The sequence below is a fragment of the Emys orbicularis genome, chromosome 4, assembly GCF_028017835.1.
Source record: "Emys orbicularis isolate rEmyOrb1 chromosome 4, rEmyOrb1.hap1, whole genome shotgun sequence".
NCBI lineage: Eukaryota > Metazoa > Chordata > Testudines > Emydidae > Emys > Emys orbicularis.
In genome coordinates, this window is record NC_088686.1 from 15,746,902 (window position 1) to 16,035,259 (window position 288,358).

The window sequence follows — 288,358 nt, forward strand, 5'->3', positions numbered from 1 at the left end:
GGTAGTATTATTGCATCCAATTATTTTTTACTCACCTCCATATTAATAGAGGACATGATCTCGAGGTGCTGAGCATCTGCAATATCCATAGACTTGGGGATTGTGGGGACATGGCACCTCTCAGGATCCAGCTGGGAGCAATTAGAGCAGAGTGTGGCCCCATTTTGAAGTCCAGTGCAGTAGAAGCTAATTACAGAGGCTCCTGAAGCTCAGGCTCATTAAAAGAGATCTTTGATCGACGATGGCTGATGAAAGACCGACATCACCAGTCTTTGGATATCTCTGACGCTGTGCTTCAGTTCACGAAGGTAAAGGCGAGAAAAGTGACCTTTTGAACTAAAGGACTAGGGTTAACATTCTAAGGCTGTCACCTACTGTAACGCTATTTAATACTGGTCCACCCAATGTTGGTGCCCAGTTCAATTTCTTGATGTTAGTACATTTCAGTTACTCTTAAAATTAAAAAGTTTCTATAAGCTTAGAGGAAACAAATTTTTTTATTTGCTTATATATGACATGACTAAATACAGATTTACAGATCCTAGCGTGCAAATTTATTGTCTTATATGTCAGGGATAAATCATGCATGTGCATCATGCATCAAAGTCATAAAATGGGCTACAAATGCAATAAAAACTAAGGTATTCAAAAGTTGAACAAATGGAGAGGGGATGCCGAAGATGCTCCTCCCCTGGGGTGCCCTTTGGTCTAGGACTGGCCCTGGGGCCATATGGAAATCATGGAATCATCTGAGAGGGCCACAAATGATATATGAACTCTAGGTCAGCATGGTCAAATAGCCTTTCTTTATCAATCCTCTGAGACATGCACTCAAAATGTTCCGATTATTTAGAAGCAGCTGGTGCAACTTGTGCTGTGAGATGAGCAGATGTGTTATGTCTATGCAGCAAATTTAATGGTATAAGAATTTCCAACATAACAGAGTTTGCTCATTACATCTTAGCTACTTTATTCCATCTAAAGTTTATGATGATTGTTTTAGCCTCGTTCTCTTTTAAATGATGCCATTGTGGACAAATTAAAAGAGAGATGGATATAGGAAGTTCCCTGGCAAAGCATGGTCTGATGAGAGGAAGGAACCAATCAGAATCAATCTTGTCTCTGTGTTGTTTCCCTATCTGAGCTATCTCATATGTAGTGTTTATTGTTAGCTACTAAACAAACAGTAATATCAGCCTTGAAGTGTAAATCTTCAATGCAGCCTGTTGGGTGTTAATGTTGGTGCAATTGAAATGGAATTTGTGCATACTTCAACATTTACTTTTCACTGACTTTTAGGACTTGTCTAGCCTAGGGAAATTTGTGCTAGCATAGGTACATCAATGCCATTATACTGATGTAACTCTATGATGTAGACACAATACATCATTGTTAAACTGGTCTTGTACTGTGATAAGTTACATTGATGCAAGCCCCATCCATCTTCCACATGTGCAGTGCCTTGCATCTTACTAACACAGAGACATATATCACCATGCCCTGTATATGACAGCCAGAACCCCATTAAACATCAAACTGTAGTAAGGTCCAGTTGTCACGGAGTGTGGGGGGACACAAGGCCCTGCACCCCCGGCTTCCTGCGATTCACCATGACTCTCAGCCAGCCAGTAAAGCAGAAGGTTTATTTAGACGACAGGAACACAGTCCAGGACAGGTCTTGCAGGCACAGACAACAGGATCCCCCTCAGTTAGGTCCATCTTGGGGTCCCCGGGCACCCCAGCCCCCTTGGGAGGTCAGAGCCCCGTCTGCCTCCCAGCCATATCACCAGCCAGCTCCTGAAAACCCTCCCTTCAGCGACCCCTCCCACAGCCTTTGTTCAGTTTCCCGGGCAAAGGTGTCACCTGGCCTCTAACCCCTTCCTGGGTTCTCATGTTACATACTCAGGTATTCTCCATCGGTAAGTCTCCCATCCCCCAATGCAGACCATCCTAGCCACACTCCCCTGTCAGCATTCAAAGACCACAGTAAGAACAGTCCCAGTTCGTCACACCAGTCAATTCAGTTTGCCTTGGAAAATCACTGAACCTTCTGGTCCAAACTTTCAATAAGCCTCTAAAGTGAATGTTTGCAAGTGCATATATTTGCATATGTAAAGTCCCTCATTTGTGCATATGTATCAATCTGCATGGAATTTGAGGGATAAGCACAGGATGCAGGAGGGAAGCGATTGGAGGAGACTCCAGGAAGTCAGTCTGCGTGCATGTGGCTGGAATGCTGACTGCAGTTGCAGCATCTCTGTAAACAATTCTCCTAATAACAGTGAGTTTAGTTTTACAAGCTTCAAGTCCATTCATGTTATTACCCAGCACACAGTACATGCTGCACATAAACAGACATTGGTTGATGTGGAGCAGTAAATGCTCATCTCCCTTCTTATCTGCATGTTCATCTACAGGGCACCTGCTCACTGTGCACATGCAAATGTGGGTGCTCACCGGTTAAGGGGCAGAGTTCAGGAGGCCAGATGAAACTTTATGTTCACTATTGCCCAGCTCTGGTAGCTCTTTCTGAGGCACAACTTCCAGTGAGGTCAATGGGAGCGGCATCTACCAGGCACTGCAGGATCTGACTCTGTGTGTGGTGAGCACTTGTTCAATAAATAACTTCATAAATAAGCAGAACTCCCCCACTCACAGCTGCATGACTAAACATAAAATGGTACCATCCACCAGTCACAAATCAGCCCCTACAAATAAAGCTGTTACCACCCCCGGTATTGGTCTCTCTTCAAGTCATCCTGGCAGTGCTCCATCTAAACTGGTTCTTGCAGCTGAGGCACACAGAATTAGAATGGTCATAAAGTCATGCAGGAAAGGCCACTCCCTTAACACTGCTAGTTTCCTAACTGGCAAAAGCCTACTGTAATTACAATACAAGACAAGCAGCAGGGGCAGTTCCTGCTACTGGTTTTCTCAGATGAAAATTATGGCCTGCCTTAACATGACTATTGTCAAGTATTTCAGCTGTCCTCCCTCTGAGTTTAACCCCAGCACATTTTTAGTGCAGCTGAGGATGTTGGACCTAATTGATAACCCTGAGTGCTAAAAATGTACAGTGATTGATATTTTTCAAGGTAAATAGGAAACACTTTCTTTCAGAAGATTCTGGTTTTATAGATGGTAATACAACTTTGCGTCCTGATAATGTTTGAGGTATAGTGTCAGTCCAGGTAAGAGGCTACAAAGTTTGGAACATGATTCCCATGGCACTACTGCAGTATTTATAAACCTTATCTTTCCTGATTGAGACATGACTGAGTAAAACAGGGGTAGGCAACCTGCAGCACGCGTGCCAAAGGCGGCACGCGAGCTGATTTTCTGTGGCACTCACACCGCCCGGGTCCTGGGCTCTGCATTTTAATTTAATTTTAAATGAAGCTTCTTAAACATTTTAAAAACCTTATTTACTTTACTTACAACAATAGTTTAGTTATATATTATAGACTTCTAGAAAGAGACCTTCTAAAAACATTAAAATGTATGACTGGCACGCGAAACCTTAAATCAGAGTGAATAAATGAAGACTCGGCGCACCGCTTCTGAAAGGTTGCCGACCCCTAGAGTAAAAGACCACAGTGACATATTTGGAGTCGGTGCAGATCCTGCTTTCCCAGAACACAAGGAATGCAGGGACCATGTAAGGATTTGCATGGACTCTCTGGCAAAGAATGAACCTGATGCAAAGCCCCTGAAAGTCAATAGAAAGAATTCTGTAGACCTCAGTGAGTTTGGGATAAGGCCCACAGTTTGTATAGTTGTTTGAACAGTTAATGTATAGAGTTGGTAGGGAATTTCCGAACTAAAGGTTTTTCCGTGAGAAAATGTCAATTCGTCAAACATGAAACCATTCGTGGGAAAGAGTCAGGTTTGACAAATCACCCAATTAAAAAAATGTTGGATAGTTTTTAATGATTTAAATGTCTCATTTTGATATTTTTGAAACTACGTGTTTTGTTTTCCAGTTCAAAATCAATTTTTGTTTTGAAATCTGTTAATTTATAGTAAAAAAAAAATTAAAATGAAAAAGTTGAAATCTAAATGAAACATTTCAAAAATATGAAAACAAAACGTTTTGATTGACCCGCTCCATTTTTAAAATGATCTTATTTATGATCAGTTTGCAAAAGTTTTGGGGATTTTGACTTTTTATCCTGATTTGGGACAGGAAAAAAATTTGAAAGCTTGAAAACCGTCCTGGTATGGGAAAGACATTTCCAGCTGAACTCTATTACTTTCAGTTTGTCTGGGGCCAGAAGTGAGCAGCACTCCATGCGGGGCACCGTGCTCTACCGAATCTCTAGTCTAACGATAGTTTTTGTAGTTCACAAAATGCAGTAAAAATGTGCAGGAAATAACTCTGGAAATGTAGAATGTTTTGCTCATTTGCCACAACAATCAGTGTTTTCTGCTTTGGCCAGACTCAGCTAATATGTAAATAGAAGTGGTTAAAGACCCAACAGAGGTAACTGCACAGCCATACAAGTTCAATAAAATGCACTTTTTATTCTGTATCAATGAAAAAATATCCACATTTAAATAAAGATGTGTGAAAAAACCCAAAAACAAAGTTGATCCTCCCTGATGAAGTACAATTCATTGTGCTGAAACCCATAATCCTTTTGGGTTAGAAACATATGCCTGCTATTGCTTCGAAAGTGACACTCATTTTCCTGTTGTTGAATTTTAGCAAACCAGAAACTTGCTGTAAGTGATCCTATTTTGATCACACATTGTCACTTCATAAATTGACACATTTGTCACAGTTAGTTAAAGCATTCCCACATACTCCCTGCCAACAGTCATGTGATAGGTCAAGGGTGCATCTGTTATTTCTATAATACGAGTTGACATACAGTTTTCTCTGCAGAAATATAGTCTTTGCCGGACACAATTCAAGATCATTTTGCAGATTTTGGGTACGGTAGCAGAAGTGCATTTTTATTATAGCTGTTTAGTTTGAAATTCTTATTTTCCGCTAGTTTTGTACAAGCTTCCCTCTGTCAAAATACAGGTTTAAATTGCTTTTGTAGAAATAATCCTGAAAGGCAGAGGCATTTAAAATCCCCAAATCCCTAATATATTAACAACAGCAAAAAGATATTTTAGGATGTTAAAAAATATCAACAGTAACATTAGTGCCATTATCTGTGTTTGTATTAGGAAGGTGTACAAAGAGCAGCAACTAGGAATAAAAGAAAATATTCTACAGGCAGTGAAAAAAATATATAGTTTCCCCACGTGTTTCACACTTTTCTGTTCTTTGAAGCTGATGGCTGAGACTTGCACACTTTTAGCATCAATATTTATGCTATAATTACATTTTTCAGAGCGCTTATGGGAAAAAAATAATTCTGGTACTGCCCAACATCTATATGACAGTTTTACAAGATGGGATTTTAACATCTTGTTGCAATATACACATATTCCAATGCACTGGCATATTGTAATGCCTTGAAATTTTCAAGCAGAACAATGGATTATAGAGCAGCAAAGGAGGATTGGGTTTATTAAGTGCTAGATTCGGCAGAGTGATGGGGTCACAACCCAACAATAAATCAGTAAGCAGCAGGCTTATGGCACACTGCTGCCAGACACCACCTGCTATAGGACCCATGGAAAAAAAATGCATCTTGGATGCAAAGCTGCACGCTCAACCCCCTCAGATCACAGCTAGGGAGAGAGTAGGTTTCAGCTAGCATTTGTGCTTAGCCCACACTGTTATCTGTCTGGGGTGGAGTAGGGTAGGGTTTTTAATTGGCAAGTGTCAATGTTGTAGTGGATCCAGGCTCAATTTAGCTTTCCTCTGTCATTATAGGGGAATGGGGCTTTTAGAAAAAACTAGAACAATATTATTTTTATTATAATTGTAAAGATATATAGATATTAGAGAAATATCCCCCTGCCCCTCAGTCTACTACTTGCATTAAAATGCAGCACAGTGAGGTCATAATTACACTGCCCGTCAGCAAGTGAAACGCCCATTGCTGCAAATATAAGACCATCCCCACCAAACCAAGCGGATCACGGGTTCCACTGTTGTTTCTCCACGTGACAGTCATCAGGCCACGCACACCCCACAAAGGGAATTTTCTTCTTGGCATTCCAAATATTTACAGTGAAGTGCCTTGTGGAGACCAACCCTTCATAAGCTACGCTGCTTTTAAAAGAACGTGGGTGAAATCCTGACTCCACTCAAGTTAATGGCAAAAAACGCCCATTGACTCCGACGGAGCCAGGATTTCATGCCTTGAATCATAGTCGTGGGGCTAGATTCTGCCAAGCGCCATGTAATCCACACCCAGTCAGTGCAGCACTCTGTCCCTCTCTAGTGGTGGCGGGGTCACGTACAGAGGCTGATGAGGTTGCTACAGCACTGGCTGACAGAGCTGGGTCTTTTAGATCATGCAGCCAAGGTAGGGTGACCAGATGTCCTGATTTTATAGGGACAGTCCCGATTTTTGGGTCTTTTTCTTATATAGGCTCCTATTACCCCCCACCCCCTGTCCCGATTTTTCACATTTGCTGTTTGGTCACCCTAAGCCAAGAGCCATGTAAAATGAGAATGATGCTGGATGCGGACAATGCTCTGCAAACCTGGAAGTGCTGTAGCAGTATCAGCAGCTGCCTTGCTTTGGGTTGCGTATCCCTGTGGTGCAGGAGTCCAGGCTGAAATGTAGCTAGTGCCTTCTATCTATGTTATTTACTTGCTTTCTGGCAGAAGTAGTTTTATCCTCCTTGTTATTTTTAAATATGCTTCTTCCCAGGAGATTTTGCATAAAAAAAATCTAGAGACTTACCCCTTTAGAAGAGTATTCTAGGCAGCAGTGAATTTTTAACAATTATTTTGGATGGAGATTACTGGCAGGTTAGACACCAAGAATAAGCCAATGGATCAAAGACCTTCCTCATTAAAAAAATATCCTTTCACTGGTGGGTCGAGCTGATTTTATGATAATTTTATTCACTGTCCCAGTTGTCAAAAGCAACCTCTAAATTTCTGCCTGCATTTCACACCCAGTGTTTTGTGGATGTAATATCTTGGATTTATTCACATTAAAGATGGGGGATGAACTAAAACCCAGGATCCAAGCAGCCCAGGCTTTGAGGAAGTTCTGATCCAGATCACAATACTCTGCCTTGGCTCCATCTGTAAACAACTGCTCTAAAGGCCATGCAAATTAATGTAAAGACTCCTATTGACTTCAGTGGGTTTTGGATCAGACCCTATGTTATGTAGGCAAACCAGTTAGTTAGAGGTCTGAGTTGCCTGTACAAAATGCTGTTTACACATGCAAATCCATAGCCAAAAACGTACAAACTCAAAATTACGAGCACAAGTTTAGAGGCTACTTTGTTAGATCACACAGTCAATGGTTGGAATTTATGCAGATTATTATAAAATCTGCAGTAACTATAGTTGCTAGCAACACACAGGTTCTTTCCAGCATACATAGGAAAAGAGATAATTGCCCCATTGCTTACGCCAATGGTACATTATGTACCAAGCCTCCTAGTTGTACAGGATTTCATTTTGAAATCCAAGCAGGGAATCGAGGTAACAGTTTTGTTTTGTTTTTTAAAAAGGAAAATATTCTGGGTTTTGTGCTATGTTTTGTTGTAAATCTATCCTTCAAGAAATGCAAATATTAGCACAATACATATGTCGGTGTATGTATGCACAAGTGCAGTGATGTGCAGCTACTAAGGTAGCTGAGTAAGGTTTTTTCATGCATAACAGAATAAAAAGTTGTGCAAAGTTTAGGAAGCTTGTCAAGGGTCTAATTATCCTATTGATGTGAAGAGAAATTTGGCACATGACCCCTGCCAATGCTAACAGAATTTTGGTACATAAACTCCACATGCAGGCATGGGCTTTTTAGACATCCAGCATGCGAGCTTTTACTCTCTGTTGTTTGGTTCAAAATATCCTGAACATTCATATCTCCTGTATCCAGGCACTATATGTCCCTATGTCTGCTCTGTATTCAGATGTACAGCTGGCTGCCTGCATTTGTTTATAATACGGAGACTCATAATTATGCAAAAAATAAGAATTTGTGGCCAAGCAACACTTGACGATATAATTGCAGAAGGTGGTAATTAGTTCTGCAGGGACAACTGAGGACTAATTAGGAAGAGGAGTATGGATTTTTTTTTTTTTTTTTAAAGAAACCTTTTCTTTAACAGTCTGGACAAGAAACCAGAAATACAAAATCAGATGAAGCCTCAGATTAATTGGACAGCCCAGGAGTCCTGAGAATAACATATCTAGTTGCTGGCCATAACTGAACTGCTTGATCTTCAAATAAAAAGCACCCTGTACCTCTCCACTGTCCTGAATTAGATAGTAGTGAGTCATGAATATCTTTGGAGTCCGGTGGCACCTTAAAGACTAACAGAGAAGTGGTTTTTACCCACAAAAGCTTATGCCCTAATAAATCTGTTAGTCTTTAAGGTGCCACCGGACTCCTCATTGTTTTTGTGGATACAGACTAACTCGGCTACTCCTCTGATACTTGAATATCTTTGTTCCTTCTTAAGCAATGACTTAGAAAAGTGGACCCCACCAAATATGCTCTCCTTTCTGGGCATACAAACTAGTAACAGAGAAAGCCGCCATGATGACTTAGGGCAGGTCTTCACTACGGGGGGGGGGGTCGATTTAAGATACGCAAATTCAGCTACGCGAATAGCGTAGCTGAATTCGACGTATCGCAGACGACTTACCCCGCTGTAAGGACGGCGGCAAAATCGACCTCCGCGGCTTCCCGTCGACGGCGCTTACTCCCACCTCCGCTGGTGGAGTAAGAGCGTCGATTCGGGGATCGATTGTCGCGTCCCGATGAGACGCGATAATTCGATCCCCGAGTGGTCGATTTCTACCCGCCGATTCAGGCGGGTAGTGTAGAGCTAGCCTCAGAAAATTCAGCTGAAACCAGGCCCCTGAACAGGAGAGAGACTCAGTGCCCTGGCCTAACTGCAATGGAAATATTGACTGGAGCAAAGCCCCAGGGTTTGCCAGAGGAAATGAAGAGGAACTTTTCAAGCAACAGACAGCATGAGTTCAGAGTGAGGGCTATGGTAAAGTTCACTTAAAATGCAACTGATGGAAGACAACAAATGGAATGACTCTTGTCTTGTATAGGATAGAATGAGAATAGTGTCTCACTGGAGTCCCAGTTAGGATACTAGATAACTGGAGTAACCAAAAATTTAAGTCTGGGTTATTTCTAAAGGCCTGACGATTATTAAGGAGAGTAAGGTTTGCAGGACTTGATCCTGAAATGGGTTACTGAACAAAACCTTCATTAATGCTGGGGATTGACTTGCACTGTTATTCATGACTCAACACTGGGGACTGGAAGCCTTTCACTCAAACGCTGATTTTGGAAAGCATTCTGTGTGTAATTGTGGGAGGTGCCATAGACACAGGCTCACATAATCCCATAAGGCTATTTTGATTTGGCAATTCCATGGTCATTTAAACCTACTACAGCAGAGAGTAAACTTTCTATGCATGCCTGTAACATCCATCTAGAGAAGCAAAGAGTCTGATTTCTTTTTTTCATGACTGCATTTGCAAAAAAGCACAGGCCACTGAAAAAATTATTTGCACATGCAATTTGAGTATTTGTGTGGGCAAATGGCCAATTAAATAAGCAGTCTGATACCACAGCGACGGGTACAATATAAAAACCCAGAGGCTATAGAGCAGGACCTATATTTAATTGACCACACAACTCTCCAATAGCCAGGGACAACTTCAGTCATCATGCACACCAGGAATCTGTATATTTGAAAATCCCACTCAGATGACCTGGACCTTTGTCAGTTGCCCTTTCCTGTGGGTGGTGATGGGTATAAATGAAACTGTCACTTTCAAAACATACATGTAATAAGTTTATATATTTACTGTAAGTGTTTGATGCCTTTCCTTGAAGTCTGGTGTCAATTCCAGGCTCTAGCCAATGCCTACTAGAAGGCTTAATTTATTTATATACAGTAGTTTTAGAAGATGCCAACCTCCTCTGGTGTCTGGTTGATTGATATGTATCAGCTCCGAAATGCACTTCACTCCGGCAATAGGCATCAGATACCTCAGTGCAGTATATAAACTGCAAGCAGACAGCTAAGCATTCAAAATGCTCTGTGTGGCACACTCACTTAAGAAACTGCCAACCCCATCTACTGCCTATTCATGATATTTTTCACATATACTTATCCATAGGCTGTGATGAAATGTAATTAGGTTTAAATTATGAGTAGCTTAAGTACAGTCATCCTGCAGTCCTTAGGCAGAGCTCCCAGTGAAGCCAATGTGTGTTTTGTCTCAGAACAGCTGAGTTTGAGAGACACCCAAGTTGCTCCATCACCACTCAGAGTAGCCTTTTTGTGAAAATCCATCCTCTGGCTACAGGATTCTGGCAGAAGACTGCAATCATTTTAAGTTTTGGGGGGTGGGGGAGAATTTCAAACATGCCTCGGTGATTTAGGAGTTTACGTCCCATGTTTGAAAGTGACATGCATGTAGGAGCATAAATCTCATCAAACGTTAGTGGCAGTTAGGCTCCTATGTCACTTGGAATTTGAAAATTTTGAAAATTTTGAAAATTTTACTTTAGAGTTTTTAAATGTTTGATCTAAATATAAGCCATCTGTGACGCTCCTCCATTCTCCAGTGCTGCAGTTTACTTTAAAAGGGTGGAACAGATTAACAGTGGGATGTCTGTCAGTCTTGACAATATCTATTTAAAACACTGGACATATAAATCATCCCCTCCTCCCCAAAAATAATTACAGTGTAAAGCACGTCTGCGCAAAAATACTGCACATTAAAAACATCTTCTTTACAAAAGTAACAAACTGGTGCTGTATAAAAAGACAACTCATTTCATCATTCTTTACATTTCAGATTTTGGACTCTCTATATAAAGCTTCTGAACAAGATGGTAAGAAAAATATGTTGCTAATAACAGGAAAACACCCAACAATTTCGTAATCCAGTTTGGGAATTACACTTGAGTAATGATCTGACAAGAGTGTGTTTGCAGGTGTAGATGGCTTATGAGTATTGGAATTAGGTTTGGGTGTTATTTATTGTCTTGGCTGAGTTGTCACTACTTTTTGCATCATTTTATGCCATAGCCTATTTACAAAACCTGTACTTCTAATTTCAGATTTTAGATAAAATTTACTCACTGGAATTTCATTTCTTGACAGAACAGATGCAAGTTACTAGGTCTGAGCATTTATTACACAACATAGTGAAAGAAAGAAAAATCCTCTTTTAGAAGCAACATATAATTTCTCACTATAACCTCACCTGCAACCCTTTTGTTGTATCGTGTCTGAATTAGAATGCAAGCTCATTGACGCAGGGACCCTTTTAATGGTCTGTTAAGTACCACTCACACCGACTGTACACTGCTGTAGAATCAATTCTAAATAACAATGTGAATGGATTGCAGTGTAAACATACAGATAAAAGTTCAGAATCATAGGCGCTGACTCTGTGGGTGCTCTAGCCCTGAAGCACCTACAGAAAAAAATTAGCGGGTGCTTAGCACCCACTGGCAGCCTCTCTCCCCAGTGCCTCCCGCCTGGCAGCGGCCCTGCTGATCAACTCCTCCCCCTCCCTCCCAGTGCCTCCTGGACACTGCAGAACAGCTGTTCTGCAGCATGCAGAGGGCGCTGGGAGGGAGCGGGGATGGGGTGTGCTCGGGGGAGGGGGCGGGAAGAGGTAGGGGTGGGGGCTTGGAGGAAGGGGTGGAGTGGGGGCAGGCCTGTGGTATGGGGGGGTTGAGCACCCCCCCCCCGGGTAGAGAGGAAAGTGGTGCCTATGTTCAGAATTATAAAAGCTTAAAACTCACCACATCCCGAGTTCTTTAGGTTTTGGATGTTTTTCTAAAAGATCTGCTCTAGAAATTATTTTGGGGGAGTTCTCTAGTCTGTGTCATACAGAAGATCAGAGGAGGTGATCACAATGGTCCCTTTTGGCCTTGGAATTTGAATATTTTCTTCAGTGAAATAATAATATCTCTATTTGAGACCTTCCTGCTTTATTTCTTAAACATCTTTCTTTTTCACTTGATTCTCTTTCTTCCTTTCTGCTCGCTTTCCTGCTATCTTCCCAGTTGTATGGCACCACTCCATGGTGCTATGCAGTAAAGTGTTGCCATCTAGATGATTTCCTAGTAAGTTATCCATTATTTAGCTCCAAAGCTCTCTTTTAATGACTTGTTCTCATGGGACAACTCTATGTGTTGGCCTCATTCCACTGTCCCAAATGTCAGCATAACAACACCCAGCTTCTGTATCTCTCTGTAGACCTCAAAGCATTTTACAAAGGAGGGCAATAAAATATCTCATTTTACAGATGGGGAAACTGAGGCACAAAGCCATGACATGACCAAGCAGCAGAGCCAGGACTAGACCCCAGGCCTCTCGAGCCCCAGGACAGTGTCCAATTTACCATGCCTCCACATATAGGTGATAAAACCAAGCAACCTCCCCAAATCTCAGAGTCTGTACCCCACACCTATCCATAGCCTGTCATCTTCCCATTTTTTTTCTATGACATCATCACTTGCTGTATATGTCTAATTCAATTTAAAGGAGCCGGTTGACTGTTACACGCCACAAACACCTATGTGTTATATGAATCATATACAGCAATGGGTCTCCGTAGGTATGTCTACACTACATTAAACCGCCCCACCCCCAGCCCGGGTCAGCTGACTCAGGGTCACAGAGCTCAGGCTGTGGGGCTATAAAATTGCAGTGTAGATGCTCAGGCTTGGGATAAGAGACCCTCCCTCTTGCAGGATCTCAGCGGTCGGGGTCCATCCCGAATGTCTACACTTGTAATTTTGTAGTCTCACAGCTCAAGCCCCGGGACCGTGAGTCAGCTGACCCGGGCTAGCTGCAGCCACACCGCAGGTTTTTATTGCAGTGTAAACATACCTTGCGAGGTCACATAACTCCCTGGAAAAAAGTTGAAAAGGGCCTAGAATTTTAAAGAAAACTGTGAGCAGGGAGTCGGCCACCAGAATACCATGCCACAGATGTAAGGTCAAATTTTCAAAACCGATCCATAAGTGACTTAGGAGCCTATGGCTTTGTCTAACAGACCAATATGGTACCGTTTTAACTATCCTCCGGTAGGTAAAGCAGTACAACCCCCTTGTAGGGACACAGTTATACCAGTATCAATGTGCTTCTGTATAGGAAGGGGAATAAGCGATACCAGTGTACTCCGTTATCCCAGTCCAACTGCGTCTACGCTAACACTTGCAGTAACAAATCACACCCATCTGCGACATAGATATACTGGTGCAAAAACCATGTGTGGATGAGGCCTAGATCCCATTTCCAAACATGATTTAGGCCCAGTCGCCCAGATCTGCCAATGCATTTAGGCACCGAAAACCCACAGATTTAAATGGGAGTTAGGCGCCTAAATGCCTTTGAGGATCTGTGCCTGAGGCACTTAGTAGCCTACGGGTACATTTAAACGGAAACAATAACCCGCAGCGGCATGTCTCAGAGTCAGGGTCTACAGCTTTGGGCTTGCACTCGGGTGCTTAACATAGCTGGGCGTGGGTGGAGCTCAGGCTCTGAAACCCACCCCCCTCCTCAGGCTTCGGAGCCCGAGCTCCAGCTCCAGTCTGAACGTCAACATGGCTATTTCTAGAGCTGTAGCGTGAGCCCTGTGAGCCTGTACATCCGGCCCCTCGGACTCGCTGCTCCGGAGGGGGGGGGGAAGAGGGGTGGCCGTGTAGACATAGACAAAGTCTCTAACCCCTCATTAGGTTGTATTAGAAGGTCCACCAATAATTGGCAGATATGTTTACCACATACTCACCGAGCCCTTGCTGAACAGTTATATCATCTGAGTATGCAATCTAGCCTGCAATATACTGTCCCACTGCAGTACACAAGACCATTGATCTTTATTGCTGAACATTCACCACGGCTAGTGATTTGATTCGCCGTGCTTTAGGGGTCTCCGAGCTGTTGTGTGTTTTGTCTTTGCATCTGTTCTATCAACAAAATATTCTTTGATTAAAAGAGCTCACTAGTTTTTCTTCTAGAACTAATGCGGACTGTTTCATCTATTATGAAATGCCCTACGATAGTCCGCTGGACGACTTGTGCTTGATTGTGAAACATTCTGATCCGCATGGAAGATTAAAACAATCTGGAAATTAGAGATCTCATTTGATACTTGCATCAAAAAATAAATGTCAAAACTACCTAGAACAAAGTTATCTGCATGCATGTGATTTAGTTGGGGTTGGTCCTGCTTTGAGCAGGGGGTAGGACTAGATGACCTCCTGAGGTCCCTTCCAACCCTGATATTCTCTGATTCTATGTGGAAATCCAGGCCCCTAATCCTCCCATTGGGTGAGCTTCTGCAGACCCTTCACGCCCCCCCCTCCAAAGTCAGTGTGCTCTGCATAGATGCAGGTAAAAGGCCAGGGCCAGTCGGTCAGAATTACATAGACAAATGCTCTGCTCCCTGCCCTGAACTCCCAGAGAGTAAGGATTTTGGGATAGTTTCAGAAAAGACAAGAAAAATACAATCTACCTCTTTCCAATCCTCAAAGGTACAGAGCACTCTCTGCTCACACTGAAGTGAATGGGAGATGGGGAGCTCATTACCTTGCAGATTTGGGTCTTTATATGAGCAGCCCTGCACCCCCATTTCTCAAATACTCTATTAAAAGTATCCTGGCATCAGGATTGTGACGCGCTATAGAAGGGGCTCATAGCGGAGTATTTATTTATTCAAGAGATTAAGTGTGGTTCTGCACTGAAAATCAATTGTAAAATGGCCTGGTTGGCATTACTGAGCCCATTTTTTTGCTTTAAACAGTTTTCATATGGAAAATGCGGTTTCAACAAAGGACATTTTTGTGTGTGAAATCCTATCTATTTTGACAACATTTCACTTAGGAAAAAAATTGGAAAAACCATTTTTAAAATGTTGAAAGATCCCCCTTTTCAGCACTTTTTGACTAGAAAGTTTCAATTTTTCATTTCAAATGACTTTATCCAAACAAGACATTTCAATTAACCCAAATTTTTGGCTTTTTATCCCAATTCCTTTGTTCAAAATCTCCAACATTTTTCAGGGGACAGAAAATATATTTTCCAACCAGCTTTAATTGTAAGGCTCCATATTTATGGTGATTTGATGATTTCAAGTTCAACTGGGCTCGGTTACAAACAATGAAATGTTTTTTTCCAACTGCCAGCACTGCAAACTCAGTCTGGGATCCAAAAATTAATCTGTATTCGTTCAGCCTCCTGCATTTTCACCAGAGTAAAGACTTTTGTAGGCCAAAATCAGCCTACAGTTCAGACCTGTTGCTTTCAATGAAGTTGGAACTGAGGGACGAATTTGGATCTACAATCGGAATTTTGCTCCAACACACTCATTCAGGAGATGATCCTTTCTCATTGATGCCAATGGGAGGTTTGCCATTGACTTCAATGAGAATAGGATCCAACTCTTATAGGTGTGTTGGCTTTGCTGTGCTAACAGGAAGAAAACATAGTAAAAGCTTATTTTTGCCACACAAGTAAATCAGTTGTACCCTAATCCCCAGCCCTCTGTAAAGAAAGAAAACTTTTACAAATCAGAAATTAGAACAGTCAGGCAATGTTTAGCTACTTAGGCTTTCATGGTTTAATTACTCAGAGTTTTTGAGCTTGATGTAATTCTACAGTTTTGCTCAAATTATGTTTATAATATTATGCAAAAATATTATTTAAGGTGTTTCATTTGTGTTGGAAAGTGTTTGATTTTATATACACTTTTTTCCCCTCACTAGTGTCTTGTCCAGAAAATAAAATCCACGTACGTGTTTGAAAAGCGCTTTGAACACATAAAGCGCTACATAAGTGCTAAGAATTATCGCTATTATTATTATGCAGCAGGAGCATTTGTACTTTTACACATATCTCAGAAATAATCTTAACGCATGCAACTGAATGCTCCCTATATGTCTACTAGAGTGCTGATTCAGGCATCAGAGAATTTTTTGTTTGTTTAATTATTGCACTTATTAAAGTAGGTTTCACTTTTAGTCATGTTTGACTTGGATCATGAGATCACTGTATTGCTCTGCTTGGAAAATTAGAGTGATATTTACAGGGTTCACCAAACTCATGCTTCCTTAATGAAAAGAGTATACACCATTCAACATCACCGTCAGCCACATCATGCAAACAAAGGAACAAGGGGACTGGAAAACAAGATAAATGATCCTGATAAATGATTCATGCTACTTCATGAAACAACATGTAATGCATTGTTCATTTATAGTCAACAATGTATGGGCCAAATTTTCCAAATGGTAATCACAAAGGTTGCACCTGCAAAATGTGCCTGCAAACACACCTTTGTGCTGCCAATGGGGACTGGAGTATCCAATTTGCATGCCCCAGTTACTGTAGGAACAGCCATTGCACTTCCGTTGAAAAGTTGGCTCTGTATATATTGCCTCATACAGATATGAATTGATTCCGTGGATCTTTGTGATGATCTAGGAATACCATCGGGGTGCTGGAACAATTTGTATTGTGGGGGTGCTAAGAACCATTGCACCAAACTGTAAACCCTCTATATGATGGAAACCACTTCAAGCCAGGGGACATGGCAGCACCCCCCGCACCCTTATTTCCAGCACCTATGAATATCAGAGTAAGAGCAGCACAGGCACAAGAATTGACACCGAACCTGGAAAAACCTTGTATGTTCCATGAACTTACTAGTTTATAGTGTGCATAGCTTTTAGCCAGTATGCATTTTTAACCAGTCTAGTTGTACCTGAACTGTAATCGATACAGTTATCTCAAAATTTTTTCAAGGTCAGATTCGTTTAGTTACATGTTCTCTCATTGAAAAGCCGCATGAAGTTACAGCTAATCTAAGAGTGTAAAAAACATCCTCTTACATGCCATGCAGTTCTGGTTAACGTTAGTTACAGAGAAAGAACTAAATCCCCCACAAAGGCAAAGAAATTCACAGTTAAGGCTAAAGCTTCCTAACACATCCTGTTATATCCTGCAGAATAACACAGAGGCATATTCCCCTCCTGTTTCATTCATGTAACTTCCTGTTAATATGAAACCGGAGTTATGTGCACATGGGTCAAAGTCCTGTCCCCTGTACAGTCTGAGTAATTAGGCTATTCACTGGGAGGTTCAGGGAGCAAGATCCTCCTTTCCGGGCAAATAGCCTCTACACTCAATGAGGGTGCCCTACCCCTCCGTGGAAGTGGCCGGTGATGGGCATAGTCACAGCTCACCTGGATCTACCCCCGGTGCATTCCTCTCCCAACCTCAACCTCTGTGCTGAAGTGCAGGGAGTTGTGCACCACAACGTGCAGGGGGCCTGGCTCCCAGAATTGCCATTCAGGCCTGCGAAGCAAAACCACATTGGTTCCACTGCAAAGGAGGAGAGGGGAGATGCGGAGACTATAACACCTGGCAAGTTTGCTACTATCAACCACATTCCTGTAACATGTGCAACAGCTAGGCACATTGGAGAGGGACCCAGGAAAATTAATTGCTGTGTATCAGCTTTAACCAGAGATTAAAGTCACACACTTAAATCTGTAAAGCTTGGCACTTAAGATGTACCCACAAAACACATGCTGCATATGTAGCCCCCACACCTCTGTGGACACATAAGGGCGTAAATCCCTAAGTCTGGCCTCCCTTTCTCCAAGTGCAACTTGTATCCACAAAATGAATTGTGGTTGCCCCATGTATCTCCAGCTACCTGATTTGTACCTGCAGTAGAATAGCAGATGCAAAAATGCAGCCACAAAAAGGAAGTATGTAACTGAGCAAAGTGAGTGGGACGCTTAGGCACCAGGCTTTGAAAATAATTGTCCACAATTGTTGTTGAAGTGGAATCTCCCCCTCCCGCATCCACACACTTCGTGAATTTCCCGAAGGAGGGGGCATAAGGGGAAAAAAGAAAAGAAAGAAAATTGTGTCCTAAAAGCCTATGAGAATTGACACAACAGCCGCAACGACGTCTTTGGCTTTGTTATGGTCTTTTGTGGAATTGCGTATTTCAATTTGCTGTGAAGAGGCATGTTCAACCTGGGATGAAAGTTTGTAACTTCCGCTGCTGTAAATGATTCAGTTTGCACAGGGGAACTGTTTTGGGTTTGGGGTTTTTTTAGTTACCTGATGAAAAGCAATGGCTCTGATAGCCTAATTGGTAAGGATGCATACTAATTATGAAAATTGATCGGTTTTACCTGACTGATTGTAAAAGCTTTTTGTGCAAATTTGTATTTGCTATAGGCACTTTTTAGAAAGTGGGATTATGACACAGGAGGCCATAAAAGCGCATTACTGAACTCCTCCATTGGAGTCATTATGGTCCATTGTGTCAGTCTAGGCCAGCAACCATGCACGTTCTAAAACCCCTATGGGCACTTTGGTTGAAAAAAGCACCTGTACAAGCAGTATTTGCCCTGATCCGCAGCTGGTGTAAATTGGTGTGGCTCTATTAAAGTCAATGGCCCTGTGCCAATTTCAGACAGCCGTGGATCAGGCCCAAGCAGATTTTAAAGTTTCGCTAGTGTGGGAGATGCATCTTTTTAAAATCCTGTAGCAAGCTGAGTAAAGTTCACCCATGGTGGACAGTGCCGGTGTAAGCACCCTTCATAATGTCACGCACTGGCAATGCATGAATGTGATGCTGTAAGCTAAGCAATCGCACACACTGCATGTGGGCTCTCAGTGTGTTGCTCACCAGCCAGCGTGGAGGGCGCTGATGGGCTCTGGTAAGGGGTCGTAGGAGCGAATGACCCCCATTCACTGTACAACTGGCTGTGCAGGGGCTGCAGTCCTGCACCTTCAGCCTGATCCAAAGTCCACCGAAGTCAAGGTTAAGAATCTCATTGAGGTCAATAGCATTTGTATCAGGCACCCAGTCTCCAGATGGGGTTGGATTTCATCTCCCCAGCTTTCCCACACTTCTTCCTCCCACAGCCCTATTACCCGGGCTCGATGTGCATGAAGTGAATGTCACCCTTAGTGAATACACAGCCTGATCTACCCCCCCCCCCCCCGGCAAGTTTAGAGTTACAAACATCCTTTAAAAAGGGGGGGGGGGATTAATGCAACCATTTAATGTCAGGCTTTGGACACCACTTGCTACAACCTCCCAATGAGTTGAGCCTAGATTTCCCTCTCCCTCACTGAGACCTTTCATGTGATGTCTCAGCCAGGAGCCATTTTTTGGGAGCTGCCATCAACCCTGGAAAAAATGGAGTTTCTAACAAAGACATTGAGGTTGTGTCGACACTACAATTAAACACCCATGGCTGAGCCGGGCCAGCTGACTCTGGCTCGTGGGGCTCGGGCTAAGGGGCTGTTTAATTGCAGTGTAGATGTCTGGTCTCTGACTGGAGCCTGGGCTTTAGGACCCTGTGAGGTGGGAGGTCTCAGAGCTCGGGCTGCAGCCCAAACCTAAAGCTCTACACTGCAATTAAACAGCCCCTTAGCCTGCACCCTGTGAGCCCGAGTCAGCTGGCATGGGCCAGCCGCAGGTGTCTAATTGCAGTGTACACATACCCTGACAGACTCAGACGCTGTAGCTAAGTGTTGCTACAAAAATCGACATACGGTTATTCTAACCGTTTGGTATCAAGTGTGTTGTTAAAAGGAGGCTTTCAAGTAATAGTTTCTGCCCTCCCACACGCAAAAAGAAATACAGGATGTGTGTGTGAGATGTTTTGTTTTGCTATTTTGTACATAATCATTCATTATTATTGTTTCTTATGTATAATGTTAAGAGGGGAGGGCAGTTGAGATAAAATCCATTGCATGCAGAACACCCCCAGTGATAATTTCCAACATTTCAGACCATCGCCTACTGTCCCTTTAAATTCAGCTGACTCCTCCACTTCCTTTATGGGAAACATAAATCTACCACTAGATATACATTATAACACAATGGAACAATACCAGGAAGTGATTCTAATAGAAGACTGAGCATGTCTTCGGCCTCATGTTAATCTACCGTTTAAACTCAGCAGAGAGGACAGTGAGGAAAGAAATGCTCAGTTCACCCAGCCTGAGATCAAAACTGTCATGGCAATATTGGCAGGTTGGACCCTGATTCTTTAAATAGTAACATTGCCTTTGTTAAACAAAAGTAATCCTTTTATTACATAATAGAGATTATAAATAAATGTAAAGTGTGCATGCAGTCAACTGCATATTATACAAGCAATATCTATGTTAATAATTGTTTTCTTTGGCAGGCCAGAATCCAGCTGGACATGCAATATTTACATATCAAAATCCTTGTTGTGTTCAAGTCATATTGGATGCAAGTGAAAATATATATGTATATATATTTACTGTACACACACACACACATATATATGTATACAGGCATATATACACAATTGCATATATACTGTATACATATATACACATAGGTATATGTTAAAAGTGGATTTCATCTTTTTCTGATTCAGGTGATGCAGGCCTTGAAACACTAAAAATATCTTGACAAGGTATTTGGGGGGGCAACTGGGGTGATAAATGGGACTTGGGGGAAGAGGTCTGGGACACGTTCTTTTCAGACAATATTTTTAAAATCTCTGCCACCTGTTTCTCAAGGGCAGTCATCCTGCTGCTTAGCAACTGGATATCCTCTTTGAGTTCGTGTTTGACTTCCTGTAGTGTGGTTTGTAAGGCCTGCTCAGGAATGGGGTAAAAGGGGTGTTTTGCATCAGCTTGGATAGGGCTGTGTTCTAGGGGGCTGCGAGTCTCACCAGCTTTATCCAAACGAAGGTCACTTTTTGTTATTCCACTGTCACAAGAGTCTGTTTTCCTCAATGGATTTTTAGTTACACTGTTCTCGGAGTCATTGCACTTAGGGTCGTCGGACAATAGCCCCATTGACTCCGCCTTTGTGACATTATTCCAGTCTTCCTTTTTCTCCTCTGGGGCTCCCATATTGTTCTTAAGTCGAAGCCACCCTTTCCCATTCCCATTTTTCATCCTGATGGGACTGTTAACTTTGAGACATTTTTCAGGGTTGCCATTTGGCTTAAGCTCCATTGCGTCCCTGTTGTTCTGCTTGATTGTCTCACTGGTTTTCACGTAAGCCAGGGATGTTTGAATGGGTGTGATCTGAGACACAGTGACCACACTTGTGCCAGTGATGGAGGCCCCGTTCTGCATGGTACGGCTCTCCACTTGAAGCTGGTTCCTCTCTGGGTCGATGTGTGTTGTGCCTTGATTCCGCATCTCCTTCTGCTGCTTGAACTTCTGAAAGAGCTTTCTCACGGGGTGGTCCACAGGGATGCTCAGGGTCACTTCATTCTTCTGGCGCAGACGCTCCTCTTCTTCCTTCTTGACATCGCTGATTTTTCGGAAAATAATCTGTGAGGGATAAACCCAAAACACGGTGAGAAGACAATGGATTTTGAACACCAAACTATGGCTAATGTTATTCGAAGATGTAGAAACAGCATGGTCCTGATCAGAAAAGTCCATGCCCTGAAGAGCTTCCAGTCTAATTTAAGACAAGTGGGTGTAACAAAATAAACAAACAAACCAATAAGGGAAGAAGCATGGGATAATGAGGGTAACAGAAACAGGAACATAGGGTCACACAGATTGCAATGTCCTCAGTTTGGATGTGTCAAGTAATTCAAAAGTGAGTGTTTTTTTTTAAGACTAATGTAATGCAGTTTATTACAATATCATACCTAGTGCTTAATTTGTAATGATAGAGGTGCCCGGGCTCAAGCAATTAAGTGCCAGAGCTCAAGCAATTTTTTTACTTTCATAACGGAGGCGGCAAACCCAGAGGTGCCGGAGCGCAGCCATGGCAACCCCTGGCAAAAATGAAGCATTATCAGACCACAAGCTTCTCTGGCAGAATGAGCCCGAGCTCAAGCTCAGGAATTGGTTTGGAACTAAACCATACAATGATCTGATTAACTGGTCTTTGTTTGGTGTCTTAGGAGAAAACAGGATTTCTGTAAACAGAGCTAAACAGAAGATGCATAAGAACTAGAATGTGGATAGACTGGTAGTGGGGAATCGCAGGAGAAAGTGGGAGGCAAATGAAGGTGGCCTAAGCTAAGAAAGAATCCACGATGTCATCAGTGAGGTCAGCAGAATTGTTGTGAATCAGTAGCAAGAAAACAGGACACTCAAGGAACAGACCTAGTCACAGAAAGAGTCAGAGACACAAAATGAGGCACATCTAAAGCAGATTTAGCCACAGAGTGGCAGAACGGGAGTGAAGGATGGGATGGATGAAATGTATTGCATTTGCTTATGGAAGGTGATTGAAAGGCATGTGCCCCCAAAGGCGCTGAACTGAACAAGCCAGGGTAACGTTACAAACCAGCCTGCTAAACAAAACACTCCACAGGGTGACATTGATCAGAGCCCAAAGCTTTTTGTTAAAATGCCTCAGTCCCATTTTGCTAGTTTGGGTTTCTTTCTTTTTTGGAATGAGTGATTGCGAGGCAGGACAGGAAAACTCCCTTGTCCCATAGTCTGTGGTGTGAATGATTAGTGGGGCCCACGCTTCAATCAAATGGCTCCACACGTCCACTTTAAAACAGTTTTTGGGTGCACAATTGATTCCACTTTTTTCACAAAGTAAAACTCAGTCTTTTATGGTTATGATTATTTGTATTGAGTATCATGGACCAGGACCCTAGTGTGCTGGGTGCTGTACAAACACAGAACTAGAAGACAGTCCATGCTCCCAAAGAGCTTGCAATCTAAGCATAAGACGAGACAGATGGATACAGACAGAGAGACAGGGGAATACAAGAAAACAGTGAGACAAGGTGGCCTGATAGGGAGTGATCACAGCACCACCAGCGGCTGAAATAATAAATCATAGTAATACGTGGCCGTAATTAAATATTTTAAAATATATACTTCCAAGATCTGCCTGTATATGCAAACACATATTTCTTTTCAAGCCTCACGTAAAATGAACCCATCTTAAGATGTAAGGCCAACTGCATTGGCTTGAATGGAGTTACAGTAGGGAGGAATTTAGCTCACTGAGATAAACTGAAAGCAACGTGGACATCAAAGCTCCCACGGCTTCCTCACAGAATCCTTTCAAATACAGTAAATATATTCTTGTGGGCCACTAGAAGATGCAGCTGCTTATAATAATGTAGAAAATTAACATGTTTATTATAAGCCCAATTTAAAAGGCATGGACTCATGGAAGACGCTTTCATTTGACCTAGATGCAATACATTCATATCTTCATTTAGAAGCTGCCCTTGATTAGCCCCTGCCCTCTTGCAGTAGTCACACCTCTATCATGCAAGCCACAGGGGAGAGAAAATACATTTAATAGAAGCTGCCTTTGATTAAAGAGGGAATTAATTACATTTAATTGAAGCCCTAGTCTCTAAATGAAGATACAGAGGGTTTGTTATTTTTTCCAAGGGAGATCTACTTAGGCAGAGCACATGCACATTTTTCTGACCACAGAACACTGAACGTGGACAGCTGGTGTACCAAGGCCAGTGGCTGACTGGTAAGGTACTCAAATGGATGGCTCAGAAAGAGGTCAAAGGTTTCCTTCCCCATCCCTGCTAGACTGTAACAGTTATGCCACTGCTTTGTGTATGGGCAGGTGCCAGGAGGACGACTGTGGAGATGATGTCTTGTGCAGACACAGTCCCTCTCTGGGCTTGTAGGAGGGTTTTAGAATAAAAAGGGTTAAGGTTAGTTTAGCTTGGGTAAGAAAACATATCTGCTTATTCACTTGTGTACAAATGTAGGCAGCTAAGCAAGTGTAATAAGTCCTTGCCAAAAACATAGGTTCAAAATTTTTTGAAAATGTAACAGCTAGCAAGACAGGTCTGGAGAGGATGCTAAACTTAAAATATGGCTGATAAAAAAAAGAAGGGCTTCTAATTATCAAAACTGGTTTTAATAGAGAAAGGAAAGTTGTGTTGTGGTGTAATAAACTTATAGTAACCTTAACTGGCCAGTCTTATTTTCAAATGTGGGCCTCTGTGAGACGATAAGATACCAGGTGTAGCCATCCATACATTTAAAATCATCTAAAAGGAAGAGGACTAACAGCCATATCTTGTTTTAGCCAAGGCCAAGAAAAGGCCAAGAAAAGCGGCAACTCTGAACCGTCCAAAACCTGACTTTCACCTAAGATAATAATGATCAATATAACATCACTTGTTTATTATACTGTATAAGAGAGTCAGGCTTGCTAAAGATAGTTATTACATCCTACCTGATCATACTGGAGCCAGCCAGGATAAGGTGGGCTAGCCCTGCTGTGTGGTTTGTGCAAGGGCAAGATGAAATCACAACCCCATTTTTCCATCCTGCCCCTCTCTGATCCTTTTTAGCATCTTGCTCTGCAGTAGCGAGCAATCCCCAAGTTCCCAAGGACTCCTACTGCAGGAGCCCTGGCTCAGCTACACAAGGAAGGGCTCGCCCATCCCTGCCAAAGGAAAGAGTTTTTTGGGCTCACTCTCCGTGCAGTGCATTACAGGGTGCCGCTTCTACTGGGTATTACTGCACAGGGACAACCTGGAGTCATAGGAACGAACTGTTAGAACTTCCCCCATGCAGCCTGCAAAGGTTGATTAGTGACAAGAATGAATCAGAGGAAAGTGACGTCTTTCTCTTCATCACCCATTACTAACAGAACACAAACAATATTGACCATGGTCCTGTTTTTAACTGAGATTGATTTCTCTTCCTCCCCCCAGGACCAAACACTCACAATTCACCCAACACTAAACACACCCTGTTCTCATTCTACTCGGATTTTTTAATTCTCCTTTTCATCTCCCATCCCAAGTACAAAAGGGTCCTGGCCAGTGGTTAACTTTAAACACAGAACAGAATTCAACATGACTGTTACATTCAACACCCAAAAGACCAACTACCTGCTGATTTAACAGAGTCCGTACCTTACCCTCCCCGAGTGGACCCTTCGAAGCTCCAGAAAATTAATGCTCTTCTCTACTTAATATACAGAAGGCATCTTGCAAGAATAGCTTATCCACATGGATATTAGATATGGGCAACACTAAGACACGTGGGTTTGGGTTCTGTCTTTCTAGGTGACCTTCACCACAGTCTCTGAACCCCTGGTTAGTACAATGTTTGGTGAACCAAAGTCATTCGTGCGTCAGAGATGAGCTGTTTCAGCCTGGTAAGGTATGACATGTGACATATGAGTGACAAAGCAATTCACAGTCCATAGACCCACCTTCACCCAGTCCCTTTCAGGGATCTAGAACGCACACCAGCACCAGCTGGGAACAAGGCTTCACTCATCAAGATTCTGGCCAGCTCTGGGGGAGAAATAAGGGGAGCTCCTTGCCCTCTCTATGGTCAGTGTAAGTGAGACAGAACTAGGATACAATAGCATACTCCTGACATATGCAATGTGTGTGTGTAGATGTCATGGACCCCCAGAGCAGAATAGCTTATCCCGGCTATGATTAGACTGTGTGCGAGCATGCAACATGCATTTAGTAAAGAATAACATTCCTGACTCGTGCAGAATGTGTGTTATATGTATCTAGAAGAGAAGAGCGCGTTTCTGGCAAGCTTGGTGTTTGTGTGATGTGTGTCTAAAATATTGCAGCATGGTTCTGATGTATGCAGTGCATGTGAATGCAAGGAATATGCATCTAGAATCAAACAGCTCTCTTTTGTTTGTACCTATTTATACCTTGGGAATGTAAGTTCTTTGAAGCAGGGACTGTTCAGCACAGTTCATCTCTCGGCCCAGACCATGTACATTTTGGGAACTATATATTGTTATTTCTAGGCAATGTGTTTAATAGGGATAGGCCTTGAATACAGAACTGCAGGTCATATCCTCAGCAGATGTAAACTGGCATAGCTACATAGACTTCAATGGAGTTATGAGGGTTTATATCACCTGAGGACCTGGCTTAGCACATTTCTGACACATGCAATGTAGGTGGGAGGAAAGACTGATATCATCACAGTTATCGCATGTGCAGGGTGCACAGTGTAGGTGTCAAGCTAATTTGCACCTTCTTGATGTAGTGATCCCCCCAAATATTTAGGCTCTTTCATTCTAGTCATAGCAAGATGAGCATTGGCATGAACTTTTTCTTATTTCTCCATTTCAGGGTGGCGTTGTCTATCCAAGCTACGGTGGCTACTGTCTCTGGGATCACTGTTATCCTTCATTGCAAGGATGTGGTACATGACCGGTAATTAATATAAATCAAAGCCCCTCTGCAATTTTGCAAAGGATATACAAGAATCACCTAAAGGGGTCACTACATTGTCGGTCAGGCAGCATGTCAAAGAAGGTGTATGTGTGTCCGTGTGATTGTGGTGGGGGTGTGTGAGAGTGAGAAAGAGAGAGAAAGAAAAGGTTGTAGCTAGGAAAAAACGTCCCGTGTTCTCCTCCCCCCACACTTGAAATCAGCTGTGAGGAAATGCTCCAGTAATGCCATCCTTTGAAAAACACTGGCTTTTAGAATGCTCGCAGACACTGTGTTAGACTGTTATTTTTTAAATAGAGACTGAGTTAAGTGAATCTCTCCCATCACCAATGCATTTTAGATTTTAAATTTGTTCAGTTAGACAAAAGAAAAAATGAAGGCAGTGTCACTTTTCAAACAGATACTTGGCATGCTTACTGAAATTCCTACTTCCTAAAAAGAGGAAGCTACCGAGAATACTGAAAAGAGATATGTTAAAAGCATATTTATAGAGTGTTTTTTACCCCAAATGATCCTAAATTGCTTTACAAATATTAAACTGATATATGAACTATGCTACATAGAGAAATCACTTCACCCACTGCTGAAATGCAGCCAGCTCTGGGGTGAAATGTAGCATCTGTATAAACAGTTCACAACAGAATAACAATGTAAGCTAGGAAACTAAATATAGTATAGCTACGTGGAAGAGCAGGGAGAATTATAGGTAAGGAAAATAAAATTATCTAAGCTGCAATTTGGCCAGGATGCCAGATTTAATTCTTTGAGAAGTGCCACAAGATTTATAATGACTACACCCGATCAAGACTTTGAGTTTACATATAATTCAAAACAGCCCTGCCAACTGGGCATTCATTCAGTATTAACTCAGAGAAAAGAATGCAATCTACTAAATCATCCACAGTATTTCCTGCAACAAGCAGGCATTATTTGAGGTCTCCCATTCAACTATCACACTGGTCCAACCCTACTTATTGTGTGAAATCTGATGAGATCATGGCACAAAGTGATATGCCTGTAGGTCATAGCTTTTCAGTATAAGAAAAGCTGCCGTATCGATAGGCCACAGTTAAAATCTTCTGTGGCTGCACACATACAGGCAAAGTCTTGTTTAACATCATTCCTCTTGCACTGAGCTATATGTTTTTCAATCTGTCACCCTTTAAAACATAATGGCCCCGAGGGAAAATTATGGATCTAGATTTTCACCAAGTATTTAACAGAGGTCCATGCCAGAGTTTAGTGCAGGGGTGGGCAAACCACAGCCTGGGGGCCGCATCCGGCCCTCCAGATGTTTTAATCTGGCCCTCAAGCTCCTGCTGGAAAGCAGGGTCCAGGGCTTGTCCTGCCCCGGTGCTCCAGCTGGGGAGCGGAATCGGGGGCATCCCCTGCTCTGCGCGGCTCCCAGAAGCAGTAGCATGCCCCCCCCTCCGGCTCCCATGCGTAGGGGCAGCCAAGGGGCTCTGCAAGTTGCCCCTGCAGCTCCCATTGGCTGGGAACCACGGCCAATGGGAGCTGCAGGGGCGGTGCCTGCAGACAGGGCAGCGTGCAGAGCTGCCTGGCTGTGCCTCCATGTAGAAGCTGGAGGGGGGACATGCCGCTGCTTCTGGGAGCTGCTTGAGGTAAGCACCACTCGGAGCCTGCACTCCTGACCCCTTTTTGCACCCCAACCCCCTGCCCAGCCCTGATCCCTCTCCTGCCCTCCAAACCCCTCAGTCCCAGCCCGGAGCACTCTCCTGCACCCCCAACCCTCATCCCCAGCCCCACTCCAGAGCCTGCACCCCTACCCCCTGCCCCAGCCAGGAGCCCCTCCTGCACCCTGAACTCCTCATATCTGGCCCCACCCCAGAGCCCGCACCCTCAGCCGGAGCCCTTACCGACTCCCGCACCCCAACACCCAATTTCATGAGCATTCATGGCCCGCCATACAATTTCCATACCCAGATGTGGCCCTTGGGCCAAAAAGTTTGCCCACCCCCGGTTTAGTGGCTACAGTCCACTAAGAAAAGGGGCAACACAGCCAGGAAGTTGGTTACAAGGGGATAACTCAAGACCACAGTGATTAGAAATTCAATACACACAGGCAAAGAATTATTATGTATACTGGCACTGTAGCCCTTCTTAGAAGTCTCGACCAGGACTGGGGCTTATTGTGCCAAATGCTGAATGAACACAGAGTAACTGTGGGCTGTAATACCTGGATCTCATTTTGCTTGTTGGGGTTAGTGTGAGGTTGCTGGGTGGCGCTGGTGGCCTGAGATATACAGGTAGTCCAATTTGATGAGCTGATGCTCCCTTCTGGGTTTAGCCTCTATGACTCTCAGTTGTCAAACCCACGAAGGGGCGGGGCAGATTTTTCGTCTTTGGTAAGTTCAACCCCGTTTTTCTACTTGCCGTGAGCCTTTGTAAAGTGACTAAACCCTAGCAAGATTCAAAGAAGCTCAATTCAAGAAGGAAGAATACTGAGCTCACACCATTTGAAAGACAGACCCATGGGAGACTTAGAAATCGAGAAATTACTTAGAAGTCCGGAAGTATCCAGTTACTGTACATAAGGAGCCATATTTTCTTAAAGCAAAGCACACACCTACACTCACCTCTATGCAAGAAAAATCCTGCCTTTGCGCATGAAAAGGTGGATGCATGTGCACACACACCTCTACTAAAACTTGGTCCTGAAATGTACCTGTTGGCAGAACCCTGAGTCTCATTGGAGGCAGTTGATAAGGCACTGGATGGGGAGTCAGGAGACCTGGGTCCTATTCCCAGCTTTGCCACTGAACTATCGCGTGACCTTGGGCAAACCATTTCACCCTCTCATTCCCATCCTATCTTTGCCCCTCTTGCTTATGTAGATGGCAAGCTCGTCAGGGTAGAAACTGTCTATCCCTCTGTAAATGAAGACAGTGCCTAGCACAACGGGGCTGCTAGATGTTCCTGTTATAGAAATATTAAAAAATCAGAATAATACATAGACCACGAGAGCTGAAATTTCCTTGGAAAATGGTGACGTGCTTATTTTAAACACTTAAACCGGGAGAGCTAGTTCTTCTTCCCCCAACACCTTCTAAGAGAGGTTACACACAGACATTTCCAAAGGCAAGCACTGGAAACAGAAGCAGACCCCAGAGGAACTTAGTTGGAAGAAACTAAATTAATCTCTATGTACAGCGCTTCTCCCGAGGTAAGGAAACATACTCCTTGTTCATAGCAAGTGCTAAACCTCTTAATGTGATGGGAATTCAGTGTCAGAATTCATTTCCTTTATGCAAGGGACTGTGACCATGTGCTCAGTGACACAAAGCTGTGTTGTGAGACGGGGCTGCTGCTTTCCTTCCCTTTGATGTATTTATTTTTGAAGGGTTATTTGGGGGTTGCATGGGGGGAGAGGTTGGCTATTGCGCTAGTGAAGGTTAAGTAAAGGTTAACTGACTGTCAGCCCTCAAAACTGAAGAGTTTTGTTTATCTACAAGGCAGGAACAGTACAGATAGCAGTAACCTGAGATTCTCCACGCTTATCTAAACCCTGATCTGTCTTCCATCCTCTCGTGTAATGAAAGGTAATTCAGTCTGAATGTTAATCCAACCCAATACTGGGCCAATTCCAAACAGAGACTCTACCAGCTGTGACCAACACTGAGCAATAGTTACATTTGATACAGAGCCATTCCCAGCAGGTAGAGTGCAGTGTAACCAAATCTAAAGACAAACCTTGAAGTCTGAGGCAGGAATGAAGGATGAGAAAACTAGTCCAAGCCTGGGACATGCATAGACTCTCCCTTTTCCATCCATTCTCCAGACATTCTGCCCTACCTATGAACTGGTAGCCTTGTCCACCACTTTGCAATGTAACCCTTGTCCTTCCCCTTGTTTGAACATGCCTTGCAAATAGCTATTCCCTCCATCCTCGTAGGTTTGAGTACCACCACTATCAAAAGTATTTTCAAAGGCCAGTGAGTGGAAGGATGGATTACAATAAGCTTTAAAAAAGACATATATTTCATGCCAGGTGATAACTTCCTATTGCTAGGATGTCGTATTGTTGTTCTTATGGAATATAATACATGGTTGCACCTAGTCAAATGAAATGTGTGGAAATACATGTGTGAGATATGGCACTCATTTTTCATGGTAACAAGTATAGTAGCAAAATAGATAGACATTCTCATAGATTCTGAGCCAGAAGGGACTACAGTAATCTAGTCTGGCTACCTGTATTACATAGGCCAGATGACTTCCCTGAATTGATTCCTATTAGAACTAGAACATCTCTTTTAGGAAAACTTCCAATCTTGATTTAAAAATTGCCAGTGAGGGAGAATCTACCACAACCCCTTAATACATTGTTGTGATGATTAATTACCCTCACTGTTAATCATTTGCACCTGCTAAACCCAGGGTTGTGAGTTCAATCCTTGCGGGGACCATTTGGGGCAAAAATCTGTCTGGGGATTGGTCCTGCTTTGAGCAGGGGGTTGGACTAGATGACCTCCTGAGGTCCCTTCCAACCCTGATATTCTATGATTCTTATTTCAGTCTGAATTTGTCTTCCTTCAACTTCCAGCCATTGAATCTTGGCTGGATGGATGGATCAAGATTTTCAGAAGTGCCTTCGTTTTTGGGTGACCAGCCTGAGACACCTTAAGGGGACTGATATTTCAAATGCATTGAGCACCCAGCTGTGAAGGCCAGATGCCTCCTAAAATGGAATTTGTCTGGTGAGCCAGGCTCAGTGATCTTGTTCACAATACATTCCAGCACCTCCTTAACTCTAGTCTCGGGGAAAGCTTGAGTCAATGCCAGCTGCTCACACTTTTTACTTGTTCGCTGCAACACTCATGGGCTTCCCAATGAAGAGGGATCACACATAGCCATGAAATGGCTGGCTCAAGCTGGGCAACCAAAAACACTGGTCACTTTGAAAATCCTGTTCTGAAAATAAACGGCAATGTTTTTCTAGCTACGGTTCTTATTGAGTCCCCATCACCGTAGTAACTGAGTGGCTCAGCCTGAAGTATTGATCCTCAAACACCTCTGTGAGGTATGGAAGTGCAATTATCCCCATTTTACAAATGGGGAACTGAGGCACAGAGAGACTAAGGGCTTGTCTACATGGGGATACTCACAAAAATTAATCCAAATTATCTTTTAAAGTGGATTAACTAAACTGAATGAAAGCTCTGTTTAATGCTGACACTTATTCAGCATTAAAGTGGCCTTAATCTGATTTAGTTTGGTCTACACTACGGAGTTAGACCTAACTCTGTAAGTGTCTACATTACAATGGTGCTCCCACCAATGTAACTCGCCCACAACACTGATTTAATAACTCCACCTCTGTGAGATTTAATAACTCCACCTCCGTAGCGTTTATGTCGATGTAGTTAGGTCGATACAGTGTCAGTGTAGACACTGCGTTGCTTACATCAATGGTTGCTGCCTTTCAGAAGCCATCCCACAATGCCCCACACTGACAATTAAATTGATGCAAGCGCTCCTGGTGAGAACATGCACCCGCTGACACAAGCAGTGTAGTGTGGACATCCAAAAGCAGTTTAATTACTGTGGTGGCTGTAAATTAACGTAACTTAGGTTGACGCAATTTGGTAGTATAGACTTTCCCTTAAGGTACGTCTTCACTTACATCCGGGTCCGGATGTAAGCAATCGGTTTTCTGAGTTCGATTTATCGCGTCTGGTTAAGACGCGATAAATCGATCCCGGATCGATCCCGGAAGTGCCCCGGATCGATCCCGGAAGTGCTCGCCGTCGACGCTGGTACTCCAGCTCGGCGAGCGGAGTACGCAGCATCGACGGGGGAGCCTTCCTGCCGCGTCTGGACCGCGGTAACTTCGGACTAAGGTACTTCGAATTCAGCTACGTTATTAACGTAGCTGAATTTGCGTACCTTAGTCCGAAGTGGGGGGGTTAGTGTAGACCAGCCCTTAGTTTAACTCACTCTAGAAGTGAATTAAACTAAATTGAATTCAGGTCACTTTAATTCTGAATAAGAATATGCACACAGGGGTAAATGAAGTCAACCAAGGGCTTGTCTACACTTGAAGTGCTGCAGTGGTGCAGATGCACCAAGGCAGTTGCGTTGCTGTTGCACTTAGTGAAGATGCTACCTACACGGACGGGAGGGCTTCTCCCCTTGGCACAGGTACTCCACTTCCCCAAGAGGTGGTAGCTACCAGAGCACGGTCTACACTGGGAATTCGGTCGGTATCACTGTGTCACTCCAGGGTGTGGATTTTCCAACCCCCTGAGCAACGTAGTTACATCAACATAGGTTTGTAGTGTGGACCAGGGTTAATCCTCTTTAAATTCCCACCTTTAGTTAATTCAGATTAACTTTCTTGAGTGTCCCTGTGTAGACAAAGTGATCTGCCCCCACTAAGTCCAGATCTACACTACAGACCTAAATCAAATGCCAAGTGAGTGGACCTCTGCAGCCATAAACATGAACACACAGCATGGCCTAAGGAGCTACGGTTAAGGGGTGGAGGGACGAGAACAGCTAGTTCCCAGACCAAAAAAAGCAGATGCAGCCAGCAAAAGGACAACCAAACAATTTGTGACAACAGCAAAGCAGCACCAAAGAACGCTGCAGTGCATTAAGGGTCTGATCCAACTTCCATTAAAATCAATGAAAGTCTTCCCACGCGGGATGGATCAGGCCCTGAATTGGCCAGTCATTTAGAATCCTGTACTGGCTGGGTTCCCCTGCCAGCAGAAGGCACAGGGCAGTCACTCTGCTTGTCTTTGTGACTCAGCTTTTTACACACACAGGTAGGACTTGGCCTTTATGGGAAGAAATGAAGGAAAGCTAAAGCCGCAAGCACCAAAAGCAAACTTCTGTGCAGTATCACCAGCGCGCCTTTCCTAATGCAGCAACTGCACCCATATTTCACCCTCTGGCTTGAGGCTGCTTCACTCTATTCGCTCCCCTGTAAACTCCTGGGATGCATAATGGCTGGCTGGAAATGATGGCTTTATTGTTCTTCAGCCCGGTGTACTCTTCAGATATCTTTACTTTGATGTGAAATTCAGCCTTAAAAACAAATTATTCTAACCAGTATTTTAATTGCTCTCCAATAAATTCTGCTTAATCCTCCTGTACCCAGAGCAGTGGTTTGCCTTTAAAACATTGCTCCATTTGCATGGAGGGAAGAAATCCCTATATGTGACCGTGCAATGAAAATGATTGATTACTGTGCAATTAGTTAATCTCCAGAATAGGAATGCTTCACAAACAATCTTTCATGCTGGATTTAGGAGGAAAAGAAGATTTCTGTGGCTTAGTCTGCTGGTTGCTTGAAAGAAGCTGTAAATAATAGCCTTTTTTGCACATTTTCATTGATCCTGACTTCACAGATATTATAGCACGCAAAGAAAAAAAGGCTTCCTGCCAGGGACATTTTAATTTTGCTGCAGAGAAACCAGATTCATATAGTTTTGTTGTAAACTATTACAAAATTGACTGGGGAGAAGTATGAAGATTTCCATCAAAAATAACAAAGCAAATGTCATTAGCAGGCAAAGGGGTTGAAAAAAACCTTTCAAAGGTAATTTAAGAACATGTGCTGGAAGCCACGTCATAGAATATTAGGGTTGGAAGAGACCTCAGGAGGTCATCTAATCCAATCCCCTGCTCAAAGCAGGACCAACACCAACTAACTCATCCCAGCCAGGGCTTTGTCAAGTCAGGCCTTAAAAACCTCTAATGAGTTAATCTCATTTCTGCAGCAACACTCAAAACATATAATGTACTCTCTAAGTACCTCCTTGTAACCTGTAAAAAAAAGGAAGGGTACTAACTGGGGGAGACCGACCATGAGAACTGCACAATAGCCACTCTACAGGCAATTTACCGGAGCCCAACACCCCCCCTCACTGTGTTACTACTTGCTCTGTGCTGAAGTCATTAGATATCTTGGACCAAAATTTTAAGCCACTTTCCAATCCGCATTCATGACCAATTTGCAGGGCACCCACTTGAGCTCAGGGAGAGGCGTCCCTGCACCCAGGTGGAGCAAAGGAGGCTGACTGATTTGAAAAAACAGGCAAGCGTATTCAAGAAAGGCTAGTTGGAAATTTGGCCCTGTCTGTCATATGCTTGATGGGGATCTGAATTTCTAGAACTATTTCAAAACCCCTCTAGCTTGAACAGGCTGTGATCTCAGTCCCACGCATCACATGCTTTGCTAAAGCATTTAACAACTGGGCAAGGTCGACCACTGGCTAGTAGGAAGGAGGAGCTATTTGCAATTTTCTCCTGTATATTCCACAGTGCCCAGACTGAGAGATTAAATTAAAATACAATTAAAGGTTTACCCTTTCGTGGGAATTCAGTTTAAGATTAAGGGCCCAATTCTATAGGCTTGTGTCGAATGCAGTGTTAGCTCAAGGTGTAAATTGAGTGCTGCCCCTAACCAAACTCCCAGGGGTACACAAAAATCTCTAGTTTGAGTTCAGTGATGCTTTAAACTCAAGCAAGCTGGCCCATCCGGGGGGGGGGGTGGGTTGAAGCTGGCATGCTGCTGATGCTGCAGCTGGTAATACAGTGGAGACACAGCTATTCTGTACAGCTTGAGTGCAGTTTCGCAGCGTCACTGCTCCCACTCAGGCTAGGTTCAATCAAGAGGAGTGGAGTATAGATAATTTGAGCTAACACAGCAGTGAAAACAAGTGCTCTGTTGTGCTGAGTTACTTAGACTAAGGTTTCTCAACCTGTGGGTCGCGACCCAAAATTGGGTCACCAGAATGTGTCAAAGGGTCCTGTGCGAGGCCCAGGAGGGGAGGAGGTTGGGTCCTGCCCCCCAGGATGTGGGAGTCACTGAGGGGGGGTGCAGAACCCACCCCATACTTGCACAGCAGTCACCCCACAGTGGCAGCTCCTGAAGCAATGGTCCCATGGAACTGGCTTGGGTCAGCTCCCCGCTCCAGGCATTGGAATCTGGTGTCTGAGGTCATAGCATCACTCAGGTTTGGCCCTGCTGCCCCTCCGTCATGATCACGGAGGAGCTGGCTAGGCCAAATTTGAGTGAGTGGCGCTGTGACGCAGTGCGCCAGGTCAGGACACCACTCACACAAAATGGGTCTGGCTGGCTCCCCGTCGGTGGAGCTGAGCCAAATCTAAGTGGTGCTGCACCCCCGGAGGTCACAATACCTAGAGTGGGGAGCTGAGCCCTGCCAGCCCCACAGGACAGGAGCGGCAGGAGCAACCGCTATGGTATGCACAGTGTACCTATGAAGTACTCACTACTTATTATGTTAATGTATATATTATACATGGGGGGTAAGAAATATTTAGTAAGTGGGTGTTTTTTGCACTAAGGCTATTTACTGGGCTGCAACAGGCTACCAAGGTTTCCAAATGGGTCCTGAGCCCAAAAAGGTTGAGAACCACTGACTTAGACCAGTGCAAACTGGATGTGAAATGCTACCAAATCAGAACAGCATCATTTTACACCCACATTGCACTGGTGTAAATGTCTGCACAAGGTGCAGGGTAAGAATGAATCGGGCCCTTATCTTGAGGGATGGACATTGGATCCTAAAAGTGGTATCAGAACAGGGTTAATTAGAGGTATGCTATGCTTTTAAATTAGGGAACACCCCCCCCCCCCCCCCCCCACACACACACTTTGGGTAATGTTAAGTTCCTTGAACTACTGCAAGCACATTTTGTGAGGATAGAAAAGTCTCACATCACATATATTTAGACATCAAACCAGCCTCACTTTAAGTAACACCCTTTGCTATTTGCACCCTGTAAGGAAAACTCATTTGTTTTCATCGTTGCTCATTTCACTTTGCAGAGAAATGCAACTGCGGATGAGTGCAAAACATGTTTTTAATCACTGGCCATTCTGTTCTGTTTTGGTTTTTATGCCATACCCATCACCATGCTATCTGTGCCCAAGCAATGCGACTCACATCTGACAATGTGGATTTCTCCTCTTCTTCTCCCGGGGGGAAATAAGGCAGATTTTAAAAAAAAATTTAATGGTTGTATTTGATGCCTGCTGTACTCTGGGTTTCTAGTTCTGAAGGCACGTTGAAGAAGTGCTTCTTGCACCTCGGATAGACAATAAGATGGAAACTCAACATACAAACGGTCACTGTTATTTTAAACACTAATGTAGCAGCCAAGCACAGAATGGTGATGCCCTGTAAGAGGTACCCGCTCACACTTGAAATGCTTCAAACCTCACATAGGGCTAGATCTAGACATTAGGCTTGGCCCAGAGTAAGGGGCAGCATGTGTCTGCACTGTCCCGAGAGAAGGTGCAGGGAGATACTGAGCATAGGCGCCCACTTTCTAATGTGCTAGGGGGTGCTCCTCCCTGGGTTCACTCCCAGACCCCGCCCACACCCCTCCCCTTCCCCCAAGGCCCCACCCTCACCCTGCCTCTTCCTGCCACTGCCATGCTCCCGCCCTGCCTCTTCCACACCCTCCCCCCAGCAGTCCCTGCCCTCGCTCTGCCCCAGCAGCTCCTGCATGCCGTGGAACAGCTGATACACAGCAGGCGGGAGGTGCTGGGAGGGAGGGGGAGGAGCCAATTGGCGGGGCTGCTGGTGGGCCGGAGGCGCCGGGAAGTGGGGGAGGCGCTGATGGGGGGGCTGCCAGTGGGTGCACCCACCATTATTTTTCCAGAGGCGGCTCCTATGGAACTGAGACTCAGAGAGGCACAATTCCTCCCCTGAGGCCATCTTGTTCTGTGTGGGACAGTTAGGCTAGGTCTACACTACAGCGGGGGGTCGACCTAAGATACGCAACTTCAGCTACGTGAATAGCGTAGCTGAAGTGGCGTATTTTAGGTCGACTTACCTGGCTGTGAGGACGGTGGCAAGTCGACCGCTGCCGCGCCGCCGTCGACTCCGCTACCGCCTCTTGCTGCGGTGGATTTCCGGAGTTGACGGTAGAGCCATCAGGGATCGATTTTATCGCGTCTTCACTAGACGCGATAAGTCGATCCCCGATAGACCGATTGCTACCCGCCGATCCGGCGGGTAGTGAAGACGTGCCCTTAGTCACTCCTTCTCTTTTCAGGATGCAACTTAGGGCTTATCTACATTGACTGAAATAGGTATTCCAAAATAACGATTCCACTCTAGCTATTCCAGAACAACTCCCTGTGTGGACCCTCTTATCCTGGAATAGCTATAGTTCTTTGAATGCACATCTTGACCTATTCCGAAATAACATCCCTGTGTAGCAAGCCCTTACTGTGTGCCTGGCTGGTGGGAAGAGGGAGGGGCAGACCCAAAGCTCCTCCCACTCCCCACTCTTCTCTCTCCCTCCCTGCCCACTTGCTCACAATAGGGAGTATCAGGGGATCAGACTTTGCTCGCCCCTTATCCCCACCTCCAGAGCTGGAGCTGCAATTGGGAGTAAAGGGCAGGGGGGCTTTACTCCCCTTTATTCCCTTGAGTGGCCAAGTAAGAGCTATAGAAAATCCACGGATTATCATCCATTTAGAAGTCTTGCTGTCCTCCCTTCTTGAGCCTATTTCCTGCTCTGTGGGGAGAATTCCACTGAATAACACTGAGTTCCTGTAAGAAACAGAGTCATGCTGCTCCTGTAGAACATGGTGGGATTCTGAACCTCTGGGGTGACATCCTGGCCGCACTGAAATCCATGGGAGTTTTGCCATTGACTTAAGTGGGGGCCGGGATTTCACCCTAGGACTGTGTAACCAAGAAGAAACACAGCACGTACGGCCCTTGCTCACAATTAAAAAATGGGCTGTATGGCTTTGTGAAGCAATTTTTGACTGAATTAACTGACACAACCGCTCAATAAGCTGAGCCGGAGCATGAGCAGACCCTGACGCACTTGAGAGATTGCCGTTCAATTATCAGCACCCCATCAGCATTACAGCCTTGGGAATCACAAGGCTTAATAATTAGCCTGGGGCTTTCTTTTCCCCCCCAGCACAGCAGCAGGAGGAGGCATTCATTGAACAGCATCAAAACAAACAAATCAGGCACGTACGGCACTAACAAACTGACACTTGGCACTGGATCAATACCCATTATTGGCACCAGTTGGATGAGGCTTAGCTGGTGGCTGCAACACACAGCAGCATTAATTGATTAGGATTTTGCTGTGGTTCAGAGGTGATCCAGGCCGTGACTTAGAGAATCGATCACTGAGGATAAAAAAGCCTTTCAAAGAAAGCGGTCTCCAGTTTGCTCAGTGCAGCATCCTTCATATCCACACCGTGACACAGTCCTCTCGCTGAGTACAAATTGGGAACTGTCGTTTTGAAACTGCAGATGACATGCCTTAGCTAAGCTTCCTGCGTGGCAGCCATCTGGCTGAAAAATGGCACCTCTGTGACAGCGCAAAGGGAGATGCCAAAGAATCTGCAAACTAAATTGAATTAACCATAAATTAAAACCCGATAATAATAATACCAGGCGCCAATCTAGCACTCTTCATTCCCTAGGTCACAAAGAACTTTTCAAAGCTTTACATGTATCATTGCTCCTTTCTACAGAGGGTAAACCGAGGCACAGAGAGGTCACATGACTTACCCAAAGTCACTCAGCAGGTCAATGGCAGAGCTAGGATTAGAACCCAGGTCTCCAGATTGTCAAGATGGTGCCCTACCCATGTTCCCTTAAAAAAACCCTTATTGTGTAAAGGTTGGCTATAAGATCTCTTTTATTCACTACAGTTTGGCTCAAGCTAGAAAACTGGGATCAGGATTTCAGACAGCCCAAAGCTGAGGGCCCCTCTCTGCATTTAATTGATAAAGCTGGGGAGCATTTTTAACATCTCTGACAATAGGTCCTCACACTGCCAAGCCAGACATCTCCCCACCCTTGCTGTCAGAGAGACCGACTGTAATTCAAATTGTTATTTTTAAACACGTCTCACTTTTTATACATCGTGAGAAATGCTTCTCACCATGTGAATATTCAGAACATTACAGTACAGTTTCCTTGTAACTCAAAAAGATTCATACAGTTTAAGGTCAGAAGGGAGCATTCTATCATCGTCTTGACCTTCTGCATAACACCGGCCATTAATTCTCATCCAGGTATCCCTATATAATAAGCCCAAAGACTTTAGTTAGACCAAAGCACTTCATTCCTACTGAGATTCAACTGTGTGAAACCAGGAGAGAACAGGATAGATTAAGGTGCCACCAATAACTGAGGCCCTGGCAATGGCAGAGAATTTTTTAGATGAGATCTGCCCAGGCAATCCCAGCAGGTGTCTCCTGTTCCAGGCTGCAGAGGAAGACCAACCCACTCCAAGGTCCCTGCCAAACTGACCTGGGGGGAAATTCCTTCCTGACCCCAAATCTGGTGATCAGTTGGATCCGGCGCATGTGAGCAAGACTAATCAGTCAGGGATCTTGAAAGAGGATTCTCTGTACTACCTCCGCAAACCGATTCAGAGCTTGAGCTCAGGTATCAGCCAAACAAGCTTTCTACTCCCCATCCCCATCAGATTTTTCACTTAATAGCTGAGCAAAACATTTTTCCTCAGTGAAAATAGCTAATCTTGAAGGATATCACTAGCTCATTAAGCTTCTTACCCCAATCACAGTATATTTAATGTATATCTAATGTAATCTCTAATCTGCATGACCATATTATTAGGTCCCCGTAACTTTAACATCTACCTGCTGTTGTCTCCAAGACAAACACGATTGTTACTACCAACAGCAAACTCACACACATGTGCACTGGACCAGATCCTCAACGAGTGTAAGGTGGTGTAGCTCCACTGAAGTTTTTGAAGCTATGCTCATCTATACCAGTTGAGGTTCTCGTGCACTGTGTGCACTTTAAAGGCTGGCAAAAAGAAAATGAAAATGAACAAACCCACATAAATGGAAAGAAAACTCAAATTTAAAGCATTTTAATTAGCTGAACGGCTTGATTTCACCAGTGTACAGGGCCTAATACTCATCCCAGAGAACATGTTTCCATTGCTCATGTTAGTTAAGCAGTTTATCATTTCAGCCTCCGATGTATTTTGTGCTACATTTCTGTGTCTGGAGTGGGACTGGAATTTTCAATGTATGCAGCAGTTGTGGTTCTGCTACTGGTGCACTGCCCTACTCTCTGAAAGGATAAACGTGATCAATTTAAAATTATTTCTCTTCTTCCCTATTGTATATGTCATTCATAGCCATCAGCTAGAGTGAAAGTCACGCTCCCCACTCATCCCACACACAGCCCAAGTAAACAGGCTTTGAGCAGGTGGACAACATGGGGATGACTGTTATAGACTCCTCCTCCCAAGTCAAAGGGAGGGAATGATGGTAAATGGGTCCCCACTACACCACTACACTGTCACTGGATCCGTTCTGTTCTGTTCACAGGGCTATTAGCCACACCCCACCATTCCCTGACTGCCCATGACCACCTCAATATTATATGTGAAACAGAAACCAGCAAGGAGCTCAGCTCTGTGGTGCACAGGGGACTGCAAAGTCTCTGTCGGCTGCTTTGCGTTTTTGTGCCTTCAGCAAGAGGGGCAGGAGGATTTCACCCTTAGTTTCTATTTGGAAGCAACACATGCAAAAGGATCTCAGTAAATGCACTGATTTCTAAAGGGGAGAGACTCCATTTTCAAACAAGCATTAGAGCAGAAAAATCTAAAGTTGCCAAAAATGAGCTACTCTCTTACTTCAGATAGGGTGGAAATGTACATTCATTTGAATCTCTAAAATGCTTTTCCTTAAATGCTATAGTGGCAGGCTATCCATCTACTGATATCTTGGATATTAACTCATCTATAGGGAACTCTGGCTTTATACAGAAGCTGCTAAAAGTGATGTTGTTTATTCACTTTTTATTTTTATTCACTTTTTCCTTTCCACGGTTTCCATAATGCTTTTACTGCAGTCATTTGGGTAAAAACTATGCATTTCTGGCTGCATGCACATTAGAACATAACCACTTTTGTTTGGAAATGAACAGTCATAAGTAAATAACTTATTTTAAAGTGCAAAACTTCAGAATCACAGGTTCATTTGTTTGAAACGTGACCCAGGCCAGTCTCTTTCTATCAAATCTGCCTTTGCTATGAGCTGATGCACCAAACCACAGTGTATTTTTCTAACAAGGTGGTTTTAGATCTATACAAATGGAGCAGTCGTGTCTGCTTTGCTGTGTCATTGTCAACCTTTGACCAGATGAAGGTCAAATAATTAGTTATGGGAGGAAGAAAGATTCCAGGCGGAAATTCTAGCTAATGCAAAATCTGGCAGCCCACCCTGCGTGGGACAGGCTGCTGAAAATATATCACAGTGGGGCTGAGTGTTTTCACTGGCACTCACTTGCCTCTGAATCCATTTCTAGGTCCTGATCTTTGAGATGAGCTGAGACTGGGCTATCTCAGAGACTGCTTCTTACTTGTGACCCAGAGACACAGCTGCACTCATCAGTGAAAATGTAGCCAACATGGCCCACGGTCAAACTTTCAGGGGCTGGAAGAAGAGTGACTTCAGTGCTGGATCCTGGTCTGCAGAACTTTCTGAATGAGACCTAAAAGAGCCCAAACCTAACTGGCTTCAGAACCTATCGTGAAATCCACCTTTTCTCTCAAACCTTCCTGCAGTAATGGAAACCAAATAACTACAAGAAGGAGAAGGAGCAGGGGAATTAAAATTAAAATCAAACCATGTCTAAGCTGCTAGACCCAGTGATCATAGAATATCAGGGTTAGATGACCTCAGAAGGTCATCTAGTCCAACCCCCTGCTCAAAGCAGGACCAATCTCCAGACAGATTTTTGGCCCAGATCCCTAAATGGCCCCCTTAGTGATAGAACTCTCAACCATAGGTTTAGCAGGCCAATGCTCAAACCACTGAGCTATCCCCCCCAATGCACTAATAAAGTCCACTAGGGAGTCAACTTCTTGCTTCTTTTAAATCTCTGTACCTTGAAATGAAGACACTGCAGCGACGGGCACCCTATCCATATATTACATAGGGGGAGTCCCTCTGTCTGACAGACAGGAGATCATTCAGTGGGGCCAGGAGCTATTTTTTTCCTCTCTCACTCTCTTTTTTGTTGTTGTGTTACATTTTATTTAAACTTTTAAAATCCAACTCATTTTCAAACATTTGAGCGGTCTTTGAAATAACCTCAAGTGTTTAAGAGGTATCCCTAGGACGCTTACAGCGAAATCTTTGCACCAGGGGTTCTAAACGTTGCCTGACTGAAAGATGCACTGGCAGCTTGTTAGGAAGGGACGCCACTCTTGGAAACAGATTTGAGCCACCTTCCGCATTAATATGGTGGAGCCTTCTGCGGAGAGTACAGCTTCCAGCACGCAATGGTCTTTCTTGATGTGAACAGACAACTGCCGATGACTGCCCAGATCAAGATGAAACATTCTATTATAGGACATCTGGCTGCATCCCTATAGAATAAAGACAAGGCCTCACTCTTATGGATGGGCCACACTTTAGACATGTGTGCTGTATGCAGGGATGCTAATCACAGTGTTTTACTTTATAAATTCAAGGGAATAAAGTGTTGTGGAAATGTCAGTAATTGCCCCTGGCACAATGACCTCACTGGAAAGACAGTTTGTACATAAGCCATAAACATAAAATTTAATCTAACGGAAACCTTTTAGTGGAGCAAGACGTCTATTTTACTGATTTTTTGTAAAAATACTTTATATCTCAATCAGCGTCAATTAGTGGGGAGCCTTTTCCCTTAGGGATGGAGAGGGGAAGGAACATAAGCACCACAGCTGCCACCTTTCTTTTAGACAGAGTGGCCGATAGCCAGGAGAGACTCCGTAGAGCCAAGAGGGAAAGTCATTCATCAATTAGAATGCTGTCTGCGACAAAGGGAAGAAAACGCAATGGATGTGGGCAGTTTAATCACAAGGTGGGCCCCACCCCTGGTGGGGGATGTTCCCTTGAAAAGGGAGCCCCATGATTTGCAGCATGAGGGGAAGAAAGCAGCGCTGAAGGATATTAGTGAGATGGCAGCCATGCTGAGAAGATGTGCTGCGCTAGTGTAAAGCCTGCTGCCTGCCGAAGCGCCAAAAATCCTGGGTGTGGTGAGGGCACCCAAAGGTATGGCTGGACCCAATTGTTCTGTGTTTTGTTATTCGGTGTACACCTGCATTGCGCCTGCATCTTGAGAACCTAGCTTCAAGGAACCCCGTAAACGGTGACTCTGCAAGGAAGCCCCTTCTTAGGGTTGATCTTGGTAGGGGTATCCCCAAGGAGCTCGCACATTTGACACAGCCTGGAAGGCTAACTGGGAGGATGGGGTGGTGAAGTGTCATATCCCTCCCAGTTATCTCTGCACTTGTTAAGTTAATCCCTATGCTTTTTGTGTTATGTGCCAATAGGCTGAGCCTCTCTAGGAGAGGATATTAGGGATCTGGCTATACAGTAGAGCAAAGGGAGCTCTAATTGTGAGTCTCTTGTGTGCGAGCCATTAGCTAATTAGAAATTGGGTAGTGGGAGGGAAAGGGATCCTACAAGCTCCCCTCTGGTTCTGGATGATTTTCCCATTTTCCACTCTTCCTTCCACCTGCATCATGCTGACCTTCTCTTTGAGGAGCTCTGGATGTGAATCCCCCCAAAGCGCAAACAGAGTTGCTGTGTGTTCCTATCAGCGTGTTCACCAAGTAACACAGGATGCTCCTCAGGGGCTGAGCCTGCTGCCTCTGTTTATCTCATTGCTCCAGACTAGAACAAACCAGTTTATAATCCTCCAGTTTGTACCCCTTGGGAACCCTGGCTGTAAGTGTGATCAGAAATGGCTTCCTCGTGTACACTGAAGGTGGGCCGGTTGATTAGTATGCTGTATGTGTCTGGTGCTTGTGTGGAAGTCCTGCACTGCCAGGAGGATGGGCTTACAGATCTTTCCCATCTCTGAAATCAATAATTCTGTACTTCCACGTTCATCGCTATGTTTTGCCCTGGTTACACTCTATTAGTGCCCTTTACGCTGTTCTCTCTGCACGCACAATTAACAAAACAACAGCTGGCACAGAAAATGAGCACTACTGCTGCTGAGTAGCAGCAGATGGAACAATCACAGAACTCTACCTCTGGCTCAATTACCTTAGTTGTCATTCAGACTCTGCATTAGTTTCAAAGTGCTCTTATTGACCTCTAAGGCCCTTCAGGATTGAGGTTAAAACACACATGCTCTCCCTCTCTCTCTCTCTCTCAATTCTGATCATCCATTATACATCAAAGTCCAGAAGAGGTCATCCAATGCACACCAAGGCTTGGCCTACACTTACCCCCCAATTCGAACTAAGGTACGCAACTTCAGCTACGTGAATAACGTAGCTGAAGTTCGAAGTACCTTAGTTCGAACTTACCTCGGTCCACACGCGGCAGGCAGGCTCCCCCGTCGACGCCGCGGTTCCCCCGTCGACGCCGCGGTACTCCTCTCGTCTAGCTGGAGTACTGCAGTCGACGGTGATCACTTCCTGGTTCGACTTATCGCGTCCAGACAAGACGCGATAAGTCGAACCCAGAACTTCGATTCCCAGCCGCCGAACTAGCGGCTGGGTGTAGACATACCCCAAGTTAACTTCCCATATTTAGCGGCCAATTCTCCAGCCATTAACCACGGCTGTGGAACTCCTTGTCCAGAGATGTCCAGGATGCTGGCACTCTGGTCCTCCTTAAATCAAAACTGAAGACTCAACTGAATTAGTTTGGCGCTGACGAGAACATTCATAAATTGCTTTACATCTTCTGTAGAACTCCTTCAGATTACTTGGCACAAAACGACACTCCACAAATGGAAGACGGGGATGCTGTGGTCCACTGCTTCAAGTGTTATGATACAAATAATTAGCAGAACTGTAACTGGAGAGTCTGGATAATCTGTTCTGTTGTTACAATTAAAATAAATGCAGCTGTTTGTCTGACGATTCAGTTTAGAAAATCAGCATGGATGATATTCAGAAAAGAACTGTGATAGGAACAGAGCTAAATATGAAGCACTAATCAAGAACGTATTCTGCATCTAGAAGATCAGCTGCAGAGCTGGCATAATAATGTAACTTTAATCTCATTTTGACCTCTTATTAAGAGTCCCTAAAGTTCAAAGGTGCTCTGACAATTTGATTAATGAAACTGTTGAAGACATCAGAGACTCTTGTATGGATCATTTTTACTGTACTACGATTTTTCCTCACAAATAACTTGTTCCTGAAAGTTATATTCCCTCAGAGATTTCCACCACAACTTTAACCACCACCACCCATCCATGAAACTCTCTCTAGAGCACTCCCGCACCAGCATCAACTTCCTGGCTACCACAATCAGCTTCAAAAATGGAACCCTACAAACGACTATACACAAAAACCCCACGGATCATTACACTTACCTCCACAAATCCAGCTACAACCCAAACACACCAAGAAATCTGGAATATACAGCTACGCATTCAGATACCAGAGCTACCTGCTGGAGGTCAGAAAGTGTAGGGAAAAAGTGAGAACTGCCAAAAGCCAAGCAGAGTTTGACCTTGCAAAGGAAATTAAAACCAGTAGTAAAAGGTTCTATAGCCACATAAATAAAAAGAAAACAAGTAAGAAGTGGGACAGCTAAACACTGAGGATGGGGTGGAGATTAAAATTAATCCAGGAATGGCTCAACCCCTAAATGAATACTTTTGCCTCGGTTTTTAATAAGGGTAATGAGGAGTGTAGGGGTAATGGCAGGGTGGCTAATGGAAATGAGGATATGGACATAGAAATTACCACACCCAAGGTGGAAGTCAAACTCAACCAATTTAATGGGACTAAATTGGGGGGCCTGGGTAATCTCCATCTAAAAATATTAAAGGAACTGACACATGAAATTGGAAGCCCAATATCAAGGATTTTTCATGAATCTGTAAACTCAGGGGTTGTATCCTATGTCTGAAGAACTGATAATATAGTACCTATTTTTAAGAAAGAGAAAAAAAGTGATCCACGTAACTAGAGGCCTGTATGTTTGACCTCAATTGTATGCAAGGCTTTAGAACAAATTTTGAAAGAGAAAGTAGTTAGGAAATAGAGGTGAACTGTAATTGGGATAAAATACAACATGGTTTTACAAAAGATAGATCGTGCCAGACCCACCTGATATCTTTCTTTGAGAAAACAACTGATTTTTTAGACAAAGGAAATGCCATAGGTCTAATATACCAATAAGGCATTTGATACAGTTCCACATGGGAAATTATAAATTAAATTGGAGAAGACGGGGATAAATATGAGAACTGAAAGGTGGGTAAGGAACTGGTTAAAGGGGACAACAGGTCATGCTAAGAGATGAACTCTGAGGCTGGAGGGAGGTTACTAGTGGAGTTCCTCAGGGATTGGTCTTGGGACCAATCTTATTTAACATTTTTATTAATGACCTTGGCAGAAAAAGTGGAAGTGTACTAATAAAATTTGCAAATTTCTGGAAAAAGGGGTAGACAGTGAGGTTGTAAAATTTGCAGATGATACAAAACTATTTGTTTAGCGTGTGCATAGTCATCTAGCCAAGCGATGGCATCTTCAGTGGCCCAATGCAGTTCTTCTAGGCCACCGCTGAACATAGTCGGCAGGCATTCATCGACAATATGCGTCATCAGCTGGGTAGTGCCGCAGCTGCACAAAGGGCTGTCACGAAGGCCCCAGCAATACTGGTTGGCTGCACAAAGACCTTGCCCGGTCTGGAACCTGTTCAACAGGGACCATTGGCGACAGGGCAGGACAAAACCAGGAGGGCAAATTGTGGGGTCAGCGACGAGGGACTGGTTGGGGATTATAACGATATCCATTCCTCTCGCCAGAGTGTTTCTGCCCTAACATCCTGGCGTGGCGGATGAGACCATAATGGGCGACGTGACGGCAAACGTGCAGCTGGTGGTTTAAAAAGGTCATTGTGCAGCAGCAGGCTTGGGTTGGCACATACTTTCTCCAGTAACTTGCCAGTGGCAACCTCTCGTTAGATATGAGGAGGAGCAATATTGCTTAGAACTGGAAGCCATGAGAGTGGAGTCGGACGCATGGTGCCGGAGATGATACGCACGGCGGCATATAACTGTGTATCCACCAGTTCGGTGTGTGACAATCGACTCCAGACTGGTGCGCAGTACTCCGCCACCGAATACGAGGTGGCAAGAGCTGACGTCCGCAAAGTTGGAGCACAAGCACCCCATGACGAACCTGCCAGTTTGCCAAGAAGATTGTTGCGTGTCTTAACTATAGCTGCTGTCTTCTTCAGGTGGGCATGGTAACTCAGTGTGCGGTCTAAGATCACACCTAGATAGACCGGTTCTACTTCATGCTTCACCTTCTGATCATTCAGATAAACATGCAGTTCTTGAGTTGCGCTGGCGTGATGAAGATGGAACAAATTGGAGACTGTTTTTATGACGCTTGGCTGGAGGTGCCAAGTCTTACAGTAGTCAGGTAACTTTATCATGTCCCGGTTTAAGGTGGCATCAAGCTCGTGAAACATCCAGGCCTGGGTACCGCAACAGATGTCGTCTGTGTAAATTAACTTTCATGACTCCGTTGTTGGCAGGTCATTGATATAAAGGTTGAACAGGGTTGGAGAAAGCACAGAGCCCTGGGGTAACCCACTGCTCTGTCGTCTCCAAGCACTCATCTTCTCCCCCATATGGACTCTGAACTGTCTATCAACAACGCCTGTGACCCAAGGTAGCAGGGCCCGTGATATCTTCACGAGCAGGCCAGTGTGCCATACCATATCGTACGCCGCTGTTTTATCGATGAAAACAGCACTTGTTTTCAAGTTTCTCTGGAAGGCATTTTCAACAAATGTGGTCAGAATGAGTACTTGGTCGCATGTGCTACAGCCTCGGCGAAAATCGGGTTGATCAAGGCTCAAAATTCTCTCCACATTGGGTAATATGCACTGTAGGACCAAGCGCTCCATTGCCTTGAAGCACACCCACAATAATAACAAAACAATTCAAGATAATTAAGTCCCAAACAGACTGTGAAGAGCTACAAAAGGATCTCACAAAACTGGGTGACTGGGCAACAAAATGGCAGATGAAATTTAATGTTGATAAATGCAAAGTAATACACATTGGAAAACATAATCTCAAAAATACATATAAAAGGATGGGTCTACATTAGCTGATACCATTCAAGAAAGAGTTCTTGGAGTCATTGTGGATACTTCTCTGAAAACATCCACTCAATGTGCAGCGGCAGTCAAAAAAGCGAACAGAATGTTGGGAATGATTAAGAAAGGGATAGATTAGAAGACAGAAAATATCATATTGACTCTATATAAATCCATGGTATGCCCACATCTTGAATACTACATGCAGATTTGGTTGCCCCATCTCAAAAAAAGATATATTGGAATTGGAAAGGGTTCAGAAAAGGGCAACAAAAATGATTAGGGGTACGGAATGGCTGCCATCTGAGGAGAGATTAATAAAACAGGGACTTTTCAGCTTGGAAAAGACAATTAAGGGGGGATATGACAGAGGTCTATAAAATCATGACTGGTGTGAAGAAAGTAAATAAGGAAGTGTTATTTACTCCTTCTCATAACGCAAGAACTAGGGTTCACCAAATCAAATTAATAGGCAGCAGGTTTAAAACAAACAAAAGGAAGTATTTTTTCACACAACACACAGTCAACCTGTGGAACTCCTTGCCAGAGGATGTTGTGAAGGCCAAGACTATAACAGAGTTAAAAAAAAAACCTAGATAAGTTCATGGAAGATAGGACCATCAATGGCTATTAGCCAGGATGGGCAGTGATGGTGTCCCTAGCCTCTGTTTGCCAGAAGCTGGGAATGGGCGACAGGGGATGGATCACTTGATGATTACCTGTTCTGTTCATTCCCTCTGGGGCTCCTGGCATTGGCCACTGTCGAAAAACAGGATACTGGGCTAGATGGACCTTTGGTCTGACCCAGTATGGCCATTCTTATGTGCTTATGTTTTTATGCAGATGACACAACGTTAGGAGGTATTGCCAGTACGGAAGAGGACTGGAATACCATACAAGAAGATCTGGATGACTTTGAAAACTGGAGTAAGAGAAATGGGATGAAATTTAATAGCACAAAGTGCAAGGTGCATGCCCCTAGGGACTAACAACAAGAATTTGTGTTATAAACTGGGAATTTATCAGTTAGAAGTGATAAAGGAAGTGAAAGATCTGCTGTACTGGTTGATCACAGAATGACTATGAGCCGCCAATGTGATGCGGCCGTGAAAAAGGCTATATGCAATCTTAGGATGCATGAGGCAAGGTATTTCCACTAGAGATAGAGCAGTGTTAGTACCATTATACAAGGCACTGGTGAGACCTCATCTGGAATACTGTGTGCAATTCTGGTCTCCCATGTGTAAGAAAGATGAATTCAAGCTGGAACAGGTGCAGAGAAGGGCTACTAGGATGATCAGAGGAATGGAAAACCTACCTTATGAGACAAGACTCAAAGAGTTTGGCTTGTTTAGCCTAACCAAAAGAAGGTTGAGGGGAGATATGATTTCTCTCTCTAAATCAAGGGTGGGCAAACTTTTTGGCCGGAGGGCCACATTGGGGTTGCGCAACTGTATGGAGGACCGGGTTGGGAAGCCTGGCCCCCACCCCCTATCTGCCCCGTCCCACTTCCTACCCCCTGACTGCCCCCCTCAGATCTCCTGACCCATCCAATTCCCCCTGCTCCTTGACCCCAACCGCCCCCTCCCAGGACCCCACGCCCCTAACCACTCCCCGGGACCCCACCCCCTATCCAACACCCCCTACTCCCTTTCCCCTGACTGCCCCAACCCCTATCCACACCCCCGCCCCCTGACAGGCCCCTCGGGACTCCCACATCTATCCAAACCCCCCTGCTCCCTGTCCCCTATCTACCCCCCTGCTCCCTGTCCCCTGACTGCCCCAACCCCTATCCACACCCCCGCCCCCTGACAGGCCCCTCGGGACTCCCACATTTATCCACCCCCCCCTGCTCCCTGTCCCCTGACTGCCCTGACCCCTATCTACCCCCCGCTCCCTGTCCCCTAACTGCCCCAACCCCTATCCACACCCCCACCCCCTGACAGGCCCCCCAGGACTCCCACATCTATCCAACTGCCCCTGTTCCCCATCCCCTGACCGCCCCCCCCCCCGAACCTCCACCTACTCCTAGCTACTAAGTGAAGACCCATGAGGTGGAAAGTATTATAGTAGAACCACCACCTAGGGAACCAGAGTCAACAAAATACTAGCAGAATGATTTGCCAGTGAGGGAGAGATTAAAGTGGCGATCAAGATTATTTTTTCAAAAATCTGCTCCCAGTGGTTCTGTCCCAGCCCAATAAGTGAGGCCCAAACAAAAACAATCCAGATTCTTATATTTTCCATTCTTCCAAATAGTGAGTTTCCACAGATTAAGAGTTACTATTCTATCTACATACATACACAAATTCACACCACATGTCTGTATACATAAATAAGTGGAATATATGACACTGTGGTTTAAAGATTATATCACCACAAGATTGGGATAGGCTCATTACTCATGAATGGCAAAAGCTACTTGAGTGGGACCCACCTACTCTCTCAATGCCATATTGCTGCAGTTGAGGTAGGAGGAGAGCCTTGAGTAGCAGTCTCCTGAATTTAACAGAGAAGGGGCAGGCCGTCGTGTTTTCAGCTGTGGAAGCAGCTTCCAGCTTTGCTCTGAAAGAGTTGGATCTGCAAGGACCATCTGTTCGCCTGACCTTTTTAAGAGGATGGAGGTGATTGTTTATACAAGATTGTTTGGGTGCAGAATGTCGCATCTATTGGACTGTGTTGGAAGTGGAGTTTTGCTGGAGTTAGCTGCTAGTTGCACTGTTGTTTTTTTTTCAATAATATCAAAGCATACCAATACCCAAGCTATTTTACGGTCAATAAATATTAAAATGGAAATATTGGTCCTCCACTTTCAGCAGCACAGCATATTTTTACTCCCTTCCAACCGCGGAAGAGGGAGATGAAAGTATCAGTTTCATGCAACAGAGAAGAAACACCATAACATTATTTTAAAAAAATGTTTAAAGGGTTAAAAACTTAAAATAAACCCCTTTATTTATTTAAGTTGTCGTGCAGGACGTGTACAGAACCATCTTTGATCAATGTTACTTGATATCCTACATCATGCTTGGGTGAAATAAGAAGCATCTGTTAACTTTGAGAGCATTGTCAACAAACTAAAATAAGTATTAATTTACAAATAGTGCATCTTAATAAATCACCCTTGAGCTGGACCTTCCCACAGTATAACTAACTTCATACATTTAACTAACTACAATCTGAAGTAATTAATTTTCAGTCATGTGTAAGTGACCATTGTAATTGACTTTAACCTGTTGTTTTTCTATGAATGAGCTCGGCCTCTTACATATTACGGATTAATGGATTTGTTACACATCATTCAGAGTGCATTTCTCCACGTGGTTGAAAAAGAGAGAGGAGAGCTAAATCCTCCACTGGTGTCAATCAGCATAACTCCATTTACATCAGCTGATGATCTGACTCTAAACGTGCAAAAAAATACATGATTTTTTCCAGTTTGTATGCACATAAGTACACTAATGTACTGTAACATTAAAAGTCCTTTGAAGGAAAAGCACTGTAACAGGCTTGTATTCTCCAGTAAAAATCGCCACTGAAATATCATCCTGACCAATGAAATCAAAGGCTCTTTTGTTTTAGATTTTGGAAGAGAAGTTTTGTGTCTATTAAAAACTAGCAGGCCACCCTTGGTATGGCAAAGGGTTACTAATTTGGTCAGTCCTGCTGTCAGCGGAGTCACTGGGTATTTTTCCACTTGCTTAAATGCAAGCAGGATCCAGACCTGTAGAGTAGGTATTTAACAGAGTGATTACATCCAGAGTAGAAAAGGAGTCTGCTGGTCCCTTACAGGATTAATGTGGCCTCGGGATATCATTAAAACCGTTAGCACATTGGTTAACCTCTGGATCAGATTACACTTCAAACATACAATCTACAGAGCAGACTGTGCTTGGCCCCTACATGAGTGTTAGTGCGGTGAGCGCACGCTAGGAGCCTTCCCCCTCTCCCTCGTGCAGCTCATGCAAAGGCAGGTACAACTGCTTTCCCTCCCTGCGCCGCTAGCTAGCTAGGTTTTTAGTCCATCCCCCGGTATCTGAGTATCTAAGGGGGAAGAAGGAGGCAGGACTACAAAGCTGTCACCTGTCTCCACACCAACTCGTGGAGCTGGCCAAGTGCCTGGGGTGGGAAACATGCTGCACCCTGGAGCGGGTGCAGGAGCAGGTTTGCTCCCTCTGCACTGGGAGGAGCTCTGGCTCGGGCACCTTTCCTCCCAGAGCTCCCCCTGGAGCTGTGGAGTGCTGCACTGCCCTAATGCTGCACAAATGACCCCAAAGTACATAGGAAGGCAAATGCAAGTAGATAAAACAACTGGGCAGGGAGGGAATGGCCTAAGAACAGGCAGAAACACAACTGGGAAGAAAATCGTCATGAAAGCTTTTGCAGCACCCACTCTGTCTAGGGAGCACAGCTTATAGTCCCACAGCATCCCACAGCGGCCCACTGGGATGACATTAAAGCCAGAGCCATTTCCTCTTTGAATCTGTATGCTGTTCTTGTACCTGGCGGAGACATCCACAGCCCTCCAACAACCCACTTCCCTGCTTTGGCCACCTCAAATTCAAACCTCTGTGTCCTAGAAGGGGTGCAAAGATGTGAGGCATCCCTCATCAGCCAAGAGATCTGAGGACAGAGCTGCTGAGAAACTCTGAGCCTGATTCAGTAACCTTTACACTGCAGCAGATGGGCCTGCTCATGTAGCTAAAGGGTATGTCTACATGGCAAAGGAGGGTGTGACTGTCGCACAGACAGACATACCCATGCTAGATTTAATCTAGCTAGCACAGGTAACAATCATTGTGTAGAACAAGGTGGCATGGGTTAGCAACAAGAAATCAAGCCCAGGGAACTGGGTAAATACTCCAGTGGCTAGTCCATATAAAAGCCCATGCCACCATGTCTACATTACTGCTGTTATTTGTGCAGGCTACATTAAGGCTGGCATGGGTATTGCCTACTCATGCTACAATCACCCTCACTTACTGTGTAGACATACCCACTGTGTACTCAGAATGGCTAAGGGTTGCAGGATTGGGCCCTTTGTCATGAGATGGGGTCACAGAGATGCCACCTGATCGGATACCAACACAATGCTTCACTGCAAACATCACAGTCTAACGTCAGAGTGCCGCACTGTAATTAACTGCATGGCTCTCGGAGAAGCCATTAGATGCAGTAGCTCTTCACCTCTCAGAAGTTAAGTGACTAGGATCAGGAGCTAACATAACAGCAGGTGCTAGAGGAAGAACCTGGAAGGAATTGTCACTAAAACAAAGACAGGTGATAAACATTTCTGTTGTAAACAAAAGCTTCTTAAGGTCATAGAGGATGCCAGAGGGCTGTTAGGATGTGAAGAAAATGAAATCATATTGATTTTGTCCAGCATGGCTGCTCTACTCTACAGCATAGCTAACCTGCATCTATAGGACCTCACTTCCCTGGAGAGCACATTGAGCTAGAACAAGGACAGCTAAGGGGCGAGGAGGGGAAGGGACAGTGTAAAACGATTGTTCCTTTTGCACGTGGGGGTGGAGAGGCAAGTGTGGTGAACTCCGAAGGCAAGGCTAAATTGTGACTTGGATTATGCACTCCTGCAAGGACGCAAGAGGGAGTGATCTCCCCTTTATATTCATGCCCATCTGGCTCCTGGGCCTAGGGTCCGACACACAGTAGTAAGAATGTGTTGAGCACTCGCTTACACTGGAACAAGTGGGTGGGAAGAGGCAGGCTCCACTCCCCCTCATTGGCTGCACCCCCACCCTAGTCACTCGCTAGCACGGCTGAATGGGTTGCAGTTTGCTGCTGTCATAGGCCAACTGCCAATTACTAGCCATCCCAAAGCAAGGGCTGTGACTGAAGTTGTTGTCTTGCCCTTGGTAAATGAAGGGGCAGGTACGTTTCACAACGCTGAGTGCAAGAAGCCTTCTAAGCATCCCTGCCTTGGGTCAGAGTGGTGAGCGACTGGTTGGGTAACCCAGGGCCCAAAAACATATAAAGGAACAAAAACATTTTTGTCTGCGTATTTGAATTGAATTGATATCAGCAAGAAGTGGGTCAAATGAACATTCATTAGGCATGAGCCAGCCACAGTTTGAAAATGAACCCAGAGTCAAAGGCCCAGACAGCTCTGTAAGCCAAAATAGAAACTGAGCTATTAGTTCTGACTTCATACAGTCTTGATCTTGTGGGCAAAGGATCACACTCCGAATAAGAAAGAAAAACATCAACAGTGACAGGTTTGGTAACTGGGATTGCCAGGATGCAGTGCCAGAATACACGTGGTGGCATATTCTCATTCATGGAGACAGAGACATAAATTCCACAGGAGCCTACATTGACTAATCTATTTCCATTATTCGTGGACAGCTTCTTTTAATTAATAATGCTGTGGAAACTTATTTAATCAAAATGGGTTCTGTTTTTGTTACTACTGGTGACACCTCAAACACGAATCACTATCACAGCACAGGACAAGCAGCGAGTCACCGTTTCTAAGGATCCACCAACGGGGTGAGGCAGCTTATCTCAGGAATAGGAAAGCTCACCAATTGCCGGAGTTATATAAAGGCCAAACTGCGAACACAAATAACCCCATCAACTTTAATCGGACTAAATCTGAGTAACTGCTGCCTAATGTAAATGGGGGGCTCACAAACTGACCTAAATAACCTTACTGTAGAGTCTACAGCATCCTATATTAAAATATAGGGGAGTATGAGTGAATACTATGGTAACTGTATTAATTTAAGAGGAAAGTGGCAAGTTTTTATAGTTCACCACTGCAGTTTATACTTAATATACTTTTCGGTAATCTCCTCCCAACCCCAAATGGGTGGCAAAGCCCCTCAACATCCTTACAGTATTTATTACGAAATACCCAAATGATGCACATATGAGGAGTGACCAAAAAAAGTTTAGTATTAGGCATCCAACATAAAATTGTATTGGTCTAATGCCTCATCCCAAAAGTTTCCATTCCATTTAGCCCAAAGTCCTAGATTAAATGAGACTAGTAGTTTGATCCTTTGAATCCTTTAACAGGGAGGAAGCCTACATCCACCACGTTAAGTTCTTCATCAACCAATTCCCACAGAAAAGCCGGTTGCAGAATCTACTTTGCGAGCGGAATAAACTCACAACACAAAGGCTCATTATAAATGGCAAAACTGCGTTGAATAAAGTGGGAACAATTGCATGCAAAGTAGACTGCCACCGTGCTGAATGATTTTTCACAGCAAACATGCAAAAGTGTTAGAGATCCCCAGGACACTTTTAAGCAGAAGGAACTATGCATGAACTCTGGAGGTTATATAGTTCTATGTTCCCCAATTTTAATATGTTCTTAAATCCACATGCCCATTTAGTTTGCTTTCAGGAAAGCCTCCAAAATGGACAAGAATGTGGATGCCAACAAAGACCTTAATATGAAACTCACTTTGAAGAGATACAAATATTTGGCTCAAATGAAAATAATGGTATTTTTAAGGTCTAAGATTTGTTCTTAATTAAAAATCACTAGCAAAAAGTAGGGAACTGATTAAAAAAGAAATTGTTCTAATTTCAAGTATAGAGAAAAACAATGGGCCATGACATGTCATGACCTGAGGCTCTGCAGGTAAATAACCTTATATGTTTAAACTGTATTAGATGAATTATACATCAGCCATTATATATTCATATATATAAAGACATTTCAACTGCCTTAAATGTATCCTCTCTCTCTTTGCATTCCTATGCCTCATTCTCTAACACACATTCCAACAGTGAATATGCCAGAGATCCTATAGACACAGTCTCATTCGTCACACACCCCTTTTTCAGCCCCTGAGCACCATCTATCCTTGCACTGGATAAGACACTGTGGAAAATAACAGCATGCAATCATTTATATTTAAAAAACATGGGCAAAATATTGGCCTCACTGAAGTCAATGGCAACACCCCATACTTTAATGCACAGTGTACAAAATAAGATATAATATATGAGAGTCTGGCCGTTACCTGGGGATTTTGCCACTAGCTGGTATAGGTGGAAGTGGTAGCAAGAACTGGAAACCTACGTATTTAAAAATATTTGAACTGAGTACTTGTTTCCTGGAGGAACCTATTTGCTGACTCCATACGCTAGGCTCTGATTGCTATGATTGCTTCACAGGCCAAGCTTGTAAAACAAGGCCCTAATCCAAAGAGCACAGATTCTCAAAAGGCATTTCATGAATTAGATGTTATAAATATTCTCTCCCACATCGGAAGTCAGTTAGTAACTGTTTGATGGGTCCTTCCAAGCGCTGGTCTTTAACGTTCAGTTTTCAGAGATGGACATGAATCTCATTGCAGTTTTCAAGAATATTTCTAGTTTAATTATTTTCTCTACTTGGAAAAAGTTCCAAGTTCTGTTCCTGCCTTGCAGTCCGGATTAGTGATGTTAGATGTGGCATGCGCATTTCAGCACACAAAGAAAGATGATGCAACACTTTCAATTACAGGTTAAAAGTCACTTCGTTATTCTGAGCAGGAGAGATCGCTGCAGGTTGAAGAGCTAGCAGCCACTCTGATTTTATGGGCCCATAAATTTATTGTGATGGATGAACTACCTAACCAACAAAAAAAAATAAAAAATCTTGAGTTGGTAATAGCACGCTGCACAGCTCTGTTAAGTAGGTCATTCAACATGCCAGGTCTCTGGATATTATTGGGGAGTGAGAAAACATTATTTCTCCACCTCAATGTGCCTGTCTCTTTTCTTGTCATGTGGAACTAACCTTTCATGCTTAGTACTATTACTAATTTATTAGCCTGTTAAACGCCTCAATTGCTGTACAGTCTGTGGACTACATCTTAATGCTTGCTGAAGCAAAGAGTGCTTTAGAAATGTGTGTGTGTGTAAAGCAATAAACCAGATGGGGGAACAATTCTCTGTACCTCTGCATTTGCTACAGTGAGAGCAAACAATCATCTTCTTGAGCACAGAAGAGCCAGCGGTTGATGTTTGTTAAAATTAGTGGTGACTCTTGAAAGCGATGACTTAACTAAAAAAGGTGCTAAATATATTTCTATTCAAATCAATTAAAGGAGAAAACGATTTTACTTCCATTTAGGTTAAATGACTACTGCACAAATTGCTGTAATACAATTGTGCAGCACTGTCAGTCCAATCTCTTGTAACCTGATTGACTGCTTCTGCCCGCTTGATCGGACTATCTGTTGGATAGTTAGGGCCACATTTTCTAAGAAATGAACCTTTAAACTAGCAGTTTTGTCCCTAGTAGAGTACACAAGGGGCAGCATGAACATTTTCTGCCCATGGAACTTAATCCAAAGCCCACTGAAGTCACTTACTTAATAGCACTTTGGATCAGGGTATGGTATCTAAGAGCATAAAAATCTATCTAGTGCCTAGGAATGAAGCACAGAAAATCCCTGCACCAGACTGGCTGAATGTCCCAGCACTGTTCTTTTAGGAAAAGGCCTTTCCCCCCCAAACCTATCTCCTGGATGTTGAGAAGATACAGATAGACATCATGTGTGATTCCACATAGCCATGTTCTTCAGAACCTTTTACTGCCAATCCATTCATATTTACTGCTGCTCTATGTACCCAACGGGGATCTCTCCTCTCCTGTGAAAGGCAATCTACATATCTTTCTTTATAAGCTTCATTATGAAATTCAGCTCCTCCTAGCACAAATCTTCCCTTCCACTGGTGAAAAGAATTCTCCCACCATTACCATCAGGGTGTCAAGTGGCTGCATAGGCACTCCACTGCCATTACTACAGCCCTGCATAGTAACTGCTGTGGCTGTAACACAGAGGATCCATGTCTAAGTGATCCATGCAGCCACACTGCAGGCCTTCCCCAGACTGCACTTCCTGGTCCCTAGGGATTAGCATGCAGGGAGCTCGGTTCTGCATTGCACACCTGTATCTGTGCCACCACCCCTTATATTGCACCCCACCTTGTGAAGCACACTGGGTCCCACTGCCAGAAGGCCCTCTCCCTCCTTGGAGGAAGGGAAAGGATTTCCGCTATGTGAATAGTAGAATTGCAGTCCACTGCTTTGTCAGCAAAGTGTTCACATTGCTTTCGGTAATGCACAGCTCTGGCATGGCTCCAGAGGAAGAGGTGTAATCTCAGGAAGTTAGTTTAAGTGACAGGTTTATAGCCACAAGAAGCAGAATGTATGTTTTGACACAGCGTGAGTCGTATTAGCTTGTCCCATGAAAATGCCTTCAAGCATTTCTTCCCTGGTCCCATATCCGTCCGGGTTCCGCCCAGGTTCTTGAGCAGAGTTTTCAACTCTGGACTGGCAATTCATGGCACATTGCAGGTAGCAAGGTGGGAATTACAAGAGAGGGTAAGATGACAATCTTAAACCTAAACTGGATTGTTGCTGTGCTTTCTTTTTTGGCCTTAACTCAGACTGGATGCATCTGTAGGCCCATTTTAACCTCTCCCACCTCTCCCCCTTCCTCTACATCTTGTACTTTGCTGACTGCATTGACAGCACTAAAGAACCATCATTCTTCTTCCTGTGCAGCATCATGTACAAGCTACTGTTGCCAGAATGATACTAGGCTCAAAGAACCACCAGTCTGTTCCAGCTGGGCAATTCCTATTTTACTACAAGCATTGAACTCCCTTTTTTCTATGGCTGGATTGTCTTTAAAACATCATCATAGCCTTACAGTAACTTCAGATGAGATGCCTTAGGTGCAGCTATAGAAAAAAAAAAGATCCATTTCAACTGTAAAAGGATTTCAGTTAATGCTCAATAATCTATAAATCACTGTTATGAGATTTCCCTATGCAAATCAAATGTATATGACCCTCATCAATCTTTAAAAACACCTCCATAAAGATTAAATTTTGCAGCTGCAATGCGAATTAAAGGATCTGTTAACTTATTTTCAAGATACATCTTTATAGCTAATTAATTTTCACATGGAGTGTTCTTTGAAATGACTAACAGATAGTGAGCTTTGCTGATTGATTATAAAATGAGAAGGTGGGTTAAAAAAAAGAGAGTTGTGAATATAAAATCACTGTCAAGCTTTATTAACCTTGCCATATTAAAATTCTAAACTGAGTAAGCAAGAGAAGCAGGTATTAACATAATACCTTTGAGTATAATTTATTTATTTCACATCAATAAATTACTCTTAGTTGGTCCATGTCCCATCAGCATGGCCTCTGATCTGGATTTTAGTAGATTGGAGAGTGAACTTCACCTTGGAAGAAGTAATCATTTGGATTCTATTGGACTATAAAACACAGCCTTATATAGTATGTAAAAGGAATGAAAAAAGAAAATAAGTGTAATTCATATGTCACCCTCCTAGGGCAGATACTTTGAGCTTCAAATCTACAGGTAGCTTTTATGGAGCGACCATTAATGAATAGCCACAGCTTTTACTGCCAGTCTAGTTAATCTGCACTGACCTGAAAACATCAAGACTAAATTTGGGATTGCTATTTGCTACACAGACTCTGTGGGGGGTTCTCAATCACTTTTCCCCTAGGAATGGTGAGAATCAGATCAAGTGCCTTACCCGTTTCCTCAGATTGCAAGTGAGCGTGAGATTCCTCGAGAAGGAGTTTGCAAACGCTGTATAAAAGTCCAGAACTTTCAGCAAGGCTTCCCGTTTAATAATATGTAAATCACAGTACGTCAGTGCACGGACATTGGCACACGCATGGGCCAAAGTGGTTTCTTTCCAGAAGATATCGCCAAACACATCACCTTTACCTGAAAAAAAGAGCAGGACACCTTTATTAAACCACACATATACACTGCTCTTCAGCAAACCAATTAGTCCCTTCCCCAAATTTTCTTCAGTTCCCAATTATTCTGAATTTAGGCCCAGATTTTTAAAGGTATTTAGGCATTGCTCTGTTCAGCACTGCAAGGCCTAATACATTTTGGATGTGGACTTAGGCTCCTAAGTGACTTATTAAGCTCCCTTTAAAAACTGGATTGTGGGTATGTGTGTGTGAAAATTTTACCCTAGCTATGCACGTGCTTAAGTGCTTTGTTGAATCTGGGCCTTACTGAAGTATCTAATGATTAGAGCTGATCAAACTATTAATTAAGAATAACATTTGCTAAAAAAATCAACTCCCTTTTTGGCTAGCAAATCATTCACAAAGAGACCCTGATTCCTGTGAACGAACTTGTTCATTTGCATTCACTGAATAGTTCTGACAAATAATTGTCTAGGGAATTGTTGTCCATGACTGTTTGCATTAAATATTTTCTAATTGTGTTGTGCAATTGGGCATCTGTTTTTACACCCTAACTGAATGACATTTTATTTTTAAATGGGAGAATAGCAAATGTTAAATAATGTGTAATGAGCTTGTGTTTTATGTTTTCAGCTGCACAATCATCTGCTCTAAAATTTGTGAAATATTGGGAATTTGTGAACATTCTCAAGAATGTCCAATGGTCATTGCAATGAAAAATTGCAAACAACAAACAAACTGACCCCACGAATCTTAGTGAACTGAACATTGCACTTATAGTTAGTTGTATTTGACAATCTGATTTTCTGCTATTTGACCAGTGCTGCTAACAATTAGTTAAGAGATTTTTCTAGATGAATTATTAATGATTGATGTTACAGTATTGTCCAAAAGCCCAATCAGGATCAGAGCCCCACTGGGATGGGCACTGTAGAAAGATATATTAAGATCTCATTCCTGCCTTGAAGACTTTACCATCTAGATTAAGACAAAACTAGATATCTGAACATTTACAGATACTTCTTAACACTTCTAAAACATGGAGCCAGTGTTATCTCATTTCAGTAACAACTAGTGTATATAAAATCCATGCCTCCAGAGCTGGGTTTGGCCAAAGCTATTAGGAAGGTAGTGGCTCAAACTATTCCTTTTATTTGGATGTTGCAAAGTGAAATGATAGGTACCTATCATATTCTGGGGTGACACAACTCCTCACTAGTCTGAAGCTGATTCTGTTGCAAAAGCAATTTTCGCTATTTTTAGCAGATTGGGTTTCCCTAAGGAGATTTTACATGAATGTGCGTCAAATTTATGGAAGTTGTGTGAGGCAAAACAACTAAAAGCCATCCCATATCACCCCGAGACAAATGGTCTGTTGGAGAGGTTCTATGGAATTCTAAAATCTAGGCTCAGAATCAATAAGAGAACCGGAGTCTGGGACAATGTCACTGATGGATTATTAGCCTATTTGCTATTTGCTTATAGGAAAGTGCCCCAAGAGTCAGCAGGGTTTGCCCCATTTGATCTTCTATACGGAAAAGAAGTGAGGGGACCCTTAGATCTTATCTGAGACTCCTGAGAAGGGGACACTGTTACAGAAGTTAATGGACATAATGGAAATGGTTCAGACTAACCTCAGGAACAGTCCAAACAAAAGGTGTGGTATGGCCAACATACTTGTAAATGCTCTTTTGAAATGGAGGACCTGAGGTTAGTGCTAAGCACTAAAAGGCAGAATTCTTGGGAAGGACCTTTTGTGGTGACAGAAGAGGTAAATGAAGATACAGACCATGTTAAAAGGCCTCGTGATAATGGGGTCCCACAGCTGGTGCATGTAAACAGACTTAAAGCTTATCACAGCAGGCAAGCTATGGTCAACACAAGCTGTTGTGTAGAAAGGGAAACTGAGGCACATCACCTCACTGATTGATGGTTGAATGCTAGCCTGACTCAGCCCTGGAAAGCATCGATCTCTGCAGTGAGTTAACACCAGTTGAAAAGGCAGAGGTTATCTGTGCTGCAAGAACATAGACAAGTGTTTTCTAGCAAACCAGGGAAAACTCACTTGCTGACTTATATGACCATTACTGTAGGATCACAGCCAACCCAGCAGGTCCTACTGCACCACTGGCAAGGTATAAGAGCAAATTTGCACAGAAATACAAAGCTTGCTGGACCAGGGCTGTAACTATACACAGACTCCTAGACTGTGACCTGCATGCATGCTGTTTGTGAACATCCCGGGTTGGGAGCTACAACAGCAAAGTATTGTGAGGCACCCAAGGTTATGGGGCAGGCAGTGACACAACCGCACACTGGTCTGGATTGTACCGGGGAATGTGACCATCCAGTTTTGCACAAAAGAAAAGACACACGTTCAATGTCATAGCTAGAACCATGTGTCATGACAAATATCTCAAGATTAAAACTTTTGCTCATATTTACTGTAAACCAGAGAAGTGGCAGATCTGAAGTGTAGATCTGCAGTGCTGGTCACCCCATCTCAAAAAGCATATTGCAGATTCAGAGAAGGATGATCAACAGCCTGGAAAAAAATCTCTCCCATGAAATGACATTGAAAAGATTGGGATTGTTCCTTAGAAAGGAGATGAATAAATGAGGATATGATAAAGTATTTAAAATAATGAACAGTAGAGAAGGCAGATGGGGAACTTCTGTTCTCCCTGACTCAGCATAAAAACAAGGAGACATATGGTGATATCAAAGAGTGGGAAATTCCAAATGGATAGAAGGAAATACTTTACTAGACAACATGCAATTAAACTGTGGAACTCATTGCTACAGGAAGTTGTTGAGGCCAAGAATTTACAAAAATTCCATGTATATGGATAGCAATAATATCCAGGGTGATCATAATTATTAATGACAAAAATGTCTACATCTTGGAATCATCTCTTCTAATGAAGATTATAAAGGCTTTCTTACTGAGTCTGGTTTTCAAAGGATTTTTTTTAAATGAGGGTGAATACGGAATACATAATCCAGCTAATGCATTTTACAAAATGAGATGGCATAAAGTTTAAATGCTTATTGCAGAGCATTTACGAGTAATTTATCACTTATCTAATGTACTGATTTTAAAATGCCCTTTCTGTAGTTAATCGTCCTTGTTCATAAACACAGTTCTGTTCCATACACACACAGCACAGTTATATAATTTACTGAAACATGTACAACAATGCCTAATTTATTTTTTCTTTGTGATGTGCACTTGGGAAAATTGGAGTTTAGCTTTGAGCAACTACAGCCTGCAGTTGAAAATAAGCAATATCGTTGAGTTGTCTCTTATCATTCTCCTCCCACAATGTAAGGGAAATGTTTCTTTTCTTTCTAAATGCAAGGTAATATTACCCAGCAAATTAAAGGTGAAAGGTTAAAAGCAGATGATATATACATGTAGCCCTTGTGTAATACTGAGTGTTAAGCAATGTACCAAAATTCTTACATAAATGAATCATCCTTCAGAGAAATGAACAGATTTTCATGATGTTTGTTGCTGTTCTGTTAAATAGCAAACAGCAGTGGGATCATCAAATAGATGCTGAGCCACTACACACATCATGAGTCAGTTGCCTTTTGAGTCAAATGGCAGTGTGGTAACTTGAAGTGGGGAAGGATTTAAAGGACAGACACAAAAGGTAACATTGATATTTTGCACTTTACGGACGCTGTCTGTTTCTTTGAACACAAAGATAAATAGGAGCCTTAACTCCCATGGCATGGCAAGAGCATGGTGATATTATGCCGTGCTCAGACAGCATGAAAACAAGAACAAATAGTTCAAGACTCTTCTGAACTTGGTGTTTTTTCCAAATATTTGAAAGATGCTACACTTGTTAAATCAGCCACATTTGTTAACAAATGTAATGGGTGAAAACAAAATAAAATCCTGCAACACGATAGAATTTTCCCCATCAGGGAACAGAGACTAATCACATGTTATATTTTATCCCCAGCTCACTGATGGCTATTAGTAAATGATGGCAAATATTCAGGTATTTCTCTTTCACTCTCCTTTCAGATAATTGCAAAGGATAATTTACCTGGTTGAAATTAAAAGTCAGATTTTCAAATATAGGTGTATGAACAGCATGCATTTAAGTTAAGCAAGCAAATGTGCATGCACACTTTGCAATTTGGATATTTAGGCAGGTATGCATGTAGAGATATAGCCATGGGCTGGTGTTGCAAAATGGCTGTTTTGAGAGATCTGTAGGGTATAAAATTTTAAAATCTGTCTCCACAGTTAGGCCCTGACCTAGACTACTTTAAGGACTTATCCACAGATGGAGTTATTCAGGAATAGCTGTTCAGGGATAAATCCATGTGTGCACACTCTTATTCTGAAATCAGAATGCCTTTTTCTGAATTAGCTTAATCCACTTGGGAAACTGAATGAGCTAAAATAGGTACCTAAAAAAATGTACAGAAAAAGGTACTTTTAATCTGGAATAAGAGTGTCTATGAGGATTGATGTGCGGCGATCGATCCACCGGGGGTCGATTTAGCGGGTCTAGTGAAGACCCGCTAAATTGACCGCTGATCGCTCTCCCGTCAACTCCAGTACTCCACCGGAACAAGAAGCATAAGGTAAGTCGACGGGAGAGTTGCTCCCATTGACCCAATGTGGTGTAGACACCGCAATAAGTTGTCCAAAGGTACGTCGACTCCAGCTATGTTATTCACCTAGCTGGAGTTGCGTAACTTAGGTCCACCTCGCCACATAGTGTAGACCTGCGCTATGCATGGAGTTATTCAGAAATAGCTACTATGCTGTAAATTCATACCCTATCTTATTCTGGAATAATTTTTGCATGTTGACAAGCCTTAAGGAAAGGATCCTGTAGCACCAACATGCAAGGGCCTGATTCACCACTGTCTTTCACCTTGTGTAGACATTTACACCAGTGCAAAGTGGATGTAAATCACTATGGCTCTGATTTCCATTTTCACGGAAGCTTCTTCCCACTGCTCTGATAGTGTAAAGGGGCCTTAAAGTGGGTGAAAATGTGAAAGCTACCAAACCAGAATGGGTAGCTTTATACATGCACTTTATACTAGTGTAAAGGACTACACAAAGCAAAAGGCAAAGGAGAATCAGGCCCTGGATGTTCACGTGGTTACTACTGTTATGTTGATTGTTGGACTAAAAGAAAGACTGAGATCGGGCCTGCACTTGAAAATGTTATCAGTCTAGCTCTATCAGTTAGAACTGTGATCTTTTTTACTGCAATAGTTATACGGGTAGACCAGCGGTGCAAATGGAATCCATTTCTTACTGGTATGGGGGGGCAATTGGGGGGGCACGTGACCTCCTCACATGACCCTCCACATGACTCCTCCCCGCCCCGCCCCCAGCCCAGGGCCCCCACAGTCTCCCTGTCCCCTCCCCATGATCCACCCCCCTTACCTGGGGGGGGCTCTGTCCTCCTCCTGCTGCGCCTTCGGAACCACAGCGGCGAAAGGAGCACGGCCCCATGCCCACAGCTCCTGCGGTGTGGCTGTACCACCCCAGCCCTTCCACACAGGGTGTTCTCCTTCTGTACAGCAGCCCTGCTGGAGGACAGGGCTGGGGGCGGTACAGCAGCCGCACTGGAGGGGCTACCGGCATGGGGCTGCCCAGTGGCCCCACATTCTGTTCATTTCCCTGCTGTGGTTCCCAGGAGAGCCCAGCAGTTCAGGGCTTTCCTGGGAACTGCAGCAGGGAAAAGAGCAGAACGTCAGCAGCTCCTTTGGTGGCTGTACCACCCCCAGCCCTGTCCTCCGGCAGGGCTGCTGCTGGGAGCCGAGGAGATGCAGCTCTGTGGAAGGGCAGAGGGCGGGGCTAGGGGTTCTGCTCCTTTCCCCACTATGGTTCCCAGGAAAGCCCTGACCCACAGGGCTCTCCCGGAAACCGCAGTGGGGAAAGGAGCAGAACATGGGGCCACCGGGTGGTCCCAGGCTCGCAGCTCTTCTGACGCAGCTATACCACCCCCAGTGGCCAGCCCTGCCCCCAGCCCTGTCCTCCAGCGGGGCTTCTACACAGATGGAGGAGACCCTGCATGGAAGGGCTGGGGGCAGCATAGCTGCACCGGAGGAGCTGTCAGTGTGGGGCCACCCAGCGGCCCCACGGTCTGTTGCTCCTCTTTCTGGTACACTGTACCATCTATAGATATCTTGCTAGTACGGCGTACCGGAGCGTACCGCCCTACCTGCACTGCTGAGGTAGACCCCCTGGTCTGGATGTAGTTTCACTGATACGAAGATGCTTTGTACCAGTATAGTTATACCCCGCCCCGTCTGGGAATAGTTACACCAGTGTAAAGCACTTTTACAACAATACAACCGTGCATACAACAGGGATGGTTGCATTGCTTTAATTATGCTAATACAGCTAAAGCAATACTACCTTCGAGGGTAGACAAGGCCCTACTCACTCGGAGTTTTTAGAAGGGAACTATCTGGTATAAATTCCAAACTATCTGTTGGATTAAGCCTGAGGCGCTATAAGTATAGATAGCAAGGTCATTTTCTTGGAAAACGTGTTCTGAGAGAACTCAGACCTCAGGTTAAATTTAAAACTTTTTTCACAAGGAAGCATATTCCCAGTCTCCGTAATACCTAACTAGACATCCAGTCAGTAACAATAGCATTTTTGAAACTGGTAAGGAACATGCAAGGTTTAGGGCCAGACTTTCAGCACAGCCATGCTTGATTGGCTAAATGCCAATTTGTAAGATTCTGCAGTAAATACTCTGACCTCCCCAACAGAGAACAAAGCTACAAGCCTTATCAACTCGCCTGGGGGCCTGCAAAGAGAATGAATAAGGATTCAGGTTCACAGAAGGTTCACAAAGGTTCCAGTTAAGCAGACTTTCAGATGTCTATATGAATCCACCATATATACTTCTCCATCTTAAATTGGCAACAGAAACTGAGCAGATAAATATCTTAGTGGATGTGAGAGCCTGACAGGACCTTTGGGAAGAAGTTTGGGCAGATATGGGGGGTGGGGGGGAAATCTCCTGGTAAAAATTAGAAAGGGTAAACAGATAAAAGGGCCCAATCTTCCTTTGTGAAGTCATGGCTACCAAGAGGAACACCTCCCAGGACAGGAGCAAAAGGGAGACAGACATGAGTGGCTGGACAGGTCTCAGTTAAGGCTAGAAGCCTGAAGATTGGGGACAGTGAGTTTGCACTTTCTGCTCAGAGTTGGTCACAGATTTGTGGTGGCTCAGAGACTGGATTCGCAAAGGGTGTGTGTGATGCTGCTGGATTCATCAGCCATCGCCCCAAATAGGGAAGGCAGTACAGCCTGATGCTGCAGTAGACTGTAGGATATAGGTCCTTTGTCCCCATGAATCTCGTAAGCATGCAGTCCCGTTGTTTGTGCTGTCTGCTGAGAATGGTACATGGGCCAAATTCAGGGAATGATACAAACCACCAGACATGTAACAGCTGTTTGTTCACACAGGAAATACTCCACAGGGAGCATGCCTAGTTTCACCCACCTTCAGATGGATTTTCTCAGATGTTTCCTTTCAGTTGTTTTAAATTTTAATCAGCCAAAGACCAACTTTCAGCAAAAGGGCCTCAGGTGTCAAAATACAGAATATCCTGTTAACAGCGCTATATGGCCGAACACTGCTGGAGCAATGGATTGGGACTCAATTTAAAATGTAAAAAGTTATCTACAGACTACAATGCCTAGAAAATCTTTTCCAAACCTAACACATTGAGAGGAAACTGCACAAATTAAGATTTAATTTTTGTTAAAGCTCTGAATCTCTCCACTGATAAAATATTAAAATGTAAACAATTCTCTAACAAATGCTCTATTCATCAAGGACCTGGGTGGCGTGTACAGGAGGGCTGTCATTATCTAAATGGCTGAGAAGAGCTGCAGAGTCTGTTTTTTCTAGGCAGTTAATGCAATATTATCCTGAATCTCTGGCCGCAAAGTGAAATACCAAATCTGGGCATGTGCCAGTAAAACATTGATGAAGAAGAGCAATTACATGTAACACAGTAAATTCTGCACCAAGAGCTATACAGCAACTGCTGGAAGATACAGTATTTGCGGGTAATTTAGGTTGACTCCTAACTGACCACCTGCGAAGCCTAAAATTATATTGCTGAAGCATTGGGTGGGTGTTGCACATGTTTATCTCATCTCAGATTTAGTCTAGTGTATCTAAACATTTTAGCCATGAACATGATTTAGTTCTATAGTTCAGGGGTTGGCCTTGTAAACCAGGGGTCATGAGTTCAAATCTCACTGGGGCCTGGGTTGCCATTTCTGACTTGAGCTATTGTTTCCAGGCAGTGAGGCGCTTGATTTTAGGGTGGGGAGGGATAGCTCAGTGGTTTGAGCATTGGCCTACTAAACTCAGGGTTATGAGTTCAATCCTTGAGGGGGCCATTTAGGGATCTGGAGCAAAAATCTGTCTGGGGATTGGTCCCCCTTTGAGCAGGGGGTTGGACTAGATGACCTCGTGAGGTTCCTTCCAACCCTGATATTCTATGGCCTGTGTTATGTCAGAGGTTACAGTAGATTAGTTTAAGGTTCCTTCTAACCTTAAAATCTATGAATCGACACTAAAGCATGAAGGAACTGGCCAACTCTAAATTATCAACAATAAGTATAGGAGATAACTGCAATATGAAATGCTTTGATTGGTTCATTCATAAATTTTTGACTTTCTGTCTTAAGCCCTCGAAAACATGGTGGGGTCTGGGCCTTTAGGTCTTGAAGTCAATGGATGTTTTGCCACTGACTACCGTGGAAGTATAACTGGACCCTCTTGGCTAAATTTTCAACAAAGCGCTCAGCTGAAAATCCAACTGTTATTTTGGAACCCAAATGGGAGCAGAGCTCATTTGAAAATCTGGCCATAACTGTGGTCACTGAACGCTTGAAAGTCTGGCCCTGAGCTCCTCTGGAAAACCTGGGCCTACCTGCTGCATGGTACTACATAAAAAAACAGAATGAAAAAGGTCATTTCAAGCACTTTGGAAAAACAGCAATGGGTTCAAAAATGGCCAATGGAGGGAAAAAGCAACAATGGTATAGAACATGGGCAGAAAGCCAGCTGAACATTGGTAAAGCTTTTTTGCAAATAATTATTAAAATACAAAATACAAATAAAACCTATTCAAAGAAACAAGCAACAATAAGGAACCCCCAGGAATTGGAAAAGGTTTATATTAGATCTGACCGGAGGATGACAATTCAATTCCAAAGCAACATTCACTCACATCCCAGGCCAGTACCCTACCACCCAGCAGTAGTCTCTCTCTCTCTCTCCCTCCCTTCTCCCCCTGCGATCCATACACCTTCATGATTAAAGTTTAATAAAAACCAAACGTCTCTATGAAAGGTTTCAGCTTCAACCACAAAGCATATTTTGATAGAATTTCATTTTGGCAAATATGTTCTGACCAGCTGTAGTTTGTAGTTATTCTACTATTAGTAGAGGGCTACATTATTGCCAGCTCTCATGATTTTATTGCAAGTCTCACAACACTTGATGATCTTCTTAAAGCCCCAGCTCCTGGAGTAAAGGGATTGTGTGACAATCTGATCTTTCATTTTATACAAAAAAGTAAGTTTCTAACCCTCAAGTCTGCGGAGAAACTCTTGAAAATGTTACCTGACTGCATTCAAAAGGCTGAGAAACCAGAAGACATATAAAATGAACTCAAAATGTATTTTGTTAAATGTCATGACTTTTAAGTCATTTTCTTGATTTTGGATAGCCTGCCTCGTGATTTTTGAACTATTGGGGTTGGCAGTAACCCATAGGAGTGTGATCCAAAGCCCACTGAACTCAGTGGAATAAACCTCATTGACTCCAGTCGACTGTGCACCAGAACCATATTGCTCAATCTGGCTCTAAATTAAGGTTAGCAATTTCTGTTTTGTTTGGCTATTGTGCAGACAAGGGGGAAATATCTAAAACTTACAATTAATCAGAATGAGTAAAAGTAAAATATTCTGTTGAATTCTTTGTCAGTGGCAGCTAACCACTTTGATCGAGGAGTATAGGGCTAAATTCTACAGGCTGCTGAGCGCTCTTACTCGATGCTTCCAAATACTTATGCAGGTGCTTCAATGGCACTTGGGTGCACCACTGACTTCAATGGCACGAGACGGTGCTAAAAGTCTAACCCTCGCTGAAGTGCTTTGCAGGATCAGGACCCAAGTGCTCAGCACCTTGAAGGGTCAAGCCCATAAAGAACGATTTACTGTACAGCGTCTGAATTGTTTCCGTCTGTCTCTTTGTAGCTGAAGAAAACCTGGGCCTCATGTGGTTGTTTTTCTGTTAGTTAATTTGTAGCTTTAATTCACTGGAATGAGGGGGGCTTTTTCATAGCTGAACTATGACAGAGATGGTTCCATAAATGATTACTGAGTGCCCATTATTATAATGGGGAAACTCTCAGGCTTAGCTTTTGTCTTATTTTACAGGTTTGCCATTACAGTATCAAAGAGCTGTTTTTACTTAGACCCAGCTTTACTCCTGTTAAGTAGCAACCCCCTCTTCAAGTAGATCCCTCAAAGTCACGGAGTTAGCACTATTAATATGAGTAAGGGTAGTGGAATGGGACTGACAGCTTTTTAGTTCACATTGTGTATCACACATATAGCAGTCTTGTCTCATACAAAATATAAACCCAACAGTATAACATTAAGTAAATTCAAAATGTTAACAGGGCTGATGGATGGAATCCTAATACTGCATTTCTAAAACCTAGTTGTAGAAATCCGAAAACTGCTGAGCACGGACTTCAGTGGGAGTTGTAATTGCTCAGCACCTCTAGGATTCGCCCCATGCTATTTGTTAGAAGAGCCAGTTTGTTATCCCTTTATAACTCAGAATACAGCTGCAGCTTGGGGTGAAAAAAAATCATTCCCAATTTTCAAATACATTACTAAAACCAATGAATTATATGCCACTTGCTATGGGGAGCTCTCCCTGATGTTCATGTCTGATATTTGGTAATATTCAGTTTCTAATTCCACTAGGAAGAAATAATGCCTTAAAAGATAACATGTGGCCCTGTTTAAAGGAAGCTTAATAACTGAAGGTCTGGGCTTCGAGTAAAATAATAAATCCAACAAACAGCACAGCTGTAGTAGGATTACATGAAGAACACATATAAAAACTGACATACATACATCACATTAAAATAGACAATTTATCTGATTACATGTGGGGTAAGAACACTAGTGTAGATGAAGTACAAGCCATCATATATTCATACTGCCTGGGCTACCAAAACTGCTTTCATTCAACAGGGATCACACCTAGGAATTCAGCTCCTGATTATATTTTAATCACTGTGCCCGTTGGGTTGAACCAAAATATTTTTGATTAGTTCCCAGAATCAACATTTAAGTGTTAAGTCATTACTTTTCTGCTGGCATAACAATTTCTTCAAAATATGTTACTTAATCTTCAGGTTTAAAGCGATTCTATGAGTTCTACAGTTAACCATAATATTAAAGGGAGCATCTCGAAATACTTAGTCGGCATTTAACAACACCACTTATAGGAGATTAATTGCCAGATGCAAGTTCTATATAACTGCAGTAGGGTGAACTACTATCTGCCCTATCTATGCGAGTGGACACCTGATTTCATTAGCTTGCATTTACTGAAACCTGTTTGGTGGTACATTTGTGCATATAGAGCAATTCTAGTTACACTATCAACTTCTACTTGTGACTGTGGAAACTTACAGAATAGACTTCTCAGTGTGGCCTGACTTATTAGCAAAGTTTATGACAATTAGACATAAGATTGCTTGCCCTTGCCAGTTATTCTTGCAGTTGCAAATGTAACATGGTAAAATTTTTGGGCCGTATCCTGCTGCATTTTCTCCAGTGAAGTAGCTTCATTTTACACCAGAGATTAATTTGGTTTGTTAGCTATTCGATCAGCAGTTATTTCACTCAGTTATTTCACAGTAGAGGAAAATTAAGATCCTAACAGAGAGAACTTAATGGCACACCAGGGTATTTTCATTAAAGAATCCCAGACTTTGCAGATCACAGGGCTCAATTTGAATTATTCACGTATTTTACTCATTTCTATAATGCCTATTGCTACAGCAGCTGGGCACCTTAATTACAGAAAATTAAGGCACAAAACAAGAACAAAAGCATAACAGAGCTAAACAAAATAACTAGGTTCCTGCATCCTGCCCTGAAGCTCACTAGGATCCAGGCTCTCATGAGCTTCTAAAAGGAGCAAATTCCAAAGATGAGGACCTCAGCTGCAAAAACCCTGCCCCTAAACACAAAGGGTCAAGTGCATCCCTACTGTAACTCCACTGAAAATACCTGTTTGGGACACCAAACCTACTGAGCAACATGGCTACTGGAGGCTAAAGGGGCGTGGTAAGAATGAATGAATTCATGTATGTAAAGCACTGTGAGATCCTCAGACGGACTCACACAAAGGCAGTGAGCAAAGAGGGAGAGGTGGACTGGGAGGCACACCAGCCAGGTCATGCAAGAGATTCATACTTGATATATATTGTTGGGATAGAGCACCCCATAGGGAAGAGGAACACATGATTTCTCGGCTGAAGCACAGAAGTGACAGTCCGGAGATCCTGGTTCTGCCATTGCCCTGCTGTTCAATCTCCAGCAAGTCACTTGCCTCTCATGTTGTCATTTGTAAAATGAAACTAATATTTCCCTGCATAGTGAGGCGGGGTATAGTGAGAATTTAATTAATGTATGTAAAGCCCCTTGAGATACTCAGATGGACTCCTACAAAGGCAGTGAGCAAAGGAGAGGTGGAAGGGAAGGCACACGAGCCAGGTGATGTGCAGTTCCTTTTCCCTTCTGCGTGAACTGCTCAAGGCAGGACAAACTGATAAAAATGATGTTCTCCACCCTTTGATCTGCACTGCACCAACTTATTGTCATTATAAATGCCTTTGCAAATGCCTCTGAAAGGGATCCTCTTCCAGAACCCTTGAAAGTCTTGCAACTAATCAGTTCAGAGCATGAGGAAATCCCCTATTTTGCTTATAACCAGAGTAACAGTTTATCATCCTTTAAACTAGATTTATGCCTTCTACCAATCCCTATGCCACACAATAAATGTAACTCTGTTTCATTGAATTAGCTGTCAGCAGTGATGGCAGAATCGAAGGCACTTCCAGTAATTAAAGCCAATTCTCTTTAACTTGATGTGGTTAAAGGTCTCTCCGGTCAGACAGCATGTAACATAGACACTGGATTTACAAAATGTAGGAGGTGGAGGTAAAGATCTCTCACCATTATTGCAGACAAATGATCTTTAGTAATGAACAACAAAGCCTGCATGAAATTCACTTAACAGTGTTTTTCAGTGCAGCAAATTAGTAATTTATGCTTTGTTTTATTGTAACACCCTCCAAATCATTTATTTGGTAGCATGCAGCTAAAGCCTTTCTTCTTTAAAGAGCTGTAACACAAAGAGAGAGAGATCCTTTTTGTTACTGAGATTAGTATTTAGCAGGAGATGGTTCGCTGACTTGAAATCCAAAAAATATTTTGCTAAAGAAATTGCCGATTTTAGGAGCTTTCAGCATAGAGGCTTCAACCCTGAATATGATACCCGATGACTTTTTGCATAAAATCTGTATTTTAAAATGTGTTAATATCTTCAAGAATGAAAGGAAATAGACCAGGTTTGTGTATATATGCCTCAATTCAGATTCTCCAGCTGGTACAAATTGGGGATGCACCAAGATACGTGAGCGCACAAACGCACACACACACACACACACGTCTGGCAGTGGGTCAGGACATTTCTTCTCTTGCTCTTGTTCCTTATTTCTTCCTCCATGCTGCATCCTGTCAGGACAGAATGATGTGATGTGATGAAGTCCTGTGTCAACTGGTGCGCTCCCTCCACTTCCTACATGTACATTAGCCGCTGTGCAGGTATTGCCTTCTGCCGTCTCCTCTTTTCTCATACCTGGCAGAGCAGCCTGGAATAATTACAGTCCCTGATTTCCCCAGAGTACTGGACCAATGAGACAGAACACAAACCATAGGAGGCACCAGCCTTCATGCACTCAGCTGCCCAGCAGGGGCATATGAAGCACCCACTCAAGGGATGCAGCAGCAAAAATACTCCCCCACATGCTGGAGAGAGAATTCCTGCGCAAACGCCCTGGGGGCAGTGACGCTCTGCAGCACTTCCAATGCAGGGCTCTGCCTTAAAGGCACAGCCGAGCTCACGGCTAGGGGAGATGAGGAACTCAGCCCTTTCAGGTGATTTAGAAAGACAGCTACAGTCTTCCCCTTTATTTAGGCCTCCATTCGTTACTCCTGAGGGCATTCTGCGCCAAAAAATCTGCACACAGTATTTTAAAATTCTGCAAATTTTATTTGGAGGCTCCAGCGTGGCCATGGGGAGCACAGACCACAGGCTGCACAGAGATGGGAACTCACCGGTACAGCTCCCCCAACCCCAGACACAGACTCAGTGGTGAGGCTGCATCCAACCCTGACACAGCGCATGGACTGGGCCTGCCACAGAAACACCCCCGGGCCCTGCCCCTTCGTGCCGGGTGCACCAGGTGTGGGCAGGCAGGCTTAGCAGGGCAGGATCCTAGTGTGGAGGGGCCTAGTGTGGGGGGGATCCAGGTGTGGGTTGAGAGGGTTCTGTCTGGGGCAATCTGGGTGCAGGCGGCTCAGTGGGGGATCCGGATACACAGGGGCTTGTTAGGGGGTTCTGGGTGCAACAGTAATGGGACTCTGCAGGGGGGTCCAGGTGAAGGTGGTTGGGGCTCAGCTGCAGGGGAGGTCTGGATGTGGGGGGGATAGAGCTCAGCAGGGGAGTTTGAGTGTGGCGGGCTCGGGGGGCGGGGGAGATGTCCAGATGCTGGGGGAGTGGGGCTCAGTGGGGTGGAGATCCAGGTGTGGCTGATTGGGGATCGGTGGGGTGAGGGTGTGGGTGGCTCCTCAGGGTGGTCTAGTCGCAAGGGGAGTGGGGCTCATTGGGGGGGGTGGGGGTTCTGAGTGCAGGGGAGGTGAGGATTGGTGGGAGGGTCTGGGTATGAGGGGGTCTCGATGCACAGGGGTTAGGTGGATGGGGGAGCAGCTCCCTGTACAGGGATCCCTCTCCCTGCAGCTGAGGAGCAATGGGTACAGGAATTGGTGGTGGTGGTGGTGGTGGGGAGTTTGCAGAGCTTCCTGCAACTGGGGGAGAAATCGGGATGGGTCTGACCCAGCCCCGGATGCCACGCAGGGGAAGAGGAAGCCAGGACTATCAGCTGAGCCTGGCGCAGGGTAGGGAGCCGTGTCTTCCTCAGTCCCACCCCCTGCCCCACAGTGATTTACCTCTCTACCAGCTGGGGAAGGGCTCATGACTGCTCTTGTGGCTTCCCCTTGCTTCCCTTTCAGAAAGTCATTTTTCTGTGGGGAAGCAGAGAAATTTGAGGGGGACATAAATTCTGCGCATGCACAGTGGCACAGAATTCCCCCAGGAGTACTAAATTAGTGAACCGATACTAACCACCCTGTTCTGCCCTCAGCTACACCTGTCCAACTGACATGACAGTCAGGGAGAGATTTGTGTTAGGGCCAGGTCAATCAGTGCTGCCAAACTTGTAACCACAGGGGGCTCAGCAGTGTCCTGTTTAATGCCACTGCCCCAGTGTTGCATGCTGTGGCATACAACCTGCTTTGGTGATAACTGGAGCCTCCTGCGTTAGCTGCATTTCTCGCACCTTAATGTGGCCCTGGCTGGGGCAGGTGGCATATTCCCACCTCTTCTTGTTTAATAGGAAAACTCCACCCATTACTGCGCGCCCCATTCCCTAGACAAATGTACATTCTGTTTGTACCCTCCCACCACCACTGACCACCTCCTTCATCAACAGGTGGCCTATGTAGGAATTTGAGGATGGTCCAGGGGGAGGAGAATGTCACAGAGTGAATGATAGGCTTCCCAGCCAGGGGGATCACGCAAATGCGTTCATAGGGGGCCTAGATTTGCTTGGGTCAGCCCTAATTTGCATGTCTATCCGGCTCAAACCACTATTCATTTCCTTTGGTATTGGCCTGTGGGTCAATTCACAACAATGATGTAAGTGCGTCATTTCACTGCCCAGCAAAGAGTTTCTGTGTCTTTTGTTCCTGACTCAGGAGAAAACTTAGCACTGATGTGTCAGTGGAAAAAAAAAACAGACTAGAATACAGGCAAGTGAAACTGGCCAGTGTGAAGGTTAACATGGAAAACACTCCTATGAGAGCCCAAAAAAACTGCACACATTTCCTCCGGTAGAAGATTTAAAGAATTTCAAGCGCACATATGCCATTCTGTTATGCTCAGGGACACCCTACCTCTGACCAGTGAGCCAGAATAGGCAGAAAGAGCATTCCTACAGGAATAAAATGTGAAGGATTTACTGCTAGAGGAGTCTCTCTGGAGACAAAGTGTTTCAGTGCTGTGACAACCACTCATCTTTCATGGTCCCAATGCACTGCTACAGTGCATTGGGCAAGACCAGTTATTATTCAAAGCCAAGCAGAAGGAAAGCATATCCACAGCTCACTGAGCAAATCATTTCTGCTAAGACAAAACTCACCTGATCCAGAATGTCCAAATATCACTTTCCCCTCTAGCTCCCTCGCTCCTATTCTAGGAGGGAATTTGTCACAAGGTGAAGCTGTAATTAACAGAACACAATGCTGCAAGCCGCTCAGTGTGTGTTTCCCTGAGGAAGGTCATTCACTGCAATTGCATTTCCCAACACAACTGCTTCACGATGCTAAAAATGTGCATCATTTTATGATCTCTGGCAAGGCAAGGGCTTTCTAAGAATAGTAAATGAAGTCCACAAGATTTGCTTGAGCAATTTTCCTCTCCAAACACATATCTCACCCCCTTAATTATTTGCTTTTCATCTATCTACTCTTCATCCTGTATCCTCTCTTTCAAGATTTGCCAAGATTCATGATCCTCCAAGACAGCTAATGTTCACAGGTACTGGGATAGGATAAGACACAGAGGCAGAGCCTTTTCAGCAGCTACACGCCAGCTGTGAAACACCTAATGAGGGAAGCCAAAGCCAGACTTTATACAGGTCTCAATGGAAGACCCATCCCCTGGTAAGTCCTTCCTCCAGGAATAGCATATTCCCAGGATCAACTCACAACTGTAGAGATAGGATGGAAGGAAAAACAAAATGAAACTCACACAATCATGCGCACTGGGAACAAGGCAAGTGGTGAGGGTTTTTGCCAGTTAGGCAATGCTCAGGAACAGCTTGAATTGGCGTGCAGCACTTAGACACGACAACAATAAGCACCTCTGATTAGACAGGCTGAGAGAAATGACTGAGTAACTTACATTTCAAACTAGATTATTCGATAAAACTTGGGGAACAGCTCCCCATTATTTATGTAGGTTACGACCATTTCAGTAAAGATCACAGTACCTAAAATAGCAACCACCTCATCATCCTGTATGACTTCTAGGGATCCCGACACCACAAAGCAGAGAGCGTCTACGCTTTCTCCAGCATGGTAGATGAGGTCTCCTGGAGCACAATGAATAGTCTGAAACTCCACAGCCAGGGCACGCAGGCAGCCATCACTAGCCAGTCGAAAGGCAGGGTGCTCGTTAAAAACCTTCCGGTTCAGATGCACGCAGATATCTGCCCTCATGTCCTTGGGACAAATGGAAAGAACCTGAATAAAGAAGGGGAAAAAATCAGCTGGGAATATGATACAAGATCAGTAGGTGTTTTAAGAAACTGCTTCACAAAAAGACATTCCTACAGCAGAATATTTTTTACCAGTGTCACCTTCAGACAGTATTCAGAGAGAGTTTTCCACCTATGTCCGTGATATGGGGATAATGATACTGATCTCATTTGTAAAGTGCTTTGAGATCTACTGATGAGAAGTCCTATGTAAGAGCTAGGCATTATTACATCAGTTCCTACAAACATAAATTCTACAAAACACACCATTTACAGCTGGCACTAATTGGCACCCGTATTGGCGGTCTCAGCAGCCTGGGCATCTGAATTACCCACTGACTGACAGAGATGGTCCCTGTGAAAGCAGAGAATCGAGGCACACTGATTAAGGCAGTGGTGGAAGCAGGGCTGTTCCCTGCTTCAATGCTTCTAAATGGGCAAGAGTAGGAAAGCAAACCCCAGCACTTGCACCTTCGGATCCAGTTTGTAAAGATGGGAAGCCATGCACAAACCACCTCATTATCTGTTCAGCATGTGCACACGTGAGCTATTGAAAGTGCTACTCATGTATGTCCTTTAAAAACCTGGCCCCCAAAGCCTTGAAATAGATGATCATTTATTATGTGCATTATGAAAGCACCTACAGTCTCAACTGAGATGAGATCCCCATCGTGCCTGGTGCTGTATAAACACATAATAAGGGACAGTCCCTTCCACAAAGAGCTTACACTCTGAATAAGATACCAAAAGAGCTTCAAGATTAGAACAAATAGGAACAAAAACGTTATGCAATCTCGCAATAAGAAATATAAAGCACAAGTGAGTGAAAAGCCGCACTGTGAACCTGACGACAGCCAAAGATAGATCACTTGATCTTGGCCATCCTGTGAGATAAATTCTTACCGTACGTGGCTTTTCCTACAGATACAATAAAGGGAAAGTTAGCAAAGCCTAACCAGTTAAAGAAAGAAAGTGACAAACTGTGAATCACCAGTAATTATAAGAACTAGGCTTGTGAAATGCACATTTAACATGAGCACATTTTCTCAAACTTGCTAATAGTGATGTAAATCCTTAAGTACATGGTAGCTAATTTACTTGGGAATATTCTCTTTTTAAGGCTGCTAACAAAAATGTATGACAAGGTGTAAATTAAGCCCAATGGACACAAATTAACTACACTGTGAAAGTCTCATATATATAGAAAACTGCAGGTCAACAAATAACACTGCGCAAGTTCTCACCTTACTGAATTAAATCAGTTCGCTCCACAGGCAATAATGAAAGACAGTCTCCAGTTCATGAACAGTTTGCCGGACCTTAGAATGTCAAGGAACACTTTAGCAGAGAAATCCAGGCAACACTGAACTAACTTTGTGGCAACCATGCTCATGTTAATGTAGGAATTAAAGTTAGAATTTTAATTTCTGTTCCATCAAGATCTGTTATAAAGAATGATATTATTATTATTGTACGATATTGCTAAAAGGTCCAAAGCATAGAACTGTCAGACAATAAACTATCTAAATCTTAATTAATTACATTAATATGTGTCCCTTCCTTGTTTTAATAGATCTAAGTCATACTGTTATCTTTGAGATAATGGATTGGAAAACAGTCAAGGTAAATTTTAAGCATATATATTCACAAATGTTTAAGACCAAAAGGGACCATTCTAATAATCTAATCTGAACTCCCTCATAATACAGGTCACAGAACCTGGCACAGTAATTTTTACATCTAGCTCATAACTTCTGGTTGAACTACAGTACATCTTTCAACAAGACATCCAATCTTGATTTAAAGACTCCAATGGAGAATCCACCATGTCCCTCAGTAAGTTCTTCCAATGTTTAATTACCCTCACTGTTAAAAATTTGCATCTGAATGAATTTGTCTAGCTTCAGCTTCCAACCATTGGATCCATTAAACCTTTTCCTGTTAGATTAAAAAGCCAGCTACTATCAGAAATCTCTTCCCCGTGTGGGTACTTGGAGACCATGATGAAGTCACTTTGTAACCTTCTCTTGGATAAACTAAATAGATTGAGTTTCTTTAGTCGGTCACTATTATGCATGTTTTTCTCATGTCTCCTGTGGGATCCTGCAAAAGATGATGATGGGATGGAATCTTCCATAGGATAATGGTTTCCCATTTACAATAACTTTTGAGATCTACCAGTTAGCCAGTTTTAATCAATTTAATAAGGGCTACATTGATTTTGTTTGTGATTTTTTTGTCAGAATGTCATGCAGGACTAAGATAAATGCCTTACAGAAGTCTAGTATAATATGTCATCAAAAAACAACAACAAGTTAGACAAGACTTGTTTTCCATAAAGCCATGTTGCCTGCCACCATCTTTTAATTCTTTACCGATTGTGTCCTCTATCAGCCTTTCCATGATTTGGCCCAGTATCGATGTCAAGTTAACAAGACTATAATTACCTGGGTCATCTCATTTAACTTTTTGAAATATTTGCACAATATTAGCTTTTTCCTCTGCAACTTCCCCAGTTTTCCATGATTTGTTGAAATTGAACATTAATGGTTTAGATAGCGTCTCAGCTAATTCTTTTAATACTCCTGGGTGCAAGTTTTCAGGACCTGCTAATTTAGAAATGCTTACATTTAATAGCTGCTGTTTCAATCCTCCCTATTTACTTCTGGAATAGAAACTTTTTCCTTATTACTGAAAGATATGAATACATCACCCTGCTTCTCTCCAATAATAATTATTGAATATTTCTTCCTTTTCTGCTTCATGACTGGCAACTTTACCATTCTTATCTAGTATCGCTAGGATTTCCTTTGTTAACAGTGTCATTCTTTTAATAATATAAATGATTTTGACTAAAAGAGGCCATGATCCTTGAATTTCCAAACCCCGTGTTCATAATATATCTTACATACACCTAAATGATTTTGGCTTCCAAATCTTACGTTCCAACCTTCTATACTTTGGAAGGAAAACAGAGTGGACTCAACACCTCTCAAACTCTAATTACTGTAAAATATTACAGAAGGAGGACAAGAATTGTATCCTGAGAGCTTCTCAGATTTCCTGGTTTGTTTGTTGTTTGTTTAATATAAAGTGATCGTACTCATCAAAAATAAAAGACATTCATATACCCAAGAAACTTATTAAAACCATCCAAATACAGTTCAATGAGTTAAAAATACAGTACCAAGTGATCAGTCATTCAAACACTGTTCCTATCTTTAAAAAGGGGGAACATAGAAGATCTGGGGAATTATAGACCAGTCAGCCTAACGTTGATACCTGGAAAGATATGGAACAAATTATTAAACAATCAAATTTTATGTACCTAGAGAATAATAGGGTTATAAGTAGGGCTGTCGATTAATCACAGTTAAGTCACGCAATTAACTCAAAAAATTAATCACGATTAAAAAAATTAATCGCATTTAATCACATTTTTAATGTCACTGTTAAACAATAAAATACCAATTGAAATGTATTAAGTATTTGTGGATGTTTTTCTACATTTTCAAATATATTAATATCTATTACAACACAGAATACAAAGTATACAGTGCTCACTTTATATTATTTTTATTACAAATATTTGCACTGTAAAAATGAGAAAGAAATAGTATTTTTCATTTCACCTCATACAAGTACTGTAATGGAATTTCTTACCATGAAAGTGCAACTTATAAATGTAGATTTCTTTTGTTACATAACTGCACTCAAAAAACACAACAATGTAAAACTTTAGAGCCTATAAGTCCACTCAGTCCTACGTCTTGTTCAGCCAATCGCTAAGACAAACAAATTTTTTTAAATTTATGGGAGATAATGCTGCCCGCTTCTTATTTACAATGTCACCTAAAAGTGAGAACAAGCGTTTGCATGGCACTTTTGTAGCTGGCATTGCAAGGTATTTACATGCCAGATATGCTAAACATTTGTATGCCCCTTCATCCTTTGGCCACCATTCCAGAGGCCATGCTTCCATGCTGATGACAATCGTGAAAAAAAATCTGCTACTTAAATTTGTGACTGAACTCCTTGGGGGAGAATTGTATGTCCCCTGCTCTGTTTTACCCACATTCTGTCATATATTTCATGTTATAGCAGTCTCAAATGATGAGCCAGCACATGGTGTTCATTTTAAGAACACTTTCACTGCAGATTTGACAAAATGCAAAGAAGGTACAGCACTCAACCCAAGGTTTAAGAATCTGAACTGCCTTCCAAAATCTGAGAGGGATGAGGTGTGAAGCATGTTTTCAGAAGTCTTAAAAGAGCAACACTCTGATGCGGAAACTACAGCACCTGAACCACCAAAAAAGAAAATCAACCTTCTGTTGGTGGCATCTGACTCAGATGATGAAAATGAACATGCGTTCGTCCGCACTGCTTTGGATTGTTATCAAGCAGAACTCCTCATTAGCATGGATGCATGTCCCTTGGAATGGTGGTTGATGCATGAAGGACATATGAATCTTTAGCGCATCTGGCACGAAAATATCTTGCAACACCGACTACAACAGTGCCACGCGAACGACTGTTCTCACTTTCAGGTGACATATGACATATGAGGTGAATTGAAAAATACTATTTCTTTTGTTTTTTACTGTGCAAATATATGTAATCAAAAATAATAATATAAAGTGAGCACTGTATACTTTGTATTCTGTGTTGTAATTGAAATCAATATATTTGAAAATGTAAAAAAAGTCCACAAATATTTAAATAAATGGAATTCTATTATTCTTTAACATCATGATTAATCGTGCAATTAATTTTTTTAATCGATTGACAGCCCTAGTTATAAAGAATAGGTAGCATGAATTTGTCAAGAACAAATCATGTCAAACCAACCTATTTTCTTTCTTTGACAGGATTGCTGGTCTAATAGATGGGGGGATGCAGTAGATGGGCTATACCTTGATTTTACTAAGGCTTTTGACACAGTCACACATGACAGTCTCATAAGCAAAGTAGGGAAATGTGGTCTAGATGAAATTACTTACGTTGGGTGTACACCTGGTTGAAAGACTGTACTCAAAGAGTAGTTATCAATGGTTCTCTGTCAAACTGTGAGGATATATCTAGTGGGGTCCTGCAGGGATCAGTTCTGGGTCCGGTACTATTCAGTATTTAATGACTTGGATAACAGAGTGGAGAGCATATTTATAAAGTTGTATACAACATCAAGCTGGAAAGGATTGCAAGCACTTTGGAGGACAGAATTAGAATTTAAAATGACCTTGACAAATTCGAGAATTGGTCTGAATTCAACAAGATGAAATTAAAAAAAAAAACGTAAGTGCAAAGTACTTCACTTAGGAAGGAAAAAATCAAATGCATAACTAGAAAATGGGGAATAGATTCTACTACTGCAGAAAAGGATCTGGGGGTTACAGTGGATCACAAATTGAATATGAATGAACGATGTGATGCAGTTGTGAAAAAGGCAAAAATCATTCTGGAATGTTTTAACAGGAATGTCCTATGTAAGGCATGAGAGGTAATTGTCTTGCTTTACTTTACACTAGTGAGGCTTCAGCCGGAATACTGTGTCCAGTTCAGGGTGCGACATGTCAAGAAAAATGTGGTTAAATTAGAGAGAGTTCAGAGGAGAGCAACAAATATCATAAAAAGTTTAGCAAACCTGATTTATGAAGAAAGGTTAAAAAAACTGGGCATGTTTAGTCTTGAGAAAACAAGACCAAAGGGTGACCTGATAACAGTCTTCAAATACTTTAAGGGCTGATATAAAGAGGACTGTGATCAATTGTTCTCCATGTCCACTGAAGGTAGGACAAGAAGCAATGGTCATAATCAGTAGCAAGGGAGATTTAGGTTAGCTATTCAGAAAATCTTTCTAACTCTAAAGATAATTACGCTCTTGAATAGGCTTCTAAGGAAGGTTGTAGAACCCCCAGCATTGAAAGTTTTTAAGAACAAGTTGGCCAAACACCTGTCAGGGATGGTCTAGGTTTACTTAGTCCTGCTCAGCAAAAGGGGCTGGATTTGATGACATCTCAAGATCCCTTTCAGCCCAACTTTTCTATGATTCTATGTTTCCAAGTAGTGCTCTTTTTTATAGGCACAGTAGTATTTCTATCATCAAACACCGTAACAAGAAGGATGGCAAGAACACCATTGCACAGAAAATGCCAGTTCAGTAAATCACACAGAATTCAGTAATTTAATTGAAGTCATGATCCAAAAAACTCCATTTAGAAAGTGACTCTTCTGATAGCACCTTCTTTATATAGACTTCAGAGTAGCAGCCGTGTTAGTCTGTATCCGCAAAAATAACAGGAGTACTTGTGGCACCTTAGAGACTAACAAATTTATTAGAGCATAAGCTTTCGTGGGCTACAACCCACTTCTTCGGATGCATCCGAAGAAGTGGGTTGTAGCCCACGAAAGCTTATGCTCTAATAAATTTGTTAGTCTCTAAGGTGCCACAAGTACTCCTGTTATTTTTATATAGACTGAGACTTCACTCTTCGGCAAGCACAATAGTAAAAGAGCAAGGAGCAAAGCTCTAGCCACAGGCTGAACAATTTCATTTTTACAATATGTTGTTCTCCTTGAACTGAGAACAGAGAATGAAGTTGAAGACAACTAAATAGGAAATATTTTGTGTTAAAAGATTTTACAAAGGATCTTAGATATAGAAGAAAATAAAAAGTAAATGTGGAAATATCAAGGGAAAATAGCGAGAAATGGGTAATCTCAATTATTAATCCATATACTGTATGCTCCCAGCACAGGACTCTACAGTCTCTGACTAGCCTTTATTATAGCTCCTTTCTGATTGTACAAATGCAAGCATCAAGGGTTCAGAAGGTGTTTAATGGAGACCATCAACTCCACTAACATGACTCAGGGCAGTACTGTAAGAAGGGGATTTGATGGCACAGATCAGATTCTGCATGGTAGTTTTCCTGCTGATGTAAAGAAGATTCTGGTGTGGAAACAGGATTCTATTTTCTGCAGGAACAAGGTGGAACCTTCTGAAGTTACTAAGAGAGCACAGTAACAGACGAGGTGTTTCTCTTTTATATACAAGCCCTGTTGAGAATGGCCCTTAGTCAGCAGAGTAAGAACTAGACATTCTGATTACACGGTTAAAAACAAAGAATCTAAATTGTCTCCTCAAATGTCACATTTTTAAAATGGCATGTATCCAAAGAGGATACAAAATACCTGTTAGTTATTGGTTTCTATTTTTTGTATATTTTAAGCCATGTATCAAAAACCACTTTCCAGTTTCCAAAGAGGTAAGATTTTTCCTGAGGAGTCTTCATTTTTATTTTATTTTATTTTTATTTTTTGCGTGTGCGTGGAATCCTTGTTTTATGAACAAATCAATATGAAGGTTGCTGACTACAATGCTTTACTATTTGATAGCTTCAGAGCATAAGCTTGGGAGAATATAGTCTGCAGGGTTCTATGTAATAAATCTATGTGGCCATAGACTTCACAGTCAGTAACTATTGCTCATGCATCCAAACATCATACCTTCTGCTGCAAAAATGAAAGGCAATGTAGAATCCCCCTATGCAGAAAAACCTTCTTTAGCTCAGTTGATAGAGTCCTCTGATTTTTAACAGAGAAGGTTCTGAGTTCTGTGTCACATGTTCATGGTGACATTTGCATCTGTGAAGCCACAGACTGGTATCTATTGGATTGAACCACTGTAGACTCCTAATACCCGAGGGACAGCTTTGCTTAACTGCTGAGATCAAGTAATGCACTGAAGAGGTGCCCTCTTCTGAGTGGAAAATCAAACCTGCTCAGTTGCTTACAAAAAGAATGCTCAGATTTGATTTTATCATCATCTTCTAGCCAGCCCACACAGGATATAAGCCCTAATACAATCACAGCAGATAGACAGTTTCCTTCAGCACATGTGGTAGTCGTTCATATTTCTAGAACGAAGATGGTAGGTTCCATCTCTGCATGTGTGCAGTTTAGATGGTGAGTGAGATGTTTATGTATGTAGCCAGAGACTTGTGACAATGGTATTAAAAGCTCTGGAATACTCAGAAATAAATGGTACATCTATATCTCTGTGCTAAACCTGAGATCTGGAAGGGAACAGTAAAATTCCCAAGGAGGCTCATCTGATTTTTTTTTTTTCCTCCTAGCATTTTCTAAGTGTACTCAGGCAGTTTAAGATAAGCCTCCAGAATAGTTCATAGAATTCTACACGGAGCAGAGATTATAAAAGAGCTGCAAGAATAGCAAATGAATTAAAATAAAGACGTTGTGGATTAAGACGGTGTACAAATAATGCCTGCTGGAACCGTTTTAAATATTTCTGAAATCTTCTCCCGTTTGAGAAGGCTGCTGAATGGCTTCATGGACATGACAATATCTCTGAAGTCATGTCAGGGAATATCAGGTTGACAAATCACCTACTGAAGCAGACTTATAATGATCTAAATTCTCATTCTCTCACTGCACCAGCCATGAGATTTATTCAGTGGTGGCAGAATAACTTTTACATAAAATTAACTTCGACTTGGGGGGGCGGAGGGGGAAGAGTATGCCCACTGTTGTCTGGGAGCCCCCAGATCAATTCCTTGCTGGGAAGAGGCCATTAAGAGCTAGATTTTCAGAAGTGCTCAGCAACCACAATCAAGGTCAGACTTTCAAAAGAGCTCAGTTCCCATTAGGCACCCAAAGAAACTGACTGGATTTGCATAAAAACTCATTAAGTCAGATGCTGAGCCATAAATTTCACAATGGGCATTGGATTAGCTGCTTTGGAGGCAAAGTTAAGAAACAGCTGATATGCAAATCACCGAGCACTTTCATACTGTAAATTTGATTTTTTTTTTACAAATAGTTAGACAGATTGATCGGAGTTATTAACCCTGCATGGATTAAGACTGTTTTTAATAGATTGGATCGAACATGCTAGCACTGAGTTTGTTACTATTTAATTGAACTGTCTAAAATTCCAAGAGAGAGATAGGGTCGGTGAGGTTATATCTTTTATTGGACCACCTTCTGTTGGAGAAAGGGACAAGCTTTCAAGCTCTACAGAGATCTTCTTCAGGTCTCTTATGTAGTTTGCTTTAAATGCTGAAAGCACCAGATCTGCAAACTGAGCTTAATTATATTTTTTAAGCAATACAGAATATGAATTACACTGGTGATCAGAGCATTGAGACAGATTTGGTGGTACAGTAACAACAAGGAAAATTTCTTAATTGAATAACACTAACAAGTGTTGGAAATATACAGAAATGGCTACAAATTAGTTTGGATTAAATTAAATTCAATCTTCCCAACACGGATAAAAACTGGCTGTAGGTCTTGAAACAACTGGTGATGATAAATTACACTATATTATGCTGTGGGGACACAACTGCTGGAAGGTCTGGTTTGATTTTTTAATAGATTAATAAATGCTCTGGAAAATGTAGTAATGAGCACATTAATGAAATGTGCAGATGATACAAGGTGTAAGATCCCACACTGTGTTGTGAAGGGACACTACTGAGGGACTTTTCATCCTTTTAAGTCCTACTATACACACATCAAAAATATAGACATTACACAACTCATTGAGGTAACACGGTACATTAGAAGTTAGCCAATATCATTAAGAAACTCATGGTAACACCAGTTTTTGCGATAAGAAAAAAAACCTTGAGATTCACACTGCAGAATCTCACCATCTCCAGCAATAAAATAAAATAAAATAAAATGCACCCACAGTTTTGGGACTGACAAAAAATTCCAGGCTCCAGTTCTACCACTGACATGGGGAACTTTTTGTTTTAATCTGGACCATAGTGTCATTAAATAAGGGGATCATTCAGATGTCAAAGGATACAAAGAAAAGATTCTTCCTGAGGCTAGACTTTGCATCTCAGCCCTGCACAGGGAGCAGTACAAAGCTACATTGCCCCGGCAGGAGCAAACATAACCACTCACTGTGGCACTCTGTCTCCCTCAAGTGGTGGCTGGGTCACATAAACTGGTTGATGGGGCTGCCACTGCCTTAGCTAACAGACATATCTTTTTAGCTCAAGCAGTAAAGGCTCATGTTTTAAGATATAGATGTCCCAGATTCAGTCCTCCCTCTCGTGACAAACCAGGGGCACAGCATTACTGAGGGTATGTTCCCACCTTGGGTGGACATACCCACGCTAGCTCTTTGAGCTAGCATGCTAAAAATAGCAGTATGTCAGCAGCAGGACATTCGGCTGCTCACACTAGCCACACAAGTACAGTCCCACCCATCCACCTGGGTACGTACTTGAGTGGCTAGCCTGAGCCACCGCCTGTACCACATGGCCACACTGCTATTTTTGGGCACTAGCTCAAGGACAGCTAGCACGGTGCATCTACCCAAGCTGGGACTTGTGCCTCCCAGCCGCGGTGTAGACAAACCCTGAGTATGGATATGGGTTACATAGGCACCATCTTTCTTGGTGCTGCTGGTTGTGCACAGGAGGCAAGTAATCAGCACCATTCATTAGGAGGGAGCAGAGTACTCCCACCAGTTCACAGACCCTGTTCTGTAGGCCTGTGTGGAAGGCAGGTGGTCCATGGTTCTGTTTCTTCCCTTTTCTGCATCCTGCTCTCCAAGAGGAAGTGGACTGTAATGGTGAGTGGCCCTTGAACAGTTCTGCGAGGTGAGGGAGACTTCTTGTTCACCTGCTGCTGACAAGCCAGCTCTTACAATTTAGTTGCAATATTTGTCCAGATTATTTTAATTTTTCTTGTTGAGTCTGGAATCATATGTACATTTCACGGTTTTTGCACCTTGTATATGGTGCAAATTCTGCATGGCAAGAAAACAGAGAACCTGTGCTCCTGATCTTACAGTATGAGGACCGCCCTGGTGGTAGGGAAAGATGGCAGTAGAGGCCATACAGACAAGTTTCCATGATGAGACCATGTAGAAATAGCAGCCTGATTTTACAGGGCATCAGGACACTGGGAGAGATGTCTTGAGGCCATGAATCTCAGGTTTCAGTACTGGGTTGTCAACAATATTTCATAGGGCCATTGAAGATCTCACTAGCAGCAGAGGGGACTAAATTCCCTTGCATTTTCTGAGATTTATGATTCATAACATTGCAGCCTGAAAATATTTACCATAGTCCTGTCTCTTCTGCATTATTGCATATTGGGTCATGCCATCAGTAATGAATAGTTTTAATGCTGTATTGTTTTCCCGTTGTTTCCACTTCAGGAGTTACAACGTGAAACTGGCTCAGATAGATTCCTACGTAAAAACTGAGGAATAAATTGTTTCCTTTCAACCTGTGTCTTTTATTGAAAAGTGGACCATTAAATCATGTTAGAAATTATCTGGCCATTGATTTTATTACTTTCTAAGAGAATCTCAAGCCAAACTTTAACTAAGAGTCAAAGGAAGGAAAATCTTTCAGCTTTATTGACATTTCACAATTTTGCCATTAGGAGAGTGGGACCTTCATAGAAACAGCTGGATGTAAACGAATCGTTGTGCAGGTTCACGTGTAATGACCTATTTTTAGAGGAGAGCTGCAACCTATTAATGTTTCATTTGCTGTCAAGCACATTTTGATTAAAACTAAGAAGCTCAAATTCAATGTGAACATTTTAATATCTCAGGCTGGGGTACTATAAATATTTTTAGAACTACTTAAAAGATCATATTCAGAGAATGTTCTGGTTCACATTTATCTCTCTCAGCAGAACAGGTTCTAATGTGCAATGCTGCCTTTGAGAGACTTTTAAATATATAATGGCTGCTGCGTTTTCCCATGAATTTACTCACGATCTACATTTAATTCATTACTGGGTGAATAACCAAAGTACCTTGAGCATGAAAGGGGCTGTATAAAAACAAATTCCCTCCTACACATGAGCTATGTATTATCATATTATGGTATGTACAGTGCATATGCAATGTATTGTGTGTATTGTCCTAGCTGTCAATGTTAGAGCTTTGACTTCTAAATGTTTTAAGATGATTGATCACAGGCCACTTGCTTCAGTTTAAATAATACAAATAAAGGGACACTCTCAGTTTCATCGATTCTCTATTCATAGGTATGCAGGAAGGAGGAGTGAGAAAGAACAATGAGCACTGTGGGTTGAAGATGAAATTTGAGGACAAATTATCACCAAAGACCCAGCCTAGATTGGTCCTTTAAGGCAGGGGTTCTCAACTTTTTCTTTCTGAGGACCCCCAACATGCTATAAAAACTCCATGGTCCACCTGTGCCACAACAATTGTTTTTTTGTATATAAAAGCCAGGGCCACCGTTAGGGGGTAGCAAACAGGGCAATTGCCCGGCACCCCATGCCACAGAGGGCCCTGCGAAGCTAAGTTCCTCAGGCTTCGGCTTCAGCCCCGGTTGGTGGTACTTGGAGCCCTGGGCTTCAGCCCCAGGTGGTGGGGTTTTGGCTTTCTGCCCTGGGCCCCAACAGGTCTAATGCCAGCCCTGCTTCGCAGACCCCCTGAAACCTGCTCGTGGCCCCCCAGTGGGTTCCAGACCCTTGGTTGAGAACCACTGCTTTAAGGCACAGCCCTGCAGTGTGGAAGTTCGGGGTCTGATCCATCACACACCAAAGTCAATGGGCATTGGATTGGGCCATCTGAGAGGGGTTTTACTTACTTACTTACTTACGGCAGCCAGCTCTGGATCTATGGCCCTTTTCTTCATTGCCCCCTTTGGGGAGATGAGTAACATCTAGTCAACCTTCACTTTGCCCACACTGTGTATCTGCACAAGAACCAAACACTAAGCTCTCTGGATTTCTTCTTTGTTGTTGGTCTGAGCGAGATCTTCAATGGCATTAAACACTAGTATCTCATATATGACTAAGAATAGATATTTAACTGCACTATTTGAATGATATTTGTAACAATTAATTAAAGCACATTTGTTAAAGGTATAGCGTTCCCAGCAAAGGCATTTACTTATATTTTAGTCTCAAGCACATTTCTTTTAAAAACCTTAGCTGTCACAAAAACTACTAGACTTTATCATGATATATTGGCCTGTAGTTACATACAATACAGTTGTTCATCACCAGAAAAAACTGCATAATTTTGGGTCAACATGTGAGCTGTTCTACCCACTGTATTTGATTTAAAGAAAAAATAATTTCAATGTGTTGAGTTGTGCTGCATGCTTGACTGACTGAAATGTATCCTAATAATAGGGGGAAATGACATCATAATGCACACGTGAATGCAAAGGGAGCAATAAAGTATATTTATTTGGAACTAATGAAGATGTAATCAGTAGAGTGGGATGAAATTGTTTGGCTGAAACTTTTTTCGGGGGAGAAAAATGCAGATTTGGCAGTGCTGAAACGTTTCATGAGTTCATATCAAATATGCCAAATTGTTTTGGTTGAAAATAAAAACAAACAAAATATGAAAAAAATAAAATACTTCATTTTGACATTTCCTGAATGAAATGTTTCAATTTTTCAATTCAAAGCGACTTTTCCATTCAACATTAATTTACATTTTATTTTAAAAATTAAACACGTTAAAAATGCTTGAAATCTAAATGAAACATTTTATCTTGGGGAGAATGAAACATGACCAAAATCAATTTTTTTTCACATTTCGATTGGCCAAAAATTTAAAGAAAATTGTGATCAAGCTGAAATGACTTTATTTTTATTATTTTTTGGAATTTCCAGCCAACTGAAAAATCTGTTATTCACTCAGCTCTAGTAATGATACCTATATGGAAGAAAACCATCCATAAATATTAACAATTGGTAAAGTTTAGAGGTTTTTTGCTAATTATTTGCACAGTTAAAAGAAATCTTTGCTGAAGAATAAGAAATATAGTAATATACTAAAATGTCTACCCAAATGTAAGGAGTATGAGAGATACTACTATGCATAATGATAGTCTAGATGTATGTGCTGGAGACATACATTTGGTTTTGAAGGAAGTGAGGAATGAAAAACACAGGAGAAATGACTCTAGGGATAGATTACTGATCACCTGGACAGGAGAGTGAGCACTAGATGAAATTAAGAAAGGGAAACTATATGTTGAATTTCATTAAAAAACTCTCCTACAGTGAGATACATTAGGCTGTGCTAGTCTCCCAGGGTTGGTTGAAGCCCATCACCAGGGATTTTTAAAACCAGACTGGATATAAAAACTAGGAAATGTACTATTGGGAACAATTCTACTGTGGCACAGAGGTGGACCAACAAATATAACAGTTCTTTTCTTTCTCGTCTATATTTCTACTGCAGGATTAAATCAAGCTTATGATCAAAAGATGGAAAAGTTTCCAGCATAGAAAAGTTACCAGGCCCCAGAGAATTGGAGACACATTATTTAAGAGGATGTCAGCTCCTGAATCTCTTGGTGCGATATTTTCCTATCTTCATTGTGACTGGTGTATTGCACACACAGTAAATAAAAATTCTATGACGTGGTGCAGTGTGACCTGTTTTTTCCACCCACAAATTTTAATACAGAGGTTGTATGATTTTTCCCAAATGTTTTTTTTAAACATTCCTACCTTAAGTGGTTTGTAAAGTGCTAAATACGCCCCGAACACGAAGGAAAGGATCTAGTCTATGTGACTGCTGTATTTTTTAGGTTTGCCAACTAGGAAATACAACATTTTCTCATTTGTTATAATTGAGATGTTTCATAATTCATTTCAGAATTCAAAGTTCAGATGGGTCATGTGACTGCCAGTGACCTACACACAGCTTTCCATCTTTCCCATAAGAAATCTGAATTTTGGCTCTGATCATGCAGTTGGCAGCATGCAAATTGCTGTATCCATGAAGACCCCCATTTGCTTCAATGCAGCTCACAGCAGTCGCAGCAAGGTACTTGCGCAGTAGCCATTGAAGGTTTATAGCCTTTGCTGGACGCTATGTAACGGAATATTTTAAAAATTGTAACCATTTTATAGCTACTCTCTCACTGGTTGTCAATAAAATATTTTAACTGAAAAACTGAACTACATAAAAACATTAATGGCCTGATCCAAAAGCCACTGAATTCAACAGGAGTCTTTCCATTGACTTAAATGGTGTTTAGATCAGGAGCTACGCTAGGCAGGCCTCCAGTGTGGGAATACTGTTAAAAACCTAAATCACAGATTTTATGGCCTTATTAATTATCTAGCTAAGCAACCACTACTATTATGCAGACAAGTGAACGCTGCTTACTAAAAGCCAATGATCAGTATGTTTATGGGCTATAACTGCATTTTTACAATCTATTAAACTGGATATGTGGAAATAATGGAAGGAAATCTCAGTAATTAAAGCAAAGGTTCTTCTAATTAACCGCAAAGCACAATCAAAGTCTAATGGAACTGCAGCAGAAATAATTGAAAGGAGATAAATGAGAATGAAAATTGAATTTTTACACATATTTGGCTTTTCACAGCAGAACTGAGTCCATTTACAGCAATTACAACAAATTTATTATTAACAAACTGTATGAACACATTTGGAAGTTAGAATGTCACTGTATAAATGGAGCTGAAATTAACATATTAAAGAATCAGGCATACTGAACTACAAGAATCCAAGAAACCGAAAGCCTTATCAGTTAACATAACAATAATAATACACAAAAGTTGCACAGTTTTGGAAGTTAATTACTAACTGTGAAATTCAGGTTAATTAGTTCCGTAACTAACATTGTATGGGTTTATAAGAAGACTTAAAGCTGTCCTTGTTCTCACAATAATTCCATTTTGTCATGTTATAGTGAGATAGGTTCTGGTGGAACTCAGATTACACCTACCACACAGTGCAATACAGTTAACCGAAATAAGAAGTGTAGCAGAGCACAGCAATATTCTATCACAACTTTTCCTCTGTCAAGTGGGCTTTAGGGTTCTCAGTACTAGACACTTAATGTCCAGTTCCCCGATGGCGTAAATCCACTGAAGTCAGTGGAGCTAGGCCAACTCACACCAACTGAAGATCTCACCCCTAGTCTCCTTTCTTAATCTATGGAGCAGGTATAAAATGACTAGCAGGAACACAAGCTTTCCCAAACTTCCCTGCCAAAGGGCCTTCAGCCCAGGCCTGGAGAGGACACCTCAAAGAGATCAGTCTCCGTCTCTATTAAATCTTGTGCTAACTGTGATGGTAGCAATTATGGTTCTGTCCACTGGGAACTGGTCCAAGGCAACTGAACTCATTTCATAAATGTTAACAAACCCTCAGATGGTAACAACTTTCAGTCACTACTGACCTGCGCCAGATTCCAAATGGTGACCTAAGACCTGATTCAAAGTCCAAACACCCAATGATTTCAGTGGGCTTTGGATCAGGAACTAGAGCAGAAAAGATCTATATCCAGTTATCAATCTCCTGAGCCAATCAGTGCTCTGCTACTCACCTTTTAACCAGACCACAATGATACACTGATTTTGATTCTCTTACCATTACTGCTACTATATTATTATTATATTTTAGGATATCGGCAAGCACTAGAACTACAAAAGTGAGTAAAGGATCGTTTTCTGCTAGTATGTGTAATATGTATGAAAAGAGCTATTGGATATATTTTTAACAGAATAAAAGTGCTGACATATGGCCTTTTTTAAAGTGGAATGCTTAATGAAATGTACATTTTCCATTTTACAAAAAATTTGGGAACTAAAATATTTAGCCTGCTAGTTGCTCTGCGAAATGTTTTGTTGGGTATCAGTGTTTTTTATTAGTTATTTCTGTATTGCCAGTTTGGATTACTCAGCCCCATCAAATGTGGTTTCCCACCCCCCCAAAAATGAAGGGTATCCTTTTTGAGATTTTTCTCTTCCTCCCCACCCTCTCAATTTTTTCAAAAACTGTTTTTGTTAATTTCAAATCCCAAAACACAATAAAAATTAAAATAATTCCAAGGAAAATCTGGAAAATGGAAAGTCAGACCATATTGAAAAGCAGGGTAACAGAACACACTTTCAAAATTGCCAATGTTTCCATTTTTTCCCCTAATTTTAAACCAGCGCCCTCTGTCTGAACACAACGATGACAGTATTAATGGAATCACATGTGGTTCAGATCTTTTTTGCCAGCGTGTTTACAGTACTCAGTACTGTTTATTCTACTGGAAAGGACACAATGGATTGAAAGGTACAATATCTGGATTTTTACCTCATGCACTCATACCTTCTCTGTGTCGATCCCTTTAGACATGGACCATGTTGAGACAATATAATCCATGACTCGTTCACTAAGGCCTTTTGGGACTTGATATAATTTGAGGAAATCCCTCACATTGTTCAGCATCTCATGGTATCGGTTGGTGTTGGCATACATTTGCTGGAAAATGGTGGTGACATTTCCAAAAATAGTTGCATAAAGAAGAGCTGAAAGAGAGAAAATGGCAAACAAAGATAAATTTCTATACTCCACAAAAATAGGCTTAATCATTTCAATAAGTGTTTTGCAAGAAAGAGAAAATCAACTGCAAATGGTTGCAGACTCATTTGTGTGTGCTGAAAAGTTCTAGTTACACACACTCATATATATTCACATACTTATATTCAGAGGACTTTTTCTTATGTGAACTTATGTTCCTCTTCATCCGTCATATTTAATTTGCTCATATGACTCCCACCAACAAAAAACAAGGAGGAAATGCCACTAAAAGGAAGAACTGGTGAACAACTGAAAGGAAACCAGTCAAAAATGAACTGACCCAAATAGAAAAAGCCTTCCACTAAACCTTATCAAAGGGATTCTGTGAATATACTCTGAAATACAAGGTTGGTGAGGTCATATCTTTTATTGGGCCAAGTTCTGTTGGTGAGAGAGACAAGCTTTCGAGAAGCTTGTCTTTCTCACCAACAGAAGTTGGCCCAGTAAAAGATATGACCTCACCCACCTTGTCTCTCTAATATCCTGGGACCAATACGGCTACAACAACACTGACATACTCTGAGAGGCAGTTCAATGGCAGGGACCAGGAACTGAGAATGGGGTGTCCCTATCTTGATCCAGATAAGACCATGGAACAGAGAACAGAGACAACTGAGTCAACCTCTGAAGCCTGGCAAGGATGTTTCTGGACAGACAGTGGCCAAGATCCTTGGCTGTGGCCCAGGACTACACAGTGCAGGTCATGAGGATGTATCCTACATCCTGGACCAGCTGTGCATCAGCTCTGCTGTAACATGAGCTCTATATTATGTCAGCTGCCAGTGGCCTCAAGAACAGCAAATGGAGAGCAGAAAGGGAAGCCTCAGTCATATCTCCTTGCCACTGTCCATATCTCTATATCAGCAGCTGGGTGTATGTGGCGTAGAAGCCACCACACCAGATATATACCAGAGGCATATCCCCCTCTGTTGGGGTGGTTCCCCCACCCTACCCAGCTACACCAGTTTTAGGGCCAGACTGTGCCCGCAATGTTGTGCAAAGCAGCTGCGCCATTTCCCAGGATAAGGAAGTCAAGTAACTCAGACCTAGTGTAAAGGCTTTCCATTAGAGATGGGCCTGCACCAAATTCCTGGGTCCAAATACTCCAATTCTGTGAAAAGTAGGAGCTTCAACTTCAAACCCAGACCCAAATTTGGGCCAAACCAAAACCATATATCCGAACATTTCTGAATTTGCGAGTGTTCAAAATCTGAATCCATATCTAAATGCTGTGGCTTGGATCCATCTCTATATATCCTATACATTTCTGCTAGCCCAGAGCAGCCTGAGGCCACTTTCCAGCTATGTTTTCCAGCCTCAGCTTAATGCACTGCTAGTGCAATTCAAGGAATCATCACGGTCTTCAATTTTGAAGGGAAAATCATTAATGATAATAATGGGACTAAAGCATGTGCTTAAATGCTTTTTTCAATAGGGATGGACGTAGGCATGCTCTTAAAGGTATTTAGCTTCCTTATTGATTCAGGACCTAATTATTCTTGAGAAGAAGCCATAAATAAATAAATAGCACTCTTCTCTTAAACACTGTAGACTTTACAGAACGAAAATTATTTTGATTTCTCCAATACCAGTGTGTTGCATTTTCATTCTGTCCTTGGCATCAACTAATATACGGAAGTTTGTGTGTCATGTTTAATCGTCTTTGCTTGGAAGTACTATACTGCAGAATGCAGCTGTGTTTACATATTCTTTTTAAAAAAAAAAATACGCAGCATACAAATAGGAAAAAATAAGCCATTGTGAAAGGATAACTACTTTTTATCTCCTAATGCATAACAGTTTCCTTTTGTATACAACAGATTTTTCACCTCACTCCAGAAAATTGACTTAATTTTATGGACATTTAGTCCAGTTTATCACTGCTCTTCCAGAGGCAGCAATTTTTTAAAAGACATGGTGTTTGTTTAAAAATACTTGAATAGTAGAAATATTGCACTGACATTTCTCAACAATTTCTTGAATATTTAAATGTAAAAATGAAACACCAGAATTAAGCAGAGATTTGGTGTTCTCTGCTTCATCAGAGTCTAGGGGGACTGCATTCTGACTGGTTGGATAGACATATGAGATCTATGATCAAGTAAGGTCACAGCGGGAATAGCACTTATGAATAAGAGGTTTCAATTTTGGAAAGCTGGGGAGATTCATGTTCTTACTATATAACTGTGCAGAAATCAAGTAATGAGTGTAGATCTTGTTCTTCATTGCTTTACTGATTATATATATATCACAACTGCTGGCTACTAAAATGTTTATACAATACATTACATATATACACACACATACGCACAGTACATACATATACACAGTATAAAAGTATGTGGGTTACACATGCATACACTCTACGTGGATGAATGTCAGTTGTACATTTTTTTGCTTTTGCTGTTCTTCCCAGTTTTTGTAGCATGTTAAATTGGATGAAGTGCCACTTCTTGTAAATGCTACTCCCCCATTCCACTCACGTACATTGGTTGAAAGGTTTCAGCTAATTTGATGAGTGAATCTACAATATAAATATGTTTTCAGTCTTGGCCTGCCTTGTTTTATGCCCATTTCTGTACTGAAACTGATTGTGATGATAAAAATATATGCAACCCCCTTTTGCAAGTGCAAAATAGGACAGAAAAAATCAGAGGCTGACTGAAAATGTGGTATTGCCCTGTCATATGGGAAGAATAGATACAATTCCTGATCCTCATACCACACCAGCCAGACTGGAAGTGGCTAAGAGTGCCATGGTGGAAAAACAGTCTGACTGTGGTGAGTGCCTGTGATGGTGCCACACTGGGCCCCAGGGGGTTAAAAGGCAATACCTGGACCAAGGAGCCCCGCACCTCTGGGCCTGCCGAACATGCTCCGACTAGAGGAGCAGGTTAAGAGGAAGTTCAGAAGACCAGGTGGAGAACAGGCTGCAGGAGAGAGGTTGAGCTGAGAGGGGACCACAGAGTGGGTAAGGCCCACAGATAGTGCCTTCCTTGACCAACCCACCCCCCACTTTGAAAACCAGGGGGTCCTGCAGGACTCTGCTTCTTTGGACTCTTTTTCTGCTAAGCAGCTGACTACTTGGACTACATGCCCCAAATTGAAAGGACTTATTGGTAGGAAGTGGCCCAGAGAAATGAACTTGGACTTGCTGCCAGTGTTGCTTCCCATGGGGCCAGAGGGAGGGCCTGGGTCCCCCTACCACATTCCCTTAAAGGCCAAGGCCAGATGCAGGTGGAAAGCCAAAGATCCTGGCTTAAGGTAAGGAACAGTCACCTCTACTGCTTGGACAGAGGTGGAAGGGGCCAAAAGCTGGGTGTCCTAACCCCTAGGCTGTTGGCCCTCCAAGCCGCTTTCACAGCGCTACTTATTTCCTCCCACGAAAAAATCTCCTTTAGACTCAGAATATTCATGAAAACTATCCATCTAAATGGTGATTTTACCCAAAAGTTATAAATGCCTGAAAATAGGAGCTTGGAATGAAAATGCCTCTTTGAGCATAATTATTGATATAATGAATCATCAGATCATTTCTTGGAAACTGAAATTAAAGAAAATGTTGCATGCTAGTCTACACACCACGTAATCTCCACATGCAAAACCAATGTCTCTCTCTCCCTCTGTTCTGTAAAGGCCTTTGTGGAACATATTTAGGTCTTGGCAAGATTAGAGGTATGCCTCAGAAATATTCCTTGCATTTGCTTATTACTTATTTCAGCTGTTGGCCTTTGTTAGTTATTGTGTTTCAAGACGAGATTATTTTTCTTAATTTAGCACTGATACTCTATATCCTGTACTTAGTCCCCAATTCCACTGTGGGTGTGACACACGTAAAAGGGTTAAGATGGAAAAGCCACCATTGAGTATTTGTCAGGCCACAGTGTTCTACCCTCATAAAACCCATTCTCTTGTGTTTCATCGGTTGAATGTGTCATCACTCAGTAGCCTGGTGAGGAGTGGAGTTTTGTGAAAAGAAGTCTGAACCTAAGTTCTCTTTGAGGTGCGCACTTAATTCCCCCAGCCCCGGGGCTGCGGCGCGGCGAGGAGACACGCCTCTCCCTCCCAGCTCTGGGGCTGCGGTGGGGAGAGGCACCTCTCCCCTGGCCCCAGCCCCAGCGCTACTGTGGTGGGGACAGATGCCTCTCCCCCAGCCCCAGCCCCAGAGCTACTGTGGTGGGGAGAGGCACCTCTCCCCCAGCCCCAGAGCTGCTGCGCCTGGGAGAGGTGCTGCTAACAGGGAGTTTTGCAAGGGAGTTTGGAAGGGGAGTGGGAAGGGGGCGTGGGTCACTTGCCGGTTCTATCTGTTTTCCCTTTATTCCCCTTAAAACCTATAAACCAACTACATTCAAAACTTCTTGCTTAAACAACCCTTTCAGCGGACAGGGGGCTGCAGACGGGAGTTTGACAGAGGGAGGCTTACGATGGTTAGGAAGACCCGCAACACCTGTGCCAGCACTGCTTCTGTCTCCTCCACCTGCGCCTGTAGCCAGACAGAGCGCCTGAGCATGGATGCTTCTACCCAGATCCTGGTGTGGTTTTGCAGAGACTGTAACTTGCAATTTCCACTTACTGATATCCAGGCTGGGGGGACCATCCAATGTGAAAGGTGCCTGCTGGTGGAATCTCTCAGGCAGCAGGTGGGAGAGCTACAGGAGGAGGTGGCTAGGTTGAGGAGCATTCGAATCCACGAGCAATTCCTGGACAGTGTCCATGTGGAGACAGCTGAGGTAGCTATCCCAGTACACAGGACTGCTGATACACCACTGGTGGAGGAGGAGATGGCTCAGGGTGGACACTGGCAGCTGGTTACTTCTGGCAGCAGGCAGTGCTCCACCCCTGCTCCGAACCCTCCCGCCATGGTAATGCTCTTCTCGATACAGGAAAGAAGGAATCACCCCCTACAGTAAAGGAGGAGAAGCCTCGTACCCCTAAGGCTGGGAGGTCTGCTGCCACCACTGCGAATAGGAAACGTAGGGTAGTGGTGGTCGGAGACTCTCTGCTGAGGGGGACGGAGGCGCCCATCTGTCGCCCTGACATTTCATCTCGGGAGGTATGCTGCCTGCCGGGAGCCCGTATCCGAAATGTTATGGAGGCATTGTCGAGGATTATCCAGCCCTCTGACTACTACCCCATGCTACTCATCCATGTGGGCACAAATGATACTGCGCGGTGTGACACTGAGCGGATCAAGAGTGACTACAGGGCTCTGGGAGTACGGGTGAAGGAGTTTGGAGCGCAGGTGGTATTCTCTTCGATTCTTCCCGGGCAGAGACAGATGCATCATGGAGGTGAATGCCTGGCTGCGAAGATGGTGTCGCCAGGAAGGCTTTGGCTTCCTAGACCACGGGATGCTATTCGAGGAAGGATTGCTAGGCAGAGATGGTGTTCACCTTTCGAGGAGGGGAAAGACCCTATTTGGACACAGACTGGCTAACCTAGTGAGGAGGGCTTTAAACTAGGTTTGACGGGGACAGGTGAGCAAAGCCCACAGGTAAGTGGGGAACATGGAGACCTGGGAGATGGGTCGGAAACGAGAGGGAGTGTGGGCTATATTGACAGAGAGAAAGGAGGGTCAGGACAAAACTGGGAGGAAAGATCAAACTAGTATCTTAGATGCCTATATACAAATGCGAGAAGTATGGGTAATAAGCAGGAAGAACTGGAAGTGCTAATACATAAATACAACTATGACATTGTTGGCATCACTGAAACTTGGTGGGATAATACACATGATTGGAACGTTGGTGTGGATGGGTACAGCTTGCTCAGGAAGGATAGACAGGGGAAAAAGGGAGGAGGTGTTGCCTTATATATTAAAAATGTACACACTTGGACTGAGGTAGAGATGGACATAGGAGACGGAAGTGTTGAGAGTCTCTGGGTTAGGCTAAAAGGGGTAAAAAACAAGGGTGATGTCATGCTAGGAGTCTACTACAGGCCACCTAACCAGGTGGAAGAGGTGGATGAGGCTTTTTTTAAACAACTAACAAAATCATCCAAAGCCCAAGATTTGGTGGTGATGGGGGACTTCAACTATCCGGATATATGTTGGGAAAATAACACAACGGGGCACAGACTATCCAACAAATTCTTGGACTGCATTGCAGACAACTTTTTATTTCAGAAGGTTGAAAAAGCTACTATGGGGGAAGCTGTACTAGACTTGATTTTAACAAATAGGGAGGAACTCGTTGAGAATTTGAAAGTAGAAGGCAGCTTGGGTGAAAGTGATCATGAAATCATAGAGTTTGCAATTCTAAGGAAGGGTAGAAGGGAGAACAGCAAAATAGAGACAATGGATTTCAGGAAGGCGGATTTTGGTAAGCTCAGAGAGCTGATAGGTAAGGTCCCATGGGAATCAAGACTGAGGGGAAAAACAACTGAGGAGAGTTGGCAGTTTTTCAAAGGGACACTATTAAGGGCCCAAAAGCAAGCTATTCCGCTGGTTAGGAAAGATAGAAAATGTGTCATAATTCAAAATGATCTGGACAAATTGGAGAAATGGTCTGAGTTAAACAGGATGACGTTTAACAAAGACAAATGCAAAATGCTCCACTTAGGAAGAAAAAATCAGTTTCACACATACAGAATGGGAAGAGACTGTCTAGGAAGGAGTACGGCAGAAAGGGATCTAGGGGTTATAGTGGACCACAAGCTAAATATGAGTCAACAGTGTGATGCTGTTGCAAAAAAAGCAAACATGATTCTGGGATGTTGTAGTGAGCCGGTGTGGCGCCCCTCCGTCCCGGAGGGTCCCGAACTTCCCCTAACCCCAACGTGGGCGGAGCCACCGGGTCTGGGCCCCGCCCCTCCGAGGTCACGGCCCCGACCCGGAAGTATAAAAGCCCGCCGGCAGAGCTCAGTGAAGCCCAGGCCGCCAGAAAGAGCAGACGTCCCGAGCCGAGCTCCCGCTTGGGAGACAGCCCCAGGCCGCGAGCCGCCTGCTACCCCACCGCGCCGGTCGAGCCTACCTCTCGCCAGGTACCCCGAGGAGGACTGGCCAAGCTTGCCCCGGACCAGGTACCCTGAGGAGGACTGGCCAAGCTTGCCCCGGACCAGGTACCCCGAGGAGGACTGGCCAAGCTTGCCCTGGGCCAGCTACCCCGAGGAGGACTGGCCAAGCTTGCCCCGGGCCAGCTACCCCGAGGAGGAGCCAAGCCTGCCCCGGGCCAGCGACCCTGGTGGAGAGCTGCCGGACTGGCCCCCAAGCCCCGCACCCGAGGAACCAATGCTCCTGGACTGGCCCGAGCCCGCTGTCGCCAATGAGGTAGGCCCTAAGGGGGAACATGGAAGCAGCCCGGGGGTAGCCAACCCCAGTCAGGCTGCAGAGGCCTGTGAGCCGATGTCAGTGTGTTTCGGTCAGGATACCCCACTGACCAGCAGCGGCAATAACCGCAGCTAGGGCCCCGGGCTGGAACGCAGTGGAGTGGGTGGGCCTGCGTTCCCCCCTGCCACCCCGTTCACGGGTGGCAGGCTTCCCCCTCACCCGACGCTCAGGTGTAGGAGCCTGAGCTTACCCCAATTGCTTGGTTGCTCAGCCCCTGCATTCAAGGGCCTGAGTTGTGACTGTTTGTGCCCCGCCCTGAACCAGGGCCTGGGCTACTTAACTGCTTGTCTGCTCAGCCCTGCACCAGAGAGCCTGAGCTCCTTAACTGCTTGTTTGGTCAGCCCTGCACCAGAGGGCCTGAGCTCCTTAACTGCTTGTTTGCTCAGCCCTGCCCCAGAGGGCCTGAGCTCCTTAACTGCTTGCCTGCTCAGCCCTGCCCCATAGGGCCTGAGCTCCTTAACTGCTTGTTTGCTCAGCCCCTGCATTCAAGGGCCTGAGCCGTGACTGTTTGTGCCCCGCCCCGAACCAGGGCCCGGGCTCCTTGACTGATTGGTTGCTCAGCCATTGCATCCAAGGCCTGAGCTGTGCCTGTTTGTGCCCCGCCCTGATCCAGGGTCTGGGCCTGCTTAAACTGTGGACTATTGCTCAGCCCCAGCACCAAAGGGCCTGAGATAGCTGAGTGTTTGCTAAGCCCTGTGGAAAGGGGCCTGAACTTGGACTGTCTGTGCTACAGTGAGCCGGTGTGGCGCCCCTCCGTCCCGGAGGACAGAGCCCCGGCTCGACCCTACTACAGATGTATTAACGGGTGTGTTGTGAGCAAGACACGAGAAGTCATTCTTCCGCTCTACTCTGCTCTGGTTAGGCCTCAGCTGGAGTATTGTGTCCAGTTCTGGGCACCGCATTTCAAGAAAGATGTGGAGAAATTGGAGAGGGTCCAGAGAAGAGCAACAAGAATGATTAAAGGTCTTGAGAACATGACCTATGAAGGAAGGCTGAAAGAATTGGGTTTGTTTAGTTTGGAAAAGAGAAGACTGAGAGGGGACATGATAGCAGTTTTCAGGTATCTAAAAGGGTGTCATAAGGAGGAGGGAGAAAACTTGTTCACCTTAGCCTCTAAGGATAGAACAAGAAGCAATGGGCTTAAACTGCAGCAAGGGAGGTCTAGGTTGGACATTAGGAAAAAGTTCCTAACTGTCAGGGTGGTTAAACACTGGAATAAATTGCCTAGGGAGGTTGTGGAATCTCCATCTCTGGAGATATTTAAGAGTAGGTTAGATAAATGTCTATCAGGGATGGTCTAGACAGTATTTGGTCCTGCCATGCGGGCAGGGGACTGGATTCGATGACCTCTCGAGGTCCCTTCCAGTCCTAGAATCTATGAATCCCCCAGCCCCAGGCCCAGAGTTGGTGCAGCGGGGAGAAATGCTCTCCCCCAGCCCAGGTGCTGCTGCAGGGGGAGAGAGGGCTGGGGGGAGTACTCTCTCCCCATCACTGCCCCGGGGCAGCCTGCACCCCAAACTCCTCATCCCCGGCCCCACCCCAGAGCCCGCACCCCCAGCCGGAGCCCGCACACCCTGCACCCCAACCCTCTGCCCCAGCCCTGAGCCCCCTCCCACACTCCGAACCCCTCGGCCCCACCCCTGCCACACATCACCTCCACATTGGTGCACATAGCAAAATTCATTCTGCACATGGATGGGAAAAATTAGAGGGAACATTGGTCTGAACTGGTGTTATCTAGTCTTGGAAATACAAGATGCCTGATTTTTCTCCTGTGTACATCACTTTTAGGCTGGTGTAATGCCATAAACTTCAAATACTGCAGAGACTGGGATGAAATAAGTCCCTAGATAGTCACAAGGGGCCAGATCCCCAGATGACATGAATACACCAGCTTACACCACCAGAGGCTTCTGCTAACCTGCATTAATCCGTCAGCGGCTCTTGTGCTATCCTGATCTCACCTGACTGCTGGACCAACAGGTCTGATCTTTAAACTTCTGCTCCCTGTACATTTGCATAAATGTGGGTGCAATTCAATATCGCTAATGAAGCACCAGTAGAAAGAAGAAAATTACAGCAGTGATCACATGCTGCAAAAGAATGAATACCTAATATTTCACATAGTGTTGTCAACTGTTTCTTAAACATTGAAAGGTTATTGATTTGATTTGGATGACCCCAGTAATTACCAATCAGAGCTTTATCAGAACACACCTCGTTAATGAATACCCACAATATTACATTTGAGCATCACCCTTTGCCCTTTTCAAAAATGAGAGAGAATAGCAGCAGTTCTCAGCTCTATTTCAGTTTGTTTCGTTTTCATTTTTGGTTCTGGCAAACAACATTTGCAGAGATTCGGAGGGATGTAAAATATAGTGCATCTCTCCATGATAAGAGGATTTAAACAATTTGCAGAGAGACAAGGACATGTACATGTGTACCTGATTAGTTGTAATTTAGTCTCTTCTTTTATGAGTAGCTCAGGGAAAACAGAAGAGATCACGCTACCCAGACTGTAGGAGAAATTACCCTCCCCAATTCCCTGATTTCACTTGCTAGTTAGGTCAGGCAGCATTTGTTCATCTTCTCACTAATGATTCTTATTTATCTGGATTTTTTCCCCTCATCTGCTCCTGCTGACATCTAACATTTACTTCTCCTAATTGTCTTCTATGTGTAAATCTTGGAGTCTCCGCGGTACATTTTATATAGAGCAATTTAAAATAATGATGTGGGAATATTTTCCTCACAACCCTTAAGGCTATGTAGGTGGTTCAACCATTATTTTAGATTTCTATTTTTACACTCCAGTTCTCAAACGACAGCTATACATTTTATATATATATATATATATATATAATTTCTGGAGGATTTTGTAACAACGTCCTACATAAATCTTTTGCATCTGTTTAACAACAAGCAATTTTCTTGTTAAAAATGGCTCAGACTGATCTAAATTAACCTAGAGCATTTCAAATTGATTACTACATTGACTGCTTTCTCAATATATATGAATAAGAGGATTTACCTTCAGGAAATGAGGCCTGGACTAAGAACCATTTTTTCCTACATTCTGCTCTTTATTTCATAGATTACAAGGCCAGAAGGGACCATTGTGATCATCTAATCTAACCTCCTGTATAACACAGGCCAGAGAACTTTCCCAAAACAATTTCTAGAGCAAATCTTTCAGAAAAACATCTAAACTTGATTTTAAAATTGGCAGTGATGGAGACTCCACCACAACCCTTGGTAAATTGTTCCAATGAATAATTGCCCTCACTGTTTAAAAACTTACACCTTATTTCCAGTCTGCCCGGAGCTGACAGCAGGAAACCTGCCATATGGAGGACTGACATCACGAGCCCTGGCCACCAGCCCTGGGTGACTGGTGGCTGGGGTCCCGCTGTCAGCCCCGTGCATTGATGACCGTAATATAGGTGCAGCAAAATATCTCGTTATCAAAAAAATTAGCAGGCATAACATAATGCTTGAGTGTTTATATTGTTCCAGCAAATTTTTCTTAAACAAATAGGTCTTCTTTGGCTTTTCTAAATTACCGCAATTAATAAAGGTCCATTATTACTTTTCTGTGATTTTCCATGTCTTGTCCGCAACTCAGCCGCAATTATTTGGCAATCATCCCACGACTCAAGTAGGGCCTTACTCAGAATGTCATTTACAATATGTTTGTACAGCCCCCAGCACTATGAGGTTCTGACCTGGTCGATGTCTCTAGACCAGAGGTTCTCAAAACTGGGGGGCAGGCCCACAGACCCTGGGGCAGTGTAGAATGTATTCTGGGAGGGGGGGCATGAGAAGCTTTGCGGGGGGAGAGAATTACTGTGCATATATTACCCACAACAAAGCTGATTCCCTCAAACATATCAGGTCCTTGGAGGGCGCTGTGCATTTGACTCTAGATGGCGCTGTGGGTTTCGACAGATGTCTGTTAAACTTGCATAGCATTATAAAAAGTCGTTACCATCTGTACATTAATGCATTTGCTATGATGCGGTGTGCACATTTAATTGTAAGCATTGACCACAATCGCAGTTTTCCTTTTGCTCTTATTAAAATGGATCGTTGGCTCTGTTTGAATCAGTGCCTTACTGTTTTTAATATTTAGTGGGAGTTGCATGTTGATTTTTTTTATCAGTATCTGTTCTTGTGTGGCAGGAAGGAGGATAGACTACTACAGACACAAAAAAGGGGGGCGCGATCAAATAAGTTTGAAAAGAGGAGGTTACTCACCTGTGCAGTAACTGATGTTCTGCAAGAGATGTCCCTGTGAGTGCTCCACTCCAGGTGTTGGTGCGTCCCTGCACCTTCGCTCAGAGATTCTTACAGCAGTACTCACACCGTGCACACACATTGCCTGCCTCACACGCCTCAATAATGTGCTCACGTGGCCCAGCTCCTCAGTTCCTTCTCGGCAACGGAGACTGCGCCAAACTCCGAAGTAGAGGGGAGGAGGGGAGGGAGTGGAGCACCCACAGGGACACTCATCTCAAAGAACGTCAGTTACTGCACAGGTGAGTAACTTCCTCTTCTTCGAGAGAGATGTCCCTGTAAGTGCTCCACCCCAGGTGACTGAAAAGCAGTCTCTCTTAAGGAGTTAGGGACTTCAGATCTGGTAAGAAAGCTGTAGACAGCACAGCTCAGCCCATTCAAATGTCAGTCAGGGGTTTCTGAGTAAGAGTATAATGTTTAGCAAAGGTATGCTCTGAAGCCCAGGTGGCGGCTTTGCAATTATCTGTGAGGGGAATGTTACGTAAGAATGCCACAGACGTTGACGCAGATCTGGTGGAGTGTGCTCTAACAGAAGTCGGAGGATTCATCTTCTTTAGTTGGTAGCATAGGCAGATGCAGTCTGCTATCCAATTGGATATTCTCTGGGTAGAGATGGATTTGCCTCTGGATCATTCTGCGATGGAAATGAAAAGTTTAGAGGAAGCCCTAAAGGGCTTAGTTCTATCCAAATAAAAGGACAATGCTCTGCGCACATCGAGTGTGTGCATTGCTGATTCGAAAGTGTTCACAAGTGGCTTAGGAAAGAAGGTTGGTGGATGGATAGGTTCATTGAGGTGGAAGGAGGAATGCACCTTCGGGATAAATTTTGGATGCGTTCGGAGCGTGACTTTGTCCTTAAAAAATATAGTGTACAGTGGGTCAGCCATAAGCACTCCAAGTTCCCTACACGTCTGGCAGATGTAATGGCAACTAAAAACGCAGTTTTCATGGGTAGATGTAGGAGGGAGCATGTTGCAAGTGGCTCAAATGGATGGCACATCAAGCATGTGAGGACCAAGTGTAGGTCCCAGGGTTGAGTGGGTGGTCTAATGTCCGGGTATAGGGTCAGGAGGCCCTTGAGGAACCATTTTGTGATGGGGTGGGTGAAGATAGTAGTGTCTCTGGTCTTATTGTGAAACACCATAATTGCTGCTAGATGTACCTTTGTGGAGCTAAAGTTGAGCCCAGATAGCTTAAGTTCTAAAAGACAGTCTAGTATTAGTAAAAGAGGGATGGAAGCAGGAGCGGTTTGTTTGGTGGAGCACCAGTGAGTGAACCTAGTCTAGTGGTTCTCAAACTTTTTTTTTTGCGGACCATTTGAAAATTGCTGAGGGTCTCAGTGGACCACTTAATGATCTTTCCAAATGTTGTTTGTACCATTAGCTAACTTTGTAAAGCACTTTGGATAAAAGTGCTATATACAAAAAAACGGAATTAACTTTTTTTGTTCTACAAATAAAAGCACACAACTCGTATTTTAATATCAGTAGTCTGACCTTTCTAATGCGATGGATGTGCCCTTTCTCCCATGCCGTGGCAGCCCCCGAGCTGAGGCTGGGAAGGGGGGGTGTCTCTCCCCTGCTGCGGCAGCTCCGGGGCTGGGAAGGAGGGGGGTCTCTCCCCCACCTCGGCAGCCCCCGAGCTGGGAAAGTTGCCTCTTTCTCTGGCCGCCGCAGCCCTTTATGTCCCAAATTCCCCCCACCCCACTGCCCCCTCCCACCTACCTCCTATTCCCCCAAGGTCACCACCTTACCTTACATGTGTGTCTTTTCCAGGGTCCAGGCATCTAATTAGTGGAGCCACACCTGCACGACTCCACTAATTAAGTGGGTGGCCCTTCATTCTCTCGTGTGCGGCCACCCAGGGAACTATCTGCAGACCACCTGAATGGAGCTCGCGGACCACTGGTGGTCCGCGGACCACAGTTTGAGAACCTCTGACCTATTCCATTTATGGAGATAGGTGGTACATGTGGATTGTGTTCTGATATGTAATAGTACTCTTTGTACCTGTTCAAAGCAGTCTAGTTCCTCATTAGAGAACCATTGAGGAGCCATGCTTTGAGGTGCAGCATTGTTACGTTGGGGTGGTGTAGCTCACCCCTGCATTGTGATAACAGGTTTGGAAGGGGCGGGGGAAGTGGAATAGGCGGGCAAACTGACATTCTCGTTTAAAATGGGTACCACGCCTGTCTGGGCCACATAGGAGCTATTAGTATGACCCTGGCCCTCTCCGCTCGTATTTTTTGTAATACCCTGTGAAGAAGTGGTATCGGGGGGAATGCGTATAGGAAATTGTTGCTTCATTTGATGATGACTGCATCTGCCATCGAGTGCTTTCCTAGGCCCACTCTGGAACAGAATTCCGGGCATATTTTGTTGGTTGCAGTTGCAAAAAGAGCCAGTCGCGGGTAGCCCCGTTGTGTAGGATGGTGTCGTTTATCTTCCATTCGTGATCTGGGGGAAAAGATCTGCTGAGCTCATCCGCAGTGGTGTTTAATGAACCAGATAGGTAGGAGGCTGAAATTTGGATACTGTGTTGGAGGCGCCAATTCCAAAGTTTCACAGCCTCCATGCCCAGCAAGTGGGATCGAGCTCCCCCTTGTCTGTTTATATAAAATATGGAGGCGATGTTGCTGGTCATGATCCTGATGTGTTGGTTCTGGATGTGCGGGAGAAATTGGATACAGGTGTTGCGGACTGCTCAACGCTCTAAAAGATTTGTGTCGTGAGGCTTCTGTAGGGGACCAGAGTCCCTGAGTGGTGTGGTGTGCCATGTGTGCTCCCCAGCCCGTGAGGGAAGCATCCGTGGTAATTATAATGGAAGTGGACTCCTGCACGAACGGGACTCTGGAGCAGAGGTTGTGAGGAAAAGTCCACCATGTGAGTGAGTCCTTGACTTTGGTAGGTATGGATAGAAGTCTGTTTAGGCCGTGCACATTCGGTCTGTAGACAGTGGTCATCCAACCCTGCAGAGGCGTGCATTCTTGAACAAAAAAGTGCAAGAGGCCATATGACCGAGAATTTGAAGACAGTGACCTGCGGGCTGTTTTACAACTTGGCGACAAGATTTTTTATGGTGTTGAATCTGTCGGACAGGAGAGATGCAAGTCCGGTTGTGGAATCAAGGTGAGCACCTATGAACTCTAGTTGTTGAGTAGGAGTTAATGTGGATTTGTTTTTGTTTATCTGTAGGCCCAGACCCTGGAAGCAGTCGATGGTCATCTGCATGGCTTGGATGGCCTCCCTAAGAGTCTGTGCCTTGAGCAGGCAATCGTCCAGGTAAGGGGAAAAAATTTCCGTAGGTGCGCCATTGCCACCGCGAGAATCTTGGAAAAGACACGGGGTGCTGTTGAGAGGCCAAAGGGCAGAACCCTTTATTGGTAGTGATTTGAGCCCCTAACAAATCTGAGAAAACGCCTGTGGGCGGAGTGTATAGTTACATGAAAATAAGCATCCTGCAGGTCAAGGGCTGAAAACCAATCTCCCTGCTCCAGCGCTGGAATTATGGTTGTGAGGGTAACCACTTTGAATTTTTGCTTTTTGACGAACCTGTCAAACTCGCCTGAGGTCGAGGATGGGTTGCCATCCCCCACTTTTCTTTTCTGTAAAAAAGTAGTGGGAATAAAAAACCCTTTCCCCTGTGCTGATCGGGCACTGCCTTGACTGCTCCTATTTGTAGAAGATGTTGCACCTCTTGGTGGAGCAAGTGGTCATGAGAGGGGTCCCTGAAAAGGGACGGGGTGGGGAAGGGTATGGACAGGAAAGGGGGATGGAATAGCCAAATCAGATGACCTCTAGGACCCACCTGCCCATAGTAATGGCTTTCCAGTTGTGGTAGAATGGGAGTAAACAGTGACCAAAAGGTTGGATGGGAAGTATAAGCACTGGAGTGGGTGGGAGGTCTTCTATACCCTTGGCCAAGGCTTCAAATCTGCTTATTAGATGGAGGGGGTTGGGATGGTGCCGATGTTGTGGGGCGTCATCGTTGATGACTGGGTCTCTGGTGGTGTTGCTGCTGGTGATCATATGGCCTCTGTTGTTGTTGTTGTGTGTAGGCCAGGTATCATGGGTGTTGGTAAGGCTGATACCTGTATTGTCTTCTTCTAGTTGCCGGTGTATGGATGCCTAGGGATCTGAGCGTCACTCTGGAATCCTTCATGGTGTGCAGCATCTTGTTGGTTTTTGTGGCAAATAACTTCTCGCCATCAAAGCGGAGATCCTCCATGGTGTTTTGTATCTCACATGGGAAAGAGGAAGAGGTAAATCATGAAGCCCCACGCATCACTACGGCCGTCACGGTGGACCTGGCAGCTGTGTCCGCATCATCAAGGTCAGCCTGCAGTGCCGTGTGGAAAATAATCTGCCCTTCAGAGACTACTGCTTTGAATTGTTGTCTCTTGTCCTCTGGGATGTCATTAATAAAGTCCATGAGTTTCCCGTAATTTTTGTGATCATTTTTGGCCAGGAGGGTCGCGTATTTTGCCACTCTAAATTGTAGCATGGATGATGCATAAACTTTGCGCCCGAGTAGGTCCATTCTTTTGCTGTCCTTGTCAGAGGGAATGGACTGGAAATGCTGCTGTTTGTTCTTTTGGTTGGCTGCTTCTATTACCAGTGAATTTGGTGCTGGGTGCGTGAAAAGGAATTCTGAGCCCCTAGAGCGGACATAGTATTTCTGGTCTGCCCTTTTTCAGGTAGGGGGTATGGTGGCTGGGGTTTGCCAGATATCCTTGGCAGGGTCCATAATGGCTCCATTAATAGGTAGGGCCATCTTGGAGGAGGTTGAAGGTTGTAATATGTCAGTCAGCTCATGCTGAGGTCCTGAAAATGAGTAAAATCATCCGCTGTTGTTGGGGGTGGGGGCAAATAGCCTCTTCTGGTGGGGGTGGATGAATTATTATTATTTGGAGAGGGTTCAGGTGCCTCCTCGTCTATGTGCATTGTTGCAGGTTGCTCCTGGCCATCCGTCGCAGAAGTGTGGATGGGTACAAGAGGAGATCTAATGTTGCCTCTGCGTGGGCTGTACCGGCTAGTGTGGTGCCTGCTGCAGGACCCCCATGGGTTCCAATAACGACATTATCCAGGAAAGGGCCTGGTTGGTCCCATCCATGGGTGTCCATACCAAAGTGGTAAGTCCCCGGAGGATGAGGACCTTGGTCTCCTTGGTCCCACGCTAGCGGGAGTGTGAAGGGGGGAGGAATGGTATGGTGAAAAAACTCCCTCCACGTTGTCGTCTTCATCACTAGAAAAGTGAGAGGGAATAGGAGATAGCTGTCAGTGCCGTGCCGACAGTCCCGGTGAGAGATCGGTACCAAGTAATGGGGAATCTGGAGTTGGCGAGATTAGCAAATCGCTGGAATGAATAAATTGTGGTGCCGAGGTAGAAGGAGCTGGAATATATAGCGCTGGGTGCAGTGGCGGTGCCATAGAGTCGACCGGTGCTGATTGGTGCAGCGCCGTATGTGAAGTCATAGGTGGTTCAGGTGTCGGTGCCTGACCTGGGCCAGAGGCAGGTCTGAGGGACTTCTCCATTAGAATTAACTTGAATCTCAGGTCTCTGTCCTTTCGTGCCCTAGCCCACAGTTTACTGCAGTGGGCACATTTTTGGGGGACGTGGGACTTCCCCAAACAGCGAACACATAGAGAACGGCCATCAGAGATGGGGATGGCCTCTCTGCATGTAGTGCATCTCTTAAAACCTGGTGAGCCAGGCATAGTATAAACTGTCTAACTGACAGGAAAAAAATGGGAAGGAAAAATTTTTTTTGAGAAGAATGGGGAAATGAAACTTATCTGACTAAAAAAAAAAACCTAGAAAAACTGTATCAACAACTAACCAACTATCTAAAGCAAGAAATAATTGAGCGAGACTCCTGAGCTCCGTCTCAGGCCAGGGATGGTAGAGAAGGAACTGAGGCACCCAGGCCGGGTGCGCGCATTATTGAGGCACAGTCAGCATGTGAGGCAGGCACCTCATGTGCGCGGCCTGTGCGCGTATTGCTGTAAAAATCTCCGAGCGAAGGCGTAGGGGTGCACCAATACCTGGAGTGGAGCACCCCCTGGGACATCTCTCGAAGAAGAACCACTGCTCTAGACACTACCATAAAATAAATGTTAAATAAGGGCAACAATTACATAGGCAAGACTCCCATTGGTGTCAACAGGAGCTTTGTCTAAAAGGCACGGTGGGATTTGGGCCTATTACGTAATGAAGAATGCCTGTAGTAAATTGATGATATTTATATATATATATATATATATGTTTTTCTTTTATAAAGCATATTCTTTGCACAACAGATTGGAACAGCTGGTTTGGAGCCTGCCAAGTTGTAGCGAAGCGACGACTCCTGCTGGTCGTCTTGGGAATTAGCTCTCCAGCGTATGGAGCGCCCTCTGCTAGCCGGTGTCTCGCCTGTCGCTGGCCCCGCGTTCCTCCCGGACCCCGATGCCCTTTACCTCGGGGTTCTGCCTCAGCAGTACCCCCACACTCTGGGTCTCCCCTCCCAGGGGAACCCCCAGCCCTCTAAACCCACCTTGCCTCAGTGGCTACTGCCAGTCATCATCTAGCCCCCGCTCACTGGGGCAGACTGCAGTCTGTAATGGTCACTCATCATTGGCAAGGGGTTCGGACCAGCTGCCTCTGCCTAAGCCCGGGCTGCAGCCTCTGCAACCCCAGTACCTGTTTTGGCCTTTTCCCAAGGCCTGCACCCTGGGGAGTTGCCAGGCCGGAGCTCCCCAGCTCCTCTTGCCTTTCCCCAGCACTGCTCTATTCCCAGTACCCTGAGCTCCCAGGCAGCCAGGTCCTTCTCTCTCCACAGCTAGAGAGAGAGACTCCTCAGCTCCTGGCCCCCAGCCCTCTTATCAGGGACAGCTGGGCCCTGATTGAGCTGGCCACACCTGTGGTCAGCTACTCACTCAGGTAGTGTCACTCCTTTTCCCAGCTGCAGCCCTCTCCAGGGATGCTTTTAACCCCCTGCCTACTGGAGTGGGCAGCCGCCCCAGTACACAAGTCTACAGCACAATTAGGCATTCAGCAGCCTTTATGCATAAATCCTCAAAAAGATGTGGAAACATTCTGCCGTACTTGCACATTAGCTAATTTTTAAATGGTGATAGTTGGGCCATTTTTAATAAGAGCAATGAGATAATAAATTTAAGACCCTGTCATTTTGTTTCAAGCTAAGATGCTCTTGCACTATACATGTACCCAGAAGCGATTCAGGTTGCTAGCTAGTGTGTTTGGGTGGAGTATGGGGTTATTATTGGTCTTTGTTAAAGGCAAGTATGTATATGTTATATTCATGCATCCTGACACAATGTGGATAGGACACATTTTATAAATGCAATAATAAATGCGTTAATTAGTAAAATAAAGAACCGAGAAATATTCTATGCGAAAACTCTGTGCCTGTCCAGAAATCCATCACTTTTCTACCAACTCTCCACTTTGTCACTTGACATGCTGCATTACGTTCTATGTAGTGGTAAATGCTAATTACAGTACAACTGTCTTGCTAAAGAAATTAGAGATAGTGGAGAAAGAATGAAGAGATTCGGATAGCCAGAGTTCATCAGAAATAATGTTCACCATGAATGCCAGCCAACAATGCACTGGTAGCATTTTGCTCCCTCTCTCATTTGTCATTTTCTCCATTTTGATTATCATTCTCGATGCTGGTTCATTTTAATCCCCCTTTTTCCCTCCTCCTTTTTTTATTGCAAAAGTCTAAATTGCACTTGTCAAACAATCTCCACCACTCATCCCGTAAACCTGTCTCTTTCCTTTCCCCATCAAAGACTGGAGAACCTACTTTTCCATGATAAACTGTCTTCAGCATTGTTACTGGCCAGTGCTGACATCTCTGGATTAAAATCATGTCATGTTTCTTCCACTGTATGCCTCACTATGTCAGAAATGTCATCTGTAATAAGCACATGACACAAAGGATCTACCACGCTACTGTATGGAAACGTGGAAACTGACATAAAGGGGTTCCATGAGTAAATTTGGCACCTGTCAGTATCGGTGTGAGACAGGCTAACAGCTTGTTGCGGGGTTTGGGCTGATTATTATTTCTTTTTATTACAATTTTTACTTGGCAAATTTTCTACATGGACACAGAGTTCCTGTCAAAATAAGATGAACACTGGATAGCAGGCAGTCGCTTTAGGCAAGATACCTAAACATCACTCTCATGCTGACAAACACCATCTGATCTTTATGCCTGTTAAAATACAATGGGAAATTTGTAAACACTTTTAAACTACCGGACCTGGATTTGTATGTACAGAACAGTATTTCCAGCTCCCAGTTTTAAGACTCTCATTTTCTATCCATGCTAAAAAACAAGGTTGTTTATATTAAATGGAGTTAATCTGTTTCAATCAGCTAATTTTGTTTTCAATTTGCCATCCTTTCTAGTGTATCATCTAAACTTGCTTATTCCGTCTTTCCTTCTTAAATTAATTGTTCAATTTTATATCAAAATACAGTTAATAAGATAAGAACAGATTTTGTGACAGTTAGACAATTGACTACGGTAATCTTCATACAACATAGGACACGTATGCCCCAGGACATAAGAAAAAACATATATAACACTGTTTCATTTGTAAAATATGTGCCGCAAAATACCTGCAATGTGCAATGCAGTCAAAATAATATTGGTTTTATTTTGCAGGTCCTGATTTTTCTATTTTAATTCTTCAGCCTGAGCTTTTTGCACTTAATTATCTGGGTGTTTTTTAGAGGGAAATAAGATTAATGTGCTTAATAAAGTTAATATTAAAATGATCCCAGTTTGGTTTTGGAGTTCATATCAAAATGCATTAAAGACTAGTCCAGCTTTGTAAAGTGACTGCAAACATAGTTTAATGGAGTTCCAGGTTTATTGTCTCTCACTGGTCTCCATTTACAAGTTAAAAATAGGTTTTTCTCTAACTGGCAGCCCTGCAAACTCAACCTGTGCTCTGAGAGGGGAGTTAAATTCTTTCTATCTCACTTAGCAGCACCGGGCCTTCGCTCCAACAAAGCACGTAAACACATGATTAACCTAAATCACATCCGTGAGTCCCATTAAGGCTAATGCTTAAGTGCACTGCTGAATAAGGATGGACAGGTTCCACAAGGCAAATTAGGCCCCAAATGAAACCTGTGCAATTCCACTGCTTTCAGTATCAGAGGGGTAGCTGTGTTAGTCTGGATCTGTAAAAAGCAACGAGTCCTGTGGCACCTTATAGACTAACAGATGTATTGGAGCATGAGCTTTCATGGGTGAATACGTCTGACGAAGTGGGTATTCACCCACGAAAGCTTATGCTCCAATACTTCTGTTAGTCTATAAGGTGCCACAGGACACTTTGTCACTGCTTTCAGTGGCATTCCACAGGCATGACTGGAATTTAGCCAATAGTTCTTTTGATGTACAAAATGGAATAGAACTTGCAGCTTATGCCATCTTTGTTTTGTTCACTCTGCAGGAAAATGTATATTTGTCACTAAAGTAAAGTGATTTTGAATACACACAAGGAAGAGGTCTCTTGAGAAGATGGGGGACATTTTTACAAAGGGCCAGACTTTTAAAGGTATTTAGGCATTTAAAAATGCAGATGGGTGCTCAGTGGGATTTTCAAATGCACCTAATATGAAAATACCACTTTTCAGAGAGGCGTCACGCTTTAGCTATTAATTACCAGGCACTTGCTATAACAGATGCAGAAAAGGAAAAATATGGGGAGAAAATAAATATTGCAAACTATACAAGAGTTTGGACCTGGCTTTAGAGATCAGAGAAATCCTATGGCCTGTGTTACACAGGAGGTCAGACTTAGTAGTTCTCAACCTATTGTGGGCCACATCCAATACTACCTGTATAGCCCCGAGGATGCCACATGGGCTACAGCTGAGTGCTGATTGGGCCGGGTTGAGAACCACCGGGCTAGATGATCACAACGCTCCCTTTCAGATTTATAGTCTTTGAATCAATGACATTAACCTCTCCTACCAGAATATCCATATATAAAGGACGGTAAGACTGGTTATTTCAAATGTTTTTACCACTGTAATATTCTCCAATTTTAAAACTGAATTAACTGTACTCAGCTGTGATTATAACACCATAGAATCTTTCCTTCATCCTGTTATTGATCTAAGTAGGATAGATGTTGAAATGTCATTTGGTTTGACAGCTTCTTCAAAGCTTTGCCCATCGTTATCTTATAAAATGGGCAATAACCACATACAGTAATGGCTGCAAAAAATGAGCACATTTTCCATCTTTTCAGTAAGCAAAACTGCATGTAGTGTTCAGTGCAGGAAAAGGAATTTTTAGAATTTTTCCACAAAAAGATCAAATCAGTTTCTTATTTCAGCACTCACTATTGTAAATTACTATTTTGTATCTTAATAGATTATTTACCCATCCCATGACAAAATCCCAAGATATAACTGGGCCTGATTTTCATTTATACTAAGGCCCCTTTACATGGCTCTTGCAGTGTAAAGAGGCCTTCCAGTATACGTATGCCCGCCAGAGCAGTGTAAAGGGATTTTAGTGTAGATGAGAATTATTTATATTTGACCACAGTGGTAGATACTGGCCAGAGTTCATCTGCTATAAAACTAGACAATACCCAACACAATCTCCTACATTTTATAAGATTTTAAGGTACTCAACAATGCATGTATTATGCCAAGAAGTTTAAGCCTCCTCTGGTATTTATTTGGCATTCCATACTCAATTTGCTAAAGACAACTGATGTTCTATTTAAAAACTAACCTCAAGATGGCAGGACCATAAATGTATTTGTGCATTTTCTATACATGCCATAAAAACCTATATTAAATATATTATATTATATATTAAATATATTAAATATTTATATAATAATATATAATATATAAATATATAATATTTAAATATATTAAAATTTGATACTGCAAGGGATGCATATAAAACTATTTTCGGCCAAACCAAAAATTGCTCCATCTACTGTAACAAAGCAGGTTACCCCACTTCGTTCTGCTCAAACCCAGATGTCCTGAGGCCACACACATCTTCATTCCTCCCTTCTCAAAAGAAAGATCCTGCTACACCCCATCTCACTCCCAACCTCTGATCCACACTGTTCTTCCATCTGATTAACTCTCACTCTTCCAGTTCAGTATTCCTCAAAAGAGACACTGCAACTGATTCTGCTGTAAGTTAGCAGTGATTTCACTGAAGAGAATGGAATTACATTAGTGTGAGAGCAGAATCAGACCCACTGTTCACTTACCCTGGGACCTCCTTGAGTCAGAGGCCATCAGTAAAGCACTGATCACCCCAATTGCCTCATTATTTAGACATACTGGACCAGATCCTCAGCTGGATGCAGCTCCACTAAAATCAATGGAGCTGTGTACATTTACATGAGATAAGGTTCCAATTTCTAACTACCCCACTGAAAATCTGAAGTGACAACAAGTAACACAATCAGATTTACACCATGGTAACTGATCAGAATCTGTCTCACTTTTCTCAGGGACAGGACTTCACAGTAGGTAGGCAGGCAGGCAGAAAAGAAAAAGAAAAAAGATTAAAGGGTAAGCAACTGGATTGGTTTGGCATGTCTGTTAGTAGCACAAAGTGACATGACCAACTTATGTCGCTATTGTTAAATATCATTCTAATGAGTGTCCTGGGGATCTAAATAGCATTATGAATAATACGGTATTGCAAAGCTGCTGTTTGATCAAAATGTGACTGCCTCATTTCGTTTTGACCCCTGTATTTCATATTTAATGACTATACATTTGTAATTGAATATCTCTTTGATTGCCTGACAGACTGAACGTACAGCAGCTGTCCCTTGGAAAACTCAGGTAAAAAACATGCCACGCCACGTGAAGCTGTTGCAGGGAGGAAGATTTTAAATTTATGAACAGATATTTATAGGCACTCAAAGTGCATTGTGCCATGGAGTGAAAACAGCTGGACAACACACACAAAAAGCTGCATTTGAATTATGCAAACCTGTGTGCACAGAGGCTGAGCAGGAGACAATTAATGGGCCACTTGCCCGTCTCCCTCTCCACACTTCACAGAGTGCTCACCAGCCAACATGGAGGGAAAATTCTCTCCAAAATAAGCGATGCCACGTTTTCAGTGTGTGTGAAACGGTGCTTCATTCCAACAGACAGAATAACTGGAATAATAGAGGCCTCTTGTGGCTTTGCCACAAGCCCTGCGTTAGGGGAAGCACATTGCTGTGTTGACTCTGGAGCAGCCTAAAACATAATCGTCTTCCCGGTCCTCCTGCTGCTCCAGGGACAGAGTACGCTGTGCAAGTGCAGGCCCCAGCACAGCACATACTCCCTGATTGGTGGCAAGGCACCCTGTGGGACAGAGGCACTGCTCTGTCAACCCCGCAGCACCCACCTGTTTGGGGAAGTGAGGTAGCAGCTGTGTGGATCCTGTGTCCCCTCCTGCACTGCTACTCAGGATGTGTGCAGCTGACACAGTGGCAGACTGATGCCCCACCGTTTGGCCCAAAATAACATAACATTAATGTAACTACACCTGCTTCCTGGTGGTGGTGTTGTTCTTGTTATCTTTTCCCTTTGGTTTAAATGTTTTCATCATTTCGTTCCTTAACTCTTCTTTAAGTCCCTGCTTATTTCTGGCGAACCCCATCCAACTAATCTCTTTCCTTCCTTTTGCAATTCTGCGCTCTCTCTTTACTTACTTATTTCTCTTCCCGGTATCTGCACCATGCCCCAATTTGCTCCTTCTCCCTTAGCAGCAACGTTTCCACAAGCCTGGCAGAGACTTCTCTCCCTGCCTGGCCAGTTTACCACAAAGCTCTTGGTCACCTAGCATGAGTTCCCCCTTACTAGGCCACATGGTTTCCTTTGCAGGGCAGCAGCAGCAACTGAACCATTCCCCTGTTGAATCCAGTGTCAGTCTCTATCACTGAACAGCCCCAATCCTTGAATCAGGGAGCATGCAAGAAAATGTGGACAATTTGGAAATTCCTGGATGTTCCATGGTTTGTGGACTGGTTTGTCCCTGTCCCTTTTACTGGTGCATTTTCTTCCTCATATTTTGAGTTTGGTTCTATTAATTTTCTTCATCATGAGGGTGTTATATCTTAAGGCCACAATATTGCAAACACTTTGATCCATGTACAATGTTAGCCATGTGAGTAATCCCAATGAAATACTATTGGAATATAAGGAGCCTTATTTTGATCTTATTTACACCGGTTTAATTATATTGACATCAGCAGAGCTACTTCTAGTTTACACCAGAATCTGGCTCAAGGTGTTGGTCTGGTGGACGATTGTAATCCATAACTTCCAAAGTGCTATCATACATCTCTGTGAAATAGACAGCATCTGCTTAAGAAGAAATTGAAAACTGTCCAACTTTATGCACTTTCAGTTGGAGGCTTTTCTGTCTGAGTGTCATAAAGACGGGCTTTGACACTGAGGAAAAAAGTCACATCTCCAAACACATATTTTTATCTTCCTCTGGTTTTTTCATAATCTTTTTTTTTTTTTGACACTTTTTGCTGCTGTTGGCATTTGAAAATGGTTTGCTCCCTTAAAGGTGACTCTCTCCTCCCACTTGATCCTGTAGTGAAGTTATGCTCATTGGGACAAAGTCATAATGATTTTGAAGTCAAGATGACAGGGATGAATTTGGTCCAGTGTGCTGAATTATGGACACCACAACTGCTTCCTTGGCAAGACTGTGATGTCTCAACTAGAAGACTCTGACTTCAAGATTAACCAGAAGGAGAACTTGTGTATTGAAGGAGATATATCTCATCCAAATACAACTATAAGGTAACAAATGAAGAACATTTGAGGTGATGTGAGATTTTTCTTGCTAAAATTTAACTTTTTCCAGGTTTGCTCCAATGTCAAAGCCCTTCAGTGAATTTTACGTCCCACTGACTAACACCCTATGTTCAAACAATATATCTCCCATAGGGAGGACTATATTTTTCTCAGAACAAGGCAAACATGGATGAAACCACAAATTTTGGATTTTAACCACAAATAAATAGGCCAAATCCTAAAAGTCCTTAGGAGTCAGTGAGATATTTGCCACTATAAAGACTTCAGGATTTGGTCCAACAGGTTTTAATATTTAAGTATGGGATCTCACTAGAACTTTAGCAATAACTGTCAAAGTTTCTCCGTTAAAGAACATGCTTAATCTTCCAGACTGGGAATTATATCGTAGTCCCATTGCACCTGCCATCCAAGAAAGAAGCTAAATAACAATTGTCTTTGTTCAAGTCACAATATGATTACGCATATATGCACTAGGATAATTTAAATTATCTGTGTTTAAATGTATAAAGCCAAGTTATAGCTATTTAATTATTGTTTCTCCTCTACCTGCATAGTTTGCCTTTATGTGAATCTTAGTCAGATAACTCTCAGATGTGATGAGGCATTAGAAGCTGGCCAGGGGTTCCATTAATTTCCCTTGTTGTGAGGGAATTACATTTTAAATTAGTATGTAGGCCGTTGGGATCTGGATTACATTTTAGGTGATTTGTGCATCTAAACATCAATGGCTCAATCCTTTAAATCTTACTCATGTATGTAGTTCTCATTAATGCAAATAGTCACACTGGATTCTCCCATGTATAAGAAATTTTCATAAGAGCTAGCCCTGCAGAATGGAGCCTCAAACTTACTGTGAAGCAAAGGACAACAATGTACTTGTTAACAAGTCTTCATAGCCCTGGATGTTCTCAGGGCTTTTCTGTTATTAGCTGCATATTAGATGAGTTTTAGACTAACCTATTAACTCTGATTGATTTTGCAATGTGGCTTTCTGTACACTTTAGGTTTGGTTTTACAAAACTGACTATCTTTCCCAAGAGAATTTCACTCCCTACAGTTTGTTTGATCTAATGTTTGCGTATTTTCTTAAATCTTATGAGGACTATGGGTCTCATTCTCAGTGGAGCAGAGCATATTCATCTTCTCTATTCAGTCTGATAGATACCAAACAACCTCCCTAAAATATTTATCATCCAATGCTATTATTTATTCATGTAAGTATGTGTTTGTGCATAATATCTGTATACATTTACATAACCCTCATCAAACCACTTTAAACAAAATTGGCTACTGAAGTTATCCTGTTTCTCAATAATATTGAAAGCATTTTCCACAGGGAGTCTGATCCAAAGTCCACCGAAGACTATGGGAAGATTCCCTGATGTCACTGAATTTTGAAGCAGGCCTTTATGAAATATGTAACTTCTCACTTCAAGATAACGCGCATGCACTACCAGTCTCCTCACTGTCAGTGACAGGCAGCCTATGGAAAACCATTTGCTTTCTTTCACTGTGAATCTATAGTAAGTTTCCTGGAACTGGGACACTACATATAACATGCTAAATATTATTATGAAAAAAAAAGGAGAGGAAATAGTTACCAGAGGAAAACTAGAGCTGGACAAAATTGTGTGTGTTTTTTTCACAAACATTTTCGAAAGAAAATTAAGTTTCCATTTCATTCAACAAATTTCACTTTCCCTCCTGTTTTTCAGTGAAAAAGTTCAAAACAAAATTTAATTTCATTGTGAAAAATTGTTTCAAATTTTCAGTTTCCTTGTCCCACACTTTATTTTATTACTTTTTCCTTCTTTTTTATCCCAATGGAAAAGTGTGAAAAAAGAAAAACTGAGAAAAAATACCCCGTTAGCTTAAAAAAAAAAGATATCACAATACTGTAGTGGAAATTGTTTTTTAAAAAAGTGAGGAAAAGTGGGAAAAACTCATGGTCCCTTGACTTTTCTGCTCTGTCTCTTTTTTCAACTGGAAAGCTTCAGGGGGAGGGGAGTAAAAGTTTAACAAAGTAACAGTTTCTTTCAGTTTTCAAAACTTAAAAATACTTTTCCAGTAGAAAAAAGTAAATAAGGAACATTGTTTTCCCCTTCTCCCAATACCTTTTCTAGTATATTTGGGGGAAGGGTGAAAACAGTAAAAAAAATTCAGAGAATTTTCCAACAATTTTGAAACAAAAAAAAATTTCAGATAAAAATATCTTGTTTTTTAAATTTTTCATTTGGAATTTTTTCCCCATAAAATATTTCTTTCAAGAAAATCCCACTTTTCAATGAAAATAATTTCAGCCAGTTAGAATTAATGCCTTTGTCCTCATGAATTCCTATCAGTGTTTCTGCAAGTTGTTTAAATTCTCTGCCCTTCCTCCTCTGACTTTACTATCATCTTTCTAAAGTCTTCCAAATAATAAATTGGTTATTTGTTTTGTTCAAAAACTTAACTTCCCATCCACTGACACAGAGTTTTAAGTGGTTTTTGTTTATTTTATTTGACAAGTAGCATTACTCCTAATGAAGTCATTGACACGCCAGCTCCTCTGTGTAAATCTGGTTGCCATAGCAACCTTAACAGATAATTTGGTTTTCCCCAAATCCTTGAGCACAGGAAAAAGTCATACACAGTATCTTGCCTGCAGTGCATATTGAGCCACAAACACATTTTAAAAAAATTGACAATTTGTTTAGCCAGATTTTATCAGACTAATGGACCTAAGAGAAGTACTTTTATAAAAAAACAACCTCCTCTTTGGATAAAGGCTCGGAGTGGATGGCTTTAACATTGGGCCACGTGAAAGCTTTCATTACAGTGAATGCTACACACTTGTTAATAAACCTTGCTGTATGAGGCACTATGAGTTTATCTGTAGTGGCTTCAAATAGCTAGCTCTAATCCCAGGGGAGTCAGTTTACAAATGCAGCCATAATGAATGTCTTCATCAGTTTCACTCTGGTGCCCACTGGCATTGAAAGGAAAGCCATATAGATTCCTACAGTTTAAGGCCAGATGGGACCATTAGATCATCTAGCCTGACTTCTGGTATATCACATGCATTCATTTCACCCAGTTATTCCTGCACTGAAGCCAATCACTTGTTTTTAACTAAAACATAACTTGTGTTTGGCTGAAGCATATCAGCAGTCCTCTCTGAGTTCTCCTGCCCCGTGTAAACCTGAGATTCTTGTGCTCAGATGCTGATTTTAATCTCCTGGGCATTAGACTTACTAGTTTTGGTCAAACCATGCCTCATTTGGGGGCACTGGGGTAAAGACGCGTCTTTGAAGGTGCAAGAGACCCAGTGCAGCAACAGTTGAAAGCACAGGATTCTACTACTTCTGACGTGTACATTGTTTTAAAGATACTGTGAAAGGTAAAAGCAAAATCCCCCAAACACTTAAAATCCTCCAGTGGCACAGCTGCATCACTGCAGTGCTTCAGCGTGGACACTCACTACAGCAACAGGAGGGGTTATCTCATCGCTGTAGTTAATTCGCCTCCCCAAGAGGCAATCGCTAGCTTGATGGAAGAATTCTTCCATCGACCTAGCATTGTCTACATGGGACTAAGGTAGGCATAGCTACATCTTTCAGGGGAACAGATTTGTCACACCCCTGGAGCTATGCCAATGTAAGTTTTCAGAGTAGACCAGCCCATAGAGAGACTAAAGCACCACTTGATGGACAAAATTCAGGCAGCAAAGACCATGCACTAAACCCCCTCAAGACAGACATAGCTAAATTTGAACCTGGGCAATTTCATCCACAAAATAACATGCATGTTCCTCACAGTGAGAAAAACCTGATTCTATAACCTGAGTCATATTGCAAAATCAATAGTACTAAAACGATCTCAAGTGATATTGCCCTCAATGCATGCCAGTAACCCCCCACTGGCATCAACCGAAGTTGGACTTATAGATCAAGGGCAGTAAATGCTCTTAAATGTTATTTAAATAGAGTTTTTAATATTTGGTAAATCAAGACACAACCCTGGTCCCCTTGAAGTGATGGCAAAACTCCAGTTAGAAGAGAAAGGCCTCTACCAAGTACCTGATGTTTGGGGGAATTTGAATGTTGGGGAAGTTTGGATCAGCATCTGGATCTGAAATTTGCACTGCAGATCCATCTCCACAATAAATCATTAGGGCCGGATTCTCAGCAGGTGTAAATCAAAATAGCTCCATCAGAGCTACACCAATTTACACTAGCTGAGTATCAGTCTTCAGTGTTCATTTTAAATGGGCTACATAAAATTAAATGATGTTTGGACTTTGGCAAATCTCCCAATGGCTTCAAAACGTCAGTAGGAGCTTCCTGTGCATAAAGCCTACCTGGGCAGGCCAGGCCCCAAGTGTCTAAAATATATAATACAATCCACCCTAAGGCAAAAGTTGGGGCTATTTATCAACCGTTCTGAATTAAAAATCCTTACAATGCTGTGTCAGGAATCTGTAGGATTCCATCAGTCTGAACCATTGTTCAGAAACAATCTGAAAGACTAAGGCTTGTCTAAACTGCATTAAGACCCAAATTGAATTAAATTTGTGAATTAAACTAGACCAGAGGTGGTCCGCGAGCTCCATTCAGATGGTCCGTGATAGTTCCCTCTAAGGTGTGCACCTGGGCAGCCGCACACGAGAGAATGAAGGGCCACCCACCTAATTAGTGGAGCTATGACGGTGTGGCTCCACTAATTAGGTGCCTGGACCCTGGAAAAGACACACATGTAAGGTGAGGTGGTAGCTTTGGGGGGAATAGAGGGTAGGTGGGAGGGGGCAGTGGGGTGAGAAGAGGGGGTGGGGGGAATTTGGGACGTGCGGAGCTGTGGCGGCCAGAGAAAGAGGCAACTTTCTCCAGCTCCAGGGCTGCAGCTACCAGGGAGAGACAGCCCTCCTTCCCAGCCTCAGGTCTGTGGCAGGGGAGAGACCCCCCTCCTTCCCAGCCCCAGCTCTGGGGCTGCGGTGGCAGGGAAGAGCGGGCATATCCATTGCATTAGAAAGGTAAGACTACTGATATTAAAATATGAGTTGTGTGCTTTTATTTGTAGAACAAAAAAAGTTAATTATTATTAAGTTTTTTTTATATAGCACTTTTATCCAAAGCGCTTTACAATAGTTAGCTAATGGTACAAACAACATTTGGAAAGATCATTAAGTGGTCCGCTGAGACCCTCAGCAATTTTCTAGTGGTCCGTGAAAAAAAAGTTTGAGAACCACTGAAATAGACCAAATTAAGGCCACTTAAATTCTGAATTAGAGTGGCTACACAAAGGTTTAATGCAGTTTAGCTAATCTATTACAATTCACACCTTTAGTTAATTTGGATTAATTTTCCTGAGCGTCCACACGAGACAAGCAGTTGTAGCCATGTCGGTCCCAGGATATTAGAGACACAAGGTGGGTGAGGTAATGTCTTTTATTTGGACCGATTTATGTTGGAGAGAGACAAGCTTTCGAGCTACAGAAAGAGCTCTGTGTGGCTCGAAAGCTTGTCTCTTTCACCAGCTGAAGTTAGTCTAATAAAAGATATTACCTCACTCATCTTGTCTCCCACAAGACAAGTGCAGGTCCATCCTAGGTTTATTTCATCATTTGCTTTCTAACTGTGTAGTACGTGTTAATTTGTCCCACTGTGAACAACAACCACGTACGCTGATGTTCCATAGCTTATTTTCAAGTATGTATTTGAGCCCAGAGAGATTTTCTGTAATCAATTTAATAGGATTTACTTTTTATATCGTCTGTAGGGCAGCACTAAGCACACTGCAGCACTAAGCACACTGTGTGTGCATACATTCACACACATGCACACAAAAATCTCATAATTCAACTGCTGGAGTTTCAATAAAAACTCATTCTAGGCAGTATGGGCCAAATCTTGAAGTCCTTACCCAGGCCCAGTTAAGACTTCAGTCGGGACTTGACCCCATTTTTAAATAAAACGTTATATTTACCTCATTATCTCTCAAAAACTATGTGTACAGATGTGCAAGATCTGGATTTTTCATTTCACAGGAAAATCCTCCATTTCAAAAAAAATTCCATTCCAAAACAGAACAAACACAAAATAGTTTGAAAGTTTCCCGTGAAACAAAATTTCAAAAATAATTCACTTCAGGTCAATCAACATGTTTCATTTCAGGTCAAATAAAACATTTTGTTCCAATAAAATCAAAACATTTTGTTCTGACTGACTATTATGTAATATAAAATTTACAAATTGAAATGACAAGTCATGTTGAAATGGAAAAGTGAAATATTCCCTCCTCAAAAGGTTGAAACAGAATTGAAACACTTTTTTTTTTAAACCAATTATTTCTTCAAGGGAAATTTTTGTCAAAATTGACACATTTCTGCCAGGTTAATGTCTTAAGAGCCAGGCTGTTGTGCTCTTATACACATTGAATTTACCTATATTGAAGTCAATGGGACCTTTCATGTAAGTGTTCACCCACATGAGTAATGGTAGCCCAACCTAGCACTAATAAATGAATATGAATCATGATGCAGTAAATAAACATATTTTGACATATTTAATTATAAGAAGATTGTCAATTTCTGTTCAAGCACAGATAAGCACAGAGAGTTTAGGTGGTGTCAGGAAAAGCTTTTTGAAGTCATCTAGTCATCATGTACTTCCCACATTTTATTTTATTTTTCTGTGTCACTGTGTTAATTGACTAATTCTCAATAACAGCTAGAGAAAACCGTATGTGGGTCCCTCAGAAGCAAGCCATTTCCTCAGCTCAGCCTGTTTTGCACCTATTTTATTTAAAGCAGAATTTAAACGTGGTGACAGTAGTCAGAGGGACCACGATAAAGGATGTGGAAAACATGATACAAACAGAAGTAAAAGATCACTCACTGGAATTCATCTATATGAAATTTACTCATCCATCTAGGTACTTACATGGCCCTTAATACAGCAGCATCTTAGTATTTTCCTCTATTACGATCAGGATTACTAATAGTAATAAGGTACTCTGTCTTTCTTTCTTATTTGTGGAGGGTAAAACCTTAAATAATCTTCATGATTCTACATGGAAAAAATGAATATTGTGTGTGGTTTTAAACATGCCGGTCATTCTCTGGAAAAGAATTCCATCATCGAGGTTCAGCTTCTATCAAAGTTCCATCTCCTGCACTCATTAATCTTCCCTTATTGGCTCCAGTGAATAAAATGTAGCCTTGGTCATCGAGTAAGAGGTGAACTCTCAGGGTATTTGGCCAATTCCATGAAAGGCTTTGAATGTCAGGCCAGTGACCTTTTATAGGACTTTGTATTCACTGGAGAGTCAGTGCAGAGAAAGAAGCGCTCAGATGACATACTCATAGCAACCAGTGTTGCTAAGTTGAGTTTTGTATCATGTGTAGCTTTTTCAGGGTGCATTAATTCACACTAATCAAGCCCAGTGGTCATGAATGCATGGATCACTGAGACCAGGTCTGAACTGAATGGAATGGGGCAGTCTTCTGGGGGACGGAAAGAAATGAGTGGTTTTTGTACCCAGGGTCATTTGAGTCACAACACTAAATCCAAGAAGATCCCAAGACTGTAACTTGATGCAACAATTTGTATGCCATACATGCAATAGCAGTGGGAAACCCTTTTAAGCACTTCCCTCTTTCTACCAACATCACCTCCATCTTGCCTGGGGTTATCTTCAGGCAGCTCCTCTTCCTGCAGAAAATGACCCGAGCTATGTATTGTGACAGCTGGGAGATGGCATTCTTTACATCTGACAAAGCTGATACTCGGTATGGTAGGTGCTGTCTGCAGACTGCTGGACAAGAGGAGATTATTCAGTTGAGCAATGTTTACCTCTATGCATAGGCCTGGCCTGAGCAATGAATGAAAGGGATCCATGATGCTGGTGCCTAACAGGTGACTCTGTAAACTGTTTTTTACTTGCTGGGCAGTAACTGGTGAGGTCATCATCTTGGAGAGACAGTTTCTTCAGTACTGGCAGGATTACTGCATGCTTTAAAGTGGGCCTCAGGATTCCTCACTCAAGGAGATGTTCTGTCTCTGCTAGCAGTGGTCCCAGACATTCTCTGGCCTCTCACTAGCCAGGAAGGGCAGGAATAATTTCCACTGAAGGAACTGCCAGCAATTTTGCAAGACAATGAGACATCCTAGCCTAGATGCACCCACACCTCTTAGCCAGATATTAATAAGCACATCAATTAGCACGATGAGACTTTTGTGATGCAGCCTTCTGTAAACGTGGGTTATATAGCAGCAATATTGCACTGTTAAATAATTTAATTAGTCTGGTGATATTGTGCACATATAATAATCTGAAAGCACCTTAAAAGGAACTCTAAATCTTTATGTAAAAAAAGAACCCAAAAAAGCAACATTACCCGCCACTTTATTTTCAAAATAATCTGTAACAGAACTTTATTATAGGGTTAGCACATTTAAATGAAAGAAAACTGAAGAGACTCTATATTAGAGGCAATGCCATTTATTTAGAGGAAAGTGCTGAGCAAAGTTCTGAAAACGTACATCAACATAAAATCAAGGAAAGTTCCAAAAAAGGATATAGTTTTGAAAAGCCGAGTGAAATACTGTTCAACAATCCCTTTATCTGACGTTAGGAGAGAAGGAAAAGAATGAAGAATTAATACAGGCTGGAGTTTCATTTGCAATGCATTAGATAATCATTTTGTCAGCTGTGGGCAAAAGAATGTAGGGTTTTAGAATTCCATTGCCTCTATTACCTATCGAGTGCACGTGGTCCATTTGAAACCCGTAGAGGAAAGCTGCAATTAATTTTATGAAAAAGAAAACCTGTATAACTCTGAGTTCTTTCATATAATCTACATTACTGAAGGTGTTAAATTAACATAATTCTGACTGCAAACCACTTTCATTACCTCCAGCAACTCAGACACACACTTCTCTGAGATTACTATTGCTTTGATCACTGGTGGAGGGGTGAGGGCGGAATTAAAAAGGAAGACCAAAAAATGCAAATACATCCATGTGGTGACCTTGGTTGGCACAATTATTAGATTGTTTTTGACTCTTACAAAACAAATTAAAATTTGGGATGGTCCCAAAGCAAATCTCCAAGTTGAAACACCCCCATGTCTTTGGTGGAATTTGAACTCCAAACCTGTGTCCAAATTTCACATCTCAGTCCTTAAACTCATAATAGGCAGACCCAAAACACTGTCCTACTGAACCCCAGATAATTTTAGGGTGTTTGAAATATGGGTCTGAATTTTATGGTCCATCCTTAATCTAAATAGAAAAACCGCAAAGGAAAAAATGTTCCACAGAACATTTACATAGGAAAGTTCATTAAAAATGCACCAAAAAGCAATTAATGTCCTCTCGTTCTTTTAAAAAATTAATACTGCTTTTAGGGAGTGCAGCTGCACTGAAATTGTCAGAGCAGATGGAACTTTATGGTTTTCTACACAAATTCCGGCTATTAGTCTGAGGTGGCACCAAAACTGGAGGAATTCCCCGTCTTCTATTTATTTTAGGGGTTTCTGTAACTGCCTACTACAGGGTTTCTTGCCTTGGGTGTTGGCCACTGCCATTGACAGGACACTAGACTAGATAAACCACTGTTCTGATCCAGTCTGGCAATTCCCAGGTCCTACAGGGTTCATCACCATAGTAGCTAAATACTTCCCTGGCACCTGATGCACATCTTCATGCACTCTTAGCAGACTTCATGCATTTTCCACTATTCTTCATTGCCTGGATAAGGAGGCTCTGTTTGGAGAATCATGTTTTAAAACTGTCATCCTTAGAGCTATTTTCAGTGTAGTTTTACCTGTGCTGGTCCCAGGATATTGCAGAGACAAGGTGGGTAAGGTAATATCTTTTATTTGACCAACTTCTGTTGATGAAAGAGACAAGCTTTCAAGCTACACAGAGCTCGAAGAAGCAGCTCTATGTAGCTTCCAAGCTTGTCTCTTTCACCAACAGAAGTTGGTCCAATAAAAGATATTTCCTCACCCACCTTGTCTCTCTCATTAGAGCTGGGCAACTAACCGATTCTTCGGTTCACAGGCAGTTTCAAAAACATTGGGGAAAAAAACTTTGGTTCAGGTTGGACTGAATCCATTAGTGGCAATTCATCTTCATTCAAAATGAACACAATGACAATGAATAGTCATTGCGCCAGAGAACAAGAGTAAGAATGGTCGTATAGCCTGATGGTTGGGGCCCTCAACAGGGAGATGGCAGGCCCAAGGTCAAATCCCTGCCCTAATGACTACTTAATTACTTATAGAAAGTGGAACAGTTTCAACAGGAATGATTGAGAGCCCCCCATACCAGAATATCCAAGAACCTAGTGGCTAGAGCATGCTCCTGAGAGAGATGAGACCCAAGTTCAAATCCCTTTTCCACATCAGGTAGCAGGAGGAACTGAAACGTCGTCTCCCACAACCCAGGTCAGTGCTCTAACTACTAAATCAAAGGTTATAAGGGGGAGGCTACCACCTCCTCCCATTGTTTCTCTGGCCAAATTATTCAGCAAATTAGTGTAAAATTTGTAAACAGTTTCAAGTTGACTAAACCTGCAATTTTCAGCGAATAAAGTATGCATCTGAAAAACTTCCCCCAGCTCTAGTCATCATGCTGGTCAGGGTGGAAATGCTTTGTCAAAGAGGAGGAGGTTCTGTAATGTCTCCTGAATGTTTTCAGCCTCTGGATTAGTCTGCTCTCCTGCAGAAGTTCTTTGCACAGCTGAATCCCCTCCACTGAGTATGATTTATCTCCAGCTTTGACATACTTTGTCCCGGGCTCTGCAAGCTAGATTGCCGCACAGGAATGCAGCTGTCTCAGTGAGACCTGGACAGAGATACGTTTGCTGATGTAGTTGTCTGACCCATTGACAGCTCTGAAGGACCAAGGCTTTGAATCTTGATTTTCAGTGGTACTCACTTAAGCACTTTGGAAAATTTTCCCTATTTCCCTGAACATAAGGTATGGCAATACATTCAATCCAAAATAAGTATCAGTGGCTTATTATGACAATTTGTTCTGAAGCAAGAGGTCCTAATACAGTATGTGATAATAGTATTGCTTTAATATTTGAAACAATGTAGGAAAATCTTACGTATTTTATAGGCAGGTTAAAAAAAACATAGTAGAATGACTTACTACAGCACACAGTACAATTAGAGCTAATTGAGAAAAAAAAGCTTGTTTACACAAAATTAAAAGTTTCAAAGTTGTTTAGACATTTTCTAAATGGAAGCATTTTTGTTTTTTTCAAAATGTTTCATGATTTCCCCCCTATTTTTAAAAACCTAGTATTGAAAAAGGCTATCCATTTTTGTAAATGTTGAAAACTAATCAATTTGTCATGTTTTTGATAAAAATGTTGGAAAAAATATTCAAAAGTAGCACAATATTTTTCTTTCCAAAAATGACAACTTTTTACAGTGTCAACAATTTATTTTACCAAAAAAAAAACCTGTTTAAAAACTGGCCACTTTTCGACAAAACAACTTTCTGTTCAAAAAAATTTCAACAAGCAACAGATAGATTTTGATGTCGCTGCTTCTTCTTGAGACAGTCATGCAGGACATCATGGCTGAAAATATACTGTACAGTAACTAATTCATATATAGCATTACAAAGAGATCAGATACAGTCAATGTAAATGTTAAAGGTAGGGAATCTCTCTCACTACAAGTTGGCACAGTGCCTAGCACAATGGAATCTGGATTTCTATTGGCCTTTTGGGCACTAACTCAATGCATATAATTAAATTAATAACAGTGATCATAAAAGTAAACTGACAAATTTGTCCTCATGAAAGGGTTTCCATTGTTCATGTAATCTTTTCACAAAAATATCTCTCCCACTAAACTATGTTCAACTCACAGAGACGTTGCTTTATAGTTCATCTTCCTCATTTGCATACAGCTGGATGGAAGACACCCAAAGTTTATGAAGAGGTCTACATCTTGAGTAACTGGTTTAAAGATTTAGCGTTAATGTTTTTTGCTGGTCTCTGATGTTCATGGAGAAACATAACAGAAGCATGTCTAGGCAATGGTAATTTAGGTCCGTTTCACAGTGTGTGTGGTTTTCAGGCACTTTCAGTATGAAAAGCAGAGATTTATTTACTTGGTACTGCTACCAAGCTGATTCCCTTCCACTATCATATCTCTATCAAAACTTTTGTATTAATTAAGAAAGCTGAGGCTGTAACTAAGGAATTGGAAAGTGGAATGGAATGACCTTCCTCGCATGGCATTAATGTTACCATTTCCTTCAAAATGTAGCAAAATGTTGACAATCGTATTAAAGATAAAGAGCCAGAATAAATGCTCTATGCTTTTTCAAAGAAACCATCATGATATAAATTAGTAACACCTTCTAGGTTATCCTTAACATGTGCATTAACTATAGCAACCTGGGTGACTGCAATATGTGTAAGGTACCTGTCACCAGAGAAGAAAAACTCTGGCCTGAGAAATGTCCTGGAGGACTGGAATCATAATAAAAATGGTATGTGTGCTGCATGTTCCCAGGGCACATAAAATATTTACTTCCATAACATTATATATATATACTTCAGTTTGGATTCACCTTCAGAGATTCAAGAAATTATTAAAACAATTTTGTTATTAGGCTAGCCAGCCTTTACGGTTTTGCCATTATATTAGAGCTCTCTCTTCCATTTATTAAATTACCTCTATCATCCAAGGCCTGAACTTTTCTTTTTCTCTAATGCCAACTTACATGAGAAGTTAAAAGTTCTCCCATTTTTTTCTACAGGGGGCATACTTCCTGCCATTCCAAGGAGCAAGTGGCGAACAAACAACTTGCTCAACAGCTGGCACCATTTTAAAACACACACACACACACACACACACACACACACACACACACACACAGCTTTAGGAGCAACTGTACTTCTCCCTTCGGAGTGTCAATGCAACCCCTGTATCACAAACCTTCTCATGGCTAGTGTAAGTGGCTTTCATCACCCCCCTAAGGTGCGAACTGCTCATGTGTCTACATCTCCAGCATCACATGCATGTCTATAGACCAGTACAGATTCCCCATGAACAAGTCCCTTCTAAGCAATTCTCTTCAAGTCCCTTCTAAGCAATTATTTCCCTTGACAGACACCCCATAGTTATTAGCTATAGTTGTTTCAACATAAAATGTTTTTTCTTCTGTTGAAGCTTCCTGCAAACAAACTTAGCATCCATCTTGTATAACTTTGCCAGGCCTCAGTTATGAAACAGCTGTGCCATCAACGTTGCTGCTTGAATCACAGCTGAGACAGGACCTTATTCTGGTACCCACTGAGGTTACTGTTAAATTGGCACCTGAAACACACAGGCAGTGCTTTGTCAGCAGCTACAATGTCTACAGTCAAATAAAGGATTTGTGCCCTAGTATCTATGTCATCGCCATTTGGTCTGCATTTAAACAAATACCACACAATAAGACTGTCACCCTAACACTTTAGTGAGTACAAAACAAATGGGAGAGACATCACCATGTTTGCTGATCCAGTGCTAGGCTATGACACAGCCATCAGTGTTGCTTGCCTCACAGCTGCTTTAACACTTCATTTTGGAACCCAGTGATTATATTGTGGCAAGAATTTAACACTGCTTATCTGAGGTGGTAGAAAGAACTCCGGACTTTTCAGTACACGGCATTACTGAATAAATAATAAAAATAATAATAATAAATTTGCACTAATGATGTGTGCCCCACGCATGCTGGTAGGGTTAGCAATTTGGGAATAGAGCTGCTTAAAAAATGGATTTTTTTTCACAATTCTTGCCCCACCCCAAAAAAATTCAAATTATTGATGATTATTTTTATCAGTGTCAAGATTTTTTTGAACTAGCTCTAGATGAATTTTTTACCAAAAAAGTTTGTTAAAAAAATTCACCTAGTTTTTCTAAATCAAAATTTCAACAACAACAAAATCAAAATTTGGAAGATTTCAACCAATCACAATGATTTGTGATCATCAGTTGAACATCAAATCCCAAGTTTTGTCAGTGTAGCTCTTTCATCTCCAAACTATTCAGAAGATGTAGCCTTTTCTTCCAGATATGAACATGCCCACAAGGGACCTAGAGGATAGATTACTGCAGTACACTCTGTTGAAGTCTGCCCTTGAAAACCACTTGTTAATCACAAGTACAAGAGTGCAGATTGTAGCAATGTAGTTACATAAGGGTCTCGGGCTGTGAGAGTGGTGATGTCCCAGCCGCATGAGCTTCACTTCTGCTTATTGTTTAGTGAGTCAAGATCTGAACGTCCAGTAGATAAAGGACATAAAGCACATAAACCCCTTATTGTATCTGCACATAAAGAGCTTGGCATAGAAGGAACAAAGCAAATTTAAAATGAACTTTCCAATTAACATGATTAGGTCTGTAGTGTGACAAAAAGAAGAGAAGGAAAAGAATAAAGGAAGAAAGTGTACATTGAGGCTAGGTCTACACTACAGCGGGGGTCCGACCTAAGATACGCAACTTCAGCTACGTGAATACCGTAGCTGAAGTTGCGTATTTTAGGTCGGCTTACCTGGCGGTGAGGACGCGGGAAAGTCGACCGCTGCCGCGCTGCCGCCGACTCCGCTGCCGCCTCTTGCCGAGGTGGATTTCCGGAGTCGACGGCAGAGCGATCAGGGATCGATTTTACCGCGTCTTCACTAGACGCGGTAAGTCGATCCCCGATAGACCGATTGCTACCCGCCGGATCGGCGGGTAGTGAAGACATAGCCTAAGAGTGAGGAAGTGTAAGTTAGGGACAATTTTACATAACAGGGTACTTTAGGTTCAGAGAGAAAAGGGGTTGTAAGGAAACAGTGAAAAATTCCTTGCCCAGCAGTTAAAATGTTGTAGCCCAAAGTCTCATGTCTAAAATTATTGCACTACAGGAGACTGGATAGTCCATAAGAAGAAATGTAATGGGATACAAAGTCTTTCCCCTCTACAGTACATCGGTGGTGTGAACTAAGTTCTGCTCAGTAGCCATTATATTCCTTTCTGAGCTAAATTCAGGGAAAATTCACTCAAATCCATATCCTTAGATTAAGTCTGCAGAAAAAGAAGGTACAAGGCTAGACCAGAAGAAGCCACCAGCACGGTATGCCCCAAAAATGCCGAATTCTAAAACTTATTTATGAAGTACCTTCTCCCACCTCCTCTGAGATGTCATTCAGCAGCAAAAAATCAGGGGAAAAAAATCTTCTTGAGTATCAGTGGTGGAAAATATATTCTGATGCAGACAATCTAGGACAAAGAATTTCTACAAACCTTCAATGCGGTGGCGAAGGAGGCAAAGAGAGCCTTCCTCTCCTCTATCAAGGCTACAAAATCTCCCCCGACAGAACATTTCTGGACAGTAAATTGCTTCGAAAATCCAGATTGCCTCCATTCAACCACAAAACAACACATTTCACCTGCATGTAGCGTGGCTTCTTTGCCCACCAAGACCAAGACACTGAGAACATGACTAGAAACATAACACATACTTTTATTTGAAAGAAAATGTTTTCCAATGAACTTTGTCTGACCATTGAATAAATTAAAAGTAAAAGGCCATTTGAAATGTAGCTAATCTTTTCTCATTCCTTGCCCATTATAGAACGTTTAGTATGGTCTTGGTTAATGAATGTCAAAAGGAGATTCAGTTACTATACTGAAGTAATCACATTTCACTGAACTTTCTCAGATTTTAAGAAACAATAGCTATTCAATTTATGATTTTTTTGAAGAAATCATTCCCCTTCCTGGTACTTCTGAACAAACAGGCTATTGCTAATGCTAGAATCTGTGCACTGTAAGGAAAGGCAGACGTCATACAAAAGGGACTTGACCGCTAGCTTCTCTTTAACCACAGACTTAGCTAATAAAATCATTAAATTATTCAAGGTTAGCATGTGACCAATTAACTCAGCACTGTGAAAGAATTAACCTGATGCATTTAGGAGACTTAAGCTTTAGACATCTGAGACACCGGATACTTTCACAAGTCCCTACTTTGAGACAGGATGGCGTGTTACTTTTATCAACATATATTCCAGCTGATTTACTTCAGCTTGAGGCGTAAGTGTTATCGCGTGTGGGTCGCTGTCACAGAGTAGATGCTGCAGTAAAATAACCGGTCATGGTGAAGTGCGCCTCTTGCACTCCATTAGCATAATGCAGCAGCAAACCTGATGTGCTACAAGAGCTCACAACTCACCACAAAAGTTATTTTACTCATTTACCAATGAGGCTTATTCAATCCAGCTGATGCCTATTATCAATATCTTATTTTAACATGTTAAAGAAGAAGGTAGACTCAGTGGCTCAGCAGATTGGCACTTGGCTCAAAGACCCCCCTCACCCCCGCCCTCATCACCACCACCATCACCATCACCATCACCACCTCTACCTTTAGAGCTAGGTTTGACTACAGCCTTTATGGTAGACCATTACCATCTGATCACACCGCTCCAGTACCCTTCATTTCAAAGAACTGCACTCGTTTTAGTTCTAATATTCCCTGTATGCCACACGAATTTGGTCTCCATTTATATTGCTGGAAATTATTTATATCAGAAATCCTGAAACTGAGCATATAGAAAGTTATTTACATTAAGACGCTGAATCCCACAGCATTTTATGTCTCCTGAATGAATAATTTTTGTGTATCCCTTGTTTTTGGGTCTTTGTTCAACACTGTGTCCCTCATTTGGGTCGTAGCAGGTTGAGAGATCAGTGGACTACAGGAAAGAGTTGGAAATCTCAGTCCATTTTTTGGTGTATATCACATACCAAGTGTTCTACTTCTAATTGTCCATTGCCACAGAAAACATGTAGACATTCGGAGGGAGCTCGCTGCAATGTTTGTATGCATTAACATAGGCTTCTTTATATTGCTACAATGCAATATGAATAACATTTAAGTATTAAAAATTTAACTAGATGTCTTCTATAGGAATTAAACCGATACAATGTCATGAATCCTTTAAGTGGCCTAAGTTAATGTTAAATTTACACTGTACAACTAAACATATGCCAAAGAGCAATATTTTAAATCTACTGGATAAGAATAGATTTTTGCTGGCTCATAGCTAAATTGATTTTATCTTCAGATAGTGCTGCTCAGAGCACAAAGCACTGCTATTTTCTGTGTGAGAGGGAAATCACATTCACTTCCAGTCTATATGTTTCCTAATAAGTAGTACCCTTCGTCTGCAATTAACTCAGCCCCATTCTTTTTATTCTATCGGAAGTACGTATGTGACACTACTTAAAGTGTTCAATATTTTTACAATACAATATTAAAGTAGCTCCCAAGTATAAAAGCCACTCAATTCTGCTATTCAAATGCACCCAATATCAAGTATGCACACACAGGAATTCATTGTATGATTATCCTAGGAGCACAGCTAGCTAATACACAGGAATATATCCTTCTCCGGCAATTCCTGTTTAACATTTAGTGAAGTTATACATGTGCAACAAAAGAAGAATATATGCAATTCTCTCGCTGATATTACATGACTAATAATTGTACTAAAATGTAGCCAATATAACTGAAAATTAAAAAGGAAGAAATTCAGTTATACTGGGTATGCACATTTCTAGTGATTGTACTGCAACTGTGCAGACAGAACTAAAATAATAATCATCAGAGCTGATTTTGTATTAGGCTGGGGACAATATGTTACTTTTCCACTGTCAAACCAAAACAAACTTATCAATGTTTTGTGTGCAGTCCCAGGGTACTTAATGGTTTGTTCATAAATTGTTTCTTTCAATGCTGTGTAAATGTTGCTGAGTGTTATTTTTCCCGGCAGGAATTAGGTTTGTGGTTATTGTATATAGCAGCACACTCAGCTCCTCTTGGTGAGTTGTATTTGCCATTCCTTATGAGATTACCCAGGAAAAAAAGAAAATATATGGCGAGGCAGTAATTTATCATAGTTCCCCCTCCCCAGACCCAAAGGAGTCCAACAGCACAGCTTAATTTTTGTGTTAGACTTGGGCAATTTGGCTAAAAGGAAGCAGTTGATTAAGAACTTGCTATCCGCTGGCTGCACCAAACAGTTTGGTGCCTCTTTTCGACAGAGGGTAAAATAAAGTACTGCTTTAGTTTAAAGTGTTTCAGTGTTCAAAGTCATTTCCCTGGATCATTTACTTACAATGACAGGGGCTGATCCATCTTTCATTGACTTCAGTGGAGGTTGGACTGGCTTACATTGAATAGGATTTCACAGGTGGCCATGTTAGACTCACTTTCATAGATTAAGGAAAAACTGATTAAAAATTAAGCTTTTTTCACAGAGCTTAAAGTATACACAAATATACACAAATAAGAAAGGAGAATTGAACCAGGATTAAAAGAGTAATAAAAATAGAGACATGGTTATAAACATACATATAAACACCTAACTAAAATATATCTCCACACACATATACTTCCCCACATGCACACTCTACATACAGGCACACACAAAGTAACAGCCTTTTTTTTTTTTTTTTGCCTTCACAACACTACAGTTCTGTGGGATGGGAATCATAGCCCTGTGACAAAATATTTACCAGCAGTGTGCTGACATACCTGTTTCATTACCTGATTTTTCCACATGGAGTGGTATTGTTTTTATAAGGCCGATGTCCACACAATAGACCACACAATAAAGGTATAATTCACTTATAATTTAAAAAAAAACAATGATTTTAAAAAGGGTGTGCAAAATACCATATGCAGTGTCCTCCTTTGTATTGGAAATATGAGAAAAATAATGATGCAGCACAATGAATGTTAAGATAGGGAAAATTCCCCAAGACACCAATAAGCCACAATGTAATGGGAAGAGAGGAAATCACAACTTACAGCAGTGATTTGCACCCATTTTTAATTTGCAGACCCCCCTAAAAATTTTCAATTGAAGCTGCACACCCCTTTGGAAATCTTAGACATAGCTAGTGTACCACATATTCAAAATGCAAAAGTGGGACACATGCAGGAGCCCCGCCCCCTCTGTGGCCCCACCCCTGCCCCTCCTATTCCCCTGAGGCCCCGCCCCCTGGCCAGGCCAGAAGCCAGAGCCAGGCAGTGGTAAGAGCCACCCAGGAAGCCAGGGCCGCTGTGGGGAGTCCCAGACCTTCCACCTGCCCAAGAGCAGCCCCTGACCTATGTCCCCACCCCTCAGGCAAGACATCCAGGGCAAGTGGAGCCTCTAGAACTCCAGGGCTCCCCACAGCGGCCTGGGCTTCCTGGGCAGTTCTTACTACTACCCAGCTCTGGCTTCAGATTCTGGCCTGGCCAGGGACAGGGCCTCCAGGGAAGAGGCTGGTGCTGCCCCTGAGCCTCGGGCAGGTATGGAGCGGCACTGCAGGGAATCTGGGACAATTGCTGTCCTGGAGTCATTCAGCCCAGCACCGGGACTTGAAATGTACATTGCAGGACTGTTCTGCCCTATTAGGGAGGGATGGTCACCCTAGACATAGTCTGGTCCTCAGATCACAGGTTGAAAACCACTAACTTAGAGTCATAAAATTTAAGGCCAGAAGGGACCACCAGATCTTCTAATCTGACCTCCTGTATACGACAGGCCACATACACACTAAACTCTACAACTGGAATTAGACCAAAGCACTACTGCCCTCAGGAGACTAATCTATTGTGTACCACAGGCAGAGAACAGGGGAGACTGAGATGTCACCAATGCCCAAGGCCCCTGCGATAGCAGGGAATTGATTAACTTGATGAAAATTATTGGGTTTGCTATTTAATTATAGTTAGACTGTAAGCCTCTTGGGGTGGACACTGACTTCTTACATCTACCTACCCTGGTTCTTTGATGGCACCCATCTCTATATTTTCTGAGCACTGTATTTGCCTGCATAACACCACTGTTTTATGGTGTCACTATGTGCAGAACAATTATTCTTTCAGGATATAGACAAAAAAAGGTCAGGGTTTGTTGGGGATGATGGTTCATATATGGATACTTCCCTTGGATATAGGCTTTGAAGGATTATTTTTAACTAGTAAATACCAGTAAACATCAATTTTACCATAAACACAATCTCTCTCACACACATATTCACATACACCCTGACAAAAATATATTTCCAACCATTATAACTGAAATTTAAAGATAGGCAAAGTATGAAAAATGCTGCTTGAAAACTTGTTAGACTTTGATTTCAGGGTATTTACTTTCTCTGTTTGCCCTGTGATGTTGACAATTTTGTGTTTTAATGGTTATAAAACTAACTTTTTGAATCACAACATCTACTGTCATTAAATAATTATTGTCTGGCCCCTCCTGTTACCTGGGGCTCCACACTCAATTTCCCAACTGTGAAAGTTTAAATCGATAAAAATTAAAAAGTGCTTAAAAATAAACAAACATTGATATTATCCGTCCAAATTATAAAAATATAAAAAACTGAATTCTGACATTGCCCTTTTCCTACCTTGCTCAGCTTCTAAACCATTAGCAGAAAGATCATCTTTTCTCTCATGAAAGGCATTTTAGGAATAGCTCAGTAGCTTGTAACCACTAAAGTAGCAAGGTTTATCCAGTCTACCACAGAAGCTCCTGGGAAATCCATCTGTTCCTACAGTACATAAGTTTACTTGATAAATGACCTCTCTCTAATTTTTATTATTTCTGTGATTTCAATAAACCTTTGTTACAAAGGCTGACTTCAGCCAGGATGTTGAAGACAATATTTCATCTAATAAACTTCAAAACAATATTACAACAGTACGCACCAGTATGCCAAGCCAGCTGCAGGTTTTAAGAATATGGCACACCTATCTACTAGGACTGTGCACAAACAGCTAATATTGTTTTCCATTTTTTTTTCCAAAATAGCATTTTTTGCATAAGAAATTCAGCTTGCTCTGCAATGTCTTTGCTGAAACAAAATTTTGAATTCTATTATTTTGAACTTTTTAAGCTTTTTACTCAGATACAGAGCCCCATACCCATATTCCCTGCAAATCAGGCCTGTTTTTGAAAGAAATCCCATATAGTTTTGATAAAACTGAATTAATTTCACAAACTCAAAATGAAATGCAACAATTGGAAAACACCAAGATCTCGGTTTTGGCGTACTTCACATGGCCGTATCTGTGATGGATGCTGGGAAACGCCCCTCTCTCCCAGACAGTTCCATGTAAAGGATTAAGTTGTTTTTTTCACCACTTTCCTCCCCATTAACATTCCAGTTTGCTAGAGAAAAACATGGAACACAGGCTCTGGTTGGTCCCTCCCAGGCTGACCTTTTCCCTTGTCCCTTTACTTTTTCTAATGGTTTTAGAGAGAGAGAGAGAGAGAGAAACACCCAACTTAGCAGCTGCCCACACCTTGTCCAAGCTGGATCCAAAATGGAGGACAATTAGCTCTCCACCCAGTGGGGTGGAGTGAGAGCAGCAGTCTCAGTTTAGCTCTAGGAAGGAGAATGTTTATTCCATATGCCAATGTCACTAGCCAAGAAAAAAAGAATGACTCAATAGCCTGGTGGTTAGGGCATTCACCTTGCTTGTGGGGGACCTAAATTCATGGCCTTTGATCCAATGACTATGTAATTATTTATGTACAGTGGAATAGCATCAACAAAGAGAATGACAGAGCCCTAGCCCAGTGGCCAGGGCATGCTTCTGAAGCGTGCAAGAACCACCTTCAAATCTGTTCTTCACATTGGTTTGGGAGAGGAGGGGTATTTAACTACCACATCCCAGGTGAGTGCTCTAACCACTGAGCTAATTGTTATAAGGGATGCCTTTTCCTGATCTTATGCCCCAAAAAATCTCTTTTGAGTCAAATAAAACATGTTTCATTTGACCCTAAACATTTTTTTCTTCAATTCACCAAAATGTTTGCAATTTTTGGATTTGGTTTGAGCTGAACCAAAATTGTTTTGAATTTTATTTTTCGGAGCTGCCAGTAAACCAAAAAAATCAGTTATTCACCCAGCTCTAGTTATGAGTCTAATATACATATGTTTTCATCCATAAAAAGATGGTGCAGCTGCTTAAAATCAAATATCTTTCCTTCACTAATTACAGGAGAACTGAGAGACACAAAGGTAAAATAGATGTGCTCCTCATCATTACCTTTGACCCTGAAGTGCTGTAAGAAAGGTATACGCTTCGCTGGATTCCTCTATTAGCAGCCTCGATTTCAAATGAAAATAATGCAATTCTCATAGCAACAACAGTTGTTATGTATCAAATAAATTGGGTCAGAGGAGGCTATTTGTCCTTTGAACTTCTGTATACCTTCTGACTAACAGGGTTTTGCAGTGTTTCCTACATTAGGAGAGTAAATAAACCACCTTTTGTAGTTGTTGACAGGTACAAAACCAAGCCACAGAAGAGATACGACACATGCAGTCTTTCGCTATCTTTTCCTTTTCATAACATAGTAAAACAGGGTCATGCACGACAAATATTGTTTTTAAAATCAGCATTAAATATTGAAAAGACTCTGTTTGATGAAGATATTTCCACTGTATAACCGGCCGCAATGGTCACACAACTCCTTGCGCTGAATGTATGTGCCTATTTAAGTCTGAACTCCAACTGAGAATGCACGTTGGGGTTATTAAGGGGTTCAGAATATCTATACTCTTCATTATTAAATTGGGGGTGGGAGTGAGACACTTAACTGCCATTTGTGCCTTTGATGATCTCCCCTTATAGTTTATTTACATAACATTTTGTAACTATATACAGTTTCTGCGTTGGGATGAAATCTTTGCCATCACACAAAGCCCAAGTAAATGGACTTTGTGCAAGTGGAGCACTGACAGGAAAGAATCCTACCTCCTAAATCTATTCAGCACACATGCAGCTAGCTATTCAGTAGTTTGTACATTCCCCTAACACAGGATTCCCATTAATGAAGAAACTTATTTTTTAATGACTTCCTTTGTTGTGCACTTACAGAGTATTACTGAAGGGTGTTCACTTATGTACTAATTTTAAAAATTCATGAAGGTGGAGAGAAAACCCAACAGGACTTTATGGGAAAAACATGCATCTGATTTCCAAGTGGAAAGCAAGTAAGATCCATGCAGAAAGAAACCGATCGATTATTTAAAAATGGACCCAAAGTGCTTCTTGTTTATATTTTTAAGTAGTTCCAACATTCTATATTTACTGACATTGACAACCTAATTCTGCAAAAGCAGCTTATATATCCTTCACAAGAATACAGAGTAATACTCACCAAGTGGAAAGAAAATACATATAGCTGTGAAAAGGGCTTTGGAAGATAGCAGAAAATCTCTTTTCTAGCAGCATAAAGAAATCCACTGACCCTCATCCTACCCCATTTATACGTTTACGTTTGGATAAAATATGATACAATGCAAAAGTCCTGAGTGTAGCTGTCACGTTCCGGGGTGCAATCCAGACCAGTGAGAAAGGGTGACAAGCAAATCAAAGTGAAAACGTATTTAACAGTCTAAAATGTTACCTAGCAAGGCACAGGCTTTGTTCAAGATGGTTTCTCACCTATAGTCAGTTTCCAGAGACTTCAAACCCCCGCTCCTTGATTGAAGGACCCATCTTTCTCAGCTTGCAAGGTCTGGCCTCTTGCGTCTGTCTAGTGATGGATGCCAAAGATGGCGTCTGTCTTTGCTTATATCTTCTAAAGTTCAATTACTTTGTTTCAAGAGCCAGGATGACCTCATGCTGTATGTAAATGGAGCCTCCATTATTTTGATTCCACCACTCTTGATTTACATAGGAGACAGGTGTTGTATCCAGCATCTAAAACACCACAACAGGTGAATATCGTGTTCGTTATGTGGAGATAGTTTGCCTCTGCGAATGCAACCAGACATGCTCCACAATCATTTCTTACACCTTTACTGAATTTTCCCATGTGCTTTTCTTTCTCACTCTCCTTTCCACCTACTATTGCACTGAAGTCCTCTTGGATAATTGTGTAGGTGGATCTTTTCTGCATTACCTTCTCCAGATCTTCGTAGAAATGTTCTATTTCTTCGTCTTCCGCTTGCTGCATTGGAGCATACATCTGAACAATCGGATTAAGAAGGATCTTGAGATGCATGAAAGAAGATAACAAGCTGGTTTCCGCTCAGGATATTCGACAATTGATCACATACACTCAGTTCGGCAGCTCATCGAAAAATGCAAGGAATACAAAGTACCATTGTGTATTGCATTTATTGACTACAAAAAGGCATTTGACTCGGTGCAGATTAATTCTGTACTCAACGCACTCGATGAAATCTGAATCGACCTGAGGTACATTGACCTGCTGGAAGAAGTTAATCGCAATTGCTCGGCAGAGCTAACATTATTCAATGTCCCCTGCATTAATACTATACATAGAGGAGTCAGACAAGGAAACACAATTTTACCGAAGCTGTTTGAAGCAGTACTGGAGTCGCTGTTCAAGAAATTGAACTAGGAAGAATAAATCAGAATTGATGGAGAACACTTAATGCATCTTCTCTTCACTGATGACTGTGTAATACTGGCAAAGGACACAGCAGAACTGGAGAACAAATTGCAGCAACTTCAAACACTTTTGCATGATATCGGGTTGGAAGTGGACACATCGAAGATGAAGTGGATGCAGAATGAGCATTGTGCAGACAGAATCATCACTGTAAACGGGAAAGAAATCTAGGAGGTTGACAAATATATTTATCTGGGTCAGCAACTGAGCAGAGACAACTCATTCGAAGGGGAATGAGTAGGAGGCAAAAGGCGGGGTGGGCATGTTTCCACAAAATAAAGACATCTCTAATGGATGATGAACTGCCCTTGAAGAAAAGGAAAGAACTGTTTAATTCCACTGTTCTGCCAGCAATGACATACGGCGCGAGCAGGAAGCTGGTCAACAATGAAAGCGGAGGAAGAAAACTCGCTGTCACCCAAAGAGCAATGGAAAGGCAAATGTGTAAGATATCGCTCCGTGATCACATACCAAATGAGGAGATCAGAAGGCGTACAGAGGTGACTGATGTCGTACAGGCAATGTACCACGCAAAGTGAAGATGGGCAGGTCATGTAGTCCACGGGCAAGACAATAGGTGGACAACCCACATCAATGACTAGATCCTAAGAGACCACACGCTGGGCTGATCCCATGACAAAACTCTTTGCCTAGAAATGGAAAGAACGTGCTCACAACAAAACAGAATGATGAGGCGTCAACTTGCGTTCGTGGCGGGATGGACGAAGACAAGCCGGACAAAGGTGTCAAAGGTGAGGTGACAGGTAAATAGCTGCCTTCTCTCTTGTCTGGGAGGGAACCTGTTTCCCCTCTGTTTGATCACAGACTTTAAAGCATAATATCATCAAGTATCCATATATCCCCATTTAGTGTTAATACAGACATTTCACAATGATATTAATCACTAGTGTGTCATTAGCTTCCAGAAAAGACCTCACTTTATACATTTTATAATATTGTATAAAATCAGTTGATTCAATTGCTTATCACTTGAGGCTGAGACCCACCCACCCCCCATCTTTATAGACTAGTAAACCTTTGAAATGGATTCTTCTTAGGGTCCTCAAAGTAAAATTTATTCAAGCTGTGAGGAAGGCAACATGGTGTCTAGTGGTGAAGGAAGCTCCATAGTCTTTCTTCACCCTTCATTGTCTTTGCCCTTTGCCGAAAGATCGGGCTGGTCAGAGAATCAAATACACATTTCTTTGTCTAAAGCAGACCTATACAAACTCCTCCTGACATGTTTGGTTCAAACACACTTTAGTCATAATACTAGCATATATCCATAACATTCAAGAATATTAATGATCAGTTATTAGTCGTCAAATGATACTTGTATAGTTTTCATGAGGCATACATTGTACAAAGATTATTACAATTTTGTGTAGGGTGTGAATACAGGGGAACTCCGTGTCAACACAGCTAATTTTAAACTCTTCTTGTTTCAACTTGATCCATGCTTACAAATATTTTTATTAATCATCCCTTGTAAAGACACTCAACTAAATATTTAGCCTCAATAAGATTATGGAAATGTTTTTAAATCAGGAAAATGTAATTAGCAGTAATTATTTCACATACCACTTCAACTAGTATTATGGTATGCTGCTACATGGATAATTTCATAATGAAATCCAAAAAACCTCTTCTTTCAACAACTACATCTGCTACTGTGATACATAACATGAGCTTCAGTTGTTATCCATATACTACATCCACATATAGAAACTGATAACTCTAAACTGCCAAACTGTAATACCACAGGGCATCCAAATTTGGTCCAACTGTGGGACACACTGAACCTACTTTTAATAAGAGAGTAGACTGCAGCTTACCCTTATTTTACTAGGAATTTGCAGCTCCCAAGTATTATAGGTCCCAGCATACTTCATGCTCCATCTTGATCTAATGGGATAGGGTAGGGTTGCCATATTTAAACAGTGAAAAAAGAGGACACTCCACGGGGGCTCCGCCCCCGCCCCAACTCCGCCCCTTCCCCGTCCCCATTCCAACCCCTTCCCCAAAGTCCCCGCCCCAACTCCGCCCCCTCCCCTGAGCACCCCGCATTCCCCCTCCTCCCTCCCGCCCCCCAGGCTCCGACTGCTGCTACGCTGGGGAAATTGCTTCGGCCCCCTCCGCGGTGGAGAGCGGCGGGAGCCGGGAAAGTTGGAGCCCGGGGAGGAGGCGGCTGCGCGCTCGGATGCCGCCGCCGCCTCCTCCGTGCCCCAGCAGATTGGGGGAGTTGTTAGTTTTGGCTTTGCTGCAGCCACTCGCACTCAGGGGACCCCGAGTGCGAGTGGCTGCAGCAAAACTAACAACTCCCCCAATCTGCGGGGGCACAGAGGCGGCGGGTGGCATCCGAGCGCGCAGCCGCCTCCTCCCCGGGCTCCAGCGCCTGTTGCACTGGGGAAGTTACTTCGGCCCCCACCGCGGTGGAGAGCGGCGGAAGCCGGGAAAGTTGGAGCCCGGAGAGGAGGCGGCTGCGTGCTCGGATGCTACCCGCCGCCTCTGTGCCCCCGCAGATTGGGGGAGTTGTTAGTTTTGGCTTTGCTGCAGCCACTCGCACTCGGGGTCCCCTTACCATGCCTCCCTATTTTCCCGGACATGTTCGGCTTTTTGGAAATTCCTCCCAGACAGGGATTTGAGGACCAAAAAGCCGGACATGTCCGGGAAAATCCGGACGTATGGTAACCCTAGGATAGGGTAGGCCGCTAGGATCAAGATGGAGCACTCTATGCATGATTGGGCCTGTAGTTTCCAAATGCCTCACTTCCTTATTAAAATGACAGCAATGAAATTCTGGTTCTGTTGAAGACAATGGTAAAACTTCCACTGACTTCTGGGTTGAAATCCTGGCCCTGCTGAAGTGCCAGAGATGGCATTGTTCCATCTATAATCATATACCTTGCCACATCCAAGGGTTTAACAGAAAATTGCTGCTTCAGTGACCTCCTTGGGAAGTATGAAAAAAAATGAATTTCCATCTACACAGGAAGTCTTTTAAGAAAAACAGTATGCAAGGAATAGAGTCTGAGGATCACAGCAGGATAGGAGGCCAAACATCTTTGTCCGACATTACCAGGCTTTCAGACTTCATAAACAGTAGGTGAAATGGATTTAGAAAAATACATTTTCTATATTTGGCTCCAGAATGAAAGAATATGAAAGAAGACTCAGAGGAAAGAACATAAATTGCACACTGTGTTGTAAGCATTACTAGGTTTGTGCAAAAAAACTTGAACATTTGTTTTGTGACTTGTTTTAAGCCAAATCTGTAAGTGGTTTAGGCTCATGGTTTTTTTTAAATTAATTTTTTACTTTAATTGAAAAAGAAATTCTTGTGAAACTCAAAAAGAGGTGGATGTTTTATGAACATCTAAAACTACCATGAAATTTTGTTTCATTTTTGACCATAAAAGGAAGTAAGATAGTGGTCATATTTCACCAATGTAGGGTTTGGGGGATTTAAACCAGAGGAGGTGATTGTGCTTTGGGAAAGGGAAAGAAAAAGTGTTAAAAATATTTATTAGTGTATAAACAATTACAGGTCTGTCTTCTTACGCTGGGGTTATGTTCCGCAGTCAGCGCTTAAAGCGAAAATCGCGTATAGTCAAAATTACATTGAGTGTAATGGCGGGCGGAATCGCCCGCACTACAGAAACAGTATTTAAATTGTTATTTTTCTCTTTGTTTTTGTTTTTGCCGACTGCCTAAAGCTGAAATCGCGCATGTTAAATGCGCCTAAGATGCGACAGACCTGTAGTGCATTCTCAGTTCAGGCTGAATTTCAACTTTCATTCTAAGCCTCCTTGATATGTGTTAGACTAATTTCTTTTGACCTAATATTTTCCAAAGTCTCTCAACCTCAGGGTAAATGCTTTTAGAAATTTTGAACAAATTCTCAATTTTCAATTATTGTAACAGTGCATGAAAAAAGAATATACATTATCCCATTCATTCTACCCTGAAAATGTGCAGATAAACAACAGTTGAAGGCAGAAACATCAAACAATTTATGCTGTAGCTCTCATTGAAATGTAAGGTTTATGCCAAGTATAAAAATAATTTCAATATAATGAGCATGTAACAGGGAGAAATTGTGTGCATCTAACATAGAATTTTACTATATATTTTTTTCTTTGTTACTTTGGTTAATCTAAAAAACTTGAACATCTCAGAAAGACAAAGGCAATTTTAAAAACATTAGGCAATCTGGTACAGGAAGCCTGAGTTAAGTACATCTGTGTTGAAGAATAGTTAAGCTAAAGAGTTCCAAATCAGGAAACTGTGTGTGTCACAAACTGAACAGCTTGTATCTTTTTTCTGTTTTTTTCTATTTTTAAAAAAACTCTAAAGCTAATGCGATAGTAAGGCTGAGAAACCAACCACTCCAAAGTCAGAATATTCAGAGTTAAGACTGAATGATTAACCTTTACTCTGCCCCCTTGTTCCTATGCCTTAAACTATGATCTCTCTTTATATCAGTGTATATAATATTTAAATTTTAATTTCCATAAAGTTATGACAAGCTGAGGGTCTGCTCCTAAAAATATAATAAACACTGCCAACAGATAAAATTTCCAAAAGCACATATGTAACTCAGGAGCCTAAGTGCTTTAAAAATTATACCCAATATTTTACACAACCTCACATATTGTACATATAGGCTGAGATTTTCAAAGGTGCTTGGAGATATGGATGCCTTATACAGCTTTTCAAATTTCAGCTATGTTCTATATGCCACACTATGCTATTGTGTAAAACTGACTCTGCCTTGAATCTACTAATATGACAATTTAGAAGATGACGAATTTGATATTTAAGGAATTTCAGCAATGGTCCTGTTGTGGTTATGCCTGCACTGCTTCACCATCTTTTCTGATTAGAATATCAAAGTCTATTAGAAAGCTCTTGATTATGGTAATTTCAGTACACTTCTTTGCTTGGTCCTGTGGCGGGATTACTGTCCTAATCCACAAAATGTTTACTCCTGGGCACAAAGCTTTTGATAGTAAGCACAGCACACAGTAATATTTGTATGATTGTGACCTATGTAAATAAAAAAGAAAATATCGTCTTTTTTTATCATGAGTAGTAGATGCAGGATATTAGACCTCATTCCATTCTGCCTCCAGTTGTCCCTGCGTGGACCATCACGAACTTCTGGCCATCACAGAATATGTTTGAGTGAAGGTGTGGCAGTGGGAGGCACTTGAGAGTGGGTTGTGCACCTCACCTCGCTGGCCTTGCCTGAATGTATACAACTTGGTGAAATCTGGATCTCTGTAGCACTCTCTCATAGTTGACTTGAGACAGGAGCCCATCTTTACTTATGTGAATAGACCAGTAGAAATCAATAGTGTAAATCCAGAGTAACTTAATGGAGTTAACCCTACTCTTATGCTATTTACTTATTTTTTGTATTACAGAAGTACCTACAGGGCCCAACCAAGATCGGGATCCCATAGTGCTAGGCAATATACAAACACATATTAAGAGACAGTCCCTGCCCCAAAGAGTTTACAATCTAAGTAGACAAGTCACCCAAAAGACTGGAGAGGAAACAGAGGCACAAATGTGAAGTGCCTGCCCAGGATCACAAGTGAGTGACAGGTCTGGGAATAGAACCAAGGGCTCCTTATTCTCAGTCAATCATCCTGTCCAGTAGACTACGCTACCTCCTTTCCTCCCCAGTTGAGTAACTCCAGATTTACACCATTTGAGATTGCAATTTAACACTGTGCAGCATCCCTGGATGGATGAAAATAGCCCTATTTAGCAACTTCTGTGTCATTGTTTTAGCAGTTCATGAAGAAGCTCTGTTTCCATAATATCCAAGACAATAAACAAAGAGAAAGTCTAAGTCACTCTGGCATTTTGATTGTAACAACATTAAAACAATTAAAAAGTCATACCACTGCACAGATTTGTGTCATATTGACAAAATGAAATGCCTTTATCCAATATAAATTTTGTTAGAACAGATGTGTGTATTATAAACAAAGAAAAGAATGAATATGTGTCACTGAGATAAAGAATACAGCACTATGTTTATTCCCTTTGATTTTATAGTCACACAGTGATATATTTAAGCAAACATCCCATTTGTTGCTTTCTCATCTGGCTGACAATGGATTGCAAGAGGAGAATGCATAACTTCTTCATGTGCCATTATTTCGTATAATCATCAAAGGGGAGGGCAGCTATTAGAGCATTTCTAAAAACTTAAATAGATTCTTCACCAATGTGTTTGTGTATCAATAATAGATTGACTTTTGCCAGCCTTGCAAGTGGCTGTTGAAAATAATAACAACCTGACAAATTAGTCTGCATCAAATCTGTTTGACTCTAAATCCTGTACATTCAATTCCATGTCTTTGAGTGGGTGTTCACAAATTACATAGTTTCCACTTAAACAACAAGGAGTCCAGTGGCACCTTAAAGACTAACTGATTTATTTGGGCATAAGCTTTCGTGGGTAAAAAAAACCCCTCACTTCTTCAGATGCATCGTTTTCATTTAGGACTCAATCCTGTTCCTTTCAAAGCCCTTTATGAAAAACCATCTTTTACAATACTGCAAATGTTTACAACTCTTTTACGGTTTTTCTTGTGTATAGGAAGCATTTAAATAGAAGGATTGACGCCATTAAAATATATTAATAACTTTCTGGATTTTCCTACTTTCTTATGTGATAGTCTATAGCTAGCCATTTCCCAAGGCATTCTAGTTGGGAGGGTCCCAATTTTTCTCATTAAGGCCCCCGGTTCAGCAAGCACTTTAGCACATGCGTAACTTTAAGATCATGTGGAGGCCCACTGGAGTCAATGGGATTACTCCGGTGCTTAAAGTTAAGCATGTTCTTAAATGCTTTGCTGAATTAGGGCCTAAAACAATTGGGGGATAGGTCCATCAGTGACTATTAGCCAGGATGGACAAGGATGGTGTCCCTAGCCTCTGTTTGCCAGAAGCTGGGAATGGGCAACGGGGAATGGATCACTTGATGATTACCCGTTCTGTTTATTCCCTCTGAGGCATCTGGCATTGGCCACTGTCGGAAGACAGGATACTGGGCTAGATGGACCTTTGGTCTGACCCAATATGGCCGTTCTTATGGTAAAATATACAATTCAGCCAATAGGTCATTTTGAAGCTTTTCTACTTGTACTGGGATCCAATCTGAACCTTAGAAAATCTGTTCTCGGTTAAATTCAGCATTGGCAAAAAATATGCTGTCGTATCTGTGATGTTACAAGCTTCCTAAAATTGTAATCCAGATAGATACCCTTTTAATGCAGCATAAATGATGCATCTCTGTTATGATCCCTGATAAATATTAAAGAAGTTCTGTCGGCAAGAAGAGTATTTATTAGTTTTGAAATCCAGTCTAATGCAACACAAAATCATCTCTAATTCTGCATCATAAAATCCAATCTAAGGCTAAACACAGATGCTCATCTTCCAAGAGGAGACAGTTGAGTAATCTCGACGTGCCCACTGCCTTCTGTGGTGACGATGGAGAGAACACGCTTGCCCTTACCTTAGAGAGCCACAGGGGATGAGGAGCTAAGCGGCACCAGCCGCATGAGCCCCCACAAGGTCCCATCACATGCTGCCAGGCAATCTTCATTTCACTTTTAATCAAGATCAGCATGCTGCAGCATATGCTCTAGCTAGCTCCAGGGCTTGACACCTCCCCCCACTCACACACACACCCTAACAGACCACAATCCGACAAGGATGTAGTGCGTGGGATGGAAGCCTGGCCAGGTTTTTCCCTGCGGGCACTGTGCCTCGCAGAGTGTGCAGAAGAGAGAAATGGTTTCCTAATCACTAGCTCCCCTGCTACATTCTTCTTCTTCCTCATCTTCTTCTAGGCCATTTGATTGTGTGTTCTTTCTTGCATGACCTATCTTCACCCCCGTTTCATTATTTAGGAATCAGACCCTTTAGCACTTTCAATAATTTCATACACAACACTCATGCCAGAACCAAAAGCTTTTTCTGTGCTTCTTTTCTTCATTTTCAGCTTCCCTTAAGTTTAAGTGCTAATATGGAAAGTTCATGTCTGATTGAACAGAACACTGCAATTCCTTTGGCAAAGGTGGACTGTATATTCAGGTGGAAAATGTCTACATTAATGAGAGTCATAGTAGTAACTAGAGGGAAGCTGGAAATAACAGCATCACCATTGCTATCTATGCTTCAGTAAAAAGGGGATGTCTAGTGGTCAAGTGGCTAGGGTACTGGTGACCTCTGAATCAGGAGATCTCAGTTCTAATCCCAACCCTGCCACTGACCTACTTGAGTGGCCTTGGGAATGTCAATTACTTTCTCTATACCTCAATTTTCCCTTCTATAAAAACAGTGTTAGTAGTACCTACCTACCTTTGTAAACGCCTTAGAAATCTATGGACAAAAATATATTATTATTATTCAGGGGCGAAAACAGTGGGAAATCTGTGATAATACCTTTAATATATAAAGGAGTGAAAATTTATTCCCATGTCATTCTAACATTCCATGAAAAAAATGTCTGTGTGTTGTATGTATATAGAAACGGATGGTGGGATTTTTAGAAGCACTTACATGAGTTAGCAGTACAAGTTCCATTGACTTTCAATTGATAGTATTCGCCTAATTCACTTGGCTGATCCCACCCACACACCAAAGTGTTTCCTTCATTATGGCATCAATCCAGGACATGCTTCACTTTAAGCAAAATTGAGGTCAATGGAACTATTCATGTGCTTAAACTGAAGCACATGATTAAGGCCCTAATTCAGGAAAGCATCCCATTCAGGAAATCTATTGAGTATGTGGTTAAGTGCTTTTTTGAATGGGGTTGGATGCAAGAATGTGCATAAGTGCTTTCCTGAATCAGGGCCTAAGTGCTTTTACTGGATCAGGACCGATCTTTCTACCTTTTAGTCAATGAAGCAAATTGTATAGCACATTTCTATGAAATGATCAGCAAGTGAACCGGCTTGATTTGAATTCTATACCCATTTAACTGAATTTTTTAAATGATTTGTTTGTAATACTTGGTATGTTTCTGCTGTACTCAATGATCACAATGAATCTTGTGAAAGCACTGAAATTCAAGTTTTAAAATGCAGTTATTTTATCTGTATTATACACACACACATGCATGAAGTATAGGCAGGGCTGGTAGCACTGCTTATTATTAGGGTTGCCTCACACTTCCCATTATGAGACCCCATTTTCCATGGCTTATAACTTTGCCAAACGTTAACCATGTGAGCTGAAAATGTCCATGCCAGGTGTCTGCCTCAGGCTGAATTTTTTGTTGGAAAATTGCACGCAAAATGATTCAAAATGTTTTCAAGAACAAAGTTAGGAGGGAAATTCACTGTTTTGCCCACATTAAAAAATTCTGCCCACCTTTTCCTAGAAAAGCTCAAGCGCCCCCATGCTTTGTACCAGGAACTTGAAATTCAGCAGGGGGAGGGGGGTGACCTTTGTGTCAGGGGATGAGTCTTTTCGAGTATCTGTGAAAATCTGCCCAAATTTGGCCAGGTTATAAGCCCTTGAAAAAAATGCAAGTCAGACATATTCTGTAGAGACTTCTTAGATGTTAGCAGTTAAATTTCCCAAGATTCTATCCACAATGATCACGCTCCAGCCCAAGGCTGAACAGTCCTTTCCCTGCAATTGCAGCTCTGGGCTGCTATGAGCTGTTCTGAGTCTGGGCCCTAGAACTGGAAGGAGGAAGCCTGTCCGTTCTGTGCACTCAATGACCCTGCTAGGCCCATATAACGTGGAGGAAGAAGCTGACGGATTCGAATGCAAAGCCAAACCTGGAGAAGCAGAGGGACCAGATTGGGACAAGGAGCCTGGAGGGGTGGACCCTGTGACTGGAAGTTGGCAGAGCCGGGGAGAGGAAAGATGGGACTGGGAATTTAGATGGGAAGAGACCAGAACTGGCTGGGCAAAGAGATTGGGGCAAGGAACCAGGGTGGGACATCGAGATTGGACACTGTGCCAGTGGAAGGAGATTGTGACTGAGAGCCAGTGGAGATGAGGAACATACGTGGAGGGAGGACTGGAAGCCAGGGTTGTGGAGAGTGATGTATGAGGAGCTGGGGGCGGGAGGGTGGGGAAACTGGGACTGGCTAGGCATGAAGACTGGGATGTGGATGAGAAGTCTGGGGAGAGGGGGCTGGGTTTGGTTAGATGAGGAGAATGAGCAGATAGGAATGGAAAAGAGGTAGGTAGGATGAGAGACTGCAGAAGAGGTCACACTTGGGGGGGAAGAGGCAGAAGAGCTTGTGCCCACTAGAGCACACTCCTTTCCAGCAGGGCCGCCCAGAGGATTCAGGGGGCCTGGGGCAAAGCAATTTTGGGGGCCCCTTCCATAAAAAAAAGTTGCAATACTATAGAATACTATATTCTCGTGGGGGCCCCTGTGGAGCCCGGGGTCTGGGGCAAATTGCCCCACTTGCCCCCCCCCCCCCCGGGCGGCCGTGCTTTCCAGAGCTTGGAATGGAATCCAAGAGTCCAGAGTCTCGCCATTCCTCAGAAAATATCTGTGAAACCAACTGGCAAAGCATTCCACCTCCCTCCACTGCTGGACTACACACAGGATGACAACTTACTACTGCTAACAGTTACTCAGTTAGCTCACATGGCAGAGATCTGTGGTCATGGATCTAAAGGTTCCAACCCCACTAAGGAGCCATATTGGTGTCATTGTAATGCCACATGATGGAATTTGCTTTTTCAAATTGCTTTCTTAAAAACCTAGGCAATTGCGCACAAAAAGTATGTTAAAGGAACATTGTTAATGTTGCCAAGTCAAGCACTGGAAAGTTGAGAAATGCCAGAATTAAGGCTGCCCAAGTCTGCAATATGTTTTACACACATATAGGAAGAGACAGTCCCTGTTCTAAAGAGCTTACAATCCAAAAACACAATGAAGAGGTAAAGAGCTGGGGAAAGAGATGTAAGCACAATAAGCATGATCAGGATGCTCGAGCACACACAGTTTGTCCGTTCCAGTTTTGTTCATTTGGGTTTTTACTATTTTAGGGGGGAGAAATGCACTGGGGTATGGGGAGCAGAAAAAGGACATTTTGAATTCAAAAATCATGTGGCGTTGTAGCCATATAAAATTAGTCTTTTTTTTGCTCAGAAACTGAGCATCTTTCATTGAGAAGCAGCAAACTTGGAACCACAAGATGCCATTTGTATAGAGCTGTTTTTCAGAACAGGAAAAGAATTTACATTTAAAAAATGGCATCACAGAGCCTTCAGGCAACGAGAGCCATCTCAATGAGAAGTGATGTCACTTGTGACATCAGCAACACGGAAGAATATGTATAACCTATTTCTATCTTATTTTAATACCGGTTAAACATCGGCAGCAGGATTGGTCCAAAATTCCATTTTAATTTTCACAAAAAAATTAAAAAGAAATGAAAAAATTGTTGTTCGGTTCAAAAATTTGCTGGATTTTTTTAGGCTTTTCAAGGATAACATTTGAAATGAAAAAAAAACCAGAAGTGCTTATATTGGTTATATTAAAAATATTTTGGGGTTTTGATTGTTTTTACTTTTCTTTCTTTGTTCACTTGTTTAAAAGTGAGAGAAAATACACACACTCACTACTGGGTTACTAAATACCCTCTATTTCCTCTTTTAAATAAATAATACTGATACTATTTCCTAAAATACTAAAATATTAGTGGGTTACACTCGCATCAGCTAGCAATGGATGCCCTGCCCCCTACTTGGTCCCTGCACAAAGCACTGCAAGGAAGAAGATAAAGAAGACAGATATGCTGGCTCTTCATCAAGTGGGGACTTCCCAGACTGTGAGTAGGTGGGGGGTTCGGGCTGGATTCCATCAGATCCATGGCACTTGGACTGAAGACATGAGAAAAATGTGCAGACGTTGAGGAACCTGATATGGGTTGTGGTGTGGCCATTAAATGCAATAGGATTCTTCACATTTTACAGTGTCTAGCATCTTCTATCAAAAGAACTTCAAGTCTCTTTATAAACATTAAATACACTGTGTTATTGCATGACAACAGTGTGATTAACTTGCAATGCTACTATACTGCACTGTTCCCTCCCATTGGACCGGAAATTTATTTCCTACTGTCAAACTCATTAGTCATTTTCAAGTATCAGAGGGGTAGCCGTGTTAGTCTGGATCTGTAAAAGCAGCAAAGAGTCCTGTGGCACCTTATAGACTAACAGATGTATTGGAGCATTATGCTCCAATACGTCTGTTAGTCTATAAGGTGCCACAGGACTCTTTGCTGATTAGTCATTTTCAGATGTTTAAGCCTCTCCAGACATACAAAGGTGTCACTTTTTTCTCCAGTTCTGACATTTAACAAGACCAGTATCTGGGCAGGGAAATACCTTGATTTAAATGAAAGGTCAGCATTTCCTTAGGAGCTCTCCAATTTTTTTTCATATTGTAGCTTGCTTCTTAAATCCTGCTCTGTGGGACTCCACCTCTCCTCCCAATCCCAACCCTATACATTGGGGAACTAGAGTACTTTGTTGCAGAAAAAATTAGCTCATTATTACATAAGAACGACCACACTGGGTCAGACCAATGGTCCATCTAGGACAGTATCCCGTCTTCTGACAGTGGCTGATGCCAGGTGCCTCAGAAGGAATGAACAAAACAGGTAATCATCAAGTGATCCATCCCGTGTTGCCCATTCCCAGCTTCTGGCAAACAGAGGCTAGGGACACTTCGGAACATGGTTTTAAAGGAAACAACATGACAATACCGGTTTGCAAACTGAAATGTATATCTAATACGCATACAAAGCAGAAGCCTGCTGACAATGTGTCATGAATAGGACCCGACCAAATTCACGGCCATGGAAAACACATCACGGACTGTGAAATCTGGTCTGCCCCTGTGAAATCTAGTCTTTTGTGCTTTTACCCAATACTATACAGATTTCACCGGGGAGACCAGCGTTTCTCAAATTGGAGGCCCGGAGTGAAAAGGGAGTTGCGGGGAGTGGGGGTCGCAAGATTTTAGGGGGGTCACGGTATTGCCACCCTTACATCTGCGTTGCCTTCAGAGCTGGGCGGCCGAAAAGCAGCAGCTGTTGGCTGGGTGTCCAGCTCTGAAGGCAGCGCCCTGCCAGCAGCAGCACAGAAGTAAGGGTGGCAATACCAGACCATGGCACCCTTACTTCTGCGCTGCTGCCTTCAGAGCTGGGTGGCTGGAGAGCGACTGCTGCTGACTGAGGGCCCAGCTCTGCAGGCAGCAGCGCAGAAGTAAAGGTGGCAATACCATACTATGTCATCCTTACTTCTGCGCTGCTGCTGGTGGCAGCGCTGCCTTCAGAGCTGGGTTCCAGGCCAGCAGCCACCGCTCTCCAGCTGCCCAGCTCTGAAGGCAGCGCCGCCACCAGCAGCAGCGCAGAAGTAAGGTTAGCAGTATTGCAACACCCACTACAATAATCTTGCGATCCTCCTCCTCCCCCCCCCCCCGCACTCCTTTTTGCATCAGGACCCCTATAATTACAGCACTGTGAAATTTCAGATTTAAATAGCTGAAATCATGAAATTTATTATTTTTAAATTCCTATGACCGTGAAATTCGGTAGGGCCCTAGTCATGTACATTCCACTGTAAGGCCCCAAAGCAGCTATAAGCTCTATATGGACATACCTTTGCACACATGCAGGGCCCTACTTATTTTGGTGGGGCTCTGCAGAGGGTCCACCCACACAGATCCTCCCTGCAGGATCGAGGTTTTAATCATTCAATTTACTATTTGATTTAATGAAGTGATCTGCAACTAAACTTGTAAATTAAAGATCCATGGCTAAATGGTCTAATGGGATACCACAGGATTTGTTTATATATGTTACCTAATATAACACACTAGGTCTTTTGTGGTCGAGATGGGTAATTAAAACCTTTGCTTACTGAGAAATAGAGATGATCTGGGTATACCGGGAAAATGTGAGCACCGCCCCCACATCATTAGAGGACGGATATTTCATGTGCTCAGTTGCATAATCTGTAAGTAGGCAGAAGCACTGCCTAGGGGTTCCCTCATATACACTTGGGCAGCTTTTTAAATCTACGACTGAGTCATTTTCAGTCATTTTAGATAACATTGTACAGTAACAGCTAAATACCATTTCTTCACTTTTTCCTCTCCTAATCTCTGCCCCTCTCCCTAAAGACCATAAATCCATTTAAATTAATCAACCCAATAATAACAGAACTAAAGTATATATAACCCTGCTTTAGATATAACTTCACAAGAATTCCACTAACACTTCCCAAAGAGGCTGTTTTATAGTGTACATCTGTTTGCATTAGAGGCACATATGTTTTTGCTACAAACTAACTGCCTGAATATTTTTAAAGCTGCCACCATTACGGAACACAAGCAAAACAAAAGAGTACACACCCACAGTTCTTCTGTCAAGAAAATCCATTGTATCCTCGCCAATCCTTATGGATTGAATATTCATGAAAGAGTGCTGCATGATCCGATTCTTTTATTTCAATTCTTCTGACTTCTAGGAGTAACTCTACCGCTATTTAATTTACGCTACTTGTTCTTTTACAGTCTGACTCTTCCCTCAACAGCTAGAGGAGAATTTCATATAAAATATTATGGTATGTTTAGAGAACATTAAGGCTGCAAAGTTGAAAATGGCCCTGAAACCATTCTTCTGTCTGAAAGTGTTTTACCTGCTATTGCTACAGGTAACAGCTAAGACAGGGGTGGGAAAACTATGACCCGTGGGCCGGATCCAGCTTGTCAGGGCTTTGGATCCAGCCCGCGGGATTGCCACCCCGTGGCGCTGCGGGTCCCCCCGCTGCTCCTGGAAGCAGCCAGCACCATGTCCCTGCTGCCCGGGGGGCAGAGGGCTCCGCGCGCTGCCCTGGCCTGCAGGCACTGCCCCCTGCAGCTCCCATTGGCCGGGAATGGGGAACCGCGGCCAATGGGAGCTTCAGGGGAGGTACCCGCAGGCGAGGTCAGCGCACGGAGCCCTCTGCCCCCCCTCCTTCAGGGGCTGTAGGGACGTGGTGCCAGAGCAGCACAGGGCCAGGGCAGGCAGGGAGCCTGCCCTGGCCCCGGTGCACACTGCTGCCACCACGAAGCCGCTCCAGGTAAGCGGCGCCAGGCTGCAGCACGCACCCTGAACCCCTCCTGCACCCCAACCCCCTGCCCTGAGCCCCCTGCCTCACCCCACACCCCTCCTGCAATCCAACCCCCTGCCCTGAGCCCCCTGCCTCACCCTACACCCCTCCTGCACCCAAACCCCCTGCCCTGAGCCCCCAACCCTCTGCCTCACCCCACACCCCTCCTGCACCCCAGTCCCCTGCTCTGAGCCCCCTGCCTTGTCCCGCATCCCAACCCCCTGCCCTGAGCCCCCAACCCTCTGCACTGAGCCCCCTGCCTCACCCCACACCCCTCCTGCACCTCAGCCCCCTGCCCTGAGCCCCCTGCCTCATCCCGCACCCCTCCTGCACCCCAGCCCCCTGCCCTGAGCCCCCTCCCGCACTCCACACCCCTAAGATCACTATAATTGCAAAGCACTAGAGGGGAAAAAAACAGCTCTGGTTTTTCAGCTTGTCTCCTTTGTACATTTCACAGCACTTTGCATCTAGTTCAGTGATTCTCTACCTTTTCCATACCAGAAATTCCCAGAGAATCTAGATGGGATCTAGCTTGAGCCTAACTCCCATTTAGCAACACTAGACGGGCAGCAAGTGATTGCAAGGAGGTCACGACCTGTCAAGTTGAAAATCTCTTCTCCGCTCGGTTTGATATTTACATATAGACTATATTTTTTCCCCAAATAGAGTCAGCCAGTTACCCCTGATGTTTGTATGGGTCTTTTACCACAGCAACAGGGAAGAGAACAATGTTTAAACAATAAAAAAAAATATGGTTGTGAAACAAGGTTGGCAGGAGATTCAGGGGCACGTGTAGCACTGGGAACTACATTGTGGTTTGTTTTTGTTTAACTGACTAGGATTCAAGTTGATGATGAGTAAAAATTTCAAAAGTATGTGACTTAAGATGCTAAGTCTAATTTTCAAAAGTGACTTAGGGATGCAGAACACTAAATTTAATTGAAAGTCAATGGCACTTCGGCTTCAAAGTAACCTAGCCACTTGTGAAAATATAGTTTTCCCAAGTAGAGCTGGATGAAATTCTTAAAACAAAACTCTTTTTGGTGAAAAATGCAGATTTGGCAACGCCAAAGCATTTCACAAATTCATACTGGTTTTGCCAAATTGTTTCAGTCAAAAAGATCAAAATATTTTGTTTCAACATTTTCAAAGCGTTTTGAGTTTTTGGTTCAAAACATGACTTTCCGTTTCACAATTTCCTATAATTATACTAATAAATAAATAAAATGTTAAATGGTTGAAGCTGAAATGAAGCATTTTGATTTTGTTGAAACAAAATGTTTCTTTCAACCCTTTTCCCCCCCCAAATTTCCATTTACCGACAAATCTTTTTGGTTTGACCTGAAACAATTTTTTAAAATTATTTTTCAGAATTGCCAACAAACCGAAAAATCCATTATTCACCCAACTCTACTTCCAAGGGATCTAGATGCCTTTTGAAAATTTTACCCAGTATCCCTTTAGCTCTAGAAAGCTTTAGAAAGTCAAGAAATACTGACATTTAGAGGGTAGGCATGAAACTTTACCCCTACCAACTAGCAAAGCATGACAGGTTTACAAACTAATCTTCAGAGAGCTTTATGGAAGGGGAGCAGTTATCATACCCATTCACACCCACAAAAGGGTGTGGTCTGCCAACAAGGGGGTGTGGCTATACTCTAGAGGCAGATTTTCAATGATACGTAGGCTCCTAAAGATGTAAATAGATGCCAAGTGGAATTTTGACAAGATTCCTCACTATGCTGGAGTGCCCTTTTGATATCTCACTAGGGGCCTATCTGCATTGTTTGGCACCTAGATACCTTTAAAAATCTGCCGGCAGGTGACTAGCACACAGGATGCTGTCTGCAGCATATGGTAACTGAGGACACATGTTACCTCCCTTACCAAGAAGAAGAGAACACCCCAGTGTGCGACATGGCTGCCTAAGGGCTCTGGTGTGCGGCACATGAATGAAACCCCCTCTGGACCACCCCAGAGCAGCTCCTCCTGTTAAAGGCAGGACTTCACTCAAGATGGCCAATTCAATAATGCTTAACACAGGTAAGGTCTGTCAGCAGCACAACAAGGCAATCAAACCAAATGCCAGTACATGACTGATTTAAACTGCTCAGTCATCAGTACATTTTTACATTGCTGTCACCAATTCAATTCATGGCCTGGTTGGAAAAGATTAAAATTGGAGTGTTTTATAGAGACTGATGCTGGCAGAAACCATGACATTGCCTCTCACAAGAAGGCTTCTCTCCCCCCAGTAATCAAAGCAGTGGGGTCAATTCCTTACAAGATTCCTCGCTACCCTTCCTTGCCCTTACAGCAGTGTCCAGCAGTGCCTTCTTTCCCTTTCATCCTACTACACCCCTTATCTCTGATTCAGGCCTAGTGCTAGTGATTCATGCATCTCATGTCTAGACTGCTCTAACTGCAGCCTATGCTATCTGGCACTGACCCTAGAGAACACTCAGAAGCTGCAGCTACAGCAGGACGCAGCCCTCTAAATGTGGCTAACCAACATGAATTCATGATTCTATGTTGTAAAGCAACCAAATTCCTGGTCCAGATAGAGGGCTTTGCCCTTTATCTCACCTAGGCTCATCTCTTTCTCGCTCTGTTCTCTGTCAGGTCTGCTATAGTAGCAATGCTTTAGGTGAATGAACCCACTTTTGAACTTACAATGGTTGGGGGCAGGCGAGGCTTGGAGGAGGGTCTGCGCTTACAGAACTGACTTCACAGGCTGAGCTCAAATCTCACCAAAGCAGGCACCTGCTTAAGCCAGATAGAAAAGACACTCAAAACAGCTCTCCTAGAAAACCCACTGGCACCTCATCCCGACAAGAAGTCAGCTTAAATGGAGGTAAAAGGGTAGGCCTTCCCTGAAGAGGAACCAGGCGTATCTTATTTTGTAAAGTCCCCTTTACCACAGCGTTGGATGCACGCAAATAGCAGTGAAACCTGACTAAGACAGCCCCCGTCGCCCACACTCCAGTCCTGTCATTACAAGACACACCTCCTAAGAACACCCAAGTAGAATGGTTGCAATTCTGCTCCACCTTTTTCAGAGGGCCATCATCAGTTGTTCACAATAGGCACCATCATACACATAACGTGTTTGGCCATTTTTAGAAAGTGCTATGCCTTCGAAACATTTCACTGGGGCAGAGTTTAGTCCTGTAATGTATCCTTTCCTGGGAGAATTCTGTGCTTGTGAGGGACTAGCCAGGCACACTGCAGGAAAGCTACTGGTGGTGCAAGTCCCTCACACAGCTCTACCACTGCACCTCAATCCTGACCTGCAAGACGCCTGGTGTTCCAGTTCTGAGTCTCCTGGGCAGGTGCCAATCAAGTGGAGTGGTGCCAAACTACACGGTAGTTTCAGGTTTTGCAATACAGTCAAGTGTCCCCAAGTGAGAAAGGGCTCAATCCTGCCCTGGGGCACAGTACGGGGAGGAGGAATGAGTGGAAGTGAAAACCATGTAGACAGCTCCCTCCCCTAGATCAAGAAGCAGAGCAGGATCTCTGTATTGTGTTCAAGAAACTGCTAGGAAAGGAGGCGAGCTATAATGCCAGCCTACATGCCACCTCCTTCAAGGGACAAGATTTGCAGACCAGCCCTCCAGCCACCTAGCCCATATGTCTCTGTGAACAGATGGCTGTCCATGTGCTTGTCACAATTTTGGGTGCTATGCATAAGACACATTTTAACAGCAGCAACTAGAGCTATCTGTCAGTTCACACTGCTCTTGTTTAAAGGAACTGCAAAGGGCCCTGCCCATTCTCACTCACTGGCCCTGTACTTCCAAGGGGCTCAAAGGGTATGTCTATATTGCATTGTAAACCTGGGCTCAGACCCTCAAACTCAAAATTCCCTACCCCATCACGCAAATCTTTCTGACTCAGGTCAGCAAGCACTCAGGACCTGGGTCCTAGCACGAGTCCTGCTGCGACTCAAGTCCAAGCCCTGTCCTTTTGCAGTGTGGACTCAGCTCAAGCCGCAGTCCCGAAGCACAGAGTCTGTGTAGTGCAGTATGGATGCAGTAGCATGGTTGTCAGACCCAGATCCAGCAACTGTAAACCCAGGTTTAAAATGTAGTTTGAAGACTTGGAAACATGGAGTCCACAAGTGCAGGTCCCACAGACCCGCATTTACAATGCAGTTTAGACATGCCCAAATTGGCCAGGGAGAGTTAGGCATGAGGCCTCCACTGGCTGTAGAGAGGTTAAAGCCTCCTACTGCCCCAGGAGGAGAAGCCCAGGGAGGGCAGGAAAGAATCATGTCCCTCCCACACCTCCCATTGCTGATGGGAGAAGCAGAAGGAAGAAACTTCTGTACATAGGACGAACCGTCGTACGAGACAGTAGAGCCCTCAGAGTGCTATACTTTATTCATCGTTAAACATACAGTCCAGTGCATTCCTGCAGACATAAATCCTCCTCATTCATATTCCATTGCAAGCCTGCTATTATTTGTTGCTGTGTAAAGTATGATTTAATCTCCATGGCTGGTAATGATTTTTCCTGGGAGCTGCTCTATTACATATATTTTCATAGGGATTAAAACTAAATCCTACAGACCCTTGGGACTGCTCGCCTGGAAATCTGCCAGACAAGCTTCCAATTAAGGCACCATACACTGCTCAACTGGTGTACAGGTTTTGCCATTGCTTAACACATTTGCTAAATAACCCTGCCTGGGTCATGCCCACAGCACCCACGTGGCTGACTCCAGTATGCCGAAAATGAACTGACTAACGTCACTTGAACAATAAAAGAATACTCTGGAATGAATTATTTGCTGGCTTTTAGCAACAACAACTTATCTTAGCACTGGAAGCAGACCACATCACACTCCCAAACAAGGGATCTGAACCTGAGAAAAAGCAAACCTGATGTGTAGGAAGCAGAGCTGCAGCCTTCAGAAGGTCCTGTTTCAGCACAGTTCACTCACAGCTCATTAGGAAGGGCTCTTTTACAAGGAAAGGTGTATCAGATGAGAACACCTGACCCACTTTCTGCAATAAATGTCTCTCCAGCTTGTAAAACTAAACTAGGGGAATGTTACTGAAATGAAAGCTTCCCACGAACCGTAACAAGGCTGAATCATGACTACAGTAAATGATTATGTTTTCACTGTTTCCAATCTACAGATGCAAGGCATCGCACTGTATATGTTTAGTGCCAAAAGAATTGTCATCGTTTTGACCTTTGAAGGCAGATAGCAACTCACATGATAATACTCTGTAACTGCGCTTTGTGGAAATTGCTGCAGTAACTACTAGAAATAGGCAAAGCTTCTGGAGGAGGTTTACAACCACATAAATTATGATGAGCCATCACAAAACTAGCTTGAATTAGCAAACTTTGCCCTCTGTAATTTAAACCCAGTGATTCTTTTAAGGATGAGTCAATGTAAAAAAAACAACCCCACCTATTTTTTACTCTCAAGGAGCTGATCAATGCCTGTGTGCCTAGATCTGGCCACATAGTTCAGCCAGAGCTGAAATGCGATTGAGAGAGGGGAGGGAAGTGGAAGTTTCCACAGCTCTCCCTCTATCCATCTTAGTTACGTCTATGGCCACCCAGCACTGTAGAATCTGAGCACCTCACAGGTGTTTTGCCTCATAGCACGCCTGTGAGGGAAAGAAGTGCTATTATCCCCATTTCACAGATGGGGAACTGAGGCAGAGAGACTGCAGTCATATAGGAAGTCTGCGGCATAGTCGGGAACTGAACCCAGGATCTCCCAAGTCTCAGGCTAGTGCCCTACCCAAGGACGATCCTTCCACTACTGGCAGCAAAGGAGTGAAGCATTGTGCTGAAGCATTGTCCCTAATCCTCCTCCTCCTCCTCCCTGTTCATCCCAGTACTCTTTTCTGTTTTCTGATGGCTCTTCTGCTTTCTGTATGCAACCCCACCTTCCTACATCTTCCTCCTTACCCTCAATCCTTTTCCCCTTTGCCTCTTTCCCTCACTATTGTTCTTTCTTCTCAGAACCTCTCCTGTAAGGATCTTGCAGTACCGTGTCTTCAACCCCAACCCACGGATTTCAAAATGAAAGTCACCCGATTTGGTAAGTTTCACATTCCTGGTCACACACCTCAGGGTCATTACCCAGCATGTTCAATTATGTGAAACTGACCAAACCCATTCAGTTACTCCATGACATCAACTGCAGACCTAGTATAACAGGGACTTTGTCAGAGGAAATCACAAAGGGGGAAATTGGAACACATAAGGGGAGAGCGTAAGTTGCCAGGAGATAATGGGAAGCTTGAGGGAAAGGTCCCTCATGCAGGATAAGATACCGCTGCTTCAGGCAAGAGACTTGACAGACATATCCGCTCTCTCCAATCTGTGCAGTAGAGGAGATGCAATGACCTAATCAAAGCAAAATGAGCTATAATAAACTGAATTCCCAACGCACTTTCCGCCTCCAGAAACAACAAAAACAAAATACACATGTATACAGCACAAACTTCACTCAAGAGTCACAGGTGCCTTACAATAAAAGCAGCACTGTTTATTATAGTTTATCTTTTTAAAAGTTCAGACGCCGCAAACAAAACTGTTTTTAACTTAGCATTAAACACCAAGATGGCCTGAGTAAGTCAAAGAGAGATAGCCAAGGTATGGTCCAGGAGCGTAGTGGTTAAAAGCACTCTCTCCTGAAAGAGGAAAGGTGATCTCTCTCAGAAAGACTAAACAACCTGCCAAACGTGACCGCAGTGAACAGCCAGGTGACCAAAGATCTGTCAAATGTACAGCCAACCACATTCACTTTGTTTTTCCGTAGGGAAATTTGTGCTGTCAGCTGCGCAGCTTTAACGCTGCATTCGTTTTGAAATGTATGCCGTTTGGTAATGCTGGCCTCTCATACAATCTCTCCAGATACACTTTCCTCCTCCAGATAACTTCACTGTTGAAAATAGCAAACTTCTGGCTTGCACACGTCACTGCTTTTTGATAATACAGCAAAGAATGTATTTCATAGCTGAAGATTGCATGCGTAGGCAATTGGGATTGTGATCAATTACTATCTCTGTTTCCAATGCTAAGCTTAAGACATTTATTTGGCAGTTAGAAAAATGTTGCCAATACCAAACTACTGGTATTAGCAAACATTTACAGGATTAGCACTATAGTTTAGCATCTCCCAAAGAAAAAAGTTCTTTTCTGGCTTATTACAGTTTCTCCTGCATGCTTTCTTCCTTGTATAGCTCCTTTTTGGTTTTCATACAGTCAAATTGTCAATGATGTACACACTCAAATACACACGCACAATCCAGCAGGCCTAATTAGTGTACGCATATACCATGACTGCAAAGCACAAGCCTGATATTTTGCAAGCAGGCATGGCTAGTTAGCCATCTAACTAGCTATGTAAGCAATCAAGCGACCCATTTGTTTTATTTAGATTTAAGTTTACATTGCACTCACAATTATGATACCTGAATGCACAAATTAGGTCCACACAATTGGGCATGTAGATTTATATGGGCTCATCTTTGACAATCAGAGCCTCAAAGATTCACTATTAAATCTGCAAAAGACCCAAACTTCTACTGATTTAATTTTAAAATATAGGTAAAAAATTAGGTTCTGCTCCCTGTACCTCCCTTCTATGGGCAAAATCCTGCTCACGTTACTCACATGAGTAGCTACACCAATGCCAATGAGATTAGACACTTGAAAAAGGCAGGTAGGATTTGGCCCCCTCGCTGTTCATTCTCTGTACATGCAGATTTTCAGGCTCTGTCCCAGTTCACCCTGATCCCCACAATCCCAATCACCAATTCCATTGGATAGTTCATAGAATCATAGAATATCAGGGTTGGACGGGACCTCAGGAGGTCATCTAGTCCAACCCCCTGCTCAAAGCAGGACCAATCCCCAACTAAATCATCCCAGCCAGGGCTTTGTCAAGCCTGACCATAAAAACCTCTAAGGAAGGAGATTCCACCACCTCCCTAGGTAACCCATTCCAGTGCTTCACCACCCTCTTGGTGAAAAAGTTTTTCCTAATATCCAACCTAAACCTCCCTCACTGCAACTTGAGACCATTACTCCTTGTTGTCATCTTCTACCACTGAGAACAGTCTAGATCCATCCTTTTTGGAACTCCCTTTCAGGTAGTTGAAAGCAGCTATCAAATCCCCCCTCATTCTTCTCTTCTGCAGACTAAATAATCCCAGTTCCCTCAGCCTCTCCTCATAAGTCATGTGCTCCAGCCCCTTAATCATTTTTGTTGTCCTCCGCTAGACTCTTTCCAATTTTTCCACATCCTTCTTGCAGTGTGGGGCCCAAAACTGGACACAGTACTCCAGATGAGGCCTCACCAATGCCGAATAGAGGGGAACGATCACGTCCCTCGATCTGCTGGCAATGCCCCTACTTATACAGCCCAAAGTTCTGCAATGATAGTGATGTGCCCAGCCTGTGTGTCACTTTTATAACACTTAGGATCACTGTCGATATCAGCCTCTGGGATGGGCAAAGACTTTTGTTAATATCAAACCTTTGGTTCCAGCATGTATCTTTCATATCTCTATCACATGTTTCAGAGAAGAATGTAAAAACAATGTGCCCTGTTGCAGGAAATGCAAACAAGATGACAAGCCCCATGTCCTCCGCTCCTGCCCTGCCCCAGGTCATTTAATGATGTTGTTCAATTACCTGTGAAAGTCCCTTCCTCTGCACAGCATTAGAGCTCTCCAGAAAAAGCAAGGAAAATAAGATTATTTAAATATTTAAGATGCTGTAAAATCATTCTACTGTCCCAATACTCAGACATCTGTATCATACATAGTATCAAACACCATCGACAAAAAATGTTCAGCTAATCACCACCTGTGTATTTTCTATGTCATATACACAGTAGCTCAATAATGATCTAGCTTTGGGAAGTTGATTTTTATAGATTGCAAGGTTAACTGAAACACATTACGTAAAAAACTCATTAAAAGCAAATTGTATGACACCACACTGTAGACATGCAGTCAGATTGCTGATTCCCCCAATCTTAAAAACAAACTGAACGTGTTAAAAATAGTAAATAGGTTTAATAAGCTGAGGAGTTTAAGAAAGTTGCTTTTTACAGTTCAGTATTTTGCAAAGATGGACCCAGGTGTTAGCTGAGTTAATTAGCAAAGAGATTAAGCAGATCCTAATTAGGAAGGTTTTGTTTGCATCCTTGTTATATAATCACTTAGTGGTTGTACAGAGCTTTGACAATGTAAAGCATTAGTAGAAGTGCCAAGTATTATGATTATTAAACAGTAAAATATTTCCCTCTTTCACCCATATTATATTAATATTTATTACATTTTTCAACAATCCCCTGCTATCGTTTGCCAGCTACTCAAACGATGCTATATTTTGAAGATGATTCTTCATCAAAAGAACTGTCCAGTGCTCTTGCCTAGACAGCATAAAACAAGAAATAGTCCTTTGTACTGTCATTTTAAAGCCATTTTAGAGGAGCTGAGAAATAGCAGGAAAGTGAGAAGAGGTACAATATAGTATCTTGCAATGATCTCCTCTACCTCCAGCTTCCATGGTGACAAAAGTTACTGTTCTCCGGAGATAAAAATAGAGCTTACAGTAAAACCAAGCCAATGCGATAAAGGCACAACCACCTTATGCAATCATCATGCTTTTTTGAAAAACAGCTAGGACACCTTGATTGTTTTAATACTATGGGCTAATTTCAGCTGTGCACCATCAGTGTGTGTGTGTGCAAATTTTAACCAAATTCAAATTAAGACTACTCAAAATTATCTTTAAAAATGCAAAGAAATCCTAGCCTCACTATACAACAGTGATCATACTTAACCTAATCACAAGCTCTGACAATAAAATTGTTCAATTTTTCAGTTGAGGTTTCAGCTTTATTCCCTGGTTATTTATCTGCAGTGGAAGATGCTAAAATATACTCTATGTGTCAAGAATGCTGATGCCAAGCATAGGATGCTGAAAATACAACTAAATTGTTAACAGTACAACAATCCAATCCATATAGTTTAAATATTTCTCTTTTAATACTGTACTAATGCAAAGATCTACATGCAAAATAAAATAAAATGATTCTACTTACAGCCAACCATCATCATGGCCACCGAAAAAATCTTCTCTCCATCTGTGGTTGGAGCTATGTTTCCAAATCCTATTGTTGTAAGGCTTGTCATGGTAAAGTAGAGAGAGGATATATACAATGAGTCTTTGCTGGGGCCTCCTTCCCACTGCCCTGAGCCGCTGGTATTGTACCGATAGGGTGCCCCTATACTCAACGCCAACTGGTAGAGCCAGCTGTCTGTCTTGATTGTATTAGTGACTTCATCTATAACTTCATAGTCCCCAATGCTGTACCATATACAGGCTAGCCAGTGGGCCACTAGTCCAAAGACACAGACCAACAGCACTAGTACTGCAGCACCATATTCCAGATAATGGTCCAATTTCCTGGCAACACGACCAAGGCGTAGAAGTCGCACCACTTTTAAGGAACTGAAAAGGCTGCTGATCCCCTAGAAAAGAATAAGTTTCATTACATCATCAGAAAAACACTATTGAGTAAAACAGCATGTAACACAGCCACTCACACATTTGCCCTGAGTAACCCTTCCGTAAATATTTTTCTTTAACGTTCTAGACAACAGAAGATTGTAAACTCACAAAAACGTCAGTCGGCTAGGTCAAGTTCAGTGCTTACTAGACAAGCCAATGAGCTAGGTCATATCAGATCTCTTATGAGTACTGAAATAGCATTAGGGAGCAAATAAGAAACAGCAGGTGTGTTTAATATAAGTGGCTAAGGGCCCAATCCTCTACCATTTTTAAGTCAATGGGAGGTTTAGCATAGATTTCAGTGGGAACAGGTCCAAATTTAAGTACACAATTGAGAAGGAGGCTTCTCTAAGTTTATCAAAGAATTGTACCCCCTGCAGGACAGTAAATAGGAACACAGAATTGCCATACTGGATCAACCAATGGACCATCTGGTCCAATATCCTGTAGCCAGTGCCATATGCTTCAGAGGAAGGTGCAAGAAAACTTGTAAAGGACAGCCATGGAATAACCTGCACACCAGGGAAACTTCTACTATACCACCCATCACTGAGTGGCTGGCCAACATCCTGAAACAAGAGGGATTACACATCCCTTATTATTTATAGTCGCATCCAATGTAATGTGGATGTCCTCATTATCCATATAGATAGCTCACTAATTCTGAGGGCAGGATACTTACCTAATCACTGACCGCCAATTGCTCTGTTTAGTGGGTATCATATACACCAAGAGCCACTAGTCAGAAATGTAGACGAAAGATAATTTACTTGCTGGTCAACAGACAGTGTAGGTATTTCCATACAGTAATTTTTTTTTTTTTATTCAAGTAAAGTACAAATAAATGGAAGCAAATACTTAGGAAATAGAAGCACAGAGAAATGTTTAAAAAGTAACGGAAACATTTGGGAAGGAGCAGAAAGTGTGTATATCCCCCTGAACGCAAGTATGATTCACAATGGTTTTAATTGAAGTTATACATGCAGAATAGAAGAAAAATAAAGCTCCCAATTTATTGTAATCCCATGATATAACTAACTTTTGCATTAAATTAATTAGTGATTCAAAATAGAAGCCGTACAAAGAAAGATTTCTAATATAAAATACTAAGAAGTCACAGACATTTAATTTAAAATAGAAATTAAGACACAGAATGCAATGAGGCAAACATTCTAAGTTTCTGTGCCAAGATTAAATTGCACTTTTCTACGCATCATTATTGAATTAGTCTAGTCAAAACATTAGCTAATTATATTATCAAACTGTAAAATACTGGAATTCCTGTAGTTAATATTAGCATCAAAAAAACCTTATTCCCTTTATGCATCTGTGTCTCCTATCACAGACTGTATTTGAAGGATAACCTGCGACTGATATTTCTAGATTCATACATTAGACAACGGTCTTGTTTTTTTAAATCCAGTACGTTTTTCAAATTCAGTCACTTTGTTTCAGATCCCCAAATCCTTAAATTGAAGATCTATAACTGCATTGGAGTGCATACAATGACTGATACTAAGAAAGGAAGTGGAATTTTCCAATTTTGATTACTATATTCTGCATTTAAGTTCTCTCAATTTTACACAAGGTATCCTTACTCTGATTTCCAACTGCGCAGATGCCTGTTCGTTTTCTCTGTAAGACGTGATCATTGGTAGAGCCCTGAAAACCTGCGGATATCCACTTTATATCCGCAGACCATGTTTGTGGATCGGATGTGAATACAAACTTTGTATCCGCACAGGGCTCTAGTCCCGTTGGGCCATGGCACATTGTGACCCTCATGTAAAAACCATTGAAGTAAATGGAAAAGATTCCCACTGACTTCACTGAGCACTGGGCTGGACCCAGCCCAACTACAGTCTAAGAGACCCACAAAGCAAAAGCCCCAGCACACATATTTTTTAAAAAGGGAGTATATTCTTATGATACTACATTGCACCAAATTCATCCGCGGTGTCACTCCACCGAAGTCAGCACTTTACAAATTATAGGCCTGATCCTGAAAAGTTCCAAACACCTTCTGTGAAATCAACGGGAAAAAAGAAGAGAATGGGAGAAAGTCCCTGCAGGATAGGGCCCTGTAGTGGGGACACCATTTGCCTGGCTCCCTCGTGTGGCCAGAGGTGTTTCCACAGCACCCTGTCTGCCCCCTCTCTTTGGGGCCCCTTAGAAGTGCCATATAGTCTCTCAGGGGAAGGTTGATGGTAACCCTGAGAAAATGGGTCAGTAGCCCAAAGTAATTCAAGATAGTCCTCCAAACACAAAGTCTGTCATAGCAACCCCATAGTCTCCAAAGCTCCTGCTAACCAGCGAGCCTTTATTCTGCCAGCTCTGCCTTCCTTCAGCGCACGCAATGTTCCGAGAGGGAAAGCAGCATGTACACGCCTCTCCTTCTGACGGCTCCTCCTGATTGGTCGGGAGGGGAGCCCTGCCCCAGCCTGCAGTATAGGGCTCCTGATCCCATGACCTTAAACTAACAGTCTTCCCATCCCACTGCTAACTGCCTGGAATCACCTCCTCTCTTCCTCGTTCAGCCAGTTTCCAAGCCTGTGCTCACACCAATATCCCTGGGATGGGGGTCTTCTGCCCACACCCACACCAGGCTTAGGCTTAAAGGGCAGTACACCCCATTACAGGCCCCAATACCTCTTTCAAGTAGGTATGTATTATTCCCCTATTACATATGGAGAGACTGAACCAGAGATTCAGTCCACTGTCAGGCTCGGATTAAAACTCAGGAGTTTCTTATTATTCTTTTTATTATCTGTATTGCTGTAGTTTCCAGGACCCCTAGTCATTAACCTGAATCCCATTGTGCAAGGTGCTGTACAAACAAAAGGACAGTCCCTGCCCCAAAGAGCTTATGTAACCCACACAGCTCCTTGGGTGTGGTGTTCTGTCCCATCTAGTGGCACTGAGACCACTTAGAGAGAGAGTTAAATGAGTCTGCTCTACAGCCTTAGCTAAGAGGCAGTTGGCTTTTAACTCGTGTGGTAGCGGTTCATGCACTAAGCTCCAGAGGTTCCCAGTTCAATCCTGCCCACCGACAACCAAGATCTGTTGGCGTTACACTTACAGTCTGGCTCACACTCAATATTTTCTCTTTCTAAGTTATAAAGATAGGTTAACACCAGTACCATTAACCTCAAAAATAACATTTAACTCCAAGTCTCAGAGAAAGTCTGTGTTGGAAATTACACCCTCTCCCAAACATACATAATGATTACCTTTTAGTTTGCATCACTGACCCAGGATCTATTTATCATACCATAAAACAAAGGGGAACACTCAATTGTAACTGCTATTGATATATGCCTTACCTGAAATAGTACTACTGTGAAACTTGTTCAAACAGCCTGCTAGTCTCCAAGCAAATTTAATTGGATCAATTGTTTTAAGGCCAGTAAAAAGAGATTTGATGTCTGCTTAAACTAAGAAGAAGGTGAGCAGTTTAAAAAAATCTTTTCCACAAAGCACTGTATCAAGGCCCCAGTTCAGCGAAGCACTTAAGCATGTACTTGACTTCAAGCATATGAGTTTTCCTGTTGAGATCAGTGGGACTATTCAGGTGTTTAAGTACGGGGCTGGGCCTGAATGGGTACCTTTGGTGCTTCCTCTGACACAAAATATCTCCCGAGGATATTGGTGTAACTGATAGATTGTTCACACAGGGCTTTGCCAAAGATTCAATAGAGGTGGAATTAATTAGGGCAACTGGATTTTAGTGTCAAATTCATGTCGTAAAGAATGTAGGTTAACATAGGCTGTTGTGTTTTTAATCCAACAGCTTGCAATTTGTCTTTGTGTTCATTCTCCCTTCAGGCGGCAGGCTGTATTGATATTATATTATGATAATTTATGGATCATGTTAAAAAGAAAAAAATCTATGTTGGAAATCCAACACTATTTTAAAAGGGGTGTGCTAGTTTGGCCCCAGCACTCTCAAGAACTGTGGGAGTGGAAAGGGGATTTAGAGCAACCTGAGTGGTGCAGCTATGGATCTAGGCCAATTTTCTCATAATATCCTTCAGATCCTGTAAAATACATCCTTGACACTGAAGATCCAGCCTCCCAGGAGGATAATTTGTCATTACAGTAACATATCTGGGAAGAAAGTCAATTGAGTCAAACGCTTGCAATATCTCATAGACTACATGTTCTCTGCTTGTGGACATCAGATTGTATTATGAGCATGAACACAATATGAAACCACATCTCATGAAATGAAAGGATTGTGGACAGGGTATTAAATCATGGCACAATGAGACCAGGCCATTTTCTCATCTCACAGCTTGTCTGGTCTTCAGAATTTTCCTAATTGAAAAACTGTTTACGCAGAAAAGCCGTTTCATTTGTACAGATTTGGAAGTATTAAATCCAAAAATAATATTCAAAATCCATTTATGATTTTCTTGTTTTAAAAAGTTCAGAGAATGATCTAAAGTCCATTGAAGTCAATGGAAAAACTCCCCTTGACATCAGTAGCCATTGAATCAGAAAATAAAAGAAAATAAAAATTATCAAATGGTACTTATTGGGACAAAGCCAGACATTTACAGGGGGGAAAAAGCAAACTGTGATAAAGTTTAATAGCCCCTGTACTGCATATGCTGTTCTCTGATGACTGCACGGAGATTTGTGTTTACTCCAGTTCATCTAAACTCACATTTTAAAAAAGATACAGTGGCTAGAAATGGGAAAATCCTGCCACTATTCTCATTTGAAATTATTGTGATGTTCTCCCTCTCCTGATGTTCAGAATTTGGCCAACTGTTGCTCCATCGACAATCTCATTTCTTTAGTTAATATTGAATCCTCAACTTCCTTAACCCTTCTCTGTGGTTTTAAGTCCTTGTGTGGTATGCAGACTTGGTTGGTTGACAAATTACTTCTGACAATGGAAAGAGATCACATGTGCTTGACAATTCTTTTAGATCTATCAGCAATTTTGGTACTGTTGACCACAAGGAATCAGGGACAGTCTTGAAGACCTACACAGGGATAGGTATAGCTGAGTGGCACAGTTCATTTCTTCTGGAGAGAACACAGCCAGTAACATTGGACATTTGCTCTTCTGATCCATGAGCTCTTGTAATAAGTACAAGTTTCTGATCTAGCATCCTTCCTATTAAATAGGCACATGAAGCCATTAGGGGATATAGTGGGGCTGGCTGTGGTGTCTTCTGAATATTCAGATGATAGCAGTTTTCCTTCTGTACTTAGCAAGAAGAGCATTTTCAATGAAGGGTCCTTCATTTACTCACCACTGGTTAAACAAAGCCCACATTTGTTGACTTGGGTATATTGCAAAGTCTATTTTCTCAAACTTTCTTGAAATGGCATGTTGAACAAGGAGACTTAGTTTAGAGGGTTGACTGACTGAGTATTTATCTTGTTGAATTATAGGCTGGACTGGTATTAATGTTGAATGATACTATTATTAAGGTTGCCCGACACTTCCTGTTATAAGACCCTGATTTCAGTTGCTTATAACTTTGCCAAACTTTAACCAATTAGGCTAAAATTTTCCATTGGGGGTGTCTATCTCAGGCTGAATTTTTTTTAACAAAAATTGTAGCCAACACAATTCTGTCTTTTCTGAGAATGAGGTTAGAGGAAAATACATTGTTTTGCCCATGTTAAAAAAATTCTGGCAACTTTTTCTTTTAAAAGCTCTAGCGCCCCTTTGCTTTGGAGAAGGATTTGACATTTGGCTGCGGGGGGGAGGGGGAAAGAGGGCTTCTGTGTCAGAGATGTGCCTTTTCTTTTCCCAGTGAAAATCCACCCAAATTTGGTGAAGTTTAAGACATTGAGAAATCATAGCTTGCACGTGATCAGTAGAGTCTTCTTAGCCGCTAGATTCCCCGAAGATTCAATGCACACTGGCCATGCTCCAGCCAGGAGCTGAACATAACTTTCCTCTGCAGCTGTAACTCTGGGCTGCTACAGGATGTGCTGGGTCAGGATGCCTGAAATGGAGGCTCCCTGTGCTCTCAGTTCAGATGTTTTCCCGGATGGGTCCAGGCAGCATAGAAGAGCAAGGAATCTACCTGATTTAAACACAGAGACGTCAAGGACCAGACCTGCAGAGGAGGTGGGGGGACCAGATTGGGACAAGAAACCTAAGGGGTGGGAAATAGGACTGGAGGCTTGCACAGGTGGGGTGAAGAGGGAAACTGGGACTGAGAGTTGGGGTGGGGAAGGAGACTGGGACTGGGTGCCAGGGAGGGAAATGGGAGGGTGGGGAACTGGAAGCCAGTAGGTGGGGGGGAAACTGAGATTGAAGAAAGGGAGGCGACTCAGACTGGATGGGCAAAGAGACTGGGACTCGGAGTGAGGGGGAACTCTGATATTGGACGAGGATCCTGGGGAATGAGATTGGGACTGAGAGCCAGTGGGGACAGGGAACATGGGCAGGGATGGTGGGAGAAGTGGCGCTGAGGTAGGGGAGATTGACAAATCAGATGAGGAGTTGTGTGTGGGACTGGAACTGGCTGATGAAGGAAACTGAGAACAAGGACCTGGGGGTGGAAGTTGGAATGGCTGGGCAAGGAGACTGGGACTGAGGCAGGGAACCTAGAGGGGTGGCACTAGGCCTTGCTAGGCAAGAAGACTGGGACCAGGATGAGAAGCTTGAGAAACAGAGACTGTGATCAACTAGGGGAGAGGATAGGGACTCATGCCCCATTCACTATACACACAGCTTCTGCAACAAATGAAGCCAAGTGTCCTACAGATAAGTCTCTTTCACCACATAATCCTGATTCATCCCCAGAACAGGTCCATCCTGTGCCTAAATGAGGTAAGGGTTCTGTGGAAAAAATAGTATGTAATCATGTAATTAAAAACTATCATAATTCATATGCAAAATGAGCTGATTTGAAGCACAGGGAACCTTAATTCTGGCATTTCCTAACTTTTGAGTACTTGATTTTGCAACCTTAATAATGTTCCCCTAACATAGTTCTTTGAGTTTATAATATATAATGTGCGTACACATACACGCACACCACAGAGAGAGAGCCATACACAGGAAAGAAGAACCTAGGATAGGGCTTTCAGAAGCATTCAATGTTAGCCAAACTCTGCTCCCATTCACTTTACTAGGAGCAGATTTTGGCCAAAACTGAGGACTATTAAAAATCCCATTCTTAGAGTCTTAGGGATAGCGGTATTTTTATAAAATTGATATAAAAAACATAATACCCTGCAATTATATTTTTTATTCACAGCCATGAAGTATCACAAAAAAATCCCTTTTAAGCAACTATGTAAATTTGTTTGATTTTAAAATGTCATCAGCCCAGCTCTGCTATCATTTATACAAGTTTGAGTGTGACTTAAGTCAATGGAATCTGAATGGGGCACATCTTATTCTGAAAAGAAAATATTTTACAGAATAACATCTCTGTAAAAGACTTGTAACTGAATCAGTTAGTTACCTTACAATGATAACCTAGCATATCTTTCCTAAGGTTTGGAAATCTCTTCCAAGCATAGCATTGTAAAATCTAGGCAGAGCCTTCCTTTAGCTAACAACACTAACAGTATGTTGGACCCTTATGTGCACTGAATTGGTAAATTGCTCTGTAACTTTTTAATATTACAGGAGGATTTTTTCCTTCAGACACATTTCAATTTTTAAATTTGATTTAGTTTGACTTTTTTATTTATTAAGCTCTGGGCACATATACAAAAAAAAGATCAATCATACAAATTAAGAACAATGTCTGACACTTGAAATCCTCCCAAACCCACAAATTTGGGACTCCAAGGCAACATTTATTGACCCCTGTCCCAAAAACCCCTGTCCCAGAAAAAAAGGTGGGGAGAAAAGAAATGCTTTGCAGTAGATCCAGAAGGTCAATAAATTCAGGCCCTGACAAACCTATAGGGGAGGCAAGCACCAGGGTTCAGAACTTTTCCATAAAATGGGGTCCCAATTAAACAAGGGTCCTGCTAATTCAAATACCTCAGCTGCTCTTAACTTCACTATCATGACCAGAGGACCTTGTCTTTGAGATACCCATGACCTCAATCATAGAATGCCTTACATCACACCCAGAAATGATTTAGACACCAATAAAATGCAATCCACTGATAAGTGCGTGTTGCTCGGCCCCATCTGTGCCTGATCCATAGAGGATCTGAGTCTGCTGTGGCACTCAACTACAGAGCCTGGCTCTTTAGTTCAACACAGGTACGTCTTCAGTGCGGAGATAACTCAGGTGATTGGCAGCTGGGTTAGCCTAGCCTGGGTGTGAGTAGCCACACTGCAAGGCCATCTCCAAGGTAATGCATCCTCACCGGTGCTGCACTTACCAGTTTGTGTCCCCTTAGGACTTCTGGGGGCATATCCCATGGTTCTTTGTACTGCAATAAGTTGAACCACTCAGTGATTCTTTCCCAATGAATTGTGGGAGAACTTGTCTGTCCTTCTGGGCACCCAGGAGAATTGTGGGAAGGCACTGGAGGACTATCAGCACTCACATGGTTTAGCCTCTGTCCTCACTGCAAAGTGGGTGGGTACCAGCCTAGGTGAAAGCTACACCTGGTCTCTTACCTATTGCCTCAGACAGGCCAGCTAGCCTAGGCTGAAAGCACCACTAGACTCAGGACAGAGGTTTTGTGTGTGGACATAACAGGGTTTAGGAGAAACACCTGAATATGAGCCTGGGTTAAGTCTGCAAAAAGACATAACCACAGAGACTCATGGTTAGGGCTCCATGTCTGTCACGGAGGTCACAGAAGTCACGGATTCCATGACTTCCTCCAACATCAGTGACTTCTGCAGCGGCCAGTATGGCTGACCCCAGGGCCGCCCAAGCAGCAGGCCCTGGTGGCCCCGGGGACAGCCACACCGGCCACTGTTGGAGTGGCTCTGCAGCCAGCCACACCAGCCGCTGCCCCGGGGACCGCCCAAGCAATGACCGATCTGGCTGGCCCCGGGAACTGCCTGGCAGCAGTCCCGAGGTGACCGGAGGAGTGGCTGGCCCCCTGGGGCTTTCCCCCACACACACACAGCAGTGGCCAGAGCAGCAGTGGGACCCCCGAGGCTTCCCCCTCCACAGCTGGTGCCGCAGGCCCCCCTGTTCCTCACCCCGCTGCCCACCCCAAGATTCAATCACGGGTATTTGTATGGTATAAGTCATGGACAGGTCACGGGCCGTGATTTTTTGTTTCTTGCCCGTGACCTGTCCATGACTTTTACTAAAAATACCCATGATTAAATCATAGCCTTACTCATGGTTTTAGCTGTGGAAGTCCCTGGTTCAATCCACGATATCAGTAAAAATGGCCTCTGTCAGAGAAGCACAAATAATATATACTCCCTGCATATTCTGCACTAGCTAAAGCGTCCATCATATTGAAATCAAAGCTGGGGGACAAGACAGAGATGAACATCTTGATCAAGATCAAAGTTTGGTTTCCCCCCACCCAGGGCCGGCTCTAGGATTTTTGCCGCCCAAAGCAAAAACAATTTTGGCCGCCCCCTCCCCCCCCCCGTTTTTTAATTACCCCCACCCCCGGCCCCGCCTCAACTCCGCCCCTTCCCCAAATCCCCAGCCCTGCCTCCTCCCCCCAGGCTCTCAGGCCTGGGGGGGGAGCAGCGGCACGCGAAACAACTGTTTCGCGCGCCGCGGCCGCTCGGGATCTCCCCCTCCCTCCCAGGTTTGAGAGCCTGGGAGGGAGGGGGAGACTCCGAGTGGCCGCGGCGCGGGCGCTGCTTCTCCCCCTCCCTCCCAGGCTCTCAAGTCTGGGAGGGAGGGGGAGCAGCGGCGCGCGAGCTGCAGCGGAGGCGAGCTAGGGCGGCCGGGGCACATTTTTAGGGGCGGCATTCTGGCGCCGGCCATGCCGCCCCTAAAAATGTGCCGCCCCAAGCACCAGCTTGTTTTGCTGGTGCCTAGAGCCGGCCCTGCCCCCACCCTCATGATTTAGTCCTCAGGCTAGCTAAGATTGCATATGTTCATGTTTCAGATCCAGGCAAATATAAGCTTAAGAATACTGTCCTCTCTAGCTCCCACCAAGCTGTAGATCTTTTTGGGATAATTAACAGATCTCTCCTCTGGGACAGGGAGCCTGCTTCACGGCTCTTTGGAAGGATCAAAAACAATAATGCAGCAGAGATTCCAGACTTGACCTACCTGAGTTTGATTTAGAAGTTGTCTAGACCTACTGCACTGAAATGTTAAATTTCATTACAAAGCAATTAGTAAGTAAGAAGCAAGAAATAAGCACAGCTCCAGAAGGTACATAGCCGTGCAGTGAAAAACAAGCACTGCATCGTGACATATAAGCTGTTTGAAATTTTACAAGTAAATCACTCTCAAAATTTTTTTTCAAGTTGAGCTACTTAAATAGAGCTTAGCCTTAAAATCCCTGGTTAACTTCTTAATGCTTCTTTTCTGAAGTTAATGTTCAAACAAATCTTCCAACACATCATATATGCTCACAGGCCTTTTTTGGGTAATCAATTGATGTACTACAGACTCATGGATACTGATCTAAGTGCTAGTGCAAGAAAAATAAAAAGCAACTTTTTAAGGACTAGATTTAGGGCTGGACTCATTCTATATGTCTCCCTATGGACGTAAGGGCATAACCTCTGCACAGGCTCCTAAGACCTTAGATCCAGATGAACAGAGTCCCATTTACACCACTGAAGTCAAAGGGAGTTTTGCCATTGACTTCAATCAGCGTAGGATTGAGCCTTTACTCCCCTCCCAGAGCAGGTCGGCAGGGAGTGGATGGGGAGGGGCAGGGACTGGGTGAAGCCTTGGTTCCAACCCTCCCACTAATAGCCAGCAAGTGGAATGAGGCTAGCAGCAAACTACCACATCCTCACCCCCAGATCAGGGAGCGAGCAGTGAAGGAATACTCAGAGGGGTTTCTCAGGGTACGCCTACACTACAAACCTAAGTCGACCTATACTAGGTCGACTTACAGCCACTGCAGTAATTACTGCGGTAGTGCAGGTTCACACTACACTCCTTGGGTCGGTGGTGCATGTCTGCACCAGGACCGCTTCCACCGACCGAAGAGGGACAGCGTGGGGAGCTGAGCGCCCGATCTCTTCGCTCCACTGGCAGCTCCCTGCCAAGAGCCTGGCTGCCCCAGAGGCTCCCAGCAGGCTGCCCCCCCACCCGGGGCTTCTTGCCTCCTCATCCCCTGCGGGGAGCCAGGCTGGGGGAAGCCACACAAGGCTTCTCACCGCTGGGGTCCAGCTGACCCAGCTTCTCGGCTCCCCCTCCCCGGGGCCGGGCAGTCTTGTCAATTTCACGGCTCACCATGAAATTGACAAGGCTGCCCAGTGGCAAGGGGCCACTCGGGCTTCTCGCCTGCCCAGCTGGAAGCAGGGTCTTAAGCTGCCCCAGCTTCTTTCCCAGCTGGGCACAGGGTCCAACCACTCAGCTTTCCAGGGGAACGGGGGCTCTCTTGTCAATTTCACAGCTCCTGCCCTTAGCATGTATTCAACAAAAGTAAGGATCATGTCAAATTACAATGACATCTACCTTGAAAACAAGGGATATTTTTCTATTTAGCCATTCAATTGTTTTTTTCCTATGCCGTCTTTGGACTCCATTTTGCATACGAGAACTTTATGCTCCAAATATTGTAAAGTGTTCTATTCCCTCCACTTCCTTTTGCATGAAGTAATTTGAATATTACAGATTTGTGCCACTGGAGTCAGTGTTATTTAGGTCTGCATCTGAAAAGATTCCTTCACTTGCCTTGTTTTCTTCCTAAACCCTCTCCTCCTTTTGCCAGAGAGAGAAGCAGGCAGGACTCAATGCTTCCCTTGAAAGTATTCCACATGGAATTAGCCCAATTAGACTCTGTGTTAGTTAGTGTATGTCTTACTAAAGATATGAATTAAAATGACTTCTGTCCCACATCTGTTTCCCAGTAATGTATGAAGTACATTAAAAAAAGAAAAAGCCAGATGAAAAGCGAAATTAAAATTCAATATCCTATAGTTTAAATCATTGGCTAGAAAACTGGAATAGAATCTGACACTACAGACAAATACATTGGAACAAATTCATTCCTGGGGTAATTCAGAAAACTTCAATGGACTTGCATTAGGAATGAGTTTGATCCATTATAGCTGTATGGTATGCTTAAGCAAGACTACATTTATTCTTGGCCATGCTAAGCAAGCCATTGTATTTATTGCATTGTATACTTTTCTGCATAGCACAGAGGGAACGTGGTATTCTTCATATTTAATGACTTTCAGACTGCATGGAAATGAGAAATTGCCAAGGCTCGGTCTGATCACTTCTATCATTGTCTTACTCGGAGTTTTCAGCCTGATTTAACACTTAGCTTCACTAGTGATTCAATTCTGGGTGGGGTTTCTGTCAGCCACTTGGAGAAAACGAAAGTAGCTAACATCAGACTGTATCATTTAGTACCAGTGCTACTTTCTTACTAAGTACGTCAAGTCATCTTGCTAGCACATTGAAATCAGGTCTCATAAACCCTTCATTTAAGTACTTTAGGAAAGGTAACACTTTTGGTAAGTTATTGGAAATGGTATTACTGCTGAACTAATTGAATCAGCTTTCAATTTATAACAATTGCTATTTTGTCTAGTTAAATGAATGCATGGAAGTTTCTGCGACTACTAGAACAGATCAAAATCGGTAATAAAAATTATATTATGCTATTAAAATTTCTCTGTTTCAGTGTGATGTGTACAGATTTGTGTATTTCATCTAGTCTGACCTGCATAGAATTGGCCATAGAATTTCATCATGACTAAAGCATATTGTCTAGAAAAGCATCCAGTTTTCATGTGAAGAATTTAAAAGATGGAGAATCCACCACATCCCTTGGTAGTTTGTTCCAACGACCAGTCACCCTGCCTGTTAAAAATGTGTGCCTTACAGAGTTACGAAAACCTCAGGAACGGAGGTTGTTCGTTACTCTGAAATGTTCGTAACTCTGAACAAAATGTTATGGTGGTTCTTTCAAAAGTTTACAACTGAACATTGACTTAATACAGCTTTGAAACTTTACTATGCAGAAAAAATGCTGCTTTCCCTTTATTTTTTCGGTAGTTTATGTTTAACACAGTACTGTAGTGTATTTGCCTTTTTTTTTCTTTTTTTTTTATCTCTGCTGCTGCCTGATTAAGTACTTCCAGTTCCAAATGAGGTGTGTGGTTGACTGGTCAGTTCATAACTCTGAGGTTCTACTGTATTTCCAATTTGAATATGTCTCGCTTTAACTTCCAGCCGCGGGTTCTTGAAGATTAATATTAGGTGCAGAGGAACGTGCCTAAAACGAACCATTTGAAAACCCAGGCTGCTATCTAGTTCTACCACCACACAAATCCACCTCCATATCAATACTTCCTACCTCACTCTTTACAGTACCAGACGTGTTATTCCCGGGTCATTTCTCTGGCAGAGATAGGCTAAAACTTACACTTTTTGCTTCATTACTAACCAGAAGCCTCCTTAATTTAAACCAAAATTCACAGCAATATTCAGAGCACCAATCATTTAGTAAAACTATGAAATCTGTGCGTGAAGGATTCAGCCCTATTTAAACTGGTGGGAAAACAATTTGAAGGAGCGTCTTCCACCTTCCAAAGAACTAATTTTTGGATGATTCTATTCTACATGAGTTCTTATACTGCACTCATCACCCTAGTATCTAAGCACCAGTACCCAAGACTCCTCAATCCTATGCCATTTAGGGAATCCAGATTTACTAAAGGGGTGATGATAGCCTGGGTAATTCACGCTGACGGACCATGGGTCTTTGTCCCTCTCTAGTACCTGGCCCATGTATAATAGTTGTGCCTCCAAGCCAATAGCCTTGGTGGAAGCAAATGTTCAGGTTTTTAGAAGTCCCTGGTTCAATCCCCACAGACAATGCAACCCAGGGTATTGTTACACCTAATTGCAAATTCAGACAATAGCTGTAGTTAAGACAAGCCCTAAGTGCTGTGTAGCTCCCTAATATAACCAAAGTCCCTTGGGCTAAGTGTTTTTGGGGAAAAAACAAAAATCCAGAGTGTTGGCACAAATTTGTGATACAAGACATTTGTGCTTCTGGACAAACGGTGGAAGTAGTGGATGACTTCATCTATTTAAGCAGTAAACTGTCATCAAACAGGTGCAGCCAGCCAGACATTCTAAGGAGCATTGGTTTAGCACTTTCACCCAAAAAGGACCTGCACAGAGTCTGGAGCCCAAAGAAGGAGAAACTATAGGCAAAAGTAAGGATTTATCAAACCTGCCCATTTCCAATCCTTAAATACGGATCTGAAAGATGGACATTGCTTAAACAACGTATCAGGAGGCTGGAGGCATTTCATACGCATTGCCAGCGGTGACTACTAGATATAAGATGGTTTGACTTTATCAGTTATAGGGATGTATCATTGAGAAGCGGCCTTGAAAGGACTGAAGTCATCATTGGCCGCCTCTAGCTGCTCCTTTTGGATCATGTCACCCACCTTGGAGACAAAGTCTCCAAGACATCGAGAGTTAAAAAAAAAATCAGATCTGAGGTCAGGAGGGGACACTGCTCAGTCACAGACTGTCAGTGGTTGCATGGTCACCCACAATTAACCTGGCTGCACCAAATCAGTAATAAACATTGGAGCACTTAGACGCCTGGAATAAAGCCCCACAGTATGGTCACGGGCATTCAGTGCTATAGACTTCCACTGTGTAAGCACAGTATTGTTGCTGCTGTTGTTGCAGACCTTACATATTTATAAATACCACTGAAATCAACAGGAGTTTTGCATAAGTAAAAACTTTGGATTGAAGCCTTTCTTTAAAAAAAAAGGGGGGGGGGGGGCGGAGGTCCCAAATCTTTTAGACACTTTCATTTTTACTTTAGCAGTTAACTAGGTGGCCTGATTTTCAGAGCTGTGAACCCAGATTTTCAGAGCTGGGTTAAGATGCTTATACTTCCAAGTCTGAACAATTTAGCCTTTTATTTTTAAACTGGCTTGAGCTAATAGTGCATCTAATATTTTCCAATTAATGATGACACCTGGCATTTTTCTGATTTCTAGGCTTGCATTATCCTACCCATTTTCCTAGCTATGGCAGGTAATCTGCAAAAGAATTATTCAATTTCTCTCTTCAAGTATTTCTCTTTTCTCCAACATATTTTACCATGTTTTCCTATCTCCCTAATACCACTTAAACACATAATTCTCCATCTATCATGTCAATTTAGATTGCTTTCACTGTGTGGTTCTCCCTCTCTCTCTCTCATTATCCTACCTTTCTCCCTACCTGTCACATCATCCAAATCCTCTTAAGCTCGTTATAAGATGCCTCTATAACTCTTACTGCGTAAAGCTACACCTCTTCATCTGCATCAAATCATCCTAATCCTCTCCTAGATCTTAGTGTCATAATCCTTTTCCTCCACATTTTGCTGCTGTGACTCTACTTCCACTGAGCAATAAAATTATGTTGATTTGCAGTCATATACACCTACGGCTGAATTCTCAAAAAGCTTTCAGCAATGGCCTAACTCTGTTCCCAGTGAAATCAGTGGTAAAATGCCCAGTCTGGCCAACATTCCCTGCTTTTGAACATGCTACCCCAGCGTTCTCTTTCCATACGTTCCCTCATTTCAGGTTTCTTGGCACATGCTTCCTATTTCTTTCCTATCTACAGTAACTGAATTATGAAATAGTTAATTATTCACACTGTGGCCAGTAAAAGAAATACTGAGATCCATATGCTTATATTGCAATAAATTAATTACTGTATAAGAACCTACAGGAACCCCCTGATCATATATATATAGATATAGATATAGATATATACACACATACACATACACATACAATAGATAGATAGATGATAGATAATCATTAGTTTATGGTATAGAATGGAGAGTGTGTATCTTAAAGTCGACTTGGGGAGCTAGTAGTCTACATTTTGTTCTCTCTGGACCAAATTCAGATGCGTGTGCACTGTGCATGCAGGGCTACTGGCACCAGAGATCCATACTTCTAAACCTCCTGCCTTTCCCTTCAATGCTCACTGAGGGTGCACTGTAGGGCCCGACAGAGAGGAAAAGCTACAACATGGGATATCTCCTCCTTCCCCACCACTCCACCACCTGCCTTCATCCCCACCAGATATGGCCAGTGCATCTGATGAGCCCTGTGCGGAAAAAAGGGGGTTGGACTTATGATTGCAGGGGTCCAAAGTAAGAGCAGAGCCCAAAATTTCCAGAAGGCAAAGAAAGCCAAGAATTTCCTCCCTCCTTGCTGTGGGACTGGAGGGGAATGTTGGGCCAGGCTGCAAGTTGAAGACCTTGTATAGGACTCTGTGCAGCCACTTGGGATTAACCCTGCCTTTGGGCCATCCTTCACTGCCAAGGCATGTGCCCAAAATGGAGCAGAAAATTTTTCATAAGTGCTAGGTCAATAGGTGCTGATTCCACAGCAACAATTTCTGATGGGCCTTGAGCACTGCTTCAACATGCAGCTTGAAGCCAAGTTCCTTACCCGTTCCCTCCTTTTTTCTTCAGTGCCACAGTGAACAATTTGAAGCCAAGGCACTTTCCAGAAGAAAAAGGTAGAAACATCTGTCCTAGCTCAAGGAGAAAATTGAGCCACCTTCTCATCAGACCTATAGCATGTGAGAATATTTCTCACAGCACTTCCAACCTGCGTATCTCAATTTCCTTATCACATCAATATCATTTGGGAGAATTGCTGGTACCAAGCCCAGAAGTTCTCTCACAGGAAAGCAGTCAGTTCAGAAAAATCAAAGCCAAATGAAGATAAAGCCCAAACGAATACAACCTTCCAGAAAACAAAAAACTGCAAAAAAGATTTAAATTTAAACTGTAATAAATGAAGACACCCGCCATCCCCATCAGAAAAGACTTCACTTGCAGGCAGAGAAAAAGGAAAATTGAGCCGGGAAGAAGAGCTCAGTGCCTTATTATACAGGTGACTTCTAAGCCCCCTAGAGTGTGTTTTTCAGGCACTAATAACTAGATTCCTAATAGCTGTCCTTCTTTGAAAGGTTCCAGAGCTACATGATGAAATACATACACTGAGCCAGTAATTCCTTGTATACTCAATGTCCTTTTACAAATATCCGAGGTGAGTTACTTTCCACGACACATTAGAGAAAGAAGTTAGCAAACTGCAAAACTGCATATAGTTTATATGCCGTAATGCATGTCCTGCTCGTTTTCCACATTCAAACACACAAACCTGAAGATCCATGATATTTTTGTAAAGTCAGGCGCTTGTTAACATGGAACAAGTATTTCTTCCTACGTTAATAAGCTATGGTACATTAACAACCTTGTTAGGATCAGCTTCTTACATGGATTGTCTGTATAACTTGATTCCAGATAGACAGCTCTCATATGAGCTTGCATTTAAACTGCAAGGATTATTACTCTGTTACACTTGCTATACATAAAATGGAACAATGTCAAAAGATTATACGAAGCAGAAAGGCAGGGGTGGCATTTAAAAAGAGCTTTGCAAAATCTGTACCAAAAAACCTGCATTAAGAAATAGGGGTGTGGATTTTTTTTAAAGTGAGGCTATATAATTGCAGTGATAAGAATTCTTTAAGGATTAAAAAAAATCACTTGTATTGTTCAAACAAATAACAGTTCAAATAATAAAAAATGAACACAGACTGTTTCATCTGTTTAGCGTCCGAAGGATACGAGGCCCCAAAGGGAAACTAAAATGAGTTCTGATAGCATTATGGCTGCATTATAATACTGAATTTTGTCTACAGTGATTCATGTAGGCATTATTAGTTGTAGTTATTGCTTGTTTCTCCATTACCTTAGCCTGCAAGCTTGATTATTTTTAAACGTTATTAGGGCTAAAAGTTAAGAAGCTTTAATTCAGTGGCCTTTTAAGATTTGCACTTTTTTCTCAAGTAGTCTCCAAAAATTCAAGATATGGCTCTCATTAAGCCTTTTAAAATTCAGACAATACAGAAAATAGTGGTGTTCATCTCTCAAACAGAAATTGAAAAAGAAGTTGCAAGGAGGAAAGGAAAAACAGCAGGGTATAAATAGCAATTATGGTCAGGATTTTCAAAAACATTCAGAGGTGGCCTTTTCTCTGCTCTCACTGAAGTCACTGGGAGCTTTACCATTGACTTCAGTGGAAGAAGAGTTAGGTCAACAGTGAACAATTTTTAAAATCCTGCCCCGTAACTTTATAAATCACGCACACCACCGATATTCTCTTATATTGCTTAGCAAGACACCTTCCCTTCCCATACAGAACGTTGCTTAGTGAAAAACCCAACCACCAAATTTTATCCTCCAATGTTTGCAGAGTTTCAATTCTAGTGAGTATAAATGTGGCCCTAACCAAATTTAAAATTAGAAATAACCCAGTGCAGTCAATTTCATACAGATTGCAATTGCTTACCTCGTCCACATTCTCAAAGGCATTGATGATGTCATAAGGTAAACAGGACAGAAGGTCTATCACAAACCAAGTTTTCAGGTAGTTCATCCTTATGAGTTTGGGATCAGATATAACCTCTCCCCCAGGGCCAACAAAGGTTGTATGAAAGTTTAAAACAATGTCAACCAGAAAAATAACATCCACCACACTGTCCAACACCAGCCAAGCTATGTTGTTCTGTTTCGTTTTGAAGGAGACATTGTAGGGAACCATAATTGCTGTATAGAAGGTTAGAATTAAGATGACCCAGTCCCAGGTGGTCTTAAAAGCACAATAGTGTAAAATGATGTGCGGTGGAGTCTTTGGAGCTTCTTGTTTATACTGAGGAAGAATATCAGACCCGAGCTGGAGAACCTATAAAAGGAAAGAAACACAGATGTTATGGCTTTCAGTTAACATTCGTTATAATGGGCACTTTCTGAAATTGTGTAATACACAGAATTAAGGAAAGAATGTTTTTGTTATACCCTGAAGGTTCCAAGGCTACCTGTAGTTTCTAAATTATTTAATTTGTTAATCTCATGAGCTCATCAGTGCATAAATCATGTAGGAATGGGTGGAGGTAGCTATCACTCAATGAATGGGAAAAGTGTAAAGCGTAAGGGTAATCTTACAAAAACAAAGATCATTTGCAGACGGACAGAGCGAAAACAAGGCCAACAACTACTGCTCAAAAGTTCAAAGTAAAGTACTCTGCCAACTAACTGGCATGAGGCCCATCTGGATACAGCTGTGTCAGCTCATGCCCTGCAATTAAAAATATGAGATCCCATTCATACCTACAGGTACTGGAAAGCATAGCATTCATACCTGAACTCTCTCTGAATCTAAAAAGAAGCCAAAACATTATCCTGCTCAATGATGTACTGGACTATAGCCTCATTGGCTGACTTCCTTTTAAAGTAAAATACAATATTCATAACATCTGGTCTAACTACTTGCAATTGTATGACTGGATAGTGTTGTAATGTTTGCTTCCTTACCTTTCTCTCCAGACTGCACAAAATGTTGTTGCAATTAAAAAGTCAACACCAATGATGACTTAATATTATTTTTCACTTGCACACAGTCTCATTTCCAACTCACTAATGAAAATACTGAATAGTACTGGACCCAGGACATATTTATAAATTAAACACAGTTTCAAAAGTTTGTATTTTCTGCACACTCACCGTTGTAAAATCTAGAACTGCAAACCTTGTAAAAGAGCCAAAACAATTTATTCTAGCTAGTCTAATTATCACTTATCTCAATCCAACATGAGAAATTTAAGTGGGTAGGAACAGTGATTACCCCGATTTACTAACTTATTGAGCTGCCAAAAGAGATCTATATATATATGTTGGAACCAACAGCAGATTTAGGATTTTGGATTCCAAATGGGTATTAGGATAGAATAAATGCATTCAGTCTCCAGGAACTGATTGTACTACCACATCACTTGCAGTACCCCTTACTGGAGCTAATGTACCATATTAACAGTGGCTGCTACATGGCAAACAGAACTGTCGTACTTGTCAAAATGCTCAAATCTGGAATGCATTCTTGATGAATAGGGAGTGAGTGAGTCTGAAACAAACAGAACAATATTTAAGTGCATGAATCAAAGTATAAAAGTGTTGCAATCTCAAATTTCCAGTTAATTAATGTTTTTCATTCTTCTTTGCAGGAGAAGAACGGGGTGTTGCTAAGATTAGGGTGTGAAATCCTGGCTGCATGGAAGTCAATGGCAAAACTCAATGGAGGCAACCGAGCAAGGCTTTCACTCAGAGAAGAGAGTGGACGGTCTTGTTAATTTAACAAAACATTCAAAATAAAGTTCTCCAATCCCTCCTTAAGTCCTTCCATTTACCCTTCGCCCCCTCACTTCGCCTGCCTGTAGCCTCGCTCCCAAGCCCCCAGTTCCTCCGCTGGAGCCTGCTCACTCCCAGCAGCCTCTGTACTTCACTCTGGTCCCCCTGAGCATCCCACTCTCTGCAGCATCCTGCTGCTCTTTGTAGGGGAGCCAGCTGATCTCTGCTTGCATGTGCCTCCTTAGTAACTAGGGCTGGCTGGCCCCAGGTCTCTATTCTAGCCCTTAAGGGGCCAGCCACTGTTACAAATTAAAAGAAAAAAAACACGTTCTGTGCAACAGCTAACGATGTAACTGATCCAATGGGCATTACCCTCATCCTCCTCCCTCGTCCCCTCCACTCTCTGTTACTCTCAACTGTTGTGTCTCATTTCAGATTAGACTGTAACCTCATTAGGGTAGAGACCATGTCTCTTTCTGTGCTTTAAATACCATCATGCTGCGCTTGACGTGGTAGGTGGGCAGCAAAAGCTTTGACTGTGGAGGACAATGAATTATAAGGACCATTGCACTTCATGCTGCTCAACTGTACTCTGAATTGTTTCCGTCTGCAAATGACAAACACTTAATAATATTGAAACGTGGGCAGCATATTCTGCCCTGCATAAGCTGTAGCTCATCTGGAGTGGCAAACTTCTTGCCCAGAACTAGTGGCCCCAAACCAGGTTCAGAGAGCACTGAGAAGTCTTTGAGACAGAGAAGCTAGAGATGGGAGCAACCCATTACATCACCGCGGCTGGCTCAGTGCCTGTGGAGGATAGTTCATGGAAAAAACCAGCAGTGAGAGTAGTGGGAAACAGTAGAAGATTTCAACTTTGATTTCATTAAAGCAGAACTGTTATTATAAATGTGCACAAAAACTATGAAGAGAACAGGATACATTTTATGCTGCCATCAATCTTTAACACTGAACTCAGTACAAAAGCCCTCTGGCACAGAGAGACTGGGACTGTCACTTTCAGTAACTCATCTATTTTGGCAGCTCCCACTTACCACTGGGCTCAGAGAAGATAGCAGCAAATCTTTTTTTATTGGTTAACCTGAAAGCATTCACCTGTTGCATTATTTGCACTGTTAAAGGAATGTTTGCAGGCTAACAGTGGATTTAATTTACAGCTTTTAAAGAACAAGAGGTGATAAGAATACAGTAGGACAGACTTTCAGAGCTGGGTGCAACAGATGCATGAACAAAAACACATGTGCACTCTCTGTGCATGCAAATCGCCATACAGCCAGACAAGGACTCTTGTGAGAGAGTACCTTAATCCTCAAGCAGTCCAATTTATTTCATTGGGACGACTTGAGGAGCAAATTACTACTCACTGGGAGTAAGGGTGTCACAGTCTGGTCATATGGGAGAGTAAAACTGCATACAGATGGTAGGGGGGGAGGGATAGCTCAGTGGTTTGAGCAGTGGCCTGCTAAACCCAGGGTTGTGAGTTCAATCCTTGCGGGGGCAAAATCAGTACTTGGTCCTACTACTGAAGACAGGAGGCTGGACTTGATGACCTTTCAGGGTCCCTTCCAGTTCTAGGAGATAGGTATATCTCCATGTATTATATTATAACTATGCACCTTGTGGTGCACAGTTACCTGATTAATGCACCAAAATGACAGTTACACAAACACTAACAAAGGGCCATGCAGGTAATAGAGGTCTGTGCATTTTTGCAAGGGAATTAGTCATGCCATTGCCCCATCCAGAAAAGGTGGCTGTATGTATTTAATATGCTCTTTCACATAAGTAAAAGATGTATTTTGAAATCAGTAGCAGGGAAGACTATTCTTTATATTAAAATGTCAGTTAGTAATGATGCCAATTCTTTTATCCATCACTTCCTGTCTTTTAAACAAGGGAAGTCGGGAGTCTGTCTCACACTTACTTCAGCTAATCTTGAGTGTTTGTGCACCACCTCAGCTTTGTTCATTGGCGTTAGCTGCTGCAGAACACTTCGGCTGTTAGTCAAAGCTCGTGTCAATCGAGCAAACTTTGTCCAACCTGTGAGGAAGAAGAAAACGTGCAAGTTGGATTTAGTTACGATTCAGCAAGTGCAAATCTCATTCATGTGGACTGATGTTAGTTTCAGATTTGAATGGTTTCTCTCTCAGTTACTGCACGCCATGGCATCAGACTCCAGACTTACATCCCCCGCAAAACAGAAAAATACCAACCTGTGCTGTAGATACCTCTGCTAATCAAGAGTAAAAATGAGTAAAACTAGCACACTTTGGCATTTGCTTTCTTTTGTGTTTTTGAGAGACAGACTATGCTGGAGGTGGAGTTATTCTGGTGTTGGAGCCAAATTCCAAGGCCACTGGAGTCAACAGAAAGACTCCCATTGATTTCAGTAGTCTTTGCATCAAGCCCATCTTGAGTACTGCTGCTGTAATCTGGAGAACTCTGCCAGGGGGCTGATCCAAAGCCCGGTGAACCCAATGGACAGACTCCCATTGATTTATGGAGACTGACTCAGGCCCTACATAGCTAAAGTTGTCCCTTCTTTTACCCGCCTCCCACCCCCCAAAAAAAGATTCAACACCAAAAATAAAACTATAGAACCAAAAAAAAAAAATACAAATTGAAATTAAAAGCATGTTGATATCAATGCTGCTGGATGAAAATTCATACAGGTCTCAAGAAGTCACTTAAAAATAGACTGAGGACTACATTGTAAAACACAGTTAAGAAATGAATTCAGTTGTTAAACTAAAGATAAAGAGCTACCTTAAAGGTGGCTTGGGAGCCACACAGCAGGCTGCCATTGGTGAAACTGCTTTCATAATTCAGCGTGGAGCAGTCTTTGCTTTATCACTGATAGCAACACAACCTGGGAGCTGTGGCACTATGCCTTCCCAACCAAACAAATGCCAGGATGTTATAGTGGTTGGGTATGTGTAAATGGGTGAGAAGGAAAAGGGGTAAAAGAGAGGCAATGAAAATCCATGGCCCTTAAGCAGGATAGCATCCAAGCATCGGCCATAATGAAAATGAAGATCTTTCCCTCGGATGCTGGTGGGAAGGAAACACTCTAGAGCTACAACCAAATAGATTTAATTATTCTTTAAAAAATCCTTGCTTTAATGTATGCATTTTTGTATTGTGTATACAAGTACATATGTTTGATGCGACAGTCACTTCCTTGCCAAGTTTCAAGTCCCTGCTCCAAAGCACATGGGCACTAGAGCTTCTCAAATAAAAGGGACAACAGATTTTTTTTTTAACATGGCAAAACAATATATTTGTCCCTAATCTCAATCGCAACAACAGCTGAACTAATTTAGCTAAAATTTCCCCACAAATTCTAACCTGATGGAGATGTTCTGCATGGAAAATTTCATCCCAAACAGTTGCAAGTTGGCAAAGTTCTAAGCAACTGAAAACAAAGTCTTATAATGGGAAGTGTCAGGCAACCATAATAATAGGCAGTGCCACCAATTCTGCCTATAATATAGTACTAAGTATTCTATGACATATATACAACAACTGAAAACAGGGTCTTATAATGGGAAGTGTCTGGCAACCTTAATAATAGGCAGTATTACTTGCCCCCAACTATAATACTATATTTTAGTAGTGTGTTTTAAAAAATTATTGTTATTAAACTACACATCCCTTCCTCTTTCTTAGTCACTATCAGTCCAACTCTAATGGTCTTAGAGAGGGCCACAGAAACAACCTAAAGGGCTTTTCTATAAATAAAAAACATCATACCTTTAAAGTCCTTAATCGCAGGAGCTTACAGGACTTGAAGGAAGTGCTGGATCCTGTTGTAAAAGTAGAAATCTCCCCACTTGCATAGTTTCTAGCTGTTCAAGAGGTGAAATACCAGACTTTAAAGGGTCAAATGCTTTCTCTGTACAGAAAAGCAGTTGCAGGTGAAAGATGTAATCTTGCCTAACATGGGAATTGGGCAGGTGTAGTGTAGGGGGAAATTCCACATTTGGGAAAGGAAGAGGGAAACATTTATATGTTATGTTGATTCGTATTTTTAAATAGCAATTGTTTGAAGCCACTCAGGGATCTGGAATGTTAGGAGAGCCCCCCACTCCCAATTAGTGACCCAAAAGCATGTGGGATAGTCAAAGGTGCTTTACTTGTATATTGCTAAGTCGAAACTGCAGTGTAAAAATGCATAACATCCCTGAACTTTTATTGTTTAGTTATCCAACTATAAGCCTTAATTGTGAATTGCCAATAACATGGTATGTTCTTTTTCTTTTCAGTAGTTGTTGATATTCAATTAGGAACACGTACTCTGCTCTGTTAAACAATGTCAAAACAGATTTCACTGTTTGAGTATGAACTAATAATTTCTAGTGCAAAAATCTTCTGTTTTCTTTTGTTTTTAATTGCCCTACAGAATCGGCAGGAAAGAGGGACAAGGAAAAACTAAATAAAAAATGTCAGAAGAGCTTTATCTTTCTTAACCAGTGATTTCAGAGAGCAGCTGGGCACATTAGTGGAATTATGACAACTCTATGCCGATGTTTCACATAATTGCTAGAGGCCACGATACACCACACAGATTCCATTCAGTACTTTTCAGTCACGCCACAAGAACCACAGAAAAAGAGCAACTCTGTTCAGTGGTGGGATCACCCACCTGCATACAATTGTGAATATATGGCTATACGGACACATTGTCCATTCCCCCTGTATGGAACTTCCACTGGTATCAGTGGGAGTACACAGAGGTCAAGACATAGGGCTTGTCTACACTACGCAGCTTTTAGCGACAGCCTTGTCGATAAAAAGTCAGCGCCTGTGAACGCTCTCTATCGGTATTTTGTTGGCACTTTTGCCAACAACATACTTCCAGCCCCGCGAGCGGCAGTAGCTTTGTCAGCAGGAGAGCGCTCCTGCCGACAAAGCTGCGTTCACACTGCCATTTACGTCGGCAAAACTTTTGTCTTTCGTGCCGGGGGTGGGGGGGGGGCTTTTTAAAGTACCCATGAAAGACAGAAGTTTTGTCAACAACGTCGCAGTGTAGACAAGCCCCAAGTCTTTAGTCTGCAAGCATTTCCTACAACCCAGAGATTACAGGAACAGGAAGGTCATCAGTGAAGCCAAAACTGCTACTGCCAAATATCTGGACTCCATCCAGGATTCCTTCATTTGTCAGATTTATCTCAGCTTAGTCAGCTAGACAGAACTTTCTAACGGCAGATGGTCACTGAATCAAGATTTACTTTGTTCCCTGAAGTTCAGGTCATTAATCTGCCTAGTGATTAGATGAGGATTTTTTTGTTTGGTACTGTAGATGATAGGGAATGCCCCACAACTCCTTTTTTTGTCTCTCTTTCATGTAGCACCTTCAATACGTGATGAATTGCTGGTGGTCTCCATTTAAGAGAAATTTGGATTTAAAAAAATACCTCCCCTGTTGCAATCAGAAAACTGGTGAGAAATTCCTAACAAAGCCATGGATAAGAAAATCATCTGTTCTGTACTCTGTATTCACCACGAATAGGTGATGCCTAGGGCAATCCTCTGGGGAAGACATATACTCATTCAGCCCCTTTTTGTATAAGACAAACACAATAATAGTGCACTTTTAGCTCTAGGAGAAAAGGCAGGAAAAATATAGCTTTTAAAATAAATTCATCTTGGCAAGTTTATCCAATGACACATGAAAGACATCAACCAAATTTTGATTCATAGATTTGGAGGCTAGATGGGACCATTGTGATCAACTAGCTTGACCTCCTTCATGACACAGACCATAGAATTTCACCTAGTGCTTCCTGCATCAAAGCCCATAACTTCTTGTTGCACTAAAAACGATCTTTTAAAAAAATCCAATCCTGATTTAATTTCTCAAATTCTGCGCTGACTTCCACCTTATAAAGTTCTATCAGAGCCATGGGTTTGCTCGGGAAGGAAAACGGTATATAAGATAGCCTAGAGTAACCCTACAATAAATCAAAATGAGGTCCACCATACGGTTTTCATCTAATCTAATCTATCTGACTATGATGTAATTGAATAAACGCCAAGCTCATATATGCAACCCAATAAAGACACAGCAACTGCAAGGTACTGGGGTCTGAGTGGGAAGACGAGAATCAATGCAGGCTGTCTTGTTCTCCTTTTGCATCTTAAATAATCATTACAGGATACACGACAGTATTTCTTGACGCTGTTGTAGACTAGCTAAATGCAGAATTATATTTAAAAGTTGTGTGTGTTTAATATGCAAGACACTATTTGCATGACTGGCTAGTGCTGTCAATGATCCTTCAAATGTCACCCAATTTATTCCTTCTCTTTCCTACTTCAATATAGCACAGACTTAGAAAGAATGATTATTTTATCATGTGTGTGAGTGACCTCCTGTCCTAGCAGTTATTCTCACTGTGGGAGGAGTGCAGAAGCTGCACAGATTGCAGACGTAACACAAAGAAAGAATGTTCTATAGGAAAAAGAAAAGTCTGCGTCCTGCTCACACAGCTCCATCTGAAAAGCCTGACGTTGAGTTATCCCATTCAAGTTGCTAGGAACATAGGAAATACCAGACCAGACCCGACCCGAAGTTGATCCTGTCTCCAACAGTGGCCAATACCAAGTGCTTCAGAGGAAGATGAAAAAATGCCAGAAGACAATTTGGGGGATAACATGCCCATAAGAGAAGTTTTTTTTCTTAAATTAGTTTCTGGTCCATGCACTGTGTGATGCTGTATGATTAAAGATGAGTATTTATATCATTGATATTACCACTGTTATACATTTGCAACAAATCTTGCACAAAGTGTATCATGTAAGGTGTCAATGGAAAAGTTACAATCTATCAAGTGTGATTATCCTGATTAAATCCATGCATCATCTTTGTATCTGAAGTTATGAATATTGGCTATTATTTGTATCTCCAACATGTATCAGCCTCCAGATAGCTGTCTAGCCCTGATGCAAATTTATGTGTTGATGGCCCATTAAGGACACTCCACTCCCACAATGGGCCATCGAAGAAACTCATCCCAACCAGATAGCTCTTCCTGTGGATACCTCATCCAGCGAGGAACCAATGGCCACTCCCTGTGATAAAACGTGTAGGGGCATGTGATATGCTCATGTGACCCTGTACTCCATCTTGGGCCAGTAACTTTCCATACACAGGGGCTGTGGGCTTTGTTTGGGACAGTAAATTTCCATGCACATGGCAAAAAGACCTCTGAGGCAACTCCATTTTGCCTCTATCCTGCTCTAATTCTCTGGACTGTGGACTTACAACTAAAAAAGGAGCATCTTGAACTATGGACTGAGGACCTTCCAATCTTTTGGAAGTTACCAGAGAGACTTTACAAGCCATCAGTCTATTCCATCACTGTTACAAACCTGATATAAGGACTTTGCAGTCATTTGCATGTATACGATGGATTGACCATTTATAACTCTCTTCTTTCCTTTTATTAATAAATCTTTAGTTAGTTTATTAAGGATTGGCTGACTGTGTGATATTTGGGTAAGATGAGAGATACATATTGACCAGGGGATAAGTATCTGATCCTTTGGAATTAGTAAGAACCTCACATATGGTGAACTGGCTCAATAACCTCTCACTACATTAGATTTGGTTACCTGGATCGGAGTCAAGGGCTGAAATGGCTAAAAGGGACAACTTATTAACCAGTGTCGTGCTACAGAAGTTCTTTGTTACTGACTTGGTGAACCTAAATATAGAATAAACCACTGTCTACCCTGTTTCTCCCCTGAGGTGGCATTCTCAGTGTGGTCCATCCCAGGCACCGAAACATGAGAATTTACATCCCTGTCTTTAAAATATCCTCCATAATCTGAGGATGTTCTCATTATCCATAAAAAGCAACAGAGGGTCCTGTGGCACCTTTAAGACTAACAGAAGTATTGGGAGCATAAGCTTTCGTGGGTAAGAACCTCACTTCTTCAGATGCAAGACTCCCAATACTTCTGTTAGTCTTAAAGGTGCCACAGGACCCTCTGTTGCTTTTTACAGATTCAGACTAACACGGCTACCCCTCTGATCATTATCCATAGAAATCTTCTATCCTCAAATTCAGGAGTCCATTGAAACCTTCCTCAATCCTGCCTGTAAACTCGGATTGAGACTGCTGCATGTCCAGAAAGTCAAAGGTAAAATTACCAGAGGGCTAGAAGGGACCACAGGGGTCATCTAGTCTAACCTCCTGAAAGATGCAGGATTTGTGTCTAAACCATCCAAGACAGATGACGACCCAGCCTTCTTTTGAAAACCTCCAGTGAAGAAGCTTCTATGACCTTCCTAGGCAGTCTGTTCCATTGTCCTACTGTCCTAATCAGTACCAAGAAGAGCAGTACTATCACCTCCCGTGACTTGCATGCTATGCCTCTGTTAATGCAACCCAATATTGCATTTGCTTTTTCTGCAACAGCAGCACATTGTTGACTCACGTAGTTGTGTGTGTTTAACAACTCCAAACTAATATAAGCCGTAGGGCCAAAATGCCGCTAGGCATGAAAGAAAGGTTCAGAGGCTGAATGACAAGAACTATTCTTTCTCCCTCTCCCACCTGCGGTATATGCTACTGCAGCTGAACTGTCGTTTTCCATGCTGCAACTCTTTTCCTCTGCAGTTTTCTTCATAATTTTATATTTTACCACAAAGGATTCTCTGCACCTCTTGTTCTAATTATAGTTGTTATTGGGCAGGGGATGAGGGGCAAAGTGATGGCCTCTAGTTTTTGGGCTGTCGGTTAGAGTGACAGTATCAAGGTGCCACAACCTAGGTCCTGCATGTTGCCAGAGATGAATTCGTGTTGTACCTGAAACATGCTGGGGCAAAGGTTTCTCTGAGAGGAGAAATAGGGTAACAAATTGATCTTTTTTAAAAAAATAATTTTTCCCAGTGTTTATTTTAAATGTGAGCTGCGGTAACACAAGAGGAAGCTGTTAATGCTGTACTTAGCCATAGCGCTTGAGGGAGCGCAGGGACATGGAGCTGCCATGTACGCTCATCTACTGAACCAGACACAGAGACTGAAAGTCTTCTGGCCCCAGGAAAAAAAGCTTTTGCAGATGGGACCGTGTTCATTCAACCACTCCCTAAATGAATGAGCTGATTCAGAAATAACTCCTTGTGCGGTGCCTTGGCAGGATACAATATTTCCAGCTTTCCTATTCTTTAGTCCAAATAACACAGGTAAAGTATGGTGCCTTGCCTAGAATTAATATACTATTAGATACGACTTGGTCCTATGGTCTTTACACAGTCAAAAAACCAGAACAACTTTAACTGAGCCATAATTATCCCCAATGAAAACCTGTTCATTTTAGTGCCTGCCTTTCTACTAGATGGACATTAGTCTAATAGTGTCGCTATGCTGATGGAGCTTTCCTCTCCAGGTGCTGAGTCACTGTGCTTTATACTGGACAGCTGGAACGGGAACAAATCTGTTACTACCTGCTCATTATAGCTGCACTCCACTTTCTTGCTTAGAGCTTACTTTGTGCGCTACGAAGTTCTACTGACTTTGGTTTTAAGGAGGAAATTTCACATCCCCTCTTCAGATCCCCACATTCTTTTACTATTAGTACAGGCTGGTGGCCAATTAATTATATGAACGCTTTTGTTCATTTCTGATGTAAAGCTGCCCCTTTGTGTTTCAGACAGTAAGTCAGAATAAACGCACTGAGCTGTCGTGCAGCTTTAAGAAGCTGTGGCAACACACAATGTAGGAAACGGACCAGCAGAAAAATTGTCAAAAGAAGGAGTGACAACTGGGGTCCTTTCCAAGAACACTTCCTCTGATTCGGGACATTTTAAATGGAAGCGTGCCAGCTTCTCTTAAAGAAGTAGTTGTTAGGGCTTTGCTCAATAAAATCATCTCTTGCTCATTATTACTTGAAGCCAGATCATAGAATCATAGAATCACAGACTATCAGGGTTGGAAGGCACCTCAGGAGGGCATCTAGTCCAACCCCCTGCTCAAAGCAGGACCAATCCCCAACTAAATCATCCCAGCCAGGGCTTTGTCAAGCATGACCTTAAAAACCTCTAAGGAAGGAGATTCCACCACCTCCCTAGGTAACCCATTCCAGTGCTTCACCACCCTCCTAGTGAAAAAGTTTTTCCTAATATCCAACCTTGGCAGACACCAAGATCCTGGGGCTGGCTGGGGGCTGGGTAGGTACCCTGCATAAGTAAAAGCCGCCTGGAGGCTCTTTAACCTGGTGAATTCTCCATCACTGACCATTTTAAAATCAAGATTGGATGTTTCTCTAAAAGGTCTGGTCTAGGAATTATTTGGGGGAAGTCCTGTGGGCCATGTTATACAGGTGGTCAGACTAGATGATCACAATGGTCTCTTCTGCCTTGGAATTTAACCTATATCCCCCCACTGCCCATAGCCCCAACTAGGCAATTTCTAGCAGCTGCTCCACATTGACCCTGTCCCTAGGAACGCATGGTATGCCAGCGGCCGGGTAGCATACAGTCACTATGTCAATTCTACACCGATGACGATTTTCCTTAAACGAGGGGAATCCCTAGCTAGCCCATTAAGCCAGCTTTCCAGTACCACACTGCTGCAGTATGTTGCTAATACCTTGGCGGCTATAAAATGATCTGTCCACCACACTAACAGATAATGGTCAAACCGTGATACTTAAAGGTTAGGGAATTTGGATATTTTGACACCTAACTAAAGTGGTCTGATTTTCAGAGGTGCTCAGCACCAGACTCTCTGTGACGGGGGACCCACTGCTCCCATCCACTTTGCTTCACACACACTGTTCAGAGACCTTCTCTTGTGTAGATACCACTGTGCAGTTATTTACAGCATTTCACTCCACCACCTTCTCCACACTAGTGCAGTCACACAGTATGCACAATGTCATTCAATTCTACTAACCCTTCTGCAAAGCAGGGGGTGTCTCCTCCCAGGGCATTCCCTTTTGTCAGGCCCTACTAGCCTTGTCTGTCTGCATCTGTGTCCCTCTCCTGCTTCTCTCTCCCTGCACTTCCTTCCCATGCTCTTTTATCCTGTCTCCTTGGTAATAGGACTGCTGGTAACAAGTTCGGGTTATCTTTAGCCTATGAGACTATTTCCTTGTCTTTTTTCCCCTCCTCCTTTGCCTCTCGGGGTACTCCCCCTTTCTTTACCTTCTCTCTGGCTTGTGTTCTCCTGTCTAATATTGTCCAGCCCTTCTATACTTAATGGCTCTTTTCCCCCTGGGTTTCATTCCAGGCCTCCAGGGTTTCGGATGCCCCTTGGCTTTCCTAATGGGAAAGGGCTCCAGTCCATGCCTAATATGAAGGGGTGGGGCAACCCATCCACTACCCCACCCCATTTCCCTTTGAACTTCTCTCAAACTTCCAGGGGTACCTGTGCCACAGGGCAGTTTCATATTAACTCACGTATGCATTCGAGCCTCACTCTTGCTCCAGGAAGTTCCACCAACTCCCACCTGATTAGTGAAGAGGCTGAGGCAGTGTCCACCAGCCCCCTTTGATACCTCCTCCCCAACACTACAGGAACAGTTGGTAGTTTCCTTCTTTCTCCCTGCTGGGAGTCCGGTCCAACCCCAGAAGTCTGTAAACCCTCACTCCGTGTATGGGCAGTCTCTTTTTACACGTTCCTGCTGCCCACACTGGTAATACACAATCAACGAGACCCCATCAGTGTCCCTCTGGGCTCCTCCCTCTTCTTCTCGGTGCTCTTTCTGGATGTAGGTTCTCTGGTCTTCCTCACAAGATCTGGCCACTTAAGCTGCCGACTTCCTCCCCCCCACCCTGGAACATCCAGGGCTGCAAACTCTTCTGTTAGTTTAATTGCCACATCTAGGGTAACAGATTGATGCCACCTGACCCATATGTGGGTATCCTCCAGCAGAGGAACTGTTCAAGAATGACAGTGTCTCTAATATCCACACCTTGGGTATCCAGCCTCAGCCAATGAGTGGCCTAGTCTGTCAGTTTCTGGGCAAATGTCTGAGGCCGTAATCCCCCAGTCCATCCATCTTGCAGCTCGACATTTTTACTGAGACTTGCCCATCGAAAGGCCCACCTAGTCTAGGCTGGCCACGTTAACCATTTTGCAATCTCTTGTCAGCTCCTCACTGAGAGCCACCTAGGCCTCCTGAGCGTCTCCTGTGCTAGCCATGGCGCCCAGTCTCCCTATTCCATCCTGCCCCCAAAGCCACTCTCTCCAACATGACCACAAACACGTCAGGGTCGTCTGCGGGGCCCACCTTGCAGAGGCCTAGCCCTGCGTCCGATTGCCAATCCCCACTGCAGGACTCACCACACTTTGTAGAGTTGTTGCTGCACTTGGGCTTGCTCCCTTATAAACTCCTGCAGGGTTTGGGGTTTTTTTGTTGCAGAGCCTGCCAGGCAAGCAAGAAGCTTTCTCTTCAAATGGTGGGACTGTTAGAAGTTCTGCAAGGTCTTCTGCACTTCCTTCTGCTGTTCGACCAGCATTGGAAAGTCTCCTCCATCGCCCAGCCTGCCAAACATTTACACCAGCTCCCCCATCACCTTCTTCATCTGCAAGGATAAAGGAAGGATCCCCCAAGTGTGATGGGGGTCCCGCTACTCCCGACCTCTTAGCTTCGCTCAGACCGCTCAGAGACTTCTGCTCACATAGGTACCATCATGCAGTTTGTTTGCAGTATTTCACTCCTCCACCTTCTGCATACTAGTGCAATCACAGTATTAGAATGTTAACCACTTTTGTTACCCCTTCTCCAAAGCAGGGGGAAAGGAAAGATGTCTCTTTCCAAAGCACTCCTTTTTGTCAGGCCCTACTTGCCCACCTGTCTGTCCGTCCGTCCGTCCACACACTCTCCCTCCCCACTCCCTCCCTGCACTTCCTTCCATCTTGTCACCTTTGTAAACAAGCTAATTAGCTTCCCAGCCCCAATCCAATCTAGAAATCAGGAATTCCTCTCCTTAATCAGGCCCTCCCAGAGGGTCTAACTGGTTAAAGAGCGACCAGCGGGCTGGTTCAGTTGCTGATTCCCGGCATTCTGTCACACTCTCCTATTAACTTCAGTGGGAATTGGAGGTGCTCTGCATCAGCGGGTATCTGTTACAGTTTATTTAGAAGCAAAAGTATGGATTTAGGGCCCAGATCCTCAAAAGGTATTTGGGCACCTAACTCCCACTGAAATCAATGGAAGTTAAGCACCTAAATACTACTGAGGATCTGAATACAGGGCCTCGGAATTGCCACATTTGAAAATGGAGGCCATAATTGATATTATAGTTGTTTTAAGCCACATATGAATACGGGAATATGAAGAGTTTAAAAGTCTCAGGGAAATATCATATTATTAGGATATTTGCTCTGCTGAAAACCCAGACGTGACTGATTTTCCTTAAGAAAACATTAATGTAGCTCTACTGGGTTGCAATTAACCTCTTTGTCAGGGCTCATCTGATCTTAAAAGTAAAGGACATAATGAAGGCATTTAAATCAATGCCTCACAGTAGTATCCAAGATCTTAATCTGCAGGAAAAATGCTTAGGTTAACAATGATATTCTGTGAAAAAAAGACTATAAAAGGGTAATTACAGCAATTCTAATGTTGATTCCTGCCCATAGGAGCGCAAGTAACACCTTCAGACAATGAAAAGGCCTTTCCCACCCCACCCCCCCATCTTGTAGTAAAGCATGAAACGGTAAATATACAACAACACTTTAAACCATCTATATTCTATGGCATACAAACCAAAGCAGAGCTCTAGCAATTTTTGGAGTCAGGCAGTTTGGAAATATAAAATGAGAAAGATATATCAGCTTCTAACATCAGTAATGAGTATAGGCAATTCTAAATCATGTATGGATGTTCAGCCATTCAGATCATTACATTGGCTAGATGTTTGTTCCTTATTATGGATAAAGGGTAGCTGGTGAAATGGACTATTTTCTATGATAAATTTTTCCACTATACTGTAGCTTTACCGGGGATAGAGGTGAATGGGATATAAAAAACAAACAAACAAGCAAGCAGAAAATAATGGGCCAGATCGTAAGACTTTTGCACGCATTAACTAGTGCCTTACTCGACAAGCAGGCCCACTGAAGACAATGAGACCATTGAAGGAGCAAGATGTTATCAGTGTGCACAAAAATATCCCATCTAGCTCAGTGGTATTAGGCCAAATTCATTAACTTCAAAATTCCGTGTATTTCCTTGCTTTATAATCTGCTGTAATGCTAGGATACATTCAAATGCGTGACTTCTGTTTTTGCACAACCATTTTTGCATGCACCGTTGATTGCATACTAACAAGTGGGAACACACCTATTTTGCACTCACATTCAGCCACTGGTCAGCTCAAAATGGGTGCATAATCACTGGATGAGGTTGGGCAAGTCACTTTACCGCTCTGTGCCTTGGTTTCCCCATCTGTAAAATGGGGATAATGATACTGCTCTCCTTTGCAAAGTGCTTTGAGATCTACTGGTGAAAAGTGCTACATAAGAGCTATGTATTTTCATATTGTATGTGTTTTCAGCCTTTCCTCTAGCTTAACTGTGATTCCATATTGTGGAAACACATTCAAATGCAGAACATTCCATATTTATCTTGCTGTTCATTTTTTCTTAACAAGTTTCATGACTCTGCCACTAACGTGAATTTTTAGATTTAAGTTTAATAATAAATGCAGCTATTTGACCTGAGCTGCAAGTAAAAAAAAAAAAAAAAAAGCATTAGAAACCTGGATACCCAAAACTATATTCACCATTTCATATATTGCTTAGGAGCTATTGGTTTTGTATGTAGAGAATGTATCCATTTAAAACAAACAACGATACTCTTTTACTTCAATTTTTATTTTCTCAGTGGGTTAGATTTTTCTTTCAATGGGATTATTCTCTCATTAAACATTAACTGCAAGAGATTTATAGACTGTTAATGTGGTTTTGGGTTGTGTATGGAGCATGCAGGCTTTTATCAGGAACATTCCTTTAAGTGGCATTTTCAGATTTTTTTAAGTGAATTTAGTTTTTGTGAAAGGCACTAGTAGACAGCCCTGAAAACTTAAGCCCTCTGTTTATCAATAGGACTGGCAGCAGCAATGCAAACTTGTGTGCAAAATTCAGGCCTAGAAGAATCACTTCTAGGAGTCAGATAATGGCTAAGCCTCCATCCCTGCTCAGACTGCCAATAGTGGTGCCAGCTGCAATGATGATTTTTGTGATGTGGACATTTGCCCACTAGAAACTGGACTGAAGCCATCAAATCCAAGGAAATGCTTTTTGGCAACCCATCAATCTGGGCCACACTGATGACCTTGAAGGGAAAAGTTCCATATCCTAGCACCTATCCCCTGAGTCACTGTCTAATTGTTATTATTTTAAACACTATTTGCTTCTGCTTTGCAGGAGTGAGATATATTATAGCTCTAGGATATGGCAATATACTTGCCGATACTGCAGAATACATTGGTGTGGCAGGATTAGTACATAATGGCATCGATATTTTATTGCTGTTGAATTTTTCATCTTAAATGAAATAGACATCTTAAATAATAGACAGTAGCTCAAATACACCATTCATAGTTACATTGGGCATATGTTTTACTTATGTATTATGTACGTCATAGCCCTGGTAGACTCTCAAAACAAAGAAGTCTTTTAAAAAAATGAGCCCTTTCAATGACAGATTCTAGTACTTTAAAGCAGTATTTTACCATAGTGCTTTTCATAAATGCTTCTAAATTTCCCAGTAAATTGTAATTTATATATCTATCAAGCCCATAATTCAAAACTAAAGTGCTCTGCGAGCCTTTGCGCATACAGCGATGTTATCTGCAAGAAAAATGAATTATGCATATCCTATAGCACTACATCTGACAAAGTAGTGCTGTAATTCCAGTGCAGTGGGGCAATACAGACTCATTCAATTGAGATACAAAAGGTAATGCAACAGTGCTGGGGGGGTTTCTTCCACGTACTGATGCCAACATTTATAATTTAATATTTTCAGAGAGATAGAGAGAGAGATGAACAAACATAGGGAGTTCCTCCTGATTTACACCAGTGTAAGTGAGAGGAAAATCAGGCCAATGATGTGGGGTTAACAGGCTTGTATTGGATATTTTACCCAAAGTACTCTGATCGAGTGCTGTTAGACTTCAGCCGTGTTGATCGGTCTGCCCATGTGAAAGCAGAAGACAACACGTCCCCATGCCCGGAAAATGGGCTTTACAGGAGCAAGCGCCTTTCAAACTTGCAGGTTAAAGTCTCAGCCTGCTATAGGGCAATACTATGGAATGGTGCTTAAATGTAACAATTGGCATTTGAAAATAATGATACCCTCCCCTTTCAGACAGCAGCAATAAACAGAGAATTTTCACAGCTTCTTAACGTTTTCCCCCATAAACACATACTGCGGAGGTGGACCAACCACCCCGCTACAGAGAAATACTAGTTTACCACAAGAGGTGTCATCTCCTGCCCAACAAAAGAAGGCCTATGGGCATCAGACAAGCCATGGTGGAACATCACTGGACAAAAGACTTTGTTGGTCCCTCCCCCTCCCAAACATCCATGAAGTGGAGATGTGCACAAATCCTCATCCCATCAGCTTGAGCCCTGGGGGAAGGGGATAAAAATCTATGTCAAGAAAAACTGTTATCACTATGCTGCTTGGAATGTGGAGAGGGCAAAATTTCTAAGCATAAGAAAGGGATCCCCAAGCTGCTTAGCCTGGTTTAGCCCTCAAGGACACAAAGAGCTTGTATATTACAGCAACCTCTATTACCTTTTGATACCTAAGACTGTAACTCATTTGGTGTATATGTTTACCTGCTTTAACCTTGTAAATAACTCTCTCATTTCTTTTTCCTGGTTAATAAACTTTTAGTTAGTTTAATACAGGATTGGCTACAAGCATGGTCTTTGATGAGAAATCTAAGGTACAAATGACCTGGGGAAAGTGACTGGTCCTTTAGGACTGGGAGTAACCTGAACATTGTGGTGATTTTTGATGTAAGGGACCATCTATCACAAAGGCAGGCTTGCCTGGGTGGCAAGATAGATCCGTGTGCCCGAGGGGACTGTCTAGGACTTCGTGTTAAGGCTGTTATAGTGTCTGAGGAGTTCACACTTGTTACTTGGTTGTTGAAATCTAGTGATAGAACATACAGCCAGTTTGGGGTTTGTGTCCTGTTCCTGGACAGTCTGCCCTGAGGTTGGCACGCATGCTCGTAAGCCTCTCCAGACAGCTTGACAAATATATTCAGTAACTTTTGAGTTACCCAAGCATGGATAATCAGATGTTATCCACACTGTATGAAAATCGTTCAGACCCTGGTTTTTTGCACTTGGAGGACACCAAGAGTTTCTCTTTGAAGCTCTGGGTGTTCATAGTTCTCCATGAGAAACACAGACTTTGCCAAGTTGGGGGTGGGGGGGGGGAGGTGAGGAATAAATAAATGATAAGCAAATGCAAAGCAAATCTTGGATGTGCATGCAACAGGATATTATTTCCCTTAACCAAGTGTGCACTAAGTATAATTAGAAAAACAACACACATATAAACTTAGCATACAGCAGCCATGAAGCACAGAATATGCCTCAGGATCGAGAGAGACAGTATAAACAGGTCCTTTTCACCCTTCCCCAGCAGCTGTCCTTGGACAAGGCTGAGGATCTGGCCCTGGGTGTTTATTTGAATAGGCCACTGCACATCCAAATGAACACCATCTGCAGCAGCTGTTAACAAATAAACCCAACAACCAGAGCTATGCTGATATCATTGCTTGCAAACAAGGAACAAGCAAAATGGGCCATTTCATTGTAATTTCACCTTCAAGAGAAAAAAGATATCAGTATCTCATCACCAAGGGGGGGAAAAGTGTTTACTAAATGGAAAATTATAATCTCCTTAGGGAAAAAGGCATTTAATTTTCAATCTCCTAAAACAGTAAAGCTTAACAAATAATTAAAAGTGGCTAACAGTGTCTCAAAGTGATACTAGTTTCTAATCTAAGCAAAATCTAGCTGTGCTGAAACAATCAGTGAAACCATACCAAAAAAAAGATATACCAAGTCTAGGGACAGTTGCAGCATGTTGTTAATTAATGTTACATACATAGTGCTTGATCTTAGAGTTTTATACCACAAGCGTAGCAGAATGATGTCCGAACTCTTACACATTGCTAAGTATTTCCTGAAGCCAAGAAACACTTCACATTCATTGTTTGCTTCTGCTCTGAGGTTCAACTTGAATATGTGTATTTTAACATTAATAATAATTTATTTTAAAAATTACCTTTTGTTGAATCATCTTCAATTGGTTGTTTGAACAAAGTGATATCTTTAAAAGTGCACAGGAATAAAACCACTTTTTCATGTTCGTTTCTTATAGGTGCAATTTGCATGTAGAACCAAACCGGGGTTCCTGGAGAAGAGAGAAAGAAACCAGGGCATGTGATAGAACACCAGCTTTCCACAACTCCTACATGGGGCATTTCATGGTTTAAATGCTGTATTACATGCATTTATCTGAAAACCATTTCTAGATAGCTGTACTTTTGCCATGTTTGTTTGGGTCTATAATATATTCACACGCACATTAAAATGAGAAAATGCTAGCAATCCAATTAACTACCACAAGTAACCAAAGGAAGAACCCCAAACAATTTTTGCCATAACACTGTTTTACTGTCCCCCCTTTAGCCTGGTCTCTCCCTATCATTCTTCACCCCCTTTGGAGTCTGGGTGGGTCTCATCCTCGGGGTATGCAAAACTTTCTGATATTTCTAAAGTAATAAACAAGGCGAGAGGAAAACCTTGACGATCCATGTTACTCATCACAGAGAATCAAAACAAAATGGCAAAGACACCTACGTTTTTTCCTTTGCTGGTCATCTTTAAAAAACAAGCTTTAGATTTTGTTTAAAACATTTTTTAATTTCTCTGTAAATTAGGATGATTCTGTCAAATGTGCCATGTCCCCGATTTGATACTCTTCCACACGTAAAAAAGAACGCTTGAGAGATGAGCTCAGCCATCCTGCCTCCCTGTTTTCTGGGCTAATCACCAGACCATACCCTCCCCCAACACACACACACACAGCTGAATGGACGGAGACCACGAGAATGGAAAACATCATTCCAACATTCTTCAGCTTTCCTCTGTGCCCACATTTCACTTCCATTCAGCAGAGCTGGTCTAACTGTGGTTCCATAGATCCGCAGCGTAATGTCTCAACATTCCTCACAGAGGCTACTGAAGGACCAAAAACAGGGCAGCATCGGCTACTTCACAGGCATCCACTTCTTTCGAGCATCTTCAGACCTCATGCTGGAGGATGGCTTAGCAGAATGCACAATGCCATTTGGATTAGACATGCTTCCACCCTGGTTAAAAATTGTTTTCAGTCTGAACTGTTTTGGTGCCAGTATGGACACAGACTAGTCCACCCACAATGCACCATTGGCCTTTGAAAATCTCCCACCATGCATTGCTTCTGGAGTTGTACCAGAAACTGCAGAATAGGTGCCCAGAGGGCACTGCAATAAAATGGTTTAGCATAGGACTAGTGTAGACAAGGTCAAAACTGCAATTCACCGTGGCTACACTGAACTGTTTGTGATTAAACCAGTACAATAGCAGTAAGTGGTACAAGCACAGGGAAGGCCTGTGGTTTAGGGTTTATTCCAGGGACATTGTGCTGACTGCTCCATTATTTCAACTCCCAATGGCCAACTCAAGATTTACAGACCTGAACACTGGCTTCTAAGAGGTTTGTAATGTGCAGCTCTTTAGACAAGTAACTAATTAAAAAGCAGAAGGCACTCTAATAAACACAAGGAAACCAGGCAGTCCTCATACCAGCAAGCTTAAAATGCTAAGTCAGTGCCTGAGGGCAGCAATCCTGAGGATAATGCCTGAAAGCAGCAGCCCCTGGATAATATCTCTCACTATGCTGGAGGCAAAGGAAAAGCCAAACAAATCTCAGTTGCTACCAAAAGAGTCTCTCAGGAGAAAAACCTACACAACTCATGAGCAAGAACACACAGCACTGCTAGGCACAGAGTGGGGGTTGAAATGAACACTGGACGTTCTCATGCTTGGTCTATGAAAGTGCAGTGAACTCAGAGCAGAAGGCTGGTGACACACCTGGCCACCAGTGGGAATAAACTGAAACCCCTCAATCTGGTAACAGTCTGTATTTCCTGCAGGTGTTCTAGAAGAAACGTACACTACCTATTTTTCGCTACAGTGTTAACCTTAACATGTGCTTTTGCAGTGAGGTCACGTTTTGCCAATCTGCAGGAAGCCAGGTACAGATTACGACTGGGTAGAACCAAGTGCTGGACAACGCATTTGCTGAGACAGAAGTCGGCCAGTTAAAGTGTTAGTACCAAAAGGAGTCTTAATTCTTGGCTTTTGGGGAAGAGGAGAGAGAGCAAGAGAGATTGAATTTACGGATGGGATCCGATCCAAGACTGAACAGAGAATGACCCTATGGACTGTACTTGGATATTTTCTTATTACAAAATCCTTCCACTATCCTGCATATCGTATAAAAACTATAGACAGAAGAGCTGGAAATCTGGGCACAGCTGAAGGTTTTAATGAGGAAGCTGTGTTTCAGGGATTTATTGAGAGGCAATCCACTCAAGCAGGGGATATTCTCTAAGCAAAAGCCATTGGCCTGATATGGAAAAGAGATCAGGAGAAAGCTTTTAGCTTTTCTATTTAAAAATAAAAGGGAAAGGAATTTAATGAAAGACTGACACCTGTTAACCAGGAGCTGCCACTTCAGCTTATTTTTAATAAGATAACCCAATAGCAAAGAGAGTTGATTGCCAGGTATCCATTCTGTTACCAGCTGGAAACAGGGTGCGGCAACACTAGAAGCCTCTTCCAGTGGAGAAATGCAGGGCAAACCCATCTCAGGACAATTTCCTAACATGTGGGAGCAATCAGGCAGAGTACACGGACAAAAGAGCAGAGCAGCAGAAAAGCAAAAGAACAGACATGACCATATGCCAGAGACCAGAATGGTGTCATTCACAGGACATGTCAAGACACCTGCAGCAATATTGGAAGTGAGAGCTGCAATTGTTCTTCTTTTAATGGAAAAGTTTGCTAAAATACTTCGGGGTGGGCAGAATTTGAGGAATCTTAGGATAATTTATTACTGCTTAAGTGTGTGCAAGGCAAAGGATGGGATGATTTCTCCTAAAAAGGGAAACTGGAATTAAAGTATAAAGAACACACGTATAATTTCAGGAAGTCGTAGCAGGTACAATCTCAGGGAGCAGCATTGTCTTAAATCCTCTGTTCATAGTTATGAGAGACAGAAGTGTTTGTACTAACATATAGCACAACTATTGGATGAGGCCCTGGAACACGATTTGCCCTTTCCTATAGTGCACATTTTTTCTGCAACTGAAGTACACTAGGAAAAGCTATGGACCCAATCCTGCAAGCTACTCCATGCAGGCATAGGGGTCTGCCTGTGGAGCGCAGCTTACAAGGCTAGGGCCTATATTAGCTGGCCTCACACAACCGAATGAACGTGCAAGTTACTGGGTCAAGCTTCCAGGATCTCATGGCAGCAGCATTCTTTGAATAGTGATTAAGTCCAAGCATAAAAAAAAAAAGAGGGACTGTAAGAGTTAAAAACACAGTCTGTAAACTCTGCCAGCCAATCCACAACTGACAGATTTTGTCCAGTATCATGTTAAATGTTGATGAACAAGAACAATGCACAGGAGCAGCATAAACACCTACAGAGAAAGACTAGGATAGCAATATGTGGTGGCAACCTGACTCTGAAGTAAAATCATCTCCAGTTCTTGAAACCTGCTGGAGAGGCCAGCCAGCTAAAGGAGAGAATTGGTCACATTGTTGAGTTACTACATTGTCCTCTGCCTTCTAATAACCTTGAACTAATTCTTGACTGGGTCTTATGTTTGGTGGTCTCAGCCAAGTTCCTAATGGGTATCTCTACGCATCATAGAGCCATCAGATCAGTAGGCACAAGTGACAGGACCATAGACATCTGGGACATGAGTGTTCCAGCTCATGATTGAGGGAATTCTCCGATCTGCATGGAGCACCTCGCACAGTGCTTCCTACCAATGTACCTAGTTTGATCACCTTCATATACCCCAAAAGTTTCAAAAATGAGTTGTGTTTCTGGGGTCCTCACCTGAGGCATTTTAAAGGGGCCAGACTTTCAGAAAGTGCTGAGCACCCACCCGCTAAAAACCAGACCCTTTTAAGGGGTCTCAAGTTGCCCATTCAAATATTAAGGCACCCAAAATCACTAGTCACTTTTAAAACCTTGCCCCAAACTCCCGCACAAATGCTAAAAGTAAAATTGGTATTGCTCAATTATTCATTCTAAAAATATACTGTCAATTACCACCAGTTGCATACATACTGTTATACATACTGTTTTTCTTGTACAGAAGAATTTCAAAGCAGTTTGACTCATAGTTGTCAAAAGTCTGTCTGACTTTTTCAATGGTCTTCTTATCCGTCAGTTCCCCATACATAAAACTGGAAAAGAAAAATCCATTTCTGTTTTTTGTCACACTCAAGTAACAACTTAGAAACATTGGCTATGCTGTAATTGTCATCCACTGAAATGTAACTATGAGTTACACCTCATTTCAACATTTATGGTATTCCAAGATTGCCATGGAACCTATAAAGCAAACAATTGTGGCTGCTTATTTATTGTAAGAAAGATTTATGTGCTGTCATTTTACGTTTTATATAAGTGACTTTCTAGGTATACATTCAAGGCTAGAGTGTTAAAAAAAAGAGCTGACAATATACAAAAGCATGTCCTATTACTACCACTGGGGCAACACGTAAAAATGCTACAGTGACAAAATGATAAAGTGGAGAAGAAAACTCAACAAAAGCCATGCAAATTCTCAAATCCTCTTAGAACCCCTTAGACTTGTGAGGCAGAATGGAATCCACTACAGATAAATCCTGATGATCCAAGCATCAGTTATGAGAATGTTGAGTTACCCAAAATTTGCTTCCATGCCCTGAATCCAAAATTCAGACAGGGACCAAAGTTCCATTCTCTAAAATTATCCAGAGGTACCCCAAGACATTCAGGTAATCAGAGTTTACTTATAAAGGTCTGATTATGAATCAAGACAGGATTTCACCTACAAGAAATAAAGGCTGCAATTCTCTTGCAAATAAATTCCCCAATCCAGCACAACTTTTAAAAGCACGAATTGTCCCACTGAAGTCAAGTCAAGTTAGCATTTATCCCATGTGAGTGGGAAAGAAGTCACTGGGACAACTCACACGCTTCAAGTTAGAGATGTGCCTAAGTGCCTTGCTGGATCAATTCCCCAGCTACCCTGTTCAACACGACACCTTTCAAATAGTGCATTCCCAACATCAATTATATAAGTGCCAGCACCTGACATTCATATTGGCAGGGTGAATTTCAATGGAAGGGCATCCCTGGTTCAAATTCTCTGTGCTGATGTAAATGTGCAAAACTCCGTTAAACTCCTCTGAGGTTTACTCACATTATATTTACCTCACTTGCCTAACTTGTGGAATAAAATAGAACTTTATGGATTTCCTTTTTATTGCACAAGTTAAGAAACCAAACTGCTAGACTATTATGCAACTCTTTTAATAAATATGCAAATACATTTACTTATTTCATGTTATTCAATTAATTTTTGTATCACACTGTTTGGAAAAAGTACTAAAATGCATCTGTACATTCCTCCTCCTCCCCTCCACTAACCGGGTATAAATGCAAACTTAAGGATGGTGTGGGTCCGCTGCTCAATGGAGAAGGTGAGCTGGAAACAGAAGATGATAGGAAGGCAGAGCTTCTCAATATCTACTTTGCTTCAGTCTTCTCACAAAAATTAACAGGTGACCAGATGACTAGTGAAGTTACCATAGATAATAAAGGGGAAGGGATGCAGATTGGGATAAGTAAAGAACACATCAGATCTTCTGACCAATTTGAATGGATTCAAATCAGCAGGGCCAGATGCTATGCACACAAGGGTACTGAAAGAATTAGCTGAAAAAATCTTGGAGCCACTGGCAATAATATTTACAAACTTGTGGATGACAGGAGAGGTCCCAGAAGACTGGAGAAAGGCTAACATAGCGTCCACTTTTGAAAAGGGGAAAAAGGAGGCGCCGGGGAACTATAGAGCAGTCAGCCAATCCTCGATACCTAGTAAGCTACTACAGCAATGTATAAACATTCAATTTGTGAATACCTGGAGGATGAAGGGGTAATCACTAGCAGCCAGCATGGATTTACCAAGAACAAATCATGCCAAACCAGCTTGATTTCCTTCTTTGACAGAATAACTGATTTGGTGGATAGGGGGAATGTGATGGACATAATATACCTGGACTTCAGCAACGCTTTTGTCACAGTCCCACATGATATTCTGATAAGTAAGCTGGATAAATGTGGGTTCGACGGAACTACCATTAAGTGGATACATAATTGGGGGGTTCCCACAGGGATCTGTTCTGGGTCCGGTGCTGTTTAACACCTTTATTAATGACCTGGATGAAAGTATGGAGAGAATACTGATCAAGTTTGCGGGTGACACAAAGCTAGTAGGGGTTGCCAATATTTTGGAGGATAGAGCTCACATTCAGAGGGATCTTGATAAATTGAAGAACTGGGCTATAGACAACAAAATGACATTCAGCAAAGACACATGTAAGGTGCTACACTTCGGGAAGAAAAACCAAACACACAAATACAGAATGGGGGGGAAACTGACTTGGCAGCAGCACTGCTCAGAAGGATCTGGGAGTTGTGGTGGATCACAACCTCAGCATGAGTCAGCAATGTGATGCTGTTGCAAATAAAGCAAATGCAATTTTAGATTGCATTAACAGAGGCATAGCATGCGTGTCACGGGAGGTGATAGTACCACTCTACTCAGTGCTGGTTAGGCCTCAGCTGGAATACTGTGTCCAGTCTTAGGCACCAATGTATAGAAAGGATGCAGAGAAACTGGAAAGGATCCAGAGGCAAGAGACAAAGATGATCAAAGGGATGGAATATGAGCCATATGAGCAAAGGCTGAGGGAACTGGGTATGTTTAGTTTGGAAAAGAGGAGATTGGGTGGAGGGGGGAGATATGATAGTGGTCTTCAGATACTTAAAAGGCTGCCATAAAAAAGATGGGAGAAAAGCTGTCCTCTCTTGTCTCAGAGGGCAGGACAAGAGGCAATGGATTCAAACTACAGCATAGCAGATCTAGATTAAATCTCAGGAAAAACTTCCTAGCTGTAAGAACTGTAGGACAATGGAACAGACTGCCTAAGCTTCTTCACTGGAGTTTTTCAAAAGGAGGCTGGTATAAGTGGGCACCGCTCCATTGACTTTACTTCTAAGGGTATGTCTACACTGCAGCTGGGAGCAGGGCCACCTGGGGGAAAGGAGGACGCAAGAAAAACTAATGCGTGGGATTGCAGCACCATTCAGGTTTGGCCCAGCAGCTCCTCCGCAATGGAGGGGCCACCAGTCCAAACTGAGTGGTAGAATATAAAATAGAATATCAGGGTTGGAAGGGACCTCAGGAGGTCATCTAGTCCAATCCCCTGCTCAAAGCAGGCCCAAGTGGTGCTGCAAGCCCGTGAGCCACGTCACAACACCTGAAGCAGGGAGCTGGGCCCAGCCCCGTAGGACAGAAGCCAGCACTGTGGGGTTGCGGGGGTGGCACCTCTCCAATATGCCACTGCTCCCCAGGTCCTCCTCTCAGGGACAAGTTTTTTGGAAGGTGGGAGAGCCTCAGTTTCAGATTTTGCCCCAGGCTCCCAAACACCTGTGTGCTGACCTGACTGAGAAGTGTGATTCACAGTGTGGGTAGACAGACTCACGCTAGTCCAGCTTGAGCTAGTGTGCTAAAAACAGCCGTGTGGGCATCGCAGCCCGAGCTTGGCCCACAGCAGCAGCCCAGGCAGGCTTGGACTCAGGGGGCTAGCCCGAGCTGCCAAACATGCTGCCATGTCCGCACTGCTATTTTTAGTGCACCAGCTCAAACTGAGCTAGCGGGGAGTTACCTGGGTGGGAAATCACACCTTCCAGCTGCAGTAGAGACAAACCCTAAAAGACTGAATTTCATAAGAGAACATCTGAGCCCCCATGGTTATTCTTCCCCAGGGCCAAAAATCAATGCAGACTGTTCTACGCAGATCTCCAATTAAAGAACTGCAAGAAAAAGGGAAGATAGAATAAAAGCTGTCAAACACTTGGATGAACATACTTTTAATTGCCCTTTTCTTTGTTCACAGGCATTTTGAGTTTGAATGGAAACCCACAACAGAAACCTCCATGAAAATTAAAGATAAAGAGGAAATAAGGCTACCAGTGTCTCTGCAGTTTAAAAGAAGTTTTTCTTTTATTGATTGACAAACCTTCAGAGCTTCAGTAAACTGAGATTTATTTTACACTTATGCTGCAAGAAACAACAAAACAAGAACACTGAAGTTGTTAGTGACTTGACTGTGTTAGGGCCGGACTGTGAACTCCTTACTCACTACTGGTAAGCAGTTTTTCACACCAGTACAGTAGTTCTACTGGGTCAAGAGGATACTCGCAGAGTAAGGTGCTACTCAGTGCGAGTAATGGGATCAGAATCTGGCCTGTAGATGAAAAACGTCCTATAATATTTGTGGGATACTAAAGGAAGTTATGCACAGCAAAACAAAGGCAGGCACTGATATAGTATATGTCATTACTAAGTCACCAGCACAAATTATTAAAGAGATGCTACTGGACTTTTCTGTGATGATTGATGCCAGCAATCTGTTTTACCAAATCCGCTGAGTTCTACAAGATACCACTCAATAATGTCATCATTTTCTGAATTCACCACCAACCTAGAATCCAACTTCTATTAATACATGGCAGTCTTTCAGATAATTCCACAACATACTGCAGACAGAATATTTTCAAATGACTTGTTTTCTATTTAGAAGTTCAGCTAATAATGTTTTATACATTTACATTTGAGGTGACAACAACTAAGGTTAGAATGTTTCATTTCTTTTTAATCTGTCATCTTTAATGCACTGACAGGGCAAAACAAAAATATGACCCGAGAGGTTTAGCACAATGTATCATGCAACTGAATTTTCTGTTATGTTGTTCCAGAGATTTAAAACAATTTCCCCCTTAGTACGAGACTACAGAAAAAAGATTCTGCTCAAGTGTTTATGTGGTTTATAAGTGCAGAAACAATCAATATTAATTAGAGGTATAATGACTAGCTGTATTCAGCATCTTGTATAGTGGGGATATTAGGTATTAAGGAGTAACTATACAACCCTGCTGAATATGATCAATCAACTGTATGTTTACATGAAAATCAGTTTATGACAGCAGTCAATCTCTAAAGTTCAAATCTTACAATATTTTCACATGTAAGGAAACATTTTAAGGTCTTGTGCTGCAATAACTAAACTTTTCAATGGACAGTTTTTAATATCAGGTGCACAGGGAACTTACAAAGCAACTCTGCCATACAAGTTACATAAGATCTCTGTTTATCACAGACTTAATTTAATTTTGACTGTCCCTTTTTTTTTTTTTTTTAAACCAGGGGGACTCCCATCCCTACTCCTTTATCAATCACACTATCTTCCTCTGCCACTTGTTGTTGTTATTTATTACTTGTCAAGCGTCGACAGCACACTATACAAGACAAATATCAAGACCACCCCATGCTGGGGATCTTACAATCTACACAATGGACATATCGCAGACACATAAGACTCACTGAGATAGTCACAGAAAGGAGCAACTTTAGACAAATTTTTCTCTTTCTTAAGCAGGTCAATTTTTATTTATCTTGTCTGTGTTCTTATCTCCCTCCCAAGCACCCCCTGAAACAGAAGAGCCATTCAATACAATGCAGTTCTGAGTGGGCACAGGATTCTTGTATTCCTAGTCAGTTTCAGAGAGCTGCTGGTGGTGTCACCAGTAGTGTCCTGTTCATGCTAATGGATAATTCTGTGAGGTTCTGAAGGCCAGGGCCGGCTCCAGGCACCAGCCCAGCAAGCAAGGGGAAGGGGAAGGGGCTCTTCGGCGGCAATTTGGTTGCGGGTCCCTCTCGGAGGGAAGCACCTGCTGCCGAATTCCCGCCAAAGAAGAAAGTGGTGCGGTGGAGCTGCCGCTGGAGTGCCGCCGATCGCGATTGCGACTTTTTTTTTGCCACCACTTGGGGCGGCAAAAACCCTGGAGCTGGTCCTGCTGAAGGCTGGGTGAATGGCAAAGCATGGCAGGATCCTAAACCAAAATTACAACCCTGTTTATCAAGGGGCATTAGATGAAAAGGGGCACAACAGCATTATGCTGGCCAATGCCAGCTTGAAAAGGATTCACCCAAAATGAACAATGGCCACCAACTCGCGAATTAGAAGCTTCAAAAGTCTGCAAGTTAAAGCACAGCATCCTTTATAAAGAACCTCAATGGAAACGCCACAGGCCTGATTCTCATTCACAACAAGGCCTCTTTGTGCAGCCCTGACAGTATAAGGGGCCTTTAGTGTAAATGAGAAACCATCTCAATGTCAAGTTTAATTATTCTTGAACACTGACGTCCATTCACTAGACATACAGGGGTGAAATCCTGGCCCTACTGAAGTCAATGGGAGTTTTGCCATTGACTTCAACAGAGCCAGGATTTTACCCACAGATTTTTCATCCAACTTTAAACAGCAATAGATCAAACCAGGAGTGAATGTTTCCCTCACTCCCCTGAGACACTGAATTAGAATAGTGCAGCAGTTTCCCTGATAATGCTGCCTGTAAACAACTGGTTCAATAAAGAGCTGTGGTCCCTTTGTGTACGGTTCCGCCGGGGCACACAGACTCATTCAAAATGTTAAGGGAACCCTGGAAAGCTCAGGTTTCCTCTGAAAACTGTGGGCCACACCCAGGCCTGAGCCAAGCTCTGTGGAGACAGGTAAGCCAAAGAGAGGAATGGAGCAGCCTCCAGACAATGCCAAATGTACAATGCTTGGGGCACCTCTGCTAACCAAGTGTTCAATGGGTGTGTGTTTTCATGAGTTCTTGCACAGAGGAATCAATGGCTACCAATGACCATTGAAATGATATTTTGAGAATACTACTAACAATACCGTATCATTTTCAGAAAGGTTTTATAACAGCCAATTCTTTTAATTTACTCAGTAAGATCTAAATTTGCATGAGCACATATAAATACAAGAGAAATATTTATCTAAGTGCAATTTAAGCTCCTAGTGCAACTGGAAGTAAAGAAGGTTTGCATGTGCAATTGCAGCCTAAATATGCTGAAACTGCAGCTGCCCCTTAGGCCATCCCAGTTGTAATTTCATTGGGACACAATATTCATCAACTCACAAGTTTCCACCTGCTGAAAAATTGTGTGTGTGTGTGTGTGTGTGTGTGTGTGTGTGTGTGTGTGTGTGTGTGTGTGTGTGTGTGTGTGTGTGTGTGTGTGACAATGCTATTGTGTGCACAATTAAGCACACAATTTCTGGTGTGATATGTGCCAATCAAAAACATATTTATATCCCTATAGCTCAAAGCTCTGGTTGCCCAATTCTCATCTCCACTCTGGGTACTTTGTACCGCTCAGCTGCTACAATGTGCCATAAAGCCAGTCGATCTGGCCAGGTGGGAACTGCTATTGCATAGGAGGTAGCCCCAAGTGGTGTAGCGCTAATGTCGAGGCCCCTGGTGTGAGGGCCATCACTGTGGGTGCATCTCTATACTCTAGCTATTCCCAGCTGCTGGAATAGCCACTTGGGGCTGCCAGCAGCCAGGCATAAGTTTTACAGCAGCCTCATGTCTGCTCTAACTTAAACCGGGGGACAAACTGGCCCACCTTCAAACTGACAGCCACAATAGTGGAATAAAACTATCTTTGTCCTCCACCACACTCAGGACCTGCACCAAGCACAGCTAAACTGCACCCCAAGAATCAGAGCCTAGAGTCTGAAAAGTTTTACATTATGTATCTCTCTGTATGTGTATACATTTTTGTCCTGAAAAGCAATATAAATGTAGCACCATAGCACTCTGATCCCATAGCATCAGAAATCTGCTTTGCTTTAATCCAGCTAATGCTATGCTATATATCAAATAATTCCATTTTGGGGACACATGATGTAGCAATCAGTCTTATCACATGTAGATTGAGAACCCAATTTAGAAAATAAAATCTTATGTATCATGTTGATTAAAATTACACCATCTATCAAAAAAACAGACATTTATTGGCTATCATCTTCACAATCCCTCTTTGATGTCATCTACTGTATTTCTCACCCTCAACACCACACGCTCAAGTGAGTAAACCCAAAAAGCCACAGTCCACCCAAAAACTGTTCTCTGTTTCATACAGCAGCACAACTTTTTATTAGAGAGTAGCTTCAAAACTGTTCCTGTCTGAAAAGGCATGCATTGGACGTTAAACCTGTTGGATAAGTTTTCGATCCCAGTCTTATACCCCATGTACCAGCAAAGACTGGAATTTCTGCTGAGGCAGCATTCCGAGACCCTGGGGCATGTGGAAATCACCACACTGCTCAGTGTAACTCAACCGGCTAAGGATAAGGCATAGAAAAGAGTCTGACCCAGTCTTTGAATGAAAAGGTGGTTGCTAAATAGACAGACTCTAAAGTGGATGGGTAGTTGGAAGTGACTGGAATGGGTTACCTAGGGAGGTGATGGAATCTCCTTCCTTACCGGTTTTTAAGGTCAGGCTTGACAAAGCCCTGGCTGGGATGATTTAGTTGGGAATTGGTCCTGCTTTGAGCAGGGGGTTGGACTAGATGACCTCCTGAGGTCCCTTCCAACCCTGATATTCTATGATTCTATGAAGAGAAAAAAATGGAGTCTATATTAGAAAGCAGCCCTGTCTACCCTACTAACCTCCTACTCAGGAGTAACATAAGAGTGGCCTGGTGAAGAGGGCCAATACAATGGAGGTGTCTATTCTGGAGCTGGAAGATGTAATTTCCAGCTCAAATAGCATCAGAGCTAGTGCGGGTATGTCCACTTGAGTTATACCTTCCAGCTCCAGTGCCAACATACCCAACATCCATGGACCATTTTCATCATTGAAACAGGGCTTACGAGGGACTTAAATGGTGCACAGGCCTCATGCTGGCTCTCTCCATAGGGGTGAATTTAACCCCATATAAACTTTTACATCCTTAGAGAGAAAAGGTGGGAGACTGCTCCACATGTTATACCCATAGCACATAAACATGCACAAAAACACTGCTAGGCAACAAACCTTTTGGCACCTTCACTATCTGAAGTATAATTGAGGGGGTATTTTTAATAGGAGAATTCATAAGTCCTCATGTTTCAAAGGTGTTTAACTAAAATGTTCTTATATTTCTGTTCTGTACTTGTAATGGTTTTAATTCAGAGCCGTGGAAAGAGGTTCAGCTGGCAGCAAGTAGCTTATATAGATGTGTTTCAGTACAAAGAAAACGTAGATGTGTTCATGGGAGTGCAACAGGGCAATTCTATCAGTGCATCTGGGATGGCTGTGACGAGGTTGTCTCCGTCAGCCCCCATGAGTTTGTAAACTTGCTTGCTATTGCCTGTATTCAATATTGCATGGTAACATCACAAGCTTGTTCCTATACCATTGTCTGCAATAGGAAGCCTGAATACTTTCAGGAATCTTGGATTCCACAGGTTTCCCCTCCTCCTCAATAGAGAAAAGCAGAGCAGGCTACGTTTTCCCATTAGCAATGCGCTTGTTGCCTCTTGGTGAAAATGGAATGGTAGTTAACGTACCGCACATATAGAGTCAGATTTGCTCCCTGGGTTGCTTCAGTTACCAGCAGTATAACCAGGTGTAGGCCCCGGGCAGCAGCCGCTCTGCCAGGATTGTTGGTGCACATGCTTTATGGGGCTTGGAGTTGGCTAACCCAGTCCACAGAAAGCATCTCCCAGGGATTCAGCGCTCTCCCGGAGCATCTCCCAGGCACTCAGTTGAGGAGGCTAGGATGGATGTCCGGCCATAAATTAAAATTGGCTTCTCCTGGCAGACCACCAGACAAGGGGTGACAGTACATCCACCTGCTCCTAGGGGTAACTGTCCTGATGGTGATAGAGAGTGCAGTTTGCACCTCAGTGTGCTCATGGGGGTAGGCCTCTTGTGAGTCAACTAGAGCGAAACTATTAAAAATCTTCCACTTGTGTGTACTAAAACCCAATTTTTAAATATCCTACCATGTCTGCACGTCTCTTTCAAATTCATTACAGGGCCCGATTGTGACCTCACTGATACTGGTGTAAATCAGGAGCAATTCCAAGGCAAAAGAGAACCTAGCCCAGAGTCTCTAAAATTTTCCTTTTCCACGGAAGATTTTTCTTCATTCCTGCCTTGCTCAGAACGTTTATACCATCAACAGCTGTTACAAGACAAGTCACAAATTCCTGAACTCAGGACCTGGAAGCTAATTAAAGGAAGAACTAGCTTGTTTTTTTCAAAACATGGATGGCAGAAAATATATTCATTGGTAAATGTTATAAAGTAAAAACAAATCTATATTATCATCGGAAATATTCTCTTTTCATTTATAGCTCAATCCTACAACATGCTGAGCAGTCTGGCCCTGATCCAGCAAAAGCACATAAGCATGTACTAAACTTTAAGAACTCGATCAGTTCCATTGACTTCAGTGGATCTATTGAGGTCAATGGAACTACTCATGCATACAGTTAACCACGTGTTTAAGTGCTTTGCTGGATCAGAGACAAGGTACTCAGCACTGTGCAGGATCCAACCTTTATAGTTATAAATTCTATTGATTGCACTGGTACCTTAAATAGTTTATTGGTAATTTTGCAAACTTTTAACAGATCATTTTTAAATTAAGGCTTTCAAGATCATTTAAACATTTGAGCAGAGTACTAATTTTCACTCCATATAAATAATTAGTTTGTAAATATACAGAGGCTACATACCTGCAAGTGCTACTCTTCTGCATGACGTCAGCTCGATGATATCCAGAGAGTTTACAAAAACCGTCATTACTATAAACTACAGGCCAGTCCACAATCTGGGCATTTCCCAGTAAAAAACTTGATTCTAAAAAGAAAAAAAAGAGAGAGGAAGATTTGTAGTTAACCACCATGTAAGGTTAAATAATCCTTGTGTTATAAACCAATTGCAGACAGTCATTCATATTGATAATGTTTAAATATTGCTTCAATCATCTGTTCTTTTAGTCAGTGCCTACAGCTCATATACATGAATTGGCACAAACATATTAGGAGCAAGTCCTAAAACAGTCTGATTCACCAGTTTGGAACGACGTTCCTCCAAAGCTCCTTTTAGCAAGGTGTTTCTGAAGCAGGAAGTATCCATTTTCTTCAGCTGTACTGCCACAGTGTTATATGCTCATCAGCAATGCAAACATTTCTAATATTGTTCCTGTAACAATGTTCTCCCTATAGTCTAAAATAGAGGTTCTCCGTTTATGACCCAGTGTCAGCTTTGAGCATTGTGTAAATGTGTTTTTCCTGCGGCTACGGAGCTATTCAGTAACTTTCACCACTGGAGTGGTGCAAAAAAGCTAATGAAATGTAGCCATTAAAAGTCTCTAATGTACAAACTCAGTGATGATACAGGTATCTTCCGCTCAGCACAGGTATTGTCCAAAAAAAGTCCAAAGGGGATTTTTTAGCAGCTGTCGTTATAATAGTGAAAGGATAATTATGCCTACTGCTTTTGTTTATTGATATATTTACCTTACTTTCATATCAAAGAGCGATAATTTGTGGTTTTAATAGGTTCTACACTGCACTCTTTCCTATGGTTTAGAGGCTTGAATGTAGAGTATATAATCCAAACAGTATTCTATCCAACATGGTAAGTATATTGGAAAATTTTTGAGTTTTTATATACATCTCTCTCATATATTTTACAAACTTGAATTTAAAAAGAAAATCTGAAGATAAATATTTTTCCTTGTGAAAATCTAATAAAGACAGAATGATGTAAGGATAGAGCTTTGGGTTTCGTGAACTTCAACCTTTTTAGATTCGTATAATTAGTCTGAGTTCACCCAAAAATCTTTTTTATCCCAAGAGGGAGTCAATATTTTTTAAACTTGTTTTTCTACCCAAAGGGAAGTAAGTGGCCAGGTCCATGACTAGAGCAACTATGCATACCACAAAACAAATAAATAAATACATAATATTGGATGACAATGGAAGCTTTGCTATTGATTTCAATAGAGCTAAGATTTCACCCACTGTACTGATACTCCAGGTATTTTTTCCTCTTCCCTCTACTTTCTACACAGCGTATCCCTGTTTGTTACCCTCTCTGCACCATTTCCCCATTATTGTCTAAATGGACTTTCTATTCTTTCTCTCACACACACACACACGTCTAAGCAGAACATTAGTCCAGTAATGTTTGGGTGTGAATTCAACTTTTGAACCCAGGACATTTAGATGGGTGTAACAAGTGTGTGCATCACTAATTGCTGGGGCTGTAAAAAGGGATTAAAGAACTGCATGGTGAGGACAAAAAAAAAAAAAAAAAAAAAACATCCCAGGACTGTGACGAGCGAGTGTAAAAGAGATGTTCACGCTTTGGAGACGTAACCAGAGTTCTTTTCTGCACCACTGTTTTATTTTGGCAGCCCTACTGCAGTACTAACAGAACCTTATCCGTAACACCCCCCGCCGTTTCCAATTCTGAATATGACTGTTCCCATGGGACAGTTTTTAATTTTATCCAATGTATCTGCATATCAGCCAAACCCCTCTCCCCCATTAGAACTGATGAATGGTCTTCACAACATTCACCCCAATTAACTCCTCTCAAGTGGGCACAGTTCAGAGTTGGTGCAGGACTTAAACGTTCCCATGTGAGGAAAATCCTACTTGGGAGAGACTGTGTGAATCTACAAGTATTACATGAGTGTTGAATCAAAAACAGGATTGATTTTGAGCACACACAAAAAATACTCATTTTCTATAACTATCTTCCCTAAGATGTTCTAGACACTTAGAAGTAAGAAACACCTTATATGAAAACAGGAGTGTCCTCCATTCACCAGAAGCGAACTGACTGGCTGACATTTCTATTGTATCCATCTTTCAGCAGAACCAGATATCCAAATATAAAATCATTCAGGGATATCATGTGGATTTGTGACACTCCCTGGAGGACCTGAGATTCATAAACCAATAAACAGATTACATAGATATGTAGTCTTATCATTTGTGACAGAGATAATCTTGATCCTATATTCCTGTTATGTAACTGTTTCAGAACACAATGTACACAGCATAAGAGGCATGTCACAGCCAAGAGCAGACATATGGCATGCCTGATATTCAATTTTTGGACTTTTACAGCATCTTACATCCGAGGATCGCATAGTGCTCAGAAAGCATTAATTAACAAAGCCTGACCAAACCCACGGGAGATAGGAAAGCAGCATTGACTTTGGGTTATTGTTTTGTTTTTGCTTTATTGATTTTTCATTAAAAACAAAAAAACAAAATTAAAAATGCAAAAATTTAGCAAGAGGCTAAATTTAGTACAATGATCATTGTAACAAGCATCAGGCCAAAGACAAACAAATATACAAGTCTCTTGCTTTGTGTATTTAGCGTCTTCTCTTTAAAACTTTGACAAAGGAAAGAGCCTATAGATATACAATGCAATCTGAAAAATGCTGATTTAGTAATGACATCCTGTCTGAGTCTTCTTATATCATAACCACATTAATGCATGTGTATAACACCAATCTGTCTTTTTCCCCCATTTGATTGCTGATAGAGTTATTTTCTCCATCAAAGCTGCGTTTGACAATTTTTACATTACTTCTGCAATTTTGCCAGAACAAAACCCTAAACAGTTTTTTTGCTAGACACCAGAGTTTCTACAAATAAAGCAGGGTTAGCTACCCCTAGTCAGTGCTGGAGACAACGCCAATCATCAGCTAACCTGTCCCATATAATTTTTTTTCTTGACACAAATTCTAAAAATCCCATCAGGGCATGTGCAAAGGTCTTTCAACAGTTCTGAATACAAAGATGGGACCCTCTCCAAGCATCTGTGACTTAAATGAGTCTTTCTGCAACCAGCAGGAACAGGGCACCGACATGTCTTCTAGTATCAAGAGATGAAGTACTCAGGATACAGAAATATAATACACCTCCGCTTTATTCAGAGAGTAGTATTAATGAATTATGCACTGGTGGAGAACCAAAGGCACAGATTTGAGTGACCTGCACAAGGTCACACCCCAAAACTCTGGCAGCGATTGTACCCAGGAGTCCTTGCTTGTCTTAACCCTCTGTTTTAACTGCTAGTATATTCTGAAATGTTTCGAATTTTTGCACCCCATTTTATTTCGTTTAGAATCTAACCTCTTGGTAATAATAGACATAACTGAACAAAGGGTACAGCATAGCAGTTTATGGGGGTTTTGCCGGGTTTGAGATGTGACAGCTTTGGATCACATTGTCGGAGATATCTAATGGAGGACGAACATTTAGGTTTCTGCAGCGACTATGAGCAAGGTTTGGTCCTAACGGCCAGTCTGGGACTAAAGTTACCTATTTGCTGAGGCAGATTAAGGTTTCCTGGAGCCCTGGACCAGAGCAAGTGGGGAGCCCCTCCCCACTGCTTCTGCCTCTGACTCCGCCCCTTTCCGCTCCTTCTGCCACCCCTTTCTGCCCCTTCCCTGGGGGCAGGGCCCATCCTTGTTCCACCCAGGGTCCTCCCCATTCCACCCCCCCAACCCCTTTTGCTCCGTTCTGCCCTACCCCCATTGCGGCCCCAAGACCAGAGAAGCTCTGTCCCTGCACCACGGGGGCCAACACAGGGGTCCGGGTGCTGGGGCTTCCCCCACCACCGCCCACATTTCTGGGCACTGAGGCTTCTCCCGCCTTGCCCGCCCGGCGCTTCTGCTGGAGAGCAGGGTTGGGGACGGGGACTTCCCCTGCCGCCCCGTGGCTTCTGCCAGGGATGGGTGGGGGGCACTGGGGCTTCCCCGTCCCGTGGCTTCTGCTGGGATTGGGGGCCGCTGGGGGGGGTCCTCCCCTGCCCCGTCTGCCCGGCGGTGCTGCTGCTGGGGAAGAGGGTTGGGGCATGAGGGCTTCCCCCACCCGGCGCTGCTGCTGCGGAGCAGGGTCAGGACATGGGGGCTTCCCTCGCCCTGCCCACCTGGGGGCCAGGGCTCTGGGCTTACAGCGCCTGGCAGCAGATTTTTTTCCAGGGCCCCACAGTTGGCTGGGGCCCCTGGGCCCGGGCCCTGTTGGCCCAGTGGCTAATCCGCCACTGCCTATTTGGCCTAGTTACAAAATTATACAACCTACCTACCTAAGGAATTTCTAGACCATCCATCGTTTCCAAGATTAAGATTTACACAGAACTGACCAGAGTGGATTCTACTCTCCATCTCCCTTAATATCTTGCTGGTTACACTTGCTGGGGAGTTAGCTTTGTTTGTTTCTTTTTCATGTTCAGTACTTGCAGGACAGCTTTGGTCAAAACTAGTACTATGGTGTGCTTCATGTTCAAAATACAGTCAACTTTGGGTTCATTCTAATCTCCTCTGACAGGCTGCTCCATATAGCCAAGGGCCATTGAGCACTGTGGCTAAAACGTTGTCCAAGAAGAATTTCCCAGGACGCTGGCAATGGAAGAAGGCATTTTTTGCCTCTGCTAACATTTGGTTAGTGATAAAACTTCAGACTACTTTGATAAGCAGAGTGAGGGCAGTATTCTGGCTACCTCCTTAGGCAGTTTTCCTCCACCTACCAGTGCCCCTGTGTCAGCTCCAATGGATTTAGAGTCCAGGGATTAAAAGGTTTTGACTGTACACACACATCAGTGTACCAGAAGTTTAGTGGGGCATTCAATCCCCACTTGGTACAAACTGTGTTCTTAGATTAATTTATATTTAGTTCAGTTTTGTAGAGTTTGGGGAATTTTAATTTTAGTGTTACTTAGGTTTCTTTGTGTTGGTTTTAATTAAATGAATCAATAAAATTAGCAAATGCTATGAACTAATATATACATATATAATTAGAATGACAAGAGCCCTACAATAAAAGGAAAAAAGAAAAGAAAAAATACAGAAACATTTACTTACATCTACCTCTGTATTTCCATCACTAATATTTTATACAGGTTATATTTACCTAAAAAAATTTTGAAGCAGAATTTAACCCTATAACTTTCCTGTACATATACGACAAACTAATAAAACAATTCCTTGCACAGCATGAGGTTACTCACGTGAGCTAAGATAGTAGGATCAGGACCACTGTGTGTAGTCAGCCTGTGGAATTCATTGCCAAAGGAGAAGCAAACTGTCCCGTACACACTAGCTTTTAAAAGAACTGGATTATTTTATGAGCTATAAAAGTGATCTGATGTTCTGGATGGTAGGGTACAAGTAAACAAATCCTTGATAAAATATGGGTAATTTAAACTCATGTAAACTAAGTGCTGCATGGTATGGCCCAGAAAGGAATATATTTTCCTTCCATGTACAGCAATGCACAACTTGCCAGGCACATTATGGAGGAGGTGGAAAAGTGGGGAACACTTGCATCTGGCCCATTCAATATTGGCCAATGCTGAACACCAAATACTAGATGTGATAGACTCTGATCCAACATCGGAATGTAGGAGACGAGAATTTCCCAGTTAGCTAACTGGCAATAAATCATTATTTGAAAAGATTCACATGCAGTTAACTTTAAAACTTCCACAGTTATTAAGTTAAAATATCTATTAGTGTATTCCCTCTTGCTTGAATATAATTGATGTGCTGAAAATGCACTTTCATTTTACATCTCCTTTGAGAAACGTCCATTTTTATGATGTCTAAGCTGGTCTGATGGCACTGGGTCCACCAGGCATTTTTCCCACCCCCATCTTGTTAATGTGCTGCAGAATGCCTGAAGCAAAGTTCTGTAGGATGTATATATTCCTTTAATAGATACTTCTAAAACATTGATGTCTATAGGAGAACAGGAATGCAGGTCTCAGGCAAGAAAGAGTTCCTAGCATCTCAGAAGGGTCAGCAGCCCTTTTAATGAGCTAACATTACTCTCATATTTACAAACTTTAATACAGATGGCAAGCAACTGTACTACTGAATGTTAGCAAATATTCCACCTTTTGCTAGCACTGTTTCGTGTAAAAATCAAATATATTTTAAATTTCTCATGCTTCTATTTTGCACATAAGCTCCTTCATATAAAAAGGTAGGAGACTATGTAGTACAGCACCAAACCTTTAATATTATCTACACAATCTCACAATAGCTAATGTTCAGCTTTGTTCTGAACCTGGGAACCTTGTTTTTAAAAAATGAGCACAATGTTCAAGTAATTTTTTTTTAAACAACAAAATGCCTAAAGCGGTGTAAAAATACACGTTACATAATGATGGAAAAGCAAGAACAGCTAAATCACTCTAGGAGAAGATGTGTTTAACCAAGTGAAGAACATCATCTCTGCTCGTCTTGTCTTAGAAATACTCAAGTACAATTTGTAAAAATCACCATTTCATATTTACATCTCCTCCCAGGAGAATATGCAACTAATCTTTTAAGGAACCAAACAACTATGTCAGAAGGAGGAGATATACAAAATGAAAGACTCAGTAACACAACCAGAAACGAAAAATAGGAAAAAATAAGAAAAGAAAAAAAAACACATCTTCCCATCTGACTAGATTTATTATCCAAATCAATTTTACAAGCACGGCACTTCCAACCCAGACAGAGCACAGCCAGGAACTGACAGGCTGTGTGAAAATGCCTGGAATTCTGTTTCAACTTTGGCTTGCTTCTTAACTCTCTTATGAGAATCCCAAACCACTTACGTGACTGTCAATCAACTGTCCCAATAACTAAACCAATATCAGCATAGCCCTGCAATCTGCACTACCACCTCTTGGAAAACTCATGAGACTCTGTACAAAATAAAAACCTTTCAGATGCACCCCTTTATATTTGATTTCCTTTTAGCCAATCTAATTAAGCCCTGACACAGACAAATAATGATATTCTATTGAATTTAGTCAACGGATCCAGCTACACACTCACGGCATGGCACACAACCATACAGAATACAATAGAAAATCCTGATCCTGCAAGCTGACCTGCATGGGCAGAGCCCCACTAAAGTCAAGGGGGCTCTGTGAAGGTGCAGCAGTCTTTCCATGTGGAACAGTTTGCAGAATCAGGGGGCCAAGCTTGGGCATGGTGCTATAGATGAGCCATTACGTTGATACCACAAACCTCCTTATGACATTCTTAATCTGTACAGTAAAGGCCGTTCTACATTTTCTAATACAGTGTTGTTGTTTTTCCCTCCTGCCTTTTAAATATGTAGAATCATGTCAGTCTTTTCAAATTCATCCAAACCTAACTCCTGAGATCTGCTTGACAGATTCATCACAGAACAATTTCCTGCTTCAGATATTTATTTGCACTATTGTTGTTAATATTTATATTACAATAGCAAACTGAGGAGCAACTCACGATTGGTTCACCATTGTGCTACAAGCCATGGCCCTGCCCCAAAAAAGCTGCTCATCAAAAATTATAAAATTGGGTACACAAATATATGTTTCACTGTTTTATCGCCATGTAGTTTGTATGACAGCTATGAGCATGGCAGTTGTCAGCAATTTCCAAGGCAAACACTAAAAGGAAAACATTATAATCTGCATTTAACTTATTGTCCAAACATTCAAAAGTTAAACTGGTTGCTACACAACAGGCCTAGTCTCATGTATGTTCTGATACTTCACTCTTTACTGAGACAAATTTCCCACCTACCTCAACAGGTGTTTACATCAATAAAGAAAACAGGTTGTCCCCATTGGTTGTCTGAGAAGCTATTTTATTGCATGATGGCCATAGGTTTTACACTGCTTGCCTTCTAAGGCCACATCTATACGTACAGCGCTGCTGAGGCACGTGTGGTGAAGACGCGCTATACTGTCGGCATAAAAAAACCCCACCTCCGCAAGCAGCATAAGCTATGTCGGCAGGAGAGCACTTTGTGCACACAAACACTTACATCACTGTAACTTATGTCGCCAAGTGGAGTGGAATATATATACCCCGAGCGACATAAATTTTGCCTACATAGGCTGTAGTGTAGACATAGCCTAAATGATTTACATTAGTTCAAACCTTTCCCAGTTACCTTTTTACATGTCACAGATACCAACAAACTACCCATAAAATGTCCAATGAGTCGGTTCTCTATTAAAATTATGTGCACTGCAATTGGACCAAATCCAGCCTGCCTTGTTTACCTGGGTAGTCCCATTAAATTCAAAGGGAATGCTCATAAGAGGAAGGCAAGCAGGATTTGGTCCATTTTGTGTGAAAATGTGTATTTCAAAAATAAATACTAATTTGCTACTAATCGCCACTTATCTGAAAGTATTATGGAATCTGCAGAAGCTGAAAGTGAAGGCGTTTGGAAGTTATGTAAGAAATGGAAATCTTTTATACCATCTTATATCACTAAGGTACGTTTTTACATGGCAATTAACAAGAGAGCAAAACCTGGGGGGAAAAAACTCCTTTGCCATTTATAGTGCTACAAAATATTGTATCCCAGGGCCAAGATTTTCAAAAATAGGAGCCTAAATTTAGGTTCTTAGATCCATAGTTAAGGAGGATTTTGCAAAGACATGTTTAATTTTATGCATGTGAGCATCCCATTAAAGTCAATGAGACTATTCATGTGTATAAGCACATACTTAAATATTTGCAGGACCAGGGCCTTCTTGGTACCTACCTACTTTTCATCAGTGCTGAGCATCCATTAAAAGCAAAGGGAGCTGTTGGGTGTGCAGCACTCTTGAAAATCAGGCAAGATCCTAAATATGGATTTAGGATCCCAACTTTAGACTCGTTTCAGAGTAGCAGCCGTGTTAGTCTGTATCCGCAAAAATAACAGGAGTGTGCCACAAGTACTCCTGTTATTTTAACTTTAGACTCCTCGTTTGGAAAATCTTGGCCCCTAATTTTAGTTGTACATAGGACCTAATCCTGAAAACACTTACACATGTAACTACCCATGTGAGTAGTCCCACTAGCCTCAATGTATTTATATTTCAAGAAATTTGTTTTGACAAAGAACAATGATGTCTGATTTTCACACTCTAATTTGTGAGAAAGACTGACAACGTTTTGAAAGCTAAATGCCTTGCACACCAGGCATTAGGGCCCAATCCTGCAGTCCTGACTTGATCAAAACTCCTAATGAAGTCGCTGGGACTGCTCACAAGTCAATAGGATCAGGCTTGTAATTTCAAACGTGTACTGTTCTCAGGTCCACATGGTAGAGCTCAACTCCGAATCTGATCATACCATCCTAACTCAGGCAAAACTCCCCTTTACTCCAGTGAAATTCCCTCCCACTGGGAGCCAGGACTCCAGGATTGGGTCCTAATACCCATTGAAAGCGTTTCTCTTTCAAAATATTGTCGGTCAGTCACACAAGCTCCCGAGTACGTGAAAACCACACAACTCTTTTGTCAAAACAAGTTTCTTGAAATGCAGTTTAACTTGAAAGAATTATTAGCCCACAACATTACCCCTTATAGACTCCCATCAAACAGAAAATAATGTTTTATTCGTTTAAAAAAATCCTGTGTTTCAGTCACTAAATGCTGGCTAGCCACCAAGTAATACAGTGATAAAATAGGCAAACTACATGCATTTCCCATTCAATTAACTTTCTTACATTTCTTGTTCGTTATATAGCTCTTCCAGTAACAACAAACTAAATGTTTACTCTAAAAGGCAATAATTTCATTTTACTGTTTTCTTTCAGATTTAAACACCGATCTGTAGATGCAATAACACTTAGAGCGCCCTCTTGTGACATATACTGAATGCTGTTCTCCCTGAATAGAGGTAACAATCCCTCTTCCAGAGCAGCATCCAGCTGTCAGTAACTTGAAAGAAAAATTATTTACAAACATAAAAGATATCTTCATTGTAATCCAGCCAATCAAATATCAGTGGAAAAAACCCTAGCTCTTCCCTTAACCAACAAAATTGTACGTACGCATTTCTAAACTATTAAATTGGTATTAATTTTTCATGATCAAATTTTTTACGTTTATTTTTTTAAAAAAACACTATAAATATTGAAAATGTGTAGTTGTTTTATATATAAAATTCCCCCTGGTTTCAACAGGAGTCACAGGCACTTAAGGCTTCAGGATCGGGCCCAGAAAAGGCAGTCTCCTGGGCAAGAAGGGGGTGTCTGGGATAGACAGCACTGCTCAACAATTTACTGCAATCATTATATAAGTTCAGATTCAAAATCCATCCTCAGGCAGACTCATAAATGCAACCCAAGAATTTAATCAAATTCCAGTTGTAATCATCTGGATATTTCAATAGTAATGCTGTGCATTTCAAAAGCTAAATGATCCACTAATTATAATAAACTTATTAGACCAAGTTCATAAGTGACCTGACTGCAATGTAGCCAAACGAGTTAGACCACAGATTAATTTGGCCACTGGTTTATAGCCCTTGTGCTTAAGAATTTAGGTATTTGTGAAAGGTGCTCAACCCTAGTATTTCTACTAACTTGTCGTAAAGAATTTTCAGAATGGAGAGAATCTTCAGTTGTATCAGGGTCAAACAAAAATCCATTTAATTATTGAGAGTTTTTTCCCTTACCAGACTTATAAGGCATCAGACAACTCCTGATGGATAGTTTGAGGGACAGAAGAGGGGAGCTGACACCTATTTACGTATATATATTTTCAATATTTAAAATGAATGTATGTAAAAGGTTACATATATGATCGTACACCTTTCCCCTCCCCCTTTGTGTGTCACTTGTCTTCTTAGCCCCAGACCCTGCAACTGGTTCTGCAAGGGGCAGTTCCTTTCACATATGTGGAACCGCCCTGACATCACAGAGCCCCATCAGGGAACAAGGTCCCTATGGATCTGATTACAGGATTGTGGCATTAAATTGTAAGTTCTTCAGGGCAGAAACCAAAGTGAAATCCTGGCCTCACTGAAGTCAATGGCAAAACTCCCACTTCCTGCAGTGGAGTCAAGTTCTCTCCCCAAGTCTTCATATGTGTTTGTACAGTGCCTAGCACAACAGAACCATGCTCCTGATTGGGCCTCTAACTGTTAATGCAAGAGAAGTAATAAATAATAATGGTAATTAGAACTCTTGGTCTTTAAAGTAGGGCTTGCTCCCCTGCAAACTATTTTTGCTTTCTATTGCATCCTGCTGAGAAGTCCCAGAGTAAACTAGTTACAAACCTGTACATTTTTATGTAACCAGATTGTGTCCTAAACACAGGTTTTGGACTTTACTGATGAATTATGCAAAAGGAGAAGATAGACAGCGAGGACAAATTTCTCCTCTCTTTATTGACACAGCTCAACTCAGTGCTCAGCTTCACCATTTTGCTTTCCCTGCGTGTCGTACAGAAATGGGCCCGAGCTGCAAACTTCAGCTCTGGAATCAAAGCTGTGGGATGTCTGGATCCAGATCCCATCTCACATGCTTATGTCAGTGGCAGCTCTGCACATTTTGGGGAACCAAAAAATCAAAGGTGTGCACTACTGTGATGAGCTGAGAGGAAGATTTTGCCCTAAGAAAGAAAAGTCCTTTTCAAAACCTCAAATTCTAATAAAGGTAAAAGGAAACATCAGTGATTTGTTCTAACAGTGCTCTCACCCCCCAAAAAATTCTCTTGGCGAGAGGCGGAAGCGGAGTCGACGGGGGAGCGGCGGCAGTCGACCTCACGCCGTGAGGACACGAGATACGTCGACTTCAGCTACACTATTCTCGTAGCTGAAGTTGTGTATCTTAGGTTGATCCCCACCCACCCCCAGTGTAGACCAGACCTTAGTCTACGTGAAACCTCATTTACCAAGGATAAGCATGCTTACAATGGGAAAGGATAACGAACCGGGGAATCTATTCATTTGCTCATTTACTTCAAGTTTCTTATAACCATATGCAAGGGGGAAGGCATCAACACATGGGAAAAAAAAAAAAAAGGCACAGGTACACGGGGCCTGGCCCAAAGCACAAACAGGTCAGTTGAACCTGTTTGTGGGTTGACTTCATTGACTTCAGTGGGCTTTGGATCAGGCCCTTCATGGGCTTTTTGTTTTGTTCCTGAAAAATGTACTGACTGAGTACATTGATAGTATAGCAGAATGACTAGCTTAGGCAATATCAGTTGTGGCTGGATGAACAATTTGTGAAGAGGCCCAGAGTTACCATCCTCTGGGAAATCCTTTTCAAACTACCTGATGGAGCAATTTGGTGCTGTCCAAAAGGCAAAATAATTGGCTCTTCAAAAGTACTCTACAAGCTCCAGGATGAAAAGTCACCCCATCAAAGCTGATTTAGAAGAACTCAGAGCGGGGGGGGGGGGTATAATGCTACCAGAAATAAATGAGGTCACCCCAAATCTTCCCATACTTTTCAACTGGGGGGTATAATTTTAACCAAGGGTTTCTGGAAGTCCACTCCAGCATATGGATCATGGAAACACAGTGGCCAATACATTTCTTTGTACTGTATATGCATTTTCACTCTTTTCATGAGATGTCTCTTGAGTCTAATCTATTTTGTAACCAAAACTGGGGGAAGGGAAAGGTTCTTGAGCTTCCTAAACAGAAAGTTTCCAGTTCATGTTAAAATCAACCATATGACTGTTTTTAACACCAAGGTCTATCTACCACACTCAATCTGTGCACAAAACTCCCACTGTCAAAAGGCAGAGTCAGCATGAATTTCAAACTTTATAAAATTAAAAAAATAAAAAAATAAATAAAATAAAATAAAATTACTGTAATTCTGTATATAAATGTTCAGTTGTTCAATCAAAATATATGGTCGTAAAGAAGTCTGATGGGATTTAAAATGTGATGAGAAATCACAAACAAAAATAGCATTATTTAAGCTAGAAAGAAATTAGAGGGGACTAGATTGAGATATTCAAAATATTGAAGATTATAATAAAAAAATAAGCCCTTTTTGTTTACCCTGTTCCGTGACAGTGAAGGGTGACTTGAAATCTGTGAGTACAGATATAATAAACACAAATCAATATTACTTCACAGGGTGTATAGTCCTGCTTGCCTTATACTGACTACAGACAAGACTATGAGAGCAGGATTTGGCCCACTCAAGAGCCATTCATTGTGGCCCATGCAATATAGAACTCACTGCTAATGAAAGATGTCATGGAATCCAATAGTGCTGCTGATTTCCAAAAAGCATGAATAATGTTATGACCATGACAACATGAGTCATTAAGTGAAATAAAAATAATCTAATCTCATGCTTCAGGGTATAAAACTGATTACCTGCATGAGCTAGGAAGACATTCCCAACCCATCCATCAATGTACAATTGGCTTGGTGCATTATGGAAAGTTGTTGTATTCCTCCAGCATCAGATATCAGCCGCTAGAGGAGGCAGATTAGAGGAATCAGTGGTTTGATCCCATATGGCAAATCCCATGTTCCCATTTTTGGTCAAATTTAAATTAGATGGAAAGTAAAGTATTTTTAAAAGTACAATTTAAAAAAGCTACTGAGCTTTTCTATTTTTATGGTACCTTAAGCCTTACTAAACTTTCATTAGGATAGCCAAGTGACCTAATTAGAACAAGAGATTAAGGGTTCTGTTGCCAGCCTTGCCACTGATTTCCTGTATAACCTTGGGCACAACAATTGAACTGCCCATGCCTCAGTTTACTCATCTTTAAAATGGGATGCTAATGCTTATTTGTACCTCCTTGATCTGCTTGTGAAGTGTAATTATAATTCATTCAATGCTTTGAGATCCTCAAAGGAAAGGTGCTATATACAACCGTATTATTTAATCTTTCATTTAAAATTCTGGCGAGTACACTGTTGCAAGAGACCCCTGCTTTCCGTGATCATACCGCTATAGAACTTGACACAGAATCAGCAGCCAAGCAGAGCATTTGATATCGGCAATACGAGAGGAAGAAAAAGATAAAAATGTTTGCTGGTTTATTATGAAGCTGACATTTTAAAACCAAGAACAACATTCTTTGACCAACAATTTCTAGGTCCCAGTTCTGCTCCCATTGAAGGCAATGGCAAAATTCCCATTGACTTCAATGGGCGTAGAATCAGCCTCCAAATTCTTCATCCGACATCAATGTCAAACCCAACAAACTGTACCACTTAAGGCAGAAACATGAAATGAACTTAGCACAGCGCAACTGAAGGCATGGAAAGAACTACAGCTCAGCTGGACTTCAGATAACATTAGAATATTTGTTAATGATACATTCTGCAATTTTTTAAATCACTTTCCTCTCCTCTGTCCCTCTTTCTGATTCATGTTACTAGATTAACGCGGACATTGGCAGCACATAAATGGTCGGTGTTAGCCATCACGTTGCTGATCTAAACTTTTACATGGTATCAATAGGCCAAATTCTGAGGTCCTTTTTCCATTTTTATTCATACAAGCTCCCACTCACTTCAATAGAAATTTGCCTCAGTAAAGATTAAGCAGGAGGTCAGAGTTTAGCCCAAAGTATCATCTGTGTTTTGTTGGTGGGATGATCTGTACCCATTTCATTCTTTTAATGTGTGATATTCCTGAACGTGTTTCCTAATGTGCTGCAAGGGTAAAATAGATTCCAGAGGCAATGAATAATTTTACGGCCATGGAATTTTGAAAACCAACAATCCTGTCATTATATATATATATATATATATATATATATATATATATATATATATATAACAGAGGAGTCTGCGGGTGTGGAACTGCAGACAATACTCGGCATGTTTGCACAGACACAGGATTACCACCACCCAAGTCACTGTAAATCCTAATAGCACCTTTGCAACAAAAATTAGTGTTAAAGTGTTACAAAACTCTATGAGCTTTAGACCACAGAACAACAAAAGAAAGATAAAAAGTGAGCCTATTAGGTAGACCCATTTTTAAAGACATAGAATGAATTAAGTATATAGTGAATATATAGTTTCAAAATATGTTTTTGATTATTTATTCTTAGAACCAGTTCACAAAAACTCAAAGTATTTAAATGCAATTAATAATAATAATAATAATAATAATAATAATAAAGTTGGCATGCACTAAAGAAGCTATATGCAGGGGGAAGGTACCAGATGAAGAACAGCAAATGCTGGATAGATCAGATATCTACAACTACAGGTAAATTATGTTCTCTACAGAAATTATTTTTATGGGAAATTAACAGCATATTTTGCTGTTAGTGGAAATGCACACTCACAAACATACACTTTTTCAGTTTAATTAAATAAAGACAGAAAGTGGTGGCTGAACAATTTTACAATAAAAGTATCTTCTCTAATTTGTCAACTGTGTCTATTATCGCTGTCAGTGTGGGACACTCTTTTAGCTAGATAGCTAAAGTTACCAATGATGGATGACGAAACCTCCCGAAGAACTTCAGGCATCACGTGGAATTAACCAAATTCCTTAAATTAACAGGAAAGAAAGCTGCTAAACAAATCAGGGCTTTATTCCTCTCTGATCTTCACCTGCTCAAGATACAAATAATCGGCGGGGGGGGGGGGGGGCTTCTTCGCTATTGCACTGATGGGGGTCAGAGGGTTTTTTTGAAAAGCAAATGTATTCGGTTTTCTTTCCCCAGCCACATATTGTGCCAAGCAGACCAGCAGCATCGCTGGACGGAGATTAAGAGCATGCCCGTGGCTAGCGGGCTGCATCCAGTCTAAAGGCACCCAGCACACCATAAAGTTGCGATGATAACCTAGCCCAGCAGCAACTAACTTTCCCCTGCTCTGGTCCTGATCTGCAAGGCAGCGTCCCCCTGAAAGGGCCGGGCGGGGTGTCCCTAGGTGGCCCCTGGCCGGGCCGGGCAGGGGGTGAGCTGCAGGGGAGCTCTTACCGCTGGAGCGCCGGACGATGTTCTCCAGGAAGGTGTTCTGCGGTGCCACCAGCCCTCTCTTGCCGCCCGGCATCCTGCGCCTGCAGAGCCGGGCTCTGGAGCGGCAGGGGCGCGGCGGTGGCGGCTGGGGGCAGCCGGGGAGGTGTCTCGCGCCCAGTGCCGGTGAGTAGCTCCGGCGAGGATGGAGCAGTTCATGGTAGTAGCGCTCGGGCGGCGGGGGGAGCCCAGACTGTGGCGGTGCCGCACGCCGGGCTCGGGAACCGCAGGCTCCGGGCAGATTGCGCCTGCGCGCCTGCCGGGCCGCCGCTGCTGCTGCTGCCGCCGGCGGCCAGCATGGTCCCGCGAGCTCGCCCCCTGCGAGCCTGAGCCCGCCGGGCGGGAACAGCGCGCGCTCAGCTCCCCGGGAGCTCCCCGCTGCGCTGGAGCAAGCCGGGAGCCGGGTAAGGCGCTGCCCCCCGCCCCCCCAGCCAGGGAGCGCTGGCCCCAAAGGGCTGCTGCAGCTGCCACCGGCCCGCACCCTGGACAGCGCGGGGCGGCCGCTTCTGGGTTAGCGAGCGGGGCTCGGAGCCCCCCGCAGCCTGCCTAGCTCCGCCGGACCGTGGCTCCCCGAGCAGCTGGGGCCGCCCCGTGCGCGCAGAGGAGCGGGGGATGCAGCCGGCAGGACGCGGCGCCGCTCAAAGCCCCCGAGCCCCGGCGGTGCAGGTTGCGGGGGGGCGGGAAGGTGCATGAGGCATAAAGCCCGGGGGCTGGGGGAGGCAGGGCGCTCTGCCGAGGATGCTGCCTGGCTGGGGGCGGCGGGATGGTTTCCTGGCAGGGACGGACTGGAGGCAGCTCTGACCTGCCCACTGCCTAAAAGTTACCGGGAGATGCTCTGTCCTGCGAGGGGGCGGGGGAGCGCGGCTGAATAATTCAGGAGATTTGGGCGTTTGATGCAGATGCGGGGAGGGAGGAGTCAGCCAAGCAACTAGCGCTGACCCGGAGCCGGGGGGGGAGGTGGGGCTTTAACCCCTTGCAGTCCCCGCCCGCAACAGCAAACTCGGAGGGAGACAAGAGCATCCTCCCTCGGCCACCTCTGCCGCGGGATAAAAGCGAAGGGACTCGCCCAGCCCGTGGTTGCTGGGCAGGGGCTGGGGCAGGGGAAGCCTCCCTCGCTGAGACGGGGCTGCGCGTGGCGTGGGCTCGCGGAGGGAGATGCGGAGCAGGACTGTGCCCGTGGCTGGGCGAATCCCTCTACAGCTGGGGCTGAGAGGGGCCCGGGGAGAGACACACACACACCCCCGCGATCTCGCCCCCCTCCCGGCGGGAAAAGACCCTCGGCTTCCGACCCTTGGCAGGCACTTGGGGTGGGGGGTCAGAGGGTTGCTACAGATTGGTTTACCTGCGCCCTGGGGTGGGATATTCCCGGGCGACAGGGGTGGGGAAGAGCCCTTCTCTCCCCCAGCCTCTTCTAGCTGAAGGTGCCTACAAACCCTCCTGGCCTAGGGGGTTATAATCCCGCCTCTCCCGTCCAGGGGGAGGTTTAAACGCCCCTAGGCTGAGCAGAAACCAGGCTCCAAGGAAGAGGGGAAATGCTGCCACCTCGCCGTTGCCCCCAGCCAAGTGTAGATCTCTTCCCAGCCTTGATGGGCAGTGTCTATTTTCTCCAGTGCACAGACAGGCACACACCCCGGCAGCCATCCAGGCCAACTCAGCATGTCCCAGAGCGAGAGAGACAGTCTTGCTCCAAAACCATTATGGGCAGAAATACTGGCTGCTGTCTGATGACTAAACCTGGCGGGCAGCTACTCCCTGCCATCAGCCTGCTAGCACCTAGTATATGATGGGCTTCACTGATGTACATGGTCCTGGGGCAGGGCAGGAGCTGGCTGCAGGCTGAGGGAAGGAAAGCAGTGTTGCCCAGCCTCCAGGATTGTCCTGGAGTCTCTAGAAATTAAACATTAATCTTTAATTAGAGATTACATCATGTGATGAAACCTCCAGGAATACATCCAAACAAAACTAGCAACCCACAAGGAAAGGAAAGCTGAGGATGAAGGACAGGACAGGACACACACCCTTACCCAGCCTTTCCCAGCTCATCAGCCAGGCCCTTCCTAGCAAGCTTGGAGGTTGCTGCCCCTGCACCCAGATTTTCCCATCTACATACTGTTGCCTCTTGTTAGTGAATTGTGGAATGTGGCAAACAGCCCAATTTACATCGGTGAGGCTCTTCCTTAGTATCTGGTTTGGGCAGCACCCATACCTTTCCCTCCTACTCCTGTGTGCGGTGCTCTTTAAATTGCAGTTGTATAAGCCCCGACATACCTGCTTTTAAAGGGAGACTGTCATCGTTTTTATACTGCAAATCCGATCAGCCTGAACTAGGTTTATAACTGATAGGGGAAGCCCTCCACATGAGGCCATGGGCCTGGCCCCCTGGTGCAGCCACAGTGCATGGAGCAGGAGTGAAGATGCTGCACACAAGGGTAGAATAAAACATCAGCCTTACACTGGGGTGATTCCCATCACCCATCCCATGGCAATTAAAACTGGCTTTATGGTCAGGTTATGGCAGCAATATGGCACAGCGCAGTTGCACCACTCCAGAGAACTTGGCCTTAAATGTCTTCTGCATTTGGGTTTTTTCAATGTACTATTGTATCACTGGGAAACAACCCCCAGCCTATCACTACTTTTTGTATAGGTCACTAAAAAACAGAGCTTCAGGTCAAGTAATAAACCTAATAACCACAACTATAAGACTTGTGCTAACATTAATCTATGATGACTTACAGTTACATGAGAACCCAGCAGCTCCCCGTCAGGACTTGGACCTTGGTAGGCTAGGACCTGTATAAACAATGCTAGACATGGTGCCTGCTCCAGGCAGTTTACAATCTACAAGACCAGCAAGATATAAAAGCTGGGAGGACAGGGAGACTCACATACATATCTTTATATTCACACATTTTTTTAATTTTTATAATTACATAACTAAGTATCAACTTTCCTTCACTGTCTGTCAGTGTTCTGCCCCAACTGGTCCTCAGTCTAGCCATTAAAAGTTGTCTGATAATTCTGCCACGACAGCTGCAAGGTGAGTCCAGATTATAAATGCCTTAGGGCCACGTATTGTGTTATACTGTGTTTGTACAGCACCTAGCACAACAGGTGTGACTGAGGCACTATTCCAATATAAATTATAAAAAATAATGCAATATTGCCAACCCCAACCATTCAAAAATTATGAGTCAGGTACACACAATCACTCAATTAGCTTAAAAATTATAATCTTTAAACAAATAATATCTGGGGTGCTTTCTGGCTTTTGAGCCTCTAGGGTGCTCGGGACTGACATTTTCATGCTTTTCTCTACAACCATGAGGTGAGCACTAGACACTTGCTTTTACAAATGAAAGCTGATATTCTCATATATTCACATGACCCCATGAGCTGGTGCTAGAAAAAAAAAACCCAATAAACAAGATAAAAATCACAAAAACTGGCAACATGGATAATGATCTGTGACACGGAGCAATGTTTTAGCATAAAGTGTAAAACTGGCCGCACGTGGGTGGTTATGCATAAAGAGAGGGAGGCAGCTGGGGCAGAGATGTCTCAGCCATCTACAACCGCTTTATTTTATTTTGGTATCCAGCACTACCGTATCTCTCCTTTCCTACATCAGAGTCCCAAAGGAACAGATGAGTCAGTGTGTGGTGAGAGAGTGCACATTAATTGCTGTGCATGCTTTTCTATGCTCTTGACCAATTCCAGTTTCCCCCTCCAGCATGATCATAAATTATATAGTAATTCTGACAATAACTTGAAAAGGATTGGAGAATAAAATCCTGTGAATGTGGCAGGTACCCTGGAAGAAAGCAGTGTGTCTATTGTTTCCGCTTATGCTATTTTTTAAAAATCGTTTCAGACTATATAGGATCACAGAAAGAAAGATGGAGAGGAGCTATTAGGTATTGGCCCATCCCTGCCAGTACAGAAGGATACCCTACAGAATATTCTCAAGTGTTTAGCTCACTCTCACTGACTCAAGTGCTAGTGCCTCCCTTTAGGAGATTATTCCAGAGCAAACATCCTGTTTATAATCAGAATCTTTTCAATTTTTCTGCCACTTTGGTTTTCTGGATCAAGGCCTAACTAAAATCAATTGAACTTCTAATGTGATTAAAACTAAACATGCCATATTGGGAGCCTTTTCTTCCTGAAACCCGTAAGTCTACTATTTAGAGCCCCAAGTTTCCTGTCAATACATGTAGCGGCCTAGTAGATAGTTACCTGGACTGCTGAAAATCCAAGCTCAGGTTACGTTCTCATTTGCACTAATGCAAATCAGGAGTAGCTACAATGAAATCAATGGAATCACACCAACATAAAACTGGCACAGGAACAGAATCAGGTCCAAAATGTCAAACCTTCAGTAGACTATCTCCTCAGAAACACAGCTGAAATGTTCAGGGGCTGTCCTTCCAGGAATGATTTTTTAAAAGCTGCCCCCAGTGAGCACTGCCCCAGATATAGAAAAAGTCGGCTTCTAATAATTGGCATGTGGAGTACTCCATGCCTATTTCTTTAAGGAGATGTAAGGTGGCCCTTTGGGTGCACCCATGCATAGCCAAACTGACTGTCCTAGCTGGATAATATTTCCAGTCACTCTGCTTCCAGCCCAATCTGGATTCTTTTATTTATTTTTATCTATTTTACTCCTCACTTCTGAAAACAAAGCCAGCTCTTTGAATTTTGGATCCACACCCTCGCTTGCTTTTCCTTTCCACTTATGTTTACTTCACTTTTCCTCAACATTTTTAAAATGGCAATTGAGTCCAACACTCAGCCCATCTGCTACGCTTCAGGCATCCAATTCTGAATACCACATTTTTTAAAAAGTAGTTCTACCACTCTAGTTTCAGCGGCACTAATTGGACTGTAGGTTTTTGAGGGGAGCAGGCTCCAGGGATAAATCCTTAAATGTCACCACTGTCTGGAAGGACAGGAAGAGTACAGTGTACATGGTGGGACCCGAGCCTTCCTTCAAACATTTAACTAAGGTGCCGTCCAGAGCAGCTTCTGGCATCTCATTTCTGTCCTGAATTGCTCAGTAAGTCTAAAGATAACCTTGAAAAGAAAAGGTCTGATGTGAAAGAGAGCAAACAGCAAAGGAGACTTTTGTCATCTTGTGGGGATCTTCAAATTATACTTGGTTGTTAGTTGGAAACAGAGTGTCAAACTAGCAAGCAGTGAGCGGTCAGATAGATTTGAGATTGGTGTAATCTGGCAAGAGCCTGCTAACCCTTTTCCTTCCTAGTCAAAAATGTCTCTCTCAACTGCCTGTTTTTAAGTGGGACAGAAAATTCATTTGAGTTCCAAATATACTTTCCTGCCATAAAAATGCTAATCCAAATCATGCCCTCCAGTTTGTTCATGCACCACCACTTGAAATCCTGTGGTTCAGGGAATCATGTATTTTAAAAAATTAAATACAATAATTCTGGTTTAAGAAAAAAATGTCAATTTCAAAATTCTTTTTAAAAAGTCAAATATTTCCAAAAGGAAGGAACCAAGGAATTAGAACATTTGAGTATTGGAGTGGAACAGTAAATATTATTATTACTGTATTACCATAGGATTTAGGAGCCTAGTCATAGACCAGGACCCCATTGTGCTAGGCGCAGTACAAACACAGAACAAAGATGGTTCCTTCCCCAAGGGCTCACAATTTAAGTATAACACAAGAGATAAGGACACATAAATGAAGGGGTATGTGACGGGGCTCCATTCACCGCACTAGCACCTACTGCCGACTGTCCTGGGATTAGCTCCACAGGTTGGTATGCCCTCTCCCGGTGGGGCCTCGCCCACCATCATGTCTGCTCCCAGACACACATCACTCCAAGGACCACGGTGTCCTCTTCATGACTCCTCCAGCTGGGTCACAATCTCTGCTCCTGCTTCCCCAGTGGCGAGTGTAGGGGACCCTGTAGATGGCAGCCACTTGCTGCCTCCCCTCCAACTCAGTATATTTCCCTGGGCCACTTCTGGTCCTAACAGCCAGCCAGTTCTTACCCAGCACTGCTCTTTCCGGGATGCTAGCTTCCTTCCACCTGCATGGCACCCAGACCTCCCTCCTTGAGTCCCAGGGAGTAACTGACTACGCTGTGCCCTGCGGCTCTATTTATATGGGTCTGGTGGGCCCTGATTGGCTACTCCTTGCAGCCCCTCTCCTATTGGCTGCTTCCTGCGCAGCCTCCCTAGGGCTCTATTAACCCCTTGCAAGCCAGTATGGGGCAGACACCCCATCACAGGGTACCATTCCTTCCTCTTGCCCTCTCTTCCTCCATCACTTCATTTCATTTCTTTATATTATCACTATTAGGACATGAGCTCAGATCTCAGCACTCCCCTCCAATGACATTTCCATAAACACCCTTGTGCACATCAGTCAAGTATTATGGAGATATCCTCAGCTGGTATAGATTTATGTAGCTCCACTGAAGTCAATGTATACCAGCTGAGAATCTGGCCCTTAATATCTACACCATATGAGAATGGGTTATTTTACTGTGGAGAGTATTTACTATTTTGGCTCTGCAGCCAATCCAGTTAGAGACCCCATGGACCAAAAGACTGGTCATAGTCTTCCACTTACCATAAACATCAATTAGCAAAACAATGCACATTTTCAACCAGCTGCAGGCCAGACTCCATTTTTTTATGTCACCTTTGGTAGGAAACCCTGTTCATTCAAGCAATCTGCTTAATTATTTTCTGTATACTTACCATACGAATTGAAAAACTCCCTCATTTTGGCACAAATTCATTCTGAAAGGAGGAGGAGGAGGAAACCAAGGAATGCACATGGCCAGCATTATATATCTCATAAGATGCTCCTTGATTTTTTTCCCCTCAAATGAGTTCTCAGTCATTACCAAAAGAAGAGCTTTTTAATCTATTCATAATTTTGCCTTTGCTTTCAATGTTTATGTGTAACAGAGTGAACTAGGTTCCTCTGGAGCTGTCTGGGCACCAGGCAGAAACCACCCACATAAATATAAAAGTATTTTTACACATGCAATACTGAGAGGTGGGACACACTTAGCATTGTTCAGAGCTGTTCTACACTGCAGCTGTGCCCCGGGAGCATGGAGAGCATATAGATCTGGTCTGAGCCTAAGAACCTTTCTTCCTGAGGACAGGGCGGGTGTAGTACATATCCTTTGAGGAGCTCATAGAGTTGGTTTTTTTTAAAGTACATTTCATGAACATTTTTGAAATAAAGTATTTTATTTGAAATATATATATTTTTTTGGTTTTCTACAAAAAAAAGCAGCATTTTTTCTTTTATTTAATTTTAGAAAAAAAATCATTTCTGTGGAAAAAAATACCAATTTCTCGGTCTTTTATTTTAAAAAAAGTTTTCCCCATTAGAAAGGGGAGAGGGGATAAAAATGGAACAAAAAGTGGGATTTTTTTTTTTTTTTTTTTTTTGCTTTCCAAAACAAAACTATTTATAATAATTCAAAAATGTTGGTTGTGGTAAAAAAGCAACATTTTTGTCAGAAAAAAACTTGGCTGACATTTTTTCATCCAGCTCTCAGTGACAGTGAGTTAGTTGGCATATCAATAACACTCCTTATTGGTGCTTGTATGATGTTAAATTGTGGCATGCTACACGTTTGTGATGGTAAAACTGTGACTTGTTATGCAGGAGGACAGACTAGATGATGACAGATTCATAGATAATGACAGAAGGGACCACTATGACATCACAATTATGAGAGTCTAGGGCTGTGCGCTAGGCATTGCTGTGATGAATCGCTGACCTCGCTGTGTTATGAAATTAAAGCCAGATGAATACAAACATTGGAGGTGACAGGTCCTCCCCATTAGCCACTTTAGTTATGAACAACAAAAAGAAGCAGAAATTACATACAGAAAACTGCATTTGAAAATGTTCAGGTGGCAAAGTCGAGCGCTCAGGAGTTAGAAAATGCTAGAATTAAGGTTGCCATCCACAGTTCATCTAGTGCTGGATGGTGCTCAATGACTGGGTAACTAGTCAATAGTTCTTTTCATACTTAATCAATGTGTGGCCTGATGCCATATTCACTGCACACCATCCAAACCCTGCACTGAGGACAGAATTATTAATTTCCTCATGACTTTTCTACAGTGCTCATCACCATAATATCTGAGGGCTTCATAGACATCAACAAACTTGTCTTCTCACAGCCTCTGTGAGGGAGGGAAATATTATTATCCCCATTTTGCAGATGATAAACTGAGGTATGGAGAGATCAAGGTAAAAAGAGTATGTACCATTTTTGTATGTCCAGTGCCCATTGACTTCAGTTGCAAGAGCTCAGCACATCTGCAAATGACACCCCAAGCATCTCAGGCTGGGCACTCATTAAACAAGGAACACAAAATTAGTGGCCACTTGTGAAAATTTTGGTTTATGTGACTTGCCCAGCATCACATAAGAACTCTGTGGCAGAGGCAGGGATGGAATCCAGTTCTCCAGGGTGTCATTCAACTACCTAAACCAAGAGACTATCCTTTCTTTTCCTGCAGTCCCCTGCCTTATTCACTACACACTTTTCAACTTCTGCAACAAATGAAGCAGGGGTCCTACAGACAACATTGACCTTCACTACAGAACCCTGATTAATTCCTTGAGCACCATCCATCTGGTGCACTGAATAAGGCAAGAGATCCTGTGGAAAAATAATATGTGCTCATGTAATTAAAGACTGTACGGTAATGCATGCACACAAAGGGGATGAATTAAGGTTGCACAGGCAATGTTAATACTGGCATTTCCTAACTTCTGAGTGCCTGAATTTGCAACCTTAACTATCTTCAATGTAGTTATTTTTAATGTAATGTGCAATATAGATTTAGAAAAGCCATTATTGGGACTATATTTCACACCCTCTGCCAGCAAAGCCAGATGCTTTAGATATCAGTCCAACTGTGCAGGACTCAGAGAGAGCCATAAAAGCCTCTAAAATTACCTAAAATCGCTTTTATATATGTATAAAAAAAGAGCCTCAACTTTAGAAGTCCATTATCATGGTGCCTTCTAGGGCTGGAAGCAAGGCCCTGATCCAAAGCTTCAATGGACTTTGGATCAGGCCCCAAATGCTTGGTCCCACTGGAAAGATAGGAATCCCCTTATTTCCAATGGCATAAAGCTCCCATTTCCATCCCTGCAAGGCAATGAAATAACAGATAATAATGTTGTGTCATATTTATGGTTAGAAAAACATTACTCGGGCAGGAGTGAAACTTTTCCATCCTGGGATGTGGGACTTTGGGAGAAAATTCCATATTTGGTGAGAAGATAAGGAAATATTCTCTGAAGGGTTGCTTTTTTTTTTTTTTTTTTTAACCAAAAGGAGGCTGAAGCTGCTATGGGAGAGGAATATTAAGAACCAAAACAGACTAGATCAGATCTGATCTGATCCCAGGGAGATGAATTATTGGCCAAAAGGCATATAAGATGGTTAAAGGTGCATGATAAATAAATGAATTGTATGGCTCTGCAGTTTACAACATGCATATCACGTCCTTATATATAGTATATATGTACTGTATCTTTCCTACATATGTAATACATAAAATAATACAGATTTTGCAGAAGAGGTGGTTGGTCAACGTGCAATGGATTGAAATGGTTCAGTACCTGAAATAAGAAGGGAAAGATAACTCCAGTTTAAGGAGACCAAATGTCAGCAGTGAAATTCATCAGAGATTTCTAACTGACCTATGGGGACTTCCCATAGCAATATTTCTTCCTGAGAAATAGGGGCCTGAAACCAATAACTTTTATTGTTAGCTTTAAAAATCTTGAGTTACCAAGTTAAAAAAAAAAACTCACCAGTCTGTTTTTCTTGGCTTTATGAAATTAGAGAAAAACATTTCTGTCCACAAATAGATAATACCTGAAACAACAATCATGTTAAATGTGATGCAAAGAATTCACACGGTCCAAAATCATATTCTCTTTGGGTTATTTCTGCCAATAGCTGAATCATCTCAGAAAAGAATGATAACTGGAAGAGCTGCTATTTTAGAGGAGGCACTGTATATGCCAAGAGTACTCTACAACTAAAATGCCTAAAATAGTGTCTTCTATTCCACGTGGCACTTTTGACAAATAGGGTCTACACCCTTACACATGAGTAATTCTTACTTAGGTGAGTAATCCTATTAAAATCTATTCACATGAGTAAAAACAGTAAGGGTTTGCGAGATCCAGCCCTTTGTGGGACCAATCCTTTAGCCACTGTACATACAAAACTCCTATTCAATTTAGTAGGAGCTATGCATGCAGAATCAGATATGAAATTAATGTTTTTGGCTGTGGGAGGGCAGAATGACTTTCCAAACCTAATGCTATACAGGAAATGTTAATGATCACAGCAATCTTAATACAAAGAACGTTAAGTGAAGTTATTTTGGTAAGAGCTGCAAAGAATCACTAAATCTCCTGAAAAAGACTAGTTTTGCAGACAGAATATTTTAATATATAGTACTTTACAGCACCACTAAGGGACTTAGGACCAGATTTTCCAGGGTATTTAGTTGCTTAAGGATGCACACAGGCACCTAGTGAGATTTTCAAAAGTACCTAAGCAGTATAGGTGCCTAACCTGCTTAGGCACTTTTAAAACTCCCACTAGGCTCCTAAGTACCTTTGAAAATCTGCCCCCCCCCTCCCAAGTCCTCTAATTAGCAGCTGTAGTGGATTCATTAACCTCTCATGAAAGCCAGGCACTGGAGGGAGACAAAGACCCACATTCTTCTAGGCATGGGTACATCATGCTGATTTTGTGAATTAAGTTCAATGAACTTTTCTAATAATCATATTTTTTCCTCTTTCTGCCAATATCTCATCCAGTCCCTTAAGGGTGAGGGGAAATGGTTTCATCCACACATTTAGGGGAAGGTGACGATTTCTGAAAAGGTTTTACCAAATGGGCCAAAGGAAGACGTTAAAGACAAACTGGTCATTTTCAAGGGTGCAAATCTAAACTAGGATTCAGTGGGGCAAAATGTGCAACCTGAGTCAGATGTCAGTCCCAGACTCACATGTAGGTGAGGGTAGAGGGGAATACAATGGGAGAGGGGTCTTACACAACTCACATCGTAGAGACCAGTAGGGTCAGGGCTGGATTAAGACAATACGGGGCCCTAAACATACCATGACATGGTCTGTGGCGCTGCCCTCACAGTCACCACTAGGGGTGGTGGTGGTATGCCCGCTCCCCCCACCAGGGCCGGCCTTATGGGTGGGTGATGGCCCACAGCACTGTGGTCAAGACGCTGCAAAAGGGCTGTGCCCACCTGGGAGACAGTGGGGAGGGGGCAAAGGGTGCTGCGGGGTGTGAGCCAGGCGCTCATGTGTTCCCCCTCCACTCTCCTGGCAGCATGGCAACTGCAGCGCCACTCCACCTGCTGCTGTTCTGCCTGCTGAGTCACTGCTGGCTCTACCCCCCCCCCCCCAGAGGCAGGAGCAACAGCATAGGGGTCCCTTCTCCCTCCAAGAATGGCAACGGGGGCCCTCTTATCAGTAGCAGTAGGGGCCATTCCTCCCTCCCCCCTGATAAAGAGATGGCAGCAGGCGGACCTTCAGTGCCTATGCCAGCAGCTAGGGTTGGGAACATTGCATTCTTCTCTTCCTGCCATGCACAGTCTCTTCTGCTGGGGTGGTGTTGGTAGAGCCATCCGTAGCAGGGGGTCGTGGAATTAAAACCCTCCCTGATCAGAGCTATTGTTTCAGGCTCCCTGTATCAGTTACACTCTGGTCACATATGCAAGCTTTTCTTCACAGCCATGAGGGCAAGAGACATTTTTTAAAAATGAAAGCTGAAATTCTGACTGTGCAGTCACGTGACTCCAGGAGCAGAGGCCCTAGGCATGGGTTTAGAGCACAGGTGCCAACTTTCCTGTGGTAAATAAGCACCCCGACTTTTACAATAAGCCAAAAATCAAGCTAATCCCATTTCAAAACAAGGCCAAAACAAGCCAATCCCTAAGAGCCCCAACTAGGGTGACCAGATGTCCCGATTTTATAAGGACAGTCCTGATTTTTGGGACTTTTTCTTACATAGGCTCCTATTACCCCCCACCCCCTGTCCCGATTTTTCACACTTGCTGTCTGGTCACCCTAGCCCCAACACTCTATGTGACTAGATCCCCCCGGCCTGCAGTCTGGGACTGTGGTGGGCCTGCTATGCACCCCTGACTCTCTCCCCTCTTTGCCCCTGCTTGCCCCCCCCCCTTGCCCCTGCTTGTTGGGAGCCGATAAAAAAGAAGAAGAAGAAGAAGCAACAAGCTACAAGCAAAAAACTAGCCAACAAGCAACTCACAAGCCAATTAAGCCAAAAACAAGCCCAATTTCTGCAGGGGGTTTTTCGTGGGTTTGGCATGTCTTTAGAGTGCCGAGACCTTACTTTGTCCCTGAGTAGAAAAGCTGCTCCTGACCCAGCAGAAAGCACTTCTGATAGGCAGACAGGAAATCCAGGGTGGAAAGAAAGAAAGCAGCGCTGGGTGCTGCTCAAGGCAAAGAACACTGCAAGTCAGTCTGGGCCGGTCAGTCTCTTGATTTCTTTTCCCAGAGTAGTTACCAGCCTCCGAAACACATTCTGTCTCCTTCTCTGTGTGAGAGCTATGCCAAGGTGCTGAAACCTTCCCTCAAACTGCAAGGAGCTAAGAGAAGGTTTTTTTAACTAGTGTCACCGGGTTTTAGCAATACATGAAGGCATTGAAGACATATGGGAAAAATCACAACCAACGTGACAACTCAGGATAGTGTAAACTGATGACATGAGTTTGTACTGGGAAATTATACAATTTAAAGCCTTTCTCTGTTTTTTTAACTTTAAAAAGCAGAGAGACCATTTACATGAATCTAACTGACACAATTAGAGGTAAAGCATTTCCTAGATCAGATGTAAAGTGTTGCACTGATGGTGATGCAGTTCAGAATGAGATGGCGCTTCAATTCTAAACCTGTTTACATTCACTTTAAAAACTTCCTCAAAAATTGCTTTTGGGTATAAAACTACTTATGAGATCAGCTCCAAAGTGATTTTTATGGACATTTTAATTAAAAGCCATTCAGCAGGGTGTTAAATGTTGAATTTAAATAGACTCATTAACTGTTTTTGTATTCCAGTAAAGTCTAGAAGCCACCCCATTCTAGGTACTGTCCACACACATATTAAGAACTCCCACCTGAAAGACTTATAAGAGACTTGAAGTGTGGGAGAAAGAAATTATTTCGCAGATAGGAAACTGAGGCACAAAGTGGTTAAGACCTAAAGGCACACAGGAAGCCTCTGGGAAAGCCAATAATTGAACAGAGCTCTGAGTCCCAGTCCAACGCGTTATCCTCCAAGTCACCCTTCCTCTCTTTCTGCTCTCACTTGAATAACACCAGCTACAGGTCAAGAGCAAACTTTGTTACTGAGTTGTTTTTCCACAGATGCAGATTTAAGATGAATGCTGCCATTCTCTAATTTTTATTGTAGCTGGCGTTAAATGGAAGAGTGGGATTGGAGCAGGAACAATGTTCAGCTACCCTGTAAAATGCTAGCAAAGCCTTTTTGCACCACTGAAGATGCCTCATCTGAACCCAATGGCGCCATGAAATATGCAGAAAACAAGCGCTCCAAGTTTAGAGCTGGAGACAGACTGGGTCCCATCCTGCTCACAATGAAGTCTGTGTGAGTTTTGACATTCACTTCAACGGAAACAGGAGCAGGCCCTTAGTCAGCATATTTAAAATATTAAATCACCAGAAAAATTAAGAGCCTTAACTCTGAATTGCCTCTCAAGTGCCATTAAAATCTCAACCTCACCACCACACTAACAAGTTTCTTGTATTAAATATTATTAGGTTTTATTGCCGGCGATGCAGAAAATTTGTATCGTAGACACAGAACCTCCTGATACTTGATCCTTATGTAATGAGTAATGCTACTGCTGCTATTCCAGAGCTTCTTTAGAATGAAATAGTGTCCTGACTTCTACATGACTAATTGATTAACATGGAAAGTGTCCCTACTTTGCTGTTCTATCAGACAGTAAAATAACATAACTTTCTTTTGTAAAAGCTGATCCAGTAGAAGTATTGCATTTTGACATACAGTTTGGACTGAGCAAATATTGAATAAGAGTGCATTAATGTTTACTTCATGTAAAGTGAAGCTATTACTTTCCTAGTATGCCAGAACATTGATCAGTAGACTCATCAGGAAAGTTCCAAAACATTTTTCATAATGATCAAGTTGTTGCACTGGGACTGCATACATGCCAGATAAATGATTCAGTAAAATACATTTAGATTTTACAGTCCAGGGCCTTTATATGCATTAATATCCTGCACATGGTGAACTATTGTTGCAGTCAGTGATTTATTTGCAAATTTCAAGGCACAAAAAGTCTTGCAGCTGCCAATTGAGGTGAGTAGCTTTCCATAGAGATTAGCAAATGATACTGCAAACCACAGAAAATACACATAGATGAGAGAAGAAACTTCATTCCCTGCCTGAGAACTTACTGAACATAGAGATTAGGAAACAGATTGGTTTAGAAGGGGACTTGTGCTGGTTTCCTCCTTACAAAGAGCTGTAGCTTATAGGTTACTGCTTCAGATGGGTCTGGTTTAGATTTTTCAATAAGAAGCAGGGTTTTTTAAAAGTTAACTAAACCAAGTTTTCAAATTACAATGCACTCTTCCATTGCCCAAATGATTGCAAAGCTCTAATACTGTCTGGAATTTATTTGTAAACAGAGGGGTAGTCTGATATACAAGAAGATACCAAAAAAAAAAAAAATTGAGACTATGGAACAACTACATTTTAGACCAAGAAGTAACTGTGCCTTTGAAACGTTAAGTATTTCATTTACTTGGAAATAGAATCTGCAGCAAGGTACAATCAGATAAAAATAACCCTGCTTTTTAAAGCACATATAGGTCTGGGCCAGACCCCCATCATATTCAGATACTGCATTTCAGAGTACTTACAAATAGTTCTCATATGTGCAATGTGCAAATATGTTTTCCATGACCTATTCATTCAAAAAGCTCTAGGCCTGAATCCAATGCACAGACTGAGATAGCTGGCTGTGTGCTGCGGAGGTCATGGGATGAAGGAATCGTCAGAGAGTGGCAGCAGAGTCAGTCCACAACCATTCAAGTTCTCCTCACAACTTCCTCCCACCAGCTGTGGGTGGGAAGGGGGGAGGAGAATAGTCCCAGGCCCACTCTGATCCCAAACTCTTGGGTGCAAGGAGACACAATGGAACTAGGCTCTGCAGCATCATACTAGAGTTGTAGAATCCCTGCAAGGGCTGCCTAGATCTTGTTCCCCCACCTATACAGTGAAAATGCATTAATCCCAGAGTCATGCTGGCTTGTGGCACCCTGGGAGTGGAGAGAAGATTTGCCCCTATAGAAGCTGTACATCATGTGGCATGTTCTTCCAAGTTCTGGACCAGGATCCTTAGACCCAGTCTACCACCACAGCAACAAATATCCTCAAGAAAGGCCATTATTAGAAATACCCCAGCTCCAGAAATAAAACTTCAGGAAGGGAGATAGAGGAGGGAGGCAGGGTAGAAGTTGTTTGTCATTTGTAATTATTTATTTTCCCTCCATTAGGGCAAATCCTCAGTGTGTGTTCTGGTCCACTCCCCCCCCCCCCCCCCCAACTCCCCGCCCCCTCAGGCTAAGGGAGCATCCAGAGAGATCAGCTGACAGCCATTCTTCTCCACACTTTCAGGTTGCAAAGATCTTCTAGGGATGGTCATCATGGCCTGCTTTCTGCCCTCTACCAGCAGGATTCCGCCTTCTCGTGGACTACAAATCTTTGAACCTTTTACAGTTGAATACATCAGCAGCCAGCGGACCTTAAGCCTCTACAGCCTGTTGATCCACTTACCAATTAAAAATAAAGGTACCTCGCATTAGCAAATATTAAAGTTATTCTGTTGTTTTAAATAAATGAGGCAGTTAGGGGTATATTATGTGCCTTAGTGTGATTTTACCTCTCCACTTAGAATGCTGGAGAGGGAAATAACTTTTTTCCTTTCCACTAGGGTAAAGAGATCAAAAGCCAGTTCTACTCCCTTGGAACATTTACCTGGAACAATTACCCTGAGTAAGAGAGTAGGAGTTTGCAACCATAATAAAGATTATGTTCATTTTCAGAGTTTGCAATGTGACTTATGTTAATGATACATAATATTATGTATGCATGCATAACCCCTCACTAAAATCATTAAGGATTAGTAGCATGTAGTTAAATTATAATTGAGACCGAGATAGGTTTGTACAGCGTAGTTCTACAATACAGAATATTAAGGAGACTCAATAGACTGTCCACAAATGCAGCTAGTTTTCATTAAATGCATTATTTTAGCCCTGCTATAACATTTGCTTAGAAACTTGGTTTGGCTTGAAAATTTCCAGTTTTACTCTGAAGACAAGTTTGAAGGGAATTTGTCAAACTGTTTCTCAATTACAAATCATTCAAAAGTCACTCTGATTTGAACTTGACTTCTGTCTTGTATTTCCTGTTGCATCTGATGAAGTGGGTTCTAGCCCACGAAAGCTTATGCTCAAATAAATTTGTTAGTCTCTAAGGTGCCACAAGGACTCCTCGTTGTTTTTGCTGATACAGACTAACACGGCTACCACTCTGAAACTTGTATTTCCTTGTCACTATATTGCTAAATAACATGCACTAGCTTCACTTAAAGAAAAGAGGGTATAATTACATAGTTATTAATTATTTTGTTATGAATAAATTGGGACCCAGTCCTGCCCTTATTGATTGAAGTTCAGAGCCCAGTCTTGCTCTTTTTGAGCTCAATGGAAGCTTTTCGGCATTTGTCTCTAGTGGGAGGGTGTAGGAACAGGCAGTAAATAAATGTGAGCCTGTTGCCCTCTATTGGCAAAAAATATAAGGGTCCTTCTATATCTTACAGCTAACAAAGATCATTCATTCCAGTGATTGTTCAGGGGTTTAATTAGAATTAAGAGCCTCTGAAATTGCATCCAGCTGCAGAGATTGGAATCCAGAATCACCTGGATACACACATATGACCTGCTCTTCATGTGAGTAGCTGCATTCTGCAGCATCTGAAGCTTCTATGGTCTTCAAGGATAGCCCAAAGTAGTGTGCATTTCACTAGCCTGTTCTGCAGGAAACAAAGTTGTGGATGACTGTCATGAGGATCTGAGAGAGAAAGAATTGCTCACAGCTTCATGGCTAATTTTCAGAGCTGGTCAAAAAAGGCACATTATTTTACATGGGGGGGGGTCATAAACATTTTGCTTTTTTCCTGTTTCCCATGACAATTTCAGGTTTTTTCAGTGCTGTTATCTGAAACTGCAGGAGCAGTCATGGATCCAGTGAGATGCCAAACTGTGAACCATTTAAACAAAATATAGGCACTAGTTTGTGCATATTTGCCCATTCCTCTGCATGTTTTCACCTACCAACAGGCATCACTACCAATGTTTAAGGTTCAGCCCACCCAGTTTGCTTTAGCCAGTTATTATACTCACAGCATATAGAGTGCTGTATTCTTACTGCATTTCTGGTTAGACTTCTACTCATGCAAAAAGACACTGCTTGCTATGGAAGTACTACAGAGAACTCAAACATCTGCAAAGCATTTGCTGTCTGCCAGAGGTGAACAGACCCGACCTAGGAGCAGAGTTCAAAATTAAAGAGTTAGAGGGATGGAAACATAGATTTCTGGCATTTTACCTCAAACACTTAGTTGTGTTTTGATTTGTAAGGCCACATTTTCACTGAAAGGATATTACTGGGTACAAAGATTGTTGTGAGAGCAGGAAGCTATAGAATCTGGTTTGAGTGGAAAAGTGATGTGGAGCTAGTATCTGGTTTACAACACTGCCACCCAAATCGCCTCACGGTCTTCCAAATCTCATAAAAATAGATATTATCCCCACTATACAAATGTGTAAGTTGCATGACAGAGTTTCAGTGACTTGTCCAATGTTACACAGTGAATCAGTGGAGAAGCCAGGAAAAGAATACAGGAATCCTTACTCCGTCCCTTCCCCTAGCCACAGACACCCACTACCATTGGGTATGATGTTGCAATCCATAATTAGGCAAAAACATTCCCACTGATTTCAGCACTAGGACCAGGATATGGAATTTCAGTGCCCACCGCCCTCCATAACCAACAGGATGAAAATAAGCCACATTAAATCATAGTATGTTGTGCCAAGGAGAAAATATGTGAAAAGTCAAACGTATGACTTTATAACTGCATGCATCTTTTGCTGTGAAAATGTGCATGCGCCTCAGTTTCTCACTTGCTGATAGGATAGCCGTCCTGGTGAACCAGAATGTCTCCCCTTCCAGGAAAATGTAAAAAAAATAACAAGTGGAACAAAAAGTCTGAGGAAAGCCTAGTCTTCCTCTCAACCCCAGCTCTTTCCCAAGGTTCCATACATTTTTTCCCATCAATCTCAGTATGCAAAAAGGAGCTTCCTCCCAATTTATGGACTACAAGTCCCAGAATTCCTCTCTTCTGAGCAGAAACCAGGTTCAAGATAAAGATGGAACCTACCTTAATTGGCCAGGGCACCCTATGGTACTGCGCGCAATCTGACTCCCACAGCTTTGGCTAGTTCTGTTTAAGGAAGTAGGGACATAATATCATTTATGAAATCCAACCAATAATAAACTATTAAGCAATCATTCAGATCCAGACTGCTCATGCCAACACACAGGAAGAAAATAAAATCCCGCCACCAGTTCACCCTGCATTTGACAATATTAAATTACTGCATGCTAAATTATCAATTACAGAAGAGTTTTAGCTTTCACATATCCACAAAAAGCATAAATGAACAGAGCATGTGATCAGGGCCAAACAACAAACAGTTACGGAGCCCCAGCCCCTGGTCGGGGCGGGGCCGCAAAGAGTCTCTGGCTCAGGCCTGCACTCAGGCTGAGCAGCGAACAGTCAGGCCTCCTAGCTCTGGTGGAGGGCTGACAAGCGCAGGCTTCTTGCCTAAGAGAGGGGGAGGCTGCCACCTATGGATTGGGGTGGCAGGGGGGGATGCAGGCCCACCCCACTCCACTGCATCCTGAGCCACAGCCCTAGCAGTGGCAGAGCGGGGATCCTGACCACAATACGCTGACTCACTTGCTGTCAGCGTTGCAGCCAGACAGGGGTTGGCTACCACCGGGCCACTTCCCAACTCGCCCTCAGGGTGTACCTGGCTCTGTAGAGGGTCAATGGGGAAGAAGGCCTCTGTCAGTGCTTGCAACTCCTCCATGTTCGGGTCTGTAAATGGCCCTGGGTGGTCCTGGCCATTCCTCGGCTCCCTCAGGGTCTGCCGCAGCCTCCCAGCTCGGGAGCTCGCAGGAGGTGTCTGGCTCCTCCAGCAGCTGCCTCCCAACTGAGTTCTCCAGTCTCCCTTTGGTACTTCCAGTCCCACCCACTAACTTCCGGCGGGAGGGTTGAACATGGGGTGGCTCTGCCCACCAGGGTTCAATGAAGGGCAGGGAATGTATACTGGCAAGTGGACATTTACCTTAAAAAATTACTGTAGTGCACACGAATGCTTTACTCCCTTCCTTTGCAAAAATAAGCACACACAAATTCAGGTCCATTGAGAACAGCGCTCTCTCCTACATTTACGCTACTAATTGCACTCACAAATCACTATATGCAAATATCTGGCAGATTTTTAATTTAGTCCAGTGTACATTCTAACCCTTTACACTGCAGAAGCTGTTATTACTTTCATCACAAACAAACCTTACCAATGTTTGGTGTAGTGAGGCCTCCATTAAAGAATCAGCATTTGCTCAGAGACGTCGCACGCTTACTACAGTTGTCTCCCAGGCCAAGTATTAGGAAAATCGGTGGTATCTCAGATAGCACTGGGCCGGACGCTTTCTCCAGCCATGGCAGTGCAAAGGAAATTCTCAGTGTGGATTTCACCCAGAGCATGCATAGCAGAGGAGGCGGCTTCTCATTCACGTCATCCCTTGGGGGTCCCAAGCTGAGACAATGATGAGGCAGGAGCTGCACATTGTCTCACCAAAGCCTTACCGGAAATCCAGACTAATGTTAATTCAGTCCCATTAATTTTTCCATGAACCCCTCTATGCCTGAGCACCTCTCTGGAAACGATTCACCCTCTGGCTCTGGAGTCTGTCTCTGGCAGAAGGGTTCTGATGGAGAAGCACTGCCTGCTGCTTACCCCTCCCAGTTCATAGCCCTGCCCTCTGAGGGACATGCAAAGCTTTACACCAAAACCTCACTTCACTACACCCCCAGAGTGATTTAGGGCAAGCTCCAGGAGGATCCTCATTTGGTGTTCACCTTCACCCTCAGCCCAGCCAGTAGCATTGCTGCAGAAGGGGACAATCCAGGCCACTGTCTGGAAATTGCTGGCAAACATTGACTTTTCATTGACAACCACTGGCCCTCAGTCACCAAGTCCCTTATCTTTCACATGAGATGTCAGCATCAAAAAACCCCAAGCCCTTTGCACACGAGTAGAGCTGTCTCTCCCAGCGTGCTTGCCTAATTCCTCCAAGCTCAATTCCCCATAGCAGCAATTGACCAAGTATTTCCCATCACTTCTGGTCCCTAACTACTACTATGTTGGTACCATTACAATGGCAGCCAAGATCCACTGAAGAGAAGACCACCACATTTTTGTGCCAGGTGGATGAAACAATCCCTACACATACATAATTTGTAATTCTTCACAGCACCTTGAGGCTTATGAAAGATATGAAGTCCATGTATAAATTAGAGCAGATGATAACGAACAACCCAAGCACTTTTTACCTTGCTGCAAGTGTTGTCTGAAGCATATGAACTGTGTGTGAAATGCAGCGTGACTTGGGGTCATACGTAGCACACATACGATGCTGATCCTTCAAAAAATACTGCAGAAATTATTTTAGCTTGTAGTAAAAGAGCACAAAATGTTCTGCTGAGTGGAAACCTATTTTACAGATGGATAACTGGAGCACAGAGATTGAGTGATTTGGGCAAAGTCAGAGCCAGGAATAGAACCCAAAGACTCCTAATTGCTAGCTCTACCTACTAGACAACACCCCCTCTTTAGTAAGCATACATTCTCCTAACCACTAATCTTTCAGGCAGCTTACAAATGTCAGTGTTTAAGGAGTTCAACTTTTGTTTGACTAAAAAAAATCCCCAAATTTCAGAAAGAAACTGAGTTTGTAAGAAACTCCTCCTCCTACAAGGATGCAGATATTATAGGACCCAGGGTTCTGTGTGTTCAGTAGCTGTGAATCCCTTTCTTCTGAACCATTAACAATAAAGCATTAGGTGTTTCTAATTGGAATTGAGGGGCATTGGGCAAGTTAGTAACTAAGAACATGAATGGAGTGATCATATAAAAACATACTCAAGAGATAACAAAGCTTCCCAAGTATTTAATTGAATAACATCTGGCAAAATATGTTACATAATAGATGTCCTGGTTGAAATAGCTTTGCAGTGGCATGGTGGTTATTTCTTAAAAAGACAATGGAGTTTTCTCTCTCCCCTGTAGTAGGAAGCATCATTCTTTAGATAGTTCTTTGGACTTTCACTAGTGGAATGTAGCCTATAGTTAATTACCTAACTACATTCCTTTGTAGCTGTTCATAAACCAACAATCAAAATTTTGCTAAAATTAAAAAAAAAAAAAAAGTACTTTGAGATTCCTTAGCAGTGTTACATTTCTCTCTTGCATTTCTCCACATAATGTCTTAAAATACATTCAAGAAAGCTCAGTTAGTGGTGACAAAGAAAGAAAAATGGAGAGGACTATCTGGATTTATTTGTTAAAATGGTTTGTGTAATCTAGTCTGACTCTAGGGCAAGCTGATTTTAATCCTCATATGTAGTCCTTTGAGACCCTTCTGACCATGAAGATCAGAACAGCAAAGCTTTTACTATAATGCAATGTCATATTTATAGAGGCTTCCTGCAAATCTGCCTGTGAGATTGTTAGCAAGGGGAAAAAAATCCAATTTAACAAAAGCTTTAAAAAACACATTTGATACACCACAAATCCATGTAACTGCTCAGCAGAATTAAAAGAAAAGGTGGGGGGGATTGCATCTGCGGAGCAGCATCACAGTTGGTCCATGATGCAACTTAATGATAAGGAAATCTTCAACATCTGTATGGTCGTCAGGTGAGCTACAGGGAGTTAGAAGCTGTTCTGGTTTGCTTTCTGCTAGATTTGAATTTCAAGCTATGATGTACAAACAGCTTTGTCTTAGTGCAACCTTTTAAAGTTTTGCAGGACCAAATGCAAGGCTGGTTTAGCTCTGGAACTTCTCTAAGTCTCTGTCATATGCATTTTCCATTGTAGGACTTGCGGACAAGATTTCCAATGTGTTCTTTTTTTAGTTGTTTTTTTCTTCATGCTTCAAGGATATGGAGATTTAATGGAGAAATCTTTAAAAAATAATGTTTTGCTGACAAATGACAATACAGTTAAAGGCAGTTTGTTGTTTCCTGCTGGCAGCTTTTTTGCCAGCATTAATAAAACACATAATATAATCATAATGATCTATGCCATGAAGCAAAGCAGTCAGCCTCTTCTACATCTGCAGCCATGACCAGGCTTCCGTTCCCTATTGTTATGTAAATACACTCTTTACAATGATACATTTTCCATACCATTTATCTCATTTGCCTTCCAGTGGAGACAAAAATCAGTGCTCCTTGAAATCACTGTAAGACAATGCACACAAAGTGGTTTATGCCAGATTCTCCGGCTCCCCCCCTTTCAAATTCCACACCCTGACCCTTCTTCTGACCAAATCCCTGTTCCCAATGAGGCCTTCATTCCCTTTTACAGACTTGCCTATTGGCTCTGCACCCTTCCAACTCCTGCCAAGTCCATTTGCCTCTGCAGCCCCCCTTCCATCCCCTCTTCTCTGGCACTGGTCCCCCTGCCTCACACAGTTCCTTCCTTGAGTAGCTCAGCTCTCTCTCTTCTCATTGAGCTTGCTTCTCCCTTTGATGCCTTCCTCACTGGGGCCTGTCCCTTCCTGACACAAACTCCTGATCTGCTCCCACTCTCAATCTCCCTCCTGGAGTTAGACCCTCCATTTACTGCACGGTCTGTGACTCTGGAATCATCGTTGACCCTTAGGGCTTGTCTTCACTACCGGGGAGATCGACACTGCTGCAATCGATGCAGTAGGTGTCGATCTAGCGGGTCTAGTGAAAACCCACTAAATCGATGGCAGAGCACTCTCTAGTCAACTCCGCTACTCCAGCTCCCCGAGAACATTAAGAGAAGTTGACTGGAGAGCATCTCCCATTGACACAGCGAAGTGAAGACACCGGGGTAAGTTGACCTAAACTACGTCGACTCCAGCTACATTATTCACATAGCTGGAGTAGCGTAACTTAGATCGGCTTATCCCAGTAGTGAAGACAAGCCCTTACATGAAATCCTCACCCAGTCCCCCATCTCCAATCACCCTATTGCCGCTCCCTCCTCTTTGGTCGCCACAAGCCCATGCTCTGCAGACTCTAGGCCAGAACTTCAGCTGGTGTAAATTGACATATTTCTATTGAAATCAATGGAGCTGTGCTGATTAAGCCCAGCTGAAGATTTGTCCCTCGGACGCCTGCTGCCTACCTAGCCTAACCACTCCACACCTAGCACATCCTCTCTGCTCCTTCATGAAGCCATGTCTCTCTCTGTCTCACTGTCTCTTTTCAAGCACACCATCTCCTTTCTTGCCGTTATCTCTTTGTTTCTCTCCCTCTCTTTATGGCCTGATGACTGAAAGCTTTAATTTCCTCAGTTTACAATGGGCCAAATTCAGAGCTGTGGCATGAGATGGCATGTTAGACTCTCTTCTGGATCCTCAGCATGAAAGTTACACCAGCTTAGACTCCTTGAGACATTAATATAGTAAATATAAATCAGGGGTGGCCAACCCCTGGCTCCGGAGCCACATGCAGCTCTTCAGAGGTTAATATGTGGCTCCTTGCATAGGCTTAACTCCAGGGCTGGAGCTACAGGCGCCAACTTTCCAATGTGCTACAGGGTGCTCACTGCTCAGCCCCTGGCTCTGCCCTAGGCCCCAGCCCCAGTCTACTCCACTCCTTCCCCCAAGGGCCCCGCCCCTTCCCCTGAGTCTGCTGCGCCCTTGCTCCTCTCCCCCTTGCCTCCTGCACACCACAAAACAGCTGATTGTGGCAGGCTCAGGGATGGGTTAGGTGCTGCTAGTGGGTGGGAGACACTGGGTGTGGGAGCTGATGGAGGGCTGCTGACGTGTTACTGTGGCTCTTTGGCAATGCACATTGGTAAATTCTGGCTCCTTCTCAGGCACAGGTTGGCCACCCCTGATATAAGTAAAAGAGAAAGTGGAAGGGCTATTGTAAATAAGGGAATCGAATTTAAACATTGCTTCTGAATTTGGCACAGTCTCTTTACATAATTGTTTGGGGGGATTTTTTGTTTCTTTTTGAATTTTACTCATTTAGTTTTGCATCCCTCAATCAATAAAATAGGAAAACACATAGTTGTAACACCGCATAGTGTTCAGTATACAGAGCAGGATGCGTCACCCCTTCTCATGTGAACCTACCAAAAGTAAGAGATTTTTCCAAGGGACATAGTACATTTCCAACTCTGATGTTGTACATAATGAACATAACGATGATCTCTACCTGATAAGGAACAATGAATCTACCACAGGAATAAAACCTGTAGAAACATCAGAAAGAGATTTTATATGGAGATGATGTAACAATTCCCTACAATGTAAAGAAATCCATGACTTTGGGAAAGCATCTAGATTTAAAGTAAATTATGCCAAATCTGAAATGCTAGCTATAAATTTGCCCTAATTTGAGAAGTCATTCCTCCAGAAAACATTTGGGTACAAATTGGCAACAAATTCTGTGGGATATCTGGGAATTCAAATCTCAAACAACCGTGAAGAGCTCTAGGATTTAAATCTCAAACCACAACTTCAGCAAAGGAAAAAAGATCTGGAGGGCTGGGGAAAGCATGCAATTTCTTGGTTGGAAAGAATAGCCACAATCAAAATGAATATTTTTTGCTAAGGCTCTCTTTCTTGTTTTCAAAATCTTACTGTGATCATCCCAGATAAAACCCTAGCAGGAATACAGAGGAAGATGTTACAATTTATACGGAATTAGACAAGTGACCACAGGATACTCTGCTACATCCATTAAACAGGGTGGACTAGCTATTCCAGATATTACTATCAAGCCAGCCAGCTCAAAGCACTCAAATGACTGAGGGCATTCTAACACAGCCAACACTGGGAGTTTATTGAACAAGAAAATGGTGGCAGTGTGAACATCACTATGCTAATAATTAATAAAAAACTAATTGTTTTGATTAATAAAAACAAAGTCATGTCCTCTGGAAATTTATTCCCACCCTTTAGCAAAGGGATTGGAAAAGAACTATAGGTTAGATAAATTATTTTCCCTTGCCAATGATACCCATTGCAAATAATCCAGATCTTAATCCACATCATGAACCAGAACATTTTAAATATTGGGAGAGCCATGGAATACAGTTACCCAGATATTCAGTAAAGAATTTTTTCTAATTTATTTAGACATTGTGACAAAGTTCCTCCTCTACCTTGGTGGGTCCTGCGCTTATTGGCGGATTTTCTTGCCTCAGAAATTCACCATGTGGGTTGGGGAACAGCCCAGAGACCTTCCCCTCTGGGAGAACCCACAGTCCAGGTCAATTGGGAGGTTTAGGGGGAACCCAGGCCCGCCCTCTACTCCGGGTTCCAGCCCAGGGCCCTGTGGACTGCAGCTGTCTATAGTGCCTCCTGTAACAGCTGCATGACAGCTACAACTCCCTGGGCTACTTCCCCATGGCCTCCTCCAAACACCTTCCTTATTCTCACCACAGGACCTTCCTCCTGGTGTCTGATAACGCTTGTGTTCCTCAGTCCTCCAGCAGCACACCCTCTCAGCTCCTTGTGCCTCTTGCTCCCAGCTCCTCACACTCGCACCACAAACTGAAGTGAGCTCCTTTTTAAAACCCAGGTGCCCTGATTAGCCTTCCTTAATTGATTCTAGAAGCTTCTTCTTAATTGGCTCCAGGTGTCCTAATTAGCCTGCCTGCCTTAACTGGTTCTAGCAGGTTCCTGATTACTTTAGTGCAGCCCCTGCTCTGGTCACTCAGGGAACAGAAAACTACTCATCCAGTGACCAGTATATTTGCCCTCTACCAGACTCCTGTACCCCACTGGTCTGGGTCTGTCACATATCCCTCCCCCCTGCTCAACGCCAAGGGGTTGGGCAGCTTGGGACGCCAGACAGTGCACACGTGACAAGCCATCGGCGTTGCCATGACGGCTCCCTGCTCTGTGTTGCACACGGAACTAGAAAGGTTGGAATGATAAGAACCATCTGATAAGAACCATCACCCTTGTGTTCTTCTCCTTGTTCCACTGCATACATTGAAGAGGGGCATGGTCGGTCACGAGGACAAATCTGCGCCCAAGCAGGTAGTAGCGCAATGTTTCCATGGCCCATTTTACAGCGAGGCATTCTCTCTCCACCACTGCATATTTTTGTTGCCTTGGAAGGAGTTTCCGACTGAGGTATAGAATTGGGTGTTCCTCCTCCCCGACCATCTGTGATAGAACGGCCCCCAACCCTACTTCCGATGCATCCGTCTGCAGGATAAACTCCTTGGTGAAATCAGGGGCTATCAGTACGGAGTTATTGCAGAGGGCAGTCCGTAGGTCTGTGAATGCTTCCTCTGCTGCGTCAGACCATCTCTCCAGATCAGGTCCACGGGTTTTCACTAGGTCTGTCAGGGGGCTAGCCCTTGTGGCAAAGTGGGAGATAAATCGTCGGTAATACCCCACCACACCTAGGAACGCCCGGACTTGTTTCTTGCGACTTGGTCGGGGCCAATTTTGGATGGCCTCTAACTTGTTCACTTGGGGTTTTACCAGACCTTTTCCCACAATGTAGCCAAGATATTTGGCCTCTGTAAACCCTACAGCGCACTTGGCAGGGTTTGCTGTAAGGCCAGCTCGCCTGAAGGTATCGAGGACTGCCTCCACCTTCTCCAGGTGGGTTTCCCAGTCTGGGGTATGAATGACCACATCGTCCAAGTAGACAGCAGCATAACTGTTATGCGGGCTGTCAAGGCTGTATCCCTACTTTGAACTTTAGGGTACAAATGTAGGGGCCTGCATGAAAACTGCTAAGCTTATCTACCAGCTTAGCTCTGGTCCCGCTGCCACCATTCTCGATGGATTCCCTCCCTGGGAAGCCTTGAGAAACCTTTCACCAATTCCCTGGTGAATACAGATCCAAACTGCTTGGATCTTAAACAAGGAGAGATTGACCCTTCCCCCCTCCTTCCTTTCACCAACTCCTGGTGAATACAGATCCAAACCCCCTTTGGATCTTAAAACAAGGAGAAATCAATCAGGTTCTTAAAAAGAAGGCTTTTAATTAAGGCAAAAGGTAAAAATCATCTCTGCAAAATCAGTATGGAAAATAACTTTACAGGGTAATCAAACTTAAAGAGCTCAGAGGAATCCCCTCTGTCTTAGGTTCAAAGTATAGCAAACAAGATAAGCACTCTGGTAAAAGGTACATTTACAAGTTGAGAAAACAAAGTAAATCTAAGACGCCTTGCCTGGCTTTTACTTACAATTTTGAAATAAGAGAGACTTGTTTAGAAAGATGGGGAGAACCTGGGTTGATGTCTGGTCCCTCTCAGTCCCAAGAGCGAACAACCCCTTAAACAAAGGACACACACAAAAGCCTTTCCCCCCCCCAAGATTTTAAAGTATCTTGTCCCCTTATTGGTCCTCTGGGTCAGGTGTCAGCCAGGTTACCCGAGCTTCTTAACCCTTTACAGGTAAAAGGATTTTAGAGTCTCTGACCAGGAGGGACTTTAGTACTGTACACAGTATGGCTGTCACCCTTCCCTTTATAGTTATGACACGGGCGTAATAGCTTGTCCATGAGGCACTGGAAGGTAGCTGGGGCCCCATGTAGTCCAAAAGGGAGGACAGTATATTGAAAAAGACCCTCTGGTGTAGAGAACGCAGTCTTTTCCTTTGCGTCTTCTGCAAGGGGAATCTGCCAGTACCCCTTTGTCAAGTCTAGGGTAGTCAAGTACCCGGCATTACCCAGACGGTCCACTAGCTCATCTATGCGAGGTATGGGGTACGCGTCGAACTGGGATACTTCGTTTAGTCGCCGGAAGTCGTTGCAAAATCTTGTGGTGCCATCAGGTTTGGACACCAGCACGATTGGGATGGACCACTGACTGTGGGATTCTTCGATGATCCCCAACTCCAGCATTTTTTTTACTTCTGCTTTTATTTCCTCCCTTTTTGCCACTGGCACCCGATAGGGCCTCATTGTTACTCTGGCCCCAGGGTTCGTGACGATGTGGTGATATGTCTCGGTTGTTCGACCCGGTTTTGTTGAGAACACATCTTGGTTCCGGAAGATCATCTCAGACACCTCATTCTTCTGGTCTGGTGTTAAATCGGGAGACACTCTCACCTGTTTGGAAGGCTTGTTTTCCTGGGTTAGGTCTTTTTGGACCGTTGTGCATGCCTCTTGTGCATGCCAGGGTTTCAGAAGGTTAACGTGATAAATCTGTTCTTGTTTTCTGCGTCCTGGCTGCCGCACCTTGTAGGTTACTTCCCCCACGGGTTCAACCACCTCATAGGGCCCCTGCCATTGGGCCAGAAGCTTGCTTTCTGCCATGGGTACCAACATCATAACCCGATCCCCTGGTTGGAACTGTCGCACTTTTGCCTGGCGATTGTAATGGGTTCGCTGGGCCTCCTGTGCCTTCTCCAAATGTTCCCGTACAATAGGGGTAACCCGGGCTATCCGGTCTCGCATCTGCATTACATGCTCCATTATATTTCTCCCCTCATTGGGTTCCTCTTCCCAGATCTCTTTGGCGATATCTAGTATGCCACGGGGGTGACGCCCGTATAATAACTCGAAGGGGGAAAACCCAGTTGAGGCCTGTGGTACCTCCCGGATAGCGAACATAAGGTAGGGTAGTAGGGTGTCCCAATCCTTCCCGTCCCGACTTACCACCTTCCTTATCATAGCCTTGAGGGTTCGGTTAAACCTTTCTACCAACCCATCAGTCTGCGGATGGCAGACCGAAGTTCTCAGGGTATGTATATGGAGCAGCATACAGAGGTCCTTCATTAGCTTCGAAATAAATGGGGTTCCTTGGTCGGTTAATATCTCCTTCGGTAGCCCCATTCGGGCAAAGATCCCCACCAGCTCTTTGGCTATAGTTTTAGAGGCCGTGTTCCGCAGGGGGACGGCTTCTGGGTAGCGAGTAGCATAGTCCAAAACAACAAGTATATATTGGTGGCCCCAAGCCGTCTTCTCCAGGGGTCCCACTAGGTCCATGGCTATTCGCTCGAAGGGGACCTCTATGATGGGAAAGGGGTACTAAAGGTGCCCTCAAGTGGGGACGGGGACTGTGCAGCTGACACTCCGGGCAGGAGGCACAGTACCTCCGCACTTCTTCATGTACTCCGGGCCAGAAGAACTGTCGTAGGACTCGTGCCAGGGTCTTCTCTACCCCCCCTAATGCCCCCCAAAAAGATGACTATGAGCAAGACTTAATACAGCGTTCTGGTGTTTTTGAGGTACTAGGATCTGCTGTACCTTCTGCCCCTGTACTGGTGCAACCCGGTATAAGAGATCCTTCTTCATTATGAAGTAGGGTCCTGGTCCCTGGGTTTTTCCTTCCACGGGGACCCCATCTATTTCAGTCACCTCCTTCCTAATGTTGTCATACCTTGGGTCTTCTGCCTGGTCCCGTCCAAAATTTCCTCTCCCGGGGCTAATCTGCCCAAGATCTAGGGGGCCAGTCTCTGTTGCCTCTACTGGTTCAGAAGCATTAGGGTGGGGGTCAGACTCAGGTGCTTTTCCCTCCTGTGTGGCCTCCTTTTCAGCTGCGCAGGTCCGCCTACCTACAAGAGCGACCCTCTGGCTTTGGGTCAGTATTCGGGTTCCCAAGGCCTTAGCTGCCCTTCTTTCCCTTTTTGTCTTTCTACCCTGTCTGGGAGTGGAGAACAAATCTGGAGATATTTCAGAGAAGATTGGGGGTTGACAGTCTGCTGTGGATGCCTCATCAATTTTAGGGTCCCCATCTTTCTCCAATCCCCCTACTGGGAGTAAGTTTCCAAACCCTGGGAAGTCCCTCCCTATGAGCACTGGGTATGGGAGTTTAGGGACTACACCTGCTGCTACCTCAGTAGTGTTCCCTTGGATCTCGATTTTTACTGGGATGGTGGGGTAGTAACTAACTGTCCCATGGACACATGTTATCCCCGTACGTTTAGCCTGCAGCAGCTGACTACGCTTCACGAGCTTCCCTGAGATAAGCGTGATAGCACTCCCCGAATCAACCAGTGCCGTGGTCCCTACCCCATTTAGTTTCACTGGTCTGGAATACATATGTGGGGTTAGTGAGACTCCCACAAGGTGGATTAGGGAGCATGGATCTGCCCAGTTCCCCAGGTTACACTGCATAGGCTCCTCAGCATTGGGACACTGTGCAGCTATGTGTCCCCACTCCCCGCAGGCATAACATCTGTATGGAGCCCTAGGCGTTCCCCGGTCTCTTGGTTTGGGCAGTCTAACATCACAATCCTCTTCTCCCTCAGTGCTCCGACTCTTTGTGGTCTCTGATGGGCCTTCAGCCTCTCCCTTTTTCCACCTGGGCCCTCCTGGTGGCCCAGTCACCCGAACTTTAGGGCTTGGTGCTGCTAGTTTAACCCGGGGTGCCTCTTCCTTAACTGGTCGGGTCAGCTCCCTCGCTGTCCTTCGCCTCTCTACCAGGGCGACGACCTCGTCATAGGTGGAGGGTTTGTTCTGGCTTACCCAGGCACGAAGGTCTGGTGGTAGTCCCCTCATGTATCGGTCGATGACCAGAACCGCTAGTATCTCTTCCGGACTCCGGGACTCTGTTTGCAACCACTTTCATGCGAGATGGATGAGGTCATACAATTGGGACCGCGGGGTTTTGTCTTCCCGGTACCTACAACCGTGATACTGCTGGGCCCGCACTGCTGTCATTACCCTAGATCTGGCCTGGATCTCTGCTTTCAGCTGGGGGTAGTCTGCCGCAGCCTCTTCAGGCAGATCATGGTAGGCCTTCTGGGCCTCCCCACACAGGAATGGGGCAAGGATGCCAGACCACTGATCTCGAGGCCAGGCCTCCCGTAGGGCTGTCCTCTCAAAGGCCAGAAGGTATGCCTCTACATCATCCTCCCGTGTCATTTTCTGCAGCCAATGGCTGGCCCGTGTGAGCCGCGTCCCATCATGGCCGCAATTCAGCTCTGTAAGGGACTTTACCTGGTTTACCAGTTCCCGCAACATAGCTCAGTCTTGAGCAGCCTGGTCCATCAGCAGGCGATTAGTCTCTTGCTGCAGCCGCACTGCCTCCTGTTGGGCGGCTGCCTGGACACGGGTAGCCTCCTGCTGGGCCGCCGTAGCTTGTATTAGTGCCCGCACTACGTCATCCATTGTGGTGAAAAAAAATAAACCCTCTCCTTTTTTTTTTGTTTTTTTGTTTTTTGTTTAAATCACCCTCCTTCTTCCGCCGCGCTGTGCGCCCCAAGATCCCACTCCTGACACCAGTGTGACAAAGTTCCTCCTCTACCTTGGTGGGTCCTGCGCTTATTGGTGGATTTTCTTGCCTCAGAAATTCACCATGTGGGTTGGGGAACAGCCCAGAGACCTTCCCCTCTGGGAGAACCCACAGTCCAGGTCAATTGGGAGGTTTGGGGGGAACCCGGGCCCGCCCTCTACTCTGGGTTCCAGCCCAGGGCCCTGTGGACTGCAGCTGTCTATAGTGCCTCCTGTAACAGCTGCATGACAGCTACAACTCCCTGGGCTACTTCCCCATGGCCTCCTCCAAACACCTTCCTTATTCTCACCACAGGACCATCCTCCTGGTGTCTGATAACGCTTGTGTTCCTCAGTCCTCCAGCAGCACACCCTCTCAGCTCCTTGCGCCTCTTGCTCCCAGCTCCTCACACTCGCACCACAAACTGAAGTGAGCTCCTTTTTAAAACCCAGGTGCCCTGATTAGCCTTCCTTAATTGATTCTAGAAGCTTCTTCTTAATTGGCTCCAGGTGTCCTAATTAGCCTGCCTGCCTTAACTGGTTCTAGCAGGTTCCTGATTACTTTAGTGCAGCCCCTGCTCTGGTCACTCAGGGAACAGAAAACTACTCATCCAGTGACCAGTATATTTGCCCTCTACCAGACTCCTGTACCCCACTGGTCTGGGTCTGTCACAACATCAAAAACTAACAATAACTGGCCCACTCTCCCATGGTACCAGTACTTGTAAATTAGGCATTATGTGTCCAGGAAAGTTGTTTTATACAGAAAACTAAGATTTATAGAAGTAATGGTGTCTGGTAAGATTAGGAAACAAAAAAATATAACTAATTATATCCATTTTTAGGGACAACTTTCCTAACAAAATTGGCCACATATGACATGCAGGGAAAAGGATCTGGACAGGCAAATTACCCCCAGAGGAATAGGGTTTGATCTGGGGGGGAAAAAAAAAAAGGGACCAGCAATCTCAATCAGTAGCTCAATAAATAAAAATTTCTCTAAGATACTGTTTCAATGATACTGTAGATATGTGTTTGTAGAAGATTATAATTTAGAGATGCTCCCTCATAAAGGGACAATATTATGAACATAGGGATTTGGAGATAATCTGGAGGTGGGGGTTGGGAACACCACATGGCTGTGTGCAGCAGTTCACCAGAGATGCTCTCCAGTTTGTTTCATTAAAGTTTTATTCCTTTCTCGTTCGCTGGTTTGTTATTTAATGAACCCCAGGATCGTTACATGGTATCAGAAGTGCTGAATGAGAAGGAAACTGCAGTCATTTTGAAGTTAACTCCTGTGTTTGCAGAGACAAAGGGAGGCACCAGAGAAGCATGTGGAGCACCAGGCACAGAGGCTTTTGCATGTATTTGGTGAGCACGATAGTAGTTTGACAAATTTAAGAAGGGGGGGGGAGCCAAAAAGGGATGTGTTCCAAACTCCATCCAGTCTGCAATTGTCAGGCCATGTTGCAGAAAACTGGAAAAAATTCAGACAGATTTGAATTATATTTAGCAGCCATAGGGACAGAGTAGTTGCATGTTGTTGGGGGGGAAGCATTGCATATTTAAAACAACTTTAAGTTTGAAGAATGTGAAAGAATGAAATTAAGTAAAATACTGACTACATTTGACGAATATTGGATGCCAAAACCTTTGAGACACACGCATTTTTTACATGTATGCAAAAAACTGATGATGACACCATCGAGCAATACATCACAGAATTAAGGAAACTCAATAAAACCTGTGACTTTGATGAGCTGACAGAGTCTCTAGTCAAAGATTAATGCCACAAATGATTCTAAAACAATGTGTTAAGAGAGAGACTGCTCCATGAAAGAGACTTGACTTAAGAAAAAGCTCTCCAAATATGCAGAGCAGCAGAAACTGGGAAAGCACAAGCCAAAGAGCTGAATTCACTAGAAGTGGTTATCCATGTACTAAGTACAAAAGAATATAGCCAGAATAGGTCAAATCAAAGAGTGGAACCACCCGCTATGAAAACCACTGCTAGGAGGAAGACTGGGTACAGACAGTCATGTGGAAGGTGTGGATCAGAGCATGGCCCCAAACAGTGTAATGCCTTTGGGAAACTGTCATAAATGTGGGGGAAATAATCATTTTGCAAAATGCCGCAGATTCCAAATGGAGAAAAGTCAAGTATATTCAGTTAAAGACAAGCTGGTTAAGAAGTTTTTCATAGATGTACTGGGATCTAGCAAGCCTGATGTGAGGGCCTGGATACTGCCTATGACAGTGAATGGAACAATTATTCCACTGAAACTGGATACAGGAACTCAGGTTAATATTCTGTCTGAACAAGATTATGAGAGACTAAAAATAAGACCAAATCTGAGACCAACAAAAATAAAAGTAACTGGTTATTCTGGAACAAATATACCAGTGAAGGGGAGGTGCATTGCTAGCATCAACCATAAAAACACCATGTATAGGCTCCCTTTCATTGTAGTGCCAAAAGAGGTGACACTGATTTTAGGCCTGGCTGCAAGTGAGACACTCACTCTAGTAAAATGGGTGCTCTCACTACAGGATCATACTGAACCTGGCTATGAAGCGCTCTTTCAGGAATATCATGAACTGTTTCAAGGTTTGGGTTGCTTGCAGGGTGAACATACAATCCGAATAAACAAGCAGATCTCGCCAGTTATCCATCCATGTAGAAAGGTGCCATTTGTCATTTAGTCTCCAGAAGAGAAGAATGAGGGGGGATTTGATAGCAGCCTTCAACTACCTGAAGGGAGGTTCCAAAGAGGATGGAGCTCGGCTGTTCTCAGTGGTGGCAGATGACAGAACAAGGAGCAATGGTCTCAAGTTGCAGTGGGGGAGGTCCAGGTTGGATATTAGGAAACACTATTTCACTAGGAGGGTGGTGAAGCACTGGAATGCGTTACCTAGGGAGGTGGTGGAGTCTCCTTCCTTGGAGGTTTTTAAGGCCCGGCTTGACAAAGCCCTGGCTGGGATGATTTAGTTGGGAATTGGTCCTGCTTTGAGCAGGGGGTTGGACTAGATGACCTCTTGAGGTCCCTTCCAACCCTGATATTCTATGATTCTATGATTCTATGATTCTATGATTTGCACTCCATGATAAACTCAAAGCTGAGCTTGCCAGGATGGGAGCAATGCAAGTAATACAAAAAATTGAGGAGCCAACAGAATGGGTGAGCTTGCTAGTTATTGTGGAGAAAAGTAATGGCCAGCTATGCATAGGCTTAGATCCCAGAGACAGGGGCGGCCCTATGTATTTTGCTGCCCCAAGCACAGCAGTCAGGCGGCCTTTGGCGGCGCATCTGTGGGCGGTCCGCTGGTCACGCCGATTCGGCGGCATGCCTGCGGGAGGTCCGCGGTCCCGCGGCTTCCACGTACCCGCCACCAAATTACCGCCAAATCCACGGGACCGGTGGACCTCCCGCAGGCATGCCACTGAAGGCAGCCTGACTGCCGCCCTCACAGGGACCGGCAGGCCGCCCCCCACGGCTTGCCGCTCCAGGCACGCGCTTGCTGCGCTGGTGCCTGGAGCTGCCTCTGCCCAGAGATCTCAACAAGACTGTAAAAAGGGAACATTTCAAACTATCAACCAGAGAAGAGACTATGGCTCAATTTGCAAGTGCTTAATATTTTAGTAAATTGGATGCAGCCTCAGGTTTTTGGCAGCTAAAATTAAACTGAAGAAAGCTCAAAACTATGCACATTTAATACCTCATTTGGCAGATACAGATTCTTAGGCTTACTCTTCGGCATAACTTCAGCACCAGAAGTGTACCACAAAACCATACATATGATCTATAAACATATTCATGGTGTTGACACCCCAATGGATGACATCATCATCTGGGGCTCAATGAAAGAGGAGCATGATCATAGACTTTGGGAAGTCCTGGATGCAAATAGAGCTGCAAACCTCAAACTAAATGAGGAGAAATGTGTTTTAGGGGTTACAGAACTGACTTTTGTTGAGGACGTTATTTCCAACGAAGGTGTAAAACCTAACAAGAGGAAGATTTCAGTCATTGAAATGATGCCATGTCCCTAGTCAAAGAAAGATGTCCAAAAGTTCCTGGGAATGGTTAGTTATCTTGGAAAATTCATACCTAATCTATCTAACAAAGAAGCAGCTTTGAGAAAACTCCTAGAGAATACAAATTGATGGTACTGAGGTGCAGAACAGAGGGAATCATGGGAAGATTTAAAACAACAAGTGATACAAGAACCAGTGTTGAAGTTCTAATCACCAGGAAGGGTGCAGTGATTTTACCAAAGTATGAAGATGGTTGGCAGCCAGTGGCATATGCAGGGCCGGCGCTTCCACTAGGCGACCCTAGGGCAGCAGGATTTGGGGGGGGTGGCATTTTGCCGTCTTCAGCAGCAATTCGGCGGCGGGGGTCCTTCCGCTCCACGTCTTCGGGGCGCTTCGGCGGTGGGTCCTTCATTCGCTCCGGGACCCGCCTCCAAAGCGCCCCGAAGACGCGGAGCGGAAGGACCCCCGCCGCCAAATGCTCTGAGGGGAGCGCTGCCGCCTAGGGCGGCAAAAACCCTGGCGCCGCTCCTGGGCATATGCATCCAAATCACTGACTGAGGCAGAAACCAAATATGCACAGATCAAGAAGGAGCTTTTAGGAATATTGTTTGCCTGTGACAGATTCAATCAGTATATTTATGGACAAACAGTGGAAGTTGAAACGGACCACAAGATTGTAATAGTGTTATTTAGCAAACCGCTAAATGACTGTACCTTGCGGATTCAAAGAATGATGATAAAGCTGCAAAAGTATGATTTGGTTGTGACCTACATGCCTTGTAAGTTCATATTCACTGTAGATGCACTTTCCAAAGCAATGTCACCCATGAAACCAGAGTAAACTTTAGAGACAGAGATGTAAGCCTACATAGATTTGATTGTAAAGTCAATTATCCTAGCTATCAGGAAACTGCAACAAATAAGAGAGAAAATGGAGAAAGATAAAACATTGGGAATCCTTAAAGAAGTGATAATTAAAGGGTGGCCTGAAGAAATAAACTATTGCTATCCAAGTATAAGAGACTATTGGAACTGCAGACATCAACTTACTGTGATAGATGGGGGTGATTTTCAAGGGCAGTAAGATTGTAATTCCAATGAGCCTCCAAAAAGAAATGCTACAGAAGATCCACGAGGGTCATTTAGGAATTGAGACAAGCACAAGAGAGGTGCTATATTGGCCGTGGATCAATCATGACATTAGTAATGTGGTAGGAAACTGCTTTTCATGCTTGAAATACAAGCCATGCCAACAGGCAGAGCCACCAAGACTTCATCCAGTTCCGCAAAGGCCTTATGAGAAAGTTGGCACTGACTTATTTACCTGGCAATCAAAGGCTTATTTAATAGTCACAGATTATTTATTCTCTGTATCCAGAAATTTGCACACTGCGCAGTACTAACAGTAAGTCAGTGATAGCCGGCATGAAGGGAATCTTCTCCAGACGTGGAATTCCAGATGAAGTCTTTAGTGATAATGGGACGCAATTTTCCAGTGCAGATTTTAGGCAATTTGCCATAGATTGGGATTTTCATCACAAAACATCAAGTCCAAATTACCCCCAATCAGATGGACTTGTGGAAAGGTCTATACGTTCAGTAAAGAACTTTATGAAAAAGACATTTGACAGTGGGGGTGATTGGTATAAAGCGTTACTGATTTACGGAAGTATGCCCCTGGAGAATGGCTTTTCTCCAGCTCAGCTGTTAATGGGAAGAAGAATCAGATCTAATTTACCAATTACTGAGAACTTGCTGAAATCTCATAACAATTAAGCCATACAGAAGATGAAAGAAAATCAGAAGTGGAAGCAGAAATATTATTTTGACCAAAGGACCCATGATCTCCCATCTCTTAACTCAGGTGATAAGAGTGCCTGAGGGATCACACCTCTAATACAGAATGCAGGTAAAACAGAACAGGAGACATACAATTCTCCTCCAAGGAGTTCAGTCACAAATTTAATTAACACATTATTTTTTTAAATCATCAGCATGGAAGCATGTCCTCTGGAATGGAGGCCGAAGCATGAAGGGGCATATGAATGTTTATCATATCTGACACATAAATCCCTTGCAAGGCCGGCTACAAAAGTGCCACGCGAACACCTGTTCTCACTTTCAGGTGACATTGTAAATAAGAAGCAAGCAGCAGTATCTCCTGTAAATGTAAACAAACTTGTTTGTCTGAGCGATTGGCTGGACAAGAAGTAGGACTGAGTGGACTTGTAGGCTCTAAAGTTTTACATTTTTTGTTTTTGAGTGAAGTTATGTAACAAAAAAAATCTACATTTATAAGTTACACTTTCACGATAAAGAGATTGCACTACAGTACTTGTATGAGGTGAATTGAAAAATATTATTTCTTTTGTTTATCGTTTTTACAATGCAAGTATTTCTAATCAAAAATAATATAAAGTGAGCACTGTACACTTTGTATTCTGTCATGTAATAGAAATCATTGTTGAAAATGATATGTTGAATCATACGTTTAAAATGTAGAAAAACATCCAAAAATATTTAATAAATTTCAATTGTTATTCTATTGTTTAACAGTGTGATTAATCGCGATTAAGTTTTTAAATCACAGTTAATTTTTTTTTAATCATGTGAGTTAACTGCAATTAATCGACAGTCCTAATAAATACATATATAAGAGTTAAGTTGTTTTTCTTTAAGAGGGAAGATGTAGAGATATGTTTGTAGGAAATTATAATTTAGAGATGCTCCCTCATAAGGGACAGTGTTATGAACATAGGAATTTGGAGATGTGCCCTGGAGGTGGGGGTTGGGAACACCCCATGGCTGGGTGCAGCAATTCACCAGAGACGCTCTCCAGTTTGTTTTATTACAGCTTTATTCCTCTCTCATTCACTAGTTGGTTATTTAATGCACCCCAAGATCGTTACAGGTACCTCATACTACACAGGTTAAATCAGAGGTGGGCAAACTACGGCTCGCGGGACCGTCCTGCCCGGCCCCCGAGCTCCTGGCCCAGGAGGCTAGCCCCCAGCCCCTCCCCTGCTGTTCCCCCTTCCCCGCAGCCACAGCTCGCTCGCTCCGCTGCCTGAGCAATGCTGGCGACAGGGCAGCGAGCTCCTGGGGCAGCGCAGCTGCAGAGCCCGGCCTGACCCGGTGCTCTGTGCTGCGTGGTGGCAGCAGCGGCGTGGCCCGGCTCCAGCTGGGCGGTGCGGCTGTAGCGCTGCCAGCCACCGGTGCTCCAAGCAGTGCGGTAAGAGGGCAGGGAGCGGGGGGGTTGGATAGAGGGCAGGGGAGTTCGGGGTGGTGGTCAGGGGCGGGGGTGTGGATAGGGGTCAGGGTGGTCGGGGGGGAACAGGGGGTTGAATGGGGGCAGGAGTCCCAGAGGGCAGTCAGGAAGGGGGGGTTGGATGGGGTGGCAGGGGGCAGTCAGGGGCAGGGGTTCTGGGGGCAGTCAGGGGACAGGGAAAAGGGGTGGTTGGATGGGGCAGGGCTCCTGGGGGGACCGTCAGGAATGAGAGGAGGGGTTGGATGGGGCGGCAGGGGTCCGGGGGCAGTCAGGGGACAGGGAGCGGAGGGGTGTGGATGGGGCAGGGGTCCCAGAGGTGCCGTCAGGGAACGGGGGGGTTGGATGGGGCATGAGTCCCGGGCGGAGGGCAGATAGGAGGTGGGGGCCAGGCCACGACCTCCTCCCCTAACAGGCCCTCCATACAATTTACGAAACCTGATGTGACCCTCAGGCCAAAAAGTTTGCCCGCCCCTGGGTTAAATGATAGCTAGATAGAATGGAGATAAAAATGTAAAGATGCTCACTCTGTAATACGGCAACACGCTGTTAAATAGAGAGATCTGGTGATTATATTATTGTATAATGTTTCTCTAAACAAAAGCTCAATGTTGAAATGATTATTGTATTGTTTCTGATCTGTACATGACAAGGATATGTAAACGTGTTAAAACTTCCTAAATAAATAACTGTTTTTAAATGTTATTTTCTCAGCCTATTAAGGATTACAAAGGGATGGGTGAAGGCAAAAACTTGTAGGTTTAGAACTGGAAGTACATAGTAATGATTCATGTGCTGGCCTAATCAGACAGATCAGTCATGATAGCTATCTTCCTCTTCCTAACATTAATCCCATCAAATGGGGTCTGCTGCATAAGTCCTCCCCTTCCGAAGTGCTCTGGTCAGTCAGATATCCTCTATCACAGCGCATGCTAGTGTCTTCTTTTATGATATCCCACCACTCCTTCTTTGGTTGGCCTCTCTGCCTTTCTCTTTCAGTTATGATGTGTTGGACTCTCACATAGTTGTCAGGACTGCACTTCACATGACCAAATCATCTGCACACCCTCATTTTTCCATTTCTGGGTGTTACTTTGAGCATGTCCCTAAGGGCTTGTCTACACTCGAAACACCACAGTGGCACAGCGGCAGCTGAGCTGCGGTAGTGCTTTAGCGTAGACACTTGCTACAGTGACGGGAGGGGTTCTCCTGTCAGCACAGTTAATGCACCTCGCTGAGACGCGGTAGCTAGATGGAGGGAAAAATTCTGCTGTCAACCTAGCGCTATCAACACCAGAGGTGAGATCAGCTTAACTCAGGGGTGTGGATTTTTTACACCCCTGAACGACATAGCTGGGTCGTCCTAAGATACACATTCTTCATGTGGTCTCTCTTGCTTACATCACTCATCCATCTCAGTAGTCATATTTCTGTGGAGCAAACTATTTGGTCATGTTTCTTCTTTGTTGCCCAGCACCATCATTAAAACCAGAGGAACCACCATTTTCTAAGGGAGGACCAGTGTAGGAGCCACTATAGTGGCTCTACAGCACCCCAAAATTACCCTAGTTAGGAGGAATAGGCAGGGAGTTGGACCTATGGGCTTTCTGGCTGTTTTGCATCACTAGCGAGGCACACTGCAGTCAGAACAGCACCATAGGACTTCTTTTGTAGTTGCAGATCATTTTCAGTTTGATGGGAAACAAAATGGCTTCTCTCTGAGAGATAAATTGTAGGGATACAAGCAACTTTAAAAAAAAAATAACAGGGAGGAGGAGGAACCATAGAAATAAAATTAGACAGAGTCTGCGGGTTACTGAAAATGTTGAAATAGCAAATACAATTTCTGCATTTTCTAATATTTTTTAAGCCATTTTAAACTGCACCAGACATTTTATGCACCGAGAGTCACATTTTTTATTATCATCTGTTAGAATCACTGCTAATGGCAAGTTATAGTCTATTAAAACAAAACAAATGTGGGGGAAAAAAGCACCAAACCACAAACACTCCCTTTCAGTCACACATGCAGTCCAAAAATAAAATATTTTGCTCTTCTCATTTCTCATTCCCCCTTTTTCCTTCTATGCCATATCTTGGGTTATCTTTTCATCTTGTCTGTTGGTTTGTGTTTTCTAACCCTTCTCACTAACTTTCATCTCTTCCTTCTATCAAACATCTAGTGACCGGAGGGAAAATATGAAAATTAAGAGCCCTGGAAATATGTGGTTTTAAATTTCCGCATTTTTATTTATAACTAAAATGGAACATTCTTAAAATGAGACATTTGGAAAATACCCCCCCTGACAGCAACCCCTTCCTTTTCCCCTGCACCCCCTCTCCATCCCCCATGTCTTACTTGAGCCCTTCTGGACTGATTCAGTATTAAAGTAATACAGATATCCTATGTCCCTCAGTTAAATGTCCCGGAAAGTCTCTACTGAACCACGAAAGGACTTTGTGGTATGGAAGGAGGTTTTTTTGGGGACAGGGGAAGGTGATTTAAATTAAGCCCCACAGCCTAGCGAAGGGGGCATTCATCGCCTGCTTCCAAGGTTCTCTCATTTTTAGGTCACCTTTCAATATCTCATTTATTTCTACCTTAGGTTTTTATGTAGTGCTTGGTGTATGGGGTTGTCAGGGAGGGGTAGTACCTCTGATGGGGGAGCAGTCGTACTCCTAGGAGTAGCTCATCCACTTTGGTCCCCACTTGACACCCAGCTCTCACCTGTGGCTCCAAGTAGCTGTCAGCATGCGACAGCGGCCACACCCCGGAGACCGTCTCGACTGGCGGGCTAAACCAGGTGAGGGTAGCCGATGAGTATGAGACTCTCGGTGAGTTAGGGCCTGTCTACCCATTCAGCTGGATCCGGCTGACTGAGGCAACCTGGTTCAACCTGGTTCAATGGTCAGGAAGGCGGTGACAGCAAGCATTGTGGAACGCTTAAGAGCACGACAAGACACGTAGGCGTCCTGGTCATCCACTGCGCCCTGCCCTATCTCCAGCCGTCTCGACTTCTGTCCTGCCACTGGATACAGATAGGAACTGGGAAGAGAGAGTGAGGCTGACGTCACGCAACTCTCCCTCACTTTAATCCAATTCACGCGCAAGTCTCGACATCATATCATATCATATCACATCATATCAAGTCCTGTGGCGATGGGCGAGCGACGAAGCAGCAGGTGTGGATACACTGGGAGCTGTAGCCGCGGACCTGCACATAGGCGGCTCAGGCATAATGGTCGTTCCTCACTGACCGAAGCAGCAGTGGAGCTCGGCATCTTCTTGGGCGACTGAGCAGCCCTATTCAGGACTGCACTGCTCACCTCCGTAGAATGAGGAGGGGGCTAGAAAAGGTGCCCTAAACATTGCCTGCTTCACCTTACCCTGGCCAGCACACCGCGGCTGGCGGGGATCCCACAAAAGCGGTCGAACAAAAACAAAAACAAAACTTAGAGTGACGCCGATCACTATTGGCACATGGAATGTGCGCACGTTACTGGACAACATCACGGCAGACAGACCGGAGAGAAGAACAGCACTTGTCGCTAGAGAGCTCGCACGCTACAACATTGACATTGCAGCCCTTAGCGAAACTCGCCTTGCTAATGAAGGACAGCTGTCCGAGTCAGGCGGTGGCTATACATTCTTCTGGAGTGGCCGCAGCAGTGATGAGCGTCGCGAATCTGGAGTTGGCTTCGCCATCAAGAATCATCTTGTTCGGAAACTTGCCAGTTCCCCCAAGGGTATGAATGACCGGCTCATGACAATGCAGCTTCCGCTTCAAAAAGGAAAACAAGCTACTTTGGTCAGCGCATATGCTCCTACAATGACCAACCCAGAGGATGTGAAGGATAAATTCTACGAAGAACTAGATACTCTGCTATCGTCAGTGCACCGCACAGACAAGCTGATTCTGCTTGGCGATTTTAACACAAGAGTCGGATGCGATGCCGCAGCCTGGGAAGGAGTCATCGGGAAAAATGGAGTGGGAAAGTGTAACAGCAATGGCCTGTTACTGCTGAAAACTTGTGCAGCACATGACCTTCTGATCAGCAATACGGTCTTCCGCCTTCCTACCCGTAACAGGACTTCGTGGATGCATCCCCGTTCCAAGCACTGGCATTTGATCGATTATGTCATCATAAGGAGAAGGGACAGACAAGATGTCGGGGTTACAAAAGCTATGTGTGGCGCTGACTGTTGGACGGATCATAGGCTCATAGTATCCAAAATGAAGCTCTGTATCATGCTGAAGGATGCCTTTCAACACTGCACTGAAGGAGTAGGCCTGAAGTATAGAACTGACGGGAAACTATTCAATCTGAGGCGACTGCGTGCCATCACCAAGGTGAAGGAAACTGTACTTCGAGACTTTCTCTTTGCCGATGATTGTGCTCTGAATGCTAGTACAGAGCCAGAAATGCAAGCCAGTATGGACAAGTTTTCAACTGCATGCAACAACTTCGGTCTCACCATTAACATCAAGAAGACTGAGGTCATGCACCAGCCAGCTCCCCACGCTCCGTACTCAGAACCGTCCATCACTGTAAATGGACAGAGACTTCAGACAGTGGACCACTTCAAGTACCTGGGCAGTACCCTTTCCCGAGCAGTGTCAATCGATGATGAAGTAAACTGCAGAATTGCTAAAGCCAGCTCTGCATTTGGCCGATTGCGCTCCAACGTTTGGGAACGTCGAGGGATCAGCCTACCAACGAAGCTGAAGGTCTATCGAGCAGTGGTGCTTCCAACTCTGCTGTACGCCTGCGAGACGTGGACTGTCTATCGGAGTCATGCACGAAGGCTCAATCACTTCCACATTTCCTGTCTGCGAAAGCTTCTAAAAATCAGATGGCAGGACAAAGTGCCCGATACTGATGTCCTTACTAGAGCCAGTCTGCCGTCAGTTCACACATTGCTGATGAGAGCCCAGACCAGGTGGGCTGGACATGTTGTGAGAATGTCAGACGAACGCATTCCTAAACAGCTCTTCTACGGAGAACTCACTCAGGGAAAGCGCTCCCATGGAGGACAAAAGAAGCGGTTCAAGGACACGCTGAAGACCTCTTTGAAGTCCTTTGAGATCAACACCGCCACATGGGAAACCTTCGCACTGAACCGTCCAGCATGGCGCAGCCTCATTCACACAGGCAGTAATATCTCTGAGGCGAGGCGTATTGCTGAGGCTGAAAAAAAGCGTGAGCTGCGCAAGTCCAGAGCTGCTTGTACATCATCGACAGTGCCATTACATGTCTGCCCGACGTGTGACAGGACGTTCCACGCCCGAATTGGACTGATCAGTCATCTTCGGACGCACAGAGCCCGGTCATCGAAAGAATGAGTTGTTGAGGTCTTCATCGATAACGATAGACGAACATCATCAGTGCTTGGTGTCAGTTCTTTCCCATCCATATCTGTGTTGTCTCCCGCCCTTCCCCTTTGCTTTCATATTCACCCCAGTTTTCTCCCTGCTCCCCGCATCTTCTTTCAATCTTCACTCTTGCCATCCCTCTTCTCCTCCCGTCTCTCCCCTTTCACCATCTCTGCTTACCCCTCCATCTCCAGTTTCCTTGCTCCCCTCATCTCTTGGCCCCCTACATCCCTCTCTCTTCCCCCTTCCATATCTCTGGAACCTAAATCTCTGCCCCATCCCACAATAACAACCCCCTAGCCACCTCTCCCCTTTCCTCCCCATTACCCGCCAAAATCCCCTTCTCTATGCTCCCTCAGTATCTTCACCCTCCTTGACCCATCCCTCAGGGGGACCCATCCCTCACATCCAACTCTGCCTCCTTTGTGGATTCCCAGGAACAATGTACTCCCTTCATTATTCATCCCTGTCTTACTCCAACTCTGTCCTCACCCTCCAAGTCTCTTTTATCCTCCCAGCTCTCCAACTATGTTTATTTACAGTTGAGCCACTAGATGTCTCCATGCTGCACAGAGAGTTCCAGGAAAAGGTGTGGTCGCCACTCACGGGGAGATGTTGGAAGACAGCTGAGCAGGTCAAAAGTTTGTGTCAACATTTGCAATGTCAGATTCCTGTTTTCCCACCAGGGCTACATGAAAGAAACTCATTTAGTGGGCAGTTTGGTGCCTTTTCTTCCTCCTTAATAATCACCTGTTGTTTAAGGAGGACTATGGCTCCAGAATTTATTACATACCCATCTCTAGTCCCCAAATCTCTCAGCCCCACCCATCCACTCCAATAACCTGCCTCTCCATATTTCTCACTCCTTGCTCCCCTTGGCTTCAGAATCCTCCTTTCTATCCTATTTCTTCTTACTCCACACCAAGAAACCCCACCCCCATACCCAGTTCTCTCCCATCTCCTCCTCAGCCCCAGGAATCTCCCTTTCATCAAATCTCTCTCCTCCCCTTTGCTCTCACCCCTGATCCCAAAAAGCTCCCCCCCCCCCCCGGGTGAATGGGTTTCCACTGGCATAACAGAGAAGAACATCGCCCCTAGTCTAATTTCTCCTCTGATGGAATCCCCTCCTCAGCCCTATTTCCATGTAGCAACTCATGTTCACTTCCCTTCCCCCGAACTCTCTATGTCTGCTCTTTCTTTTGAGATGAGGTGACCCAAACCAATAGCAGCATTTAAAGTGAGGATTTTCCATATTATTCTCTATTCCTTGTTAGCACCGCTTATTTCATGACGTTTGTTTTTTGATAGCTGAGTTGTTCATTGAGAGCTTCACAAAGATACATCTCCTTCAACCAAGAGACCACAAGCAATTACCTGTGTGCCCTGCCAGTAATTACTCGGGGTTTGGGCGGGCTTGTACAGCCCACACTGAAACATACACTGAAACATCTTCACTGTTCAGTATGCAAGCTAGCTCGGGTAAGTACGCAAGCTGCAGTCATACCCCAAGATTGTAGTGTAGAAATACCCTAAGACTGAAATTCACCTTTGACCACTGCACCATAATGCACAATGTCAACTCGCTCTCCTAGATCCTTCTGGAGTTTCTCAAAGTCCTCTGTAGCTTTGACTAACTTAAAACATTGTTAGGTCAGCAGATTTTTCAACCTCGGTATTCCCTTTCTTCCAGGTAATTTTGCTGAACAGTTTTTCAATTAGCCAGCTCAGGAGTTTGGCTTCAGTATTAAAAGATGTTCTTACATTTTTAAACAATATCTCTTCAGCTGGAATATTTTCCAGATAGAGTAATAGGGACAGATCCTCACCTGATGTAAACCTGCCTCGCTCCACCTAAATCAATAGTTACATCAGTTTGCCCCAGCTAAGGATCAGAGCCTTTAAATTATATGTAGTTAAACCACAGGCGGGGGAGGGTTGTTTTTGTTTTTTCTCCCATCACACAATGGAGTCTTTCATCGACACAGGATGCAAGAGGTTGGAGGTCGATCCCAGTATTAGGTCTCCTCCCATGTCTGTGTCTATCTTATTGTTGCCACAGCGTGTACAGTGCTTCCACAATAGGAAACACTGATGTAAGACTTCTCTAACACTTGAAAAAATCAACATGATTGTGCTTAGATGCACTTTAAAATGGAGGGCAGCATTCTTTCCAGTTAATTACATTTTCAGTTCCATGCAACCCACTGCTTCTCGTTATTCGCAGTAATTTACAGATACAACTCTATAGCAAAGAACTTTTATTCTCACTCTGCAGGCCCGATTCTCCAGTTTTATGCTAGTGAACCACTGGAGATACACTGGAATAACACAATGGGGAATCAGGCCCTTGATATGTTATCACAATAAATTCTTAGCTCAATACAGTGAGATTTCTTCTGCTCCTCTCCTATGGCTTCCTGTTGAATGCAATAGTGGCAAAGCTTACAGGGGACCCTTCCCTAGGAGGTGTTGAGACCCTCCCGAAGAGAATTGAAGGTACTCAGCATATTGTGGGATTAGGCCCCTTGTTTGATCATTACAGATTGACCAAGCCATGATTAACCGCTCCTGGATTTTCTCTTTATTACACCTCTTGAGGACTACTATCCTTAGTGACTTTATTTAGAAGTAGGTGTTTGTCAGAACTGTCACCACATGTCCACTAAGTAAAGGAGAAGGATATTTCTTTATCCCATACCAAAACTCCTACTGAAATGCTAGCTAAGGAAGTAATTTTTAAAAGTGTCAATCATGTCAAAGCACTAGAATAGCAGTGACATATCCCCTTAGCCACAGAAGCATAACCTCAGGACAGATATAATTTAGATATTTCTGATGGACAGATTTCTAGGACCCATTCACTACGTCAGGGGTAGGAGGCAACCTTTCAGAAGTGGTGTGCCGAGTCTTCATTTATTCACTTTAATTTAAGGTTTCGCGTGTCGGTAATACATGTTAACGTTTTTTAGAAGGTGTCTCTCTCTAAGTCTATATTATATAACTAAACTATTGTTGTATGTAAAGTAAACAAGCTTTTCAAAATGTTTAAGAAGCTTCATTTAAAATTAAATTAAAATGCTGATCTTACGCCGCCAGCCTGCTCAGCCCGCTTCCAGCCTGGGGTTCTGTTCACCTAGGCCTGCAGCGGGCTGAGCAGGGCCTGTGGCCGGGACGCCGGCTGGCAAGGGGCCGGCAGCCGGGACCCCAGACCTGGGGGGGGGGTTCAGGGGTCAGGGCAGAGGGTGCAGGGCAGAAGGCTGGGTGTGTGGGGGGGGTTCAGAGGTCAGGGCAGAGGGCAGTGGGGATGTGGGGGGTTCAGGGCAGAAGGCTGGGGGTATGGGGGGATTCAGGGGTCAGGACAGAAGGCTGGTGGGTGTGGGGGTGCAGGGCAGAAGGCTGGGTGTGTGGGGGTTCAGGGGTAAGGGCAGAGGGCTGGGGGTGTGTGGGGGTACAGGGCAGAAGGCTGGTGTTGGGGGCGACTCGAGATCAGGGCAGAGGGCTGGGGTGTGTGTGGAGGTGCAGGGCAGAAGGCTGGGCGTTGGCGGGGTTCAGGGCAGAGGGCTGGGGTGTGTGGAGGTGCAGGGCAGAAGGCTGGGTGTTGGGGGCGACTCGAGGTCAGGGCAGAGGGCTAGGGGGGTGGGGGTACAGGGCAGAAGGCTGGTGTTGGGGGCGACTCGAGGTCAGGGCAGAGGGCTGGGGTGTGTGTGGAGGTGCAGGGCAGAAGGCTGGGTGTGGGGGGGGTTCAGGGCAGAGGGCTGGGGGGGGTGTGGA

At 43.1% G+C, this 288,358-nt stretch overlaps 1 protein-coding gene across 1 annotated transcript; it reads right to left on the reverse strand.

Moving 5' to 3' along the window:
• Positions 1-20,508: 20,508 nt before the first annotated feature.
• Positions 20,509-240,271, reverse strand: KCNH5 (potassium voltage-gated channel subfamily H member 5). Its single transcript, XM_065403569.1, has 11 exons — positions 240,199-240,271; positions 224,202-224,325; positions 213,642-213,748; positions 209,499-209,627; positions 193,144-193,259; positions 189,370-189,762; positions 170,479-170,908; positions 95,012-95,211; positions 77,611-77,863; positions 59,964-60,160; positions 20,509-21,453 (listed from the first exon to the last, which is right to left on the reverse strand). The coding sequence occupies exons 1-11, from the start codon at positions 240,269-240,271 to the stop codon at positions 20,509-20,511; spliced, it is 2,967 nt and encodes a 988-aa protein (XP_065259641.1).
• Positions 240,272-288,358: the final 48,087 nt, after the last annotated feature.

Coding starts and splice junctions, on each gene's coding strand:
- KCNH5 (XM_065403569.1), bottom strand. CDS start 240,271: ATGCCGGGCGGCAAGAGAGGGCTGGTGGCACCGCAGAACACCTTCCTG. Junction 213,749..224,201: donor CAGAAGAGTAGCACTTGCAG/GTATGTAGCCTC, acceptor TTTCTTTTCCAG/TTTTATGTATGGGGAACTGA. Junction 21,454..59,963: donor CTTGCAATCTGAGGAAACGG/GTAAGGCACTTG, acceptor TATCCCTCACAG/ATTATTTTCCGAAAAATCAG.